General features: G+C 38.7%; 7 protein-coding genes, 1 long non-coding RNA gene and 5 other non-coding genes across 14 annotated transcripts; 8 read left to right on the top strand and 5 right to left on the bottom strand.

Moving 5' to 3' along the window:
- Window positions 1-8,830: 8,830 nt before the first annotated feature.
- LOC143182558 (MICOS complex subunit MIC13 homolog QIL1) lies at window positions 8,831-9,782 on the bottom strand. 2 transcript variants are annotated; one of them, XM_076383606.1, is made up of 3 exons: window positions 9,541-9,782; window positions 9,317-9,476; window positions 8,831-9,137 (listed from the first exon to the last, which is right to left on the bottom strand). In XM_076383606.1, exons 1-3 carry the CDS (start codon window positions 9,594-9,596, stop codon window positions 8,970-8,972), a joined length of 384 nt encoding a protein of 127 aa, XP_076239721.1. In that variant the 5' UTR covers window positions 9,597-9,782; the 3' UTR covers window positions 8,831-8,969. The 2 variants fall into 2 exon arrangements, with proteins under 2 accessions (XP_076239721.1, XP_076239722.1); XM_076383607.1 differs by having other exon boundaries at window positions 9,583-9,751.
- Window positions 9,783-9,950: 168 nt separating this feature from the next.
- LOC143182557 (uncharacterized) lies at window positions 9,951-12,767 on the top strand. Its single transcript, XM_076383605.1, has 7 exons — window positions 9,951-10,127; window positions 10,208-10,286; window positions 10,355-10,880; window positions 10,974-11,235; window positions 11,337-11,397; window positions 11,470-12,117; window positions 12,190-12,767. Exons 1-7 carry the CDS (start codon window positions 10,098-10,100, stop codon window positions 12,552-12,554), a joined length of 1,971 nt encoding a protein of 656 aa, XP_076239720.1. The 5' UTR covers window positions 9,951-10,097; the 3' UTR covers window positions 12,555-12,767.
- A 3,678-nt stretch (window positions 12,768-16,445) lies between these two features.
- On the bottom strand, window positions 16,446-141,277 carry LOC143182555 (uncharacterized). The gene is made up of 12 exons (XM_076383602.1): window positions 138,614-141,277; window positions 51,646-52,090; window positions 47,075-47,308; window positions 46,080-46,543; window positions 22,816-23,009; window positions 21,572-21,751; window positions 20,159-20,484; window positions 19,405-19,565; window positions 18,203-18,760; window positions 17,146-17,315; window positions 16,920-17,069; window positions 16,446-16,584 (listed from the first exon to the last, which is right to left on the bottom strand). The coding sequence occupies exons 1-12, from the start codon at window positions 140,880-140,882 to the stop codon at window positions 16,465-16,467; spliced, it is 5,271 nt and encodes a 1,756-aa protein (XP_076239717.1). The 5' UTR covers window positions 140,883-141,277; the 3' UTR covers window positions 16,446-16,464.
- Window positions 101,079-102,696, top strand: LOC143182559 (uncharacterized). The gene is made up of 2 exons (XR_013002474.1): window positions 101,079-101,204; window positions 102,347-102,696. It is a non-coding gene; the product is annotated as an uncharacterized LOC143182559 (long non-coding RNA).
- Window positions 141,278-141,439: 162 nt separating the features above from the next.
- Window positions 141,440-142,738, bottom strand: LOC143182063 (uncharacterized). The gene is made up of 3 exons (XM_076382805.1): window positions 142,626-142,738; window positions 142,538-142,566; window positions 141,440-141,714 (listed from the first exon to the last, which is right to left on the bottom strand). Exons 1-3 carry the CDS (start codon window positions 142,736-142,738, stop codon window positions 141,497-141,499), a joined length of 360 nt encoding a protein of 119 aa, XP_076238920.1. The 3' UTR covers window positions 141,440-141,496.
- A 6,615-nt stretch (window positions 142,739-149,353) lies between these two features.
- On the bottom strand, window positions 149,354-154,201 carry LOC143182064 (uncharacterized). The gene is made up of 5 exons (XM_076382806.1): window positions 154,136-154,201; window positions 154,088-154,090; window positions 153,900-154,006; window positions 149,841-153,825; window positions 149,354-149,491 (listed from the first exon to the last, which is right to left on the bottom strand). The coding sequence occupies exons 1-5, from the start codon at window positions 154,199-154,201 to the stop codon at window positions 149,396-149,398; spliced, it is 4,257 nt and encodes a 1,418-aa protein (XP_076238921.1). The 3' UTR covers window positions 149,354-149,395.
- Window positions 153,666-187,787, bottom strand: LOC143182556 (uncharacterized). The gene is made up of 17 exons (XM_076383604.1): window positions 187,643-187,787; window positions 172,507-172,679; window positions 171,233-171,397; window positions 166,614-167,503; window positions 165,761-166,144; window positions 163,993-164,173; window positions 161,492-161,590; window positions 159,959-160,179; window positions 159,554-159,692; window positions 158,373-159,166; window positions 157,977-158,068; window positions 157,036-157,634; window positions 156,564-156,810; window positions 156,243-156,488; window positions 155,994-156,174; window positions 155,362-155,636; window positions 153,666-153,790 (listed from the first exon to the last, which is right to left on the bottom strand). Exons 1-16 carry the CDS (start codon window positions 187,785-187,787, stop codon window positions 155,372-155,374), a joined length of 4,821 nt encoding a protein of 1,606 aa, XP_076239719.1. The 3' UTR covers window positions 153,666-153,790; window positions 155,362-155,371.
- Trnae-uuc (transfer RNA glutamic acid (anticodon UUC)) lies at window positions 161,866-161,937 on the top strand. The gene has a single exon. It is a non-coding gene; the product is annotated as a tRNA-Glu (tRNA).
- On the top strand, window positions 162,214-162,285 carry Trnae-uuc (transfer RNA glutamic acid (anticodon UUC)). The gene has a single exon. It is a non-coding gene; the product is annotated as a tRNA-Glu (tRNA).
- Trnae-uuc (transfer RNA glutamic acid (anticodon UUC)) lies at window positions 163,065-163,136 on the top strand. Its single transcript has one exon. It is a non-coding gene; the product is annotated as a tRNA-Glu (tRNA).
- On the top strand, window positions 163,453-163,524 carry Trnae-cuc (transfer RNA glutamic acid (anticodon CUC)). Its single transcript has one exon. It is a non-coding gene; the product is annotated as a tRNA-Glu (tRNA).
- Window positions 185,699-185,770, top strand: Trnae-cuc (transfer RNA glutamic acid (anticodon CUC)). The gene has a single exon. It is a non-coding gene; the product is annotated as a tRNA-Glu (tRNA).
- A 17,584-nt stretch (window positions 187,788-205,371) lies between the features above and the next one.
- LOC143182431 (uncharacterized) lies at window positions 205,372-206,588 on the top strand. The gene is made up of 3 exons (XM_076383407.1): window positions 205,372-205,506; window positions 206,093-206,249; window positions 206,329-206,588. The coding sequence occupies exons 1-3, from the start codon at window positions 205,372-205,374 to the stop codon at window positions 206,496-206,498; spliced, it is 462 nt and encodes a 153-aa protein (XP_076239522.1). The 3' UTR covers window positions 206,499-206,588.
- Window positions 206,589-209,744: the final 3,156 nt, after the last annotated feature.

The raw sequence follows: 209,744 nt of genomic DNA on the forward strand, positions 1-209,744 counted from the left end.
GTTTGAATATATGTGAAAATTTATTTCCTCATGCCTGAAATGCCAATTTCGTATCAACTACAAAATATAAAGCAATGACGATAAAAAAATAAAAAATAAAAAAGCAACCATATAAAGGCGCTAAAATTTAATCAATCATCCACTCATTTTATAATTACGACGAAAACGCGTGAGTGAATTTTTTCGCAACACTAAGGAAATGCAAAATAAACTCTCGAGAGCAGCCACATAAAGGGCGCTATATTTTTTGTGACTCTACTTTAAGAAACATTTCAAAAAATTGCCGAAGGTGCTTTATTTCAGACAAAAAACTTAATAATTCATTGAACAAGAAAATTTCCAAGTGTATCTTTTAGTCACCAATTAATTTAACGATTATGAAAAACGAGCTCGCGTGTAATATTTTTCTCGCAACACTACAACACTATGCACCCATATTTAATAAAGCGCAACACTACTTCGCGGAAGATGCGTTGCAGCCTTCCTGAAGGCTGTGTGGAATATCCAGTGGGTTGCAGCTATCTCAGCTGCAAGCTGGGCTTTCTCAACCCAGTGCTCAAGTTTGAGCGTTTCTTTTCTCGCAACACTACATGAAAACGCGATTCATTTTTTTCGCAACTCTAATCTAGAAAGAAGTAGTACTACAAATTTATAGAAATTGAATTTAAAAACAGAGGTAAGTCAAAAAGGGACTCTAAAGTAATAATATTATTCAAGGGAACGCGATGGGCATCGCAACACTAATTCAAGAAAAAGGGACAAAATTAAATTGATACTATTTTCTATTTTTAGGTAAAAATTTAATAATATAGCAACTTTAAAGAACTTTAAAAATCTAAATAATATAGAAACTCTAAGGAACTTTAAAAATCTTAACAATATAGAAACTCTAAGGAACTTTAAAAATCTTAATAATATCACAACTCTAATACAAAGTAACTTTATCTCAAAAACAACACGATTAGTCATTATTCGCAACACTAATTCAACCCGTGTTCATCTCTCGCAACACTAATTTCAATCACGATTTGCCCAACATGACTGGGGTCCCTCGTTGGGCCAGCTTAAGGCGGCCAAGGCATGCAAACTACTACAACTAATACTACAAAACTAGAAATGAGCATAGTGACAAAGTAGTAACAAGAATGACTCCCCATCCGAGGATGGCGAGCCATTAGTAGTTTCCCCATTCTTGCAGGGACTCTTCGGCTTCTTTCTTCGGGTGCTCTACCCTGATGAAACTTAACTCTAGGCTCGAGATTCCCCACCACATTGAGGACGAAGGAATCCTCAAGCTAGGGTAAAGCACGAGAACACGACCAGCAATTGCGAGGAAGTCTTGGACTCCCAGGAAATTTCTGTTCGTGAACGCGCACTGAATCTCGGGCGCAACGTTCGACCTGTCCTTCCGACCGCGGCTCAACGACCCTAGTGCAATGTCGCTGAATTTGAAGAGCAGAGATGCAACACTGAGGCGATAGTATTGCTACTATTGCACCAGCTTCAGCTCTCTGCTCTCCAAATGGATTATCGTTCGACCTGTCCTTCCGACCGCGGCTCAACGACCCTAGTGCAATGTCGCTGAATTTGAGGAGCCGAAAGCAACATCGAGACGATAATATTGCTACTATCGTACCAGCTACACTCTCAACACCCCAAATGGGTTCAACGTTCGAGCCTGTCCTTCCGATCGCGGCTCAGCGACCCTGGTGCAATGTCGCTGAATTTGAAAAGCAAAAAGCAAAACCGAGGCGATGGCATACTCCTATCGCGCCAGCTTCACTCTTAACTCTTCAAATGGATTATCCCAGAAACAAGTCATCACGCGAGAGCACGCCTGCCCGATCAGAGAGACTGTGATGACCTGCCCCAGCCCTACCTGCTTACATCTAAACATTCACGCCAGAAGATGAACTACCTGCCTATCTATTTGATTTTGTAGCCCTATGTTTAAACAATGGCAAAAAGACAATCACACCATTCGCGACCACCCTCCTCCCCCCACCCCACGTCTCTTTCACTCCACGATTCTCACACATGACACCCGGGTGCAGGGCCTACACTAGGGAGGACGTCCCGGGACACCTCCGTCACCCGAGCTTGGCACACAACAAGCACACTCTAAGTTACGTACCATTTTCCTGAAATCGACTGGCAAAGGCTAGTGACCATTGCGTATATGTGAAATTGAGATGATAAGCAAAGGGTTATCTTAAATTTTAGTATGATATAAATCTTAGTATGATTGGTGATTGTCTGTTCTATATTATGATCGTTTTTATGCACATATTCCAGATTTCAAGACATTTTTAGGAATATGTGGGGGATAGTAAGCTAGTTTAATAAACAATCGACGCAATTCCACTGCCTAATCACACACACACACCAAGTGGAAAATACGTCGTGCACGATGCACTAACACAGAGCCAGCCGCTGAATATTATTATGATCTTATATCTAGGTCATCGTGCCCTATCGCTTCCACCCATCCACGTAGCACCTGGGCACGTGAACGAGTCGAAAGCAATAGGTACGGGATTGGTACCTGAAAATCCTGATCTAAAAAAAGTGATTAGTACATATGAAGAATCTAACGGCCTATCAACTTCTATGTTTTATTAAAATAACTATTTTAATTTTTGATCAAGAAGAAATGACTCTAATCTAATCAATTTCAAAAAGGAAAAGACTCTAATTGAAATCTTCTTTAATAAAAATAACTCTATCTGAATTCTCTTTATTAAAACAATGACTCTACTTGTAATTCTATGTCAAGAAACAAGCACTACTATTTATTTCACTCAAAACTCTATACTTTAATAATTTTAATATTTTAAGATAGTCTCAGGTAATTCCGTCATCAAAGTAAATCTTTAAAAAAAAAAGAAGAGGTAAAAAGACTGTTAATCATCCCCATTACTTGACGACGAAATCGACCTGTCGCGAAATGCCTTCTTGTACATGTATTTAGTGAAACATTTTTTGCTTAAACGAGCAAAATTTTATAAAAAAAGAAAACTATTTTATTATTTCCTTAAAAAAATAATCGATAGATATATAGATTAAATATGGTTATAGTATAGTATATAATAATACAGTATATAATATTTATTTTCTCATTACCACTTTATTTTATATATTATTATTCTACATTTCCAAAAGTGATATTACTCGACTTTTATTTATTTGAATATCTTTTCAAATACCAAGACATTTACTTTGATATATATTCAGTCATAGTATAGAATGTTATCTTATTAAAACACGCGATGTACAAGAAAGCCCTAGCCTGAGCTAATAAATACACAGTAAAAATGTTACTACTCACGAGTATAGAAATATACCCGCGGTCACTATGCTCGCAAAACAATAGAAATACAACCAGTCACTCGTGCCGATTTGGACCTTTGTGTCCTACGACATGGTTGAGTGACCAGAGGAACCATAAACATGCGTTACCTTAACACCCACGGGATGAAGGCAGCACGACGAATTACCCAGGGGGTGTCTGCTGGGCCTGAAACAAAAGAAACAAGAAACATTTAAATCTCAGTCTTCAAATTTTCAAGCATCCAAGCTTTCATAAACTTTAAAATCTCTAAATATTCAAATATTCGAACTTCCAAATCTCTAAATTCTTTTAATCCCGATTTATTTACAAAATTTAAATAAAATAAAACGATACTTACATTATTCTTCACCTTCCGGCGCCCGAAGTCGCCAACACAGGAACTCGCCTTCGTTGCCATTAAACACCGATATCGAGTTTTATTTCAATTAAAAAAAAGTAAAAATAGGAGACTATTAAACCGACGAAAATCATTTACCGGCGAACAACACTGACTCTACTTTCGCATATGAGAGCCTCGCGGGACTCTGGAATTATTCAAGACGCCCAAAACACTGACTCTACTATCGCGTTGCTTCGACATTGAACGAACACTACTGACTGAGCCAACTCGCTCCTCAAAATCAAAACAAGAGACTACGCAGTAAACAAGTAACCGACTTTACGACCACATTGCGCGAGGTCAACGAAGTGGCTGAAAGAAAATAGAAAGATTAATAAGACGTACAAAGAATATAATTTTTCAGTTATTCTCTATTTCTGAGAATATTTGTTCAAAAAGTATTACTGTTGTTCAGTAATACTTTTTATCTCTCATTTTTTTATGGCAAATACTATATTTGAGAGTATTCTTTTTAAATTAAAGTTTAAAAATTTGGAACTATAAAATATTGATGAATAGTTAATATTAATTAATAGTATAATTGAATAATTACTTATAATATGATATATTTTACTAAATGCTTTTGTCAATCGAGTTGTAAACACGTTTAAAAATTTCTTAAACTTTGTAATGAAATTAGTCACCGACATTTCTATAAAATTTCAAAAGCTACAGCTAAATAGGTTAAGATATTTAAAAGATAATATTTAAAGTAGCAATAAATTGTATACTAGAACATTAAATTAAATACTAGGAAATATATAATAGCAAACAAAATATAGTAAACTGTAAATAATCTCAATCTTTTGTTTAAATTTAATACTTTCCACTTTATACTATTAAATCGAACCAACAAATAAATCAGTTGAACTAAGAAAAATAAATGTTAACCTTTTGCCCATTCATTTGCACACAAAATGATCATAAAAACACAACGTATGCAATAAAAATAAATATAGATAAATATTATCACTTCTTTTATATTAAAAATATAAGCTTTACCAGTTCTCCGTGAAAATTCGTCTCAGTCCTCTGCAAAGTGTCATGGCGTCGATTTCACTTTGGCGCCAGTTGCTCGGACAATATTTGAATTAATCGTCAAGCATCATGGCGTCTCTTTGGCGCCTCTCTTTCCCCCGACTCCAGTTAGAAATCTGTAACAGAAAAAAAACACATTTAAAACATATATTCAAATAAACATGAATAATACCATGATTAAGTAACAATTGAACCCGAAATATATGATAAATAATCATAATTCGATGTATAAACTACTAATTAATACGAAATTGAAGATCGCGAATAAATGTAGAAGCAGATTCAACTGTTCTCAAAATACCGAACAAATTTCTATTAAAGAATCTATTAATATTAGATAAGAGCACTAGTAGAATGTAAACGAAGGCACTAATAATGTTTAAGAGGGTTACGCGTTAATAGTTCGACGATACTCGCCTCGAATACCCCGAAGTTTCCAAAGCGTCCGAACCCTTCGACTGCCACCAAACGAATGACCTCTCGTCTCAATTCGGTAGGCTCGCGAAGTGGTTGATAGGTGGCGGGAGGGGGTAGGGCAGGAGCCGCAGGTATTCGTCTTCTAAGAAAATACCAATGGCATGTAAACATTAACCTCTAGCATTCCTGACTGCAGTGTATATATATTACTCGACTCAGTCATAAAAACAAGGACCACAAATGCCTCAAAAACACACTTTCCAAGGCTACCATATTCATCTATGAATAAACGTTATAATATATTTTAAATATTGCCTACGTTTCGACAGCTATGATTCTATATACATGCTTATGACTATGGAATCAAAGTGATGCTTCTTACAGTTAAATAAAACGCGTTGTAAATACAATCTTTGACTAGAGAACTGTGTACTTATGTAATATGTATAACAAATACCTTTTAATGAAACGTTAATTCTGCTGTTGAATTACTCTGTTTGTTCCTGCAGCATTTTGAGCACTGATGCTTCGAAAATCTGCTAACTGAGGGCGCTTCTATATAAAGGCGCCAAGAAATAAATGATTGGAATCCTGGAATGTATTATGAGAGGCATAATTTGTATCATAATTAAGATATATTTCATTTATATTAATTTTTCTTTATATCTACATATTTTACACACATTTTATTTTATTTTTTGTACCTTATTTATGATCTGACGAGTCCAGATAGAAGACTAAAGATGTTAAAATATAAATAAATGAGTCAGTAATTGACCAAATAAATACCTAACATAAATCGAGCTTTATTTCTATAGAAATAAAAGCATCCTGCAGTTCATTATATACTGATTTCTAACAATAAAATCAGACACTTATTGTTTAAATAAAGTATCAATAATTATGACTCTAAAAATTGCCGATCTTTGAGCTGCTGTAACTTCGCGAAAAAAAATCGTTCGGCGATAAATCTGGACTTATTTTAAAGGACAAAGCCTCTACTTTCTCACTCCTGAATTGAATTTACTCGAAAATCATGGTCTACGTGAGTACAGGCCCAGAAAGAGAACGCTGTTCTCCCCTAAATCTTTACAAAATTCAAACGATCCTCAGGCGCACAATAAATTTTTTCTGCGACTAATTCTCTAACGAATTTCAAGCCTGAAGCCTCCTCTGTCCAACGAGACCTTAAAAATTGATCTACGATTTTTTTTCGCCGAGCTATCGTAATCTGAAGGAAAAGTGTGCCTCTGGTATCGGTGTGTTGAATTGATCAAGGAATCGAAAAAATTACCAATCTTTGAGCTGCTGTAACTTTGTGAAAAAAAATCGCAGAGTGATGAGCCTGGTCTCATTTTAAAGGGCAAAGCTTCTACTTTATAGTCCCTGTACAGATCTTACACAGAAAAATTTTGCTACTCAGCTACAGCTGGAGTAAGAGAGGGTGGGTTTCCCTGAAACTCTTGCCAACTTCAAGCTACTCTCCGGATATGAATAAATTTTTTCTGGGTCTTACTCTGCAGTAGATGTTAAGTCTGGAGCCTCCTCTGTCTAATGAGACCTTAAAAATTGATCTACGATTTTTTTTCGCCAAGTTATCGTAGTCTGAAGGAAAAGTGTGCCTCTGCTATCGGTGTGCTGGATTGATCAAGGAATCGAAAAAATTACCAATCTTTGACCTGCTGTAACTTTGTGAAAAAAAATCGCAGAGTGATGAGCCTGGTCTCATTTTAAAGGGCAAAGCTTCTACTTTATAGTCCTTGAGGAGAACTTACCCAGAAAAATTTTGCTGCTCAGCTACAGGTTGAGTAAGAGAAGGTGGGTCTTTCCAAAATTCTTGTCCAATTCAAGCTACTCTCTGGGTTTGAATAAATTTTTTCTGGGTCTCATTCTGCAGTAAATATTAAATATGAAGTCTCCTCTTTCCAACGAGACCTTAAAAATTGATCTACGATTTTTTTTCACCGAGTTATCGTAGTCTGAAGGAAATGTGTGCCTCCGCCATCGGAATGCCGCAATGATTTAGAAGTCGAAAAATTGCCAATCTTTGAGCTGCTGTAACTTTGTGAAAAAAAATCGCAGGGTGATGAGCCTGGTCTCATTTTAAAGGGCAAAGCTTCTACTTTATAGTCCTTGAAGAGAACCTACCCAGAAAAATTTTGCTGCTCAGCTACAGGTTGAGTAAGAGAAGGTGGGTCTTTCCAAAATTCTTGTCCAATTCAAGCTACTCTCCGGGTTTGAATAAATTTTTTCTGGGTCCTATTCTGCAGTAAATATTAAATATGAAGTCTCCTCTTTCCAACGAGACCTTAAAAATTGATCTACGATTTTTTTTCGCCGAGTTATCGTAGTCTGAAGGAAAAGTGTGCCTTCACCATCGGAATACCGCATTGAACGAGAGATCGAAAAAATTGCCAAACTTTGGGACCCTATAACTTTGCGAAAAAAAATCTTATAACAATGGGCCTGGGCTCATTTTAAAGGGGAAAGTCCCTACTTTCTTTTCCATGCATTAAATATTTCCGAAGATTTTTTTTTACTCAGCTACAAGTCAAAAAGTAAAGGTGTGTATAATGCATGTTTTATTCAGGTATTGAATAATTTATTCACAATCCAAGGCCGTAGAATTATTATAGGGGCTCTACGACATATTATACAACAGTATAAAGTACCAGGATTGTTTATTTATTACTAAAAAGTATTAAAAAAATTTATCGAAGACAACGCTGGTGGCGCCATCTAACGATAGCAAATAACTTCTGTAATTTAGTTACTGTGTGCCACTGTTAGATGGCATTGGCAGCATCTGCTAAAATGTAGATAACCAAAGATATTGATAGTACCTTAGAAATAAAATCAATTTATTTCAATTTAATTTACTAATTGTCTTCTCCCCTTATATTCGTTTATTTGGGAATCTATTCAGCAGTTAAGATTAACTTAGTTCGCTACGTATAACTCAGAAAAACGGGTTAAAGTTTAGACTTTAGTTCTAGGGTTCCACCGCTAGATGGCGAAGTTGTCGCGAGCAACTTTTGTTAAGGGCCGTATCATCAGGGTGCGGTGCCCCCTGAATATTTTTCAAACCCTTTCTTGCACTAAATAAGCAATTTTTATTACTGAATATTGTGCATAAACAATCCTTGAGCTTCTATAAGTTACTTATAGTCTTAAAATGCGAATATATACATGAATAAACTAATTAATTAGATTTACAATTGCTTTACAAGGACTTTTGTTATGCTATTTTTATAATAATAAATAAGCAGTTTATCTACACTATTTTGTTTTTAACTTAATGTATTCTAAAAGGGAAAAGGAGTTTATTAAATACACAATAATTCTTTGACTTCTTTTTATTGATTATAAGAACATCAATTACAGAACAATTATACAAATATGTGAACATAATCATAAGTGTAGAACGTTATTAAAATATAAAGAAAAAGACAATAAATATCAAGATTAAAAAATTAGTAGTATTTTGACTTGTGGCTTGAGGAAATGTTTTTATATTTATCCATGACAGTGTGAAAAATATTAGTGTTTCATTAGGAATGAAATAAAATCTCTTTCATATATATTTAAATATGTTTATTTCTCACATATGGTGCTATAAAATCAGTTTACATTAAACAAATAACAATAGTGTATAACTTTTAATATATACAAAATGAACATACAAGTAATGTGATCTGTCTTATCTGTAAACTTTAGCTACATAATTTACATCCAAGAGTCTGTAGAACAATACTAACAACCACACGGACTATCTAATTTTCTTTAGTTAATATCTTTCATGTATTTTTGTATTACTTCAGAGAGGCTGCTGGCTCCATTAGTTACATGAGTGGGTAAGTCTGCTAGAAACTCCATGCTGGTCATGACTCCTTTGTTCCAAGATGTTTTAACAAAGCTTGAAAGATCATTTACACTTGGTAAAGCAGACAGCTGAAAAAGATTTTCAAAAAATTAATTATTCACAATTGATGCTTGTAACAGATGTAATAGAATAAAATCTGTAGCATTAATCCTTCAGACATTTATTTTTAGATACTATGTAATACGTGTGTAAATTAATAATTATGAAAAATATTGAAATGAAAAAGATAGGTGTATGTAAACATTACCTCATCTCGTATGTCTTTAGGTATATTGTGCCTAATATAAGGAGCTGTAGTAGCATATACTTTTTGGTATAATTTAGCTGTTTCTTCTGATTTTGACCACACGCCTTCGCAATAAGTATAATACACAACTCCACCAACAATAGAAGATTTAATTGTAAACCTAAGGACATAACCTCTGGTTAGAATTTTTAATCTATCACACGATTATAATACCATGTAAATACCATAAAAGCACTCCGTTCTTAGATTTCAGTGATTGTACTAACCAAATCCAACCCATCGTGCAACGAAAGTTACTTTGACACGATGATTATTATTGCTCCTTCGTTTGTCACTTTGTCACATACAAATATTATGTAAACCTCCTTATTGACTTCCGGTTTGTATAAATATAAATCTATGTATCAATGTGGATGCGTTTGAATTTTTTTAGGTTTAATTAATGAAGAAATGATTTCTGAAATTTCTAAAAATAATTTTGCATTTAAAAATTATAGAATTGATAATAGATAAACATTGGAGTAGCTGCTGTGATTACCTGTGTATTCCTTTACATCTGCGTTATGTAGAAGCCCAAAAACGGCGCGAATGTATCGCACCGTTGTTTTCAATTTTTATAAAATTGTAATTTATGTGTGCAATGTTTACCATTGCTAGTTTATAACTGAATATTTGTTTATTCGCTTCATTCCTGTATATGTAATAAATAACGAAATTTCATCACCAAAATGTTTATTTGATCTAACCTGAAAAATTAGTTTGTTATGTGCAATATAGTATAATGTGGCCTAAGGAATATATAGAATTGAAGGTAACAAATCCATACCTTTATACGAAATTTCTTTCATTCATAATATGAACGAGGAATGTAGAGAAACACTCTTCTTGCAGCATATAGAGGATCTACTAGTTTGTGGAATATGTTACGAATACATGGAAACTTCTGTTATGACATCATGTTCTCATAATTGTGAGATAGAATTTTTATATTCTCCAGTAACTGGACATTCAGAGCTTTAATTTACTATTATATTTCAGATTGCTCCTTGTGTATTAGGAAATATTTACATTATAAAACACAATGCCCTGCATGCTTTGCAGAAACATTCGAGAAAGATTTAAGAAAGAACAAAGTCCTGGATGAAGTCATTAGTCTGTTTCTGAAAATTAAAGATAAGTTGAAAAGATGCTTACAAATTCAAACACAGTTCATGCAAAATGAAACAGCTGATGTTACCTTAAACTCACCAACAGTATCTGTTAATAAAGACACGTATCCAGAGAAACAAGAACATAAAATTATTAATAAGAGTATCAGTTCTATCCATAATGCATCACCTTCTTCTAAGATGCAAAAGGATTTATCTAGTCCTAGTACTAGTGGAAGAACCAAGATACCTTTAATGTTTACACCTAAAAGTACAAAAAGACCATATCCAATAAGTACAGAAGATACTAAGGTTGTTATATGCCCAGTATGTAAAGTGACTATTTCAGAATTGCATATAAATAAACATCTTGATGACTGTTTAAAAAGAGAATCAATGAAAGATAAGCCAGAAATGTAAGAATAGTAGCATATAATTTTAAAGAATTATGGGTAAAAAAACCTGTTAATTTTTGTATGTATCTATAAATTATTAATGTTTTCTTATAGGATGAAATCAAAACGTAAACCTCTGCCAAAGCTAGTATTTAGTTTGATGAAGGATGCTGTGCTAAGAAAGAAATTAAAAGAATTTGGTTTATCATCTCAAGGAGATAGAAGAGTTTTAGAAACTAGATTGCAAAGATACATTGTTCTGTACAACGCAGAATGTGATAAATTAAATCCTAGATCAATTTCAGAGTTGCTTAAACAATGTGAAGATGAAGAAAATCTTGAGAAAAAAATGAATAAAACTTCATCAATTATAGTTGTAATTACTTTCACATTTATTCTCGTATTTAATTATTCCCAAAATTCTAAATCTATGTAGATATTTTATAATTTTCTATATGGAATTCTTCCCTATTTCAGAAATTACAAGTGAATAGAAATGCAGATCAAAGTGTGATAGATGATGAGAGAAAGAAGTACCGTAAGTTTTACTTCAGTAATTTATAAAAGATACTTCACATAATATTTTAATTTCCCTTACTTTTCTTTTCAGTGGAATCACATAAGGAGAGTTTCGAAAATTTAATTAAACAGATCAAGAACATTAACCCTTCCAAAAATTCGACTGTCAGACGTAGTTTATTAAACGAAAGTATAGGGAACAGCGAAAACATTCCAAAAACAGAAGTAGCCGAAAGTTCAGATGATTCCATGACTGATAATGATAAAAACGAGTTCGCAAACTTGGGTGTTTATATACAAGATTCTGATTCAGACGCTTCCTGCCCATTGCAAATGTATTCTAGTACCGCCCCGAAGAAATTTTTCAACGTTGAATTATCCCCTGAGAAGAGAGCCCTAAGCGTTGGAGGTGAAGTCGTAAGAATCGAGAAAGATGATAACTCTGACGCGCTTAGCGATATCTCTGTAATTAGTAAAGAAATGCATGCACATAAGAGCATACCAGAGATCGATTCTGAAAGACCATCAAATACATCAAAGTACAGAATGATATTGCAAGCAAAGGCGAAGTCATCTGGGAAAGATGGAATCAGGAGAATGGACTATGTTTCTACTAGTAAAATTGATCTTGACTCCAACAATACTTCCGATCAGGAAGAGGATGGAAAATCGTCCGTGTTACAAGATATTCATTATGATTTATCGAGCAACGATAGCGTTGATAGTAAATTTAATTACAGTACGTAATCTAGTTACGCATATAAAAACTGTAGAATTATATGAATAGTGAATACTAAAACCATTCTTACAGGTAAACTAAATTCTACTGATCATGGATTTTTGAATAACACTATCCTGGGTTCAAGTTTGGAGAAGGAAAATGTAAGTTCATCTCCAGGAAGACGATCATTACGGAAGAGAAGTCGCGATATCACGCAAAATGATAAAGTCTTTCGGAGTACGAAGAAAAAAGTGAAAAAATCGACACAATGTCAGTTTAGCGAAACTGATGAATCAAACAATGAAGAATCCCAAAGTGGTATGAATGATAACATGCAGAAACATTCGCAACAGAAATCGCGAGCAAGGAAACAAATATTAAACTCGACTATCGCGGAAGATGGGACTAGTTTGAGGAAGTCTGCTAGGACAAGACTTAAAAATAATGTCTTATAAAAAGAAAGACATTTTTTGTAAATTACCTGTAAGTATATGCTTTGAAAATTTCAGTAAGTATTTCTTTTCAACTTTTAAAAAAAATGTCTGTGACATGGAAATTAAAAAAATACGTGTAAATAGATCGAATGAACGATATAACTTATTTGTATTTTAATATACGAGAATAGTATTTAATTTTGACTGCCAATTTTTGTTTAGCTTGTGTAATCTCGAATCTTGTATTGTGACATTAAAATACTTTATCGTAAAAAGAGAGATAACAGACAGTAGTCTTTACAATGAAATGTAGTTTTCTTTGTGTTGTTTTATAATTGACTTTATTCTGTAACGTGTATTGTCTACTTGTATGAATGTATTATTGAATAGTATTTGATATGAATAAAAAAATTTACTTAATCATTAAAATTGTTTTCTTTGAACTCCTACATTTTTATTTCACTCCTATGTTTTTTCTTAGCGAATGGGATTTACTTAGCATAAATGTATGTATTGAAGAGATCAGAAAATCTTCTATCAAAGACACCAAATTTTATTGAATATATCGTATTATCTTAATCAGAAAGGGATCAACAGTGATAAAATGACCATAAACACAAATTTACATCTCACACATGTGTAGACATTAACAGTAATATAAGAAGCCTAACTTAACATTAAAATAGCTGTCTTCGACGTTGTTCACGCATAAAATATCTGTCTTTGTTACTGATTTTATTATTTATAGCCTTTGGTATCATTTATACATTTAATCTCATGTACATTATGTATATATGTATGATAGCAGTCGAATATAATTTCCTTTTTATTTTATACAACTTTGAAGGCTTCTAACATTCTAATGGAACAACTATCACATTCATGAAACACTTTATTCCAAGTTCTTTCTTTTTTTTAGATATTTTATAGCAATCTTACGGTGATGATTTATATTTCATTTTATACTGTATATGCATTTCTCTTGTGAATAAATACAAGTACAACATTGTTATAGGAATGAGACTCTTCTACAGCTTTAAGTGATTTGCATTAACAATTAAGTGTTATTCATATCTGGCAGTGTTTCTAAAACTATTCTTTGCGAAACCAGAGGATTTGAGTATTGCCAAACATCGTACCACTAATTTTAACATTAATTAATGGATAATTCAATATTATCTCATTATACCATTATAAATCTCTTTGAATAAAATAGTGAATGTCCATAACAATTTATCCGCTCAAAATATAATTAGTTATTTGTCATTACTGTATATACGATTTCATTCAAAAATATATCAATACAACAAAATTTGGGATGGATAAACTATAGTGTACTCGTATGCAAGATATCTTTCTTTTACATTGTCTTACATCGCCATAGAATTATACACATTTCTGTACTTTGGAAATAATAATTTCGTTCTGTTCTATTTCTTAAGGGATACAATCCAAAAATAAATTTATATTCAAAAATATCTCTATCTTTCAATATTTCGACAGGTTTCAAACTTTAGCCCGCTTTAAAATCATTACGCTTTGCTCTACATTATCGCTTGCGTTGCTCATTAATGCAATCACGCTTTCGCGATTAGGGTTGCGCATAAAAAGTTTGAGAACCACTGCTGATTGGTATGGCATCACGCGAGGTAGTTACTCAACGTTTACTACACTCCTAAATATAATGCAAATAGGTCTAGGCATTTGTTCCTGTGCACAGAAAACCAGGAAAATTCATCAAAGGAAGAAGAAACATAAACACTATTTCCAAACCTAATTTTCTTTCACAAATAAGTCTGAGATATCGCAGAATAACGAATATCCTATATTTCAGTAAAGTTTAATTTAACAGATGAAACAAAACCAAAATTTTACCAAGTGAAACCATTCGTAATTTCAATTTTCAAAGAAACGAATACCCATGGAGTAAGATAGACGACGCTTTGATGTCTGTTCGAAAGAAAAAGAATGTCGATCGCTAGATATTTTCGATAAATTAGAAAACAGATATTGCGTAGCGCCATATATGCAAAATACTGCTGCAATTGTTTAAAATATCGTATTTTATAAAGAACTTACAGCTACGTGGAACTTTCGTGTCTTCTCCTCCGCGCTCCGCGCTAAACTAAAAGGACTGCGCGGTCCATTCGATTATCGAACCGATCGACGCATGGAATAGATGGCGCGAAAATTCAAACGGCTTCAAGTGGCTTCTATTACACAGAACCTGAATACGATAATATTAACGATTGTATTTCATATAGTTTCTCTTCGTCGTTGATTAATATACACATGTAATATTGTTTCGGTAGGAAACATTAGTTTACAATGTTACAGCAGTCCAAAATTCGTGAATTGTCATACTTTCTATCGAACGTCGTGTCGATTTTATTTATGTATCGCACAAGCTTGATAACTAAATTAGCATATGTACAAGAAATCGTTAATGAGTACACGTTATTTGGCAGAAAGTATGACATATCGATTGCGTTCTGCGAAATCGTGGAATAATTATAATACAAGTCGCGTAATATCGTACGCGTACGAATACGTAACACTAGGCGGGTCATAGTTTGCAACGATATGTTCGACATGTCTGAGTCTATATTTCGAACTTTGGAAACGTAATATTAAAAAAGAAGGAACATGATTATTTTACAGTTATTTACATGGGAGCGCTAATTTAGCGACAGTTTCATTCACGGCACCATCCTTCGATATTTTGATTGACTCTTTGATTAACGAGCTCGGTCCATATTTTTTATCTTATTGCACTCGGAACAATTGCTTTTGTTTCAATTTTCTGATTAATTTATAGTGTATTTATCACTCATTCTCTTAAGAGTATTTTTAGATGTATGGACTATCTACAATTTTACACTATTTCTACAATTTTCTTCTCTTGACGCACTCATTTTTTAAAGGTCATTATGATGAATCACATTGCAATACTTTCTTAGAATTGGAGAATATTTTAGTTAGAATAAAGTAGAACGAACGATCCTTGGATCGATAAGAAGAGAATATATCGCAGTGAAGAATTGCTATTAACTTCTGGAGGACATAAGATTGGAAACCATGCATCTTAATTATTTAATTAAAGATTCAGTAGGCTATAGGGCGACATACCAACCTTAAGTTGAATTATTTAAATTCATATATAATTCATTAAATATCTGTCAATTGTATTGTTATATTACGTTATTACATTGACTTGCAAGTCTGAAACGCCCTATATTTTAACTTCGTGAAGAATCGAGAAGCTTAGAAAAATAACCTACTTTGCAATCGACAAGTGTTCATATTTCAAGACGAAGCGTAAAGTTCCTCAGAGGTTTCGTAAAAATAAAGGAGTCACGTTAAAGTTTTTCGATTCGAATAAATCTCTACATGCCAACCGCGTTTTTCATTACCTTCGCGGTTTTTCTACATTTTTTAAAGCAGTCTTATTACCTTAAACGAACCCCAACAGGTTTGTTCTGAACAATACTGTTCAAATAATCCTTTTCTCTAGATTAATAATATATTTCGAAATATACAACAATTAAATTCAATTGTTCATCACTCGAATGCAGCTTCAAATCTAGTTCGAACGAATCGATCTGTAATTACAGGAGCTGCACCTAATTATGATTGTTTAAACGACCACAGCGCATCTAAGGCTCTTCGATTTTCGTAGACTATATTTACAGATCTATTCACAATAATGTTTATATTGCACTTTATCGATAAGTCGACTGAATTTGAGGGAGCAAATTAAGTGGCAGACAAATTAGCCCTCAGTGAGTGGATCGAAGTGCAGAGAATCAATTCTTGCTCAAGACTTCGTGAACCAATCCTGCATACAACTATGCAAATTGTATTATAGTGTCTGGCACAGTAGTTCCCCTCTTATTCATCTAATTTTCTGTATTGCGCATCCAGACTAGCGTCACGTTACGTTTTCTCGTTTGGTTCGTCTCATGACTGTGATGCCTATGGAACCCCGTATCTTTCGCAGAAGATCTATTATGTCCGCTGTAGACATATCCTTCACGCTCTCATCGTTCACCTGAAATAAAAGAAGGAATTATTCACACAGATGTGAAATATTTAAAAAAATTCATTTAATCTCTAAATGAATAATGGAACGTCGACTTCATAACTCTGGATTTTAAAGTGATTCGAGTGGTCTTTTCGCAAACAATGGCTTCATATTCCAAGCAAGTCGCGAGGCATGAAAAGTGCTTTTAATAAAAGAGTATCTATCTCGTACTAGCTTTTTTAACTTCGTGAGAATTGTTTGCATTAGTGTAGAATAATTAAATCTCGAGGGTGGACTTAAGACAATATTAAAGTTCTCTTTATTATTACTCTTTTCTTTATATTAGCAAAAGATTACGTTACCATTAAAAGCACATCTCCTTGCTTTAGTCTTCCATCTTTGGCTGCGACACTGTCGGGATGCACCACAGAGATGACTGTGTGATTCCCTTCTGGCTGCAAGCTAAATCCTAATCGGCTGTTCCACCCACGTGTCAGCTCAACCATGAACACCTTCAGCGACAAGAATAATAAAAATTGTACATTTAAAAGGAAATGGTATAACGTAATTTAGATGAAGAAAACTTACCTCAGTTCCTTGTTCAAGTTCTTCATCAGGAACAGCTGAATCCGTGGTGTCTTTTCCGACTTTCTCTTCGTTTTCGTTTTTATCTATCCCATCATCCGGGGCGAACATCACGCCTTTCCACTTCAACAAACCCTTGCTGCCAGCAGGGTCGTCTGCTCCCAAAATCTTTCCTGTGTCACAGGTAAAATTCAATCACGACTTTGCATTAGACTGCCAGGGCGAGGTCACACGAGCAGTCATTCGGTTCAGCCACACTTGGATCACTTTTATAATAGATAAGATAAAGCTATTTTCCTCGTGGTCTAGGGAAATTGATTTTTGCGGAGGACGTTGAAAAATCTGAGGAAAATGTAAATGGAAATATGTTCACGATTACGTTTCACTATGCAAATGGAAGTTCGCGCAGTATTGTCGACAACTGGACAGTAGTCACTCCCACTTCCACGTCAGACAGGTTCCATCGTTATAAATGAAAAGTATCGGCTACTGGTATACAAGGGATTAGATAATACAAGATGTCGATGCTGCATAAAAATATTTAACTATCGTTGAACGATGACTGCGGTTTATTCGTGGTCGACTGACTTCTGCGCAAAATCAAGGTGACTCGACGTAACAGTAACATGACACGGTGTGCTTATGTATGTACTACTATTCAACCGATAAGATAATGAAGTACCATAAGCTTCGAGTTGCCAGCGAGTAGCACTTAAAACACCTCTATTTATATTTCATTCACTTGCTCCTAATTCATGATATTTTCTGCGTGATTTACTGCAAATTATGAATCATTCAAATTACACAAATGTACGCATTTACATATTCTCTAATCTTCACAATTCAATATTTACAATTCCATTTATCAAAATTATTAATTGATAGCTGAACAATTAATCCAAAAGAGTCTAGAAAACCAGCTAGCAGTGATTCTACAAAATTCAACAAATTCAATTCCCCAAAAACCACGTTTCTCTACAAAGCACCAAGATCCACAGACCTCGCCCAATGATCACATCAATCGCCCAAGCAATTAATAGTAATTGAGACATCGACTAACCAGGTATATCCTGATCACTCGAGTGTGTAGTCTTGTTCTTCGCCACAGGGTCGATGCTAACGCCGCAGGCTGGATTAGCGCTTTGATAAGCGGGATTCTTGTAACTGAACGCAGCGGAACTGGAGCCGCTCGCTGAGAGAACAGGTGGCATCGAGGCTGGCTCCGAGGGCAGCCCGTTATCGTGTTCGTCGCTGGATAAGCCATTCGCCCCTCTACGCTGGTAATCAGCCTCTGAAGCCCCGTTTCTTTCGCCCTCGTCGACGATCCCGTCGCCTCCTTCTGGGTACTCGGGGTCGGAGTCCAGGCTGCAGAACTGGAAATGAGGCTTCCCTTGGGGCGCCGACAGGTCGAGGAAACTCGGCCGCGACGGATGCATCGACGAGGAATCGCTGGAGTCGCACACGTCATACAGCGGTGGCGGATCGATTATGTCGGTTCCAGGTGTGTTCGGTTGGGAATTTGTTATCTGTGTCCTGATCGAGCACTGGTCGGAATCGGATGTCTCCGCCTGGCTGGCAGTCGACGTTGTCTGCACGCTCGAATGCTTCTCCAGAGCATCTGGAACGACGGATATCTTCCTTAGATTGGGATTTTCGAGGTAGCTAAGTAAGGAGGTCGAAGGTCGTGTTCGATCGCTGTTTAACACGTTCGAGACCAGTGGGGCTTGCCAAGACTGTCCTCGGAGATGACAACAGTCTTCTGGGCAGAAAAATTATGAAAAATGTGTCCTTGGATCATGAGAGCTAGCCTCTGACCCTGTGGAAGGGTCACTGGTCTTCAACGTGTTGAGCAGGCGAAGATTCTGTTTTGCTCTTGATGAATTATTATTGAGACTTGGAAAAGAGGACCCCTTCTAGGGACTCGAAAGAGTATGCAAGAGTGATTATCTACTTTCATGATAACATTCAGAAATGGCAAACAATGAAATTGTGTATTGCTTCAGATATTGTAGAAGAAACCTTGATCATAAAAAAACGAGAACAATTAATCTCTCTTAATTCTAACTTCCAATATGCACCCTCTAAATTTCTTTAACTACTCCTTCAACCTGTCTCGTAGTTGTCCTTCACGAAGGTAGCTTTATCGAGCCAGAAAAGAGGAGCAAGTGCAACAACTACCAGATTATTTCAGACTCCAAGCTTGAAGTAAAATAACACTGACTTAAGGGTACGATAAAATGGCACGGACTGAATGCCAAATACCTTGTTCGTTCTCAGCGGTGGGCGTTCGCGTGGCCAGGCGACGAAGTCTTCTCGGAGAATTGCAAGACGCCCCAGGTGATTGCTTGCAGCTGGAACCGCTCGACGTGCCTGGCGATAATTTCCGAACTGCTAGGTCGCATAGCATGTCTACGGCTTCTTGCCTGCAAGAATATTTCCAAACTCCATGATTACACTCCAATTAAACTCTACACCACGCCCTGATAACAGTCACCTCATATTGGTACCATTCAAGTCTTGGTATCGACAACTAAATTCCCTCTTCAGACAATACTTAACCCTTAACTGCTCTGGTGAAATATTATTACAAATTCAAACATTATTATCAATACATTTCTAGGTGGACTTTCTAGTTCTCTAGTTTTCTAGTCTACTAGGGCTTCTTACTAGGTCTCCAGGTGGACGTTTTATTTGAAACATTTCTTAAAACAATCTATAATTTAAGAGACAACTACATATAAAATCTCAAATGGTTCACCCTGCATACATCATGCCCAGGATGTTGCAAGAATAACAGCAGTTAAGAGTTAAATCTAAAAAACAACACCGACAATTACAAGCACCAACCCTCCACTAGAGAAGACGTAAGACAAGTAAAGACATTAGGCCAGCAAGTCAGCCGCAAGTTCCCACAATTTGAAACTTTCAATTGCAGGGCGTTCGCGATGAATTATGCAGCGGAAATTTATTTTCCTGTTCGATCGTGAAGGGGGCTTAATTACAAGGAGAAGTTTACCTCAAACTTGTTCGTGGTGGACGGAGAGGATGATCAGGCTCGGTCGGGGAGAGCGCAGAGACAGGGGTCTGCGCCAGGTCCCTGTACAATCGAAGCCTCACGGTGGGGCCACACTGCCGCAGCAATTGGACAGCCTCCTCGTGGCTCATCGGTGACAATGGTGCACCATCAACGGCCACTATTTTGTCCCCGGGGCGAATTCGGCCGTCGCTTAATGCTGGCTCACGCACTAACGCCCTCACGTAATGACCCAGCGCGCTGCTGTCCGCCTTTCTCAAAGTGAAACCGAGACTACCACCCACTTTCGTCATCTCTATGTCGAATTCCTGCGGCAGATTGCAAAACGATTTGATTGAACAAAGTTGGACTATGCCCTGATTCTTTAACTGCACGAGTTATTTTTAACTAGCTTATTTTATTTTCATTATTTTGGTTTAAGGTATACAGTTTATTTTACCAACACTCGTGGTGATTTAGTTAACGGTCACTGTTATTGTTAATTTGACACAAACGAGGCGCTTTCCCGTGTTAACAAGGTTGGTTAATATTGTTGATGGTGGTGTGAATATGTTTGGTTTAAGGTACTAAGTTGTTGAATCTTAGAACGCTGCTTCACGACACGATTTTCACACGTAGATAGCTAATAGCTTCCATGATACGCAGGAGCACGGGGATTTGTTATAAATGCATCAGGAGCAGTGTATCCTCTAGGAGATACCGAAATCTAAATTGTAAACGAACTTCGATCGGATTCCGCATTCCCATGGGTAGTTTCTCGATGTAACAGATAGTATATTTAGTGGTCATTGTTTTATGAATACTGGTTATACCACTGGGTTTGCTCAGTGGAAGCTAAACTGAGAAGCATGTATTTTCTGCTCTCTGTGCATCCAATATACCTTTAATATCCATTCTTTGAACAAATTTCCTTACTAGTATTTCTATTCTAAAATATTCTCCTTAGTGACAGAATTTTTAAAATACCATAGCCACAATAACCAACATCTTCCCATATTCAATAGATAAACTGCTTTATTTTAAGCTTCTCAAGAAATAATAAAAGATGAAAGAATGAATCCAAAAATTAAGAGAACACACGTTTCTAAACAAAATCATAAAAAGAAAATTATAAAAAACATCACAAACGATGTCGCAAAAATGACAATCTAGAAGCAATACCCCATCAGTGCCCCTTTTTCTTTCTGAAAATATAGATTCTATATTCTATACGTCAATTACGAATTTATCTCGAATTTTCTGAAAACGTGACACAGGTAATTTTGCCTTACAATCATATAATGGTCACAGCGTCAAAGGGGTGGAAAATGGTGGAACTCAGTCGAGCAGCGATCTAGAAAATTCGGGTGTCTGACCGATCGCAACAACCGAGGATTCTTGATAAGAGGTACTTACGCCGCAGGGCTCGATCTGTAGGGGTGGCAGGGGGTTGAGTATCCGCAGGGGTGGCGGTGGCTCTCGTCTCGCCGGGGGTGGCGGCGGTGCGCCGGGTGGTGTGACATTCGTGTCACCCGGAAGTCGACACACTACCAGCTCCACGGTGCTCGGGGTCGTTCGTAAAACTTCGAGGGCCTCCTGCAACAAGTTGCACCGAAATAAAATTAAAAACCTGCTTGACACTCGCTGTCAAAGTTTCGATCCCCCAGCCTGATGTATTCACAGAGTTTTATGCATTTCGAAACTCTTAGTGCGTCTCGAGTTCTCCTTACGTTTCCATTGAAATTCAAATCTAGCTGTGCAGGAGGAATCTTTGCCTTCTGATTGAATGGGTTCTTAGCTTTCGAGGAAAGTTCATGTTGGTTCTAATATCCTGGAGTTTCAGAGTATTGAGATGGAAGGTTTGAAATTGAATTCGAGCATTTTTTTCGAACATTTTTTTAGAGACATTTTGTTGAGATGATAGGTAGAGATACTTTCTTTGTGATTTGTGTTAGTATAGGTAGATACAATTTTGAAAATTAGATTAAAAGTCAGCACCTGTAATCATAACGAATTTAATTTAATAACTATCTAATCTAGACTTCGTTAATTTATAATTTCATCTGGTATTATTTACATAATCCAGTTTATAGTAGGATTAAACACCGAATTCGTGTACGAAGTTTCTCAATTAACGATTGACGCGTTATCCTATATCACAGTAATATACTGTATAATATAAACGCATATTACACTTTGACTCCCGTGGGACAACCGAACTACTGTGAGATAGTGACTACCTTCCCTTCAGTTCTGGACGCGACTGTATTATGCTAATCGAATGCTAATCTCTAAGAGCTACGAGAAGACAAGTCCGTAGATCCTAGCTTAAAGCTATAGTAATCGTTGTTTTGTCGCAGCCAGCTCATCGTGTTAAGCCAGGTAGACTGAAATGAAGGAAAACGGCTGGGGGATAAATTCACCCCCTTGAGCGCAAACGAGCACTGATACCAAATGTTAGTTCTAAGCAGAGTAGATGAAACTGTACTGTTTCAAAAAGTTGGCGATTACTATGTATTTCATCAAAATTAAATAAAATTAAATATAATTAAGTTAAAGTAAATGTGCTAGTAAAAAATAATCTACTATGATATCTCTCATTTTAAGCCTACTTTAAGTCTTCTTAATTCTAATTAATCAAATCTGTGTTTTTTACTTACGTAATTAGTGAGGCCAGTCAAAGGGACGCCATTAGCTGCAAGTAGTATGTCACCAGGCTGCAGTTTGTTGCACAAGGCCGCTGGTTGTTGAGGAAACAGTCTTTTCACCCTAACTGGTCCAGCGGTTCCACCACCGGAAACGCTTAAGCCAAGTCCTCGGCTACTCTTCTGCAGCGTCACTCGGAACGTGCTCTCTGAAAATCACACAAGATGCAATTACTTTCATGAGAGCTCGCTTAGAAAATTTAACTACTCTACACGGAACCCCTGCTTAAAATTAATCGAGAAACCAATCCAACACTTTGTAAGATGAACGAATTCTTCAACTTCAGGGAATATACACTGTTCAGAAAAATTATGGCATAGACAAATTTTGAGCAAAAATCGGTCAACTTTGACAGATGATAACTCTGCCAAAAATCGTCGTAAAATCATGATCTATTTTTTGAGTTATAGCTTGAAGTCTTGACTATAAGATACTATATCTTAATTTTTAATTTGGTGTACCTCTACTACTGCAGCGGCTTAAATCTGAAGGCACGTTTATCGAATTGAAAATTGCCAAACTTGAAGGGATGTACAGTCTTGGAAAAATTTTTTTCGAAGTTGCCGTGCATAGGAGCCTAAAATTGGAACCTTCCTCTTTAATTCAAAAAAAGAATCAAGTCGCTGCGATTTTTTTTGGCGAAGTTACAGCACTTCAAAGTAACCCTTGCATTTTTACAGCACGGTGGATAGTGCCAATATATGACAAAACGCAGGGATTACTTTGAAATGCTGTAACTTCGCGAAAAAAAATCGCAGCGACTTGATTCTTTTTCTAAATTAAAGGGAAAGGTTCCAATTTTATGCTCCTGTGAACGGTATCTCATGAAAAAATTTTTCCAAGACTGTACATCCCGTCAAAGTTGGCATTGTTCAATGCTGCAAATTGCAAAGTTTGACAAAATGCAGGGTCTGGGTAAAATTTTTTTTGGAGATGCAGTTTAAGGTCACATATAGTGGGAACCGTCCCCTTTAATTTAAAAAAAGAATCAACTCGATACGATTTTTTTTCGCGAAGTTACAGCTCTTCAAAGTAACCCTTGCATTATTGCCATATACTGGCACTACCCCATGTGGTACCAAAATGCAAGGGTTACTTTGAAGTGGTGTAACTTCGCGACAAAAAATCGCAGCGACTTGATTCTTTTTTTAAGTTAAAGGGGAAGGTTCCAATTTTATGCTTCTGTGAACGGTATCTCATGAAAAAATTTTTCCAAGACTGTACATCCCGTCAAAGTTGGCATTGTTCAATGCTGCAAATTGCAAAGTTTGACAAAATGCAGGGTCTGGGTAAAATTTTTTTTGGAGATGCAGTTTAAGGTCACATATAGTGGGAACCGTCCCCTTTAATTTAAAAAAAGAATCAACTCGATACGATTTTTTTTCGCGAAGTTACAGCTCTTCAAAGTAACCCTTGCATTACTGCCATATACTGGCACTACCCCATGTGGTACCAAAATGCAAGGGTTACTTTGAAGTGGTGTAACTTCGCGACAAAAAATCGCAGCGACTTGATTCTTTTTTTAAATTAAAGGGGAAGGTTCCAATTTTATGCTTCTGTGAACAGTATCTCATGAAAAAATTTTTCCAAGATTGTACATCCCGTCAAAGTTGGCATTGTTCAATGCTGCAAATTGCAAAGTTTGACAAAATGCAGGGACTGGCTAAAATTTTTTTTGGAGATGCAGTTTAAGGTGTAATATAGTGGGAACCTTCTCCTTTAATTTAAAAAAAGAATCAACTCGATACGATTTTTTGTCGCGAAGTTACAGCTCTTCAAAGTAACCCTTGCATATTTGCCATATACTGGCACCACCCCATGTGGTACCAAAATGCAAGGGTAACTTTGAAGTGATGTAACTTCGCGAAAAAAAATCGCAGCGTCTTCATTCTTTTTTTAAGTTAAAGGGGAAGGTTCCAGTTTTATGCTCCTGTCAACGGTATCTCATGAAAAAATTTTTCCTAGACTGTACATCCCGTCAAAGTTGGCATTGTTCAATGCTGCAAATTGCAAAGTTTGACAAAATGCAGGGTCTGGTTAAAATTTTTTTTGGAGATGCAGTTTAAGGTCGCATATAGTGGGAACCTTACCCTTTAATTTAAAAAAAGAATCAACTCGATACGATTCTTTTTCGCGAAGTTACAGCTCTTCAAAGTAACCCTTGCATATTTGCCATATACTGGCACTACCCCATGTGGTACCAAAATGCAAGGGTTACTTTGAATTGCTGTAACTTCGCGAAAAAAAATCGCAGCGTCTTCATTCTTTTTTTAAGTTAAAGGGGAAGGTTCCAATTTTATGCTCCTGTGAACGGTATCTCATGAAAAAATTTTTCCAAGACTGTACATCCCGTCAAAGTTGGCATTGTTCAATGCTGCAAATTGCAAAGTTTGACAAAATGCAGGGTCTGGTTAAAATTTCTTTTGGAGATGCAGTTTAAGGTCACATATAGTGGGAACCTTCCCCTTTAATTTAAAAAAAGAATCAACTCGATACGATTTTTTTTCGCGAAGTTACAGCTCTTCAAAGTAACCCTTGCATATTTGCCATATACTGGCACTACCCCATGTGGTACCAAAATGCAAGGGTTACTTTGAAGTGCTGTAACTTCGCGAAAAAAAATCGCAGCAACTTGATTCTTTTTTTAAATTAAAGGGGAAGGTTCCAATTTTATGCTCCTGTGAACGGTATCTCATGAAAAAATTTTTCCAAGACTGTACATCCCGTCAAATTTGGCATTGTTCAATACAGCAAATTGCAAAGTTTGACAAAATGCAAGGACTGGTTAAAATTTTTTTTGGAGATGAAGTTTAAGGTCTCATATAGCCGGAACCTTCCACTTTAATTTAAAAAAAGAATCAACTCGATACGATTTTTTTTCGCGAAGTTACAGCTCTTCAAAGTAACCCTTGCATATTTGCCATATACTGGCACTACCCCATGTGGTACCAAAATGCAAGGGTTACTTTGAAGTGCTGTAACTTCGCGAAAAAAAATCGCAGCAACTTGATTCTTTTTTTAAATTAAAGGGGAAGGTTCCAATTTTATGCTCCTGTGAACGGTATCTCATGAAAAAATTTTTCCAAGACTGTACATCCCGTCAAATTTGGCATTGTTCAATACAGCAAATTGCAAAGTTTGACAAAATGCAAGGACTGGTTAAAATTTTTTTTGGAGATGCAGTTTAAGGTCACATATAGTGGGAACCGTCCCCTTTAATTTAAAAAAAGAATCAACTCGATACGATTTTTTTTCGCGAAGTTACAGCTCTTCAAAGTAACCCTTGCATTATTGCCATATACTGGCACTACCCCATGTGGTACCAAAATGCAAGGGTTACTTTGAAGTGCTGTAACTTCGCGAAAAAAAATCGCAGCAACTTGATTCTTTTTTTAAATTAAAGGGGAAGAATCGGCCTGTATGATCCTGTGAACGATAGTCCCGAAAAGAATTCTAGGAAGTCCGTGCATTTCATCAAACTTTGGAATTTTCAATACGATAAACATGCCTTCAGATATAAGGCGCTACAGTAATGGGGATGCGCTAAACTTAAAATCCAGACATACTATGTTACAGTAAAGACTTCAGGCTGTAATTTAGAAAAAAGATCATGATCCTATGATGATTTTTCGCGCAGTTTTCGTCAGTCAAAGTTAGGCGATTTTTACCTAAATTTTTCTGTTCCATAATTTTTTGAGCAGTATATTAAACAAAATAATATCTAATACCTTTCATACTCTAAATTTCTCACTCTTTGATGTGCTTCACCTAATTAATACGTACTTTGCATGTTATCATCCCCTAAACGATCTTTAAGCTCCTCTCTCAACGAGTTACTCTCGCAATACAAAACAGAACAAACTTAAATCGTTTAACTCAGCAAAGATAAAAGAGAGGATGAATCCATCGACAGTTATTAACCCACTAATTTATCTTTTAATATTATAATTATTTAATCAGAAGTTCGCCAATTTACGGCCTTCTCGTTCGTTTAAATTCCCTGGTGCTCCTAAGGTCGTAAGGCAAGGGTTTAAACTTGAATGGTCTTCAGACCCTTTCTGCATAAGGGATCGTTCTTTAAAGCTGCCCAACTTTATTCGTTCATTTAGATCGAACGGTCTCGAAGGGGTGGCACGGAAATACGAACGAATCCAGCGTTCACGTTGAGAGAACCTTGTTTCGTGAACATTTCGAACAAGTCGAAAGGAAGCGCTTTTTTCTGCCGCGTGACTCCCCCAAAATTGTAGCCAGCTTGTAATTTACGACGGTTGTCGGTGTGACGCACGACCTAATATCTGAAATTGGGCTGGGACGCGCGAACAATTACTTTCTGCTCGCTATTCTATGCAGTATCGCTGCACCAGCTGCATATTTCAGTCGTTACAGCGAGACGCTTTCAGCGTCACCTTGTTGGTCATAATTTTGGGCGCCTTTGTAGCGTAAAAAGCCGCTCTCGAAACAGCCACAAATAGGTGGACAGCCAGCGACTGTATTACTCAATCCTTCCAAGATTTAGGATTTGAGCAAGGCGTTAAATCATTCATTTCACGATACAGAAACGAAATTATTCTCTTGAGAATTTACACCACTATCCAAGGGACTTGAAAATACAGTAGACATTAATTTCCAAAGCCTTATGTTACCATGAATAGCATAACTCTTTATAATATAATAATTAGCATGATAATTACATTTCTTGAAACTCAATTACACTTACTTCTATCATCGGAGTAAGTAGAAATACCTTTTGAAAGTATTTTTTCTATTACTTAATTTAATTTATGAAACTTAAATAGGATGCTATCGTTATCTCTGTCTCATATTATCGCATGTTACTTTTGTTCCCAGGTGTAGGAACAAAAGTGACAATTGTTCAATAATATAGTTTTCTGTCCTGTACGAATTGTTTAAAAATCCTATGAAACTTAGAAGTTACACAGTTAAAAACCCAAATTATTACGTTTGCCCCTGGTCGAAATTACAGGGCATTGAAAAGCTTGCAGTTCTTCAGACTCTAGATCCTCATCAAACAGAGCCCTCACAAACCTGATTACATTCTCATAAAGTTCGATCGAGGGCTGCAGCCAGATCCAACACGATCGCTAAAATTGGCCCCAGTTCCTGGGCCGACCACAATTGAAACTCTTTCTCTTTTTCTCCTTTTTATTACAAATAGTCGTAGACTTAGCGTGAAGCGTGCACCATATAATTCAAAATGACTCGCCTTTTACCGGATATTGACCCGATCCGAACGACATATCGCGCTCATTGTTCACTTTGTTCGCTATTCAAATCGCCCCTCTGCTCGTCACGTTATTGTTCGCAATCGTGCAATGTCAATCTTCCCAAAAGAGTCTGCCCATTGTTAGGATCATTTCGAAATCATGGATTTCCTGACGAAGCTCGCCGATCGCTATCTGAAATACTTCACGAGTTTTAAGAATGAGCCATCGATGCCAAACTACGAGACCATTATGGTTTATTACCAGTAATTATCGTTTAGGAATAAATTCAGGCTTGAATGGTAGCTATTCGATCGAACTGATGGAGTTTCGTTGATGACATCAAGGTGGACCACTTTGTGTGCAATACTTAATACAGTATCATAATTACAATTAACATTCGTCATAATTTTCGATAATTGTGAAGATAGAACTGCGGATCAGGAATGAATAAAATATTACCTATCCGATAGAATTCCCTTGATTTATCCAATCAAGTTAAATAGGCCAGTAATAAAATTGAGCTAATGAAATGCTACACAGATGTTATCGAATTATTGAAATTATACACTGGCTAGGAAAATTTCGACATAAATAGAAAATTGAGATTTCAGTAGGGAAAATTACGAGAAAATAATCCAACTATAGTTCACAGGATCTTCCCATTTTTTCACCCTCTCACGATCTAAAATACAACGAATTTTTTTCACAAGTTCAGGGCAAATTGCAATATCAAAAGTTTCGAAAATACTTAAACTGGTTATCGTAGAAATTCATTTTGCTCTCTCCAAGTTAGCGTTTGATTGCTCAAAGAGGGCGGCTGCAGGTCTAGTCGCATTATAAGAAATGATGCCCTCGAATTTCCTGGAGATTTCGAGTGTCGGCAATATCCGCGGTTGATCCATGAGCGTGGCTTTAACCCAGCAAAGCGGCCTCGGTTATTAGCTGGTCGCTTTGACGCGATGTCAGCACCGACTTCCACTTTGCGAACGCCTCGATTTAACCGAGATTAGATCCCTCGGCGCTGCACCACGTATAAACGTTGCGTGATCGCGCAGAGATCAGATGTTCTGACGTTTCAGCTGATAATCAACGCTAATTAAGCGACATTCGCCCCGAGGCCTGTATGAGCGTCTCTCTGCGCCGTAGTAACAGTAACAGAACATCGGTTAGTTACTGCGAACTAACAAGGTGATTTTACGAAGAAAGTTTCTCAGGTGTGGCACACGCTTTTTAATTAGTCCTTTAGAGTCTGTAGAATTTGTCGAGATGAGTGCACTAATATTTAAAATTTTTAAAGGTGCAAGTAAGTATTCAAATACACAATCTACAAATTTTTAAATTTTCAAATTCTCAAATTCTCAAATTTAGAGATTTACAAATTTTCAAATTTTCAAATTTTCAAATTTTCAAATATTCAAATATTCAAATATTCAAATATTCAAATTTTCAAATTTTCAAATTCTCAAATATTCAAAATTTCAAATTTTCAAATTCTCAAAGTATCAAGTTAACAAGTTATTCTAAAACCCTAAATGAATCGCATGTTTAACGTGGCCCAGTTGGAACGATATTATATAGAAACCAAAGTAAGTTTAAGGAGCTATTATCTCTATATTAGGAGTAACGTAGTAAGTTCCGTCTGTTCTCTCAATGAGAATTTGGAGCACAGTGGATCAGATGTTCTGAAGTACTCTACTTAAGGCAGAAATTCGAATGCAGGTATTCTACGTAAAGCTACCACTTAAAATAATCTTTTCTAAGTAAGTAGAAGTTTCAAGGATTCTAAGTTTCAACATCTTCTTCAGATATCCCAGATTCTACGTGGTCTATTGTTAGTGGAACTTCGACAATTTTTGCAGAATAAAATCATTGAAATATTTTATCAAAACAAAAGAGATAGGTGGAATTTAAGCTATTTCACTGAAATATTGGAAATAATTTTCTCTGAAAAAGGGAAGCTGGAAAATTTGGATGTTCAATCTGATAGAAAGATCTAGTTCTATTGTTCAATCATGCTCACATGTTCTAACTTGAATATTATTCAGAAACCTAGAAAAATTTTATACTCTGAATATTTATATCTTTCTAAAGCTTCAAGGCTTTACTATGTGATATATTATTAATACACCAGAGAACCTGGAATATTTCAGAAAAGTAAAGAGATACGTGGAATTTAAAATATTTCATTAACATACAAAAACAGATGGGACTCTGAAGCTTTTCAGTCCTTCAGTGATAATACTCTGCTAAAAATTTAAATTCGCAAATTTCTCGTTACCTTCTGATTTAACGAAACAAACGACGCAGAAAACTTTCAGTACCTTTGAATCTTTATCGATATTATTGTCGATATTATTATCAAAGCATGATCGTATCAAACGATTTCACTATATCGTCTAGAGCACATGCAACGAGATTGCTCTTCGTTTAACGGAAGGGATGATACATGTGACGGCGTCTGGTTACCTCCAAGAATTTATCTGGAGTCCAATTTATTACGTAATCCCTAGCTGCGTATACAGAACGTGTTTTATCCGCGACGAAAAGTGGGACGAGACGTTTTTCTATTTATTCGCGAGACACAACAGATTCGTCGGACGACAATCGTAAATATCAGAAGGAGGAATGTCGGTGGACGTCGAAAACCGTGGGAGTTATTCCGAAAGTAATTTCGAAGGCTGCGCGCAGAACATATTGACACTAAATAATTTATGATACTTCGATATAAAACCGACGTATCGAGGCTGCCAGCGAGCCTGAGCGATAGAGTTGTGAACACGACGACGTAAACGCGAGATTATGACGTGCAGGTAGATTCATGATGGCATAAGTGATCGCCTCTGCCACCGAGGAATTCATGAGGGAACACTAAAAGAGAGCCTGGTCTACGAGCAATCCTTCTTAATTTAAAAACTATTGAATTTTTCAGTGATCGTGTGCACGATGATTTTCTATTTTATTTTCTCATTTCTGCGAAGCCAGATTCAATATACGAAAAGCGAGAGATTTTAATGTTCGAATTTTTCATATCAAATTCATGGCGGAAATAAAACGTCTAAGTTCACGGGATTCCACTGCTGTCGTTTTATCAGTTTACAATAACTGTTTTTTAAACACAATTAATCGAGCCAACGCTCGGCTGGATGAAGTTTTTAAATGGAAGAGATAATCCTGAATCTTATGGAAAGAAGGATTCGGATTAAGGCAAACTCAATTTTCTAGCTTGCTGATTATTCAGACTTCCGGCGTCCAGAAATCAAATTAGCTGGGGACTCTATTTAAATTTATATTTCGACACGCCAATTATTTCGAAATCGTGCGATATTTAAGCAATTAGAGAGTTCGCTTGAACTCGTGCAATGGATGCAAAGTAATTGTGAAAGATTCTTGCTCGCGTCATGGTAATTTTTCATATTTTTTATTTCATCCTATTTTCGTTGCATCTAGCCGACATTGTATGGAAACGAAAAAAAATTCGTTAAAACGAGCTGAAAGGGTCGTCGACCGGTATTTGGTTCACTAAACCATCGATCCGATACCGATAACACATTGCCAACACCGTAAGTAGATATCACGCTCAAGTCGGTGATTAATGATGTACGATCCTTAAGGGCGGGCAGAAAGCAATTTCGAAATCGTGCATTTGGTCAGGAATAGCTGCATGCATAAAATCTTGTGCTACTAAATTATATATTCAGAATTCGAAATTTATATTTTCTAATTTTTTAGCGTATCATCGCTCAATTATTTCGAACTCGATTCTACGTAAGTAAGTGTACCACGCACGTGATGGATCGAGTGTAGGATCAGTAATCAATTTAATAACGATAAAATAGTGGCGAACGTGAGTACGCATTAGATCCCGTGATTAATGACGTCTCTTCTTCGTGCAATTAATCAAACCCATTAAGCCTGCATCAATGTTTCAAAACCAATAAAGTAGGAATTTTTCCTGTACAACTCATCGGTCAGAGTCAGCCATTCTTAATAACTTCAACATACTTGTTATCGCGTAATTTAGTGATCCAAAAGAATATCACTTTACCCAGAAATATCTCTATAAGTCAGAAATATCCCATTCTAAAATGCAACTGCTTGATAATCATGTTTAATGCATGGAATCAGCTGATTCCTAATTTCTCCACTAGCCGTTAATCCTCCCTCCTTGTTGATCCCTCTGACTAATCCCCTATCGTGCCTCTATCGTGCCCTAACAATTTTGCTAGAAAAGTAGGAGAGGTAAAGTGACTAGGAATTTCACAGAGTAGGCAAAAGGGGCATTAAACCATGATAACGCAATCGCCATTACCTTGGCTATGAATTACCCTCCCCTATGTGAGGGAGTAAAACGAGGGTGTACGTGAAACCCTGTCGTGGTTGCCGGACGTCCGTTTGGCTATTCCGTCGACGTAGGATCCTGATAACAACCTGCTCGGAATTGCTAGTGGCGTGGCTCGTGGTGCACGCCATCGGACTCGAACGCCCGAAATTCCTCCGTACATCCGGAGGAACGTTCGTGAAGGGAGAATTACACAGGCAGTAGAATTGTAAAATTATTATTTATATCACGACCAGCCCCTCACTTCCAAGAATCTATTGTAATCCCTCGAAATCACTGGCATGTTGGCAACTCGAGAGTTGTACATTGATAGGGGTTCTGGAGTTTTGGATCGTTGACTTGGGGATGGAGGCTCATCGGTAAGGGAGAGGGTTGTATATGTGAAATTTTCGTTGAAATTGTGTCTTAAGTGTTCAGTAATGTGGGACTGCAATAAAAAGTATCGATCTTTTTAGTGGAAAATGGGCAAATATAAAAATACGTGTTTTTTTGGATTACCGTAGTTTTTTACTTGAGAATTTCTCGAGTTTTTGACGTGTTTTAGTATATTTCATGGGAAATTCCTTACTGATTTCGTATCTGAAGTAATTCTGTGTATAGTAAAATAATGTCAAGCAACAAATGTTACAGAATAATTCTCAACTGTAACCTATATCGAAAAGATTGAGGAAATAGAGGTTGTAAGTACTGCAGTCTACTATGAAAAGATATATAGCGCGAGTTCCTAAGATATTGATCAAGCTTTTGATTTATAACGGTACGTTTTACATTATTCTGACGTTTCATAAGCCGCGGTTGCAAATTGGACAATTTCGAAGTTCCTGACATGCAATGCTAGCGGTCGTTAACCTGAAATGATAGATCACAGTCACTCATGGAAAGCTTTTACGAGTCTTAACACGGGTTCATATAGTTCATGATGTACTAGCATTAAAATACTTCCTACGATAGCGAAATAAATGGTTCATTATTATTCGTGATCATAGCAACTGCAACAAGAAATTTAATAAATTTGACACTCTAATGGAGTCACTGAAAGAAGAATGGAAGACATAAATCTGTCAGCGACATCATTATCCATAAAATGAGCTGTAGAGGCGTCTGATATACCATGCAGGAATCTAGAGGTTTTATATAGCATCATCACAAATATTTCAATAAAGAATTTTTAATATCTGATAGTATCTCAAAAATGATTAGTAAAGCAAAAAAAATGGTCGCTAAATTTTCGAAAAGTAGGAACATAAAAATTACATTTTTTAACAGTTAAGGGTGTATACTAATTCTGTCAGTATATAAAAGCAAGTTACTGCATTTTATTTTACAAACGATAGACTTCAGACATCCCTATCTTCCCATCTTGCCAATATTCTACACCCTCAGACTTTAACTCCCTTTGGATTTCTCTTTATCAGAATATATGAAGACTTTACTTTAAAATTTATACTACAGAAACTTTCCGACAGCGAACAGAGATTGCCTGTAAAATACTGTAACTTTTTTCCAATCTCGAACTTCGTGAAGTTCAGGTAATTCCTAGCGGTGCAGATTGCGAGTATGTATTAAAATGGAAAGCAGATAGTACAGTTTTATATAATAGAAAATTGAAACGTGAATTTGATTCCAAGGAGGATCTCATCCAACGATAGTTGACTCTGATACCACTTGTAATACACTTGTAAGCTCTCCTAAGATAGCGTTCACTGAAAACGATGATATGAATACAGAGGGACTGAATGCTTCAGTTTCTTTTCTGATCACCTTGAGAGAATCAGTAGATAAGGCACACTAGCGACCAGATTCCTGCTAAGAGTCACCAGCTATTTGTGACCAGTATGCACGAGGGAAGTTCAGATATTCCTCGTCTGGTCGTTTCTCATGTGCGCTATAGGGGTCGCGGGTCGGAAATTATAGTTAATTGGGGGTAGGAACTCGAAGAACGGTCCGAGGATGGAACCGATTATCCTCGATCTCGCTACGAAGTTTATCGAGCTCCCTCGGACACCCTCGCGACTTACCCAGCGATAGTTGATTAGAAATTAAAGGAAAGGTAGAGTCGAAGGTGAGGATATTCGTTTAAACATTTTACCAGGATTGTATCCAACTTTAGCATTGCAATCGAATGGGAAAGAACTTTTCGCAAAGTTGACTCGCCAAGGCTTCCATTCCTTGATTAAAATGTTTATTCGAAAGGGAATTCAAAGTTTTTATTGGAATTAAATGTCTGAAAGTGTACATGGAGGTAGAATTATTTACTTTACTACTGTGGAATTACTTTAAGAGTGATTAAACTGGTAATAAAATTGCTGTCGGTATATTTATTTTAATAATTGTTATGTTAGAGGTTCAGAGAGCTGAATTTTCTTTAGACTTCATAATTTATTCATGACAATGTATGCGCTACTCCTTTTCAACCTACATTTCAGTGAACATTCGTGAAACTTTAGGAGCAGCGACTCCGACCAGCGAAATCAGGAATGAAAGAATCGATCACCCCATTTCTAATTCAATTATCGCGGCTGAATTTCAGCTGAATCTATATCTTTGTTCTCATGCTTAATTACTGACCCATTTCATGCATGCCTTCCTGCGGAGCTACTGATATCATTCATTCAGAGCCAATCAGACTCAGGAAAGTTCTATAACCGACGGAGCCTAGGCGATAAATTATCTAAGGGACTTCCCGCTGTGAATAATTTCATTACCGAAATTATGCATTACTTGCCTATCTCCCGTCTTTTTAAAATACACGATTTCAATTTACCGAGAAAGTTCCCCTGACGCAGGTTGTCTCTATTTGCGACGACTGGAGAGCACGAAATCGAGTTCTAAGCGAAGCAAGATTGCTTCGGTCGAAGCGGACCGTTTGCTACACTAATTAATCGTGCCTTCGAACCGACGTTATCTTTTTCCTTATTGCTTCGTTACACGCTGACGGATTTTTCGTGTTTACTTCCATCTGAGCGCGAAATCGATTTAGCTTCTATCCGAACGCTATCGGAAACTGTTAAACCTCGCTCTCGACTTGAAAGCGTCCCTCAGCTGGCTTCCTCGGGGCTTTTGATTCTCCAATTCTCGAGATTTATCGAATCTATTGGACCTTAATTTATGTGCTTAGCTCGACATTTAACCGCTGTTACATGATCCTAAATTGTACTTTATTTCTGTAATGCAAGGCAAGAAATACTGATATCAGAAAATTTCTGGATTTTTATGTTCTTATTATTTTACACGAGCTTTACCCAAGAAAGATTTTATAACACTTAACTATTGATATGGAGTCTAGTAAACTCCTGGTGACACTCTCATTAATATTCTCATTTAAATATAGAAGACTTTATAATGAAAGCTGAGTATACAGGCTGTCCTAAAACAAATGGTACCAGCGGAAAACCAGTGACTCTACAAGAAAAAATAAGTCAAGAATGTAGAATAAACTTTCGTCGATACATTCCAATTCCGATACATTACCATCATAATTAATTCTATAAATATTTAATACCCACAGCTTTTAATCAAAATCCTCAAATCTCATAACTGGCTATCATTATTTGATGGTTAAACATCGTACATTATAGACAGTCCACTGAAACAAAGTCCCAATCGCTTGGCTCCGCAGAGCTTGTCTGACCATAGCCCTTCCTCTTACCCTTATTCTCTCATGCTTCGCTTCACGCGCACTCGGTGCAGAAATATCGCCCACGACTTTCACAAAATTTGTGGCATTTGTGGGAGGACTGGCTCACCGATCTGGCCATTTCGCAATCGGTACCGCCTGGTAGAAAGCGTACATTTCAAGCCAGCAGTTCTACTGGTTAGACACACGATTCTTCCTGGGTGTCAGTGAGCGGTATCCCCTACCCGCAAGTGATCTCCGATAAAATAAATCCCCCGTCCCTCTATCAGAACCGACACACGTATTCCAGCATTATTCAGTCGATTTTATACCCTCTGTTCACTCTTAAATTCCGAGTCCCAGGGAGCGCGGCCGCGACAGGGGCAAAAAAGTTCGTAAATCCGTGGCGTTCCCGCCGTGGCAATTAAACTCGCCGAGAGCTCGATAATCCAAACATTTCGACCGCCTCTGCCCCCGATCCTCCCCCGATTATGACGGAACTTGAAAAACGACTTTCATTACGTTGCCCCGGGACGTGAGCCGCGAGCGTAAAGCGTCGCGCAAGGACGCGCAGGATCTGAAACAATGTGGCTGACCCGCGGATAAATGGGTCAATGGGTGAGACGCGTAGGACGTAACGCCGAAGTGACCGAGTTCGAGGCTACGTCAGCCGCTATCGAGAGGGGGTGGCAGAGGGCGAGCGATCGATAGGAGATTCTTGACTTAGAAAATTTACAATGTCAGCGGGAAGTGGTTCGTCTCGAGTGGCTGAAGGGTACGAGGGGCTGGCTGCTCGTGGCCGCTCGTTAGGGCTAAGCAATGAATCGAGCGGTATCGGCATCGGCAGCGTGAACGAGCGACCGTCGTTTGTCGCGTGTAACGTGCCAAAGTGATAACGCCGCGTCCATGCCAAATGGCCTGGCGGAACGAGGGGAAATTGGTGCAGAGTATTTTTGGATCGTGATCTGAACGCTGCTGCTAGACGGGGAGGCTGCAAGGAGCTGGGGAATGTTTTGATCGTTGCTTTTTGCGATTGAGATCGGCTGTGAGGATAATTGATACTGTTACTTGGATGGGGGAGTCTCGAGAGGCGATGATATTGAAGAGCTTGTAGGAAAAATGAAACTTGGCAATTTTCGGGTTTCTTTTGTAGAAGAGCAGAAAGATACTGTAGCATTTTCTTCTTTTTAATTGGTGTTTTACGTTGTATAGATCTTTTGGTGATTAGAAAGGAGTTAGTATTGTTTCCTTTGAAGGAGTTATATCTGTACCTGAGAGCCAACGTGAGGCAAGTTTTAAGACTAAAATATCATCTTACTAAAAGACTCGTGAAATTTGATAAGGATGTTTTTATTATAAGCTCTTTAATTATCATGTTAGCGAGAGAAACTTGTTCGTTATGATAGCTCATTCCCTTTTTAATAATTTACAGATTTTTGGAAGTAATTTTTTTTTGACATTTTTTTGTCTGATATGAAATTAGAGAGCAGTGGATACACTATAAATCATGTCATATTTCGTTTTGAATAGCCCGTAAAATTCACGTTCCTGGAGTGTTACTTTATCTACAGATGTGCGAAATGTGCTACGAACTCGTTCCTCTGGCAGAAACACTTTGAAATGAAATAAATTGAAAATCTTGAGAAAATGTTCAGTATTTCGTTCTAGGTAGACATGATGGGAGAAACATTTTTAAATTATTTTTCCAACATAGTAAAAGATCTCGTAAATATAAAAGTGTTGATCGAAAAATATGATGACTGCTTTTTTGAAATCTCCAATCCTTCACTTCTATTCTACTTTTTCTCTTGGCTCGAAGAGAATGGTACCTTACAGCCTCGAAATAAAAACGAGCAGGTATAATTACGCTTCATCCCGTCATCGATAGAAGCGATGCCTTAATAGAGATGCTTTCTACAGCATGCGTTCGGTTGTTAAGGCCGCAATTTAGATCACAAAAGAGACTTTGGGCTTTGAAGGGATACGTTCGATGCTTGTTGGAAATCCTTTGTAAACGAACTGTTCAAATTACGGGGAAGTAATGGAAGCAGAGAAAAAGGAAGTGATACATTCAATGCTTTCTTCAAATTTACTTTTTCAGCCGAGGTAATTCAGGAAAGTAATTTTCTATCGCGAAAAAAGATTGGAATAAAAAGCAGAGTAACTCGTGATGAATACAGTGAAGATAAAGTGGTCATCTTGAATGAGATTGTATAGAAAAATTGTTTAATTTAAATTTTTGTTATGAATACAAATTTTATTTCATACGTTCGAAAAAATAAATTTGATCTCTACTTTGCAATGATTTCATTTAATGCATATAAGTATTATGATTATTAACAGCAATTATTTAATAACCATGCTATTATATAATAAATAATTGCAATATAGTATGAAGTAAATGATTATTTGAACTGCAAGAAAGTTTTAGCTATGTCGTACAATTTAGAATCTAATTCATCACTTGAGCAAGTAGTACGAGTCAATGGTCAACGATCCGCCATCAGTGATTCAGCCAAATAAATCCACCGACGACTCCTACCTATCATCCTCAGTTGTGAATTTAGAATCAGACCTCGTAAAAATGTAACAGTTCTACTTTTGGAAAAGAATTCCAGACACTGATCGACTCTTCACCAAATCCTTCTTCCTCTTTATTTTAATGAAAACTCGACGCTGCAATTTGGGTTGCACAGAACTTTTACTCGTGAAATTTAAAACTTCCCTCTCGCGACGATTCCTTGCTTCTGATGCATCGTTGCATCAGAAGTGTACTTCGAGCTCACACTTTAAATTTCTATCTCTTGAAAATTAAGCTTTGCGACTTGACTCTACTATGATTCGTTGAGCTCTACACTCGTGATATAATTTATTACGTTTCACCACGAAAACAATAAAGTGTAATTCCTCTAAAGCAACCAAAGTGCTGTTAAACAGTGAGCTTACACAAAATGTAAGTAAATTGTTATCTACAAAAAGCTCTTGTTCCTCTTTTACAGTTCCAATCTAGTAATTTAGACGTCTCACTATTTTCGAGTTTAATATCGTCGCCTAAAGACCAGGAAACGAGTCTTTCTCGTGTTTCGTTCGCTGAATACCCAGGCGACTTGAGGGAATGGAATTCTAAGGTGAGTGAAAACAGTGCATCGCGTGCACGTTATTGAACGAAGATAAAGTTCTGAAGTAAAATTCGCAACAATATCGTGGGTTTCGTTGGCTAAGATGATAATTCGTTTCCACAAAGAAAACGCCTTGCTTGGAGAACCAGCCGACGCTATAATGATACTTTATCCTCGCTTACTTATTTCTTATTCATTATACGGGATTCTTTTCAATCTTCAATGGAGGGGAGCGACTTGAAAATAATTTGTGCGTTCGTATGAAACGTTTAATGGAACTACTACAGTACTTTAATTGAAAAGTTTTTATAAATGTTTGCTAAGAATAAGATAATACTAAAAATGGAAAAAAATGGTTCAGGAATTTTTATGAAAAATTATCGACGATCTTCTATTTTATAAATTAAAACATGTAAGATGTGAGGCAGATGAATGACAGTCACGAAAGAAATTGTGAATATTATACAAGTGGTCGAAGAAAAAATTCTTAATAAGTTAAGTTTCTATTCAATTATTTTTGATACCTTTAGAACTGAAGTTATTTAGCGAATTTCATCTATTGCAATGAGTAAAGCTTCCTGGCGGGAATAAAAATGGAAGTGGTACAAATCGATAAAATATGCTCCAAAACTGTCCCCTATTGTACTCCACTTTTTCCAGATAGCTTTTTTACGCAGCTTGCGTCATGTGTTCCGAGGAACATCAGGACGTCACAAACAATATAAGAGGCAGATAATTTAAGATGAAAGCATTCTTCGCTATTTCAGTAAAAGTAGAAGCAAGCTAGTAAACAATTTTCCCATATTATATTCGAATGCATAAAAGATAAAAGAATGAAGAAAAATAATTAATATTATATAATTACTATTAATGTGATTTGTTGTACATATAATATTGAACATATTTGGAAATCACAGGTTCTTGAAATGTATCTACAGATGTTTTGAGTATTCGAAGATTCTAGTGTAAGATGTTCCATTCTAATATATCGTGTATTCTACGTATGTACTTTAGCCAAATCTGATCCTGATAACATATCAATGGATCCCCTAAATACCCTTTCACGCATAGCAAACTCGATCCCAGTGGTTCACAAAGGATATATATGTATGTATGTGTAACGTGAACGTGTACAGTGAAACTCTGGATTTCTCAAACTGGGTTGCCCGACACTAGCTTGAGATATACTACTTAGGGGAGGCCCATAATCACGATAACTGCTTTACAAGTCAAGGTTTGCGCATTAATTTCTGAGGGAGTTACAAACAGACAATTTTCCAAGAAACTGTTCCACGTGACAAAATTATTATTATTATTGCAACGATTAATCTACATTTGAACGAGTTTTATTTTACAATTTATTAACTTTTAATTCTTCTTTTGAGTTTAATTACAAATATTGTTGTTTCGAACGTAATATAATCAAAAAGAAAAAATTGAATACTTTTAGGTGTTATTGAAACAAAATATTCAGTTCTATATATTGTTGCTATTTTTAAAATTGTCTCGAACAGCCACGAATTCCGAAATAAATTCGCGAAAATAAAATTGCCACGAGGAGACGAAATTCACGAGGTCGTAACACATGCGAAGGATCTCGAGAAAGTGAACGAGGGTAGTCGTGAATTACGATTACAAGGTACATGAAAAGCATCACAGAAAGTTTAAGAGCACCCTCGTGTTGGCTTTGAGAATTACTGGCCAGGGTAAAGCTTGCAACGTTCACCGATGTCGGGGTAATAATTGGCCTGGGAAACTTTGGTGTTAAACGTTGTACACAAGAGTGCTGTTCAGTCGTCAAAGTGATAGATTAAATACGATTCTATCGCTTTGCTCTTGAAACGTTTCAGATGATTAGTGATTGTACGCGATGTATTAGGTTTAAATAGACCATATCGTCTGAACTAACACGATTTACTATCAATCTTGAGTTGAAATTGTTCGAAATAAAATGTAAAAATAATATTTCACATGATGAGTCATTTTAAGAGACATAATAAATCATTTCATTATAATTTTATTAGTCCAAATTGATTATCCTTCATAAATTTATAATTTCTTATAATTCTTTAAACTTATATTTCATGAAAATGGTTCATATGCATATTTCTGTAATTTGAAGGTATCGTTGTCAAGGATGGAGAACACATAAGGAAATGATTTAACAAAATCGAGGAACTGTGCCAGAAACTGGATTTTTTCCTTTGGCATGAAACAATTTAATTCTTTTCAACGATGTTCCATGAAGTTTTACGATTGGCAGTAAAATTTGTGTTATATTCTACGTGCCCGTTTTGTAGTGGTTTTACGAGGAAAATGTACGTCGAGTATTTCGCGACTAAAAAACGAACGAGTTACCCTTGATTGGAAAAACATGCAGAAAAAATTAATTTCTTGGTAATTAATCAGTAATTGCTGGTAAAATGTAGAAAAGTTTTTTATTAAAAGAATTTCTGTAACACTCTAACGTTATTACGAATAATATTAATACCGTTCCACTGTAAATTAATTTAACCAGAATTCTCAATGGTTATTAATAAACTGGAGAGTGTATTATGGAACTAATAAAATAATTAATTAAAACGAGCTTTACAGAGTGCTGGAAAATTAGAATTATCGTGCAGTCTAGTGGAAATTCTCATAGTAATTATTAACGCGCTGTCTGTCCATAACAGTACTCATACTACTTATACCGAGTGCAGTAGATTACTCGCGATTAGTACCTAAAAAAAGTGAATGAATTTCCGATGAATAGGAACAAATTTTATTCCAAGATCATAGTAGAATGATTAATCGACAATGACAAGGGAAAATAATTTCGTAAAGTTGTCAATGTCGGCGAGCCAAGGGCCCTTTTCAAATGCATGAGGTGGAAATTGAAAATATGTAGATTCCATGCGGCCAGCCTTACAGACATATTCATACAGAATGCAAACTACGACGTACATTCAACCCGTTATTGATCAAATTGTCTGGAAATTGTCGGGAACTATGGTAAACGGTGCATTAGTTATTCAAAACCCTTTCGCGCTCGACTTGTAATCTCTTAAACCTGATCCAGGCGATTTTTTCGCGTTTCTAGCTGATATTTCGAGCCGAATGATTAATTACTGTCGCGCTTCCAACGTTTTTGCTGAATCAGATCGCCTTTTTTCGAGAGCCTGGTGAAGATTTTAACCCCTTCGTTACCTACTTCAACTATGTGCTCGTTGTTGTTTATTTTAAATTTTAAAAACACAAGAATTTTTAAATCTAGAATATTTCATGGAATTTTAATCACGTTTCGACGAAGATTTTAAACCCTTCGTTACCTGCTTCAACTAGGTGCTCGTTTTACTTATCAAACTTTAGAAATAGAAGAATTTTTAATTCTAGAATATTTCATGGAATTTTAATCACGTTTCGACGAAGATTTTAACCCCTTCGTTACCTGCTTCAATTAGGTGCTCGTTTTTGCTTATCTCAAATATTAAAAAGAGAAGAATTTTTAATTGTACAAAATTTCATGGAATTTTAATCATGTTCCTATGTGTTTGAAATTTTTGTTATAAATTATAGCTCCTTAAAAATCTCGTTCTTTACTTTGTTTTTACTTGCTGACACATTCTCGTAATAGACGACTTGCAAGCGTCATCGACGCAGACTTATCGCTCTTCCAGATATCCGTGTAATACGACAACGATTTGCAATTGTCACGACTGATTTATTTACTTGCACATTATGCGTGGATAATGCGCGGAATTATCGACGTGAGGGCAAGATCGCTCGTTAGAGCACGCTTTCAATTACGGAATATATTCGCCAGGGTATTATTAGCTATCTCGAAATAAAGGCAAAGGGCACCCTATGTAATTTATAACTTTATAACAGAGTCAAGCCAGGGAATGATTAATGGTCGTTTGTCTTCTTGTAAGACCGCGAGACGGAGAGGATTCTTTTTGCGTCGAGTGTGCAACTTTGAATTACGATCTCGCTTCAATCATTTCTTGCTCGATAGGCTAGAGATCACTTATCGAGGAAAAGATGAAAGACTATTGGTTAGAAGGAAGTGCATGATCTTGAGAAAATTTTGAAATATTGAAACCTGTATAAAATAATTCAAGTGACTAGAAATAACTAAAAATTAAAATTGCTAAAATTTTGAGAATTCTACTGAAAATAAAGAAACTTTTAACGAGAGACGGTGTTAATATTATTCATCATTGCGAATTCACAGTATTTGGAAATTTCCAGTTTCCCAGAACTCATTATTAATTTACTATACTCCGTGGCTCTACATTTCTCACGTGGCTTATCGAAAGACTCCTCGTTGAATTTCGCTACCCTAAATACGAAACCTCCGAATACGTATTTATTCGACACAGGTAATGCGCTTGTATTTTCCTGCGAGTTTGCGCGAAATTCCAAGCGCGAATAAAGTTCGCGGACGTGAGAAAGTTCAGAAGATAGAGTAGAGACTAGGAGATAGCAAACAAGGGGGATTACAGGTGTCCTTGTTTCAGTAATGTTCAATTTTCAAATTTTTATCAGTCATGGAAACTTTCACGTTCACTATCTGCTTTAATGTATTCCTCGTGATTCTATTAAGTTAGACAAAACATACGAAACTTCCTGATTTGGAATTCGACAGCGTTCCAAATTCATACACCAGTTAATTAACAAATTCCTCAGAAAAATAGAAGAAATAAAAATTTGAGCAAATCACGATCACATTTTTCTCTTCCAAAAGTGTCTCTTATTTTTATTATGTTTTAAGGATTTTACGTCAGCGTTTGATTTAACACAAAATAGCGCATAATTAAAACACTACATAGGCGTTTCGAGCATAAGTGAGCACATATTTCATAGCTTTGTATTTAGAACCTATTCTCAAAGAATGTTCCACACGCTTGGAAGCACTCCGTATAAAGGAAAAAGTCTCCTTTCTTTCCTCACCTCATCCCTCACACCTCTTGAAAAGGTAAACGTGGAGGAGTCAGGCGATGGAGTCACAAGATGCCCAGACGTTATTACGCCCCCAGCGATAAAGTGTTCCTCCATTGGAAACAGATTACGGGTCGAAAAATTGAAGACGGATAGGATGTGGAGGCGTCCAAAGAGGAAGAGGAATGGAGCCCATTCTCGCATTCATTTCGACTGCTGCTCGCCTCGTGACAAAGACACCCCTGAATTCTACGCCCCCAGTCGACTATCAGCGGCAAAGAATCACCCAGAAGATACCAACGCGTCTTATCCCCGCGAAATTCGCTCGAAAGTGTGTCAAGCTCGAGTTCGCGCCACCCAGCCACGGCCATTGTGTTCTCACCTTTATAACGCGTTGATGCGACACTGGCTAGACGGGTAAAAAGGCCGCGAGTGGTGGAAAATGGCACGACTAAGGAGTCCAGAAGCAGTTGCTGGACGAACAGAGAGGAAGAAGAAACCCTCAAGTGTTTGCGACGCGATGAAGAGGGTTAGATACACGGTTTACGTGAATGCACTTCATGCTGAGTTTAGCTTGAGTAGAACTCGAGCTTGGACTATAATAGACTGACGTTTTGAAAAATTATTCCTAACTATGAGAATATTTTTCTTTTCTTCGTAAAGGTGTCAGTAGGAGAGCTATAAAATCGAGAAAAGTGGTTGCATTTAGAAATAAAATGTGATAGTAATAAAATATCTAACCCAGACTGACATGGAAGATTATTCCTAAGTATGTGAATATTTTCTTTTCGAAAAGATATTAGTAAAAGTATTTAAAGAACGAGGAAAGTAATTGCAATTAGGAACAGTAGAATTGGACATTTATAAAGGATGAATCTCGCATCTGTATTATCTAAATTCTTCTGTAAACTATCTGCTGCATGAGAGAATGCTTCGAATGAAAATTGTTTGGTATGACGAGAAGCATACCGAAACTCAGCATACGCTCGATGCCAAACAACTTCAATTAGAAACATTTTTTCATGCAGCAAATAGTTTGAAAAAGCCAAGTGATACAGTTGTGAGACATTCTGTATAGACATATAAGATTTAAGACTACTGTTACAGAAGGGACAATAAAATAAATAAGAGAAGAAGTCAACTGCGAAGCTTAAAGTGATAAAGGAATAGAAATTGCAAAGAAAACGCAGTCAGGGCAGAGGAAAGTCTACCAATAAAATAGGAAATGAAAGAGCTTCCCCTAAAAGAAATCGAGTACGGGAGATAAAAATGAAAGAAGAATTACGGGGTGAACTAAAAAGAGACGAAGGAACTATTTAAGGTATATTCAAGAATGAGTACTAAAACTCGAAAAGTAGAAAGGGAAGAAGCAAAAACAGCGCAGCAGAACGGCATTACAGAAGGTGGGCTGAGTGCAAGAAAAATAAAGTACAAGAAGGGAGGATGGTAGCGAAACAGCTTTACGTTGGCTGTGAGGGAAACGCGAGCAGGGAAAAAGGAAGCAGAACGTAACAAGAGAAGTTCTGAAGCGATTAGTTCCAAAGAAATTGCAAGTGGAACGAGATGAATTTCACGCGCAAAGAAACATCAAGGGAGAGCAAAAAAATCACGAGTGAATGTACCACGTATTGTAACTACACTTGCTATACTACTTCACTGTATTCTTCTCCTCATTCATAATTAAATGTTCTCCTCTACTTGATTAAAAATTCTCCGCTAACACTCGAACCTTATTTAAAAGAACAGACAAAATTTCCTACATAATCGATTACGAAATACTAAAACGAATGCAAAGTTTTTTAAGTTTGTACTACAGTATAGCACTTTTCAAATAACTTGGGGGTGATATTGGGGAAGGGTTGTCCAGGCAATATCTTATTAAAAAAATAGAGGATACTTCCTAAATAGTCGATCAAATACCAAAGCCGAATCCAAAAATTTGTGAAATTCCTTTACGCTAAAACACTTTCCAAATAATTTGAAAATAAAAACTCACCAGGGGTGATGTTGGGGAATGGTTGTCCAGGCAACGATGGCGGATGCTCGTCTTCCGGAGAACGCTCGGATGCGTAACCTTGATCCTGCGGTTCCCCGCCGACCAACTTGCTCAACTTAAGATCGATGCACTTGCTAAGCTGTTGCCGATGTCTGACCAGCTCGCAGTCTGGTTTGTGCACGATCTGCATCAGTAGATCGTCGTCGGTTGCATCAGGGATGCAGGATTGCGAGGACGAGTTCGTCTCGGGGGCCTTCCCGCTGTTTCTGCCTTCCTGTTTTCGTTTAGGCAACGTGCCCACCAGGTCGAGATCCGAGTTTCGGTGACACCTGTCCTCCAGGGACACCCCGCGACCGTATCTTCTCGACGAATCGCCGGATACTGCGTCGACGCTGCGATTTCTTCTCACGGAGTCGAAATTCCCGTGGCGACACCTCACTAGGTCAAGGTCGCTTTGCTGGTACCTGACAACAATGGAGGACCTCGATGATTGGATAGGCTTTGGAAGATTATTGTTAGTGGTGGTATGTTAATGTTCGTACCACGCTTTGAAAAAGAGGGGAGCTGTTAGTGGTACTAGTAATTAGGATCGAAGATTGGAAAAGAAATCTGTGCAATCTTGGACAGGTGGAATAAAAATTAATTCTGCATTTTGAGTTTCCTAATTTACACCTATTCATTTTCCTTACGCGATATTAAACATGTTTTATAGTTATTACGCAAATAGTTTAAATGCTACCATTACGCAAGTGCGGTACGTAGTGCACGTTTAAACGTAATATCTGCTATTTTAATGGCTTCCATAATTGATGGAGCTTGGCGGAATTTAGCGCTGAAGAATTGTATTGTCGCTAATGGATTAAAGCGGTGAATTAAGCTGAATTTAGTAGCATTCTTGTTGTTTTACAGAAAAAGAGAATAAAAAAGAAAATTCAGTATATGTATTTGAGCCTTTTACATACTGTTAAATTTTAGAATTACATTTTGACACGTACCTCCAAGGATCATTCTCATCTAAGGAGTCCTGCGATCGATGTTTCACGAGGTCCAAAGTACCAGTGGGCCCAGTATCAGAAAAGTGCACACCCAGTGACCTTTTCTTGTGTGGCAATGTTCCACCGAGATTGCCGGTGATTGTATCTGTCATAATATTATTATTATCTTTTGGATCATCGTCCATGACGTCTTTGTCGTCTAGATGATTCGGCAGCGAGCCACAGAACTTGTATCTGCAAAAAACAGCATTCATCTTTAATATGTATTCGATAGAAATTATACACTTCGCAATAAAATTAAAAGATCATTATTTTAAGTTCAAAAATGATGAATCAAATTATGAAAACCACCCTCACTTTATCGGCGTGCCATGGGGTACACAATTTTTTTCGAACAAATGCAAGTCAGAGCTGTTAAAGTAGAAGCCTTGCACTTTAAAATGAGCCCAGGCTGACTCCCCTGCGATTTTTTTTGATGGAGCTACAGTAAATCAAAGATTGACAATTTTTCCGATATCTGGATCACCGCGTGCTTCGGAGGCCAGTCGCCCACTGCTCATTCAGACCACCATAACTCTGCGAAAAAAAATCGCAGTGGGCTGGCTCTGGTCTCATTCGAAAGGAGAGGTTTCCAGCTATGATATTCGTGCAATAAATGTAGGCAAAAAAATTTATCCAGTTCCTGGGAGTCATCTCGATTGAGAAAATATTTGGGGCAAAACAACCCTCGATTTCTTGACGTGTCATGGGGCAGAAAATTTTTTTCGAACAAATTCAAGTCAGAGCTGTTAAAGTAGAAGCCTTGCACTCTAAGATGAGCCCAGTCTGACTCCCCTGCGATTTTTTTTGGCGGAGCTACATTAAATCAAAGATTGACAATTTTTCCGATATCTGGATCACCGCGTGCTTCGGAGGCCAGTCGCCCACTGCTCTTTCAGACCGTGATAACTCTGCGAAAAAAAATCGGAGTGGGCTGGCTTTGGTCTCATTCGAAAGGAAAGATTTCCAGCTATGATATTCGTGCAATAAATGTAGGCAAAAAAATTTATCCAGTTCCTGGGAGTCATCTCGATTGAGAAAATATTTGGGGCAAAACAACCCTCGATTTCTTGACGTGTCATGGAGCAGAAAATTTTTTTCGAACAAATTCAAGTCAGAGCTGTTAAAGTAGAAGCCTTGCACTCTAAGATGAGCCCAGTCTGACTCCCCTGCGATTTTTTTTGGCGGAGCTACATTAAATCAAAGATTGACAATTTTTTCGATATCTGGATCACCGCGTGCTTCGGTGGCCAGCCGCCCACTGCTCATTCAGACAGTGATAACTCTGCGAAAAAAAATCGCAGGGGGCTGGCTGTGGTCTCGTTCGAAAGGGGAGGGTTCCAGCTATGATATTCATCCAATAAATGTTGGCAAAAAAATTTATCCTGTTCCTGGGAGTCGTCTCAATTGAGAAAATATTTGGGGAAAAACTACCCTCGATTTCTCGACGTGTCATGGGGTAGAACATTTTTTTCAAATAAATGCAAATCAGAGCTGTTAAAGTAGAGGCCTTGCGCTCTAAGATGAGCCCAGGCTGACTCCTCTGCGATTTTTTTTGGCGGAGCTACAGTAAATCAAAGATTGACAATTTTTCCGATATCTGGATCACCGCGTGCTTCGGAGGCCAGCCGCCCACTGCTTATTCAGACCGCGATAACTCTGCGAAAAAAAATCTCAGGGTCCTGGTTCTGGTCTCATTCGAAAGGAGAGGGTTCCAGCTATGATATTCATGCAGAAAATATCACCAAAAAAATTCATTACTTTCTAGTGTAAATGATGGAACATATAAAGTGGTTTTTCTACCAGGAATGCAGCAGCATTTTAATAATACTTTTGCTTCACGAGCGAGGCGGAATATGCATTTCCTACTGTCTTCATGTTTGCATTCTGTGTGCAGATTTTAGACTTTAGACTGTCCGTGGTAGCCGTTCCTCTAAATTACGCGAGCAATTTTATTGGGTAAACAACAACACTTACGCAAATAAGATCAAGACGCGAGAGCCTTCCGCCCCCTTTTGCCCCTCTTTTCCCAGCGCACTGACTTTACTCAGCGTGGCATTTCGTGCAAACGAGGATTTAATGCAGTGCGGTACAAGCTTTACTCGCGAGTAAAACGCTCTTTCCCCATTTTGCTGCCACTATCATGCACATGAACGTTAGTCAGAAGATAGTGTCCACGTAAGGGGCCCTGCCCGTGGACAGCACTGATTTAATGGAAAACACCCTGGTCCCGCCAGTGACCGACTTTAAAGGGACTTCAAATTATCTCGGCAAGTAGTTACGTCACGTTTATGGCACCTCGTTACTAGTCATTTAAGCAACTCCTGCCAACGAGGAATTTTGAACAAAGGCATACTGAACTTGAGTGGATTATTGTTGAATTTGATAAATTTTAAATAAACGAGAATTATCAATTTTTTGGTTTGTCAAATAAATTGAACTCTGAAATAAATTAAACAGTACCTGGAGGTAATGATGGAACAATGACATGAGTAGGTATATCCCTTGGTAGGAAGTCAATAAATATCTGCCAATATATTAATACCAGAGTTCTGTAATTAAGTTTATTGACGGACTGTTCATTAATTCCATGAATTTAGTCATTGTCAATAACTACAGATTTATTGATATTCAGTGATTCCTGTATAATATGGAATATGATATTGTCGGTATTGATCTCATGTGTTTTGCGATAACAGCTAATGTAATTATGAATCAAGAACGTGTACACTCAGTTTCCATCAGGCTTTTGTTATTTGTAATTACATACGCCTACAACTGTTAACAAAACCCAATAGTAGCTTTAATTACGAAATTGCTTTTCCATGTAGCTTTGATTAAGTGCAATGAAAATTAAAAGAGAACTCTCGCTAAAAACATGGACACTTTTTCAGAAAAACGATTTCCCCATTTCTTTTACGTCAGAGGACATCAGTGTTTAAAATATCTCAAGTAATAACAATAGATTCCTCCAGAGAGTAATAATTTTCGCGGTCTAGTTAACACCTCCATAAACAGTTTAATTTCGACTAATTTCTGAAAAGTACAAATGAATTAACTCCAGTTTAACCGCGGATTCCTTTACACCCGCATGGTACATACGCTTCCTTCATAATCCCGTTATCAGTTAATTGTCCCACAGAAGTGAATATGCTGCTATAATGTAGCCAGATTTTATTATGCAAAAGTATTCCACAGTTAGGACAAAGGGAGATTTCATTCGGTTGAAAGTACCTAGCAGCATTCGCCTCGCTATCTTTACTGCCTCATCTTCCTCCATGGATTTAATTACAACGTGCTTCCGGCTCAGGATTTTAACACTTTATGGATAACGTAGAACGTAACTTAATCAAAACAGGAGCTCTGTATGCCATCTTTGTACAGCACTTCAAACGAAAAACACAAACTATCATTTTAATTGCATTAGGTTCAAAGTGAAGGTTAATACCAGAGAGTAAGCTCAAATTTGCTGCGTGAATGAAGTCAGAGAATAAGAAAGATCCTCTGAGATAAAGAACAGTTTACGATTGTTCCTGTAAGGTATTCCAGAGTCGTGCTCGTTCGAAGCTTGAATAGACTATTGATATGTACAATATTGCATAAACATGGCCATTCTAGTTAATATTCAGTCAATGTTTGCTTTACGTTCAATCGTGCGACGAAGGTTTAACGTGCTTGTCAACTCGGTCTTGTTTCCGCTAGCGAAGGGATAATGTAATCAGCAGAATGGAAGTTCCTCGAATGGATCGACTGCCTTCGCTGTTTGGGTGTTTTGGGACCAAGAACGCTACAATTTGTCTTCAATTGGCAACAAGTTTAAATTTGCAGGGTGAATTTTGATTCAAAGTTTAATTAGTTACTTCAGCGTGTTACACTATTCTTAACGTAGCTGGAAGTCTGCTTATATGCTCCGAGAAAAGCAAAGTTTTGCTATCTTGGCTCCAAAGCATTAGAGATACGAATTTCTACTGAATTTTTAATAAAGAATTCAAGAATTTTCTGAGATTAATATTAAGATAAATGTCTCAATACTTAGACACTTAAGATGTCAAATGTCACAGTAGGTAAGCAAGCTAAAACCATATATCCTGATGCTTTAATTATGATATCCCAGAAGCTGAGGATACTATTTTATAACACTACTTTCTATTTTTAATTATGTATACATAATACATTAGAATTACTATAGATAAAATTGTCACTTAAAATTCATTATAATTTGAACATTTGAAGCCTGAAACTCTCGACAGTCTTGAAAGACAATTCAAACTCTCTAATACTTTCTAGTAATAGCACTGTTCGCTGGTGTATATCCAGCTTCACAGCTACTTGCAGCGAACTGAGCACTCCTGGTGCCCCTGTGCCGTCTCACTGACAACTTCCGAGCTCCCGCCAGTACTACACAAGCCTCAAAAAATAAAAGAAATATAATCGAAAGCCCTACTCGATGAATGAGACCACCTGCACCAACGAAACCCTCAACCTCCAATTCCAGTCCGCCCAGTCTCTCGAGGATCAAACAAAGAACTCACCTCTCCCTCTGCGCGCTGGAGCAAGGCACCAGGATCTTGCCCATGCTGTTAAGCTTCCCTTTGGGGTCGCACAGGTTCCCAGACGACTGCGTTCTGCGGCCAGTTAGGCCCTTCCCGTTGTGCCTGCTCAGGTTCGAGCCCATGGTCGGTTGCTCGTTGTCGGCTCGAGGCTCGTTCGTCCCCTCGCTCTCGTTCACGGCATTTCCGGGCGTGTTCTCCTTGTTCGGCCAGTCGAAGTACTTGTTGATGTCCTTGGCATTGACCTTGCTGGATAACGAGGGCGGGGGCGGTGCTGGCCGCGTGCGTTTACCAGCGGGCGCAGCCTGCAGCTGAGGACGACAGCCTCTGCGACGATTGCTGGGCGATTCGCTGGCCAACGAAAGTGTCTGCACCTTCCAGCTGTCCTGACCTCCGCTCGTGGGAGGCACTGTTACGACTTCCTCACCTGGAACAGGCAATTACATTTTATGTGGGTCGGCTGCGTGGTGGGGGACCATAGAGGGCACAAGTGGGATGTGATGGGATGTCGAATTTCGAGTGCGAAGAGATTCGAAGGATTTTGGGATTATGAAGATTCGAATCGCTTCAAATTTAATATGATTTGGAGTTTAGGACTCTTGAGAGTCTTGAAAAATAATTCAAACTCTCTGTGATACTTTATGGTAATAGTACTGCTTGAATAAAGATATGTATTGGAAATGCTTCTGAGGTTTTGAATTGTTGCCCATTTCTCAAGATCTATTGAATCTCTCAAAACTTCTAAAACTATCGATTTTTGAGAATTCTAAGCTTCGAAGCATGTTCGAAATGATTGGAAACATTTTACTTGACGTTTTACTTGAGAGGAATAATGAGCTTGGTGATGTATAGTATTACTGTTTTAATCAATATGGGGCAGGCAAGTGAAATTGTTGGGATTGGACAATTTTCTATTAATTAGACAGCTCTTTCTTGTAATAGAACAGTCTGAGAATTATGCAAATATCAGGAATGAAAGAAGTATGTTGCATAGTTTTCTTTTTGTTGAACGATTAATTTCAGTTAAGAGCGTATTGAAAACCTTGACTTATAAGAGACACGTAAGAAGGTTCTTCGTAGCATTGCTCCGATTGTTCTCTGCAATCTGTTTCGCTAGTGTCAGACTCGTTTCGAGTTTTGAATGGTTTTGGACTCTAGCCAGTGCTTCGACAGACTCATTGGAGTATGTCGAGGACTTAATACTAGAACTGCTATTTGGGGTCGTTTTTATGTCCTATTATACTCGAAAGACTAAAAAGACCTCTTTGTCCACTGTATCATCATGCCCATTTCTGCACAATTCCTGTTTCATCCGATATGGATAAAGTATCAATTTATCATTTCACTATAGTGAAGTATTGAAGAAGTTGAAGAAGTATCCCACGTGGATTCAATTTAATCTCAACCTATTGACTGCATAGTCAGACTCCTACATTATTTCATAAAATCTACATAACAAGACCATCAAGTATACCCAAAGACTTAATTACTACAAAGACACCCAATAACTACCTAAAAATTCTTATGAGCCTAATCAGCTTACTGTCAACGTTTACCAAGTATCCCACTTAGCTCTTCAGAACTAGAGACCTCACAACCATCGATACAACTAATTCTAGTCTCAAAAGCTCATCTCTCTAGTTTCCCAAAAACCTATCCACCTTCACCACATAACAAATACTGTGACCCACCCTTAGATATCTCCTTACCCCTCAGTCACAAATTCTCTTATCCCTCCTCACAGCTTCCCTAATCAGTCCCACATTACACCACTCTCTGCACCCTACAGAATCAATCCCTTAAATCCCTCGCCCTCGCTGACTGCATTTCCACCAGCGCCCCGAATTGTGCTCGAGTTAAGGGTAAGAGGGAAGCAGGTCGGCTAAACGTGATCCGAAACAATCGGATTCCTTGTTCCATTCGGGCGTTGAAGTCGTCGCGGGATGGGAAACGGGTGCATTCAAAGCGCGCAACGTTGTTTACGTTTATCGCGTCCGATTCATAAGCGTCTGCGTTGCTATACTAATGTCCCTGGCGCGCTGGGCTCGTTGCATAACTGTGTTATTAATGAAAGACGTACGCACGTGCGCGTAGCGGCGCGCACGCACACGATGCACGCATTCATCGAACAGGGCTGAATCGGAGCCGGCTCGTGTTGCAGCCGCTTGTTGCGTCTGCGGCTGAGAACTTTTCAATGCGCGCCGGAATCGGCTGCGTTCGAGGAACAATCCTGTTTGTGGCGTTACGCGTGTGGAGCTCGCGATTAATTATTCCTGTTGCGATGAGAGATTGAACGAGAGCGATTTCGAAGGGAGGTTTAATAATCGAGCAGCTGAAATTCCATTGTGATTGTATACGTCTGTTTTCGTATAAAGGTGTGGAAATTAATGTAGAGATTCTCTAGAGGAGAGAAGGTTTTTATTTATTGGTATGAATTTTGAAAATTAATTTTTAATGTATTTTAGTATCTTATGAGGAACGTTGATTTAGTGTGAGCTTCCAATTTTGGTGGAATTTGAATGGTATGTGAGTAGAGTATTGAGAAATATTAGATATGTATTTCTTTTAGCTGCTGATATTCGTGTTTAGGGGTGAGAGGTGTTTAAGGTTGATTAATGTATGTGTGGGTTCTTCGATGTTTGTTGGAGCTTAGAATGTAAGATTGTGATTTATTGTCTGAAGTTTTTAGGTTTAATAAAATAAGGAAGTTTAGAATTTTTAATGTTTAATTTGTTGGTGATTTGGGGGAGCGATGTGGGAACTTGAATTTTGATTACACAGGTGCTGGCATAGAAAGAACTTTAGCCTACTTAATTTTTATTTTTGGAGGAGGAAGTAGGTTACACGAAAGATAATGAGAACCTTTAGTAGATAAGAAATACTCATATGAAACATGAAAGAACAGATAGGATATATGAATCAATGTTTCCACGTGCAAAATGTGGGACTCAGATTACACTTTATTTATCTTTCCATTGCCAATGATTTGCAAATATTTATTTAAAGAAATGTTCACTCATTTTTCAAAATTAAAATGACATTAATATTAATCAAATATTGTGATTTGTTTTAGACATTATTTACAATGTAATACAAGACACTTTTTGGGAAGGAAGCAATTTTCCTTAATTAATTAATGAAACATTCCTGCAATTCATGCAACATGCCATGTTCTTTGTTTTCTAGTGTAGTAACAGTAGTCTGCGCTAGTCTGCAGAGACCTCTGCAATACGTTCAGGAAAATAGAGCACAATCAGCTCATTAGAAAGTACATCGCGTAATTAAGTCTGCAAATTAGAAACTGAATTGCGTTGCTTGCTCACTACGCGGGTGTAATCTTAGATCAGAAGAAAAAAAAAAGTTACTGCCTTTCGCACGGTGGAGCCTTCATTCTTGTATCAAAAATTAGGTGAACCTATTTCTTTCTTGCTGGAGCTTAATTAATGGCTGTACAGTTAGTGATTATTCAGTCAACGAACTTCGTATGCATCCTTCGTCAGACTCCATTGTGCGATACTGCCATTCAATTAATCTTGATCGATATTAATTAACCGAGGAAGAGGGTACGAAAAACATAATAGATTGCTCATGTTAGAAATCTGTTAAATTTCATTAGATAACATGGGAAGAATGCCTCCATGACTGTAGTGAATTTTTTATTATTACACAGTAGATTCGAGAATTTTTATCGATACTTTAGTAAAGTTAAGCAAGTATGTAGCATTTACTGATTAATATATGCTATTATTTTATGAATAATAACTGAGAAAGTTTTACTGTTTCTACTGAATGTTTATTTCTTCTACGTGCTTTTGCATATGGGAAGGTATTTAAATAATAACAGAGTGCTGACAGTGCACTCTATATATGCCTAGAGACACGAATATGTGAGTAGGAAAATAAGTTGAACGGTGCACCTGAAACCACCGTTGCATCGGTAATTGCACCTTACCAGTGCATGAACTCATTTATAACACATGAGTTTGTAACTACTAGACTTACACGAAACACGTTTATACGCATCGATTGCACTCACTTAAAATATAACGCAGTGACCTATTATAACCAACAATTTTATTCGATTTCGTAAAACACGTAGGGAGATTGTAATTTTGTTTCTAAAAGAAGGAAAGAGAAATTAAAATTAATTCTACCTGTCTAAAAGCTACCAACATTATATTAGAGAAAAGAACATTCGAAAATATATGCAGACAGGGGAGGCAGGCATGTCCCAATATTTGAATGTCTACACAACATCGAATCCAATTTCACGTTTGAAATGGGAAGTTCTGATAGTCGAATATCGACGTGTATACAAAGTAATGTATACTTTGTTCAGTATTGTATATTCTGCTGTCTCGTATATCGTAATGCCATTATCATGCAAAAGCTTGATGGAATTACAAGTTCTAACCGTTTCTACTATTCACATTACTTGTGTACCAATTTAATATTTGTTACGTAATATTTGCTAATTTTATTGAAAAACATAAGTGTATATATACTTTATATAATTCTTTTTCCAGGACAGAAGAAAGCATTTGATAATATGAGACAATATATAGACGTCCACTAAACTGATGTACTCTACTAGTGTTAAAAATACTTCAACTTTTTCAATTTCTAAAAAGCTGCAGAATTTAGATCAAAAAGCAGAAATCATAAGAAGAAAAATATTAAATTAATTATTGGGATCCCCTTTCACAACAGTAACAAGAAAAAACACAATTCAACAATGTGAATTCGTTCAAAGAAATAGCGAGTAAAATGCTGTGTTTGAAATATACTACTGCTACAGAGAATTAAATTTAATTTTTTTCAAATCTTTGAGCTTCTTTTAAACCTCATTAATGAGGTTTCAATATCTATAGAGAAAAATTTGCATTTCGATTATGAAATGGTCACCAATCAACTAATTTCTTCCTGTCATCGACAAGAAGTGAGGCTACGAAGGCCACAAACCACCCCTTATATTGGGAACAGTATCAGTTGAATTACAAGTGCGCTCTCACGCGCGTTATTACGTCTGCAACGGACGTCGTAAAATCGTGCAACAAGGGATACGAACGATACTGCGAATGATCGATCATGCAGCGTGTTTAGCCACACGGTCGCTATCGATTTTTACGTCTGCAATGCGTTCGCCAACCTGTTAAATGAAATCATAACTGGATCGCCTTTAGTCAATTTTTTTTTTCGCCGATAATTACGCGCGATTCGTTTGTGCAGATAGTTAAATAGTTCACGAAGGAACTTCTCTCTTTTCTTTTGAGACTCGTAACTGTAAACGCGAGCGATCACGCCACTAGCGTTTTCTTACTCGTTGCAGCTAAAAGGAGAAAAAAGCTTGACGAGATCGCGTGCTTGCATTTTCATAGAGGATCGATTGTTAATGAAATGATTACAGAGAGAAGCCAGATTTTATGAGCTACATCTTATGTGTGTACCTAATTGTATTTTATGATCATGGAAGGGGATAAAAAATTAGTGATGTGTTATGTGGAATATGCAATCGGGGCTCATATTTTATGCAATTATTTTAGATGCTCGTATTTGCCTGTATAATGAAGATTCAAGAGAAATATGTGGAATACTGATACTGTGTGGTTGTAACTAAATATGTAGCTTGGGATTTAAAATATAAATAATGCGCGTACTGGAATAATAAAAAGAGCAATTTAATTCTGACAAATAAAAGCAGTTATTTCCTACCCATTCCCAATATAAATTTGTTTTCATTCTCTTCGTGTTGGAATAAATCAGCACATGCCCCTAATGAATTCCAACAATTTCCAATTAACATCCAAGAGAATGACGTGGTAACATGTCACAAGAATCACAAGAATTCTAATTTTATGTATAATAATCGTTAAATTCCTTCATTATTCACTTGAAAAATCTTTGATGTTGTTATAATACAAGGGCATCAAAATTCCTGTGAAATTTTTCTTAGAGTCACATCGTGCACCTTAACAAAAATAGTTAAAACACGAAAAAAAGTAAAACACGAAATACTTGCAATTAATGTACAATACTAATTAAATTTCCACTCGTTGAAAATAACTGCAGCTGCAAAATTGAATCTTCCAGAAATAAAAGAAATTTTCATTGAATTTAGGAATCGTCAGAAGGAAGCAACTATTACAGTATTACAAATTATAAAGGATCAGCCATCGAACAAGTAGTATAACCATAAAAACAGTGATACATGAGCTTTTTAAAAGCTCTGATAGTACCAAAAAGAAAAAAATTTAGAAATCAGCGAATTAAAAAAAGCTTGAACTTACACAATAATCACTCACAGACACAGCCAAGATTCTAGCACAGATCTAACATGCCTCCAACGTATCCGCGAAGTATCGGGACAACTGTTTGCACATGATAGAGCTAGTACATTCGCGATCCATTTGTTCTCGATTAGCCAGATTCGACGTCGTGGATGTAGAGACAGGCATTCGGGTCAGGTTCAATCGATAAGCACTGGATTCGGTCCTTCGGTTAACTTTACGACATCTAGATTCCGTTCGTGCTCACCGAGCTCTCAGATAAGGGCCTCTTGTCCTCTCGCGGAAGAAGTTCCCTGTAGGGAACGATTTACGCCCGCCACGCTTCAACGCGATGGAAAACGTATTTTCCTTTTAGAATATTGTTATCTGGTAAGTTGTGTCACTGCAAGGGAGCGGCACAAAAACGTCGACCATTTTAAACGACTCTCGGAGGGTGAGTCGACGGAAGTGGCGCTTCCTCGAAGCAGGGGAGACAGAAATTCGCGCGAGCCAAACTTTACGCGATTTAGGATGCTGAAACGAATTTGTTCCTTTTCAGAGAGCTGTCTGAGAAATCAGGGTTCCTTTCTGTTCCAAAGTTACCAATTTCAAATCGTAGAGCTGAGCTGTCTATCATCCTGTAATATCGAATTCAAGGATTGCGAGATAGATGGAGGCTCCTGGGGTGCAACATTCACTTCCGCAATCCTCTGAGACTCACTTGTGACAGAGAGTAATGAACGGTGCATAATTACTACTATTTGCTACGTGTTATTGCATGGTATTTGTCCCGTGAGCTCCGTTTGTCGTTTTCTTTAGGAACGACTTGAAAGTTGCTCGTGCAGCTCTTGCAACATCGTGCACAAGTATTTGGACACTTTGACATTATTGAGAACGCATGAAATACCTACATTTTTGTATTTACTGTCAATAATGTGGAAGTGTCTAAATACTTAAAGCATGATAGTATATATTAATTGAAGTGCCTGCTTAGTTGAAGGCAGTTTTGAGGCTTTCACGTGTATTTGAAATATGTCGAGCAGTTTTGAAGGAAGTGAGTCAATCAGAATGCATAATTGAAGGTGAACTCAGAATCATCCCATGGAACCCTAAAAATACTTGCATATTGGAGAGCGAAAGTAGAAAAGTAGGTCGACGTCAAAGATTATTGGCACTCTGAAGGAACCGACAGAAGGACGGTTGATCTGAAATTTATTGCGTGGATCGCGGGTTTCTTTCAACCCTCGCAAAATTTACCGAAGAAAAAGAGTGAACTCATGAAGTTTCCTGAGAAAATCTTCCCCGATGCTGCACACTTTGTAATAAACTGAACACTTCGTTCCATTACCTCGGTAATTGAATAAAAATAAGATAAGAAATAATGTACTATGAGACGTCCTATTTTTTCTTATTATATTCGCGTGAAGATATTATTATTAAACAAGTTCAACCATGTTTAAAGCAACATGTCTCTAGAAGACTAAATAGGCATTATGCTATTGAGAACTTTTAAGGATGCTATCTGATGCTATCTGAGAACTTTTAAGGATCTCAAGACACCAGATGTGCCCATAGAATTTTTAATTCCAATTGCTAACTAATTAAATGAATAAAAGAGAATGCAAGAGTTAATAAAAAATAATGGCTCGATTTTGAAATTCTGCAAAGAGCTCAGTTGAGAAGGACTGAACTCCGAGAAGATCAGAGATCAGAGAAGACCAGATAGACACTAGTAACCTGCTCAATCTGTTTCCATGAAGGAACTTCTGGTCGTTTCCATGGGATTTGGTGAATAAATGCGGAAGGTGGGTATCATGAACCGATTTGCATTATGCGGAGCACGTGGTTCCCAATCAAGCGGACCGTGGCATATCCACTCGTGCTGAAACTGTTCCAGGAAAATCCATTTACATGCCAATTAAACCCCGTCCGCCGTGGATTTATTATGGAAAGGTCAAAGGCAGTCGGCGCGATATCGTCTTGGATAATTAAACAAGGTCCAGCGAAATACGTGTGCCCCAGGTCGCGTTTACGTGCATTATGCAAATACCCGAGCGAACTCGCGTTAACAAGGAGTAATGATAATAGTATTCATGGTCTTCGATGAGTTTTCGATAGTTTTGTTCACGAGCAATTTTCAAAATAATATTTCACTCGAATAAAACGCGATTCTCTCAAGTGGATTAATTTTGAGAGACCACGTATGCAATGCTCGTTAATTATGGAACAATTTTACTGAAAATATTGTTAGAAATACGAGAAGAAATATTTTAGTTTCCAAAAGGGTAAGGTTAACCATAATGTGGGTAAAACTTATCAGTGCATTTAAATTTAATGTTTCAAATTGTATAATTTATGAAAATCTTACTGAAACTATTTTAATCTAAATCACCTGCCTCAAAGACTCATCAAAAGCTCGCGAAACTCCCTGAAATCTCCCTGAAAACAGATAACGATCTGGAACTAATGCCTCGCCTAATAGCCACAAAATTCCGATGCCTCCTCAGAGCTAATGTTTTAATAATCGTTTCGAAAATACGTCGTAAAGCCGCAATAAAAAGGACGACTCGAGGCTCGAGGACAGAACAGATCGTTAAAGGCTGCTTACCGAAGTGCAATATTCTCTCCTTGGAACTCAACGAAAATGCTTGCGGTCCCAAGGAACGAACGCAGGAGATAAAACGTGATTACACCTCCTCCACGGACGAAATTGCTTTATGATCGCAACAGAGTCTACGAATCCAATCCCTCCACGGCTCGTAATCTTTATTGCGTCCCCGAGGTGAAACGCACCGCCTTTTCGAGTAAAAATTTCGGCGATTCTCTCAAGCTTTTTTCGTAGCCTCCTCTTTATCAGACACATTTTCTCTTTGGGCATTAGAAACTTGTTGTATCAGTCTATTACTGCACACTCCTTCACTCGTTCACCTATTCACTCACTCACGAAAAATCATTTTCCATTTAGCTTCTCATCGAAGCTGTCTGGTTTTTAGTGGTTCCCCACAAGCAAAAGCACAGTGAGAAACAAGAGTGGCAGATGCACGCGAGATTGCTCCTCTTATCTTACCTGGTGCAAGGTGTTCGATAGGGAATCGCACAGTAGGAGGCTCAGAATAAAAACCAGTGAAATCGCTCGTCCACCGACTCATCGAGCTGGTGTGGTACTGAATGAGCTCCGTAGTACCGATAACGCTGAAATGTGTGTTATGGACACAATTGATAAGGGGCGGGGAACGTCATTTTAGAGTATCGTAGATATTGCGACACTAGTGTTTATGCACGAGTGAGGCCTCACGGCGATAATATCGGGGTCTGTAATCTACGTAACGTTAAAATTAATATATAGCACGCAGGGGAGATGGATGTGTAGGTACACATACGTGTCATCTTCTCCGATTCCAATTTACGCGACCACGGTTCAATATATTGTGTCATGATTGGATTCCATTATTCGCCCGAAATTGAGTTTTATTAATGAGAAGCTGTGATAATCCGATAGATATTATTGGTGTTGCAGGGGACGCTTGAAATGTTGGTAGCCAACTATTTTATACTAATATTTATATTATTTATATTTTATAGTAGGATTTCAACCCCTTGAGTCTTTGCTGAAATAGACCCCTTAAATAGTCAGACTCATAAAAATTCTAGGGGTCGAAGGCCACTGTCTCTTCAATATATATAATTTAAGAAATTAAAAAACACACTTAAAAAATTCAGTAGAAAAGGTCTGTTCTAATCTTCTCATATTAGATTCGAAACAAAGCTATTTAATCCACAATGCAGCGAATTTCGCGGTTAATGCAGGTTCGCGTCAAATCTGTGGCAATGTCTCCCAAGTTCTGCTTTCGAGCTCCAATTGCCTTGGGAACCTTAATGCCCTCTCAGAATGCATGAAAATCGCGCCTAATACGCTTTATAGCGGCGTGCAATTGTGCACACGGTTCTCGTTATGCAGCTGGCTGGTTAGTAATCGGTGTTTCACAACGCTGTAAATTAGACTGATATAGTTAACGTATGAACAACTACAGCTTCGGGGGATATTCTTAAATTCAGCATGCAGGAACAGTCTCATTAAACTGAAATCCTCGAGTTACGACTCTGAGAGGGACACGCGAAATTCCTTTCAGGCAACAGTGCTATCATTACGAAAATATTTCATATTAATATTTCTTAAAGGTAGGTATTCGTCGTTGCAGGAATCTCGTCAGGAATTTAAATGACACTGTGGAATACCACAGAAGTCAAAATGATCAGCTTGATGCATTTTATGGAAATTATTCAATTCTATAAGCATCCTTTTTCTGAGACTTCCTGTTCTGGTATTCTTGAGTAAAATAAAAACTAGAAATGGGTATGAATATTAACTTGGCAATGGAAAAATGATCTGACTTTTTCTCAGAGTAAAGCTTCTTCAGAAATTTTAATTTTTTTAAATATTCTTTAAATATTCTTTAAATATTTTTTATAAATATAAATAGTATTCAATTATGGGAGACATTATCCTTAAAGAATCTTGCAGTACTATTTTTCTAAGATCAGAAATCTAAATAGGAATCTCAGTACAGTACTGTCTTCATTTCTGAGAGTACCTATAATCCTTCACCGTCGAGACAGTCATAAAACATTTAACCGTGTTGCATTGTTGAATGCCAAAGTTCCATTATGCCCTCGGTTCAGCTAATAATGCATTACCGAGTCGCTAATGACATGATGTGGACTAATACACTCTAGTTAAGGCTGTACCGTTAGCCTCGTAATATTCTAAGCATCTTGACTTTAGTTTATGCGCAGTTTTCAGGCTGGCGCCGATTTGGAGCATGGCGAAACATGATTGCACTGTGATGACCAGAAGAAAGTACAAGATTCATATTCTTACGAGAGTCTATTTATTATCCCTTCACTTTGCCCCATAAACAGTATTACTGTGCATATTCTGTATGCCTTTTCATACGCCAGCAACTGTATACTTTACAGCCTATCTTAATATATGACTACAGTTAAAAAACAGCCAAGCAAATTAAGGTGTTGAAACATTTCAACTGCAAGAAATTAAATAAATGTAACGCAGACGAAAGTTTTCTTTGAGTTTCTCGGTTCCGTATGATCGACTGTATTCGTGGCGACGCAAATCGGTCGTGTAGTAAATTGAAGCGAATCGGTTCACACAATTTCCACGCTCCTCATGGTTTCACGCGCAACGTCAATCCCTGAAACTGTTAACTTCTATCGCCGTGTTTACGACATGGGCAACGTTCACCGAGATTTTTCCCCTGATCCTGTTGGAATGTCTCTTAGGCATTATCTAGCGTTCATTCCAATGGAATGTGAACGATAAACAGCACAAAAGAGAACTGGGTCGGGCCGCTAGGCTATAATTCAAGGTATCACAGGTTCCGTTGACACGTTGCAAGGAGTGAAAGAGAGTAGAGTAGGTGCGACCAGGATTCGAATATGTATTAGCAGTGCCTCTTTGACTTAACCAGCGATTACAGTCCCTTTAAGGGGCGGATTGACAGTAAATTCTTTAGTGAAAGATTTTTCATTGCAGTGAGATTGATACTTTGAATGATAGAATATTCTGAATTCAATTCTGACTTGAGTATTTTGCCATGTCAAGTTGTAGAAAGTAAGAAGTTACTAGAAGGCAATAAGAAGTTATTGGGTGGCTTACTTTCATAGTATTTGGAATAAACATACTGCAGTCGCATGTAAAATAGCATCTGAAAAAATTCAATGCATGGATGCAAAACTAGAGGCTTTGCCCCTTTAAATGAGACAAGACCCATCGCACTGTGATTTTTTTCCGCGAAATTAGAGCAGTTGAAACATTGGCAACTTTTTCAATCCTTGGATCATTGCGCGATTTCGAGACAGACGGCTCAGTACCCATTCAATCAGAGATAACTCGGCGAAGAAAAATCACAGGATACTGGCTCTGGTCTTGTTCGAAAGAGGAGGGTTTCAACTATAATACACATGCAAAAAATGTAGGCAGTAAAATTTATCAAGTTCCTGGGAGTCGATTCAACTGGAAAAATATTCGGAGAAAAACCATCCTCGATTTCTCGGCGTGTCATGAAGTAGAACATTTTTTTCGCACAAATTCAATTCAGAGCTATCAAAGTAGAGGCTTTACCCTTTAGAATGAGCCTAGGCTCACCTCTCTGCGATTTTTTTTGACGGAGCTGCAGCAGCTCAAAGATTGGCTACTTTCTCGACCTCTGGATCACTGCCTGATTGTGAGGCTGGAGGCTCACTTTTCATTCAGACCGCGATAACTCAGCGAAAAAAAATCGCAGGAAGCTGGCTTCGGTCTCATCCGAAAGGGGAGGGTTCCAGCTATGTCACGCATGCAGAAAACGTAGCCAAAAAAATTTATTACATTTCTGGGAGTTGTCTCGATTGAAAAAATATTTGGGGAAAAACCACACTTGGTCTTTCAGCGTGTCATGGAGGGGAGAAATTTTTTCGGACAAATTCAATTCAGGTCTATGAAAGTAGAGGCTTTACCCTTTAGAATGAGCCTAGGCTCACCTCTCTGCGATTTTTTTTGACGGAGCTGCAGCAGCTCAAAGATTGGCTACTTTCTCGACCTCTGGATCACTGCCTGATTGTGAGGCTGGAGGCTCACTTTTCATTCAGAGAGCGATAACTCAGCGAAAAAAAATCGCAGGAAGCTGGCTTTGGTCTCATTCGAAAGGGGAGGGTTCCAGCTATGTCACACATGCAGAAAACGTAGCCAAAAAAATTTATTAAGTTTCTGGGAGTTGTCTCGATTGAGAAAATATTTGGGGAAAAACCACACTTGGTCTTTCAGCGTGTCATGGAGGGGAAAAATTTTTTCGGACAAATTCAATTCAGGTCTATGAAAGTAGAGGCTTTACCCTTTAGAATGAGCCTAGGCTCACCTCTCTACGATTTTTTTTGACGGAGCTGCAGCAGCTCAAAGATTGGCTACTTTCTCGACCTCTGGATCACTGCCTGATTGTGAGGCTGGAGGCTCACTTTTCATTCAGAGAGCGATATCTTGGCGAAAAAAAATCGTAGATCATTCCACAAGGTCTCGTTCTAAAGGGAAGGGTTCTAGCTACGACACACGTGCAGAAAATATCGCGGAAAAAATTTATCAAGCTCCTGACAGACGATTGAATTTGGAAAACTTTCGGCGAAAAACCACCCTCTCTTTCGCGGCGGGACGAGAAGTCAAGAATTTTTCTCCGACAAATTCAACTCAGCTAGGTTATAGTAGATGCTTTGCCCTTTAAAATGAGACCAGGCTCACTTCCCTACGATTTTTTTTGACGGAGCTGCAGCAGCTCAAATATTGGCTACTTTCTCGACCTCTGGATCACTGCCTGATTCTGAGGCTGGAGGCTCACTTTTCATTCAGAGAGCGATAACTCAGCGAAAAAAAATCACAGGATGCTGGCTTTAGTCTCATTCAAAAGGGGAGGGTTCCAGCTATGTCATGCATGCAGAAAACGTAGCCAAAAAAATGTATTAAATTTCTGGGAGTTGTCTCGATTGAGAAAATATTTGGGGAAAAGCCACACTCGGTCTTTCAGCGTGTCATGGAGGGGAGAAATTTTTTCGGACAAATTCAATTCAGGGCTATGAAAGTAGAGGCTTTACTTTTTAAAATGCGTCCAGGCTCACATCCCTACGATTTTTTTTGACGGAGCTGCAGCAGCTCAAAGATTGGCTACTTTCTCGACCTTTGGATCACTCCCTGATTCAGAGGCTGGAGGCTCACTTTTCATTCAGACCGCGATAACTCAGCGAAAAAAAATCGCAGCATGCTGGCTCTGGTCTCATTGGAAAGGGGATGGTTCCTACTATGATGTTCATGCAATAAATGCAGGCAAAAAAATTTATCCAGTTCCTGGGAGTCGTCTCGATTGAGAAAATATTTGGGGTAAAACAACCCTCGGTCTCTCCGCGTGTCATGGAGGGGAGAAATTTTTTCGGACAAATTCAATTTGGGGTTATCAAAGTAGAGGCCTCACTCTTTAAAATGTGTCCAGGCTCACTTCCCTGCGATTTTTTTTGACGGAGTTACAGCAACTCAAAGATTGACAATTTTCTCGCTCTCTGGATCACTACACGATTCCGGGGTCAGTGGGTTCACTGGTCATTCAGACCGCGATAACTCAGCGAAAAAAAATCGCAGGATGCTGGATCTGGTCTCATTCGAAAGGGGAGGGTTCCAGCTATGATATTCATCCAATAAATGTTGGCAAAAAAATTTATCCTGTTCCTGGGAGTCGTCTCAATTGAGAAAATATTTGGGGAAAAACTACCCTCGATTTCTCGACGTGTCATGGGGTAGAACATTTTTTTCAAATAAATGCAAGTCAGAGCTGTTAAAGTAGAGGCCTTGCGCTCTAAGATGAGCCCAGGCTCGCTCCACTGCGATTTTTTTTGGCGGAGCTACAGTAAATCAAAGATTGACAATTTTTCCGATATCTGGATCACCGCGTGCTTCGAAGGCCAGACGCCCACTGCTCATTCAGACCGCGATAACTCTGCGAAAAAAAATCGCAGGGTGCTAGCTCTGGCCTCATTCGAAAGGGGAGGGTTCCAACTATGATATTAATGCAATAAATGCAGGCAAAAAAATTTATCCAGTTCCTGGGAGTTGTCTCGATTGAGAAAATATTTGGGGCAAAACAACCCTCGATTTCTCGACGTGTCATGGGGTAGAAAATTTTTTTCGAACAAATGCAAGTCAGAGCTGCTAAAATAGAAGCCTTGCGCTCTAAGATGAGCCCAGGCTCGCTCCCCTGCGATTTTTTTTGGCGGAGCTACAGTAAATCAAAGATTGACAATTTTTCCGATATCTGGATCACCGCGTGCTTCGGTGGCAAGCCGCTCACTGCGCATTCAGACAGCGATAACTCGGCGAAAAAAAATCGTAGATCAATTTTTATGATCTTGTTGGGAAGGGGAGGCTTCCACCTTCAGACTTGCTGCAGATTAGGTCGGAGAAAAAATTTATTAAGCGCCACGCCGACGCTTAACTACAGAAAATGTTCACAGGAATACCATTTCCTCTTTCTCGCCTCGCACCCATGCATGAAATGATTTTCGAAAAAATCCAATTAAGGAGTGTCGAAAGACAGGCTCTGCCCTTTAACATGTGCCCCGGCTCACTTCTCTACGATTTCTTTTTAAAAGTTTACGCAAGCTCAAAATTAGTGATCCCATAATTCTATTGTGAAACGTAGTTCTGCCTGAAGGCACCCGCCAAGTTTAACTGACGTTTATCTTGTTAACTATACTGATTACCATTCTACAAAAACTGCACCAGAAAAGAACGCCAACGATTTAACACCACAGCTTGCTCTCGACTACGTGCGTGTCAGACTAGCGGCACTGCGTCTGGAGACGTGATGAGAACGCAAAGGGGTTAACTGCGTAAAGAACTCATCACGAGCGAGACTTCCTCTGTAGAAATCTTTCCTCAGACGGAGTCGGAGCATAACGAGTCACGGCATCGCTGGGCCACTACAATTAATTAGTAGCCAGCCTCTGAAAGGGTGGACTCCAAGAGGAGATCAGGAAACAGCAGCCAAGATGAAAGGTGAAGACATCCTCGGCGAGCTGTGTAATCAGAATGGATGTACAGTGGGACTGCGAGAAATCGGCCACGTAAAGAGACTCGTCCTCGTTAAAAAATTGGACAGAAGGAATCATTCATCTAGATCCTCTTCTAGTCTGCGTCGCTGAAAACGACGTGACTTAATTGAGCGAGGTGAATGACGTTAAAGTGGGTTTCCCGCGGTCCCTCTGCTACTTGTGCCGTTTGAATCACGTGTCGTGATTGTAATGATAATTGGAGGATGCAGCGTGGCTATGGAGGAAACCTTCCTTCGCGCAGCTAGTTTCCGCGCAAATGTTTGCCAAGCATAGCTGCGTCGAGGAAACTTATCTTTTGGAGAAGGGAAGGGTTCCTTGGGGCGACGATTTCAATGAAACGTTATGGTGAAAAATGGGCTAAATGATTGTACATCTAATGCTGCTTTTTCTGACTCGTACTCTTCAACCCATGAATTCAATTTGAGAGCTTCTTTCGGAACACAGCTTCTCCCAAAAATTTCAGTCCTTTCGTATTAAATTTCTACAAGGCCAATGATTATTATACTCGAAGAATGCAACTGCATTTCACGAAATTCATCCAGCAGTAATTGGCCTTGAGCCCAACTCGTTTCATTACCCAACGAACCTCGGTTCGAGTCCGAAAGCGATCCGCAACCAGCGCGACTGCATTTTTTCTGACGTTCCATGAGAAAACGTGGCTCGCACGGGCCAAAGAGGATGAAGTTTCGCGGTGATGTATCGCGTTGCACGAATCGATCTTAAGAGGAGTGGCCAGACGGGGCAGGTATTGCATATTACCGAACCATCGAAGCTGGTTGCACGGATATTGCTTGCTGCACCTATGCGCGCAGCCCGATTGCACCAGTACGACCATAACGCTGGATCGTTCTCGTGTTCGTGCGATGGTGACACGTTATACACGTTTGAGTTTCTGGATGGTAACGCGATGTTTCGGAATTGAGAGCCGTGTCCTGCGATATTGGTTTGTTAGGGGACAACTGCGTGGAACAGATGAGAGCCAGATCGAAATTTTTATAACTCCCTCTTGATTTACGACTAAAATGGAAATACGTATTTCGGCTAGAAGAATATTTTTGCAGTGAGATCGATGCACAAATGAGTGGATATGAATTTAAAATTCATAATTACTTGTTAAGAAGATTACGAACTGTATTTGCTGCCTGTCTGTGTTTGGGCACTGAGCAAACTTCTGACGTGTATGCTTGACGATTAAATTTACTTAAAGTGCTTACTAACTGATATTTCATTAGCCAAATGAAACAGAACTATTTGGAGCTTTAAACTTCATGACTAACACGATGCCTAGGAAACCTGACTGCTTTCAGGATTCCTCATTAGCAGATGCCCGATAAATGACTTTTAGCTTTAACTGCGCGCAATGCATTAATCAAGATAGCTTCCTGATCCTAGATCTTACAAACCCAATGCTCGTTACATTACAATTAGACTAATGAACTCTGAAATAATGATACTGTACATTCCTCCTTCATTATAATATCTAACACATCTTGAATTCCACTTTTAAAAATGATCTATTACCCAGGTGAACCTTCAGATTAGTTTCACAGCAGCCTCGTCCCACTTAATAAATACCGAAAGTAACGAATGGCGAAACTGTCGGCTGGAACGAAATGGACCACCGAATTTAGTCGAATCAACGGTTCAATTAATCCGCGCGAATCACGACATCGCGAGCATCGGGCTCGACTCCCTCGCTGAATAATATTTATACGATAGCAGGAATTCCGTCCTGGCTAGACGTCTGCCTCGCGCTTATCAGATTGGATTACCTGTCAGCGTTCCGCGATTTTCCAGCCACGTAAGTCGCCGTCGCTGTTCGCGGCACGACGGATGAAATTCAGCCAATAAAACGTTTTCGACGGTCCTGGCTGACAGGCTGGCTAGCTGTTTCGCAGATGTTGCCTAGTAACACAAAAGGGCCACCAGGCGAAACGCGATTGCAAATATGTATCCCATGTGAAACACGTCGTCACGGAATATAGATGTGTACGTTAGTGGAAAACACACCGCCGGAATATCAATGTCCTGCAGCGAGCCTCCAGGCAGAAGAGGAAAAGGGACGGACGAAGGATTTATTTAATCGCGTTCCACGCTGTTGCCAGAAAAAGATGATTGTCGAACGAATGACGTAAATAACTTGTTACTTTCGCGAACGCTCCGCTGCTCAGCACGCTTGCACACCACGGTTAAGCTATGTTCAGATTAGTCAGGTTACTTGAATTCTGGAGGTTTGAATGCAAGTGATTTAAAGCAATTTGACCAGTGTGAATTTGTTGTTTTACTTGATCTGAAACATCCCTTCAAGTTTCTACTTCTTCTAGGTACGTTCACGTTAGGTCAGTTACTTGAATTTAAATGGCTTGAAGGCAAGTGACTTGACCATTTGTGAACACAAACTTGACATCGAGTTACTTGGACACAAGTGGCTTAAATTCAAGTGACTTGACTAATTCGAACAAGGCTTTATTATGGGGTGCTTCGAACGTTCATTTTGAGGAATTACTCGAGCCTCGTGATTTTTGCGATTGCCTTCTTGTCCCTAAGAGGTTCGAGCTAATCGTGGATGACGGTGTGACGTAACTCCCGTGACTATGAGAGTCGTGGGCATTGGATGACTTGGAGAAGAGACGCTGAGGAAGGAGATTATGCTTATTTGGCTCTTGGATTCTTTTGTTCGAGGCATAGGAGGATGGGTCACGGGTCGAAGTAATGTTAATTAACGTAGCTTCGAAGGGGTCTATTTAATTATGTGGAACTGATGAATTATTTTCTGTGACTTTGCACCTTTCTGCTGGAGTTTAGTAGGAATTCTTATCCGCCAAATTCTGCTGCCCTAAAAAGCTTAAAAATACCGCTGAATATTTCTCATCACTTGAGTAATTGAGTTATCACTTGAGCAAAGTTATACGCCTCTCAGAAATAAAAACGCGTTTTAAAAGTGGCGCTATGAATTCTTAAAGACAATTCCTCTGTCCATAATTTTCTCACTTTAGTTCGAAGTCTAACAAATTCTCCTGTTCCCGAAGTCAAAACAGTTTTGAATCGTCTCAATATGTTTAACTTTCTGCAAACCGAACGCTCCACTAGCCAATGCCAGTGAATTCAAAGCGTCGAACGTTTCGCGATTATCTTATCCAGTGCCAACGCGAGTTAATGTATTCAGCTGTGTAGTTAAGGATATTCTCGGAACCCGCGAATTATTAGCCTATAATGTCGCGACGAACGTTGCAACCTTGCATCGGACATGAAATTCGTGAAATTGAATATTTAAAACGAGGTCGAGGCAGGGACTATTAAGTTATTTAGCGACGCGTCCTGACTGTATCGTTCTGTATCTGTTTCGTGATATTTTAGCATCGCCGTGGGATTCGCGGTTCGATGAATCGTGGTTTTGCGCGCTCCGATAAGCAGTAATGCGCGAATTTGTTCGCGATTCGTTACACCGATGCCCACTGATTTCGTTGCCAAAATTCCTTCGCTCGTTGATATTAAATTTTTCTGCCTTCTTATTTTTCTAAATTCGAGTACTTTTTCTATCTACCCAATGAAAATAGTGCAGAGTGGCTACTGGATATCTAGAAAAGTGTCTTCAACACGTTGACTGTCATGTCACCCACATGTGGGTCACAATTTTTACACTATTGTGAATAACGATATGATAATCATGAATAATAGTAATATACAGAATTTTAGCGACAGTAAAAGAAGAAAACCACTGTAACATAACTATGAAAATGAATTAAAAACAATTTTCCTTAAAGGTGGAATCACTGCCAAAGTGATAGAATTTTTAATGAAGTTAAAGTGGCAGTCAACGTATTAAATGCATGCTTTGAAGTTAGGAATGTGACTTAATGCTAGAATTATCGCGACAATCAAACGACTGGTTTGGATCATTATGAATACCGTTATTTCCATAAATTTAGCCTTTAAGTATGAAATCCAGTAATAAGTGTACTTATGCATTAATCATTGAAAATTCCAATTTTGGAACAGCATTCCAAACAAGTTGCAAATCGATGCATTTGTATGCTACCTTCAGTGATACTCTATTTCAAATTTCGTAGCAATGAATCTTGTTTGAGTATAATAAAACAACGAGCAAATAGCAGATATTTAAACAAAGTAAACAGTGAAAAATGAACTATTTTTTCCTAAAACAGAGGCTTTTATTTCACTCAGTGTATCCAAAAAATTCTGCTATTGAGAAAAGGCGAAAATAAAAAGTATTAAACTGGCAAAGAAGATTTAATCTTTTCATTGTTCTAACGCTTCGTTACTTAGAAGTATGAAACCGATAAGTTCGCTAAGCATGTGAACCATCAACTGCTGTAATCTCACGTTTCTGAGTATTTTGCAAATTAGCGCAACTCATTATCGGGTTTAGCAATATTTTCAGAGGTGCTCGGCAAATTTCCAGGCATCGCTCGAGAAGCTGAGCGAAGCCAGTGATCCGTCTGAATTCTATCACGAGAGCTTCCAGCGAATAATAAACACATTGTTTCGCGAATCAGTGGAGCGACTCGCGGTTAAACTTTTTCTCACATGCCATTGCGGAAGTTGTTAGCCCGGCAACCGCTCATTACTGAAATTTATTATTCCCTATCTCATTAGCATGCGAAGAAAAGAAGAAAAAAAAATGGGACGGCTAATGATACATGATACATAATCGTCGATATCTCTCTGTTGTCAACTTTGCTAGCCATCCTCCGTAATCATTGTTAACGCTGAACAATAATTCACCTTTGATACTCAATTACATGCTTGTTGCTAAACGTTGATTCTTAGTTCGAAATGTGGGACGTCCAAGTAATTGATGGTGCTTGATGACAAGCCTAATAGACAAGTAGCCATTATTCATGAGCACCATTCAGATTTCTTCTAATGCAAAAGACTTCCCTCGAATATCACGTACAGCTCTCTTTATCGACGTAAAGTTTTCTCTAGAAAATCCTTGTCTCGAGAAAGCTAAAAATCGACACGCGACTGTAAATTGAACCGTCACTGGTAATTACGCAAACGAACGTTACAAAATCCAAACAGACATGGACATATTTTCGGATTCAACGCTCGACTATCTGTATCTCGTGGCGATGCTTGAATAATGCATTAAGAGAGATGAGATGAATCAATAAGCTCCGAGAGCGAGCACTGCTATTTCGTTCCTTTCCTTTTTTTCCTTTTCCTCTCCCTTCATAACGATCATACGAACGAGCCTGGTGGGCGGACTGGTATCTCGTTCACCGACTGTTTCTTATGTGAAATTCTTAAGTGAGCACTACAGTTAATCGTCGTATCGCAGACGCCGTTTCATTTTTTCCTCCTTCGTCTCTTAATAATCTGTGTATCCTAACCCACCATTTTTCCACAGTGAACGCACGATTTTATTCCGCGGTGTTCTATTTCTCTTACTCTGTCCTTGCTCCTTTATGCACGTTTCGCCCGTGTAAAAACTAATTACGTGTTATTACGCTCTTTTCCTCATAATGCGGTCTAATGCTATTTTATATTCTCATTCCAGTAAAAATAATAGCCCTTGAGACACTCGCGTATTCCTCTTTACAATCGTATTTCTACTAATCTTTTACGTTGCCTTTGCAATGTTCGTTTTACTTATCCTTGATTATATCTGTTACTTCACGTTACGCACGAAACCTTTTTATAGATACTCCACTGTAATTCGAGAAATAATTGACTATTTATGCACAGGAATTAATTAATGGGACTACAATTTTTGTAACTTTTGTTTTCTCTGGTTTCAGAAAATAAGTAAAGATTTATGTTTAGTTACTTCAGAAATTTAGGAATTTTCAAATATTCAAATTTTTAAATATTCAAATTTTCAAATATTCAAATTTTCAAATTTTCAAATATTCAAATATTCAAATATTCAAATTTTTAAATATTCAAATATTCAAATATTCAAATTTCTACAGATTGATTCTGTCCATATTTTTTTTCAAATAAAAGATTTCACCACTTGTACCACCCTTTTCTAAACCCCTCATATGCATATAATAAATAAACCCAATCATTTTAATTGCTTCCAAATCGTTTCCAATTTCTCCACGTCGTCTTTCAAAACCAATGACCAGAATTTAGTACACGAAGCGCCAATGGTACCCCAACAAGGTACTGTCAGATAAATGCAATAGTACTCACGCATCTTCCTCTGATGGGTGCCGAAATCCCCATCAAAATCTCTCGTCGGCGAGTTTGCCCACGAATTCAGTCATCTTTGCGGCGTGGAAGTTGCGAGCAAACTTTTTACCGCTCCTCCACAGGCTGCACTCTCGTATTATTCAACAGTCCCCGAGCATGTTGGGCTGTTTCGATATTTCGCAGTCAGACGAAGCGTTTTCGGTGCATGAATACTTTATACCACGGCCCGAGCAAATATTTCGATCGTGACACGTTCTCGCGGCGACTGTTCGCTTCGTCCCACTAATTTTCCACTCGACTCGGTTCCACTTGTCCCCTTCATCGGTCCAGGATCACCGCCAACCCTACTCGTCGCTTTGTGCCTGTACTTTCCAAGTGAAACTGGGTGAAAAGTCAGCGACGAGGCTCCTTGATGGAACAAATGGCTCGCTGCCCCCTTAATCACCGTGTTTCTGCTTTCAATTCGCCTGCTCCTGTCCCCTCGATCAGCTGTCGTCCTCCCATCGAACCAACATGGTTTCCACGATTTTTCCACACGTCTAGGTTACCTAGCGTTCTCGATGCTCCACATTTAGCGATCAGGCGATTCGAGCCATTAACTGTTAATTGTATGAACGAGGGAAACGAAACGACGCGACGACTCTGTTTGCAGTAGCGACTCACTATTGATACCGACTGACGTCCTGTCCTTTAGACTCTGCCAGCTCCAATGCGGTTAAATACTGTTTGCCAATAATCGACTCAGCCGTGTAATCGATGATTGCAGAGTTGATCGTTTCAGCGGAGATATTAGGCTTTAACGATTCGAACTTGTACGATCTTTCTTTGGGTGAAGGTAATCAGAGGTTGTTAATTGTTGAGAGGATTGTAGAGTCGTAATTCGGCTAAGTAGGTCAGATTTTGATGGGAAATCGAAGTCTAGCGTAGTTAATCCTCTGAATATTAATTGCACTGAAGTGTCAGTGACTGGAATCTGATCTAAATTGATCGAAGACTTCCATTAATCAAGAGTTGACTCCTCGATCCCCAAATTCAAGGGATTAAAACTAAAATTCAATCATAAACTAGTTCAACTACTCGTAGAAACATCTACAATAAATTCTCTTCTTTCATGATTACAGCAGTACTCTCAGTTTCAAATTTCTCGAATTCCTCAGATTCCTCTTAAAACTTCGACACTTCTCACCAACACATACGTCCCTCCACACAGGTACAAATTCGGCTCCCAGTAACACTTCCCCAACACCGTTCCAACTGCTCTCCAAGCCTCGCGAACCAAAGGAACTAATCCATTTCGAAAATATTAATCACATTCCCGCAGGTCCACGCGTAAAGAGGACATCGCGTCATTAAATGTAGGAACAACCAATCGAGTCGCAGGCACGAAGTAATTGGATTCTTGGTATTCCACGAGTCTCGTTCCCGGGGCACGGTGATTTCTTATTACACAGATTACGATCTGTTAATTACACATTAATTAGCAGGCCACAGGCGTCTTGGTTTCCCTTCACACGTACATTTTCTCCCTTGAAACCCTCGCGTAGCGCTGATCGGTCGCAGATGACACTCGCGTAAGTCGCTCGAAGCGACTCGCGCTAACGGTCCAGCCTCGAGCCGCAATCCAAACAGCCTTCTGACCTTTCCAATTTTGGCGCCCGCCTGGCACGCCAAATATTCCGCGCCGTTAGAAATCGGCCGAGTTCCCACGAGCCAGAGACGCGCCACGAGGCACAGCGAGCTCCAAACCGCGGAACAATAAGATCAGAGCCGGTCCTCCGCCGCCAGGTAGAGCGAATTTTCGGTCCTCGCGCATGAATCACTCGGCCTTCAGCCGCTGCAAGTGTCCTCGGTTCTGAAACCACGACTCGATGCACCAGGAACACGTGGCCCTACGTCATTCCCTTCGATTTCACGCGCACTGCTCTCTCGAGAATATTCGGCGAGCGCTGTCAGGCTGAAAGAGAGCCCAGCGAATGGTAGCTCGTTGCAGCCACTGTGGAATCTGAACCGATGCACAAGGGTGTTCCCGACCAGTATCTTTCCGTCCAAATTCCTCGGAGCAGCTCCTCGGAAATTGAGAAGGTCTCTCGAGCTGTCGGTTACGGTCCCGCCACAAAGGGGGATCCTGTCTGGTCACTCGAGGGACGAGTTTTAAGCCGCTGGAACCTTCCACGAGCCACTTGGATCTATCGGTGCTCGGCGAGACGATCCAGCGCGGAGGATCGACGAACACTTGGGACGGTCCTGAGCTGCTCCAGAGATCCACTTCCTCGGGACGATGCACTTGGGGGAGACACATTCAGAGGGCTCTCAGCACTGGGGACACCAGAAACCGTGTTTCCAGTGTCGCGCACAAATCACACGCGGTATCAGCGCCCATAAATCCGCGCTTCCGAGGCGTCGCGCAGAAACGGAGCGAAGGTCGGGCCCAGACTGTTGCGCTCGGACTTCCTCGCGGAGGAAGCGGCCAGGTGAGAGGGAGCGCGAGAGGCTGCCGAGGAGGCGACTCGGAGCGTTTCTCGGCTATTCCAGGGGAAGAGCTCGGAATGCTCGGTCGTCTCGCGAGGCGTCGCTGGGCACCGAGCTCCGAGGCTCTCAGACCGACTGTTCTCGACGAGAAATCTCTCCTCCTGGCAGCCTGGCGGCCGCGTGCCGGTTGCTATAGTACGGCAGACTGTTGTGCTCGCGCGGGCACGCCGCCACTCCGCCTCGACGGGTTGGTATAGCTTCGTACTGAGTCGTGAGTAGGGATGGGATCAAGTTCTATATGTACCCGCGGATCTGAGTCAATTTCAATACACAGCTTTCGTTTCAGGGGCTTCCAATATGCACTACTATAAGCACTGATGTTTTACTGATTATACTTATTATGTAGTTGAAGTATATGAGCTGGTTTTGAACCTAGGAATGAGTACTGTTGGGAGTTTAGAAGGTGTCAGTGACTCTGGATAAAATAAAGAAGCTCCTAGTTTTAAGTCCTCATAAAAGGCCTAGGTCAAGGTTCTTCTTGGTGATCTTCTTGGTCAAGGTTCTATTATACCGATTACATTTATCAAAGTAATTAGGGTTCGAATATTTCTCGTCTAGATTCGAGTATACTTACAAGTCTGCTTTCTTTTTCCAAGTACTCGCGAAGTGTTCGAACCCATGCAGTCAGATTCGAACCTACTTCCAAGTATACTTAAGCCCATCTCTAGTGAGTTGCCGACGACCACTCGGCGACTGTTCGGGACCGCAAGGTGGGGGCGTGTACCGCCACCTCGACTCGTCCGCTGCGTACCGAGGAATTTTACTACGGGGCCTTTTATCGCGATGCACAGGCCCGCGGGGACCCGGTTCCCTTTGGCATTCCTGCGCAGCGCCGCCTGCGGACCAGCTATAGGATAGACCTATCGCGCGACAAGCGGGGCTATGTTAATGGGACGCTCTTCAAGAAAACGAGGAGCGTTTTCTGAGGCGAGCTAAGTGGGTCATTTCCGGAGTAGAGAGCCTGCAAGCTGCGATTAATGTCGATTTCTACTTGTTTCAATTTTTTATTTCGTTAGGAGACGCGGGGAGACGTTTTCGAGTATTGGAGTCGAGAGTCTATTGGGTATCTGATTGGAGTGATTGTTATTTTCAGAGTTATGGACAGGCGAACTGGATGGAGAAATTTTGAGAAAGTTATGTGTCTATGTAGAATTTCATTCCTGATATTTGATTTGTATTTCAGAGTTTAATGCCTGTAATTAATTCTTCGGTGCTTCGGGGATTTATATGATAATTTATGTATTAGAATAGAGTGAGGAATAGTTATAATATTTGAAAAGTCACTTGAAAATTTGTTGCAGAATACATTGCTTTGTAAAAGAGTGACACATCTAGAGTCGTTAAATTTTGAGGTCTCAATAGCAGCTAACACTAAAAATGAAAAAGTTGTTCTTTAATCTAGTTATTACTACAGTATGTAATATTCATAGAAAAAGAATCTTTCACTGCCAAAGGATTGTATAATTAATAATTTTCTACTCCAGTAAATATCAGACGGATTTGCTCAGAAATTTAGATACTTTTCTCAGCTGTGTTACTCTCCTAGCAAATTAACAATATGTGTCATTTCAAAATTACTGATAAAAGTTCACTTACTCCAGAGACGAATGTTGTACTTTTGGAGCTTGGACTATCAGATATTTTTAATAGGACATAAAATGCCACTTTCGTGCGTTCCTTACCTGCAACATAGAAAATGAAATATGTCTGTAGAGTGTAAGATCAAGTTAATGCATGAAAACAATAACACATTCCATAGTTTATGATCTCACATTCATTCTGAGGTGAATCCTTTGGAATGATGCACATTTTCTTATAATATCAAATCTGAGCGAGATATCTAGATATTCTGTTCCTTTTGACTCGGTTTATAAAATATATGGTAACAGAATGAAGAGTTATGCAAGTACGTGAAATTTATTACTCGTTTAATCCCTTGGGGATATAATTTTTGCTGAAAGAATGCGTACTTTATTTACTTTCTTTGAAATATTCCCAAGTAAAATCTCGCGAGCTAAGTGCGTTGAAGTAGATAGAAGAATGTTACTGGGAATATTCCTGCTCTGAGCCACAAAGGCTTAATAATTTAACAAAGAAATCGTTGCAGGTTGAAGACCTTATCGAGAAAGACAGAAATTCCTTCTACAACTTTCAATGTTAAATTATTCACTCGAACGGTACCCTGCCTTTACAAAGTGTTCTTCCTCCTCATTTTTAATTATGAACTGAACGATTTCATGAATTTCAATGCGCAGTATTTCCCACTAGCAGCATCGATCATTGAATAAAAGTTTCCCGATAATCGAGGTATCTGTTGTAATCGATACTACGATGGAGTCAATAAAATTGATTTGATCTATTTTTCAGATAAATCAATGAGGCATAACGATCATGGAAAACTGGTTTACCTGTCTATAAGCTTCTTAGAAAATGAGTAATATATGCAGAAATAACAAAAAGGGGAAATTGTTCATCCCTCGTCAAGTTGTGAAATGGTTCTGCCGTAATTTAGCAACTTCCTCAGATCAATTTCGGTATTAATAGTTATAATACTCTTATAGTTTACCCAGAACTAATTTAACCATTTGGTATTTCTACCAACATTCGATCTACCATAGTAGTATTCGCTACAGAACCTGATCCGATTTTACGAACAGTAAATAATACGTTTGCTGATTAAGCCAACAATTTTCCACGATACTGGTGAAACATACCAAGAGGATTCTGCGAAAAAATTTGTTCCTCGAGCTATTTGGTAACCAATGATAAAGTTACTAGGGAGATGGTATCACTTGCCGAGTGGCCGACGACAGTTCGAGCTTCGTAAGAGCATAACGAGGCGTACCGGTTCTTCCAGCAGTTATGTGCCAAGGAATTTCACTATAAGGTTTATCGCCTGGAGGTTTATGTGTTGGAACTTCGTTGTCCTGGTATTTCTTGCCGATATGGAAGTAGCATACGAGGAAGTTTGTTCTAACAGAAATATTCGATCGGTCCTGAAAATGTTCTGCTAAATAGAAATACGTTCTCGTCGCAATTTCTGCTGATACGAATAACAGACAGCCGCATCATCGAGCAAATTTACGCGCTTCAGTAGCCAAACACTGATCATAAGCAAGCGTTAGCCCCGTTCTGATATCGCTTTATTAAGGAACTTTGCACTGTACCAATTTTTCTGATTAGCTTCTGCATTTAGCGTGAGATCCATTTGAAGACTTCAGTCTAGAATTTATAGTATCTTCCGTGTTTATTGAACACTGCATTGTTGGAGGATATTCATAGATAGATTAGATAACACTGTTCTCGAAAACGATAATGATACTTCAGTCGCAAGAGATCCATGCTTATTTCTTTATAATTCTTTTATGTCGATACTACGTGTTAGAAATAGATCTCCAAAGAAATAAAGTTTTTCGATATACATACTTCGTCTCTTATTATTATATGTTTGCCCAGAACAATTTTTAAATTAAGCTACCCTACCTTGTTCAACTTTGAACCAAGAAATGACATTTTTCTTGATTTTTTAAAATTCTTTTAGTTAAAAACTGTTTTTAAAATTTTTTAATATTAGACAGAATCATTTTCACAATCTGGCGAGTGATTTCAGCCATTTGCTAACTTTTGCCAGCTGGATGCTCCTTTGACAAATGAAACAACTTCATTCCCCCCTGCTGAGATTTAAATATTCGCCAAGGGCTGGAAATGTAATGCTTCCAAACTTCCGGCCGTTTGGATCGAAAATAAATCACGCATGCAGCTCAGCAGCTTCTCAGCTCTTCATTCCTCGAAACTACTCGGAAGTAATCTCTCGACTGAATTAGCCGACGCCGTTTATAATGCCATCGGCTTCGAATAACGTGATGAACGTGAGGCGATTGCACGAATCAGTGGCTCTGCCATCGACCATACAAGTTTATCGCGGTGTACTGCAATTTCGAGCGGCTCATTGCCCCGCTTTTGTGCAATGTCGTGCACGAGTTCACATGCAACATGTTCCACTGGATAAGATAGCTGCGACCTTCGACTAGCGTAACAGTTATGAGTAAATTGTGGATGTTTATGCACTTTTGGGAAACGTAAATATGCCAAAACGTGTACAATGCATGTAATATTTAAAGATACCCAAAATACTGAAAGTCATGCATACGTATGTTTCTCAAGAAAAATATAAGTTTGCATAAACATCAGTCTATGTATACCCCAAGGCAAACGCAAATAAGTAAGCACACTCTCTCATTCTCATAGCACAAAATTTTTTCTTAGGGGAGAATTTTAAGAAAGAATAAATGGATTGCAAACCAACCACTGTTGACGTAGAGGAAGGCTGATCATGGTTTGATTAAAGTGAACGTTCAGACTTTTCACTCTGTGATTCAGCCACAGTGAAAATGAAAAGTTATTTAACATAAGAAATAACAGGTTTACATTTATTACTGTAGCTTCACTATGGATGAATCATGCATTCGTTTCATCAAAAGTAGAGCGAGGCTTACTTCCTTCACTGTTCACTTTCAATGCTCGCTTTGGATGAAATGCAGATGGAAACAATTTTTACACTTTTCACGGTGGCTGAAACATCCAAAGTGAAATTCGTCTTTACTGAACGAGTGACTGACGACTGAAAATATATGCAATTCTAACATTTGCATATTAAGTATTCTCGTTTCCCACGTGTTCGTTTCGATTCCCGAAAAATTCGTCTCGAAAGGTCGTTAAACGAGCTGACCTCTGTCACAGTCACAATATTCCTGCTAGCCTTCCTTCCTAGCAGCGACTCCCTTAATTTACTTTGCATCCCCGATTAACTTTATTAACGCTGTCGGTGACATATCAATTTTCCTTGGCGAGTACGTAACTCGTATGGTTAGGGCTCCCTAAGTGTCGCGGAGGGTTCTTATTTTATTTATGCGCGTGGAAGGAGTTACTGGATGGCTGAAGAGACGAGAGGCTAGACACGAGAGAGGAGCGAGATGATAACTGGATGCATGAGTCTGCACAGGCTGATTCAGAACGAGAGGTACAAGTTTAAGATTAGATTTAATAATGGTGGGTTTTATCGCTGAGTCTCGACCGAGTAATAAATTATTTTTATTATTATTAAGTGGCTCGTGAGGTATTCCATTTTGTAAAAGAAATATAAGTAGGATTTAAATTGAACATAAATGTAGCTAGATAAAGTTAATCCATCAAGAGATTTCTTTTGCATAAAATATTTTTTTTAAGATTTAGTATTTCGTTACGAACTGCCAGGAAAATTAAACATTCAGTTAATAGTTGCTTATCAATTCAACTGCATGAAAATTCATTTTTTTTTTAATATTACGAGCTAGTTAAGATTGTACCACAGCTTTGAATCATTCTGTAGAAGTCACCCTAAAACTGGATGGAATAGACGGAGCACGGAATATTCCGCGTTCTCGTGGCTGTTGACATACTTATTATTATAGCAAATTTTGCTGAAAGTTCTTGTAGACGTTAGTATAATAAAGCCGTATATCTTTCAAGCTTTGTACTTTGTATTTGGAAAAGACTGTGCTACTGCTGCGAAACCCTTGTTCAATACGTAAATGCCTGCTTAAAATACGATTCCTTTAACACCACTATTCTATTAGAAATTCCAAAAAATTATCCTATTATTCTTACACTTTTCAACACCCACTGAAAATTCTTGTCCACATACTCACATAAATTAATATAACCCAGAATTATACAAATGAGTTATTCTTAAGTGACACAGCAATCAAAGTGTCAAAAGGTGCATTTCTTCTAAGTGCATACAAACTGCAGCAATCAGTAAAACCAGAATGTTACCATAATAATAATAATAATAATAAAGAACACGATCCCCAGAATAAAAAGCTCAGACACTTCGTCCAATACCTTTCAGACGCAGTTTTCTTTTATTCAATTAGAGCACGTTCCACGATTTAAATAACGTCCTCCACCCCCGCAGGGCGTAAAATTCCAACGCTGTCGCGGAAAATACTCGACAGTTATCGTTCCACCGAATTTCCTTGCTGCTGCGAAAGAGCCTTTCCCGCGGGTACGTTTCCTCCAAGTGTCCAGTGTAATCGAGCATTGCCACCCCCGCTTGGCGTACACTTTGCTACGGAGTCCCTGCATCACACAGACGATCCAGCCACCCTCTGTGTGCACGTACACAGCGTGGAAGTAAATGACAACACGCGTGGCGCGAAACGTTTCAGAAGAGCTCCCCAGAAATACGCTCGATCCGTATTGTCCTGTGGAATTCCTCCAGGTGTTCTGGAATTCCAGCAACAGAGTCGATTCCCGATAATTAAACGATACGTTCCACCCTTCGACCAAGACGTTCTGTGAAATACTCCTTTCGATTACCCAGACGTTATAACGACACATTAAGGGGGAGTTTCGTGGCTCGTGGATCCTTAGTTTAATGCACTTTAATCGTGATCCCAGGATGTCGTCTCGCTTCGGGGTTTCCTCGTTTGATGTCGGTGAATTACTCTCTTCCTGTAACTCGAAGAATGTGGCCCGATACAGAGGATGAACACCAAAGTCCTGGTGCACGATTTATGGCCATGTTGTGCGTCTGGGGATTAGCGAAACGGTATCCAGAGTGAAGTAATTAAATGGGTATGTCTGATCATGCTGATAAAAAACCTTGACTGATCATACGTGTATAGAAACACTAATTTTCCCTAAATATCAGTTTTTTAATATACTTCTATTAGGTAAGCTTTTCTAAATTTCCCTAACTCACACGCATTTCTGCAATTCCTGAATTAAATCTACAACCATGTCCTATCTAAATCTGCCCCAATCCCTGCAACCAGAAAATCTGTGACCCTCCACCATATTCAAAGACAGCATGAATAACCGAGCTATCTAGAAAAATCGACCATTATTCATCCACAGCCACGACAACTTCATAACATCATAAACAACGTCGTGGTGTCAAGTACGGGGGCTGCTCGCTAAACGTCGCGTCGTTCAGAATGCGTCAAGGCGAGAAGAAAAAAGATCGTGGTGAACGTGAAGGGAAGAGTGATGGCGAAACTAGATCATCGCGAACCTGATACATAAATTATTATGCCGTGTGTGGCGTCAGGACGTGCCTGGAGGCCTACGAGGGACTCTAAGAGCGTTGCATCAATAATGGTTTCGTTCTCGACGCCAGTAATGAGACTGATTAACGGAGAAAGGTAACGATTCGCTGGATTTTCACCTGGACCATCCATCAGACAACGATTCGCTGGATTTTCACCTGGACCATCCATCAGACACGAACCACAGCCTATCTTCAGCAATTCAACGCCGATGATTCGAGTAAACGAATACAGAACGAAACATTCCTCCGTCGAAACGGCTACTAGAATCTCTCGATGAAACTAGCTACTTTATTCCAACGAAAGTTTCAAGCCACGTTAAAGACCTCTGAATCGCTGAGCGTCTCGCTCCAGAAAATCGATAAATATCTGAAAGTCCTGTGAGCGTTTTACAGGTTGATAAGCGCCTCGCGATCCACCCGCGAGTCGTGTTCACAAGTGTAGGTACTCGTTAATTAGAAGATTGATTAGGGTTCCACCGTTTGGTGAGGTGATTGCATTTGCTCTCAGCGTTCATTTGCCTCGATCTATCCGAGTAGTTAAATCTTCCAAGTTACGTGACACACATCGGCGAACTATGCAAACTAATCGGGGAAATCTCGAGGGAAGCCTCGTGCTGACAGGTTAAACTGCGAAACGAAGCCGAGTCTAATATGACAAGTAAATACGCGTAGAGGCGAGTGACTCACGCGCACGGCGAAGGGAATGGTGACACGGCGAGCAGAAATAGGTTGGGAATGATCGATAAGAATTTTAGCTAGAAAGTTCGTCAGGTTCTGTCTACGACTACCGAGCCACGAATGCATCGCCAATCTGCATGGACTGAGACGCAAGTAGAAGCAATCCTGGGTTCGGTCCAATCAGTGTTATCGATCAGATCCTGGGGATGCATTTATGGTGATGGAGATATTTTTTGGGATATATGTTTGCGACTAGATAGCCTGAAAGATATTTTAAAATTGAATTTTCTCATTTTGGGACGATATGTTTCATTCTATGTTGGTGGTAGCATAGGTGATTGTTTCACAGAAAGTTAGCGCAAGCAGATTTCGAACGTGTAAGCTGTGAAAGTCGTAATGCATTGTCGTTGGAAGTGTCATAGCTAAAAATACCTAGGAAAGCCAGAATAAACGTTTACGAAAATAACAAAGACAGTTTTATACTGTTGACCTGGAATCCAAAGTACCCCTTGGTAAGCGAGTCTGTTTAGATAAAATTAACGTTGATTCTTGAAATGCTCGTTTTACTTCCTCAAATTGGACTCAGGAAATAAATAGACGAGAAAGTAGGGCTTTCAATTGTCGTAATGCAATTTATAACAAGTGGTAGAACCGACTGCAATACAATTCACATATTTCTATTTCTATAATAATTGAAAGTATTTTTTAAATTTCCCAGTTTAATATTCTTAAACTTTCCAAAAAAGACAATAACTTCAATAAAAGATCAAAAAGAGTAAAATAAATAGAAGTCCCAAGTAAATTACCAGTCAAGTAAAAGCAGAATACCAAGGCACAGACTTAAAACACATCGATCTGTGTTTAGTTGATGTAATAATACCCAGCTCCAAGCATCCACCGCATAAAAGGTTTCACACAGGAATGACAAGAATCGGGCTTAAAGTCACTCGTTCCGTATTTATGCAATCCTTTGATGCTAAGCCTGGTTCCCTGTAAACCCATACCTTTGAAACACCCTCTGTACTAAAACTTTTCTTGCTCCACATTCGATCCTCTCAACCCTCATCTATCTCAAGACAGTATCCCAAGCATTTGTCTTCCATCCATTTTTCTATCCTCCTCTCACCACCCCTCCCATCCACCTACCCTAACAAATCGTCATCCCAAGTCATCCTCAACCATACATCAAATCAGCAAAGCCTCGACACTGTCGATGCTCGACACGATCGTTCACAGTGCTTTCCCGAGGCTCTCTCAGATTAGCACAATCGAGGACACCTCGAGGGTCCTCGAAGCTCGCCTCGCTGAAGGAAGCGCGGCGCATTGACATGGGACGAGACGTGTCTCTGAACCAAAGGAATCGAGTGATGGCTCCAAATGATCTTGATCGTGTCTCGAAGGACGAGGAAGGTGAGGTCCAAGCAAGAGGACGCTGTCAATGACTTTGGCGTGCCGGAGAAAAGTAAATATAGCGCAGCTACCAAACCAGTTCTCTTAAAATAACTCGCGGTCCTAAGAAGCGCATTCTCCATCGCATCGGTGGCTTTTTGGTAGCTGGGAATGCGACCGATCGCCACCGAAAAACGACACGTCGAGCTGATGCGAGGCTGCGACAGGACGGTGGCTCAGGGATGATCGAGAACCTTGCATCAGCTCCAGAATTTTCCTACTGCAAGATGAAATTGTCTATATATAGCAGGTCCTAGATATTGATTTTTTATTTACAGATGGTAGCAAAATTTTGGCACAGAGAGGAGTGGCTGCAGTGAGAGTAGCATTGCAGGACTCTCGAGGTAAATCGAACGATGTTACTTTTAAAAAATATAACACGCGAAGCTACGAGGATACAGTACGAAGTTCTCAAGTTTACTCTTGAGAATTGAGCTTCAGTGTGTGATAGTTTTCTTCCCTTTATTGTTCTATTGCTTCACGAAGTAAGCTGAGAAAATTGCGAAATTTAATTACTTGCGCGAACGTGTTTGTACACCGTGCTAGCGAAAATGTTTGCCTTTTCATTCTTGCTCCACACAGCTGGGCACAGTAAAGTTTCGCACGTAATAAAGTGAGATATTTGTTTATCGACGTTCCACTCGAAGTTACTTCTGAAGCATCGATCTAAATCAGGTTATGCTTCCCATGTTGCGTGCAGTGTCATGGTAAATGATATACCACTCCGTGTCAACATCAATCAATAGATGGATGATAGCGAGGTACAGACAGAAACTGTCTATTCGTACTTGATGTATTGTTCATTATTAGTAAACGCCTTAGCTGCTCAGACTATCGAGCACGATTGCTTCATCACAATTTTTTCGTAGACACTCCAACAATATTTTCTATCCTACCAATATTTAATTTTTCTTTCATTAGATCGCTGCTTCATTAACATTCTAACTTTCTAAAGTGCTCAATTGTAATTTCAAAGAGGAATTTAATATAAATAATAATCGCGAGGAAAATTTCCAAGTTTTTGCTTCAAAAAACACAGACCCTCATTTGGCGATAATATCCAGGACTCGCTTTCTTTTTAAATCCTAACGTGAAAGCAAACCTGCCTCGAAGACAGTTACAATTGACGATGAGCAAATTCCAGGGGTATCAAGAATAATTTAAAAATTTCCTGACGTTTGAAATATTCGGCTCGGGGCCTCTACCTTGGGAGGATGAAAAGAATGTCGAAAGAAAAGGGGCTACAGGAGCTTCAGCGACACCCAGCAATTATTCAGCCAAAGCTTATCCTACGGCCAGGCTCTCTTTCACTTCGGCCTGCACGTTGCAAAACACGCTTCAACGTGATAAATCCTCCACGGTAATTAAGTACCGTGTGCAAACGAAAAATTGAGACGGAGGGAAACCGTCAGGAATTTTTTTGCCACGGTCCTCTTCTGGTAGCGTCGGTACAATTTTATTTAGCATGTGTATGAGTAGGCGAATCACCGCGGGGCTACTCTTTACAGGCAGAAAATAAAATGCTGCGAATAAAATGAGGATAACGCAAAAAATTCGAGACGAGGAAAGAATTTCAGAAAGAAATTCGCCCTGACTTTGCTGAATGATTAATTAGCGCAAGAGGTGATGAAAGCGTAATGTCAATTCCTCTTTCTAATGTTTATTCCAGTGTTATTCCGTCTTTGTATTTTCCTAGTGTTCTCTTTACGATTGCTTTCCCACTGTGTTCTTTTAATTAAATTTTCAATTCTCGCTTTATTTTCTTCTACAGACTCCATTTCCCTCAATTTTTTCTTCTCGCTGTCTTTCATTACCCATCTCTCTGTTGGATCTGTGTATCTTCAGTACATCTCACCGCGTTTGCTCCTTAAGTCCTACGTGGTCTATTTCTTCCATCCTCTGCCTCCCATCTTTTTGTATTCCTCTACCACCATGTTTCTTCCCCATCTCGCTGCACTTTCACCACCATATCCTTTCCATTATATCTCCCTCATAACATTTCTTCATTACATTTCATCCGACCTGAGTCAGGTGTCTTCCTCCTCGCCCTCTTTTCACCACATTTCCTCCCAGTCCTACTGCGCCCATTCACTGTACTGTTGTCTAACGTCCATTACTTTCTTTCACTGTCTCACTGCTATCATTCCACATCTATCTACCCTACACATCCCTGTCCACGGGAATCCTCCCAGCGAAACGCTTCCAATAAAATTCGCTGCATCCAGCAGGCAGCACGTTCCCCTTCCCCGCAGGATTTTTCCACGAGCCTTGGCCACCTCGACCGCGGCCATTTTCGCGCTATCGTTTTTTAATATCTTCTGGGTAATTGGAAAGGCGCGTCGACGGGAGCCAGGATCCTCGATGGACACCGAATCGCGCTGTGGCCACGTATGAAATAGCCCAGAGCAGGAGCAATTGTTCGAATCGTCGATCCAGAAACAGATGGGCCTCGATGCCAGCTGGATAGACACAATGTACGGATATATGGATGGTTGCTCAGGAACGGCGTAATTGCGGCAACGAGTGGAACCCTCAGCGTTGACTCGCGCGAGATACCTGACCGCGCAACGACATTGAAATATTCGATCCCTTTAAACTGTCCAGCGAATTTTGCACCCTGAACCCGTGTCGACACACGCCCTGGCGTTCCACAGCCTCGTGGGGTAAATAGAATGAGGTGGTTTGCTGGGATCAGAGGAGGGTTGGATACTATGATGGGGTAGACTGGACTTGGTTGCTTGAGCAGATTCATGGATCAGCGAATAGACTTGTTTTTGGTTGATTAGATAAATGGGGGAAATTTTGTTTTAGTTTGACGTCTTTTTATGTTAGTGTTGCTGTTTAGAGGCAGTATGCATTAAAACTGTGCTGAGACATACAGTACCACGCATAAGTATTCGAACTGTGTCACATGTTGGGAAAAATAGAGGTTTCTTTGTAGTAACTGATGTATACTCTTTACATTTGTTTTGTATTTTTATTATATCTTAAAATTGAGGATATAATAATTACAGTAATTGCAATTTTATGCAGTAATTAATGGCTAGATTAAGCAATAAATATTGGTTGCTACCGATAAATCTGTAATTTTTCAAACTTCTGAAATCATTCGAACATTTATGAGCGGTACTGTGTATGTATAAAATATTTGCTTTAATGAAATAAAAAAGCCAGAACAACAGAAATTTATTCTTTGAATGTTCCTATTTAACGCAGCATTTTTATATGTATTGATTTAGTATGGTAGTTAATTCTTTTCTTCTTTTGTATTGTTAAGTGATGGAGGTGTAATTGTTTCTGTTGAATGATTTGGACAATATAATGTACATCGAGAAATTCCACGTTTTGTGAGAACCGTATATAGGTAAAGTTTATGTTGTTTTCACGTCATGTACTCGATTGTATCGTGTTCATTGTTTGATCAATGAATGGCTACTGCACGTCTGATTCATACACGTTCCAGCGAGCACTACTTGCAATCGATAACATTTGTTTGGATATTCTGGTTACGTAGCAACGTAGAGGTCTCGCGGTTTCGAGTGTCTACGCTTATCTGCTTCAGATTGCAGGTTGTCAAGAATTTGTTGAAAATATATTACTGTTACAAGATGTATTCAATTTTTTTTTCATTTATAATTAGTAAAAAGAAATACGCAAAATTGACTCTTTTCACTGATATATTCATTTCTGCATTTCTCTTTGTTATGAACGAGGAAGAATGCGCTTGTCGTAAAAAAAATCCTATTGAAACGATAAAGTACGTATCGTAAATTGAAATATTATTTTTTTGACATACGACAGGACCAAAAATAGGAGATAAAGATAGTTATTAATAAATTCAGCTTGTGTACTGCATAAAAGCAGCAGAGAATACCCCACTCATTTTCACGAATAATACGCGGTGAAAAATATGAGAAATGTGATACAAACACTTTTATTTAAAAATTGAGTTGTTTTTCACTGTGCAGCAGGAAACAGATATGCGTCTAAAAGTAATTACGTTGGTTGCCACAGGATTTATAAAAAATTTTAGGCAGCACCTCGCGAACTTTGAACTAAAATTGAGATATTTTTATATGTCCAAAACTTGTTCAGAATGCATGTAGAAATGTGGTTACAAAACAAAATTATCAAATTTTTTCCCAGCACGAATTTCCATTTAAAAAATTCTGAATTAATTCACCCTTACGGTAATAAAAATTATTCTACAAATAGCTGCTCGACAAATTCAACGTGGGACCTCGTCGTTCTCCGATATCGAGCAAAAAGTGAAGGGGAAGGTTGAATAGCGTCGGATCCATTTCAAATGCAATCCCGTGAAATACAAGAACGCTTCCGTCAGCCGCCTACTTCTGTTCCAAGGAATGGAGCAACCCCCTAGCTGCAAGCCAATTGGAACTCGAGTCAATTTTCCCCGAGTCGAACGAGATTTAAGTCAAAGGCGACGCTTCCGGTTGCTTAGACTTGCACATACTTTAGCACTCCATTATTTCATATGAAAGAAGAAAATTAAATATTCGAGAATTTGAATTACTTAGAACTGCGAAAAGAAACTCTGCCACGTGGCATAATTTTAATACGATTGAAAAGTGGCTGCAAATGTCTGATCGATAACCCATAGAGATGATAGCTCATAAAAAGTTATTTTCCACTATAATAAGTGGTCTATCGAGCCAATGAAACTGAACAGCCCCTGAAGTGTCTGTACAACAGTAAAGTGCCTTTCACTGTTAGCGTAAAATTTTCATTTCAACCGCCTGACTCAATTATTTCGAGGATTCATTTCAATGTGCATATTTCACTGCCGCCATGCTGCATGGGCAGAAACGTCGACTCATAAATCGAGAAGATCTGCGAGTACCATGGAACCTAAATGGATATGCAATCTGCAAATTCGAGAAAAACTGATAACGATGGAAAAAAAAGCGACTGACTTTTCCAAAAATCTCAGTGATTTTTATTATTATTATTATTTATTTGTAAACGAGCTGATTGCCCATTTTGTAAGTAATACTTTAAAAAGAGGAATTTAATTTTTTCTACTAAGCATCCTCGTTCAAGTATCATGATAAAATCACGTAGATACCAAGTGTTTCGTTAAAAGCAGAAATTCTCCAGGAAAAATTATGTGCTCGTAAAGATCTTCGATGTTCTGAGTCATACACAAAGTTTTAATGAAACATCACAAATTTCTATCGAGTATTTATCGAACAGAGTCGTGTTGGATGTCAGGATGGAAAATGTTTCGGAAAAATTGTAAAAACTTCCCGAATTTCAAGGTGCTTTAAACCGTCGAGCCTGCTGAGAAGTATGGGCACACGAGATTGCCCTTAAAGTGGCGGACGGAAGAATGAGTGTAACGGGTTGCAATCAGAATTTATAAGTACCTTAGGAACTTTTCCCGCGCAAGCCTGGGGACTTTTTAAAACTGCTATTACTTGTTAAGCGCAACGATTTTTCAAAATTACCATATCTCCTTAAATGTACTCCCTTGAAATACACCCTTCACCTTAAAATATTCCAAAATGAAATTTTTTCAATATTTTTTTGAAAGAGTAATATAATTCTCCAGAAATGTAACTCAACTCCACCAAGTTTCGCGAAAACCTATGCAGTAGAGCTGATTGAATAAAAAAATTCAAATAAAAGTGGATAAAAAAATTCCGTTACACCTTTTTCATTTAAATATCAAAGCAATTGCAAGGTGGCTACTTCTGCCCTACAGCGTGACGCTCGTGAATTTCCTCCTAACGATGATCTCTCAGCTTCAGCAACCGTTATTACATCGCTCTCGCCTAATTGACACGTTTGTGCATTTTATCCTACCCAAGGTACACGCGCGCCGTTTAATGGCTCTTTTCTCTCTGTGAGAAGGACTATGAGTAGGACTCCAAGAGTCACAAACGGGAGCGGAACCGTGTTCTCGAGTGGCCTTCATTGCATCGCCGATCCCTTTCAGCTAGGCCAGTTGCAGTTGCAACGATACGATGGAACCGCACTGATGTCAGCATACGTGTGCTTCCAAGTTTACGTTCGTGGACTAGTACTTGGCCAGCAATTGTGGAACCCGAGGCTTTTCAGGAGAAATTCGAGGGTCTCTGCCTATTCTTTCCTTTGCTTGAAATTCTATAGTTAGGAATAGAAATTTAATAATGCTTGACATGGAAATAAGTCCATGTCAAAATTGCAAGAAATCCCTTGATGACGTTAAAGAGAAACAATGGCTTTTCTTGGCTCTTAGAAAAAGAGAAAAATCAGAGACACAAATAATTTAGCATATAAATACACAATTTAAAAAAATTCATATTTTTATCTGTAAAATAAATACACAATTTTTGTATAACTCTGTCGTTTCTTTTTCTTTTCTCTCTACTTTGATCATTCCACTATCAAATCCTAGATGTCTGCACGACCTCGTTGACTTCGAAGTTATCACGATATCCTCGTTATTATTATAGGCACCAAAGAGAGATCGATAGATCTCAGCGAATCGATTGGTTAGTGATCTCAAGGAATCACGAGCGGCGAGCTTCTGGGTCGAAGGAGATCTCGGAAGAACGAAATCAAAAAAGAAAAGTTGATTAATCAGATTTCACCCGAGGTCTGCCTCAGAGAATCGTGAGACGAATGCACTTGAGAGAACGTGTCGAGTGGTCGCATAATCGTGTGAAATGATTGTCTATGGAGGACCGTAGCCTAGAATCCTCATAATCTAATCGTGGATATTTCAGGATATATTCACTACGATCTTACTTGAAGCTTCCTCGATTTATTCCATCGAGCTTTCCTTCCTCTGACAGGCTCACATCCAATTTTCAAATAAAAAAGTGTTATAAAATAGTTGTGCTGTTATTAAAATTGTTATAAAATAATTTTTTAAAAAGAATCCATTGAAATAAAATTTTCACCTCTTCGTTTTCTTATATTGATTATATCATAGAAATTGATAAAAAACCTCATCTATTATGTAGAGAAAAATTAGTAAAGAGATATTCTAGTCTAGACTCCAAATTTTCAAGTGTTCCTTGGCATATTTCTTTTATATGGAACACCTTTTTGTATCATAGTTTCTCGTACTAAATTCGAAATAAAAGTTCTTCGACACAATCCAAAGTAGCACTTTAAAAAGAGTCACGTTCTTTAGAAACGACTCATACGTGATGATCTCCTTGAAACGATCATCGATTTCTCGTATTACTATACAGAGTGCCACGAAGGACGTCAACGCCGGGGGTGGCGAGTGATCTACACGCTCCTGTGTTTGCACTTTGCACAGAGATGAATGCGCGTTTTGCCTTGCTACGTACACGGCCTTCAGCGAAGGAACTGGAACGAAAACGATGACAGTCCGTTCATGCTGTGATTTATGGCGAAGCCCGAAGAAGGCGGAGGCGATGACTAATGGCTGAGCAAATTAATTTCGAGTGTTAACGTGTACGCGAAATGTTAACGGCACTTTCGAAAATTTCCCGTACACGTCTGATCTATTAATTGGAATTCAAAAATGCACTGGAGTCCTTGAAATATTATGCCAGGAATATCCTGAATATCCTATTCGTTTACCAAAATTCGAGGTGTGATATGATTTAAATATTGAAAGGTTTAAATCTTGAAATATTCAAGCGATTCGATTTTCCAAAATTTGTTCTACTTTCCCATATGAGGAATGAGGAAACCTAACGCCTTTGAAGAAGCAAAATATATTCACCTCTGCTTTCACGAAGTAGGTATGCATCAAGAACCGATTAAACGCTGAAGCGAATTAATCTTAATCTCTAGCAGGTTTAATTAAATAACCTGAATCTACGTTAATTGACAGTCACTTTCCACTCCCCCTTAGATTCTTCAAATACCCTCTCAGCTTTCTAGATCATCCTCACGTAGCACGGAAAGGAGCACACAAGTAGTTTAACAAGCACACAGTTCCCACAAAAGTATTTACGACTGGCTGTGCAAGTGGCCACGATGTCGCGGGTTCCAAGCAACAAACGTGGAAGTTGGTGCACACGTGCACGCCTCCATCCGTTTGCTCCAGATACCAAAGAAGACGAATACGTGTTTCACCGAGTTACACATGCCATTAGTGGACCAATTGGAACGAGTACAGAGGCTGTCTTGTTTCTCGAGACCCCCTGAACGCCGTATCGAGCACCCGTGAGAGAAGGATTCCATCGAAACGTCCGAGAAAGACTCGTACGAGAGGCGCTTTCCTTGGCTGACTGGTATCAACAAAATCCCGGAAGAACGATAAGGGACCAGTTTTTGCAACGATGCTGCTGTGATCAGGCGCACCGATACTAAAAACTTTTAATTGTGCCTCTCGTAATTCGAAACCTGGTCTTTCTTGCGTGTCGTTACCCCGTGGACACTTATTACACTTAAGGGCAGCGTGGATCGTTGCCATGCTGAAATGCATAGAAAGTTTTAATGACTCGTGTCTTTTTGTGAGCTCCCTATTACCATTGCTCCATTTCTGCTCCTTTAAGTCCTTGTAATATCTGGTGCTATTTCTCGATTTTATTACTAACGGCAGAGGTATGATTACTTGGCGTCTAGGGGACATTCTCTGTTAGGGGAATATAGACTAGGTAATTCGAAATAAATAAAATCTAGAAACTGTTGAACATTTAAATTTTCAAATTCTCGAATCTTCAAATATTCAAATGCTTGAAACTTCAAATTCTTAAATATTCAAATTTTTAAATTTTCAAACCTTCAAGTATTCAAATCCTTAAATCTTTAAATTTTCAAGCCTTTAAATGTTTAAATCTTCAAATTTTTAAATTCTCAAGCATTTTAAATTTCAAAATCTTCAAATCTATAAATCTTCAAATTTTCAAATCCTTCAACATTCAGATACTCAAATCTTTTACTGGTCTTTTAGCTGCTAAATAGAACAACAATATTATTCTTCAAAATGGTTATCAAATATTGAACCCAACACCCAAAGAAATGATCCAATTCATACCAATACTTTTCCTTGCTTCCTCGCAAAAGGGAAGCCGAGGTCAGAAAGGAATCACTAAATCCTATAAATAAATATAAGGAAAAATATGAATTCCCACCGCTATAGTGCTCCACCACTGAACGATGAAAACCGATCACGTAAACAACAGCGGGGGTGTAGCAGCCAAGCAGCCCCTTATTACGTTCCCTCGTTGTTTTATCGCGCTGGAAAAGTAACCAGCTGCCCCAAGGGGAGCCATCGAAACAATGGTTCCTCTCGTTATATCCCAACGGATATTCAAAGCTTCTTCGAAACGGGTCATGAGCATGCTGCATACGCACTGCGGATATCGCGCGGTTCTCTCGCCCCCACGACCGACGACAAAGGAGTGCATCGAAAATAATAATCCCTTAATGCGGGGGATGGTCCATTTTTCGGCGACACAAGCACCCAACGACTCCTTCGCATTGTGCCCCGCCAAGGAACGACGGTACATTGTTTCCCGACGTAGTCATCAAACAGTGGGCTTAGAAGGGTCAGGCAAGGGGAGCACGGGGGCACACGAGGAGGGGATCTTTTGTGCTTGTCGAGCTTTTGACGATAAAGAATATTCCTCGTGCGGGATTCATTCTTCGCCGCTCTTCACCGTTCTTCACCGACGATTTAACCAGGACAAACGCGAGTTCGACCCGCTTCCTATCCCGTTTCCGAGCTTCCAACCCTGACCAGTTAATTAGACATCGACCCTTGGCGTTGCTCCTTTCGAGGGGATCGTTGATTTCTCGGAAGACTGCCTTTGTTTTCGAGACTTCGCGCGTTTCCACCGAAACACTCGTAACCTCCATCGCAGAAGACAGCTTTATTTTTCATGCTGGATCTTGTATTCCAGTATCTCGCTTCCCTCTGGCGTCTCAAGGACTGCAAAGGCGAGTACAACACGGCACCGTGGATCAGAGTTGGGGAATGTTTTCGTGGAAACCGCGGTCGATGATTCTCGACAATCAAAAGTTTCGCGAGAACTCTGCGCGAGGGCTTTTTCTGTTTGCTCTTGCAACATGCACTCTTCCATGACTGTCAAAAGCGTTCTAATTCCGCGCTTCTTCGCGGTGGAGTCTCTGAGGGATGTTACTGTGACGTTTGTTTGGGGATTTTGTTTTTGGTCTTGAATAGTGTCAGGAGACCTTAATGCACTGTAATGTTCCATAGTGTGGGTTTATACAAGATTTTTCTTAGTTATGAAAGGGAGTATATTTTAAGAAATTATTTAGTTTTGGAAGCAGCCAGAGTGACTAGAGAGATTTACACAAGAGATTTACACAATTCTCCAAATTTCTATCGTTACAGTTCTTCAATTCCAAGTTACGAAATTTTCTCCTGACATACGTGTAAGGAAACGAAAAGATTTCCCTTGGGTCTTAAATTTTGCATGAATCCTGCATTCAGGGTTATCTCCGATAACAGCCTTATGACTGCACTGCTCTTTCTATTTTATCTTGCTTTTATCATAACATCTACCTTGCATTGTCGCGTAGTAGGCTCACTGACGTCACTATACAGACAATCTACAACCTGCATGAAGTATTTTCTATTACGTAGTGGTTACAAATAATTAGTTTCAATAACTAAATCTTTTTAGGAACTAGGAAAGATTGCCCATGAATTAAATAAATAATTCAGATTTATCAGTCGATATCGTTTCATTCATTCACCTCCTTCTCCGTGGCCCTTCGAAATTTTACTCCCCAGACAACTTTCATTTTCCGCGATTGCGGTCGAAGATAGTGGAGCAGCCAAACAAGAAACCGAAAGCATGGAATCGTGATCTGCCAGCGTAAATAAAACGTGGGAAGCAGCTTTTGTTTCAGTAATCCCCCCTTTGCTGTGCTACGTGCTCACGCCCATTTCCAAGAACTTTATTCGATTTTTCTCGCGACCATACCACATACGTATCCCTACAGGGGTTTCGAAAAATTCAACACTAACTCTGCTACACATCCACTCGCACCTATGCTGAATAAATGAGCGGCTCCACGATCGTTCGGTTTATGATACACACGAACCCTCTTTTTGTACCACCCTATTTCTCTTACACGTATGCTGTGTATGCACCGAATAACACCCGAAACAACGCTCCGAATGCTGTGCTTTCGCCCCAGTTTCATGCGTGCCCGAAATGAAAGGTCGACCGTGTCGCGGGGTTAATTATCCGACGGTTGCGGGGAATTGATACACCGTTAAATAATTTACAAAACGTGTCGGGGAAACTGTTAACCGAAATCGAAACTGATTCCCTCGGTCGATGTTTATTTGCCTAAAATGGTAGCAGAAGGTTGTTATGCATCGTGCAAGAGGGATTTAGAACGTTAATTGAATACTTCATTAATTTGCTAACTATTTTTAGTTAGTTAAATTCTGGTCAGTTCTGGTTTCAAGTGATGTGTAGTATGTTTCAGAAATTCTGACTAAATTGTAGAAGAGTGTTACATCACACGAATTTAAATCTAGACATTCTCGTGTTATGATATACAGATGCTCTTGGTTTATTGTTCCTTCGTGTCGAAATTTCGAAATATTTCAAAAAGCTTTTAACATTTTGGAGAGTACTCGAGTCTATGCAAGCTGCACACTACATGAAATATGTGCACGTCTCGACAAAGATATACGATCATTCTTAAAAAAGGTAGGATGCACTTCTGACATCGAAGAATCATAGTTCTCTAAAACAACTTGATAGTAAAGACGTTACTTAAGAAAAATACCTGTCGACTTTGAAGCGTTGAATATCTTTCAAATTTCCTTCCCCTCGATCGACCACTCATTTTAACACGAAAAAATATTAAAGATACATATCTTGGAGACTCTGGGAACTCGACTCAAATTGATCTCTGATCGTTCCTTTTCAAAGGACTCACCCCTTGATCAAACGTAAAGAACGAAAAGGCTCTTGGACAAAGAGTGTCAAAGCAGAAAGTAGTCCCGAAGGAGAGCGAGGGCGAACGAGTACACTTTGTACAAGCGAAGGATGCATTTACTGTTCGAAGAGAGATAAGGGGAAAAATGCTCCCCTGCATCTCGTTCGCGCAAAGTAGTCGCGTTTACTAATGCGTCGCGCCACGTAAACTGTGAAAAGCCCACAGCTACATCGAGGATACCGTGGGATTCTATTTTTCATTCGGCCTTTCTTTGCCGTCAGCTTTTTTTTGCCAGACCGAATAATAAGGTTCGAATCACGTCGAGGGCTGTATTTTCCCGATGTACTTTCGCCCTCTTCCGCGGAGGAGAGATTTCCCCATCGTCACCTTTCATCGTGCTCCCTTTGTCGGCGAAACTGTGATGTCGATTGACTGTTTGAATTCGTTGTGAGCTACAAATCTATACAAGTTCCTTGGATCGTGAGAAAATAATGAGACGTTTCTATTAAATTCTATAGATATGAAATATGGACCAGAATTCTGAGGTTGTTTGGCAAAATGACCTAAGTCACATGTTCTTGGTTTCGAGATATTGGTGTTTCAAGTTTTCAGCTTTAATTTAATCTTATGGACCTGTGTCTTCTTGGAGATTTATTTCTAGATGAAAATATTCTTTTGAAGCCTTTTCTTCTTTCTAAAAATATAAATAAAAATTAAAATGGACACTTGTCATGTTCGTGAAGTAATCAGAAGTGATTCTGTTTGACTTTAAGAATGTTTTTCTCGATTATATATTTTTACAATTCTAAAGTGCAATTTTGTTCTTTATGTATCTGATATCTTGATACTTTGTATTTTATTTTTCTAAGACCAGCATCTGACAATGTAATTTATGTGAATGCATTACTGTCACGTCACATGAATTCACGTTACATACTATAGCAAATCTAAAGTGAGGGCCAAAGTTTTTCCCTTATTTCAGACCTACTTTGCTGTAATATGAAACAAATTTGCTATAATAGGTAACATGATTTCTCGTGACCTGATAGTAATGTGTTTGCACCCTTATTTTCATACGACTGAGATGATGTATGTCAGAAGTAAACTGCTGTTCTGATACATCGATAGGTGAATGTTATTCAATAGGCGGTATAAGCATATGTGTGCTCCGAAGATTTCAATGTTTCCAGGCCTATTCGTGCACGTCGGTGTTCAGAGACCTGGAAAAGCTTGTCAAAGAAATGCAAAGAACGATGCATCGCGAAAAGTATCTGCAGTCGTATTGACGAGGAATGCAGGTCATAGAACGTTCCTTTATAACGTGTCTGTGATGTATTCGTGCTCGTGAATTGCATTTATAAATCTGGTAATGCTTATGGATAACTGATATCGATGTTCTACGCGTCAGAAGTTTTTTGTGGAAATCAGGACAGTTCTGCATTGCAGGAAATATCTGTGAAAACCCAATGCTAGCCCACAGTCTAGACAAAAGTTGCTTAATTATTTAATCCCACAGGCAGGAAACCAGAATATTAAATATGTATATTCCAAGAGATTTCAGTACTCACTTAGGTTCTAATTAAACAAATTCTTTCGAAAACTAAATTCTGAAAACTAAGCTTCAAGTAAATAAAAAAGTAGTAAAACGTTCTCAAACATGAAAGCATGTTACGTACTTTGGTAAAAGTTATTTCAATTTTCAGCACTCAGAGATTGGAAATCTTTAGACCCTTCCATTATCGAGTTTTTTCAAAACAGAGTAAATTGCTTTTTGGCTTCTCCGAACTCGATCTATGAAACAGCTACGCTGTCAATCTATACACGTACAAACGCTACAATTTTACAATATTCAGGAAAAATTCACGGGTCATTCTTCCAATAACTGACGATCTGGAAGAATCAGACTGTGACTGACTTCTAAAGACTGATCTCTACGCTTGATTGCTCCCTTATTAATCAGAATTTCTGGTTCGATGTATGGGCAGGGTGCTGGCTCAAGTGGCCACCATTTATAATTAAATTTTGCACGTGCACCATCTTCCTCGTCCCTGTGCGTCCGTGTAAACTCATATGAGTGACGTTCTCGTTTAGGTCGCCCTAATGAACCTGTTATAGTTACACGTGTGTACGTATATGATTTTGGACGTGTTCAATTAACAAATGACCCCACTCCCTGCACTGTACATATCGCTGTCAAATTTTCGAGTTGAAAAGGCAGGATTAATGAACTTATTTCTAATTGAATTCACGGATAGCTACCAAAAATTGTCTGCATACTAACTGTGGGGGATGACTGTTTGAAACTGAGAAAAGTGCAGCATGGTGGAAATAATAAATGTACGCGCTTGTCAACATAACCAGCAACACTTCCTCTACAATTTCTTGATTATAAAACTCGTTCATCTTCCTTGGACCAAAAGCATCCGTGTTACATACATTTCCGTGAAAAATATCCTCCTGTTCCATGTAACAGGAGATGAATCTTGTACCTGCGTATCTTTCGTGTTTGAATTTAAACAGAAAGCATAAGATTATGTTTCATATAAAACCACGCGCTAAGGAAACGCTGGAGGCTGTAGCTTCAAGTATGTACATCGACTTTATTCTTCTGCACATTTTTCTGAAATGCTTCTTGTGCTATCCAGCTAATCCAGCAACACTCTTAAAAATGTTCAGAATTTTTATAACTCGATAATTCTTGGAATTTTTATAATCCACTTCGTAAGATCGGTTTTTACAGTTAAGAATGATTTATGAAATATTCGCAAGTAAAATACGATGAAAAGTAGGCAGGGGATTAGTGACGAAATCTGAAGAAAATCTGATAACGCACAGCGCTGTTCGCAAACGTTCGTGACCCACTGTACATATTTGTTTTAGGATAAAAGTGTTTAGGAATGTGGGTCAAGTTCGAAACAGGCCAAGGGTGTAAGCACGCTCTTGTGACTTGGATTTTCTTAATGGAGGAGTGTTAAAATGGCTTCTCGAATTCTGCTGAAGCTGTAATAAGCTGCAGTGCTACATTTATCTATGTATCTATTTAGGAGACTTATATTTAAAATATGTAGATTGTCCTGTAACAAAAATCGGAAATTATTTGTACTATGGAAACACAAATGTTACTTATTTTTTCATTTCTTTTTATAATCATTTCTTGAGAAATGGTACGAGAAAATTCAATAAAGAAAGTGAATAAAAAATAAAGAACAAAAAAGGATACTAAAAGATATTGAATCTAATAACCCTACACACTCTACAAGGCCTTTCCTCCCAATCAAATGTTTATTACCATATTCAACAACCTTAAAACCTCTTTTCTAGTTACGTCCACGAACAAGGAAAAACTGCAATAAAATTCGACAACTGTATACCCCTCGTAAATTTTGAAAATCCTACGTAACGCGTTACGTCGAAACGTTTTTGGTAATAAAACAGCGTCTCGATTTTCCTGTCTGCGCGTGAATCGAATCTGAACCGCCAGTTTCATTCGTATTCGCGACTGGTAGGAGCATGATTTCAAGGCAACGATTACGTGAGATCCCAGTCGAAGGGGGTTCCACCTGTCAACATGCATCACGTTGAAGAAATTTCCCAGTCGAGTAATCCGGGGCGGGAAGGAACAGAAAAAAGGAGGAGAAAAAAGGAGGACGTGGCAGAAATTAAAAGTCGATTCGCGCGCCGTCTCGAGGTAATGTCGTTCTCGAGTTCTCACGATCAAAGTTTAAAGCGTCTTAAAGTTACTCTGCTTGGGCATGGGATAAAAGTTCGAGATCCGTGCCGTGGCTCGTGCGTATTTTCGCTTGGTAAATCAAGCCACTGGTAGCATCGTGCCACGCGATCGGATGGGATCCAGTTTCGCGGTTAGTAGATTCAGTTTTCAGGCACAGACACGAAAAATAATCGCCAGGGAAACTATCTGTATGTTAATGCAGAGTAGCTGCTTATTCCGTGTCAGTTTATTAACGCTGGCTCGTCTGTACCAGCGGGCTCCTGGAGATCAATCTGCGTGGCTGAGTTTGCGTGGGAGTGGTCTAGATTTGAAATTCAATCGAAAAGTTTTGATCAATCGCTTGACCGTGTGATACGATAACTGGGTGGCTGGAATAATTGGATTATTCAAGAATCTCTGGAAAAATGTGGCAATCGGTATGCGAGAGGTACTTGTTAGCGAAAACGAATTTTGAAAATTGAAATTTAAATATTTTGAATAATCAGCGAGGAGGAATTTTTTATTTGCAGTTTCGAGAATTATTCTATTCCGCCTTAGTATTCTATTGCGAAAATTCCAGCCACTGAAATATACTAAAGTGACTACCTGCAGCTCGAAATTAATAGAGAGAGGCACACTGTTTTAATTGTACTCAGTAATAACGTTAACGATGTTAATTCCATACTTTAATTTAATCGAAACCTCTCATCTAGTTTGTTAATGAAATAGCTCCTCAAATTAGAATGTTCCTATTTGATTTTGTCATCTCCATCTGACGTCCTCCATAAAATGCCAACTACACCGACGAACTTCAGCCAAATTTATCTCTGCAAGAGCACTTAAACTAAAGTATCTTCTAATGATTCTGTTTTCTTGTGTCCCTGCTTCTCTAAATTATTGGCTTGTTAAATTTAATGGTAATAAGTGCAGTGACTCTCTAAGTGCCGTAAAGCTTCGCTATCTTAATAAAAAGAGCACACACACAAAAATAAAGAAGTCAAAATTTTACTAAACCAGTAGGTCCTATGCTCCCATACACAATCGATCAAATTAATTTACACTATTATAAACAATTTAATCAACACAAATGATTTTATCAAGAAAATTTCCCGAGTGCATCGTACAGGTAGTCTCCCACGACTGTCAAAAGGCAATTATTTACAGTGCAACGTGCAACAATGCATCTTGCGTCAACGTTCCTCGTTCTCGAAGACAACGAGGGCGACTTATGATCGCGTAAAGGAAACGCTTTAACAGGATAAAAGGTCTGTCTTGTTGCTCGTACAATAGTAGATTATGCTGCCGGAACAACACGAGCCCCGTTACGAAGTATCATCGACAATGCGCTAACGCAAGGAATGCAACAGCACAGATCGCCACGGAATGCGGTTATTCGGGGTTGCACTCGTCTGCATCGGAGTATGCATCACGGCACGCTGCACTTTTTCGGACCTATGATTCTTCTCGGCTCACCGAATCGAAAGAAAGGACGACGTTGCGTTGTGTCGCGTATAATGGGAATATTCACGGAATAGAATCTCATAACGAGTGATCCAGGGTGATTCTAGAAATTGGAGCAGCCTCAGGCGAAGAAAAAATGAAAAATTATGGGAGAATATTTTTGCCATGATTTTTTTCTTCGATGAATTTTCTTTTATGCTGAGGAAGCTTGTAACTAATATTTTTTTAATCATAACGAATAAGATACTCGTTAAGAAAGTTATTTAAAAAATAGAATTCTGTTGAGTAAATTTTTTTATACATTGCAACACGATTTTTTAAAATTTCTCTGAAAAGAATTCTAAATTTTTTAGAGAATGTACTATTTTCTGAAACATTTCCTGAAACTCAAATCTTGAATTATTAGGGTGCAAAGCACACGTGCCACCATAAATTTTTTAAATATACCGAAGTGTGAAAAATTGATAAGAGAAAATTACTAGGATACTATCTTGTGTTCCAGCACATCGTTACGTTTTCTATTTTCGTTCGTCAGCTGAATGCAAATTTAGTTCCACGAACCCATGTAATGTGATAAAGTATGACCAGTCGAGATTAAATGCTGTATCTATTCTCTTATGTAGTGTTAGCGTTTATAACTGAATATATGTATGGTTCTGATGAATCCCAGCACGACTAAAACGTGCGATATATCCGACAGCACGGTGCCAAATTAAAGCCACGCTTAGCGACTAACGTGTGACGGAAATTTGCGACATTCCCTGGCATTTCTGACTTTTCGCGGGTGGAATTAATATGTCGTAAATTCAAGCACATTTTCAACAGTTACACTGCGTTTCTACGTTTCTATTTACTTAATTGCCCATTTAATTATTATACGTCTATTGAAACAGTTAATTTCGTCAAAAATGTGAAGTTATAAGAGCGAGTTAAATATTCATTAAACAGATGGGAAAATGGAAACTAAATGTAAATCAAGTACAGAGTACAATTGGATTTATACTTTGAATTTAGATTAACTATTTGACATTTTTTAGTGAAAATTAGTCAACTGTATAAATCAATTTATTTTTCAGATCTTCTTGAATTTAATTATAAGAGTACTTCAATTTTTAAAAAATCACTCTTGGATTTTAAAGTACTCATTTCTCTCTGATATTGAAACTTCTCTCATATCCCAGTTTCATTGCCAGTTTGTCGAGCGATAACATATCGTTTGAAAACTCAGAACCTCGCAAATTATGTATAAAAATATTCACACGTGGATGGACCAGTAGATACCGATATTTGCAATTTGCAAAATCACATTGCATCGTGCTCAATCTAAGCGAGCCTGTGTACTTTCAATGCATGAGCGAACATACGCGGGATGCTGGACATCGTCGAAGCTTCGATTCGCAATTAAATTACCTTGTTTCCCAGCCCAGGAGAAGAGCATTCATAAACTCAACGCAGTAAAGTCCGATGCTATTTTCTCGTTGGAAAGTTTTGCACTTAACCAAACGCCAACGCCAACTTTTCGACGCGAACTTTTTGTATGAATCGGCAAGTTACCCTCTCTGCTTGCTTTCAAGAATGATTACGTCTCAGTTAATCGATACATCAAATGATGCTGATAAAGTTAGATTTTTTCGTTAAAGCAGTGGAAGGTTCCAACAAATTTTTGCGAGGTAAAAAGTCTCATAAGTATCAATTTAAATAATTCAAAATATACTTTTCAATCAAATTATTAATAATTCCCGACTTGAAATTAATCTGTACATATTATTAATTGTAGTTAGTATTCATGACCTGGAGGGTAATATTGTTACTCAAGTATTAATTACGTAGCAACAATGAGTTGGAAAATTTAAGCTGCCGCATTTCTACAAGCCGTATTCTGTTTCCTCAGATTCCATGAAAGCCGAGCTTCACCTGCGTTACAAACTTTTGCAATTTCGTTACCAGAGAAGGTAGTTTCGGGGGAAGCACTTAAGGCACTTAATCGACAAAAGTCAATCGGGCCTGTACAGTTAATTGGCCCGTCGAAAGCAATTACATAATGCACAGTGATCCTCTTGTAGGGTGTAGTGCCTCGACATCGTAGCTAATCTAATAACGAGACTAATGGTTTTAATTTGCGTGCTCGAGATTGTAAACACTCGTTTGCGCGTGGCCTCGAATGGACACAATTAACGATTCCATGAAAAATTTCTCGACGAGCTTTTAATTGAACGGTTATGTTTGTTCAACTGCGTTCTCTTCGGCCCTTTCAGAGGGATTATTACTGAGCTTGATGGTACTGCAAATAACATGGAACACAGAAACGAAATGCTGAAACGCCCACGTGTGATAGAATAGGCGGGAAGTGGCCAGCAAGTAGTAAAATGTAAAATAAGAATTTGGCTTACTCTTTGGTAAATGAGAATTTGCATGAAACGTGATCAGCTGGCAGAATTTGACTTCAATATTAATTTTATTACTTGCCTTTTACGAAATTTATAATCTCTTGCAAATCTGCTATCTGTTAACACTAAAAGTGCTTGCAGAGGTTTCAGAAATAGTTTTAGGGAATTCAAAATATTACATGGAAGATTAAAAAATAATTAAAAAAGCATACTAAAAGTACCTACTCTCCCAGCCCATTTAATTGACTCATGGATTAGAAAGGCAAACTCCTACATCTGAAACCCCAAATTCGTGAGACCACGATTCACAGTCGAAGAAGCAGCCACGAGCGGTCATGTTAATTCTACTCTACCTGTAATCCCTAAATCTAGGGGGTCGTGAAAAGTCCAAAGCCCGAAAAGAGGATTTAAACTTCAGCGTGTACTTTAGGGACCCATCGTGTCGAAGCAAAGTAAACTAACCTTCCACGCATTTCCCAGGCTGCCAGGTCTACTGCAACAGGACCTGTTCCCAGTGAAGAACAGCCTGTGCAACAATGGGTCAGCGTACAGGTGAGTCATAAAGCTTCACCCCAAGTTCCCGCCTTCGAGGAAGCATCAATGACTGTTGTCCTCCTCGGCGTCCTGTTAACTCACGACCGACGAATAGAATAAAAATTCCAGCTACGTAAGATTTCTGGCACCGGAATCCTTATTTCCGGCGGTGCCACCGAGACTTACGTGACTTTCCACGTTTTTCGACGAACCAGGGTTTATTTGAATTCCTAGCCAGAATATGCGGGGAAAAGGACAGCAGGTGCATCTACCTGGTCCTGAACACTGAGAGCTCCTTGGAATAAAATTCTCGGTAGCCTTTCTTCGCTGTAGCTTCTAGTCCAACGAATGGGATGGGAGAATGAGCTGCACAGCGTTGATATAATGGAGTCGATTGATTGAAGGGTTTTGAAGAAAAACGAGGAGCCTTCACAAGACCTATTCGCTGCGTTTTCAAAGTTTGTTGTAGCTTTTGATGGATAGCTGGAAAATGGCTTTAACCTGAGTTTCTTCTTGCTAAGTGATGCTAATTGTGGGAGTTATTGGAAGTTTTTAAATGTGAAGAAGATAGATGCGTGGTAAATGAATGTGAAAAAGCTGCCATTTTATGGACACCTGTGTATGTTTAATATTTTAAATGCAGCGGAAAATTTGAAGTTGGAAACTCGAAGTTTATTTAATAAAATTTCTAATATCGATTTGAAGGACGCCACGTGCAATTCAAAATTTCGTTTTATAAACGAATGCAACGGAAGTGAATGGGAGTAATGAAATTTATTTCAAATTATAATTGAATCTGGCGTCAGCTGCAGTTTATAGTCGTCACAAACGCGCGTTTCCTATGCCTGAAATATGCCTTCAATTTGTATGCTAGAATTACACGTAATTACACGAGAATCTGGCGCAAAACGTGAAAGGCTAATTTTCAAATAGTTCTTACACCGTAAATAATATTGAATTTGCGTATGCTACACGTTGAGTAAAACAAAAATTTACTCATTTCCTCCGAGCTGAAATGAAACATTTCTAAAATAACTTCGACACTTTGCAGTAGCGAATTTTTATGCACGAGATCTCCTCGAAATTGAATCGCGCGAAGTAGAACGTTTCTCGAGGAATCTTTAAAATCATAAAATTCTCAGCAACCGTCAGTAAGTAAAATAACGCAGGAACATTTTTAAGGTACGTTTGCAAAGGAAATGATAGAGGAGCATGCACTTGCGCAAAACGTTTTCCAATATTATACGCCTGCAAACTTTTTCGTTACCAACATCTAAAGACAATTTAGCCCAGAATTATTGAAGTTGACTGTTACTTTCATGCACAAGAACTTTTTAAGAAACTCTGACAAAGTTGACACTCGAATAACTGCCTACTAACGCGTACCTATTTCATATGTTTATTTTTTTCATTGCATCTCTTGACTGCATCGATAAATATCGCACAAAGGCATTCGTAACTCTGAAATACATTCCACCAACAAAAACTCCACTCCCTCCTCAAACATTCTCAAGGAAAAATATGTATCGAAGTTCCACTAGGGTCTATAAGTCAACAGACGTCTAAAAATCGTCTGCACGTTCTCAACGAGAGATGGAGCGTGTCATAGAGTGAAAGGGAGAACGACGTTCCCAGAGTGCTCGAACTTGCAGAACTTTATGCAAAGTGCACGCCTATCGAATCCCTCTCGATGGCTGACCCACAAAAGTTCCATGTAAATTAAGTGTAGCAGGTTTGACCCCATAAATCAGGCGAACAGGGCGGATGGGAATGTCTGTCATTGCTGAACGTTCTGGCAGCTTTCGGTCAGAGGGTCGAGCACGTTCGCCATTGTAGCCAGCCACCGTATCCGGTATTCCTCCTTCGGTATTTCGATATCGCTGCATGTGCTAACGCGAGCTTTCAGCACATGCCCAGCGTACGGATTCCCCATTCCGAAACAGATAACTCGGACGGAGCTGATACACCCCAACGACTTCGCAAACGAGCAAGTTTACTTGGTCACGAAGAGTTTGAGTTTCCCATTTCCTGGTCGACTTTTGTACCCCCTGATTCAATGTTTCTTGACGCAGGTCAAGTTCCAATGGGACTTTAGGCACTCTTCGAATTGTTCCAATCTATCCACTAACGATTTTTTGTGTGCTGTAGAAAAACTCAATGCACCTACATGTTATGGAAAAACTTGATGGAAAATCTAGAACTACTTCCGAGGATTATAAAATATTGAAGTAATCGATGAATTTTTGATGAAAAAATCTGACAGTATTTTCTGATCAATTTTTAAGCGCATTTTAAACCACAGCTGATGCATGTGTATTTTAATTAACAGATTGATGTGCAATGGCGTAGAATGCCCCATTTTTAAATGCGAACGTAGACTGGAACACGGAAGTTATTCTTAGTGACAGAAATATGAGTATGATATACCGTTTTCAATTAATCACAATACAACGATGTAATAGCGTCATTATTTCTCTTCGCTCCTGTATGTACTAGCGACGGTTGGCTAACCGAAAATTTTCAGAATCTATGGTGACTACTGAATCATATTTTATCAGAGAGTCAAGTGAAAAATGATAGCGCCTACGGCAACGCTACGAAGGTGATCGATAACAATCGCTTGTATTCTCTTACGTATTTTCTTGCACTCATAGAACATGTACAAAGACCTTTGAAATAACGCCATCGACAGGTGAATAAATTCATCTGTGTTAAATTTAATCATCTGCCTTTTTATCGAAATTTCTGGTACTGAAATCCCAGATATCTTTTAATGATCTTTCCAGCAAAGATTTGTTTAGGTCAGAAGTTCAAAAGTAAATTGGAATCCACTTACTGAAGAGATCAGAAGATCTCGTCAGATCCTTTGAAAAAAAATTGCAATTTAATATTACTTGCTAATTTATCTTCTAATTTTCTACGTACAGATGTCCTATGGGTGTCTATAACTCGTGGAAGGTTAAACGGTTTTGATGTTAAACTTTTCCCCGTGAAATAATAAACCACATAAAACGTACAGCTTTTGGTAAAGCTCTCCGCGTGGTACGGTATCAGTGAAACGAATTAAGGTTAACACCGGGGGAGCTTTATTCTAAAGTGCGTTGCATGTGCATCGCATCAATGTGGGTTTATGCTTCCTGAAAAGCTGGTCGCGTACCAAGAGCACAGGGAAGCCTAGGTGTACCGTCGCTAACACATTTGTATTGTGATTTATATATCGCATAAACCACACCGACGCACAGCCTTCATTTCACTCTGTTATTGTACAAAAATTTAAATAACTTCCACCGAGAGAAATGAAGTCCAAATAGGGAGAATGTTTTGCAACTGTATTGATTCAATAGCCTCAATTTCATTCTTTCTGTTTGGCTCAAACAAGCACCCAATGAATTCAAAACACATCTTCCATTTATTAGCGATGGTATGTGACGTGTTTTTAATATTTCGATGTAGAACCAGAATTCAACATTTAAAATTTTGAAAACTTGAAATTTGAAAATTTGAATTTAAAAGTTTGAAAATTTGAATTTAAAAGTTTGAAAATTTTTAAATATTTGATATCATTTAAATTCCTGTAGAATTTTAATTTCTCTACATATTTGAAATTTGTTTAATTCATTCATTTCATGAATACAGCGTATTAATTAACGAATTCAATAAGCTCGTTCGATATTCCAACTTAATGAAATATCTGTAGGTTGTGTCCTAATTATAAATATAGTGGTACAAAGACAGCGAGAAATGAATAAACGTACGCATGGTAAGATAAAGTAAACAAAGCCACTATGTATTCATATTGATTACGTTCATTATTACATAAACGGTGTATAACTCGCAACATCTGTTACTGCTTACATCACACGATCCCCGCGTGCTCCAGTTCGACGATAAAGGGACACTCGTAAATTTCAGCAAAAATACTTCTGTTAAGCGCTCCTTTTAATTCCATTATCTAACGTTCATTTCTAAAGTGCTGATAAGCAGCTCACGAAGTAGCATAAACTTACGTCACATCACTCTGACGCTGATAGCGCTCTTCATGAAATTTAGCAATTACGGTTAATCACTTCTCGGGAACTTCGTTACAGCGAGATCGCAGATATCTTAAATTCGTTACAGGCTGAAGTACAGAAAGCGATTATGTAAGGACATTATGCAGGATCAAAGAGCGCTGCATATCGTTAGAGCTAATTTTAATCCTTCCAGCGTTTCAATCTCCCTAGCATTCGAGGAAATGAAGAAGAGTCTTCTGTTTATTTCACATTCGCAATTAAAATAGAATTGATAATGCTTTAAACTGATTACATCGTTCCACTGTAAACTCGCTGCTTGCTACTACTAACGAGCTTGCAAAGTGTAGCCAACTCTGTTCCCTATTTTCTGATCGCAGAAGTTCAAGAAGAGAAGATATTATTTCCAAGAAACAAGATTTATATCAGAAAGCTTAAGGCAAGAATACTGTACTACTCAAATCTTCACAGAAATTCACCTAAAATAAATCACAAAATAACTTCAACTGCAACTAGAGCCACTATGGAACACTTATCAAAGAATCCACCCACCCCACCTCAAGAAACTAATAAATCCTGCCAAGTCACATTTCCTATTTCACAATTCTCAATTTTCCCATTTATATCGCACCCTGACCGCCACAGAAGTTTCTTTCATCGCCCGCGCAATAACGGTGGAATTCATCGCCAAAAGGGTTCCGAAGACGTCGGCTGCGTGACAACGACAATGTTCATTCGTTTATTCGCGAGGCGAGTCAGGCATGCCCTTACTGGTGCTCCCTCCAAAGAAGCAAAACCCGAAGATGGCGTGTAACGCTCGTTTGCTACGCGATCCTGCACGTACACGCGGTCAACGCGAGCGTAGATTGCACGCAAAGTGAAACGTATCACCCATTGTGTTCACGCGTATGGCATTCTTCGATCCCTGGCTCTGACTTCGATATGATCTACGACAATCGCGGAGATGAATGAACCTAGGCGGAAGTCCTGGCAACGTTCAGATTCGGTAATTAACTGTGGTGACTAAATAGTCTAGCAGCGAAGCTACCTGTGGCTGTAGGCTTGCACTGGCTACTGTAAATGAACTGCGACGAATGTACGTGATCATTGATTGGTTATCGGTTTCGTTGAATTTGGATACTGATGAATGAATATTTAGCAGGGAATTCTTCGTTAAGGAAACTAGTGGTAATTAAATTTCAGTAAATCCGTTCCTTGATGAGTGAAACACAGTGCACGTTTGACAGGATTTTCAGCGAGTGCAACGTGGACAGTGAATTGTTAATGCTAACAGTTTTAGTTGAAAAGGCTATCCATGGATTTACGTTTATTTTCAGTTACGACTTCGTTAGTGGAATTTGTTCTGAAACATTTCTTTCATAGAAGAGAGCTTTTTCACTGAAAATCGTTTTTAAACTTGTTATCGTTGCGATAATAACTTTTTACTTAATTATACAGCGCAGCATGTAGTAATTTAGTGTTTACATTAAAACTCGAATGATATACCGAAAGTGATGTGCAAGTGGAAGAAATATGTACGTTTTATGTTTAGAATAAACATTACTTACACTTACTTTACTGTTTTCTTGTTAGTAATATGTTTAAAAAGTAAATCCTCACAAAAAGTTGAATTGAAGTAATAACAGGAATTAATATTTATGGCACAATTGTTAATTGCTGTGTTTTGTTGTCGTAAATTGTTACTACCCGTGAAAACCATAGGCGTAAACGAATTTCAATGAACGAGGCATTGAAGAGGAGGAAGCGTCAAATGCTTCACTAACAACGCGGAACGCATTTGCATGCAAACGTCCATCCGCATCTGCGTTCATTTTCCTGTTCTTAAACGGAGGGACTGGGGAAATTTCCTGGGAAACACGAATTTCCCTCCTTCCGTTTAAGCCTCACCCAGCTCCACTTACAACCTAGATTTCAAATTTTATATTTTTCTCTAGAATATATTAAAAATATCAAATTTTGCAAAAATTATTGCAATCTCCCCTTTATCGAAAATTTTATTCCTTTACCATTTCAAATATTTTATTCCTTCTCCTTTTCTAATATTTTATTCCTTCTCCTCAAATATTTTATTCCTACGATTTTCTACAGTTTAAAGGAATTGAATGGAATTCAACTCTGCATTAATATTCGTCTGAATTCTGTATTCCACGTATCTATCAAGAGTAACGTCACGCATGACTGTGGCACGTAACGAAAGAATTAATAAAATTATCTTACTTCAATGTCATCTGTGAACAGTGAAAGACACAGAAGAGACAAGTTAGGAACTGAATGCTAATTGAGCCATCGCATCGATAAAAATTGCTCACTATAATGATGTAATCTTAGATGTCAAGGTGAGATCGGATGCAACCAGAGCCAGTGCGGTTTCTGCTACCTATTAGCCATCTACGAAGCGCCAAACGTGATTACGCTATATGAAACACGATTAATCGAACTTTACAGACTTCCATTTTTCTCAGGGAACTCGTGATTTAAAGAGGAACTAATGATAATTGTATCGGAGGAAGGGCTCCTCGATTAGCTCTAGTTTCTTTTCAATTAAGAAGTTCCTTGATTTCGAACAGTGATTCTGCTCAGAATAACTTGAGGAGACATTTAACTGCGGGTACCAGTTGAAACATTAAAGATGAGAGAAAGGTGTTAGAGTTAATCCTGATGGATAAGCACATCTATGGAATTTTAATAGAAACGTGCTCTAGTCGTGAGGAAACATGTAGTCATGAAATTAGTGTGAAAAATTTTGAGTCATAATTTTCTATTTATTTCTACAGCATTTTGTATACTAAGGAAACATTAATTTTCTTAATTACTCGAAATGAATTGAGTAATTATTGTACCCAATTTTAATTAAATATTTTTCCTATCTACTAGTCATTATTCGAAATAAGTGTCTGAATAAGAGACAAAATATTTTGAAAATTCGAATGAAAAATCTACGACGCTGCAGTTCTATCAAAGATCTTCGATTTTTTGCCCTGTCAGTCCATTTGAATACTTCACCAGAACTGTTTTTATTTGTTTTATTGGCGCGTGTGAGTAGGTGGCCGAAAAAAGAATGGAAAAACGGTTGACTGAAAAGGTGTTGCTTTCCAACGCGAGAGAATAACGTTGCAATTGCTAACTGACAGAAGTAAAATTGAATGTCTGGAGGGGAAAATACTGTTTTTACTGTTTTAAACCCTGAACATTTAACTGTCTTTGTTTGAACTCTTAATTATTCAGCGGTAACAAACTCAGTACAATAGCGAGCGCTTTTAGTAAACAGTTCAGAATTACTTGTACACATTTTTTTAATAAAGCCTTTTCGAGCATAAAATGCCTTAATATCTTTGATGCTTTAATACTGCATCCTTTGAAGTTTATATTAGCCTTTTCTCCCCAAAGTACAGCTAAAAAGACAGCTGTTTGGAAACTTGCGGGCGTACGGTAACACGAAATTTTGTTTTTCATTAAAAAGTCTAGGGAGCCTTGAAAACCTTAAAGTGTAATCAAATGGACCAAAAATCTTCAAGACTGCGCTATGTTTTTACTACAGAGTGATTTGTAGGAATCTTGTTGAAAGTTTTCATGAATGAACGATGCAATTTTTCATTGACTAAAATACTCTGAATTCACTTTACTCCGATCTCACCTCCAGATCCATTAACCTACAACTCCAAATCACCCTGTGCGTACCACTCAAAGTCCAATTACAAAAACTACGAAACAAATGAATATTCATCACTGTAATTCGGTCGAACAATTCCGCGAAGAGCTCGAACGCAATTCGGCGCACTGATTCAGCATACGAAGTACAAGTCAGTGCAAACCGCAATCAATCAGGCGTCACCTTGCGCTCTGTTTTCGAATTAGCCCTCGTGAATTGCGTTAAACCGAGATCCCGTCCTACTGGCCCCATCGAAAATTTCTGGTGCATGTCTGCATGCTCTTGCAGAGAGGCTCTGACAGTTTAGCAGAGGCTCGTGTCAATGTTTTGCATTCTAATCGCAGCTGGATCAATATCGCTTTCGCTGTAATTGTCCTACCCTTCAGCTAATTCACCTCTAATTGCTCGGCTAATTTTCACTTCGATTTAAATACCTGCTCGATTCGTTCGATCTTTCGTCGATTATCAACCAACAGGTGAAACTTTCGATACTTGTAAGAATTCTTCTACATGCAATGATAATTAATTCTTCTGATTATAATTTTATTTCTGTCTCTATACTGTCATGTTAAATCTACTACCTCAGAGCCAAAGTAACCCAAGTTCATTTTTGTCAAAATTAAGTTTTTTACAGGATCTTATTGCTTTCTCTTCGTTTTATTAGAATAATAGGAATTTAGTTAAGTTACGTTCTAAGTGAAGGAAATTTAATAGTATAAACTACTTCTTTTGTTGTGCAAATCCTATCACAGAATTTCATAAATAACTGCACAAGTATTGTGTCATTTCTGAGTCTTGCTTTGTTATCGATATATTTAATGTTCTCAGTGTACGAATTGAACATAACAGCGAGCTCCATTTACCCTGGACAGTAGTCCAGCTTTGCTCTCAGAAAATGTCTCTTACTTTTAATCCTTCAAGTAATTCTTAAATCGAAGAAGATAACAAAGTACTCTCGATCTATTGATGAGGCCCGAATGGGCATTACTCGAAGCTCGGTTCGAATGGATGAACCCTGATGGCGTTCTTTGGTAGCCAGGAATGCGTTATGCATTGCGACGTGTTCAGTGGGCGAATTTAGAAACGCTGCCGGAGTCGGGGCAAAGACAGAAAAGAAAAGAGAGAGGGAACCGAGAGAATAGAAGTGGAAAGCGGTATATAGGAACGCGAAGGGGGTGGATATAGCGACTGACCCAGATCCAGATCTCCTTTAACCCTGTTTTTCGTTCGACCTCTGCCAGTAAACAATTCGCTCATGCCAGGACATGATACGATCGAAACTGAGAGACTTTGTTTAATAAGAACTGACGAAAAAGAAAGAGAATCTCGTTGAACAGTATAATGCTTGTCACTGACAGAGAATTTCACATCACCTAGCTCCAGTTTCTTGCTATATTTTACTGCAACCACAGAAACGAAAAACAGTGATCAGTAATACTACCCCTAGCAAAAAGTTTTTCTAACCTGGGAACTGAGACTTGATCTGCAAACGATCTTTTTGTTGTAATTTTGGGATATAGAGCACTGGTGGCCAGATTCTGTCGCGATAAGAGCTATATTTCACTTATCAGAAATCCTCAAAAGTCATACTGTGAGCAACAGCATGAAGTTATTTAAAAATATTGTAGTTCTTGAAATTTAAAATACTATCGTATAAATGTAAAGCATATGTGAAAATTAGATGGGCTTGATGCAGTAGTATTCTACATTCTCAAAAACTGCTATCTTTTTAAATAACTTTGTAATCTTGTGTTAGGCTGAAACCTTTTTGACAGGGGTAGTAAAATTTAAATAACACTTTACAGAAATTCTTTTCAAAAATTGAGCAAATAATTGACCACATGAGAGGAATTAGTTCAGTGAAGTGTTCATGCATGGAAATACAAACTAATAGAATACACCAACGTGTCCTGATCCACATCTGTACTCTTCAATTCGGGAATGCAATAAAATAAAAGAGAATAAAATAATAATGGAAACATGAAACTACTCTTTGCTCTGGAAGAACATACTTGAAGTTCTGGGTGTTTTGTTAACTTTACCAAGTACTCACAGTTTGCAAAGTTTCAAACCTGATAGTAGACACTGTGCAGAATATCTCGCACTCTGAATCCAATTTGTAGATAAACACTGGCTTGAGTCACGCGCTACAATTGTATCGTCGTGTTTCCATCGATATAAAGTTACTCGGTAAAATTTCAAGAAAATGGAATTGCACTTAAAGTTGCGTGAATGTCGTGGAATTGCTGTGTAATTGTCCATCGTTCTCGCTCATCCGTCGACACAGAGCTTATCGCGAAACCCACGCAGCAACATGGACTACCGAATAAAGGAATCTTGAGAAAAAAAAGAGAAAAGGGACAAGATATCGGTTAAAAAATGAAAATAAGTTCGCAAGGCAATGAGAAAGGGGCCTGTAAAAGTTGTACGTGAAGCTTATCTTGCAACTGCAACTCTGAACGAGCTAACTTCTGCACCCAGCATTTTTCTACTTGAGTTTGAAGTATTGAGACAGTTCAGATAAAGCGTTGGTGGTATAAGGTGATTCAAGATTACAGGTTTATCGAGCAGGTCATGAATCAAATGTTTCGTCTTTTACTAAACATGGCTTAAATTTCATTTTGCAATTATAAAATTTTTAGTATTAGAGTTTGAACACCCTGTCGATGAGGAATCAGTTATAGGAACACACATATTTTTATGGAGAAACCAATTTGCCATCTTTATGGAATTTCACTGAAGTTTTCTTTTGAGTGAGAAATTCAATTTTAGCAAGAAATTGTGTGTCGTCTGGTACAAAGAGTGTACTATATTATTCTCAAATTTCAATTCCAATATTAATTAAGAATATGGAGTATTCCATTTTTGCAAACATGATGGGAAATTGGATTACATCATTCACAACCGTTTTTGAAGAATCGTTACAGAGAAATGAAACAGGGATTTGCGTATGCATATAATTATCGCGTGAAAGATATTCCCTTCGTCATTCTTTATCAGTTATTATCCTTCACTCGATTTATCTGTAGTATTGAATTACCTCGTATATGTATTCATGCAAATGCGTGCATGGAATAGCGAAAGACCTCGTGAATTTAATGCAAAACGATACTGAAAAAACGTGCTTGATATCCTTAAAAACCTCCTCCCATCGCTACCTGTTTCATCGACTATAAACTGCATAGTATCTACGCCTATTATTTCTAATATAAGCTCTACTTATGGGCGATAGAAAAGTCCATTGGAAGTCTTCGAATTTCACTAATATTCCGTGAAAATGTTCCTCGACATAATGAAAAATTGCTAACTTATGTTGAAGAGGAAAAGGAGATCACATTACCAAGAGAGATTGGTAAATAGGTCATGTGCGAACTTCGAAACTGGGACTTTATTTTTCCTCGATTAACTTGCGAGTATTCAAGATTTCTAAGGAACATAGTTCGAAGTTTCACTAAAATTAAGGAAGATTAAGATTAGTTAATCAACGAGTATTCAGAATTCCCTATGAATTAAACTGACTTTGATTTTTTGTAGAAATTCTATTTTTGACAGAGAGAAAGGCTAAACAGTGAAAGTGTCTGACGAAAAATGAACACTTTAGACACACTAAAAAACAAAGTTTCTCAACACTGGACCTATCAGAGCAGTCGAAAGAACAGAGATAACTTTTACATCTCACAAAAACGAACGCCCTCGTTTACCATGAAATTGAAATTCCGTATTCTTAAAATTGCAGAAGGAAACGAATAAAAACGACGGTGTTCGAATTCAGTAGAGTGGATGCCGCAAATAAAATAGTTTACGTCTCTTGCGTGTCATGTACTCTTGTTACATGAAACGTTTTAACGACCGCGGCCCAGTATACTCGTTATCGGTCGTTACTTCATGCTCTGAGTTATATTCGCCTTGCACCTGCGACGACACGTAACATCGGCAGGAAAAAATCTGGGTCCTTGTCCGCGAGGCAACGAGCTCTTGACCTTTTCCTCTCATCCATACTGTTATTTCTTAACCCTTTGTGTTCTGACTAACACCTTACTAATATTCTGTTATTATAAATCTCATTTCTTTCATTGTTAATGGAAACTCGAACCATTATTTATATTTTATATTTTCTTGCGTGTAACAGCCTTTATTATAAGATAGATTTAAAAGGGCACCTGAGTTCAGTGACTGTAAATTTCGCAGCTGAACCTTGTTTAATGTTGTTGCCACTCCAGGGGATTGGTTCGCATCGCGAGGATTCCGTTTGAATGAAAGAACTCCGTAAATTGCATTTGGGTGGGGGTGTTTCTTTGTTCGTGAGCGGGATATTCTTGAGCAAAAGAATTTGGAACGTGGGTAGCATTGTTTGTGTCGCATTACGAGGCAGGACGAACGGTTTAATATACTATGAAAGAATTATTTTGCTATTTTAATAGTTTACTGATCAATGGGAAAACAAGCACCGTGAGCTCTTTCGTTTCAATGATATACAAAATCTAACTCTTATATTATGGAGAAGTTCGGTCGTTGAGTTCAATACATACTACGTACTACTTCACTTATAGATGGAGATATCAAGTCTGAATTATTTAAATGACGAAACAGAACAATAGTTGTGGTTTCTGTGGAATTTATGTCGGGAATGCCGTTGACAGGAGCATAAAACAGGAACCTTCCCCTTTAATTTAAAAAAAGAACGAAGTTGCTATGATTTTTTTTCGCAAAGTTACAGGACTTCAAAGTAACCCTTGCACTTTTGCCATATATTGGCACTACCCCATGTGGTATCAAAATGCAAGGGTAACTTTGAAGTGCTGTCATTTTGCGAAAAAAAATCGCACCGACTTGAACTTTTTTTTAAATTAAAGAGAAAGGTCCATATTATATGCTACTGTAAATGAAATTACCGAAAAAAATTGTAGCGAGTCCCTGCATTCTGTCAAATTTTGTAATTCGCCGTATTGAAAATTGTCAACTTTGACGGCGTGTGCGGATTTAGAAAAATTTTTTTTGGAAATTCCATTCGAAGGCGCATAAAATAGGAAGCTTCCGCTTTAATTTAAAAGAAGAACGAAGTCGCTACGATTTTTTTTCGCAAAGTTAGACAACTTCAAAGTACACCCTGCATTTTTGCCATATATTGGTACTACCCCATGTGGTGTCATAATGCAAGGGTTACTTTGAAGTGCTGTCATTTTGCCAAAAAAAATCGTATCGACTTGATCTTTTTTTTAAATTAAAGAGGAAGGTCCATATTTTATGCTACTGTAAATGAAATTACCGAAAAAAATTGTAGCGAGTCCCTGCATTCTGTCAAACTTTGTAACTTGCCGTATTGAAAATTGTCAACTTTGGCGACCTGTGCGGATTTAGAAAAATTTTTTCGGAAATGTCCTTCAAAGAGACACAAAATAGGAACCTTCCCCTTTAATTTAAAAAAAGAACGAAGTTGCTATGATTTTTTTTCGCAAAGTTACAGGACTTCAAAGTAACCCTTGCACTTTTGCCATATATTGGCACTACCACATGTGGTATCAAAATGCATGGGTTATTTTGAAGTACTGTCATTTTGCGAAAAAAAATCGTAGCGACTTGATCTTTTTTTTAAATTAAAGAGGAAGGTCCATATTTTATGCTACTGTAAATGAAATTACCGAAAAAAATTGTAGCGAGTCCCTGCATTCTGTCAAATTTTGTAATTCGCCGTATTGAAAATTGTCAACTTTGACGGCGTGTGCGGATTTAGAAAAATTTTTTTTGGAAATTCCATTCGAAGGAGCATAAAATAGGAAGCTTCCGCTTTAATTTAAAAAAAGAACGAAGTCGCTACGATTTTTTTTCGCAAAGTTACACAACTTCAAAGTACACCCTGCATTTTTGCCATATATTGGTACTACCCCATGTGGTGTCAAAATGCAAGGGTTACTTTGAAGTGCTGTCATTTTGCGAAAAAAAATCGTATCGACTTGATCTTTTTTTTAGATTAAAGAGGAAGGTCCATATTTTATGCTACTGTAAATGAAATTACCGAAAAAAATTGTAGCGAGTCCCTGCATTCTGTCAAACTTTGTAACTTGCCGTATTGAAAATTCTTAACTTTGATGGCCTGCGCGGATTTAGAAAAATTTTTTTTGGAAATTCCACTCAAATGACGCATAAAATAGGAACCTTCCCCTTTAATTTGAAAGAAGAACGAAGTCGCTACGATTTTTTTTCGCGAAGTTACAGAACTTCAAAGTAACCCTTGCACTTTGGCCATATATTGGCACTATCCTATGTGGTGTCAAAATGCAAGGGTAACTTTGAAGTGCTGTCATTTTGCCAAAAAAAATCGTAGCGACTTGATCTTTTTTTTAAATTAAAGAGGAAGGTCCATATTTTATGCTACTGTAAATGAAATTACCGAAAAAAATTGTAGCGAGTCCCTGCATTCTGTCAAACTTTGTAACTTGCCGTATTGAAAATTGTCAACTTTGGCGACCTGCGCGGATTTAGAAAAATTTTTTTTGGAAATGTCCTTGAAAGAGACACAAAAGAGGAACCTTCCCCTTTAATTTAAAAAAAGAACGAAGTTGCTATGATTTTTTTTCGCAAAGTTACAGGACTTCAAAGTAACCCTTGCACTTTTGCCATATATTGGCACTACCACATGTGGTATCAAAATGCATGGGTTACTTTGAAGTGCTGTCATTTTGCGAAAAAAAATCGTAGCGACTTGATCTTTTTTTTAAATTAAAGAGGAAGGTCCATATTTTATGCTACTGTGAATGAAATTACCGAAAAAAATTGTAGCGAGTCCCTGCATTCTGTCAAATTTTGTAATTCGCCGTATTGAAAATTGTCAACTTTGACGGCGTGTGCGGATTTAGAAAAATTTTTTTTGGAAATTCCATTCGAAGGAGCATAAAATAGGAAGCTTCTGCTTTAATTTAAAAAAAGAACGAAGTCGCTATGATTTTTTTTCGCAAAGTTACACAACTTCAAAGTACACCCTGCATTTTTGCCATATATTGGTACTACCCCATGTGGTGTCAAAATACAAGGGTTACTTTGAAGTGCTGTCATTTTGCGAAAAAAAATCGTATCGACTTGATCTTTTTTTTAAATTAAAGAGGAAGGTCCATGTTTTAAGCTACTCTAAATGAAATTACCGAAAAAAATTCTAGCGAGTCCCTGCATTCTGTCAAACTTTGTAACTTGCCGTATTGAAAATTCTCAACCTTGATGGCCTGCGCGGATTTAGAAAAATTTTTTTTGGAAATTCCAATCAAATGGCGCATAAAATAGGAACCTTCCCCTTTAATTTAAAAGAAGAACGAAGTCGCTACGATTTTTTTTCGCGAAGTTACAGAACTTCAAAGTAACCCTTGCACTTTGGCCATATATTGGCACTATCCCATGTGGTGTCAAAATGCAAGGGTAACTTTGAAGTGCTGTCATTTTGCGAAAAAAAATCGTAGCGACTTGATCTTTTTTTTAAATTAAAGAGGAAGGTCCATATTTTATGCTACTGTAAATGAAATTACCGAAAAAAATTGTAGCGAGTCCCTGCATTCTGTCAAACTTTGTAACTTGCCGTATTGAAAATTGTCAACTTTGGCGACCTGCGCGGATTTAGAAAAATTTTTTTTGGAAATGTCCTTGAAAGAGACACAAAATAGGAACCTTCCCCTTTAATTTAAAAAAAGAACGAAGTTGCTATGATTTTTTTTCGCAAAGTTACAGGACTTCAAAGTAACCCTTGCACTTTTGCCATATATTGGCACTACCACATGTGGTATCAAAATGCATGGGTTACTTTGAAATGCTGTCATTTTGCGAAAAAAAATCGTAGCGACTCGATCTTTTTTTTAAATTGAAGGCAAGGAATCGACTTTTATGCTACTGTAAACAGCATCTCCAAAGAAAATTCTGGGAAGACTGTGCGTTTGGTCAAACTTTGGAATATTCAATACGATGAACATGCCTTCAGGTTTAAGGCGCTGCAGTGGTAAAGATGCACTAAACTTAAAATTAAGATACATTATTTTACAGTCGACACCTCAAACTATAATTTAAAAAAAAGATCATGATTTTGCGATCATTTTTCACGGAGCTATAGTGAGTCAAAGTTAGCCGATTTCTGTCAAAAATTTTTCTATGCCACAATTTTTTTGACCATTGTATATTCACCTAGTGGGACGCAATTCAAGTATCAGCAAATGTGCAAAAGTACCTAAAAAGGTTCTCCACTTATTAAAACATCTGACATTTTAAGCGTCCAAGTATTGGAACACTTACCTCTCATGCTTTTAAAGCTAAGAAACCACGACACATTATTATACATTATTAACAATATGAAAGGTTCTCAAAAAATTGTCCCACTTTACCAAGCCACCCCTGAGAGAAAGAGCTTCGTGCTTTAATAATCCACCCTTGTTCCCGATTTCTTCGAAGCTTTGTATTTCCCGCGTCATAAGTTCGATGCGACTCCAGTGAGTGGCGGATATTCGAATCGAGATCGCTCCCGTGAGCGTCGCGACTCGATCGAGATCTATTCCTGGTGCGGTTCTAAGAGAAAAGGGAGTGCGCGATCGGTTCTAGGAGGCTCGTAACACGAAGAGGAGAGATGGGAACTCGAGCAGACAAATCGGCGGTCCGAGCATATCGCTCAGAAATTCCGCGGATGCCTCGATCGTCTTAAATTAACCGCCCGCGTCTGTTCTTTCGCACCGATGCGTCGCAGATCAGTTTTGACTCATCCCAACCCCTTATCGAAATTGAAATGTTTTAGCGTAATGGTTGCTCGGATCTTGTTCATTGTCTGCATCGAGGAAATATAGTTTTACATTGGAAACATTTAGCAGTGGAAATACAGACACAGTAGCAACGAACGGTTTGGAATTTTTCATTGAAATTATTATATTTTATGCTATGGTATTCTTTGAAATTTTTGTGATTTTTAGTTGTGATTTATAGATGATCATTTTGGGAATTTATTTTCCTGTTGACTGTTTTGGAATATATTTCTCTCTGTTGGAAATGATAAGCTGGTTTCAGTGAAGAGTCTGATGACCAGCAGAGATTTATTGCTGTACAATTTGTACACAGTTAAATAATAAAGGTTTTATGAATTTTGTGTATACTCTAATTATGGTATGTGTGAAGTAGAAATTAGATGCATTTTTCTTATTTTAACATTGACTACTGCAATGAATATGGAAAATGCAAGGGAGATGGTGAATGATGTCATTTTGTGAAATTGTCAATCGTAATCTTTTAGAAATTAAATCGTGCCACGACCTTAAATTAAGCGCTCGGCATTTATCTTTGTTGGCCGCCGATCAGAGAAAGAAAGCGGTTTAAGGAAATCCGGTGCAGGGGAGATTACCAAGATCGATCGCTGTTCGAGCATTAAGTGAAATATAAACGGCGAGGTTATTTTCTGGCGTTTCATTGACAATCTTCTATTTAGAGATTGCGTACGTTTGAATTTATCTTATGTAGGAATACATTCAGATTTGCTTATGTGTGTTATCTATTTATAACAGAATTATGTGAAAAGCTTATTTATTACGAATTTCTTAATACTTTTATTTTCCAGCACTGCTAAAATTAGAAAGTGTACGAAGAAACATTGAGTGTAGCTAATTTAAGCACTGTACTATATATTGAGATGCAATCATTAAAAAATAGAATTAGAGATGGAGTAGAAGATAAAATGTTGAGTTTGAAATAGAAATAGCAAATTATATACTGTTCAGAAATTTCATTATCACTTAATAATATTAATTAAATACTCTACTATTTATCAATAATTCATATCACGAAATTACCTCTATTTTTTCATTCACATAAATGGTCAATTTCCAAAGCAAATATTTACAACTAGCACTGCAACAAAGTATTCGCACTAATTACTCGCATACCTGCCTGCAAATGACATACTAAAACAGTTTGAAAGTTCCCGCAATATCTTATCGAGAATTTCCACAGTACACCTCTCTCTTTCTAACACACTGAAGATTCTTTGTATTATACTAATTTCCAACGAAACCCTCGCAAATGACTCCACTTTTCTTAGAAGAAAGAGAGATATAGAGGGAGCACTTGCAATTTTGTCTGAAGCAAATTTGTGCAAGATCACCATGGCGATTTGTTAGCAATTGGCAACTATCAAAAAGCTGTCAGGTTAAATTCACAAGACTGATTGAATCAGCATGCACATTCATACACACCAGTATTTCACAAATTTCATTTTAATGAAGTCGATTGGACTAATCTTGCACAAATTATCCCCCAAAAAAGGAAATAGGTCGAAACAAGGAAACATTCCCTCTGTATCCTTTTTCTCTAAACAATAACCTCAGCAGCCTAAAATAAGAAGCGTCGAAGGATGACGGAACGAAGAAACTCATCCACCACTTACAATTAAAGGAACCACTGTTCCGCAATCTCATGGACCGGCTGACGCACTCGGTCGCAACGCTGCAGACTGCACTCCGCCAGTTCGGCTGCACCAGCGGCCCATTCCCCAGATTCTCCCGAAATTCTGGCCCCACACGCACACCACGGCTCCACGATCGCAATTTAACTCTGTCACAGTTCACTTCGCGCAAAGAGGCATCCCCTCGAGCGCGGATCAGCGGCGCCGAGAGCGGCTCGTCGCGAGGGCCTCGCTTTCGCCGCACGAAAACACGCCGCGATTCACCTCGTCGCGGTCGATTCTCCTGCTCGAGAGCACGGAAGTCACGCGTCGTTAAAACGCTTCGAGAGTGCCGTGACGCGCGTAACAATTAAAATTCGTCGATTGCCGCCGCGATCGTTCGCGTTCCCCCCTGCTACGTCAATCGATCTAGCTCGAGCAGCGCGTACGCCACTCGGGATTCGAAAATCGATGGCCCTAGCGAGGTCGATAAAACGCGCTGGCTGCTGTCCCGATGAGAACCGCTGCCGCGATTTCGCGCAACTTCGACGGAGTCAAGGAACGTCGACTTGAGTCGGCGTTGGGACGAGCAGCGTCGTCGCGGTGTGGCTTTGCTCGCGAGGAAGCACGCAGTCGAACTGTCACTCGCGACGCTCGCAGGACGCCCCTGGCTGGCGTCGATACGACGGGAACGGCGCGAAAACGCGGGCAGCCGTGTCGAGGCGCAAAGTTAGGCGCGACAGGTGCAAAGGCAGAGCGCGCAGGCGGCGCGCGCACTCAGACAGCACGACACGGATCGCGGCTCGCGAGAAACTGCCGGCAGCACGTCAACGCGACGCTCGACCGCCCCTTGCGAGCCGAGGACCCGGCGCAGGTACCATCCCTTTCTTACCCCCTCCCCTGCCCCACCACACCGACCGACCCCTTGCTGTGCACCCTAGCCGTTTTCGACCTTTCGACAGGCGACCCCTTTCGAACTGATCCCAGACCTGGATCGGGGTAATCGGAGTGTACCCTACCTCTCGTGTCACCTGCGACCCCGCAACGCCCCCATTGTTAGCTTATCGGTTGGTCTGTTCTACTGATTCAGTCGGGGAATTCTTTATTTTTGTCATTTGGCTTCTGTGGCAGGTTTTATTTGCGGGAGGGTGAGGGGAGGAATGGAGTTCTGTACTGATTCACTTGAGGAATTCTTTTTTCTATCGTTTGGCTTTTTCTTTGAGGGTTTTATTTCTGGGGGTGAGGGGAGAAATGGAGTTCTCTACTGACTTATTTGAGGAATTCTTTTTTCTATCGTTTGGCTTTTTCTCTGGGGGTTTTATTTCTGGGGGTGAGGGGAGGAATGGAGTTCTGTACTGACTTATTTGAGGAATTCTTTTTTCTATGGTTTAGCTTTTTCTTTGGAGGTTTTATTTGTGAGAGGGTGAGGGGAGAAATGGAGTTCTCTACTGACTTATTTGAGGAATTCTTTTTTCTATCGTTTGGCTTTTTCTTTGGGGGTTTTATTTTTGGGGGTGAGGGGAGGAATGGAGTTCTCTACTGACTGATTTGACGAATTTTTTTTTCTATCCTTTGGCTCTTTCTTTGGGGGTTTTATTTGTGGGAGGGTGAGGGGAGGAATGGAGTTCTGTTAAAGTAGAGGTTACGTAAAATGAATGCAACGATGAATGACTATTTTAAAGACCAGCGTTATCGAGGATCTTAAGTTTCTATTTAATTTATGCACACACTTTTCTTACGATTATACGAGAGCAGCAAAGCATTAATCTGATGTACGTTTCTTTGTAAAGGAATTTATCGTGTTGTGTTTTCGTGGTGAAATATGTAAAGTTTCGTGCAACCAACAATTAAAGATCAGTCTTTGCGTGTTAAAGATTACTTTGATAAGAATTAACTGATAGACTCATAGGAATTCTATGAAAAATGAAGTTGGTAAAAAATACCTCATCATTTTGCACTCCATTTATGAAGATAGATGAATGTCTGATTATACTTGCAAAATTATTAGCCTTTTGCTTTCTATTTGCAATTAGATATTGAAACGCTAATGTATTCCGAAGAAAACGTTGTCGAACAATTAAAAGAGAGAATCTTCCAAGCATTCGGTAGCGTTAACATTCGTTGCACGTACCAGTAATTTACGTTTCGATTCAACGAGAATTTCGAGTTAAAAATACAAGACTGGTGCTCGATAATGAGAGTGTGCTAAATCGAGTGACAAACTCATCTATTTTCAGTAGTAATTAAAATTACTTGTATTCTACTGTTCCTTCTGAATGAGTTGTTGAAATACGTAATAGCAATTGCAAATAATTAAAAAGAATCTCTGATAAAAGCATGAAATAGGACATTTAGCTGTAGTATTTAATTACCATAATTAATGCAGTTTACATTATTCAAAGGTGGAAAAAGGCAAAAAAAAGCGGATGAAATTGAATTATGACTCCGTATTAAATAAAAAGTAATTAATAGAAATCGTAAATTGAGTAATTTTCCACGTTTTTCATTTTCAAAGATAATAGATACGAAAAACTGGCAAAAAAGCAACAGGTATTTTATTTAAATGTAAATTAATAAAAATAATAATTAAATAATAAATACTCTCCCTCGACACATTGCTAATTTACATAACGAAACGACCGTGAAAAACGTAGAAAAATTACGTGCTACAGTAGGACCCATTTTCGCCAACCAAAATCGCTAAATTTAAAATCCACAAAAATCCACGCTTCTCGTTCCTCCTTTCGACAGAAAATTATAATTAAACCGCCGAGCAGGAAATTTCGGGGAAGCTCGAAAGTGGATCAAACCCATTCCTAAAATTAGAACAGCAGTTTAGTAAAGTCACGAAAACTACGTAATACAGAATCCATAAATATTCCGCGACAAACACACCATGAGCAAGACATCGATAAAACACCACCTTCACTCTAAATCTGCCTGTCGCCATTACGAGCACCGTATTTTATTCCAACAATGTTGTTATCATCGTTACACTTAACAGGGGTCCCGTGATCCTCTTAATCTCCCTCGAACGAAATGAACTCCGACAACGAACTACCATTCGACGTAACAAGATGCATGTGATACGCGATTACGCAATGCCGAGCTTGGAGGATTGTATTATAGTTCGCCATTTTTTTCGACTAAATTGCACGAAGGGAGAAGTCGTACCAAACCACTGGATCCAACCGCGCAAACATTGCAAACAAGATTCACAGCGGTATTAAAACCACAGGCGCGAAAGGTGGTCGACGATTAATCAAAATCGCGCGCCTCTGGAAAAGCCTATGGGACAAGGCACCAGCTCTCTTCCGTCTTATTATTGCAGATTCATCTGTCGACTATCTCCCAAGATTTATCCCGTGTCTTTCACCGACAGCCCGAGGCCTCTTTACCCGTTAGCTCGCGAGCGCAGACAAGCGGATCTCTTTGCCTGTTCCGCGCGTTTATCCGGCTGTCTGCGAGCCCGATTTCCCCACAAAAGGCTCGGCGGGGAACAATAAGGGGATACTGACGCTTCACCGTGAACACACGCCTTCGTGCCTCGAGAAATCGCTGCTGCTGGATCTGGATCGTGTAATTGAAATTTTCAATCATCCGCGGTAGGGATTCATGAAACATTCATCGATCATGCGTCGATGCGGAGCATGTCGCGATGGCATGGAGATATTAGATTTATGGTAAACGAGAGGAGGGCGTGTGTTGCGGTAGAACTGAGGGGTTGATACTTCTTGGGTTGGATTAGAGATTAAGGAAAAGAATTTGGACGCTTTACTTTGGGTGATCATCGGGGAAGATTTATTCGCAGTGAAAAGTGTTAAGGGGATTTTAAAGTTTTCACTGGGGGTGAAATATAGATGAAAATAGCCTTTAAGGGGAGTTTAGACTTTTCACTTTGGGTGATCATTGAGGATGATTCATCGACGTTGAAAAATGTCAAGGCGAATTGAAAGTTTTCACTGTGGGTGAAGTACAGATGAAAACAACCTTTCAGACGAATTTAGACTTTTCATTTTGGGTGATCATTGAGAATGATTCATCTACAGTGAACAGTGTAAGGGTTCTTTACATCTGCGTTTCGTCCAAATGATTTTCAGTATGCACGAATTCTCACGATGACCACCCAAAGTGAAAAGTCCAAATTCGCCTTAAGAGTAAAGTCTGTTTTCAAAGATAAAGAAACTTGTTTTTCAGACTTGGGTTGTTCTTTGTGGTCTATGTCTGTGTTCAGGAACACTGAAGTGAGGTCTCTGGACCGAAGTTAAAGAACTGGCAAAGTTACAGGAGTTTGAAGATAATATTACTGCAAATGATAGCGATGAGTAATACTTCTATAAATTCTTGAGACATATTTGCTTGACAACTTTTGATCAAAACACCGAATTTCAAATACGAATTCCAATAAAGAGAAATAGACTATGTTCACTGAATTTGGTGTCGATGCACCAAATTGTCAAGTCTTATGAGCTTCATAATTAATGTTAGAATAAACTTTTACAATCCCTCTTCTTTCACTGAATAAGTCACTCTGAACTGGCTAGCTTTCTTTGCTTTCTGTCCCTTGAATACCTTCACCCTCTCCGGTGTCGACTATCTCTGACAGAGCATAGAAATTGGAAATCCTTCTTGAAACTGGGTCCTGGTTCGACATAATATTTTCTTCGCAATTTCCTGGGACGTTCTTCAGGGGTTTTTATAAAGTCAGTCAGTATTCCTGTCGAGCCAGTTAACCACAGACCTCTGTCTCCAGCTTTTTTATATCGGAGTCTCAAGGAAGAGTTTCGAAGTGGGTCTTCATGAACGTTGAATCTTGGAGCAAGTTGTTTGCGTTGGACAAAAAAGAACGAAGGAAGAGTCGATAACAAAGTTTATGAGAGTTCATTAAATATGCGAAGAAAAAAATGAAGAACAGAAAGTGTGAAATAATTTATATTGGCCGAGTATTTTTAATAAATCACCGCCATTTGGTTTCACCACATTTATATTAATTTTCTTTTTCGAAATATTTTCCCAGCTGTATTGCAGGCTTCCTCTGCGAGAACCAGAGTACTGACCGTGTACAGTTAAAACGTCGATGAGCACGTAGAACGCGTTTGATTCAGTTTGACCAATAGTTTAGCTTAGCCAGAGGCGGATTTCCCTTTGCCTCTGTTCCCACTTTTTATTTTCACGCGAATGCCACGTGAAATGCAGCCGCGATGGACAAGCATCGTTTGGCAACACCTGGGACGAGCCATTCGTTGAAGAACCGATTGCGTTTTCCATTGGAAAAACTGTTTCACTCTTCAGCGTAGAATAATAGAACCACTTCGGTCTTTATTCCATAGATAAATGTCACTTTGCAGGACTCACGCTCTTTATATCGAGGGTGCTCCCGATTCATGCAACAAATTTTTAGGTCTTTCGGGAAATACTATCATTATTAAAATTTTTTAAATATATTTAGAATTCAAATGAGGAAGAAAATGAACTGTCAGTAATTTTTGATTTATAATTTCCCAAGTAATCTATTCAATTTTTTCTACTTTAAGTTTCCAGATACAAGCTGTATTAATGAAAAATTGTATGCTAAAATTTGATCAGTATTGCAATTAGTTTCACAAGAGGTCAAATGACATCGATGCTAGTGTATATTTGACAAATGATAACTTTACGCTTTAACTGCCTTTATATCACGCTTCACTGACAGTAATTAACGATTTCCAATTGGTCAGCTGAATAATTAAAGAATTATTTAATAATTTGTCACATACTCTCCAGTATGCTAAACTGCGCATCACTCACGATGCATATTCTTTGCTCTGACTTCGCTTTTATTCTCCATAAATATTTCGTGTCACTGAACTCCTCGTTCTTTTTATCTAAACCGTCTCTCACAAGTCTTAGAAGCATATAAAAGTGAATTCAGGTTACTCGCTTTTGTACAGCCATAGGTACATCAGCATTCAGCGTGAGTGGTTTTAACCGTTTCGTTTCCATTAATTTAAAAAAAGGCCGCTTGCATCTGACACGTGCCAGCGTACATAGAGTAGCACGTCATTAATAATTAATATTAACGACGTCTGCCTGTCCAGCTACGTGGAAACCTTGTCGAGGTATAACTTTTGAGGGGAAAAGCAAGAAGCCTTCGTCAGCCCATATAAGTGGTCGTAGGACACTGTGTTTCCAACCTAATATGGAGCTCCCTGTATCCAAATGATGAATACTACGAAAGAACCACCAAAACAGGAAACATACCACCCGAAGCCTTTATATACTTAGACAGGACGGGCAGAATCACGGACAATAACTCTGTGCCTATTATATACCACATCAAAAGAAAATCCAGCGACAAAAGAATAATGTATCCAAAAAACACAAACAGTAGGGATACCAATATTGATATAGTATACAATACATCCTTACCAAGTAGAGACATAATAGACAACCACAAAAAAAAACTCAAAAAATACTGGTGGCTAGAGGAAGCAGCAATAAATAGATAATCAATAGACCTCAGAAATCTAGGATAAGCACAGTCTCATCACAAAAAATGTAACTAATAACCGGGAAAACCAAATCTCAACCAGATAATACCGGTGATTACTCATAACCATTTGAGCACAATGTAAATATGTAAATATGTAAATAGACAGAGGAGTGCAAGAACGATGAGTGTATGGTATGAGTGAATGGGGAGTGTTTGGATATGTTTTTACCAATACAGGAGTCAGAAATAGAAAGTGTTCAGATTTTTTTTTTTATAAAAAAATATTTTATTTTTTTTTAGAACACAATTAATTTTACATCAATATATAATCCTTAGGCATAGTTATTCCAAAAATAATAATCTTTAGAACAAACAGTTGTAATCAAAACATTATATGAGCGTTATGCGAGCGCCCCAAAGGGGTCAATCTAACGATATGTTAAATAATACGAAAAATAATTGTAATATTCATTACGCTATACAATGTAAACTATGTAAACATTGTACATGAATAAAATATGCTTCATATAAAAAAAAAGGACACTGTGTTTCCTCGCATCTTCCTCTGACAATTAACATGGGTGCAAAATTCCCTGTCTAAAAAATACCAGTGGTTTTAGCGTTGCTTTGACCTTCAGGTCACTGTCCAAAATTGGGTCACCGTGGTATTTCGTGAGAGTCGCCGAAAGATCGCAAATTTAAATTTACGAAGCGAGGGTAGAACGACATACTGTTTCGTATCGCGTCCATAAACGTGGATTATGTGATGTGCATCCCTTCTGCGATAGTCCCGAATAATGCATTATTTCGATGCTTTTTGCAGGAATATTTTATTCGATTTCGTGTTAGAAATAGTAGGCTTTAAATATAGAAAATTATAATTAATAATATATTTGATTAATTTCGTTAGTGGAATGGAAAATTCTTTTTTTTTGGGAAAATAAGTCTTTTATATTACGATAGTAAGATTGAACACATTATGTTCTTTTTTACTTCCTGTTATCTTAAAAGCTTGCAGTTTCATCAGAAAGAGTCAAATTAAAAAATGTTCACTGGTAAATGTTCCGCAGAAGTTCAAGTTATTACTATAACCTCCACAAGCTAAACATTCAAAGATAACATTTGTAGCGTCTCTATAAGTTCGCTACACATGCTTCGACGTTGTTAGATTTATGGAACAATAGAAATATGCAGGTTATCGAAGAACTTCAAATTCGGTGGGAATTAGCAAAGTGAAATGCGCGAGCTGGTGGATAACTTGCAGAAGTTGGAGAAACTACACTTGCACCGTGTTCCACGTAAAACTGGGGGTAGAGTAGAAAGAGTGACTGTAGTTCCTTGTAATCTGACTCGTCACAAGAGAGCTTCTGATTATCAAGTTCTCTGCTTCAACCCCTTCATCCCTTGAATCCCCCTTTTTGAGCAATCCCATGGTCCCAAGTGTCAAGTGCGGCGAGGATGAACTAAATACATTGCATCAAAATTTAATGCTCGTATAACTTCCAATGACAGAGGAGCGCACGAAAAGATTATAAATACGTGAATTCTTTTTTATAATATTAATACAATATGATAAAATTTTGTGACCTATTTCAGGTTAAAATTTAATTGTACACTTCTTTGAAACTCGACGAAGTTTATATCGTTCACGTCTTATAATTTATCCAGCTAAAAAAGTCTAAATTTCATATGCGCAATTTGTGTATGCAAGGAGCATTAGGATGGTAGAGAAAATTTTGAGGAAAGTTGGAAACACCGGGGAATGACGTCATATGCAGACTAAGAAACAGAAGTTGTAAATTCTATGGGTGCAGCAAGAGATAAAGGTTGAAACTTACACGCAACAGGAAAACTTTATGGCATCTGCTGTTTGGACGAAGAAAGATACAACTCAACTCGGATGTTCTTTCAATTTTTTTTTATATAAGAAAATTTAGGGAATAATTAATGGGACAAAATGTTTTTATTTCTGTTAATATTATTTTCATAAAAACTGTCATTAGTCTTATTTTATATCCCAGCATAGTACATGTAAATTTAGATCCCGATGATAAAAAGTTCATCGATTTTCAATAATTAAGAAAAGATTATTACTGAACACCCACATTTTTAGCATTGAAAGATCGTGATCTGAGATTAAGGAAGAAGTGGAGCACCTAACTTTATTAAGACTGATGATTTTATTACTAAACTGGGGCAGTTTTAATTTATACTACCTAGTAATGGTGGTGATAACAGAGTGTATAAGGTGAAAGTTAATTGACTTAGTTTATTAAATAGTGAGATGCGTTTTATGTCTTTTTAAAGCTCTGCTTTTTATGAAGCATTTTATCTTAGCCCTCATAGAAAAGTTATATTAATATATTTTTTAACTAACTCTGCTCTAGTGTCAGTAATAGATGGAGTTACAAATCTAACTGTATTTATTTTACTGCTTCAAAAAATTGTATATTCATTATTACATCGTAACATTTCTGAAATTACTTTTTCAGTGGCTAATAAAAGATAACTCAAATACTGTTTCTCAATTACCAACTTTTCTTCCTTCGTTAAAAACATCCTTTCACACGCGCTTGCACATGCACGCCCTTGTGTAATAAACACGATGAACGTTTCCTTGAGACGTCAGTGTTCTTAAATTACACCTTGCTTCTTAATTTCAACAATGTGGTGTCTGCGGTTGATTCACGTATTTCGAATTCAATTACAGGAATAGATATAATCTACAATATGACGTAATTAAACCGTTTACAGTCTATACCGCGAAGGCAATTGTAAAATCCATTTATTCTGCAATCTTGTTCCACTCAAGCTCACATTTCAGTAAAACAAGGTCGCTATTTTTTTTTCTTTATGGAAGCAGTATGTGTTACTCGAGACATAAAAAGTTTGTCTACACTCTTATTTTTAAGCGCACTTCATAATCCTTCCCTAAATGGTTTTTGATGGGTTTCTTAGCGTTACATGAAAAATAAAAGTTACCCGAGAAGGAGATTAAAAGAGATTTTCGATTAAGGCCGCCCTCATCCGCAATTCTTTTTTCCTCCGATCGCGTTTCTGAATAATTACTACGCGCTCAACTAACGCGAGCAATCAACCGCGCAAATGGAGGTCCACTCGCATCCAGCACGTGATTCCTGTTATTTGTCGTCGGGATGCATCGGCTGGTTGCAAACGGGTCGATTCGTTACAGCGTTGCATGTGCAAGCGATATGAAAAAAGGCAGAAGCGATCGAGTGACGATGTATGCGATAATACGTGGTTCGTTTTCTTCATTTCAAACAATTTCACGACTGAAGAACGTCTTGAGTTCAACATTCACTTATTCAGTTCTTTCTCTATTCTTTAGTGAGACTGGGGAGCGAAATAATTAATTTCTTTTCATGTTATTCTCTAGGAAACTGTTACTTGAAATATTGCGAAAGATGAGGATAGATTTTTCAGTTTATGTATACTGAGGTATGTTGAGAATTGAATTGGATAGAATTTGATTGATCTATCCATTGTAAAGTTACAAAGCGTATGTTAACGATACAGTTAGATGGCCTCCAAGTTAACGGTAGAGCTACCAAGGCAGTCGCAGTGACTGTTAGGATTTACTTTTAAAGAATATTATTAAAAAACTGCAAGATGCAAGAAGAGATGAATATGTATGTTTATTCAGATATATGCATTTCTGACGACTTCGATAGAAATAACTCAACAACCCAGTTACTCAATTTTTTCGTAAATTAATTTTTGAGAACAAGTACATCAAATTTTGAAACCATCCTTCTTGCAAAATCTATCTGATTTCATTAAAATTCAATTAAAAATTCTACTGCAATCTATATGCAACAATACCTTCAATTTATCACTTCATCTAACGCTTTATAATATGATATCGGTAAAACAAGGTATCGAAATGAATATCAAGTGGCAACAAGTTCAATACTCTCGTTTGGCTTTAAAGAAGACGCTGCAAACGAGGACGACGTGGAATGATCGCGTTCAGAATCAGGATATCCTGTCTACGTCACCGATTGCATGCGTCTCTATCGATAATTCACCAAACGACTCACGGTCGAACGCCTCGTTAGATCTCGAAATAATGAGGCTTCAATTAACCGGAAATAGGAGTTTGTTCTTCCGATCGGTTCACGACAGGATATTACGTAAGACCAATCGTTTCGACGTCCTTTCTCCTTTTTTTAATTTCGATATTTGCTTCAACACGCGCGACTTATTTCCGCGGGAGGAAGTGAAATCAACGACAGAGTTGCTGGCGCGTCGCCAAATTTTATTTCAAAGACGTTTACAGCAAGATTGTGTTTGCGCGTTTTTTCTTTTACGTGAACATTATGTCTTTGCAATTTTTTGTTGTCGAGAAAATTATAATAAAGAAAGCTAAATGAATTTTTTAAAATTGGTATTACATGGGTAACTATGTTCTCAATTGTTTTTAATATTCCTGTTTTTTTTGTTGTTGAGAATTTAATAATCAAACTTTGATAGTGAATGTCAAAATTTGATGGATATTTTAGAGGAATAATTCGTGTAAACAAATTACTAAGCGTGTCCACCCAAAAATAATTCCTTACTATATCAAATTGGCTGAGTTCCTTTCATTTGACAAAAATATTTATCCTTCTGTCTCTAAATGTTGCATACAATGTTCTATGCACTGAAAATAGAATTACGTAGATTTATTTTTGCTTTAGTTCCTGAGTAAAAAAATATCTTCTCTATCCAACTGCAAACTGAACTTTCTGATGTCTAGATTTTCTTAAAATTATTGTAATATCTGTCTTGAATATTGTAATATCTATATTATCAAATACTGCACCGTTTGGTGTGAAATATTTCATTTGCTTTTGCATATGTATACCAAGTGTATAAATTGTTTGTTCTATAGTAGCTCTGATGTATTCTGATTAAAGGGAGAAATCCCTCTGAAGCCCTCCTCATCCTACACAAGTAGCTTTGACACAGGACTCTAAGGATTTCCTTGGATAGGTCGTAATTTAGTCACAATAATTAGAGACATTGGTATATATAATTTGCACGTAGCATTTGTTTACTATGTCAATGCAGTTGAATTAGAAGTGATACGTCTACGTTGGAAATGTCGACAATAACTATTTGCAAGAAAATGAGAGAAATTTTAGCAAATAAATTTTCTAGATTACTGCAGCGAATTTCAAACTATTTATCGATAAAAACTAAGAAGGCGAGGATAAAAAAATTTAATTGCATCAAATTAGTATGGCATTGATACTGAAGTTATGACAGAATGTGAAGAAAGATCATTCGAATTCCGCGAGTTCTAAACACCGCGATGATGTCCAAAACGAAGCTCGATTTATTGTTTGGGAAATTGCACTCGCCAATTGTTCATCTGCCAACATCGAATGCTGCACTTCGCGTCTAGCAACAAGTAGATGCTATATGTAAACGTCTGCCCGCTGATATTCAGATCAGACTGATGGCTGCACGACCAGAAGTGCTAAACGCTTTCCACTTAATGCCAAGAGCGTTTAATGATATTACACGTTAAGGGAAATTAAATTGCGTTGTGCAAAATATTTGGTCGGTAGACAGACAGTGTTGAGTTGTTGTCACTGTCGCGTTATACAGGAGACTATTTCTTGCCACACGATCTAAAATATTTAAAAGGATGCTTGAATCTTTGCGACGAATTTGTAGAAGTCTAGAGGAGTGTAGAGTGAAACCTGAATATTTTTTAGAGTGCTCAGGATGATAATATTAAACTCAAAAAATATTTTAGGTTTTGGAACTTCTAATTATCAATCTAGAATACGTACTTGTACGTACATACTTGAACAACAGGTGTTAAAAATTTGGAAGGCTGATTCTATATGCCAAAATAAAACGAAAATGAAGAATAAAAAAATTGCATTTGAGGTCTTGTTTCCAAGTTATTAATTGCCAAAGAACGCCTAAAGTGCGCGTAAAACGTGTCTGACTCGTCTTATTCTACTTACTCGCTTGTCAATACTGTGTCTTACCTGGTCCGCGCGCGTTGGCAGTAGAATAAGTCCCTAAGGCAGACATATTTTATATGTACCTAGCTTGAAATAAAAATGTTCAAACAATAGAATTTACAGAAAATACATCCATCAACCAATGACATATAATAACATATTTGTTCGTCCAATATTTAATGACAAATTTACCAAACAAGTAAAGCAAGCAAATAGTTAAATTCATCGAATCAATATAATCTTGTAACCAGAGCTCACTGTGGGTTACGAGTATCATTAGAACGCTACTGATATTACGCCATTACTGGCGCTATTAATCATGTAATGAGCTTTCCTCAGCTTACGTGCGTGCGGTATCACCTGTCAGCGTGTAAGTGCTTACAAGCTCGGAAGGTTCTATTCTCCTCCTAGCGTGCACTTTAAGCGCCCTATCACTACTGTAGTCCTACGTAATCCTATCTCTGTGGAAAGTACCTTCGTCTAAAATACGATTTTCTGAGACACTCAGACATGTACGAGAAGGACGTGAGATGATCAAAGGAGCTTTATCCTGCTTTAAAAAGCTGAATGCTATTGGATATTTGTGGACGGCGTATACACGTTCAAGAGGAGTGAGCAACTGCATTTTTATTATGTGGAATAAAGAAGCGAAAGCCTATTATTTTGTAAACTCGTGGTTTATTCTATGTTTTTTTTTTTTATTTTTGATTAATGATTTCTATATTTGAGAAAATAGTAATTTAACACTATAGTCTATCAGTAATACGATTATTTTAGTGTTAGGTATACTTCAATTTTCTGAAACAACACCAATTATAGTACTTTCTATTCAAAATTTAATTACTAATTTACCTTCGAATGTTACAAAATTTCAAGAAAGTAAACGTTTTCCAAATGAAGGTATTTATTATCAGTAATCTCTGTAAGTTCCATCAAATTCAGTTCCCAAACTTATTTTCCATGTCAATTTCAAACGTTTATGAAGTTAACAATTTATCGCCATCGAAGAAGTAATAAATGAGAGACAGACGAAAGCAATTATCTCATTTCCCTGAACCGTTCTTCTATCCGATTACGTGAACGTCGAGAAAAGAGGAAGTCGTACCAATTATTCCAGCCATTCGAACGTCCTCGCAAAAAATCTACCGACTGCTCCTCTTTAGGGGGCAGGAAATGGGAAGGCTTGGAGAGTGGGGGTGAAGAGATTATATCTGTGAAAATTGTGGCGAGTTGTGGCGGAGATTTTCACTGACTTCCGTGAGATTTCCTGGTCGAAGGCGCGGCACTAATCTCCTTGGCTGAAAGCCCGTCAGAAGGACCAACAGGGACTATACAAGGTCCATGGCGACGTCTGCCCAAAATTATCCGCCTGCTCTTCTGTAATCAACTCTTCCGACTCTACTTCCACAATAATTATTTTCGCCTCGTTACTCGCTGCCCCCTTCAACCGCGACGTGCAAGAAGATATTAAATATTTGGAGAATATTCGCTGGAAGCTAAGGGAACACCTAAATATAATCCAAGTGAGTGGAAGAAGTGATTAATTTAATTTAACACGTGAAGCTTCGGGATGTGGAGTTCAAGATCCTGACAGTAGAGGAAGAGAATTTTTAGAAAAATCGGAAGTGCAATCAAGCTTTTGCACGATTAGTTGCTTGGTCAAAAGGAGGTGAAGTTTGCAGTGGAGGGAACCAGAAAGAAGTAATTAATTTAATTCAGGAGATCAAAGATTAAAGAAGAATTCTGGAGTTTCAGGAAGAAGATTATTGCAAAAGTGAAGATAAAGTATAAACCCAAAAACAAGCAAAAGAATTTGTGTGGTTGTACACTTCACGTGACCTAGATCTTAAATTAAAAAATATCTTCTGTGAGCGCCATGTTCTTTTAAAGAAAATATTCAAACTAATTAAAATTCGATGAACAATTTAAAAAAAAAAACCCCGTTTGTTAGCAATTTATTCCTCCTTAAATTTATACGCGACATTATCGACCACCTGCGGAAATGTCAGCGAGTGTTTAAAAGCCACTTTAATCTGACCTTTATTTCGTTGAGCGTTCCGTCGGAATATTCGGTTGAAGAAATCGCTAAAAGCTTCAAAGACCGTGTAATCCAGTTTCCAATGGGAATTGAATATCTACAATGCCTAACCACCTACGCAGACGTGATCGAGTTTTCAATAACAGCGGCTCGATTATTATTCGAACGAATACGATTTCAATTACTTATCAGAAAGAACTGGAAGAAGAAATGCTTGTCGGCAGTCATTGGAAAGGAGGTCTGTCATTTTCTGATGTTTATACAGCGGAGCTGACATTCGGTTCTGAAGTATGATCTCTGGAGAATATTAAAGTTATTTAAACTCTTTATTTATTAATAGTAAAACGTATTAATATTAAAAAAACTTATTAGTAACATTTAAAGAGCAGGCTGCATTATCCCCCAAGAAAGAAATAGTATTAATATTCAGTATAGAATATTTGATAACTAAATAAAAATATTTTTTACTTTCCCTGCTCTTCAAGCGTTAAAGAAATGTAAATGCATCTCTGTAAACCTCTCAAATTGTATCATTAAAAGAAATAAACTTGCAGTAGAAAACTACAATACAATCTCTCATTAAAAGGCGACAAGAACAAAAGCTCCTCTCTTACCTTGCCCATTGCGATCTTTTTTCTTGCGTCGCAGCCTCTTTTTCTGCACCTTCTCTGCATAATTGGATGATGAGGAGTCTTCACAGCCGAAAATTCCTTGCCTCTCCTGGTTCCTCCTCGCCTCCTCCTGCCGTTTCTTCAGCAGCTCGTAAACCCTCTTAAAGTAATCCCTAGCGATGTCCTCGTTCGACTTATTTGTCAGCAAGCCTTCACCATTCGAGCATCCAAAACTATCAACCGATCCCTCGTCACATTCCCCCTTCAGCTCGCTCGTGGCGGCTTCTTCAGGGTCTTCGCTGCCGTCTACTATCTTAAACGTATCGCTTTTCTTCACATTCGATCGCATGTACAGTTCCCGATAGTCGTTGAAAGCCTTTTTGGGAATGGTGTTATACCCACAGTCACCAGAGTTCACGTTAGAAGTGTCCATCTCGTGATTCTTTACTCGAACCTTGGCAACTAGAAGGCTTTTCGGGTCGTCAGAGCTCCGATCAACGGCCAAGTAATTCTCCTGTAACCTGGTGGCTGGCCTGTCTGTCGTGGACTCGTTGGAAGTAACGTTGGAGGTGTCCTTCGAGGGCTCCTCAGGGACCCCACAGCTCTCCGCGTTCTCCTCCTGCTTTTGCAAGGGATTCACGCAGTTCTGTAAGTTCTGACAGATCTTACAATTCCTGAAGGAGCACAGTTCCGCCTGGAGGTCCTTCCATCTCGGTTTGCTCATGAAGTCCTCCTCGGTCACCTCTTTCTCTGTCTCCCTGTGCAGTCTCTCGTGCTTCTTCCTCTCCTTGTACTCCCACCAGGACTCGTCCACGTTGTCCTCGCTCCTGATACGCCTCGGAGGATTCTCCTGCTCCGAATCGAGGCTGCCGCCTGTCTGACCCAGCAGAACGTCGCTCCTTGTTTTTCGATACAGCTTCCTCTTCTCCGAGCCAGAGGATTCCCTTGTTTGGACCCTCGCTCGTCGATTTTCCTCCCTCGACTCCGATGCCTCGAGGATCGCGTCGCTTCTGGACCGATGGCAAGCTTTTTGTTTCATCGAATCCTCGGAATGCGATATACGACTCCTCGATCTCTCCCTCTCGGGCTGCTTCCCTCTCTTCTTCTCCTTCTGAAGCACTTCTGGATCGAACCTGATGATGTTCGTCTCGCTGCGCACCTTTCTGGTGCGATAACCGCTGGGGTCCTTGTTGTGCCAGTAATCCGAGTACCCCTTCTTAATTCCAAAGCTAGATTGCTCCTGAAAGTCGCAGCGACTCGAGCTACGCGATCTTTCTTGCTGCATCTTCTGCTGCAGCTTCCTCTGCAGGAACGCCTTCACTTTCTCTAATTCCTTGTTCTCGATCCTGTTTCTTGATTCCCTGTCCCTTTGTCTCGAATTCCCATCCATCTCTGATAGCACTGCAGAGTCGTTCCTCGAAACAGCGTCGCGGGCTTCCCTGTCGTCATCGGACACTCTCGTCTCCCCTTTCTCGATGGCTTTTCGTAGCCGATTCAAGCCGTCTGTGATCTTCTCGATCCTAATTTCGTCGCCGTTAACAGTCGATTCCGTCTTCTCGCCCTCCTCCTCCTCCACATGGACCAGCCTAGGCAGAACCTCGCTCTGGCTCCTCAAATAGGCCTTCACCTTCTTGCATCTCTCTTTAGCAACTTCCTCCGGGCTCTTGCCAACGGTGCTCCTCGTTCTCAAGTCATCTATGATCTGCTGCCTCAGATAATCGCCGGCAGAGTAGCCCTTCAGAGCTGACTTCGCCTCCTCGTTCTGCTTCGTGGACGATTCTGGCCCTACAGAGTGTCTCTTCCTGCTCCTCTTCTCCCTCTCCTTTACAGTCACCTCGCTTCGAGACTTCCGCGGCTTGTACCCGAACTCGCAGCCGCCGAACTTCGTGCTGAATCCGTCGATGTTACGGTTCCCTTGCAACGCTGCTGGAACAGTTGAGCTGGAAGCGGAAGAGGATGTGAACGACGAGGAAACGGTTGGGGTCTTCGATTTTCCTGGCGGGAACTCCTCGTAGGACTTGAGGCCATCGCGAAAGGAGCCTCTCGCTCGTTGCGCCGTTTTGCCAGTGGTCTCGACCAGCAGACGGCCATCTTTGTCCAGCAGCTGGATCACAGGAAGCGTATCCGCGGAGGTGGTCAGCTCCCACTCCCAGTGCAGCGGCTTGTCCAGCTTCAGCCTGATGATCGGTTCCGTGGGTTCGTTCGGGGACGAGGAATCCGGACTGACTAGACTGGACGTGGCCGCTGTTATGATCGGGTGAGCGTTCTTCATGTTTCCGGTTCTCCTGGTTGGCCACGGTAGTCTCGAGTTCAGTCACCCCGATTTTAAGGGACACGAAGACACTCCAAACGACGCTTCGATTTAGTTCAATCACTTTTCAACGCTCGAAGGATCTTTATGCTTCCTCTAACTCGATGGAGAGAACATTCCACTCGAACATTCACTGTATCAATATTTCTCCTTGCTACGGTACACAAGCATCCGTCTGGATTGAACAATATTTTAAATAGCGATTCCTACTGCATAACGTACACTTTTGGAACTCGGGGGAAGGAAAATACAGTACCTAGATATCCATTGTGACACTGCAGTGGTTTCAACATTCACTTAGAGAGAACTATTCTGAAATGCAGCGAAAGTATTTTGGCCGCGGAAATAGTTCACATCGTCACAATGTCTCTCTCTTCCTTTTATTAATCAAACCAATTTCGCATCATAGATCGCCGCAATTGCCTGTGCACTGTTCCAATCTTCGAGCAGCAAGCTGTTTCGCTTTCCCACTGACACGATGCACGTATCCGCCGCACGACAGGCACGATCGAGAGTCATTCTTCGACAGAATCGAATGAATCTTAGATTGCTTAGATTGCTTATGTAACGTGACCTCAGACGCTTGGCAGCTCGTCAGAATCGAGGGAGTTTGAGTTTGGGATGTTTCCGAAACGGCGTTTTACTGTTCCGCTATGCCGTTTGGCTATGTTTGTGCCCGTTTTCACGAGTTTATGAGCGAGCTTTACCCCTTGAGGGTTGCACGAAAGACTGAATAAATACTGAGGGAGGTTTCTCTTCCCTTGCCGAAGGCATTTAACGTATACAAGACGGTCTAGAAAAGAGGTGACAGTCTTTAAAAAAAAGAATAGTTAGACCATAAAAATAGCACGAATTGGAAAGTGTAGAAACTAGTTTGACGAAAAAGTTCAAACATCTGTCAGTGATTAAATTCCAAAAAGATTTCGATTCACGTTTCTTTTATAAAACCTGTTACCAAACGCACGCCACGATTCCCTTTAATGCATAAGTAACAAAACAGCGGGCACAGGCAGCAGAAAAATCCACGGTACTCCGAAATAAACTGGCAAGAATGCCGTAACGTCCACCGCTCGTTTTATAACCGTACTGGCGCGAAATGGCGGGTGGTTCGCGCGAAAACCGAAGTTGCGCGTGTTTACAAGCGCTGGTTATAAATAATCGCGCGCGAAATTACAAGTAGGAGCGTCGAAGTGCTGGCACCAAAATCGACCCGAATTTCACCCGTGCTTTTCGAGCCTCTCACTCGGCCACCCAAAAAGCTGGTCCCATTCCCAAAGGTCCCGCAGAAACAAACATCACGAGAGTACTAACAAGACTATACCGACGTGAAGAGACTAGGATCGACGTGACTGGAAAGGAGATCCAGAATCACGAGGAAACCCGCGGATCACAAAACCTCAAGGTGTCCCCCTTTCGAGCTGGGCGTCTCGCGAGCGACTGTATCAGCGCGTCTCAAAATATCTCGGAAGACATAGCTGACCCGTTCGTCGGGAAGAAAAACTGGACGGGCCGCGATTATCGATTCCCAAGCAAACGACCAAGCGTCAGGCAATAGAGGACAGCGTGGAAGAGGGGGCGCGAGGAATCGTCGCGATTCGAGCAGCGATCGTACGCACCTCTGGAATCCCGGCTACGCAAACACTGGCTCCGCGAATCGATCGTTCGTTATCGATCGTTATCGATCGTTATCGATCGCTATCGGGCCCGCTGCATTGTCGTTCGCCGAGACTCGCGTACGAGGCCAGCCACGGATTCACTGGGAGCAGCTCGATGCGACTGCCTCGCGGCAGCAGCGTGTAAACCCACGCTGGCGTCATACTGATCCGAAAATAAATCCTGCGGGACCCAATGGTCGCTAGGATGCAGGAATGCCGGCACGTGGGATGTGTTACGAATATCATTTGCCAGCGCAAGTCCCGCGTGCCCGCTTCCGCCAGGTATGCATGGGCTGTCGGCTGCAGCGTTGCGCGTCTCTGTCCCCGAGGGAAGGGGCAGTTTTATTGGGTCGTGTATGAGGGTCACGATTTCTTGGAGATTGTGCTACTGAATTTGTGAGACTATTTGCTGGGTGGAAGATGTGGGAATTTCTTGGTTTTGTTTTTTATCTGAATCTAGGGGCAAGGAAGTGGAGTCCTATTTATGAGAGCTGTATGTCTTAATATAAAGCTTTAAATAGGTGTTAATTATATACTGAATTTTCTGATTGTTCTTCTGTTATTATTGTAAGGAATGATGAATGTAGATGCATTTATATGTAAGTCAGTTTAGAATGTTATTTCTATGTTCCTTGGAGACAGTAAGTAATGTGATATCTCTGGCTGCATGGAAATTTCAACAGAATTGAGCTTTTGACCATGACCCATAGGTTCCTTCCTCTTTTACTACTTCTTAGCTCCTTCTCTCTTTCTTATCCCTCCTCCCCTGTCCTAGTTTCTCTGTTATCTCTCTATTTCCATGCTTTTTTTCTAATATCTCCTCTTCCTCCTTTTAATTTCTTTTTTCACTCTACTTCCTTGTGTCACGTTCTATCAAATACTCACATCTTCAAACCTTTAAATTTTTAGATATTTAAATCCCTGAGAAAATAAAACAAACCACTCTAAATTATAATGAATTTTTTTAAATTCCCTCCAGGTTCTTCTCTAATTCCTTGCAAGCCAAAATAAATTCATAGTTAATCCTCTCCCGCATTGGGATACTGGTATAAAGATTTTAATTCGCAGGAAAATAAATGTTTAGCATAGACAGTCGCTTGAAAAGAAAATTACACAGTGAAGAGCCTCTCATAATGCCTTCCACCTACTTCATGACAAGAAAATACTTTAATCTACCACCTTATCGTTCAAGTGATTAGCATTGTTAATGACAAGAATTTAACTCCCGCAGTCGGAAGTTTGGTATCACAAGTTTTCTCCAAAGTTTCCTTGCAAGTTCCTAACTGCATCCAAGCCAACAACTTGACGCATCGATACAAACGTCACTGCGTTGTGTATGCATGGAGGGCGCGCAACATTATTTGTCAAGAGAAGTGTTGTATAGCTCCGCAAGATCAATGACCTATAGCAAATTTGTTTACACTCGATCATGATCAACTCCAGGCCGCATGTGTGCACAGATGCATACAGAGGTCTCTATTCTATTGACAAATTACCGTGCAGTTTATCGCACCATTAGGAACTCACATATTGAAAGCAAATAATATTGCAGATAGTGATTGATATCCTGCAAAATATAATTGTTGTATGTGACATTTACTGAAAGTGTTAAAAATAAGAAAATTTGTATTCTTTTACTTTTCCAAATTTAAAAAAAAAGAAATGAAAAGGTGATGTTAATTTTGACAAATTTCGATTTCCTAGCCATGAATTCAGAGATATAATTAGAACTAACTTTCCTAAATTTAGGAAGAATCACACGCTTCAAGTATTAATTGATAGGTAGCAGCTGCTAATAGATGTTCCATTTTCGCAACATTTATGCAAAATCTGAGTCACGATGGAGAACGCGTAATTGCCAAAAATTGCTACTCTGGCATCAATCTTCTCGTTAGTCATCCGCAACAGTTACGCAACGAAAGACCGTGATCTCTCAAAGGAAAAAAAGTAAAGGTAGTCGAACTGAAAAATGAGTCAATAAATTTCCTCAAAACGGATACGTTGTCCGTATAAATCTCGCGGTGAAAATTCCGATACCTGTTCCTTTACAAAAATCAAGAGCGAGAGAAAGCGTTGCGTGTCAGTGTAGCAACAATTCTTTTGCAGCAAACAGAGAAATATTTTTCTATTACTTCAGACGCATTTACTCACAAATACAGGAGTCTTGCAAATTCCTACTCATCCACTGCACTTTAAAATGTTTGAAAATATGTGATCCATGAATTAATTTCACAAAGCGAGGTAAATTGAAACGTGAGAAGAAACAGAAGAAGCTTTTCTGTGAATAGAAATACAAATGAGTTCTTATGATAAAATTCTGTGTCAGGTGAATTAGTTAAAACTGTCCAAAATTTGTTTCAGCTACTGTGACAATGAATTTGCTAAAATTTAAAAACCTCGACATAAGAATTTTATAATAATAATAATTCCATTAAGTGTCTATTCATGTCGTTTCAAACGTTTCCATGTAGGTCGTCGAATGAAACGCAAAACGTTCTCGTAGCATAGAAAATAATAATTTATTCAGCGTTTAGCGGAAATATAAACGTACAATATACTGCGGGAGAACATTTCATTCGGAACGAACATAAACCTTGACTATCCTGTCCAAATATCAATGGTGAATGACTGTGGAATACAGCGAGGCATTATTGGTAAACCCAGGAAATAAATATCTCGCGCCCTAATGCAAATACATGGCTAATTTGATGGAATTGCTCTGTGTCAGAAACGCGTGGGACCAATCGTAGACTTTGTTACTAGTGATGCATTTGTGTCAGGGTATGTGATATTTTTTGACAAAAGCACAGGTTTTTTTTCGTGACTGATATCGTCCTCTAAAAGTTATAAAAGGGTAATTACAATCCTCGTCGTCATCTAAAAACGTATCAAGAAGCTTGATCGATAAATTTCTCTAAACATTCCACCCACGACCTCCCTGCTTCTTATTCGGGATAAAACTGTAACGCGCTTTCAAGCTTTCGCGCTTAATGCACACGGATGTACAATGGATTCTCTGCGTGTGAATTCGTGTGTGCACGCTGGTTCCCACGATTGCATTCGTTCATTTTTTATGTTTAATTCTGAACCTTGTTTCTCTGTTCGTAGCGAGAACAGACTTGTAGAGCGCGCTGCATGGCCTGGTTCTAAATATTCACACAATGGTGAGGAGAACGTGTTACTTCTTGAATAAACATTTGGATCTGATAGGAGGTGACTGATACAGTTCGAAGTGAGGGAGAAAGATGAAGAATGAATATTGTATCAATCTGTATAAATAAGATACTGAAAGAGAAGGAAGAATAATGAAAAATGAAAAATTAGAAGTAAAATCAACAAATAGTAATGGGTAAAAAAATACAGTCGTAAAAATTTCTCTTTAAACAGATTATTCAAAGTCTAAGTCGAGTGAAATTAAAAATTACCTATGTTGAATGAACTATCAGGCACCTAAGTTAAAATAAGTACAATGGAACTCGCCAAGAAAGTTCCATCGCGAGAATCTGAAAAGGTTCTGAAAGCTACACTGTGACGAAAAGAATCCATTGTACCGCCGTTTATTGCTTTTTTAATATCCGGTTCAAAATGCGCGATCGCGTGCGAAAGCCCCTTAAAACGCGATATATCGTGCACGATTCTCACTTTCTGTGCTCCATACTACCTAGCCTATGTAAATAAACGTTATAAAAGGTCGCATAATCAACGGGTCGTGAATGGATTTTTCTGCATTTTACGGAATAATTATCGCGTAATAATACTCACATTCATCTTGTACAGTTACATGTACATATATATATATCTCTATAAATGTGTGTACGGTGACTGTCATTCGACTTTGCGTGGGGGTTGAATTTTTTAATGGAAGCTAAAAAAATCAGCATCGATCTATCTTATATTCTTTTCCAATTTTAGCTTTATCTTTGATTCTTGATCTAAGAGTGTTTATGAATTAAGTAATGTTTCCACTTCTAAAAAATACCTACAATAAAAACAAGATTGAGTGGTCCCCAAGATTATCAAATAGGCATTACCACTATATGACTGAACTATCATAAATAGGGGTAGTGTTTAGCGTGAATGAGTCAAGAAAGCAATTCTTAAGGACCACCTAACTTTGTCGAATTTGATCTCGAACAAAAATAAAGCTACACGTTAAGGAGAAGATTTTAGTAGCTCCCACTTGATTACGATGTCTAATATGAATACGAATGACAGCGACTGTACCCATATAATAATACTAGGTCGTAAGAAGCATTTCATTTACGTATCCTAGGTATCAACGACACATTATTCTCACGATTACCATTAACTTTCTCCTATGTCGTACATATGTATAAAGTAATGCACTCGCTCTAATGATAAATTATCGTACTTACAGTAATTCAACAGAGGAAAGATAAAACAATTGCATAATTACACCGCGTTAAGTCTCATTTGGCCGACGAATTGCACGTTTTCAAAGGAAACCGCCCTATACTATATCACCTTCCGCATATCGGTGTTTTAAAAAGTACTGTCATTTCGATCTGTACACTTGGCAGTCTCCCTTCCCTCTCTCTGATAACGTCTTGAATCTTAAAAATATAATTATACAGGGCGACCATCAATTTTTCACAATAAAAATGTAAAGTAGAAATTTGCATCCGTGCAAACAACCTTCGACAAGCTCTCAATATGATTTCAGTAGAAGTTCAAGGAAGTGATCAACACTCCAACTCGATCTATCGTAGACGTCAAAAATTCTCTGCCTTCTGCAGTCGACGGTATCGGAATTAGCTGACAACTTTCTACACACTGCTGAAAGAGTGGTCTCCCACGGCCTCTTTCCGCGACATTCAATTATTAGAGCAGCTGTTGTGACCTTTGTGTCGTAGAATGCAATTTCAATCGAACAACTGTTCAAGAAACACTAGAAATCCTCTACTCCTCCACTCAAAAACTATACAAAAAAAATCGTGTGGTACAACAAAATCTGAAAGTTACTTTACAAGCTGCATCAAGGGACATTGCACTAATTTTCAATGAACATTCCCAATGCTTGACTCCAGAAAGGAACCTTCCAGTCAGCGACTCGTGGATACCAAAATGGGAGTACTTTTTACGACACTGAATACTAGTATGCGTTAAATCGATCTGCTGAACACGTACACGTAACACAACAGCGCAACAAGTATATTATTTCGCCGCTACTCTACCACGTAAATTACTTCCAGTTTATAATTACACAATATACGCGCGGGGCAATAATGGAAATGTATACGCGCGAATATTAAACTGGATAGACAGCGTCGCCAAAAAACAACGTTCTCCTATAAAGACGCGCAAGGAAGATTACGACAATAACAGAGCTAAAAGCTGTTCGCCGTTTCGTTCGACACGGCTGTTGTCAGAGCAAAAGAAACTGGCTACACGAAGTCACTAATTAAATCTACCCCCATCATCTTGTCTCTTGGTGTTTCTTATTTTCGAAACAGAAGAGAACTCACGTGAAAATGCACAAGTGTTCATTTTCCTTCGAAATGGAGGAACAATTACGAGTGGCCAGTTGATTTTGGTCTGACTGTAAGTTAATCGGAGAACGGAAACTATCGGTGCTAGAAAAGCCCGACGAAAGAACAGATTTTTAATGCGCGATATGGATGTTCTACTCTGAAATTTTTGAGATTGTAACACTTTCGATGGTTTAGATTACAGTTAGGAAATATTTGTGAATGGTGTGGAAGGAGTTTTGGAGGAGAATTTTGAGAAGAAGGAAGATTATGTGGAAAATAAATTGAAGAAATGCAGTGTCCTTTGCAGCCATGAAAAAAGAAATTGAAGCTACCAAGAGTAACCAATAGTCCCAAAAAATTAGCTTGAAATTCATTTCATTTTAGAAAGTCAGATTTAAAATAATCGGAGGACTAATTTCGTACTCCAAGTCATCTAATTAATTCTGAGTCCAATCTCGCTTAAGAGTATTTCACAAAACGTTTTCCTTTACGATTGAACAGTTACGCCGCGCAAGAAATATTGGCTCAAACGAAGCCACAAATTGCGTCACTTTTTGTTTCCTCACTGCCCCTGCCGAGGGAACGATAAATTCAACAAAGGCCCCATTATACGAAAATACGGAAGATAAGTCGAACATAATGATGCGAGGAATTACGAACGAGTAGTTACCAATTAAATCGAATAAATCCGATCAGAATCACTATGCCTGTTTTCAGCAAATGCAATTTATCAATAGCTTTTTCTACTTCGAGTAGTTATAAATCGCCCTCAAATGGTAATAATTTAAACTATGGACGTTCCATTCATCTAAAAACTATAGAAATTAAAAAAAATCTAGACTGCATAACTGGTGGTTAATATTAATCAGGTCTGGGATTCAGGATTTTTATGGATTCCAATATTTGTTTGGAAAGAAAGTATGGTTTTCCTGTTTCATGAAAATTGTACCTAATTCTGCTTTTTATTTCTTTGTAGACCAGTATTTTCATCAGATCCATATTGTGTCTTAAACTATGATCGTATTAATAAATTATTGTCTTCGTTATTGTTTAAAATTTGGCTCTTTTCAATGAATTTTTTAATTCCCCTACCTATTTCAGCTAATTTTGTATTTCGTCAGTTCTTGTCAAAGACTTCAATGAAAACACGAATGATCAAAGTTTTGTTTGGCAGATGAGCACCGAAAAATCTGTTCTTCGGTTCAGGCCCGAAAACGAACACACGAAAGGAGGAATTTCTGCTGTGACGCCTCGAAGCGTCGCGATGAAATCTCGACGAGAGTCGGGGAAACGACGACAACGACCACTTGTAAAAACTACGGTTTAACTATACAGTACAGTAAAATACGAGACGCGGGGTGTCTGGTTTTGGAACGAAGCGATTAATACCTGAACATTCCTTGCGTTCTGCTCCGAGATGTATCTGCAGAGGAAAAAATTGAACAAATTGTTACTCTGCTCATTTCGTTAACATTTTGCTAACGTTAGTAGTGTTAATGTACTGTTTCGATGCAAATCAGCGTGCAGTTTTAATCCTATTCCCTATTTTCTTTCGAAATTGTCTGCCAAATGGTGTAAGTGAGTATGTATTCTATAATAATAAGCTAAATTGTTAGAAAAAGAATCTAAAATAAATGACAATTCATTATCAATGAAAAAATAGTATTGAAGTGTGAATACTGTTTTCTGCCACTTTACAACCTACTAGCAAATCAAAGAATTAAACATGTAAGTGTTCTCAAGAAATTAGAATCTAATCAGGGATTACTAACCTGAGCAGTGATTTCTCGTTTCTCCAAAGGGCACGGTCCATCGTCCACGAACACCTCAGCCTCAATAGCTTTGGGATTTCCATCGAAAATGGCTCCTGCTATTGTCGGTCTGTCGGGAGTCTTCCTCTTTCCCGTCGATTTCGCGTCTCGGTTCGTAGAACTCCCCACAGAACCATTTTCATCAGGACCTCTCGCACCGATCACCGTGTATCCACCTTGAAACTTCACCGACTTCTTCCTTTTAACCTTCCCAGACTGCGTGCTCGAATCGCCACCAGATTTTTGTGTCTGATCTGTTTTCTTCGTTCCCGCATCCTTCAGGACTTTTGCATCGCGACTGTAAACCCGACTGGGCTCTTCCTGCTCGATTTCAGGTTTGGCAGATTTGGTCTCCTTCTCAGCTGACCCAGTTAATTTCTCGAAGCTCTTGGTTACTGCAGGCCCTTGAAAATGGTCCTTCCTTACGTCGAGGGTCTTTTCCTCTATAGCTCTCGCCTCCAGACCCCGACGAATGCTGCACACCGACTGGTGTCCCATCTTGACCCTGTCCACCTTATCTCTATCGTTAGTTTTAGAATCTTTGTCGATCGTCGCCTCACGCCGAATCTCGTAGTACTTAACGAAGCTCCTAACTCTACCTGGGGTTATTGCGAAAGTCTCGCGGGATTGGTCATCACTTACAGCTACGGGTGTTGCGGCCCTGTTATTGTCATTCTTATTACAATGGGGTCGAGGAATCCTCCTAACTATGGCACTCTTTTCTTCGCTAATCGTCCTCCTGCTTAATTCTAACTGCTTGCCACCGAAACTTCGATCGTCGTTTACCCCGTGGCCGGGTCTCTTCAGCTCGCTAGCTTCTGCGTCAGTCTTTTCACTGCGATCTGCGCTCTGCAGAGTCTTCGAGGGGACCTTAGCGTCTCCCGTGATTGGGAGAGTCGGGTCACTTCTGCAACCTTCGACATGGACCTCCGCTGTGGACTTCGATGGTTCTGGGTCATAATCGTTCTTAGACTCCTGTGATCTGTGGACGTCCACCTTCACTAGTCTGCTATTGGCGGAGACTTCGCTGGTTTTGAGCGACTTGCTGGCCTCGATTCTGGATCTAGGATTACTAGTTTGAGTTTTCTCAGATTTTGAAGGCAGCTGATTACTCTTGTCAGGCACTAGATCTTGTTTGTGTATCGAATTTTGTGTGAAGAATTCATTATCGTGAGGATTGGTTGTGTCTTCCAGAGGGACAGAGTAATTTTTGTGATCTAGTGAGAGAATCTTCTTCTTTGGGTTTAAGCACTTGCAGCTAGTTTCTTTTGAAATTCCATCTTGCAAAGTATTTATAGTTTGGGTGCAACTTTCCTGGACCAATGGAGAACTCTGCGCAAGATTCTCTCCGAGCAATTCGCTGATCTTGTTGCTCAAGTATTCAGTCTGACTCACCACCTTCGATTCAATAGTTTCTTCCTTGTGGTTCTGCTGAATGGCAGTCGTTACCTCTAGAGAATCTTCAACTACAATTTGGTTTCCCACACTTACCGGTTTTAGTTTGATGCTGCTAAAATTAGAAAGCAGCTCATTCAGCACGTCGCACTTCGCTTCGCCAGCGTTTTTCTTACTTGATTGGATAATCTTAGGCGACCTCGACTTTACAGCAGCGTTCGCCTCTTTTTCTTTGGATTCTATGAGATTCCTCTGAATCTCTGAGTCCAATTTTATGGATTGGTTTAACCTGCTCGCAAGTGTTTGTTCTGTTTTGTTGTCCTCTTCTAGTAGGTCTAATTCTTCGCGAGTCACTGTTAAGGATGGTTTTAGGTGAGCAGCAATGATCACACAATTCGCTGAAATGTTCAGTATTTCAGCTGATTCCTCAGATAACATGTTTTCTAGGAATGAGTTTCGTCGAATGTTGACTGGAACGCTAAAATTTTCTTTCTTTTTATAGACCTCGTCATCTATGGAATTGTTCTGAGAAAATTTAATATTTTCAATTTCTCTCTCACTGTGTTTAGTGATTACCTCTTGGGTAATTTCTTCAGGTTTATTTGAAGCTGCATGACAACAGCTATCACTCGTTGCTTCAAAGCTTTTCGTATCTTCTTGAGATTCATTTAATGAGAAATATTGAGTCTTCGCATTTCGATACGATTCGTTCAGAAAAAGTTTTCTTTTGTACTCTTGAGTGGATCTGCTGGATAAACTATTTGCTAGTTGTTTTTCATCAGCTTCTATCTTTTTTTCTGTCGAGGACACTTTTTTATCTCCTTCAATATTCAATTTGCTCGATATTAAATACTCTTCCATCATACTATTTCCTGCTTTATTTACAGCTGACGTTTGTTCAAGATCTTCATCCTTCGATTTATCCATTTTCAATTCTCGTTCACTGGTATTGAAATGCTCGTCACTGGCTGAAGCTTCTCGTTTAAGCGTGTTACTTACTTTGCTTAAGGCCAAGTGTTGCTCAATAATTTCACTCACGATTTCTTCCGTACTCTTTAATCCCCCTTCACTCACATCAATATTATTTTCCTTTCCAGAAATTTGGTTTGACAAATCCTTTACAGCTTGAGACTCTTCCATCTTTGAACTATCGTCTTTGACCTTACCCAACACGAAATCCCATTTCGACAGACATTCGATTTTCGGCTTCGTAAAACTCACCTCCGTTTTACTTAGGTCAATGGCTTTCAGCTTCGCCACCTTCCACTTCGATTCAAACGATTCTTTCTGCAAGTCCAAGGAAATCGAACTATCAATGACATTGTTCGGCTCAACAGCATCTTCGCTCTCATCAAACGACTCTTGAACTAAATCATTGGATGTGAAATTGTCCAACGATGGCCATACATGATCCTCCTTCGTCTTCAATATTGAATGAAATGGAACGTCACCGAATTCGTCAGGGTCCTCGAACACTTCTTCCTCGTCAACGCTCTCATCGCCAACCGTGCCATCAACCTCATCGGTGATCTCCGTCAACTGCACCGAGCTAGAACGACTGTACTCGACTACTTCATCAGCTAAGGGTTCGATATTTTGCAAACTGTCGCACGTGTCCTCCTTATCTTCACTAAGATCGTGATCAGGTGTCGAAGAGCTAGGCGATTCAATGACGAACCTCACCTTGGTTAGACGAGGAACTGGTGGCTGTTCCTCGTAGCTGTCGTAGCACATTGGTGCAGATGATCGACGAATGTTCACTCTGTTGCTCCTGTCGAGGTAGTCTTCAAAGACAAAGCGACTGGAGTCTTCAAACTTCTCGATAAATTGGTCCGCGAAGGTGGTATGCCATCTGTCCAAACACTTCTCGAAGGGTAGGTTCGTCGTGGTAACACGGAAGCAGAGATCGTTCTCCTCGTCGTCCAAGGAGTGCTGGAACGTGTCGCGAAGGGAGTCTTGAAGAGAATTGGCGACCTCCTCGGTTCTCTCTGCCTCAGTATCAGTCTCTGGCTGCAGCGTGTTGGACATCACGTTCTGAAAATCATGCAGCGTGAAAAGCAGCGGTGGATACCTATTTGGTTCCTTCCTCAGAGACTCGAACATAGGAAATGGCCGCTCTTTGGGCGGTTCAGTGACGTAGTTCCCATTGTAACTATCGTTCTTGTCACTTGCATCAACGCTTGTCTCCTTCGTGGGTATTAAATCTGTGTCCTCAAATTGTAGAGACGATGGCTGAGAAGACCCTCCCGCCTCGTTGGAACTTAGACTGTTCAGCGATTCTTCCGCGTCCTCGGCTGCCCGATTGTCTGACACCATTTTCTCTTGCGCATTCTTCGCTGTGTGGGACTTCACTCTTCGTGCTGCTCGCGGCGGCGGCGGCGGCGGTGCCAAACGCTTCCTGTCTGCCTTCTTGAAACCCGGTGACGTCCTTTGAGGAGATTTTGCAGTCGTCGCGAACTTCCCTTTTCGCTTCTTGCGTCTCGGCGGGACTGGCGGCGTGTTTGTAGACTCCACGTCTGAAACAGCCATTGATGGGATTCTTGTTAGTCTACTGTTTGTAAAAAGCGTTTAAAAGACGCACAAAACTCTGGTAAAATAATAAAAAAAAAATTGGTAGTAGTCTACGATTCTTTTTCTTTTTGGAGAAGTTTCTGAAGAAATTCAGAATTAATTGGTACTCTCAGAATTAACTTATCAGTGCTCTCCAAACCATTAAAAATTGAGGAACAAAGCTAGAAGATGAATATTTTTTTAAAAAAGGTGGAAGCTTTGAACGTCCAATTTCTTCGATTCAATTTAACAGGAAAATTCACTTCCTATCTATTTACACAACCTATCACGTTTCAGTTTGTCTAAAAAACTAACAGGAAACACTTGCTATCATTTAATAGCAAAACGTCAGTGTAAACATATTTACATTTGTGCATTTTGGAGATTTGTAGGTCTTATGGTTCGCGGGTGTTTTTGAGGTAACTCGAGTTCCGGAAACGCGTGACTGACCACGGCCTAAGACCGCCCGAGAGATACTAAAGGTGATTCTCTACAAATGACACACGATCCTCCACACCCCTCACCCCGTGACGCCTGGTCAATAGCAGTGATTCAGTAACGCTGCCAAGTTTAAATTTCCTATTGAATGAAGGAAGACCCTAACGAGACGTCTGGTAAAATGCTAAAATCGATGATATCTCCAAGCGTGACCCAAGTTGCGAGCAGCAATCACATTCTGAGCCCTATTTCGTCTGGACATATTGTAATTATTTAACTTTATTAAATCACTGTAAGCTGCTAATTTTATTTAATATTTAACGAGCTTTTGCTCCTTCAACAATCTTAATTTCCAACAGAAAAATTCCCTCGGATACGACTGATTATCGTCTTGGGGATTGTATATCACAGCTTTCTGTTTAGTCTACAGATAGAATAAGTTCCCTTTCTCAACGAGAATCCGATTTACTATGACAATATAATAAGAATTTAATTGAGAAATTTGAAATTGCATTGAATATTGCAGGTGTACAGAATATTTTGCATCAGTAATTTTCTTCAAAATCAGACTCGAGTTTTTCTTTTCAATTTAGACGACAAGCTTGCCGTGACGGTCTATATAAAATGAGTAAACAGAAAGTGTAGGAAATGGTGCCGCCTCGAACTCGGAGCAAGGCTTCGCCCGCTAACTGGATAAAAATAATTCGATTAGGTTACGTAGGCAGTACAACTACGTTCGAACGTAATGGACGTAACAACCTTAATAGTATTTTCTGCAGGATTTTACGCATACGAGCACCGACTATGCGTCACTGGAGAGCCAAAATTTAAAGAACAAGCGGAAGCTCATCATGGTGAGCTGAACTACTAAGATCTCATTAATGTATTGTCTACACTGGTTATTCATGAAAGGGATTGAGCAACTTAAGAGATTGATTCTATCCCTTGTAAGTATAAGAAAGAAATTGCAGAAACTTCCCTTCTATATTTCTGCTCAGTTTATAATCGTAAAAAAGTTTCAAGACGATGCAATTTAATTTTCTCCTACGTTGTTCTACTATGTAACTAAATAATGTTATCATTATTGTTAGTAACTTACGTTTCGTCGATTAAATGAATACTTGGCGACTGGTCCTGCTGACATCGAAGTCCTCAATACTGAGCAACATACTAGCAGACTTGAGTGCTCCGTTATCGACAAGATCGCTCATGTACAGACTGTTTGCATTGTGATTACCCATTGCACTGGATGCAGCACTACTGTACGCGCTCGATGTGTTTTGCACGGATGCACCATCGGTGGTCCTTTGAACGAGCCATTTATTCATCACACTCGACGTATCCGCTTCCGAAGACACGTCGAATCTTATGTCGCTGAAATCGATAAGAAAGAATTTTGATGTCTTTTTTTCTGACGGATCGACAACTAGCATTTTATCTCTTGTGGACATTTTATTATAGTTGATTATGTACTCGTGTAGTGTTAACAGGTTTTTAGAAAAGTTGAAATTTTGAGAAAAACAACTATTCTTCAAGAAGAAGATTATAGATATGTATAATGTTATTTAAAAACGTCGTGAATTTGTAAGTCTTGGGACAAAATTAGAAAAGTGGACAAGATAAGATAAAATTCACAGTATTTCGTGATATCTCAATTTTAAAAATAAGACTTCCTATTTTCTATCAATATATGAATCTTATTTTAAATAAGATAAAAAGTGTCCTACTCACTTCAAATAATTATTATCTACAACAGCCTGTTCGTGATTCTGCCTGGAGGTCACGTTCTTCCGCGTGATAGCCTGAGAGAGGACCATCTCGATCGTGTCAGACGAGCTCTGCAGCATCTTCAGAGCGTCCTCATACCGCAAGTGCAATAAATTCTGCCCGTTTATCGCCACGATACGATCGCCTGGAGCCAATAAATTTCGCTGAAATTAATGAGACCAGGTCGCTGAAAAATAGCATTTCGAGGCTTACCTTTGTTCACGTTTCCAGCCATATCGGCGGATCCTCCCACTGAAACTGCTTGGACATACACGCCACCGTCGTTACCCTCTGTCACTTGCAACCCTATGCTGCCACCGTGACCCCTCTCTAACTTAATCTTTTGTAGGATTCGCTCCTCAGCGAAGGACAACTCCTCCAGCCGAGCTACCAGGGAAGCTGACATGGATTCGTCTTCGGTAACATGGAACGTCTCGTCGTCTGTGCGAATGTCAGCGTCTGGAGGATAAAAGATGGGGTTGCGTTAGAAAGCACCCCCATATGGGTAACAGGGTTAGTGGATCTGTTACTCACTGAGCACGTAAGCTTCCGGTTGAGGGGACTCTGTCGAGCGCGCGGACAAAGATTGGATCGATGATTCCGTGTCTGATTTTAGCGATAGGGATTCCATGTCGTCGGTAAGGGCGGTGTCCTTCTGGGCGAGGCTGCTGTAGATTGCTCGCGTTCCCATTTTCACCCCCAGACGTCGTGGCAAACTGGGCGTTCGGTAACCACTCGACTGCCTCGATGTAGCATAGTTCGGTAAGCTCGAAGTCTTCATCTGCAACACGTACGCGATCCAACTTGTGTTAAGCTTCTTAGATATAGTAGGCAATGACTAGCTTCTAAATTTGTTTAACTTTGCATCTCTGCAAAGCTGATTATCTTGACTGAATTCTCAAATATGTAACATGAAAATTCTTTTATAGATAATTTTAGGCAGACTTCTTTTTAATTCAGTATTTTAAATGTAACTTGTTGAAGTCAATGTTAAAAATTCATTCACCTTGTGCAACGACTTCTTCACATCAGAAACGTCCCACACCTCCTCAGGAACTGGAAATTCACTTTTCCTCGAAATCCCCACTTTGTTGATCGCAGCGTACAGTTCCTCAGGATTGTCAGGCTTCTCCAACTGGTCCACGTCATTGGAGGACATAATTTTCGGAAGAGAATAACCACACTCAGTTTCTGTTCCTAACTCTATCCTGGGGCAATTGTAAAGTTTCCCGTCACTTTTAATTCCCTTCGCGTCCAACGAGAGTGGCTCGTTGGGTGTCATTAAACTTCTTTCGGACTCGTCTTCTGTGTCACGGGACTCGCCCTCTGGCTCCAATCGAACGTTCACTTGTGCATAAAGTGCATCCTCCTCGAAGGAATAAAGAGGAGGTTCGTGGAGCTCGTCCTTTGGCTTGGTCACCGTGTTGGTGTCCTTCTGGGGATTCTCGTTCTCTTTATTCTGGTACTCTTCTAGCTGCATTGCGTAATTAGGCTTCAGCTGTGCGTTTTTCACCGTGTTTGCTATGGCGATTTTGGTCTTCGTGTCGTACGATTTGGTTTTTGAGGGCGAAGCTTTTGTTTCTATTGTAAGAGGTACTCCAAACTCTGGAAACCATTTTTTTACAATATGAAGCTCGTATTTAATATACAATGCCTGATTTTGAAATTTTTTGAGTACTTTCAAATGTAGAATTTTGTAGCTCAATAATTATCAGTTTTCAAAAAATTCTTAATTGGATAATAAAATTCAAAAACATCTGAAAGGAAAAATTGTTTCAATGGAGGACATGAAACGATTGATATCAACAAATTTGTCATAAAATTTTTCACGTAAGATGAGTTCATTAATAAATGCTTCTTCTATTTAAATGCTAATATTATTCTGCAGGTACTGCAATCTGTTACACGAGTTTCGTACTTAAACTTATTCTGTGTATTGAAACGTACCTTTCGCGAGCCCCTGAAGCGAGGTAAGCTCCGAGCGCAGCGTCAAGAAGAACTGATGGTGCAAAGAAGTGAGTTTGAAGGCGAAGTAACTTCTGAAAAGGCGAGAAATACGCTAATATAAAACCCAATGCTTCCACGGTGTCTCGTGTCGCGCATTAAATCGTCTTTCACATTCCATTCAGCAGCCAAAACGTAAAGCTGCTTGCTACTTCCCTTTTACAGTAAACTAATTCACCATTCCCATTTAATCCTCCCTCACTTTTACAATCTAATTGAATTTACCCTCAAAACGTAGCCTCGTTTCTCGTTATTCTTATACAGATAAAACAGATTTCATTCAACGAAGATAAAACATCTACGTCCACCCAGTAGCCAGTTAATTAAACGTGGACTTACTTTCGGTGATCCATTCTCAGCTTAAATTTACACCGCTTCCCGTTCACTTTGCTGTAAACTACCAAGCAGCTCTTGCTGTAGCTCAGCGTCTGAATATCTTTCCATTGAAACTGGGCCAGTTCGACCCTTTCCCTCGGTTCACCTCCCCTCTCGAACAGCTTCAACCCTTGCGAGTGGATCGCCAGCCACACATTACTCTCCGATTTCTTCTTACTACTTTTGCCACCTTTACTCCCATTGATATTATTATTGTTGTTCACAGTATTATTATTGTTGCAAGCCTCCTGCCGACACTTGGACAACTTATGGGCGCCATAGATATCATTTGAGGTGGCACTTCTAGTTAAACCCTGAGGTTTGGACTCTTCTCCGCCATAAGGAATTTTGGGCAGGTTTTCGCAGGAGCCTAATCGAAGGATTTGTACTCTGCCGCACAGTGGATACTGTTGAGCCTTGCCATAAATAGTATCTGTGGCGTCCAGCAAAGCGTCTGTCGAATTCTCACTGGTCTTTCGCCTCCTTTGCTGTGTCATCACTTTCTCAAGTTCCTTTGAGTCCACTGTGGCGATATAATAGTGAGACCCATAATCTGGTAGAATTTGTGCGTGAGCTATGAACATCTCCTCGGCCTTGTTCGAGTCCAAGCCTCGTCTGTCACGGTGGGCCTGGTGCAGACGAGCTCGAAGAGCCTCTGTTCCTCCATTGGTCGACTGTGATTTATACTGATCCACGTTCAGGATCAGAGACTCTGGGATGTAGTGCTCCAGTAGGAAATAGTCGCCACAACCGTGTTCCTAGATTGAAGGGTGCAAGAAGCCATTGGTTATTATGGTGAAATGATAGGGGTGTAATGAGAGCTGCTAATGGATGTTGAGATGCCTATTGAGGACTCAGGGGGATTGATAACTAGAGTAGGAAAATAGTCTTAGATAATATGGATAATGGAAACTTGTTACAAGAATATTCGTCTGAACAATATGAAGATGATCTTTCTACTTAGATCACTTATTTTATGTATAGTATTTATCTTAAATAATGTTTTCTGTCAGCAATTCTGTTGTCAAATGTAATAACTAATTTATTACTTTTTTATATTTAATGATTCCATAATCAAGTTGTTTTTGCAAGGAACATTTACTTCATTCACATGCGTAAATTCCATAAATCTTTTATCTACTCACGTTCAGGTTATAATTCCCGAATTCTGCTTGAAGAGCAAGTCCAGTCAAGTTAATTAATTCGTGGTACGGACACACCAGCTGTTGCTCCAATATACATCGTCGTATTTGTAGATAGAGTAGGTGCTTCGATATCCAACTCCTGAACAAGTACGTCATAATTAAACATAATTGACGTTTGAACAATCAGACTTTCTAGTGGAATTTATGAGAAAGAATGAGTGATAAATTCCAAAGACGAGGTGAAGTTTATTTAGACCATGAGTAAAGAATAAATTTAAATTGATAAGTCTGTCTAAAACATACCGCGAAAATAGGAAGGTGTCAGCCAGGGAATAAATCTCTGAGTTGCTTTCTGCGAAAAGCCAGGGTGCAAAGGTTAACCATGAAAAAGAGTCTCGAGCGTACCTTATACCACGAAGAGAGGGCAGAAAGAATCTAAGCCTCAGATACAGCATAAAACTGGTTGGAAGACCCAGGAGACCTTTACTCTTGCCGCTACTTAGCCAGCCTGGCGGTGCAACCTTATTCAATTTAGTGTCAGGGGGTAAGATTGCGAAATCGCCTGCCAACAGCACGGCCAGACCAAGGGTGAAGTTTTCGTCGAGGCTTTCGGCTTGCACAATAGCCTGTAACCATTTGCAACAGACATATTACGTGCAGCAATGTGATTACACAGGATCAGAATAGACAATTGTCTGATTAAATACCTGGATAAATTATATGTATGAAATTTAGGGTCTGAAAATATTCAACTTCCTAAATCGATGAGAAGCTTCTTATACTTTTGAGACAATTATGAATCATTTCATGCTGGGTATATTTATTATTTTACAATTGCCTAGATTTTTTAAGATTTATAACAGCTAATCTTTATGATTTATAAAACACTGTGCAGGGTCAGTGTAATAATGGAAGAAAATAGATCATAGTGAGCACCCTCTTGGAATCGGATCTTCCAGAATGATTGATGTTTGTTTCAGACTACACGAACGTTAATCGTTACTATCGCATAACTCATGGTTTGTGGATTTGTCGTATATAACGATTAACCCTGGCAGAATGCCAGAATTTCTCCTGAGCTCACACTGGCATTTGTGGTCTCACGAACAACCACCTACATCTTGGTCCTTATTGTCTAATACTGAGCAGCCATTTAACCGACACGTTTATAAGATACGAATAGAGTGGTTCAAAGTCTATTCACGTGTACAAATTTTAGGTTGACTTGAAAGATGCAGAAACAAATATCTGATGAATAATTAATAGTAGAAGACAAGATAATTGTATTGACTAAATTTTTAAGCCTTATTTATAACATTTTTTAGAAATTATTCACTAGGACTGCAAGAAATATTTTATCGGTTTGCTTAAATCTTCTTCATACTAGTTTCCATGTACATTACTAGTTTCCATTCTAATCATATTTTAAACGTCAGTTACAAATGGACTGATAAGTGCGGGTTATCAGTATATTACAACTTGTCAGACATAGGCATGACTCACAAGCTATGAATAGAATTGAAATATAAATTTTTCGAAATTCAGTACGTAGTGATATTATACGTAATTTGATTACTTCCTTTCCACTTTTCATCACACAGAAAAAATAAATGCCATTGACATTTCTCTATAAAAATGTTTTCTATCTACATCATCGTGGAAAATCCATTCGTTTCTGTAAATGACATAATACATATCATTCACATATAATTGCCCAGCAAATTGAATCTCTTATCATCGAGGGACACTCTCAATGGAAAACTCTCGCGTCAGTTCCCACTTTCGATTGAACTTCACCACTTTTCCATCTTCGAAAAGCGATGTGGGTGTGCTTCAAATCGATTTAGTTGAATATCTTTATAATAAAACTCAAACAAATACTAAAAATCGATTTTCAACGAAAGCAAATGCATTAAAAATTTATTTATTTTTCATTACCTGAAACAGATCACCAGCTGTGACTTTTTGAGGATCACAAGTTACCTCCACTCGTTGACCAGTTAGCATTATTACAACTATTCGTCCAGAATTACCAGCCTGCAACAACAATTATTAAACCTGCCTTATTTTAATTGAAAATTATTATTTTTTAATTTATAATATATCTTAATAGTAAAATATGTTGTCAAAAATTAAATGGTTTTGTATTCTGAAGAAAACTTTTTATTCTTATATAAATAGTAGACACAAGGGCACCAACTTGTCATTATGATTTATGTCTAGTTAATAGCCGAAAACTATCCCTACCAATTTTTGGAGCATTCTATATCAAACTACGGTCAGATCTGAATGGAAGGGCCAAAACTCCAAAATCCGGTATGGTCTAGTGGCTAGGATACCTGGCTTTCACCCAGGAGGCTCGGGTTCGATTCCCGGTACCGGAATTAATTTTTTATTTTACTTTGATTACCTTTAATGAAGAATGTATTAAGAAATAATTCTAATTTTTTAATGCAATTTTATACAGTGATCGAGTTCATAATATCATATGTATCCCATTGTTTATGAACTCCAAAACTATATTTACACACATAATTAACAAAATTTTGTAAATATAGATTAATTGTTACCATACACTAAAGTAACAATATGTAGTATAAAATTTTTAATAATTGTGTATGTCCTACTTACAAAGCTACTTTAGAAGGTACTCTTTCAACTCCGGTATGGTCTAGTGGCTAGGATACCTGGCTTTCACCCAGGAGGCTCGGGTTCGATTCCCGGTACCGGAAATTTTTGCATTTTGTATTTTATTACAATAATAATTAACTTATTTTATGTGAAAAATGATGATAAGTTTTTTTGTGAATTATAGGATAATTTGCACAAAATATCCTTGAAATAATAATACTTTAAGGGAGAAATTATAATTTCTGAACTAAGCCATACCGAAATTCAGAGATGATAGACCATATTATTTCTCCATTTCTAAAAAATTAATTCCTTCTTTGCCTTCAACAAACACAGCATGAAATGTATTAAATATAGCAAATAAAGATTTGGCGTGATGTTTAGCAGACAGTTTCGGAGCAGGAGTCATGCTGTGTCCTCAACACCCTGCCATTAAGGAACAATATTCTGATTTTAAGGTAATGTAAGCAGGGTCGTAGGAGACCTCAGCTTTCTCTGTATCTGGAAGCAATCACTTTTCAGGCTTTCAATGACTTTGTCCCTGAGCAGTCATTAGCCATGCAGTCCCTGCGGCCACGTGTTCACTCTTGGGGGTCCGTCTTTATTGTAAGTTCTGGTCATAAAACTCTCAAAGTCCAAATACTAGTGGACTTTCTACATTCAATTCCACTTGAACATTATGTTGTTGCTAAGACATACTTGTATGCACTCCAATATTATATTTATTAATGCAGCGACCATAATTATTTGCAATATATTTATGCATTAATATTCCTTCATTTTGTATAAATATTCGAGTAATCAATACTCAATTTAACTATTACCTTTTCTTAAGTATATGACGGCAACTTAAACAATCTCAAAGAAAATCGTTCTCAACTCCGGTATGGTCTAGTGGCTAGGATACCTGGCTTTCACCCAGGAGGCTCGGGTTCGATTCCCGGTACCGGAAAATTTTTTATTATTTTTTCATTCAAAATATAAAAACTGTAATAATTTTTTTTAAATCAAAAATCCTTTTACTATAGGCTTATTGATTGTTCTACTTAAATATTCTTTATATAATACTTATAAATATCATCTCAATATTGGAGCATAAAATAAATATAATATAAATATGTAAAAGATATAGTCCAAAGATTTAGAAACTCTCAGCAAGAAAGAATTGCGTAATTCTTCCTCACAAAGAAATAAAAAATTATATTTTTTTTAATTAAAATGTGTTGAAAGATCCGATTTCTACTGTTGAAAAAGTACTCGGAACCAACTCCGGTATGGTCTAGTGGCTAGGATACCTGGCTCTCACCCAGGAGGCTCGGGTTCGATTCCCGGTACCGGAATACTTTTTTGTTGTTTAACAATTATTAGAACCACAATTTTACTATAAAACCTTTGTTATTGTGTTACTGTATTTTTGTAAAATATACTAACGTTATAAATAATATATTGCTTGCTTCCCTATGTGTAAGGTAAATGTCCCAGTACCTGGACACTTAAGATGTCAAACGTCCCAGTAAATGGACAACATTTTTAAGTATCTTTATACACGCATGTCAACTAAAATTGTACTCAATAGCTGGATACACTATTGTGTAATACATTAGAATTTAAGCTTAAAATTAATTAAAATTGACATTTGTGTTTAGGTACCGAGACATGGTCAGCTCCTGAGACATTTATTTTATAATGAAAAAAGCCACTTCGATTTTCATCACTTTTAAATCTCCCTATAAATCTAATATTATCAAAGACTTAACACTAGTAGTTTTAGTGCGAATGTCCCATAAAGTTAAGAATGTTGTCATTACCTTCACTTGGCCGACGCATAAGGACTTTGGTGGTTGATTGGCACGCACCACGAATTCTGGTCCAACACACTGCGCTTTGTTGAAAGACCTCGTTGGTCCACCCACCGTTCTGTACAACCGGGACGGCGCCCTTTGAACAGCTTTACCACGTCGAGCCCTCGGACCATTCTTTATCAGATTTCTGAAAGCATTGTTGGAGAATGTGTGCCATGAGCGCGTGTCGTTTAACAATAGACTCTAGAACAATGCAGACTTCGAAGAAATATTTCTTTCGTTCTGTTCTGTCATTCTACTAATTATCTATATTTTTCGCTCCGATTAAGAAACTTAACATTAGCAATCTATGATTTTTTAAAGAGTTCTTAATACTTTAGAAATTCTACAAAATTCAATTAAAGTTCTGTGTGCAATTTTAAAATATAGAATTTTTATAAATTATGTGATATAATTGACCTCATTTGTAGCTTTGAGTTCATGATGGAAAATGCATATGACGCACTAGAAATGCATCGATGTGGTCAGAGAAAAAGTGCAAAAGCCGTGCCTGCACTAATAGTACCTTCTCATTCCTTTTGACTCTGCCTGTGGGATTAACAAAAGCTTAGCGGAATGAACGCTCCACGGTACTACAGATTAGTCTTAAAATTTTGATTGCAATAAATCACTTTCTGATTGTATTGAAATTAATATACACCTAGGTATATATATTCTCCAATTTGACCAATTTTAAAATTCCCAAGAATCTCTTCAGTCAGTTCTCAATTTTTTATTACAACGTCTGTAGTAATACTTCAGTATCACTGCAAAATGGTGTTGCACTGTGACGTCGCGTAAATCCAAAATCAATGAGAGAAGCCCTCGATTTCAGAACGAATGGCGAGAACTCTTTCTACTTGACAAACACTGTTGTGTCGTTCTGAGCTTTAAGGTCTTACGCTCTCCTCGCTTTGAGGACAGTCGGTTCTAGAGGTAGGTGCGACCCAGATCGCTTGAAAGCATATATTAACGCGAACGTATGACTCGGGGGACAAACTTAATAATGCGGGTTGCGGAGGGGAACGAGAGTATTCGAAGAACTGTTTGACTGCCGCTCTCCACTCTAATTTAACGCCCCGTCTTCGTCTCGAGATTGATGAGATTCCAACGCGAAAGTACCACCAACTACAGCGATTCTAAATTTCCAGAAAGTAGATTCAAGATGGAATCGGGGTCATCTGGGTTCCTCTTTTTCCCTCTTCTGTCGCATTTGGACTTCAAGAATTTCATAGGGTCGCAGTTCGAATTGAGGTCCAGGAGAACTGTGTATAGACTCTTTTGTCTTTGATGTTGCAAAAGGGTCTCCAGAGAACGTATTTTATGTTCGGTGGAAAGAGAATCATTACGGGATTCTTCTTGTATGGAAAATAAAAATACTATCTGCTACACATCATTATTTTTAGTATCCAATACTGAAGTTTAATCCTTCAATTTATTGAAGATTGTGAAATCTTCTTATTCTGAGAAATGTTGAATGATTTGAGGATTTGAAAAATTCTAAATTTTCAAAATTAAGAATATTTGAATACTTATTTCAATTTTTGAATTTTCAAATGTTCCACAAATGGAACAAATTATTACGAATGTAAAAAATACATAGCTTACTCTAGAAATAGTAGATATGAGAGATTTTCATACTATTCCCTATCTAATACTAAAAGAAATTGACTTATCTATACATAATTCAAGAAGACTCAGCTTTAAGAATTTACATGATTAATAAATTAATTACCTGGGTGGTTTCGCAGGTGGTTCCGACTTGCTACTCTCTACATCAGAGAAGGGAGCCTTCTTCAGCGTAGTGATTATCCTCGGCGGCTTCGGTGGCCCCTGCACGCCTCTGACTTTCATGGAAGACACTGGATTTTGTTGTTGAACTCCCTGTTCCTCGTTTCCCCTACCAGCTGGACATCTGTGATCGCTTGTCGCCACATTTTCCGGAAGCCTTTTGAAATCCTCCTCCTGTTGATCCCTGTTGGGGAGCTGAGGATTCGAGTGCTGCCTACGCAACGCAGGATTTGCTCGTCCCACGGATTTCCCGTAAACTTCGTCACGTGCTCGCTCCGTCGACGACATTGCTATATCAGGATGGGAATAACCAGCTGCAGAAGGTCGCCTGCGGGACAAATTTGCATTTCTCAGAACTCGAATTCTGCTGTGTTCATCGAGAAAGTATTGTTCCACTGAACGTGCATCTCTGACCTTATATAGTTAATTCTTAATTTAACTTTCTAATAGGGTGAGTGCCTGAAGAAGTTTCGTACATTCAAACCCATCACTACTCTCATAAAATAATTCTCAATCCTGAGCACTCCAGTTAATACAAAGGAAATCTCAAAATAATTAGTCTAAGGTCTAGAGTCAACTCTTTCTCTACTATCTAATTAATTCTCCCCTCTTCTGTGATCTAAAAATTCAGGCTAAACATATGCCTCGTATTTCACGTGGAATGCACTTTCTTCCTCAACACACACACCCCTTCAACAAAACGAGAACATGCTCATTGTTTAACAAGCACTCCCCATTTAGAGTAAAAGCAATTCCAAGGATCATTAAACGAGAAGCAGAAGGGCAGAAAATAGTACCTCGCTATCGTCGTGCCTGCATAAACGTCCTCGTTGCAGTGGTCGACAGGTGGCTTCACGGACAGTCCGTTTACCCTGACGTCTTGCGAGCTGAGGAAAGGCTTGACGGGCAACGCGTAGATAGGGTCACTGTAGACATTCCCCCCAGAATTATTTTCGTCAACGACGCTCGTGGGCAGATTACCACTGCTCCTAGTTTGCTGCAGCCTTGTATAGATCGGCTGAGAGTGGGTTCGCGAATGATGATGGCGTCGTTGATGATAGATCGCTGGCCCAACAGTACGTGTGCCCTTTAACACGTTCAACTGAGACTGGAACTGCGTCCTACGATCATCATGGTTCGCTTCCTGATGTCTGTTCTGTTGCTGACCGCACAAACTAGTAAGATTCGGATGCGAGTGCGAGTTCTGCGACTGCAGCTTGAACAAGGCGCCTTTCGTGGGATGGCGATGGGGAAAATGATGGACCTTCATTGGAGGCTGCTGAGGAGCATCCTGCAGCTGCTGGTGGTGCTGATGCAGGTGGAATTGACCCGAAGTTCGCTGCGTCTGGTCCTGCTGGCTTTGACGGACAGCGCTGAACTGACTAATCGAGTGATACGGGCGATCCTGATGCTGATGATGCTGATAATGACCCGCGACTTGACTGTGGGGTAACTGAAGCGGTTCTAGCTGTTGCGAGGTTGACTGGTGGTTATAACTACTCTGACGACGATTCTGCTCTGGCCTTTCCGAGGAACTTCGTAAGGGAGGCGGTGGATTTAATTGTTGGTAGACCATGCGTCTCCTTGCTGCGTACTGAGGAGATTTCACTACTTCTCGATACATGTCCATCACTATGTGAGTGAAGGGCTTTGATTGCAGACGAGTGCGACAGTACTCGGATATCACCTGGAAAAGAAAAGAAATTTATGTTAAACTTGAGTATGAAGTTTTTGGAGTTTTTTAAAGTTTCTTGGGAGGGTAGTTATTCTATTTCTAACAATTAGTGTTTACTGAAACCTCGTTTTATTTCTGTCTAGCCAAGGTAAATGTCCCAATAAGTAAACAACCTGAAACTGTATGTCCCCATACTTTAATCGAGGTTCCAGAAATTGAGGATACTAAAAATGAATAAAATTAACGTCAGTGTTTAGGTATGAGGACATGGTCAACTACGAGGACATTTACCTCATGGCTTTCTCAACTAAATTACCTGAAGTATGAAAAAAGAAGAAAGAAAAGCTATCAAGTATCTTGAAGCTGCAGTAGAAAAGACTATCACAGACAGACACTGCACAGCGGGACTCTCGACCATGGTTCATTGATCGACGCTGTTATCACGTTATCAGAAGATGGAAGCGAAGCAAAAGGGAACCATGTAGTTGGAAACTCGCAACTGGAACGACCAGACTATCAGGTCAAATTCTCTAATAGATTTACAAGTTGCATAGAAACGATACTGTTACGAGCCCCTCCTGGGCTTAATGAGATCGTGCATGTGTGTTTATCATGTTACCAACCGTCTGATTGTCCGATTCCGAAATTGCCGTCAGACTCTCTGGACAAACTATTAGTTCAGGAGGAACAATAGCTTCGACACCGAATTCCGTAGACTCGGCGAGCTATATCACAACGAGAGAAGCTACTCTATAAGTCCAACCTATTATCGTTTCATTGTGCCACCATTCTGCGACGACAATGGAGAAATAGATACGTGACTGTCTTTGGAGACAGTTCTGAAGAAAACACAAAGTCTATGGAAGTTCTTTCTTAATTTTTTTTTAAATTCAGTGTTGAAACAGTACTGATACAAAAATACTATCAAATTCTGCTTTAGATGATACTGAAATTAAATTCTTATTTTCCTGCGTATGAAATAATTAACGTTGCAAGGATTAACAATGAAATTAAGTCTCAAGCGCGCGTAGCATCGAATCAGAGAAATACAGATGTAAAATTTTTAATTACTTTATAATACAATCGTACTTCCTTATTAAGCTGCAATTATGAAAATTTGAGTCATAATTGAGAAGTAATTGGATCAGATATTTATTGATTCTGTCAAGAATATTCAATTGTCAGTGGAATTTTACAAATACTGTTCAGAAGCCAGAAGTAAATCAGTAATCTTTCTCCAAAGAGATAGGGAATATCTTAATCACTTCAAAGCTCGCAAAACGTCGCGCAGTTTAGATCCTCGGCCTAGATATTACATCGTAGTACCTTTTGGATAGCAAAAAGTCAATTGCTGGTGAGAAACGTAAAATCAATAACGCTAATTTATCGGAGGTGCTTGCGGAAGGACATCGCAGTTTGAGTTCCCAGTAAAGACAGTTGGGTTTAGATTAGGAAGAAATACGACTGAACCGTGAATACTTTTCGTATATTACATGAACTACATTTCGATATTAACTAAAATATCAACAAAATTCTACTCAGTTCTTCGAAGAACTATTTTAACGAAAAATTGAGGAGATCTTAATTCAAATCTGATTCAAATTAGGGAAACTAATTCTGTTGCTCTTTACTCTGTGTTTTCGCGAGGTATCTGCTCACATTCAACTCATGCCCTAATTTATTAGACACCTTATGCAATGTATAACCGCTGAAGAAGCAATGCCAACCTGAATCTAATCCAGGCCAACCGAAAAAAAACTTGTCCTAGATCTCTTACTCGTTCTTCCATGAAGAATCACCCTCAGCTTGCACTAGGATTTATCAAGCGCCCTATACAGTGGACGATCAAATAAAACGCGTCCACTGAACGCATAAATTATGGCTGATAGAGGACTTCTCTTAGAAATTGCCTGTGGAGGAATAAGTTTGCCTGCCGTAACCCCCTAACGCCTTGGGTTTTCATCAATTCCGCGAGCCATTCAGGTGCAAGCGATAAATTACAGCCACGGAACGAATGGCTTTATTAAAAGTAGCCAGCTTTAGGGTAGATAACGCTCGAAAATGATCCCTGTTAATCGAGGAATCTTTCCCTCATCTCCCATTGTCTATGCGAAACGCGACAAAAGTTTGTTTCTCAAACTTCGATGAAGAGTTACTCGAGAAGTTTGATTAACTTTGTTATTTTTCCGTGAACGGCGTGGGAATCCCGACAAATTTTCTTGGAAATCAAGTTGGCTGCACAATTTCACGAATGTACCTGACAATCTTAAAACGCGTTATTTTTTTCTATTGCGTTGCATGAAGCTTTTTTAATTTCATCTGGAAGTAATTTCATGTGTTGTTCGTATTTTGTAGCTAACAGTATTTCTGTTTTAATATTATTGTCAGAGATATAATTAAATCCTGTGAAAAGGTCAGGTCCGAATTACATACATGTGATTTTCTCCCTCTTCTCTTTCCACGAGTCGTACCAATGATAATATAATTAAAGGGAGCTTTCGTGTCCGCCTACACAAGCGCTCAAGTGCTCTCTGCGATCGCGTTAAGTTCGCCATACTCGCCTCCATTCGACGGATCGTTCTGCCCTCACGATCCTGGCGTTAATTAAATTTGTATCGGTATCGTGTGACGACAGCAGTGACGTCAGATATGGAATTGTATGATTCGCGAGCCTTTCCAGCAGATAATGTAATGAAATATCCCCATTAGAAGGGACCATTTTGCTAAAAAGTACCTATAAAAGTGACTTATTTGGAGAATTATTTGGTATTATGCTTAATAAGCTAGTACAAGCATTGGCAGAGAGTAGCAACGAAGCAATTACGAAGAAAAATATTTGTGTCTCCTACTATTCTTTACATTATTTGTTCCACCATTTTGATACGCTATTGATCTCAAAAGAAATGAAAGAACAGAGCAGCAAATGAAAATTTTATACACACGAGCATCAACTGAATGAACGAAAAAGATTCTAAATTTTATAATATTAATTTTTCTACACATTTTTTACCGATTTTCCAACGTTAAATTTATTTAGAGAGCTACGCAGTTCTGAATTTTGCCAATTAATTTCTTTTTCTGAATAGGTTGCAGAAGTTTGCTTTCAACCTTGGCCTACAATGGCCCACAAATTTCGAACACAATCCTGCTGCATTTTATCGCCAGGAAACTGCATTATTATTCCCGCGATCGTTTGGCCCGACGTTCTCCCTGTTGTTTGAACCATACATGCATCCGATTCAGCTCCGATGCAGCTGCATCTTCGAGCGTGCTTGTGATTCAAGAGCGCCTCGGTAGTTGTTCTTGGCTGCTACACGGGAATTAATTCTCTATTTGCAAAAACCCCCGACAGCTAGATTAATTAGCACAGAATATGGTGGCTCGCTGATTCTGATGAGAAACACTAATGAAGAGCTTAGATGCAACATCGCTGTCTATGTAGAATTAAAGTATTTTGATAGAAATCTGATGAATAATTGCAACATGAGAATACCTGACAGTCATTATAATGTCTTGAATTTTTCTTACAAAAGAGGCTAGTAATAATTAAATTCAAAGAGAGAATTCTATTAAATTTGTACAACAATTTTCTCTGCACAATTGCACGCGAACATGAGACTGAACAGTGGAAGGTAAAAAAGGGTGGTTTTCACCCTTCTGTCCGATCTCCACGACTCGACTCGTGATGGAGAGGCAAACAGGAACGGTAGAAAATAATTTCCAACGAATTTACAGACTTACATCGAGAAGATTCATCAAGGAAGCTCGTCGTCGAGGATCGGGTTCCGTCATAGCAGCTAAAACAGACTGAAGTGCAGACGAGGGTGAAACGGAAACCGTCCCCGTTAGCGCCGCGACTCGAGGCGTTGTGTCCAATAATGCCCTTCCCAGCGAGTACATCCACATCTGAAAGAAATGAAATTTATTAGCTGCAGAAAAATATTTTCCCTTGAACTCGAAGTTCTTTTAGATCAATCTCATTCAAAAAGTGTATTAAAACATGAATGAAGACTGCAGGGGAGGAACTTGATGAGTCTATTTTTTTCGATTTAATTTAAGCACTAATTATTGGACACATGCTCGTATAAGCTAATATTAGACTCGATCGAACGTGTTTTTCGCTTTAAATGTGGGATTTTGCATGCACCTCCACCAATTACCTTCCACAAACGAAAGTAAATATTTCGAGGTGCGATGAAATTCACACAGAATCGTAAATGCGGGTTAAAAAAGGCGGGTCGCTAATTTCCCGATAAACAATTTGCTCGACAATTCATGCACTGCTTAGTATTTCTCGTTCGAGCGGTTTTCGAGGCTATTTCGCGCCAAATTGTCGCATTGTATGGAACGTCATTACAGATCGGCCGCAATTAATTATCGAGTCGCGTGTGGATGGCGTTAATTTTGTCTGGAACAACGCTATTCAGGTAAAAAAGGCCACAGTCGAAAAGAGAAAAATGTGCTGTCATTTAGCAACGTTCGAACGAGCGCCCATTCGAGTAAACATTAAACTGAATGAAATTTCAAGAACGTGTGTATATTTCCAGCATCGAAGATCAAAGGCTACTTTAAAATTAAATATAAAGTATTATACCAACATGGATTTAAAATTTAATATTTCCATTTTTATATTAAAACAAAAATCGAGAAATTTATGTCTTTCTTTCTTTATTTATTATACGGGTAAAAGATCCAAAATTTCTCAAATGTCTCGAAGAAGCTCGTAAGATTAATAACACTTGGAGATTACGTATTAAAACATTATAAAGTGAAAGTAGGTATAAATGTATAGGTATATATTACTACGATCATTGTCTCAATAAATTCATTAAATTATTTTAGGTAAGACTGACCATGATAATATCAGGCAAATATGTATGCCAGTAAACCTCTTCAATTTGAATTTCAATCGAGAGTTGATCCTCAGACTTCATGAAATTCTCGCTCCTCGAGTCGCGTGACCCGCTAATTAACTCGGCGTGAAGTTAAAGCGGCGTGTAATTAGAATCACGTACCTTTTCTGAATCGGTGTCCGAATATACGCGACCCGGTCGATATTCCGGCGGCAGATAAGCCCGAGCAGTTTCTGGTGGTGCGAGTTGCAGCAAAACTCTACCACGTGGTGTCAGCTCCAACGTGTGAAGAGTCACCACTGGCCCAGCCCTCGAACCACCCACCACACCCCCATCTGAAACAGATTTTAATGAAACTGTTAGTTATTAGTTAGCACCTATAAGCAATACGTTTGTTTATTCGCGGGGCAACGAGTGCAGTGCTCGTTAAATGTCTATTTTTTCACGACCTTCTGTTAGCCTTGCGTCATTGATAAGCACAGCTAGTTACTCCTGTTTCCACTTTGTATATCAAAGTGCAAATTTGTCGGGCTTATTTGTAATTATCTAAGGACTCTTGTTATCCTCTCTTCACTATATTCAATAGTCTGTGTAAGAGAGTATCCTTAGACATTCTTGGACATTATATTAGACTCTATACTACATTCTACTCTAACCCTTAGATCAAACTGACACTCACCACAGTCATGTATGTATGTCAATTGTACTTACTACGTGCTGTCACATCGATTAACTTAATATTTAATTGTAACTGATATTGTAAATAGAAACGTTACCGAATGATATTATATTGTAAAGTATAATCGGTCTATGGTGTTTCTCACATGGGAATGCAACATTAATTTCATATGTTGGTTCAGAAAGTATCTTTGACAAATTGTGGTATCTTTGATAATTTAAAAGCAAATAGCTTGCCAGAAATTCGTCAGAGAGATTGCCCTTCGACAATTCTAGAGTAAGTGCTATGCACTCTGTCAGAGTCCTCCTACCACAAGACACTTTCACCCTCCCCACTCCATGGTCAGATCCTCCAGGAACAATACCCTTGTACTCTAGGCAATGCAACATGGGGTTGTCTGCCATCTCTAACATTCTCACGTCTGTGAACTATCACTCAGCAGGCACTCTATGACTACGTGACTTCGAGTCGCTAGCCATCCTCATGCAGAGTCCCTAAACGCTACAGGGACACTATGGGTCCTTTTTATCCTAAATTATCCCTAAATCCCTATCACAAACGAACCAATCTTAATTTTATTTCAAGCTGTGTCTGTGAAAACACACTATTTTTAAGGAACTTGTTTACAGATTAGACTGAATACTGAAATTAACAATTTGCACGTGATTAATATTATTTAGCAAGAACCGAGTTTGAAATTGTGTAAATGAGTAAACGAGAAGACAGTTCCTATATCTTTCTATAACAATCAGGGTTGCACCCACAGCCTGGGTTGTTCAGAATTAATTCCTCGAAGAATTCGACCAACTGACACGGCCACAGGTGCGCTTATCTCGAGTTTGCTAAAGGGCTAAGAGGAATTTCCTTGCAAATTGCCAGCTTTATTTACCGCGACCCTGAACCGCCAACACGCCACAGAATCGTTTATTATAGTATATGGCGGGAGCAGCCATTTAGCCAGTAAAACGATTCATCGAGCAATGGAGATAGAAAACAGAATCGAATCAGTTTCTCTGAGGAAATGGATCAAAGTTGAGAAGGACGCAAAGAAAAACTGCAGAAGCGGTAAAAGGGAATCTTCCTCGGCTGTTTTCATTCCCAGCCATTTTATCCTTCATCGCAGCTAGTGTAATCTCGTTCCTCCGATTTGCTGCCTCTATTTCCGTCATTCTAGGATCCAATTTGACTGCGTCACGTCTATCTAGCAGAGGCTGCTATCGAAATGGAGATATGTTTAGAGATTGGTGATCGATGTTGAATATTTCACTTGCAATGTTCCTTGTATGGTGAAAGGATGATAAGGCTTCTCGTAGATGCTAGATAAACAGGCCTCTATTAGGTGAATTGATGTTAGATTACACTCTTAGCTTAATTATTCTTTCTTACTACGTTCCATGACGAAGCACAAATGGAAGATTAACAGACCACGCAACGTAAACTCCATTATTAAGAATTAAATTTAAGAAACATGTAAGGACTAGAGTGTTTAGTACGTCGTAACAAGTAGAGATGAAATCTTGGCTACTTCAAAGTGTGTCAAATTCTACAATACGGTACAGTTTTAGAAACTCTTAGTACCCTGTAACAAATTCGACATTTCATTCCAGCAATTCAGTAACTACCTCGAAATTAGTATATCCGGATTGTTTGAAATATATCAGCAGGTTGGAGCAAGTTGAAATGGTTCGAAACATTTCTAGGCATCCAGGGAATATAGTTATTGGATGTTAGAGAATTTCTGCGCGCGACATGAGCAAAACGCGAATTTCAGCGTCAAAAGGCTTCCATAAAGCCAAGTGTCCATCTTCATTGGTGCAAAGGACACTCTGTCGTTCTCGGAGGATGCACCTCGCTTCTACTGAGCCACTAAACGAATAGTCTAGCTGGGAATATCATTTGTCCTTTAGCATTGCTGCAGGTTCACCATAATTTGCCATTCAGCCGTTAATTTCGCGCGTGTTGCGGACATTAACAGCCTAACGATCGGTTGAAGCGTCTTGACAAGGGGAACAGTCGTTACCCTCTCCCTGACCTACTAATTTAGGTGTTCGTTCAAGCTACTTTTTGCGATTGAAAAATTCCAAGAAAATTAAAGCACAGCTCTGGGAACAAGTTTCACAACTTGACGTTCATGGATACTTACAGAGACTTTTTATATTTGTCAAAAAAGTTCAGAGAGGAAATTAATGGCTGGAAGATCGTTCAATGGTAGTAATCATGTACTATACTTTTGTGGTTCTCCATGACGAAGGAAATTCTTGTGTGTAAATTTTTAACGTCATTTTAAACTCGCTTTAAGTCTCCCTTCCATTTTAGTGATTCCTTTAATATTATAATGTTTGCGTCTTCCGCATTAAAATATAATTAAATTGAAGTAGCATTACGAGTCGTTAACGGAGATTTATATGTATGAAGTCCAGTGATTTAAAATTTAGTGGTAAAAATTGAGAAGTAAATATACGACAACGAAAACTAAATATAATAGTAGTTCCCTTGCACCGGAAGCAAGTCGAAACTAATTGCACCGTAATGTGACGCGAGAGATGCGTTAGGATGAGAATGCATTGTAACAGCTGCGAAACGTATTAATTCACAGAAGCAGATATTTGGAATACAATAATTCAGATTAAATTTTTGTAATATTTTAAATCATTGAACAAACAGCCGACTTACTCTATCACTTAACTAGAAACTTTACTGCTCTGTATTATTATAAAATGTTATATAAGCAAAATTTCCTGGGGGTGAAATATGTTATTTTCACGGTCGATAAAATATGTTCTCATCTAAAATTCAATCGTACGCAGCAAAAAGCAGCACAAATACTATTTTGCATATTTTCCGTGGAAACAGCTTTTTTTTTAGATCCAAGATTTTCAAGATTAATGATCACTATATTATCTATTAATAAACATAGCTGAGAACAATTTTCATCGTGTGCATCGTAATAAATTATTCATTGTGTGCTAAAGATCACAATGATTCTAAGAGAGCAACATTACTTGATTTCCTTGGGTATGTAAAAATTCACGCAATTCCCGCGGATTTACATCGAAGCGCAATGTTTTCGCTACTTTTTTCTTTCGGTCGCGGGAGGACTTCCACGAGATTTTCATATTCCCTGCACCCACGGTTACAAAAGAGTACCAAAACGTGCGACCTTTTCAAAGGAAGAACAGCAAACAAACGACACGTCGACCGCTTTTCAAAGTTCGCGAGGTGTTCTGTTGCTCGTTAAATTCTACCACCGAGATTAAAATCCCCAAGACCCTTGCAACAGCGGAGAACACATGCATCAAAAAGGAATTAATGCAACGAGTGCAGCTATCTGGAAATCTGCGTTTCCTATTTTACATTTGATAATATTGTGAAACTTGCCTCCTTTTTGTAAATAAAATACACGCTGATAATTACCTACATGTATGAAGAATAATTACACTACAATTTTTTTCAAAAGATAACTATTAATAGACATAAAAAATAAATTAAACGAATCAAGTTCTGTCCAGATTTCTAATGAAATCTTGTCAAGAGATACTTTGCCTACTCACGATTACAAGAGTAGCAACCCTCGACCGAAAAACGACATCAAGATTGTTTTCGAGATTCATTGCAATACCGACGTCACAGCCGTCTATTTCACTACTACATCGCTCCTCCACCCTCTCTCTACGAATCTACAGGGTGAATCACATGTTTCGGTCTTCTGAATAATTTTCATAAAAACACAAACCTACGTAAAATATAAAAAAAATCTACTGTACTCAACTCGTAGGATTTGAATTGAATTACATATAATTTCCTCTGAGCTGAGCAATTTTATAACGATATAATCACTGTGCAGCAAATGTACTACGCTGGCTGGTCAATTCGCGTAATTGAAGTTCACCTTCAATTACATGTGCATGTAATTATATTTTTTCACAATTCTGTACTGAATGTCAGAAAATAATAAATATCAAGATAGATGACTGTTCTATATAAAAGTAAATTTGTCCAAATGAAAATAGTTAATGGGTAGAAGGTGCTTTTTCGTGGATCTGTCAGACATATCAAAAAAGACTAAAGAACTGTAACGAATTCATTAATATTGGAGGCAATTAAGGCGATCCAATCGTTTGATTCACCCTGTACAATACGGTGGCAGAGCAGAGAAAGATGAGGATATATCTCTGTGTAGTATGTACAGACCATGGACATTGATGGATAGTCTCCTAGAACTCTCCGTTCCTGTCCGTCCTATTAAACGCTACCTACTCCACTGACCATTCGAAATCTCCCTCCAACTATCGTTTTCTCCCTCTTCGAGTCACCCCTACCGTGGCCCTGGAGGCTTAGCATATTTAGTGCTCGCTCTAGGGCTATTGTTCCTCACGGCTAATTTGGCATTCTAGTTGGCCGACGTGCACTCGCAGCCGACAGAAGGTTGAATAATAAAGGCGTGTTTACGGTGGGTAGGGCTTCCTTCAAGAAGCGAAGCTCTAAAAATGGAGCACGCGATTTTTGGGTTAGTAGAATAACTGAGAGGAAATTCTACTGAATGTTGACTAATACTGGAAACTAAATAAAACTTGTTGATATATCTTATGCAAAGATTAAAAAAAATTTCTAAAAAAGATGTGAGGTATTTCTAGGGAAATTCTTAAATTATTTTCATGTGACAGACACGAAATAAAAATGTAAAAATTATTTTGCATGATTTAGGTGGCTTTCTTCTACGTCAATGTCCCGTACCTTGACATTATTTCATAATTGATATATACATTGTCCCCACTCGTGAACCTCTGCGATCAGTGCAGCGGAAAGTTATGCAAATTAAAAGCGCTCGAGGAATTCCAGTTATTTTCACGCTTGCCCTTACAAAATGAAATTGTAGCCACTTGGAAAGCGAAATCTACACTTTTACTTATTGGAATTCATGCAGCTTATACTTCACCATTGTTACCATATTTCGCACAATAGAACACATATTTTTGTAGAATAAACAATGTTCTTATCCAGCCACTCTGGAGCAAAAAAGCTATAAGAAGCAGCAGAATTAAAATTTTTAAGGCATCAGCTACTTGAATTATCCTAAGTCAACGTAAAATCTGCAAGTTACACGAAAACGTCGGCGATTGAAAGCCAAGTAGTTTTTTGGCGTTATCAACTATAAATTGATGAAAGAAAGATTACAAAGTTTTGGTCGATTATGCTAATGATATCCTACGCTGGCTCGTCGCCGAGTGGCCTGAGAATAAGCACCGTCGCCATCGGCGAATTTTTCTTCCGTTTCATCGCGAACGAAAAGGGACGTGTCAGTGTCAGGAATTTGTTAATAGCATTTATGTGGTCGATAGAATTTATGCTTCCTTGGGAAAATCGTCCGTTAACGCGCAATACTAAGTCATTTCCATACAAATTCTTTTCTTTCCTTTTCAGCACATTTTGAAATATTTCGCTTCATTTTCAAAACAATAAATGTACTTTTCAATTCTGCCTAAAAATCTATTGGCAGTGTACTGCCTTTTTCAGAAGCAACTAAAAAACGGGCGAAATTAGCTATGGAAATATAAAACACTCCCTGTGTATAAAAAAAAGTACTCTTTCAACCACAATAACCAAAAAAAGGTCCAATTTGTGTGCAATGTATACCAAAAGACTGCATGAGAGGTATTGAAAAAAGTTTTCCTCGCTCAAAAAAAATAACTGTAGTCAAAAACGAGTTCTCCAGTTTCATTCTCTATTTTCAAAATGTAATCTCGTTTCCCGACCAAGAATACTTAACACCACTTTGTTTGCGCTTAGATTCATTTAGAGTACTATTTTTTCAACACTGCGAGAGTCACTGCAGAGTCAAAAGTATGTCACTGGCGATTTAAAAAATTTTTTCACTTTCGAGCAGCTTTTCGGTTGCTTCCCAAGACCTTACCCTTTTCAACATACCTAATTGCTCCAATTTTAACACGAAAGTTCGCAAAAAGTATTTCGTGTCACGTGTTTCAATTTGTCAGGGTCCCTCAAAAGGCTTTCGATTCAGAGGAAAAATTGCCATTTAGTGAAAGACAGGAATTAGACTAGAAATTAAGAGGAATTTACTTGAATTATTAATCTGAAGTTGCTAGATTCATTTCTCGCCACGTTCTGCTGTTTCAGCGGTCTTTGAAACACTCGGAGTGTGCAACTTTCTTCTGAGGGTAGTCTCATGTTTCGCCTGTGAAATTGTATAACCAGTGCACGGAATGCACACAACAAACTACTGTGCAAACAGGCGTTCTACGTAAAAAAATAATCAAATTCGTTGCTTAGATGATCAAGAAATATCTATTGACTTGAAAACTATGCAAGAAATTACTGAAAAGAGGCTGGAACTAGTATAAACGAATTTTCGATGCAAAGAAATTTCAATGCAATTGCAGAGCCAACAATAAGAGCATATCTCCAGACAAACTTGAGAAGCGAGTATTTTACAAGGACATAGAACATCTTTCATGTCTATATCCACCAGGAAATGTTCGCAAGAATTTCGTACAGCTTCCCTGTAACGTAATGTGCGTAATGACGTACTCCTATTGACTATACACTTGACGTTAAATCCACTCCAGTCGGAGATCCTCGAAACCATCTTCCGCAAACTCTCCCAAAGGGACACTTCGACCCTCATCACCGAAGTTCACGATCCCCAAATTACCATCAGTTCTCCATGACGTATAATCGCGTCAAAAGGGGGACGAATGAACGTCAAGGTTGATTCAACGCGAGCCTTTTATCGACGCCGTCTGGTCGACAAACCAGACGTGTCTCTGCTAACGAAAGAGAATACGCGAAAATTAGAAATCCCCTTAGGGAGTGACGGCCAGCATTGACTGCTACTTTACTCGGCGAGTAAATATTTAGCCACGGACTGGCCAGGCGGACGGGTAAATGACGAAATAAGGACGAGAAGCCATTAGGCTACTATCTTGCTCCAAGAGCGAACGGGTCGCTCACCCCTGTCCTCTCAACCCCTAAAGCCCCAGCTCAAAGAGCTGAACGAGATGAGGGCACCTGGCTGGCGGCATACCGCTGTAAAATGTGCCTCGTTTTACACACATCTCCTGCGACCTCTCTTCCGCCTTCGTCTACCACTCCGAGGGGGTGTGTACGTACACCCCTTTGGCGAAAGGGATGGGAAAAGCTTTGACGGGAGGGACGATTGTTCGGCAGAAAGCAACGATTAAAATCGGGTGTGAAATGCGACGAGTCGGCTGCTCCGAATGCATCCTGCGTCTTGCAAATTTTTCTGCGGCTCGAACAAGACTGGGGTTCAAATTTCAGACAGGTTTTGAAATAGAAATATATGTGTAGGAATAAATTTATATATAATTCAAGGGTTAACGAATGCATGAGCAGATTATTGTTGAGTAATATTATCTTTGCATTCTGACATCCTTTAACTTTTTTGGTTGTGCTCTCTCCCTTATGGTGCCACGGTTTTTATTTAGGACTGAGAAAGGACTGAGAATACTTAATAGCAAGACTCTGAGAAATTTTAGAGGAAGATGAATTTTATACAGATATTAGATCTAAATAGAAAAAACTTCAATTTCTTCTTTAAATAATGTTCAATTGTATCAATTTTCTACTTTGCACAAAAATGTGAAATACAGATAAAAATAGTTTCGTAGGATGATTTGATTATTAGAAAAGTGTTGTACTATAGCGTCCCACGAGTAACTCTACTCTTCTCTGAAGAGATTCCATAGGATGCTGGTAGGATCGTGAATGAGAAAGACGATTTTGAATGGGCTACTTTGGTGTAGGATTCGAGAGGAGCGCATCTCGAGGTAATTAACGGTTGGGGATGGAATCACCAGACGCACTGGGATTCGCTACTGGTTATACAGCTCGATAGATGAAGAGAGATCGAGAACAGTGCTTGAGTGCGCAACGCAAAGTCCCTCGCATGGGCGAATCAACGAGTAACGTGGCGAATTCGAGTTAACATCGTTGAGCATTGTTCACCGAATCGAAACATGATTACTACTAATTTGTGGTTGAGAACTCTTCATCCTCCAACTAGGTATGGAGACGAACCGAGTTTCCGGAGGAAAAGTTTTATAGCTTTGTTTGAACAAATTTCAAATTAAAATACGGAGTCCTACCTTAATATTTACTGCAACTCCAAATTAATAAAATACGATATGAAAAAGGAGGGTAATGAATGCAACATATCTGTCAAATAAAATATACCTCCCAGTACAAAGAGTTAAGCTGAAACTTCTGTTTCTGAAACATGGAAGTTAAATTGCTATTTTTTGCTTCCTATTACTCGTGCCATGAAATGGTTACTTTCAGAATTAATTATTACAGTGTACCTACATAGGTAATAACGAATCCCATTAAGCGTGTTAAAATAAATATCGGATACGGAAAAACATGCTCAAAAGACAGGTATTTAATTTCCTCGTATTGAAATATGGAAATAATTATCGCAAAGTAACATCGTTCATTTTTTAATACTTTAAAGAAGAATAGAATATTTGTGAAAGAAAGAAATTCTAATTTTAATTATGTTTAGAAAAATACGAAAATCTATGGCATCTATGAACAGATTATCTATAAGAGAAATACTTTGTCATATTCATTAGTAATTCCATGCCACACAAGTCTCTAAAAATGACGAATAATCAATAAAACGGAAATAGATGTCGAATGGCAGAGGGGGGCTGTTGAATCATCCCTGGCGCGTGTGTCTCCTTTTGAAACTGATTTCTCTTTTATCCGAATTTCAAGTCACGTAATACTACGCGACTCATTGGCATGTTAGGAAGTGACACTGATATCGAGCACAAGGCGAGGATCATAAGCATGCCTTCTAACTCCTAAGGGATCTGTTCTTGGAATGATTGTACAGTACAACTGTAGTTGATTATTCTTAATTAATAATTGATTGTCTTTTCTCAGAAACATCAATTAGTCATATAGGAAAAATAGTGATTGAGTTATTTAAGTGCAGAGAATTTTCCAAGAACATTTTTAACCAAGCTCCGCCCTTTTGTCACGCAAACGTTTCCATCATTCTCTTTTGTCTGTTGCGTTTTGTACGCCCGTCAGTTTCGACGTCTCATATGTGCGAAATATTGTATCGAGATAACGCCAAGCGAAAACTTTTTCATTCACTTAGCACAGCCGATATTTCATGCAACCGTAGTGAACGAGAAAATGTTCATCGGAAAAATTGATACACTGTGTCGTCACTCTACTGTGCTTTCCATATACATATTCCTGAGTGACATAGATTCGTGATTTTGTGGCGTTTTTGCGATTAAAGAAAATTAAAAAGAGCAAAGAAGTAACATTCCACAAAATTCTCATTTTTTACAGTTCCACCTAATTTTTCAGTTTTTACACATCATTTCAGTATACACATTTCGGGAGACGTACGAAAAAATAAATGTGAATATGGCGTAGTGGAAACCAGCTCACATTTACTGGGATTAACTACGTTGAAATTGCTCCTCATCCTGCATCGAGCTGCATCCCTGTATCTGGTATGCACGCTTAATTCGCCTATCTCGTTGATTATAAAATTAAACAAAATAAGCAGGTAGGTATATCGATCCTCAGTCGTTGGAATAATACTCACTGACAACTTTAATTTCTATTAATGAGAGAAAATCGAGACAAACAGCGACCCAAACCTGGTACGATGCAGTCACAGTGTCTATATCAACTGTAGTTTTAATGTTTAATATAAAGAATATCCATACACTAGAAACGAATAAAATTCTCTTAATAATTCTTTCTTAATAATAAAAAATCTCCTAATGAGCAAGTACGATAGACAGTAGATAACAAATCCTAAAAAGGTCTTCTATGCTCCTCGAAACATAGACAACGAAGTGTTAACAGCTAACTACGACGAGAGCTCATATGTTGGGATTACGGTGGCTGCTACCCTTTTCATCTCTATCGAGCAGCTTGACTCCGCTTACATGCTGCCACGATCCTCACAATGTTTACAGAGCACAGTGTAATGGGTATCAGATACTGAAACGTGTATTTTACAGCCAGGGAGTGCAAACTTTGCGTGTCTCTATTCGCTGATGTGTGAAGAGCTCCAGGTTATTGCCGCGTTTTCGACGTTCCTGCGATTGTGCAACCTCTTCTCAGGAATTACCAACGTGCAAGAAAAACAGGAGGAAAAAGGGAACAACAGATCCCTTTTGATTTTATGATAGATACGGGCAACTGATGCAAGAATAACCACGTTGGACCTACATCAGAGATACTCCAAACGAGAGGAATAGTTCTGATCCTCTCTTGAGTTAGTAAAAACATTTTATTCGAGGTAAATTTTTGAGAGATTTTAGAACTTACAGAGAGTAGACAGTATTTGCCTGAGAGCAATTTATACGTTGATAAGTCATTATTTCCTCGATGACAAGAATGGAGAAAAGTGAGAGGATTAGGAATAGCGATAAATTTACTACAAGAAAATATTGTAGGTAATTAGACGTACATCAAGAGAAAAGAAAAACTGGTATCGAAATTAATAATAAAATTTGTCTGCAACCAATGAAGATTAATCTTCATCAACGTCCACGAAAGTACAGTCTTAAAGAACCCAGAAATTTGAAAAGTACTTTTAATCTTCCCCTCCTAACGTGGAATCCTATAATAACGAGTCAGCGCTGCACTTCGTTGATTATTCAACAACGTGGAGGATTCGAGGCAAGATGGTCTTGTCCGAAGAATGGCGAAACGAACAGAGATATTTTTAAAGTACGCGTCCATGCGTGGTTTACATACAGAGACCATGTTTACGGGACGTCGAATGGTGACGCCTCGCCGACCGTATTGTGTCCAGAGACTTTATTAAAGTCGTACTTAAACATCGCACGACGCTAAGCTCGTATCCAAAGGCGTCTCGCGCGGAATTTCTGAATGCATCTAATTCGAGGAATTCCATGCACCACGAGGGAGGAGACTTTTATTCGAGGGAACATCGCGTCTGTGACGAGTGACAGACACTACTCGCGCTGTATGCTAGCGAGAGTGTACTTAAAGCAGTCGCTGAAAAGTTTCAGGCGGTCTTCGACTTGCAAATTCTTCAGAATGCATTTCGAGGATGATTTACTGGATCGAGACGCTGCAATATTAATGAAGTTATTTTTAATGAATTCAGTTTTTGAAGCTCTCGACTACGTTTGGGAAAAAGGAGGAACATTAAGTTGCTTTTGAAAGGTTGAACGATCTTCAGCTAGGTCTGAGACACTCAACACTCAGCTACTATTAACAAATCTTTAAACTCAAAAATTCCCATGCACCCTACTTTCACAGCCTACTGATCGATCTACAAATAATAAATCTGGGAATCGAGTAAATTAAACCATGAAGAAGATCAAAAATCAAAGTCAAAGCATTACAAGCAATGTCGACAAATGTTTCTCGGTGATACACTATCAGCCAAGGATCGCAATCAAAATTCCCGCGAGGATAGCCGAGAGGCAACCGGAACAGGAATATGGAGCAAACGTCCCGACGCTTCTAGGCCGCTATAATTCCTCGAACGTCATCTTCGCGCGCTCACTGGCCGAATGCAAGGACGAATCCTTGGCATTCTAAGCTCGAGGAGCCTGTATGCAGAGAATAGCTCGCGCTGTACGACCCTAGTGAGTCAGCTATGCGAACGACATCGTGCTCGCATGCAGGATGCCTCCTGGCAATTTCAGGGGAACCTAAAGAGGGATGTCGGATTGCCGGGATTGTAAACACGTCTATTAAGCCGTGCACGCGAGTAAGAACCGCGTGTACACGATTGGAGCACGTAATCATACGCGCCAATGCTTTTAAGTACATTGTATCATCGCTGTGCTCACATGTAGTCGTTTCACATTCTGTTATCTATTTAAACTGTATCTCTAAGTTTTTTTGTGGAGCATTGACTCATTTCTTTCTGAGGTTCTTAGTTTTTTATATTTTTAGCAGAATTTGTGATTCTTTGAGAATTCTCAGTATTCTATCTGTAGTATTTCTTTGAATATAAATTTGTCGTTATTGTCATCATTTTTCAGAATTTTTTTCACTGTTTTCAGTTACAACTTTGACAAAGTAGGCAAAGAGTTGTGAGTTTATAGAATATACAGAATTTCTGAAATAGTGATTTATGAAATAGAATGTTTTAAATTAGAGTTCGTGTTCTCGATGATTCGGATGTGTATCAAGTGAGATCGTTCTCTGAATGGAGCACTGAGTTATTTTAAACTCTGCACTGTGCTTCCTTGATTCCATGCGAGGCTAAATATACAACTTGACAGAGCGTCGGTGTCACAATTTTAAAATAACTTCCATGGAATAAGGATTGTAATATGCTGATATTAATACATACAGCTGATAAAAACTACTGAATTTAATTTATTATAACAATTAACTTACTTAATTTTTTTAAATATCTTGTACAACGGTCTGTCAATTAAATTGAATTCAGTTAGTGTTCATTTTGAATATTACTAAATCATATTATAAATATTAATTGTTTAATTAACTATTTCAAAATATTAGTAGTTATAAATAATGCTATGTTTGATTCAGACAGAGTCCATGAATAACACCCTGCAATTCATATGAACACTTAATAATTTAAGTATTACTTTTAATAATATTTGAGTATAGTATCTCCTTCATTTTATACGAATATTTCTGAGCAACAAATCCGGTATGGTCTAGTGGCTAGGATACCTGGCTCTCACCCAGGAGGCTCGGGTTCGATTCCCGGTACCGGAATGCTTTTTTGCATTTTTCCAAACTGAGAACCCAATTCCAAATCAACTAATGCAACCAGAAACACCTATCTTCACTCATATTTTATGTATCTACCACCCTTATTTTTCAAATAATTCAAATATACACCAGAAGAAAATTATGCACCATTCCCTCCATCTAAAAAAATACATAAAACAATTTCCTGCTTCAAAAATTGACCAATTTCCTAATCTGAACCCAACAGCAACAGTGCCAATAAATATGAATTTATAAAGTCTCTGATCCCCCTTCACCATTCTGCTAATCTTTCCCACTAAAGATACCTCTAAACCACGTAACCATTACTATCAGCATAAATAGTCCCAAGACACTTCATTACACACCTAAGAACGTATTCAACATACTTGCAAGCAGAGTACGCTTCGATCGTTTGCGGGAATTTGCAGCCACCATAAACCAGAGTGCCACCAAGAGAACACTTTGACCTTAGGAAAGTAGAATTGGAAAGTAGACACCTCTTCTCGCAGAATGCATCAGCGGGCAACGGTTGCAGATTCAACGGTACCCTGACGGTCACGTTTCTCCACGCCCTGTGATTATTGAATATTTAACGTCGCTCGGCCGCCGTTTCGACTTCCTGATTCGTAATCGGCGTGATCGCGCGATTTAACATCGCTCTCGAATGGCCTTTGTCCTGAGATTTAGCGTTATCGATCCGGTCAGGGTGGCAACCCTGATAATATTCAATCTACTACTCCACCTACCACGTCTCGACCAAGGATGTGCAGGATTATGAAAATGTCTGATCGGTAGGGGAATTTTCTTGGGGATCGGGACGAGATCTCGAAATCTTAGGGATCCTGAAAATGTTCGGGATTTCTGAAGAAGTTCGAGATTCTAGAACAAGCTCAATGAAATATATGGGGTGTTAAAAAAAGTGTTTCAAGATTTAAAAAAAGAATTCTTAAAATTTGATCACCGGAATGAAAAATTCTAATATTTTGGGGAATCCTTGACATTTCGAGAAACTTGGGTATCTTGAGTTATCCCGAAATCTTCGAGATCCCATCCCATCTCGAATTTCGGGATTCCATCTCAAGTATTGGGATTCCAACATTTTTAAGATCCCACACATCCCTGGACTCGACTCACTTTCCGCGACTGCCAGTTGTGCGTCGATCTATCACGCGACTAATAGATATTTATCAGCCTACATAATGATAGACTTTAAGCTTAGTAAACGGCGGAACAGGGGAACGCAGGAAATGCCTGCTTACTGGCCGAGATGCATGCTAATACTACTGATTCATCGCTCCGAGTCGCATTGTAATCTGCGACGCTACTTACACCATCTACCTTGTTTTGCATTCTGAGGAAGACCACGGGGAGTATCGTGGATTGTCTAATTGATTATATTGTTAATCTTGATAGCGTGCTCGCTATTCTTGTGGTAATGAGCTTCTTGGTCGTGGATGCAGAAATCAGCAGATGTAATGGTTTTTTTAATGGTAATTTTGGTCTATTGTTTTGGTTGCGACTCGCTGTGGCTAGCGAATGGATGAAACTATAGCTGGTAGATAAAATTAGTCTGACAGTAGATGTATGGATGTGGAAGAAGAAAATTGATGAGGAATATTCTTGCTTGATTCGGTCAGAATGTTAGAAGGCCTTGGAAGAATGAAGATAAGAAGAATATCTTTGGATTATCACATGCTTAATGAGATAGTGACATCATTGGAGACCCTATACACAAAATTTGTATATTATATTATTCTGTCAATTATTGTGTTTGATAATTATAGTTTCAGTGTTTTGTGTGGAACTTGTGCAACTTCCAACTTTGGAATTTTAGTGATTTTGTAGTGTACGATGTTAAAATGTATTAATTCTCACTTGATAGGAAGAGGTCCTGGAGGGCCTGGGCAGCCTGGCATAGGAGAGCCCATGTTTCGGCAGCGGCGAGTCCTGTTCCTCGCAGAGCAAGTACATCCCCTGCTACAACAGCCAGACCAGGTCCTCCACTTGGGTCGGTTTGCATCCTGGACAACAAACAAAATTGTATCTTTTAGTCACTTAATTTAGCGTGTATAATTCAATCTTTACTCATAATATCACCAAGTACTTAAAAGAATGTTTAAATTGTAATAAAGGACCTTGTATGATAATTAAACCAAAACTCAATGTAAGGTGCTTAATCGATTAGGAAGTTCTGAACATACTAGTTCTCCTTTAATATTGAAGTATACGGAAGTTAAATTCTGTTAAACTGTCAAACTTCCATTCTTGTAATCCTCCTTAAATGGATGAAAATAAGGAAATTAATATTAGCTAAGGCAGTTTACTATCTGATACTCTCGGTTTATCCACCTCTTTTGTCCCATAGCCATCATCTCCCTGGCATTAATTAATGCACAGTCATCGCCGCAAAAGACTCGTTAATTAGATCGTTTCTGTATACCGAGGGAAAATAATTTCAATCATTTTATACTTTATAAATCGTGGAGATCATTCAGCTTAGAATTTCCAAATGTTTAAACATTTTAACTCTACCTTTACTTAAACTAACAAGTATAACAATTGGGAAAATTAATACATACTTTACCTGGAATGACTAGTTTAACAGTTTGTACGCTAATGCTATTACTCAAGCTCAATTTGGAATAGCTCGTTCACCGCTTAATTTAATTCATTATCGAGTATCGAGGCGTCAGGATAGTAATTTCAGTGGCTTAATTGGCTCAATAATACAATTTGCAGGCACAATAAGAGGTCTCGTCTTATAAGATACCCAGATCCACTATAGCCATTATGTCGAGGATGGTTAAACCGCACATTCTTCAAGTTTGCAAACTGCTCTGGCTGAACTTGAGTCTTTGCAACGATTTAATAGACAAACGTCTTGAACTTCAGAGGAGTAGTTGAACGCTTCAGCTAACACTGACTGTCACGCAGCATTCAGTAAGAATTCTAACGAGACATGGAACGTGATTAACTTTAGATTAATCTACAGCGACAATTTTCATCCTGAAAATTACATGACATATCAGATCACTTGTTTGCAACACCTCCAGAATGGCAGTACAAGCTTCCTTTGTTTTTCGATGGAACGAGAAAATATTGATTCTGAGAGAACACGTGTCGTGCAATGACACTCCTGCTCGCCAATGTATCTTGTTCTAGGCTTTTAAATCCCCTATCGATCTCTCGTTCACTGACAATACGTACAAGTTAGCTACGAAGCAAGTCGCGAACAGGACTGAAACAAGATTGCTTGCGGAGAACAAACAAACGTAAACAGGGGCGTGCATATTGGACGCATCGAGTTTGCTGGATGCAAGAGGCGCGATTATTTCCTTCTCCTTTTGTCCGTCGCGTTGCTTCCGTTCCATTTCTGACAGTGGAACACGTGGGAGGAGTACCTGTGTCTTCTAATGAATTGGTTCCAAAACTGATCGTTTTCGAAGCCTCGAAGACAATTGTTTTGTTCATAGAATATAGATTTATTTAATACGTGAAAAGTTCGCTAAAGAAGCTTCAGCCCTTAATTCTACATATTTAAAATCTGCTTTACGACTTTACAGAGCGTGACATCTAAAACAGAGACATTTTAATCTGAATTTTTAACTTTAATCCAATCCTTCATTTTAGTGTCCCTTTTTCTAGATAATGTCCTCTGGTGTAGGGTACGTTTCCTGAATCAAAAGGAAAGTTTCACAATTACTTCCTCCTAGGCTGTGACCACAAAGAGTGGGATGACGAGCGAAAAAGTACCAGGATGGTACTAATTCACAGGCACGATTGGTCTCGAACTAAACAGAAGTCTGGACGACCGTGGTTCGCCCGAAAATCCCGAGTGAGATTTTCAATTCCAAACTTTCGCCACCAATACCGATCATTCTTTCGGTGTATGTTTTAAATGCAAATGCAGGAAAGCTATCGCTCGCCGCTGCTCGAAAACTTTGAGTCGCTCGTATTTGCGGAACGCTCGGCGAAGTCGTTTACTCCTGGAGGTAGTTTGTCCTGTAAGAAAGATCAGTCGAAACTTTTGCGAAGAATTAGCTTCGTCATAGCGAAAGCGTCACTAGTAATTATTCGTTTTCTTCCTGCCTTTGTGGGACATTGTTCTAGGGATGGGTGTGCCTGTAGGACGTGTCTGGCCCTTTGATGCCATTCGTTTTCCAATATCGATAAAATTTAACTTTTCTGGACGTATTTTAAGGATAAATGGGGGACACTTTTTTTAATTAATTAGTTCTTTGGAATATTTGGTGATAGAAATTCTGGAAACGTGAAATAAAGTAACTGTCAGAAATTTAATAGAAATTAGATGATGTAAAATGTGCTGTGAAATTTTGTTTAATATTTGCGTATTAAACTTCACTAACAGCATTTTGAATGGATGCTAGTTTAAATTTTACTTTCCCACACGTGTGGCTATTATTTTATTTAATTTTGAATATAATCTCTGTGCATAATTTTGTGAATTTTTAAATATTTCTTGCTTCTCGTATTTCTAACACTTAATTGCTTCAATTTTAAAAAGTTCACATTTTCTACAAATTTGTATAATTTCATTGTAGTTTTAATATATTGGTTTGGAGTATTTGCTCAGGCTAACATTTTAACGAATTACAGCCCCTTTTCCTAATCGAGAAAGTGTATAATATTGACGCAGTTGGGTAATATAATTTTAACTCGCTGCAATATTTTCAAAACCATTTTACTAATCATATTTGATGTCCTCTATTTCACCAATCTCAGTACCCACTATATTATCTTCATCTTTCAGTACACCATTAACATTAATTAAAAGACTGTCCAACAGTTAACTCGATTACCAATTGACGTTTCAAGAGAGGGAACAAATTGCTCCGTAATTCGTCTCCGTCTAACGCGATTAGAAGATATCAATCGATATCTTTCAGCGGCTGCTTCGAGTCAAGCAGAACCGGAAACGAGGGACGTCTGAGAGATTGAAAAATGAAGAACGTTCCAACGGAACGACCATTTGTTCCGTTTAATGCGAAATCCATTGGCATCTCGAGTGAGGCAACATGCTCGTTACCAGCGATCACGGAGTTAGGACGTTTAATTAGAGGACAATCCGTTAATGGCGGCGAGAGAGTGCTCCTCGCCTAATTCTGTGAAATTTCATCGGCTGACAAATCAAACTACTGCCTCCTACGGACGGTCGTAATCGAATAATCCAGCTGCCATCATTTTTCCAATAAGGCTTCGATATTCCGTTATTCGATGCAGGTAGTTAAAAAATTTCAACGTTTCTTTATTACCTACATGAAGTAAAAATGGAGTTTGAAACAGGCGAATGTGAACAAAAGGAATTTGATACGGGGGAGAAATTTTACTTAAATACAACTCACATATATTGTCGATAGCATTGAGTAAAGAGTTGCAAATAATTAATTAATCTGTTTATATATTGAGACCTAGTTATGACGAAATTATTTCAAAATCTGTCCATCATAGAAGATCGAATTTTATTTTTACGAGCGAAATTCGTAGCTTCCTGTGCATCCTAACATTTCCTGAGCGAAATATGAGTGACATAATTGGATAATTAGAGTATATTCGTGAGTTTCATTTCGTTTAAGTGTTCTTAATTTCAAATTATGAAAACCCTCTTTTATTCCACTTCCGTATCAGGAAACGTATTAATTTTCAAAAATTTTCAGATGAAAATTGAAAACAAAAAAAATGAAAGGAATACGAGAAACAAGTGGTTAAGTGATTACTTTCGTTGGAACAGGATTGTATGTTTTATTTGATTAAAATCGGTCTCGTTGCATTACTAGATAGCATGTTAATTAATGATGGTGAACAACATGATGAACACGAAGTGTATGTATATGTAGGACAGATACTTACACAAATCAGTTCGTGCAAATACGGGCCTGTCTGCATATGCCTCATTTTCACACCCTCGTTGCCAATTATACAATTGTTTGAATTAACGTTTTGTTTAAATATGAAACTCGCAGCCAGCGAATCAAACAAATGAAAGTAACTATACTTTAGTAATTATACTTTCGAAAAATTTAAAAATTGAAATACTTAAAGTGACTAAAAACCTAACAGTGGTTGAATTGAATAATTGAAAAATTGAATAGAAAATTTTTGTAGGGAACCAAATTGAATATTCACTTTTGTTTCGGCTCGCGTGCTATTTCATTTAAAAACTCACTCCTATGGAAAAAAAACCAACAATACTGCTAGCAATAAGAGTTCAGCAATCTGGAAAGCGACGAAAACTCAGTTACACATTAAACTGGACAGCAGCCTGTTGGTCAGGTTGGAATTTAAATTCCAGCCTGGCTGTTCGTTGATGCGCGGATCTGGTCCGATATGAAAAATCGCGAAACGATCCGCGCGTGTATGCCAAGTTGTCACGGACCTGTTCGTCATTTTGCGTGACACACGACCGCGTCGAAAAAGAGCCGAAGAAAAAAGGAAAAACACCTCGAAATGTGATATTCGCAACGCGACGATCCAAACAGTTTTAAGCGAACACAGATTCGCATGAGTGAGTCGTTTGATGTCAAATCGCGGGAAACTTGACACTACAGGCGGCGATAATTTTCAAATTTGTGTCATTAGGGTGTGGAAGTAGATCATTAAATTTTAACTTTCAGGAGGAAGTTGCTTCCAAATTTATTACGTTAGAGACTGTCATCTTTGGACCCAAGATTTTCCTAAGAACCTAACTTAGTCACCTCACATCAGTATTAGCAAGAATTAATATTGCCTATTAAAATATTGAAATGCTTATCCAAATTTTCAAATTTTCTATCTTAAAGTCATTTAAGAAGCTAAAGCCTGTACATGGAAAGAAATGTTATCTTAAAGTTATTGAAGTCTCTTGTAAAATTTACAAAAGTACTCCAATAGATCTGAGTTTAATAGAATCAGTAAAAGTTAACTTAATAAAAGCTACTCTTACTGTAGTCAAGCTACCCTCGTTAATTTTACAAAGGTCTGTAACAGATCCTATGAAAGTCTACCCTGCTTAAATCTATTTAGGAGACTTTTGCAAGATCTGTCCAACCATTTCCTTCCATGTGGACGAAGATTCTCCATTTTAATTGCCAATATCTTACAAAATAATGACGACATGTTCCCCTAAGTGGATACATGGAAATAGACTCATGGAAGAATGAGGCTTAGACAGGACTCCTCATAAGTACCCAACGTTCCATCGGAGGGAACCGAGAGCAGGAGGGCCGCGATGGCTCACCTTAGACATTGTCGATCGGCGCGTCGTAACGCGGGGGCGTTCTCGACGTGATGATTTCATGCGCGGCGAGATCATGTGGTCGTGTGGCGGGCAGATAGTACACGAGGCAGGAGACCCCGACGAGGAACAGGAAAAACAGGAACACGAGGTCGAACATCAGCAGGGAGTTCAAGGTCATCAGCTGCATCGTGCGCGTACAACTTTCTCCACCATTACACACATATACACACCGTGTCGCACACGCAAGCGACTCGTCGCACCGTCTAGTAAATCACGCCTTAATCAGGCGGGATTTTTCAACTGCTGGATCACACAAACCCTTCCCACTGTCTCGTATCGCTGGCAATCACTTCCACGAGACGCAGGAGAAATACTGTAAAGATAGTTTCGTCGCTCTATTGTGCCCTTTCACGGAAATCCATTCGGCACAGTGAGGCGAGAGACTCGAACGTAGCAATCTGACTGGCGAGATAATGAAGAAACAAGTAGAAAGAGTTAGGCAGTGGTGGTGAGGTAGTCCGACTGTTTAATGGACAGACATTTTTTTGTGCTTCCTTTTTTGGTTCCCGCTTTATCGCTTCGCAGCTTTTACGATTATAGGTACCTATCAACTAATCGCAATCAGTTGGAACGTCACACTACAAGTCGACGCATAATTGGATTTTCCGCATAGCTTATCGATACCAAGTTATCCATGAATCGTTAATACCAACTCTGTTATAATGGGCTATTTGTGCGCCACGTATTATGATATCGGCAGTTACGCGTACCAACCCGACGCGACGTTGAATTTAATGCGATAGAATTGAAATCGTTATTGATCTCGAACATGGAGCATTTGATTTTCGAGTGTACCTGATCTGCAAAATAATAATTTATTATAATAAGTTTTCGAATTGAATTTGATATATTTTATTAGATGAAGGACTTCTGGTTCTAAGATGGAAATATTAAATTAGAATTGCGGAAATGGAGTAGTTGTGAAAAATGGTGGTAATGATAGGTTTCCCTCAGGGATAGTTGAGCCTAGCTTAGGTGTCCAACACAGTAACTGCTTGATCGAGACCATAGATTCCAATCTTTTTCGAACACAATAGATATGAACCATTAGCTGCAGCTGCAGTGATACAGCGAAAAGAGGACGCTGAAGACAGTATCGACATTGATCGGTGATTAGTTGTATCCAGCCTCTAGGGAACTTCTGCAGAAGAATGGTTTTCTTCTGGTCCGGAACGAGGAAGGAACTGTTACATAAGAAGTGCCAGAGAAATATATCTCACAGGAAGAACTTCTTAATTTAAAAAATAAGTAGAGAATACTGATCAGCTTAGAACAATATGAGCATTTAATCTTATCATTGTTCTATGCGATCTCAATTTTTTCCCAACTTTTTTTGTAAGTATAATCACCATTTTTAATTAATCGTACATCTTTAAGTCTAGCTTTTCATTCATTTATTTCTGGATGTATTTCATGATGAAAATTCTGTGTCAACACATCACTGTCTCTTTTCTATTTAAATACGTACTACAAATTAATTTCTTAAGGAATTCATTACTCTCTATCAACAGCACTGTATCAGGTTTATTAACGCGCAGCTAGATTGCTGGTTTATTTTCAGCGTAGGAAAACGTGCGACTTCGATCGACATCTTGCTAAACCACTTGACATTATTTCAGCGGCGTTCTACGATCTCGTATTTCCGATTCGCACAGACATTGATACGAGGCTAGCCTTAAGCTTAAACACAATCGATTCCAGTACCCCTCTACATCTCAAATCAAATAGAAATTTGCATTTCTTAATAAAAATTCCTATTGTCCGCTATTGCAAAACGCTTTCATCGGTATTTGCATCTCTTTTACACTGTTTGGCTAGAAGTGTGGAGTCACTTTGGCGATCCAGGAAAGTAGGTCTCCTTTCACTTTATTTTTTAATTATATTAAGGTAAAGAACATTGAGATTATTTGTGATAAAACTGAATTTCAAAAATAGAGATTGTGTAATCAATCGTTAAATAGAATTGAAAAGCTGTTTCAAAATTTGGGCAAGCAATCAGGTGTTAACTTCAATTCTCGATTGAAGTTGGAATTGGACAGGTAGAGTGGAATCAATATTTTCTGTCCAATTTGACAATTCACGTGAACGAGGTGTCATTATCAGCCGTATCTGGCTTATCATCGGGTTTATTGTACAAACGCACGTTGTACAGCGATTTTCCACTCACGCAAATTTCGAGCATGTTCAGAACGCAAGCCGATCCTCCATCGAGTCGTGACTGCTGGCGGAAATTTACGGGACGACACAATTTCTGAGCGGAAGCCTGCTCCCAAATGATAAACCCCCGCCCCTGGTGAGTTCTTGCTCGTGTGGACCGGAAGCGCCGATGAAAATTCGTAAATTGCTCGATAGGATCAAAGACTGAAGCTGTAAGGGCTCAGAGATCGAATTCTGCAAAGCAATTTGTCTGGGGCAAAACATTACTGTTTAAATTTGTGTCTTCCCCAAAATTGAAAATTTATAACCCATAATCATTGAACGTTATTACAGAAATTATTGACACCAAAGAAATTGTTGGTCATTGAAATTTAATTGAGCAGTATTAATGAATGAGCTACTTAAATTGAGTAATGGAATGAATTGAAATTGAAAGTAAGAGTTATTTGTCACTTTATTTAAATGGACACGTGGGTAATAAGAGACCTTAATTTATCATTTTGGTGAATTACAAAGCGAGATGCTTTTGACATAGCTGAGCAATTACCCTGATTATATTAATTAAAAATTATCACAACTATTAATTGACAAATCGGAGCTAAAATTAATAACTAGAAAATACTGCTTTGATAAGATTATGAAAACACTTCAAATATCGATGAACACATACCCACTACTCTTTGTGAGCAAGCTTCATCCTTGGACAGTGTCGACAATTTTTGCTTCAGTCTAATAACAAAACCAAAACGAAAATCGCCATGTGCCGAGAGGTAATAAATGAATAAGGGAAACGACATACTCGTTTGCCAGCTGTTGCATGTCTTTTGCGTGTTTTTCTGCAAGCCATGACGGATGCATTTTGTGTCACCGAAGAAAGTACGTTCCAATGTATCTAACAGTACGTCCCCAATGCATCTGCGGATATCGACGTTATTACGAAATAAAAATTACATAGTTAATACAGAACATTATTCACTCAGCGATAGAATTGCCACAAAATTGTCGATCTATCATTAGACCAACTGAATAATAAAGAATGACAGCTTGTTCAGTACACAGATTATTACTATTAACATCGAGATGTCCATAAAGAATTCAAGACCACTTTAGAACTACTTCCTATTACCACAAATATTTCCAATGCTCCTCCGATGGCGACCAAATCGAAAATCGAAGGATCCCGTCGAGTATATCTTTTTCACAGCAGTAGGAAGCTCAGGAGGTCCGAGAAAAAGGAGGATGGGATAGTTTACGCTGGCTGTAGAAGCTGAGACGGATATAGAGCCCCAGATAAACGACGTATTACCTGGTATAAAGCAACATCCTCGTCGTGTGTCAACGCGCTCCAGCCAGAGCTCGTATCTTTCCCATAACCTCTTTTCTCGATGCGATCGAACAGTGCTGATACATGCAACGATGCGTGCAGAAAAAAAGGCAGACACGAGCGTGAATTTCTGAAGTTGCGGAAACCGCGCGCGGCCAATATCGATTCTGTCTTCAGCCACCCGACGGAATGTCAGCCATCAAACTATCGGCTCATACTTCGGCAAAAATAGACCCTGAGTTACTTGGCTATTCCATTAGCCATAATTTCTCGTTTCAAACTCGTGTTCATCTTCATACACTCATGAAATTGTAAGAAGAGTTCGTTAGGAATAGGTCAAGTGAGGGTAGATAGAATAACGATATGAATTAGTACGAAAGGGGATAGTGGAAAGTAGCAATCTGAATTAGTGCGCTGGTGAGTACACGCAAGATAAAAAATACAGTGAACTGTTCCTGAAGTTACGAGAAGCGGAATGTCATCAAAAGATAGGCTGAGCCCAGCAAAAGTTACTTGCAGCAGAGGTAACCCAAATTTCTGACGAATGTAGCGAAGGGAATAATCGGGGATCTTGCCACGACCATTTCCTACGCTGGGGAGCAGATAGCAAGTTGGAAAGTCAGAAGAAGCCTGTTCGAAAGTGAAACAAACTCGGTATGGTTATCCTTGATCGAAGCTTTACCAAGTGCAAACAATAACTTCTGTGACAGAGGATAGGTGAAAGGATTCAATTTCAGTGGAATTCCCTTTCGATTGAACTGAGAGGATTAGCCTATTCTTCGACTGCACAAAATAGCCTTTTGTGAAAATATGGGTTTAGGATTAAGTAGTCGCTTAGGGGGAAGGTGAAGGATAGTTGAATAAATGTAAATTAATAATTGCACTGATTTAACGTTCCTCTTCCCTCAAAGCGAGCGATAAATTTCCCTCAGTTTTCTCCCAATGTTCTCATTCCAATTTCACGGTGTAGATAAGTATTGGTCAACGAAAAACAAGCGTGCATCGCGTAAATTGAATTTTCCTGGACAGCGTGAAACCGATTTAACTCAACGCCGCGACGGTGCTGTTGAACCTATGTTCTCAATTTTTTGTCTTTTACTTCCATGTGAACTATTCAACAGTTTTTGTATCCATGGAAATTTGTAATCTCGTCAAAGCTATTCAATAATCTTTTGACTGTGACTGAAAACTTACTGCTGCGAAAATGTTCGTACATTCGCGTTGGTTACTTTAATAAACACCAAAATGATTGAAAACATGAAATTCCACTCTAGCATGGGGCGTGTTAGCACGAGTATAATTACTGCACTCTAAAGTGCCTAAAAAATTGTACGCAAAAAAAGCATTTGAAAGAATTAGTTTCAATTCAGACTGAAAAAAGTGTGCGGTGAAAAATGTTTCCTCGCAACACTCGCTGGTGACTTTATTGTTTAATCGAGTTGTCGAGTGAAAAAAGATGATGTTTTCGCGCGCGTTTAACACGAGCTGATGCTTAATGAAACTTCCAAGCCGTGTTTCAGCACTTCCGCGGTCGTTGCTCGTTAGTAGAACGCTAGAGCAGCAACGCCGTGCAGAGGGCCTCTTCTTATGGAGGTTCGAGTAAAACAGAAATATAAAAAGCTGACGAAAAATGAACGAAAAGACAGTTGGGTGGGATGTCCATGAAAAGTGTGCACTCGATTATTCTGCAGAATGCGAGCTCCTCTGGTAAACATGAATTACTAGTGGTGAGAAAAAAGTGCAAATCTGAGCTACAGTTGCAGAGGATATGAGGGTTGTCATCCCTTGGTCGCAGAAAATTGGAAAAAATAAAAATGGTCAGGAAAATCTCTGAAAACCTTCAACTATTAATTGCTTTATAAGGAGGGTCTAATTTTATATAGGTATTTACGATGATAAAATAACTTTGGATCTCACTTCGGACCTCTTGTCAATTTGCAAGCACAAATTTCAGGTTCCACCAGCAACACCACATTTTATTGCAACATCTGTTTTAAAATTACACCTGAAAAATCGTGAAGAAATTAACCATTGAATCTTGTAATTTACGATTGAAATAAATAATATCTAAGTTAAAATTCTCCACTATAAAACGAATGGCAAAGTGTACAGGAGAAGAAAATAATAATAGGATTAATTCAAAATGGCAGTATCTGCTGCACACCCCACTGTGCGAACTTAAAAATTAATGAAAGAACGGAATTCCATTAACCAACACACGAAAAACACCTCGACAAATGGCGCACGGACACGTGCATTGTCCAAGGAACGAGGAGAGGACTGCATTCTCAATGATTGATGCAACGCAAGGACCGAAAGAAACTGGCGACTATTCACTTCGCACGGAACAATTCAATTTTTGCGATTTCATTATACGCGCCCCCTTATGCTGTTCAATGTTTCGGGAAAATAATTTCGCGAGGGAAGGCGTCGTCGACCGCGTGTTCGTAAACGAAGGGGATGAAATTCTGATGGCCCTGAGGCATTATTCCAGTGGAAACTAATCGTCTGGTCGCAGGTTCTGTATCTCTCAAAACGAAAAGGGATTTCCACCGCCCACGGGGACTGTCGAACAATCGACGTCATCAAGAAAACATTGAGGATAATTTTTCTTGATGAACCGTGTCTGCTTGGCGAACAATGTTCTGTTCTAAATCTGAAAAAAACACCTATTATTCTAGCTGTAAAATTCTCGCTGACTGGCATGGCAAAATATAATTTGAAAGAACTCACTGGCACTCGTTCTTTTTATATACAACATAGTAGTGTAAGATAAATTTTTTGTCAATAAGGAATTAGGATCATTCGAGTGAAGAAAGTCTGTTATTCAATTCTATCTAGAAAAAGGTAAAATGATTGTGGAGTAAAAGTAGCGATTGGGTTTTTTATTTTTATTTAAAAGATCAATTTAAATTAGTGAGAGTTAACTGTTACGCGTCGAAGAAACTTATTCCTCTCATTATTAACAACTCCGAGAACGTGAATAAAGACTGCTGGAGTTCGTTGGCTATTCGTCGAAACTCTGAGCAAAGCTCACGTATCTTTCGTTCGACCGTGTTAATTTCCTTTCGCGTTAATTAGCACAGTATAAATTCGTCCGCGTCGCGTTTCAGAGCATCGGGAGAGTAAAACAAAGGGCTAACATTTTTCCAAAGTAGTCCACCGTGGCATCGAGGGAAACTTCGCGAGTCTAGGTTTAAGACAGCTATTTACTTCTCTTAGTAATGAAATCTTTAAATTAATCGTTCAAGCGTGATAGACGCGAAAACTTCAACTAATGGCATGGTTAATTTACTAATTACACTTTCTATTCTCTTGGGATAAAAAGTGAGAAACTATTCTAGCGAATTTCTATGGATATTTTAGAGTCAAGGATAATCTTACTGCTTGTAATTACCTGTCTATATTTGCAATACGTTTATTTTCAAAACGTGATAGATTAACGAATGTGAGAATGCAAGTACTTCTCTCGCTTTATACGTTTTAAAACATTTTGTGCATTATAAACGATGCATATAGGGAATATGATATTTTCATTTTAGTAAAAAGTAATTTTGTCAGAAATACTGAATTTTCCAGCAGATTATCAATATTGGGAATTTAAACATTTATTTAGAGCACTTTTGAAATATTCTCTCTATTTTCAATTCCTAATATATTTTATCTCGAACAAACATCTCCCTATCTGAGAAAATTACAACAAAAAATACATCCTTAGCAACCCCCTAGGAACACCACAACCAGTCAATAAAGTCTAATCAATTCGATAAAATCGAAACCAAGGACCAATACCATGCAATGCCAAGCCGCCCACGATTTTCTCAAATACCAAACAGTCATCCACGCAACGTGGAATTCACCCACGTCGAAATACATCCAGCGTAGGAAGAGCTGTCGTTTGCAGAAAAGTCGAATAAATAATCGGAGTTCACGTGGACCATCGCAGCAGGTATCGAACGATTGATGTCACGATGAACTTTGAACTTTGCCCTAGAGGCATTCATAACAACGGCGACGCGTGGTCGATAAAAGAAACCCTTCGAACGATGCACCATCGAAGGGTCTTCTCAGGCAGCGAAGAATGGCCGCGCGAGACAAACGCAAGCCTCGTGCTTACGAATTAGGTCGTTACTTCATAACTGACAGATCGATGGCAACTATGCAAAGCGACGCACCATTAAATGGAATAATATCTACAGCAAGAGGAGCCTGTGATCGATAAGCAAGGCTGCTTCGATTTCTCCTACTTGCGCGATCTACCTTAGAACAGAGCCCTGACAGTCGGCGGGAAGTTTGAAAAGCCCGCGCGCGGGAAATATGAGAGCAAGTATGATAAACAAATTTTAAAGCTGTGACAAAAAATATGGTTCAGACTTATTTAACAAAAAATGGGGGAATTTGAGTACAGTAGAATATTCAAATTTGACAAATTTTAGATGCCTGCGTTTCTTGAAATTTATTTCTCATGAGCATCGTTTGCTCAAATGAAAATTTAAGACACAAGAAAAAAATTGATTGTAGAATATTGGATTCTGTGTAATTTTAAGTAATAAAATCCTAATAATTTTTTGACTTTTAAAGACTTCAGAGCATATATTAATGATACTTTTTAATGGAACTACGTGAGAATATTTCAAAATATAAAAGCACAAGGTACTTCACGATACTATAGCTTAATTTTCAATCTTTCTGAAGAATATTAAACAAATATTTGATGTAGTATCAAAGGATTAAGTTGATTGCCAGTGAGGGAACTCTCAGTTGCTACGTTCAAGTGTATATCCCTTAAGCCCGTGCTTTTCCTACGAATATAATTACATTTTCCGCCTCTGTTAACACAGTCTGGAGTTCCGAGGAACGTTCCAAGGACTTTGATTACATTCACAAAGGTCGACACTGAACTGTATACTTATCGTGTATAATTTGATATCACCACTTGATCGCTCGTGACAGACTGAGTCGCCACTGTGAATTTTCACGGACGGGGGTAGCTCACCGCGTGGATACTAGGTGAATACTGAGCCGCGACGAGTACAGAGATTTAACCCCCTTCTACGTGTGCCCCTCATCCCTCTTTCGGCGCAGCTCCCACCTCTCCCTTTCGCTCCCTCATCAAACGCGCATCCACCCACGCAACTGTTGCGCCCCCGCCCATTAGCGATCGTCCCTTAGCGTTTTGCGACTCCTTAAACGCCTCTCCATGCACCCTCGACCGCGTGACGATGATCTAGCCACGTGAGATCGATCGATCGAGAATGCTGGAGCCATACGGGGTGCAAAGCATTTTCACACTGAAGTGTGAAAATTAGTAAGCTGAGATTGCACACAGATCTTAATTTTTGATAGGATAACATGAGAAAATTTTCGTTATCTAACCCCTGATTTTTTAGTAAACCATATGGAACATTTTGTTGGACTAAAGATTCGTTCACGAGCTGAAATTTTAGAATTTGGAAAATAATATATTTAAAATATCATTAGATATCTTGTTCTACTTCCCAATTATGCTCTGTATTTAGCGTTTTGATTAAAAGTAACTGTGAATCTCGATAACTGCCTTCGAAGTGGACACAAGACGTTGTCTGGCTATACACGGGACAATGTTCCTTAAAATAGATCCCTGTTTAAGTATGCAGGGAACTGTCGTGACCAGGCTGGTGAGTAATTAGCGAAGTCAAACGAATTGTCGATACCCTCTAACTCACTTCCTACTTCGAGTAATTAGCTTTCTTCTCTGCCACCTTAAAAATCGAGTTCTTATTTCCCCCCTGCTGTTTCTTATTTCAAACAAACTTTTCTATGCTTCCAGACTTTTATATTAGCGTACATATATAGGATATTTAGTGTCGTGATTAATTGTTTAAGATTGGAATTCTGTGTAAGTAGAATGAGAACGTTATGTGTCAGTCATGTGCATAGAGGGCGAAAAGACTGCTAATAATAGGAAAACATTTTTTTTCTACACATGTACTGTATCTGGAGACATTATAAACTGGAAATCTTAATTTAATTTTAGCGTAAGTGATGATTCACTGCCTTGGGACGAGAGAAAACGAGGAAAATGCAAATTCGAAGAAAGCCTGGAAATAGCATCCCCATTTGTAAATGGGTACGTTCTACCTTATTATGACTACAAAATGAGAATAATTTGTCCATGGACAGAACTTCTCTGCACTTCTCTTTTTACCACCCATTTCAGCAGCTATTCCAAATCATTTAAGCAACATTTCTCTCCTGGAGGTAACTCATACAATATTCTGCTTAAATGGAGAAAGATACCTACATAATTTCTATCCTAAAATATTTAGAAATAAATATTCAAGTAAAGTATTCTGTTAGCAAACTTTTCTTACCCTTTTAGTATTGATCTATCTATAGTAGGACGCAGTGGTAAAAATGCCAGGGACCTATCCATCAATAACTACTTTAAAACTCTTTTAACATCTAACTTTTTATACTGTTATATATGTGGAAAATGTAAAACTTTAATTTGGTTAATGTACTCTAGAAGGATTTGTTGAGTTGTGGAAAAAATATTATTCATCAATAAATACATTTTTGGTGAGTGCACAATTGTTTCTCGATGCGTGGAAACAAAGTAAATATTGTGTTGACAATTTTCATTATACCTATGGTTAGGGGTTGACAATAAATGGATTACAAAATTCCAGGAAGAATATACAGGCTGTTCGATTACGAATTAAGAAGTAGTTTTATGTGGAACATAAAAGAATAATTATGAATCCTGAAATTGTTCTGACTTGACTAATGTATGCTGGCAGTAGAATAAGTTCGAAGTCAGACACGATTCTCGAGCATTCTAGGTATATTTTTTCGATTAATAACTCAGAAACGAAATCTCAAAAGTAATTTCATCAGTTTTCATTTTCATCTTATTTTAGCATATACCATTTCTTCTAAAAATTTCTGATACCTGTAATCAAACACCTAGCATATTTCTCTATTATTATCAAAACCATTCGAGATGGAAGTCTTACTGACTATTTTCGAAGAAAACTTCCCCACAAGAAACCATCAACTTCTTTTCAAGAGTTCGTCGAAGAAAGAGCTTCTTTCACAAGTAAAAAATTTCTTTTTACTTTTACCTAGTCTTCTACAAAGTGACGATAAAATCGATTTCCTATTCCAATTGAAATGTTTCTGCATGATTACTATTTTTAATCGAGCTTCTATCGTATAAAAATACAATTTGAATGGAAGTGTAAACTTGTGTCTAAAAATAAATTAAAAAAGGACAGTGTAAGCCACAAATTGATTGAATTTTTCGTTTGGCAAGAACACTCAGTGAATGCAATATCCAGCGCATCTGGAAATCCAGCGTCAATATGCAAGGTATTTTTTGTTCTTCACGAGACACCGATTGCACGTTTGTGATTACGAATATTGCACCGATTGTTTTTAGTTCAGCGTAAAAAAAGTTCCCTTAAAGGGATATGTCACGTAACCAAGGTAACAAATTGATTTAGTATGCAATAGACCAAGAAATACGTCAATCACACGTAGTTAATTTATAATTACTTGGAAAACTGTGTAGACACTCAAATATTACAGTAGTCATACAAATTATTGGTTTATACTACTTTCAGTGATCCACCCACTGTAATCTGTTACAATTTGTTAAAATTTCAATGAAAAACAATATTGGACTATACTTATTCAATCATCCATTATTTATAGAAGAGGTACAGAGATTTAGATACGACTGTTATTTTACAAAATCTATTACTTTATAAATCTGACCACGATTCAATAAAAATTATAGAAAATCAATATGAAACCAAAAAGGTACAGACAAACCTGGAAAAATGAAATTACAAAAGACCTAAATATACAGAATCTGTTAAAAGAAATCGGACAAAATAGTCGCAAGAATATTTCCTGCAGATATCGAGGGAGAGTCCTCAACGATCGAATTAGAAAAGATGAAATTACGAAGTTGGAGTGTTTACTCTCGAAAGGGTGAGGTAATCGCATTATTAAGAACTTCCTCCTGAAACAAGCTGGCTACTGGAAGAGGGGCTCGAATATAGGTTAAGACTTCTATACAGTAGTGCACCTAGTTAATCGAACAGTCAAGAAAGTTGGCAGACAGCAGCTGAGTCGCTACACAAAGGCTGTATTTGGGTCCCCAGATATTCAGGAAAAAGTATCCCATAGACAGTAACTAACATTCAGCGGCATCTTTCCTTTGACTCGTAACTTCAAAGATTCGTGATCCACTTTACCTTAGCCAAACTTTCTCATAAACTAACGTATCAGAGTTGACCAACTCTAAAGTATCTTAAAAAATATCCTGAAACATTTCTCTATAGAAAAACAGAATTATTTTAATCTTCAAACACTACCTAAGCTGAAACACCTTCTTAACATGTTTCTAAAAAATGCATAATTATTTAATTACTTCTAGCAAATAAACCTAGATAAGTCACCTAAGTGAGGCACTTGTACGTAATTATCCAAGAGGCACAAACACTCTCCAATAGTAAAACTGCCCCGAAAATGGGAATAAGTTGACCAGAATTGATAAAATTCCTCAAAGAATGTTCAAACGATGCTAATTTCGCGCTGGCGATGAGGTAAAAGAACCAGAATTCGTCGACCATGGTCGTCCTCAGCGTGATGGGAATAACACGACCGCGGTCCTACCCAGGGACCATTTTCCTTATTTGTATTCCGGTAGGAAGAGCATGATAGGAGACAATGGAGGCATCACCTTGACGGACTTTCGACCCGATCTATAAAAGAGGCCTGCGCCTCCTTCGGCGGCGTACAGTCAACAGTGTCACAGCCCACAAAACGGTACACAAAATGTTTCGTTTGATCGGAGTCGTCCTCGTCGTGGCCCTGGCACTGCATCAGGCCACTGCTGCCATCGACGTTTCCAAACAGAAGAACGTTCCCCTGGAATTCTCCAACAGCGACGTTGTGCCAAAGAATAGATTGGTAAGTGATCGTAATCGTTTCTCATAGATAAAGAAAAGGTCAAATAAAGTGAAAGTGGACGATGAGTAGAAATAACGTGAATCGAAGTTTTTAGGGATTGGTGAACTGAAAAGTAGCAAACACTATGCGCGAATAATCCTAGAATCTTTTTTAAGTGGCTCTTGATTTATTATTATTAATGTAGAGTGTATTAATAGAAGTCAGTATTATTATAATTTGGAGTAGTCTATATTTTTTAAGGAACTAGATTTTAGTGCATGGACTAATAAAAATGTCCATTCATTTTAATTTATCCGGTTTCTTATTTTTAGAATTTCAGCTACTTTAAACAAAGATAAATTCGTCTGAGTATATCCTTGAATTATTCCAAGCGCTAAACGCCAATTAGAACTCCTTTAGCATTAGAGGAAACTCTTCAGCTTAAATGAAAGCATTTTGCTTTGAAACATTCGAATCTTAGTATCTCGTTAAACTCTCTAAGTTTCGTAATTGATTTTAATTCTAAAGAAAACACTAAAAGTAGGTAATCCCCTATCAAAAGTAATGCTCCCATTTCGTTTACCTATCGTTTCATATCTCTTAACAGAAAAGTGAGTTTCCTGAAGAACGTGGAGCTGGATTCATTGGAGATTTAACGGTTGGTCAACGTTACGCTGACGAAGTTGTCTTCCGTCGAACGATCGAATATAACAATCCGACCCAAATTGTACAGAGCTCCGTTTTAAACTTATCTATCATGAATGGTAACATTTTATACTCTGATATTTAATTTTATTCTCTGCTAATTTCTTGTTTTCAATCATGCAAATTGATTTTCCATAGGAGCTATCAGCTACATAAGCGCTCGAAACGCTCCAGGCAGTTATGCAGTGGTTTGCGATGACCCCAGCAGTCTGGGTTCATCCAGAGGTGCTATTAAAATTCGAGTACCACCAAATTCAAAGTCTTCGTTAACTTTGATCATCGCGTCACAGAATGCCCGTATCTTATAGACCCATAGTTTCAAAATGAAACATAACTAGAGTTAGATAGCAACCTTCCTATCATGTGGGAAAATTGTGTAATATTAATTATAATACGACATTCATATTAAGTACTTCTCATTTCAATGGATACTCTACATTATATGTGACATCATGAAAAATGAAATAAAAATATAAATAAATATAATATCATCCCTGATTGAACTATTTTAATTTCTCCCATTCTTAAGCGAATGTAATTAATAATCAATGTTCTATAATAGACTTCCATTTTGTATTCAAATTTTTTACCCATACTAAATCTGTCCCACGTATGTTACTCTTTCTATTCATGCACTGTACAAAAAGCTTCTACACGTTTTTATCGATAGCGTCGATGATTATTTCACACCATTCGCATCATTAAATGTATCCATCTCAATCAACTGTCGATACAAACTGCTACAGCGCAATTAGCGTTGCGTAACGTCCACACGATATTGTAAACGAATCACGTATGTGAGCATTCCGTACACGGAGGCAATTGTATGCGTAACAGGTGAGCCACCTGTCAAATGTAAATTTCGGATGTACTATTTTCAACGAGCTTCGTCGCGTCACAGAGACTTTTACGTCCCTTTAACTAATGCTGATTCATAAATATGGGACTCGTACGTATTATGAATAACAAACTCGCGAACAATGAAATTGAAATCCCGCGTAACGTGATTGAAAATGATGTAGAGTGAGCAAGGAGAAAAAGAGAAAGTTCATTTTTTAGTACTTCTTGCTGTATGAACCACTCGTTGATAATTATTATGGTAATAATTAGCTATAATGAGTGTTAAAAGGGCAACGAGAATTTCAGATATCAGAGTATAGTCATCAATGTTCGACAAAATTTCGTCGATTCATTAAAGAAATACACCCTCTCTCCCAAGGGTAAATTACCCCCTCAGTGGGTGATCCCTCAGTCTCCTTAATTCGTGGGTGAATGCATTTTCTAATAAACTGCACCTTTGGTCTAGATGACCTCCATCCACAGCCTCACAATCCACCCAAAATACTCTCCTTATAAACATATTTCCTATTGCACCGTGAAAAAGGAATTAATTCGCCCATAAACTCGCGAAGCATAAAGCGAGAAGAATATACGAATGACCGATCTCAACAGCTCTCTGTGAACGAAGTGCAAAGGGGGACGTAGGCGAGAGCCAAACTTCGGGGGTCGTTACGACCACCATAAACTTCGCGTAGGCTCTCCCCTCCGCTATGAAGCCTCCACTCGACCTTAAATTTCACCGCGTAAAATTGTACGTTCGTTCGCCAGCCGTGGTCCAAGTCACTTCCGGCGCAGCAATTTACCCAGAGCGCATCGACGCGGAGAAACGAGCCGCTGCTTTCCCACCTTCCACGTTTAACAGTGCACAGTTAACAGTTGTGGCGCGGATGTATTGTTCTTCGGTCCACCCCCGTCTCGCTCTTCCATCAGCCATGTTCTTGTTGTAATTACAGGTAGCGGTGTTTGCGTTGGAATGGGCAAACGTGTATGGTAATGGGATGTATTGTGTAAGAAGGGTCTGACAATCTTGTCATTTGGGACGAGAATGTTAGAAATCTTAATACCAGTGGAGCTATAGGGGTTGACTCCTTGCTAAGCTGCTGTTATATGGCTGAACCACTGAACTGCTGGACTATTTTTCTGAAGTATAGGAGAGGTTCTGAACAGGGGGTTTGAATGATGAGTGAAATGAGGACATAGTGCAATCGGTGTGTGTGTTTTTTTATTAGCAGTTTTAACTACTTTTAGGAATGAATGAATAAGTAGACTATTGCCTTAGACTATTGCCTAGGACATAGAGAATATCACATTACATGAGGTGCAATCGGTACTAGATGACTTGATTTCAAATATGAGAGTCTCTGATAAAGAAGCTATGACTAGTTTTCTATGATTGAATTAAGAGCTACTGGTAATAGGTCGAATATACAGAATTAGACTAAGAGTGATGACAGATAAAATAATTTTAGAATAAGAAAATTTTCCAAGGGTAAGTATTTGATATAAACTTGCAGTTTTGTGGACTGCTTCATTTTACTAGCTCGACGAAAAGTCAGCTATGGAGAAAATGATCCCTATCTCTACTTGGTCTCTACAAAATACAAAATAAGTACCTGGAACGGAGGAGTATGGCACAATGTAAGAGTTATAGAAATACTTCTAAACGTACGTGGAAACATCAGTTACGAGCGACCTAGAAATTTCTCAACAAAACGACCGATAAACTGTATTTCTTGACCGTAAGGGAAGCTTTTCATCCGTCGACCGAGGATTTTCCGCTCTGCGAGAAAAATGGGGACGCGCATAGATAAAGAAAAACAATAGTGAAATTGAGGAAGACGAATATTTTTCTACTTTTAGGAAGTTGTGCATTCGCTTTTTCAACTATGAACACTTGTATTAACAATGAATATCGAATAAAGGACAGTTCATTCATTATTAAATAATCCAGATGCTGAAAAATAAATTGCTCTGCGAAAATCTTCAGCAAAAAGACACCGTGAATGGTACAGTTTGGTCATTGAAATGGGGGTCTCTGGTAATTTCATTAGAATTCAATTTCTGCTCCAAGAAAGAGCAAACCCCCTGAGGTAGCTTAATGGAGAATGCTCGTTCAGCTTGTCCCTTTTTCTCGTCTGACAATTATGTAAGGTTAACTGCAGCTATATCAAAGATTGCACCATGTTTGTGTTCGACCTTTCACTGATCTGTCTATGAATTAATCAGATGAAAGACTGATTAGCATATTTAGTAACACGCTTCTTCAGTATATTTTTTTTTTAAAAAGGTGTACAAGTTTCGATTTTATTCACAAAAACTTGACTTAAAAGACGATTAATTACTTCAAATAACAATGAATCAAGTTGGTACACGGAAATATATTTAATATTCGGCTTCCTTTAACCATTCGACACAGTTACGCGGATTATCGGGTCGCTATCGATCATCGATGCACTACGATACGGTTTCAACCAACGTTGCTCGCTAACAAAAATGCGTCTACGAAGCAGCGAATTCTCTATTTTCGTATATAAATTTCCACAAAAAATTACTTTCTCAAATACAGTAACTATTCACTCACCACTTTTAACTCTAATTAACTCGTCAAGATCAGAACCATGCTCAGATAAGAATAATTGTAGAGCTCTTAATAATTATTTTGCTATCTCAAACTATTCGAACACGTAACAAGTAAATATTAGTACTTGCAAAAT

The sequence above is a fragment of the Calliopsis andreniformis genome, chromosome 8, assembly GCF_051401765.1.
Source record: "Calliopsis andreniformis isolate RMS-2024a chromosome 8, iyCalAndr_principal, whole genome shotgun sequence".
NCBI classification, from domain to species: Eukaryota; Metazoa; Arthropoda; class Insecta; order Hymenoptera; family Andrenidae; genus Calliopsis; species Calliopsis andreniformis.

Excerpts from the sequence above, each read along its gene's own strand:
- LOC143182558 (XM_076383606.1), bottom strand. The coding sequence starts at position 9,596 with ATGGGTTGGATTTGGTTAGTACAATCACTGAAATCTAAGAACGGAGTG. Across the intron at positions 9,477-9,540 it reads AAGAACGGAGTGCTTTTATG|GTTTACAATTAAATCTTCTA; the intron begins GTATTTACATGG and ends TTATGTCCTTAG. Across the intron at positions 9,138-9,316 it reads CTAAAGACATACGAGATGAG|CTGTCTGCTTTACCAAGTGT; the intron begins GTAATGTTTACA and ends AATCTTTTTCAG.
- LOC143182557 (XM_076383605.1), top strand. The coding sequence starts at position 10,098 with ATGTGGCCTAAGGAATATATAGAATTGAAG. Across the intron at positions 10,128-10,207 it reads AGGAATATATAGAATTGAAG|CATATAGAGGATCTACTAGT; the intron begins GTAACAAATCCA and ends CTCTTCTTGCAG. Across the intron at positions 10,881-10,973 it reads ATGAAAGATAAGCCAGAAAT|GATGAAATCAAAACGTAAAC; the intron begins GTAAGAATAGTA and ends GTTTTCTTATAG.
- LOC143182555 (XM_076383602.1), bottom strand. The coding sequence starts at position 140,882 with ATGAAGAACGCTCACCCGATCATAACAGCGGCCACGTCCAGTCTAGTC. Across the intron at positions 46,544-47,074 it reads GATGAGAATGATCCTTGGAG|GTACCAGCAAAGCGACCTTG; the intron begins GTACGTGTCAAA and ends CATTGTTGTCAG. Across the intron at positions 17,316-18,202 it reads GAGTGATCAGGATATACCTG|GAAAGATTTTGGGAGCAGAC; the intron begins GTTAGTCGATGT and ends CCTGTGACACAG.
- LOC143182063 (XM_076382805.1), bottom strand. The coding sequence starts at position 142,738 with ATGACGCCAGCGTGGGTTTACACGCTGCTGCCGCGAGGCAGTCGCATC. Across the intron at positions 142,567-142,625 it reads GGCGAACGACAATGCAGCGG|CCAGTGTTTGCGTAGCCGGG; the intron begins GCCCGATAGCGA and ends CGATTCGCGGAG. Across the intron at positions 141,715-142,537 it reads GCGTAGCCGGGATTCCAGAG|ACCGTCTTGTATACGTTAAA; the intron begins GTGCGTACGATC and ends CCTCTTTTCTAG.
- LOC143182064 (XM_076382806.1), bottom strand. The coding sequence starts at position 154,201 with ATGCACAAATGTAAATATGTTTACACTGACGTTTTGCTATTAAATGAT. Across the intron at positions 153,826-153,899 it reads CTCCAAAAAGAAAAAGAATC|TAGACTAACAAGAATCCCAT; the intron begins GTAGACTACTAC and ends TTTTACAAACAG. Across the intron at positions 149,492-149,840 it reads AACGAGAAATCACTGCTCAG|ATACATCTCGGAGCAGAACG; the intron begins GTTAGTAATCCC and ends TTTCCTCTGCAG.
- LOC143182556 (XM_076383604.1), bottom strand. The coding sequence starts at position 187,787 with ATGCAAACCGACCCAAGTGGAGGACCTGGTCTGGCTGTTGTAGCAGGG. Across the intron at positions 167,504-171,232 it reads CCTTGATGAATCTTCTCGAT|GTGATATCCGAGTACTGTCG; the intron begins GTAAGTCTGTAA and ends TTTCTTTTCCAG. Across the intron at positions 159,167-159,553 it reads TCGGGAATTATAACCTGAAC|GAACACGGTTGTGGCGACTA; the intron begins GTGAGTAGATAA and ends CCTTCAATCTAG.
- LOC143182431 (XM_076383407.1), top strand. The coding sequence starts at position 205,372 with ATGTTTCGTTTGATCGGAGTCGTCCTCGTCGTGGCCCTGGCACTGCAT. Across the intron at positions 205,507-206,092 it reads TTGTGCCAAAGAATAGATTG|AAAAGTGAGTTTCCTGAAGA; the intron begins GTAAGTGATCGT and ends ATCTCTTAACAG. Across the intron at positions 206,250-206,328 it reads AAACTTATCTATCATGAATG|GAGCTATCAGCTACATAAGC; the intron begins GTAACATTTTAT and ends GATTTTCCATAG.